This window comes from Leptopilina heterotoma, unplaced genomic scaffold (genome assembly GCF_015476425.1).
Source record: "Leptopilina heterotoma isolate Lh14 unplaced genomic scaffold, ASM1547642v1 Lhet_130, whole genome shotgun sequence".
In the NCBI taxonomy this organism is placed as follows: domain Eukaryota; kingdom Metazoa; phylum Arthropoda; class Insecta; order Hymenoptera; family Figitidae; genus Leptopilina; species Leptopilina heterotoma.
The window spans coordinates 1,332,185-1,575,977 of record NW_025110849.1 but is presented as its reverse complement, the minus strand read 5'-3'; the positions used below and the strand labels follow the sequence as shown (position 1 = coordinate 1,575,977).

The 243,793-nt window shown below is 29.5% G+C and overlaps 7 protein-coding genes across 8 annotated transcripts in view; 5 read left to right on the top strand and 2 right to left on the bottom strand.

Annotated features, from left to right (window-relative positions):
• The first annotated feature begins 216 nt into the window (after positions 1-216).
• On the top strand, positions 217-17,887 carry LOC122512980 (spindle assembly abnormal protein 6 homolog). The gene is made up of 5 exons (XM_043629189.1): positions 217-596; positions 4,058-4,581; positions 4,656-5,404; positions 12,844-13,399; positions 17,641-17,887. Exons 1-4 carry the CDS (start codon positions 408-410, stop codon positions 13,368-13,370), a joined length of 1,989 nt encoding a protein of 662 aa, XP_043485124.1. The 5' UTR covers positions 217-407; the 3' UTR covers positions 13,371-13,399; positions 17,641-17,887.
• A 272-nt stretch (positions 17,888-18,159) lies between these two features.
• On the bottom strand, positions 18,160-31,418 carry LOC122512979 (pleckstrin homology domain-containing family M member 1). Its single transcript, XM_043629188.1, has 4 exons — positions 30,837-31,418; positions 27,352-28,689; positions 21,416-22,051; positions 18,160-18,625 (listed from the first exon to the last, which is right to left on the bottom strand). Exons 1-4 carry the CDS (start codon positions 30,855-30,857, stop codon positions 18,467-18,469), a joined length of 2,154 nt encoding a protein of 717 aa, XP_043485123.1. The 5' UTR covers positions 30,858-31,418; the 3' UTR covers positions 18,160-18,466.
• Positions 31,419-39,013: 7,595 nt separating this feature from the next.
• LOC122512986 (serine/threonine-protein kinase polo-like) lies at positions 39,014-82,968 on the top strand. The gene is made up of 9 exons (XM_043629195.1): positions 39,014-39,598; positions 45,847-46,532; positions 49,313-49,484; positions 61,932-62,036; positions 63,657-63,773; positions 71,159-71,373; positions 75,855-76,742; positions 80,663-80,796; positions 80,879-82,968. The coding sequence occupies exons 2-9, from the start codon at positions 45,931-45,933 to the stop codon at positions 81,217-81,219; spliced, it is 2,574 nt and encodes an 857-aa protein (XP_043485130.1). The 5' UTR covers positions 39,014-39,598; positions 45,847-45,930; the 3' UTR covers positions 81,220-82,968.
• Positions 82,969-89,229: 6,261 nt separating this feature from the next.
• LOC122512967 (BTB/POZ domain-containing protein KCTD9) lies at positions 89,230-195,672 on the top strand. Its single transcript, XM_043629169.1, has 6 exons — positions 89,230-89,610; positions 94,970-95,256; positions 97,258-97,418; positions 150,252-150,478; positions 152,080-152,409; positions 194,369-195,672. Exons 1-6 carry the CDS (start codon positions 89,563-89,565, stop codon positions 194,483-194,485), a joined length of 1,170 nt encoding a protein of 389 aa, XP_043485104.1. The 5' UTR covers positions 89,230-89,562; the 3' UTR covers positions 194,486-195,672.
• LOC122512971 lies at positions 120,798-121,975 on the bottom strand. Its single transcript, XM_043629176.1, has 2 exons — positions 121,541-121,975; positions 120,798-121,372 (listed from the first exon to the last, which is right to left on the bottom strand). The coding sequence occupies exons 1-2, from the start codon at positions 121,781-121,783 to the stop codon at positions 121,163-121,165; spliced, it is 453 nt and encodes a 150-aa protein (XP_043485111.1). The 5' UTR covers positions 121,784-121,975; the 3' UTR covers positions 120,798-121,162.
• Positions 153,877-158,873, top strand: LOC122512965. 2 transcript variants are annotated; one of them, XM_043629163.1, is made up of 3 exons: positions 153,877-154,067; positions 154,230-154,600; positions 154,642-158,873. In XM_043629163.1, exon 3 carries the CDS (start codon positions 155,058-155,060, stop codon positions 158,868-158,870), a length of 3,813 nt encoding a protein of 1,270 aa, XP_043485098.1. In that variant the 5' UTR covers positions 153,877-154,067; positions 154,230-154,600; positions 154,642-155,057; the 3' UTR covers positions 158,871-158,873. The 2 variants fall into 2 exon arrangements, with proteins under 2 accessions (XP_043485098.1, XP_043485097.1); XM_043629162.1 differs by having other exon boundaries at positions 154,230-158,873.
• Positions 195,673-241,289: 45,617 nt separating the features above from the next.
• The window catches only part of LOC122512969 (putative nuclease HARBI1), a 12,262-nt gene continuing 9,758 nt past the window's right edge, over positions 241,290-243,793 (top strand). The window contains exon 1 of the mRNA XM_043629174.1: positions 241,290-241,344. The gene's annotated coding sequence lies outside the window, so the exon portion shown is untranslated. The remainder of the gene's footprint in view (positions 241,345-243,793) is intronic.

The window sequence follows — 243,793 nt, the reverse complement described above, 5'->3', positions numbered from 1 at the left end:
TTCAGGGTGGCGTAACCCCTTAAATTCAAATACATATATATTTATCACCTAAAATTTTTAATACTTTCTCAAGTAAATATATAATATAGTATATATGTTAAAGGTTTTTAATTAAACAGTAAATAGTGTGACAATTTTCAGAATAAACCTTCAGTTTATGTAAAGAAAATTGATTGGAATTTTTTTTTAAAGTGACGCATGTTGACGCGCGTGACGTCTAGAGGTCAGAGTCGTCGCTACGCCTGCGTCAAAAGTGAAAGAGTCAGATTTGAAATTTAAACAATCATTTTTTTAGAGATTTTTCATTAAAATTACAAATGAAAGTTCTACTAAAGTGTACAAGTAAGTTTTCTAGAAAAGTTAATCAACCGGAAATGACAAATGGCAGTTAGAAAAACTGGTAAAATATGAATTATTTAAACACTATAGCGGCTAGTGGAGTTACTGGAGATGTCAACCTTCAGTTGAATAATGTCGAAATTTTATACACTAAAGTGCAAAAAGTTTATATTAAGCCTCAACTTAAAGAAGAAAGACAAAGGGATCTTCGGGTTAATGTAGAAATTCACGCAGGAATCAGCCCAGTTTGTCGCAAGGTAAAGATATTTTTGACAGCATAAACATAACCTCTTTCTACTCTAAATTGACACTATGTATAAAAACAAAACAGTAATTAAGTTTTTGATAAATTGTACTTGTAAATTTGCATATATATATATATATTACGTAGGTACGAAATTGCATTTAAAAATGGATAATTTTACTTTTTTCGACTGAAAATAATGATTTTGTTATTAAAAACATAATTATGTAAATTTCCCTTTAAAGCTTTATTGTTTGGAGTGTTATACATCTGATTAGGATCCAATTTTGTTAGCGGCGAGATATAAAATTGTTTTACATAATGTTCAATAAATAAAATTACATCAAAGTTCAGGGTTGCCACGCTACCTGGAAAATCTGTAAATGTCAGGGAATTTTATAAATTTTGAAAAAACCCGGAAAAATCAGGGAATTTTGATCAAAATCCTGGAAAATTGTTGTCTAAAGTTATTGTGTTTATTTTTGAAATTTAATTTTACTTAAATATTTCAAAATTAATTTCATTTTAAAAGCGTTGCATTTACAATTTTCGTTAATAGATGAACTTCAAAAGATTTTAATTTGAAATTTTGTAAAATTTCAAATTCATATTCAAATAAAATTCAATTTTAAATGAATTTAATTAGAAAATTTAAAGAACCTAGATTTAAAAAAAATTTTTATAACTTAAATTCTTCCGAAATTAATTAAATTTTGTGATATATATATTTAATTGATTAATAAAAATAATGGATTTATAGAAGAATTTTAGTTAACAACACTAAAACAAATTGAATTTTGAAGCAAAATTACAAATGATTGCAGAAATTCAATTATTTTCAAAAGTAGTAAAATTCTCCACAGAAATTAAATGACATATTTTCAAAGAGTTTAATAAAATTCTTGTCAAAATTTTAATTATTTTCAAAAACTTTCCTCAATTAAATGATTCTTAATATCTACTACTTTAATAAAAATTTCCAAAAGAATTCAATTAGTTAAAAACAATTTTAATAAAATTCTACGCATAAATTTCATTATTTCCATAAATAATAAAAATTTCACAGGAATTCAATTATTTACAAATCATTTTCATAAACTGTTATTCAATTATTTTCATAAATAATAAAACTCATCGCAGACTTTCAATTATTTTTAATACAATTTTAATAAAATTCCTCGAAAAATGTAATTTTTTAAAAAATTTTATTAAATTTTATCCAAAAAATTCTATTATTTTAATAACCTTCCCTACAATTTATTTATTAGAATTTAAGTATTATTTTCAATATATTTTTAATTAAATTTCTTTAAAGAATAAAATTGTTTAAAAAAATTTTAATGAAATTCTTTGCATAATAATTTAACTTTTTTCAAAATAATTTTAATAAAATTCTTTGTAGAAATTTAATTAATTTCAAAAATTTGTCAAAATTCAATTATTTTCAATGTCTATTATTTTAATAAAATTTCACAAAAGAATTCAATTATTTAAAAAGAAATTTTGATAAAATTCGTTTCAAGAATTCAATTATTTTCAAAAGTAATATAATTCTTCCCAGAAATTCAATTATGTTCAAAAATTTACAAAAATTCTCGTCAAAATTTCAATTATCTTTATAAATAATAAATTTTTTCTCCGAAATGCAATTATTTTCAAAATTTACGTTGGTGAAGTTCACAACGTTTATAATCAACGATTTCATAAGAAAAATATTTTTTAAGCAAATTTTTATTAATTTTTGTATAGAAAATATTTTGGTTAGTATGTTGAATAATGATTTACAAAAGAAATATTTGTGAACAAAAAATGTTATTCTTTTTCGTAGGAAAATAATTTTTTTTTTCAATCGTTGATCATAAACGTTGCGAACTTCACCGACGTCAAAAATTTTAATAAATTAAAAATTTCAATTATTTTTAATACAATTTTCATCAAATTTCTCGAAAAATGAAATTATTCTTCAAAGTGTTATTAAAACTTGTCAAGAGAATTCAATTTTTAAAATTAATTACATTTCTCGAAGAATTTACTTAAAATTATATTAAAAACAATTGAAATTCAGTGAAGAATTTTATTATTCAGGAAAATAATTGAAGTCTCGCAACGAATTTTTATTAAATTTTTTAAAAGTAATTGAAATCCTACGATGAATTTTATTATATTTATGAAAATAATTGAATAGTTGCAAAGAATTTTATTAAAGTTTTCAAAAATTATTGAAATCCTGTGAAGAATATTATTATTTATGAAAATAATTGAATTCTTGCAACGAATTTCATTACATTTCTTTTAAATCATTGAATTCCTCCGAGGAATTTTATATTATTTATAAAAATAATTAAAGTCTTGCAACGAATTTTATTATTACATTTTTTGAAAATAATTTAATTCTTTTTAGAAATTTTATTAGAGCTGTGCAAAATTCGAACCGAACCGAGTTTAGTTCGGTTTTGAGGCGCCGAAATGTCGAATGTCGAATATTCGACATCCGAACTGGGCTAGTTCGAATGTCGGTTTTTCGACATTCGAACTAAGCTAACTCGAATGTCGAATTTTCGACATTCGAACTAGGCGAAAAAATTCGAACAGTTCGGTTTGAATTATTTTGCACAGCTCTAAATTTTATTAAAGTAGTACCTAGATTTTGAAAATATTTGAATTTCAGCAAAGAATTCCATTATTTGTGAAATAGAATTAAATTATTGCAAAAAATTTTTAAAAATAATTACATTTTTCGAGGGATTTATTTAAAATTGTATTAAAAATAATTGAAATCCTATGAAAAATGTTATTATTTATGAAAATAATTAAATTCTTACTAATTTTATTACATTTTTTTTTAATAATTGAATTGATGTGAAGAATTGTAGTACTTGTAAAAATATTTGAATTCTTGCGAAGGATTTTATTAAAATTTTTGTAAATAATTTAATTTTTTTTGGAAAATTTTATGGTTTATATATTTATGTTTTATAACAGTATTCTTAAAAGTTATTGAATTTCAATAAGGTTTCAATTTAAAACTTTTGAAGATCTTAATTTCTATGAAAAATAATAATGAATAAATATTTATTTAAAAATGAAGATATTGATGTTTTCTAATAATTTTTCAATTAATGAAATTCATAAATAAATGTAATAGAACATTTTTTTGTGTATCTAATCATTTTGCGAGTGAATCAGAATATTCTTTAGAGTCAGGAAAAAAGTCAAAGATTTGTCTGGTAATCAGGGAGTTATTTAATTTGACAGAATATAAATTTAGTTTTAAAAAGCTGGAAAATTTCCGTTTTTTAACCTGGAAAACCTGGAAAGTCAGAGAATTTGAAAGGAGCAAAAGCGTGGCAACCCTGAGGATATTTGTGCCAATTAAAAAAATTATTCTTGATAATATTCTTCATCCATTTGTAATAATAATGTTATCACTTATCTTTTACTTAAGAGTATTAAAAAAAATTTTTTATTTTTTAGAGCCTGTGCGTTTTATTAGCAGACGATGACGATCCTTGTTTTCTCTACTCTTTGTTTATAACTGAAGACGATTTCAAGGTCTTGAAAGCTCAACAAGGACTACTTGTTGACTTTGATAATTTTGCAACGCAATTGATTTATCTTTTGGAACAATGTCAAGTCCCGGCGGCGAGTTTATCAAAAACTCCGAAATTTCTTATGCTCTTGTCCGAAGAGAGTGGAGATTGGACTTTCAAATTTGTGGAGACAAACAATTTCAAGCACCTGTGCCATTTATGTTTGAACATCGCTCCGGCAAATGACTCGCATATAAAAACTCATATGGCTATGAAAATCAAACAGTTTAAGGAGAGCTTATTACAAAAGGACCGAGATATTCTCGGTTTGGAAACAAGACTGTCGGATTTAAATTGTAAATTGGAATCGAAAATAAAGGAACTTGATCAGTTTGAACAGAAATGGGTTGCAGATAAAACACAGTTGCAAATGAGTTTGGCGCAACAGATGAATTTAGAAAAAGATAGGTTTGTTTCACAATTATTTTTTAAATATATCAGTGTTTAAAAATTGTTGTAATAAAATAAACATTTTTTTACAGATTATCACAACTAAAAATGGAACTACAACATCAGTGTGAAAGAGAACAAATGGAATTAGAACACAGACACAGCGAAGTCATTAAACAACTTCATACAGAATTAGCTGAATACAAAACGCAAAACATTACGTTCAAAGACAAACAATCATTTCTCGAAGCAACAAATTCGGAACAACTGAAGCAAATACAAATTCTGGAGAAAGAACTCAATCTTGTTCAAAGAGATCATTCTCATTTAAAGAAACAAAACTCGAAACTCGACGGCGATTATCATGACAAAGACAAGACTGTAAATAGTTTAAAAACGAAAGTTGCTGTTTTCGAACAAGAGCTGAAGGATAAAACAATTTTGATAAACAAACACACGGAGATGTTGAAGAACGCAAAAGAACAAAAGCAAAGACTGGAGGAGCTTCTTAACGAAAAGGACAGTCAGTTGCAACGGAAACAAAATTCACTGACGCGTCTCAGCGATGAGTTGGTGAAAGCCAACGAAATTCTAGCAAAGATTCAAAATGAACTCGCCTCTACGAAAAACAAATTGAAACTCCGAACGGGTATTGCATTAGAGCAGGAAAGATTGATCGACGCAACACACAAGCAAGTTGGCCAGTTGGAAAATAAAATTGACACTTACACAAAAGAGGCGAAAGACGCGAAAGCAGAAGTTGATAATTTAAAAGAGCAGGTGAAGAACTTGCAATCGCAAATCGAGGAGAAAGATAAGACTATCAAGAATAATGACAATGGTAAGAATAATACATTCAATTTTGTTAAATTGACAGTAGTTGGAGTATCTATCGATGTAAATCCTATTCAAAATTTAATTTTACTTCTTGCTTTTAACTTACTGAAGCCAAAAATATAATTTAACTCTTTGTCTTTGATAACTTATGCCCCTAATCTGGAAAAGTCAAGGAATTTTATGAAATGTTTTTAAAATATTATTTCTTAAATCTGAATGGTGCAAATTTCAAATTATCGTACAAAAGTAACGAAAATTTAAATATTTCAAAGCTAATTCAATTTTAAAAGAGTTGCGTTTACAATTTTCATAAGTAGATAAACTTCAAACGGTTTTAATTTGGAATTTTGTAAAATTTTAATTTTATTAAAATTATTGGGTAAAATTTTGATTATTTTCAAAAACTTTTTACTGAATTCAATGTTTCTTAATATCTACTACTTTAATAAAAATTCTCAAAAGAATTCAATTAGTTAAAAAAATTTTTAATAAAATTCTACGCAAACATTTCATTATTTTCATAAATAATAAAAATTTCACAGGAATTCAATTGTTTACAAATTACTTTCATATATTATTCAATTATTTTCATAAATAATAAAACTCAATGCTGAATTTCAATTATTTTTAACCTTTAAAGTGCTAAGTGCTGAAAAATCACGCTCAGTGCTAACCCCGGTCTGTCAGACCGCTATTCCCTTTTGACAGTTTTTTAGTCATTTATAATTTTTAAAAGACAACTATTATAAATATTTTTTACTTTTTAACAAAAAAAGTCATTTCTGTATTATGCATTTATTTATTTTATTTATTTTATAAATGCAGTCTATGAGAACTGTCAGTAGAACTAGCTGCGCGTCAAGCTGCGCAGACGATACTCTTGGGAATATACTGGAATATACTTTCACTTAAAGCTAACCCCGGTCTCACAGACCGCTATACTTCAAATATTTATTTATATTACAAAATTTAACGAATACAAATTTTTGAAAAAGTTGTCTCCTAACAGATTTTCATAAAATATGAAGCTACTAAAAAGTTCAAGTTCTTATTATACTTTGAAAAAAAGTTTCAAGCAAAGAAAATTTTAATAGCGGTCTGTCAGACCGGCATAGCACTTTAAAGGTTAATACAATTTTAATGGAATTCCTGGAAAGAAGTTATTATTATTAAAAATTTTAAAAATTATTATTATAATAACGATAGAGGCAGAAGACTTTTAGATTTTCTGTTAGATACAGATTTAGATATTTTAAATCAGGGTAATGAGCCGACTTTCGTTACTGTTAACAGAAAAGAGGTGTTGGATATTACGATCTGTTCCAAGTCTTTTTGTGATGGCGTGAGGGACTGGAGGGTGTCTGATGAAGATTCCCTCTCGGACCACAGGCTTATTACGTTTAGATTGGAATCGAAGGATCGGGAACAGAAGTGGGGACGTAATCCTAGGAGTACCGACTGGGCTTCATATAGTGAAGACCTCAAGGCCTCCATGGCATGCTTCCCCACTTCCTATGGAACGATGGAGGAGTTAGAGCTTGCAGCGGAATATCTGCGAGATTCTATTATCTGTTCCTTTAAAAGGAACTGTGTAGTTAAGAAAATGGGCTTCAATGGGGGCGGTAAATGGTGGACCCCCCGTTTGGAGGAACATAGGAAAACTGTAAGAAAGCTTTTTAATAAGGCCAAGAAACGTAGGCATCAGCGAGCATGGGATGAATATCATACCGCTCGCGATTCTTATAAGAAAGAAGTAGATAGGGCAAGGGGTGTCAGCTGGAGAAGTTTTTGCGAGGGAATCGAGAGGGTACCAGAAGCTTCAAGACTTCATAAAGTACTAGCTCGAGACCCAATGGCAAAATTAACTAATATTAAGCTGCCTAATGGGCAGTATGCCCAGGATAAAAGGGAGTGTCTAAAGCACCTGATGGAAGTAAACTTCCCGGACTTTAGAGAAGGTTTGGAGAACAGCCAGGGCATAGGACCAGGTAGGAATCGAGGATATCGGGAACACTGGAAACTAGCAGCCAGGGTTGTAACTCCGGAAGGGATTGATTGGGCAATAGGCACTTTCAAACCATTTAAGGCTTCAGGGGGGGACGGTATATATCCGGTTCTTTTGCAAAAGGGATTGGATTGTATTAGAGTACCCCTGTGTAAAATTATGAGAGCATGTATAGCTCTTAGTTATACACCGGAATCTTGGAAAAAGACGAAGGTTGTGTTTATTCCGAAGGCCGGTCGGTCAGGCTATACTGCGGCGAAGGACTTCAGGCCAATCAGCCTAACTTCCTTTATATTAAAGACGTTAGAGAAACTGGTGGATAAGTTTATTAGACAGGAATGTCTTAGAGATTTTCCCCTACATCAGGGACAGCATGCATATAGAGCAGGCTTCTCAGTAGAAACAGCCCTCCATTCGGCAGTAGGTAGAATAGAGGGACAAATTAGCAGTGGTGGTGATGCGGTTGGTACCTTTCTTGATATCGAAGGTGCCTTCCCTAACACCTCTAGCAAAACTATCTGCAGGGCAGCCAGGATGCGAGGCGTGCCCGAGCCGCTAGTTAAGTGGATCGACAGCATGCTTCGCGAAAGGGCCCTGGAGGCAGAGTATGGTGAGGCCAAGGTAACCGGCCTTGTCTCAAAAGGGTGCCCACAGGGAGGAGTTCTCTCTCCTTTATTGTGGTGCTTAGTGGCAGATGAGTTAATTAGAAACCTCAATAGCCAGGGATATTATACGCAAAGTTATGCGGATGATTTCCTTATAATTATAAGAGGGCACTCAATTGAGACCCTCTTAGAACTTACGGAACGTGCGCTTAAGATTGTCAAGGATTGGTGCAATCTGACTGGACTTTCTGTAAACCCAGAGAAAACGAATATAGTAGTTTTCACAAGAAAATATAAGGTACCGAGTTTGAAGAAACCGATATTTTATGGAAAAGAGATTTCCTTTTCTGAATCGGCTAAGTATCTGGGAGTAATCCTGGATAAAAAGCTGGTTTGGAGGGAACATTTCGAATATCTGTATAGCAGGTTTTGTACCGCGTTTTGGGCGTGTAGAAGGGCGATAGGGTCATCATGGGGACTAAGGCCTAATATGGTCAACTGGCTCTATCAGATGATCTTAAAACCAAGGTTTCTTCACGCGGTAGTTGTCTGGTGGTCTAGGACTCAACTGATAACGGTTAAAGAGAAACTAGGCCAACTGCAAGCAATGATTTTCAGGGGTGTTACGGGGGCAATGAGGACCACGCCAACAGCTGCGTTGGGATTCATGCTTGCCGAGGTACCTCTGCATATTGCCGCGGTGAAAAAGGCGGCTCTTACTATGAGCAGGTTAACTGCGCAGGGAAGGTGGAAGGTTGGTGGTATACACACCAAGCTTCCACGCTCAATTCTACCAATACCAGAATTAAGTATGGTGCAAGATAGAATGATCAAGAGGGTGAAATTTAAACCCTGCTTTAAGATCATTACACCTTCCAGAATGGACTGGAAGAAAGGTTTTCCACTTGGGGACGAAGTCTGGTATACAGACGGCTCCAAGATGGACTGCGGTGCAGGCTTCGGAATTTATCGGGAAAACTGGCTGCATTAAAGTGGCTGAGTCATTAGGACAACATGCCACGGTCTGGCAGGCAGAGGTCTGTGCGATTTTAACTTGCGCCCAAATATCCATTCAAAATGGAACAAAGGGCAAGAGGATTAGTATTTGTGTGGATAGTCAAGCGGCCTTAGGGGCTCTGAAAAATCCCACAATAGAATCAAAACTCGTCTGGGAATGCCGCAGCGTACTAGATGAGTTTGGTTCAGAAAATAGGCTTTCATTGATTTGGGTACCGGGTCACTCGGGAATCAAGGGTAATGAAAGAGTAGACGTCTTGGCGAAAATCGGTTCCGAGACGAAATTTATGGGTCCTGAACCAGCAGTGGCAATAATGCCATGCTTGGTTAAGGGAGCCATAGAAAGATGGGGTGAAAAGGAACATGAGAAGTATTGGGCGAACGTTGGGGTGGGAAGGCAAGCGAAAACTCTGTTGGGGTTAGCACTCAACAAGAGGCGAGCGAGCGATCTCCTAAAACTCGATAAGATCAGAGTTAGAACCGTAGTTCGTCTACTTACGGGTCATGGACTATTGAACTACCATCAGCATAAAATAGGCAGACAAGTTTCACCTATGTGCAGACTGTGTGGGGAAAGTAACGAAACTTCGACTCACATATTATCAGAATGCCCAGCGTTAGCTAGGATCAGGCTATCTAGCTGGGGTCAAGCAATTATTGACCCTAAGCAGGTGAGCAACCTATCGATAGAAGAGATACTGGACTTCTGGAGAAGAACAGGACTCTAAGAAGTTGCTATAAACGAGCGAACTGAAGTCTGGTACAATGGGTTCTATAACCTAGATGCTTACTTTCCCCTCTTGAGGAAAATCCAGCTCGATCTCGGTGTCAGATTAGATTAGATTAGAAAAATTTGTCAAAATTCAATTATTTTCAATGTCTACTATTTCAATAAAAATTCACAAAGAATTCAATTATTTAAAAAGAGATTTTAATAAAATTCGTAGAAAGAATTCAATTATTTTCAAAAATAATATAATTCTTGGCAGAAATTAAATTATGTTTAAAAATTTACAAAAATTATCGTAAAAATTTCAATTATCTTTGTAAATAATACAATTTTTCTTCGAAATTCAATTACACAGCCACACACAAAAAAAAAGTTCTGATCTGGGGGTCTCACTATGTAGACTTTATGTTTTTTGGGTCGCTGAATCCGAATCCGAGGTCTATTTAACCCCATCAGATCAGGATTTTGACAGAACCTCAAAAACCTATATGGCGGACACATTTTTGAAAAATTCGTCGAATTCGCTTGAAATTCGTTACTCGGGGGTTTTTGGGGTCGCTGATTACGAATTTGAAGTCTGATTTCAAAAATTCAAAATGGCGGATCCAATATGGCGGACACGTTTTTGAAAAATTCATCGGATTCGCTTGAAATTCGTTACTCTGGGGATTTTGGGGTCGCTGATTTGAATTTTGAAAAACCGACATCAGATTCGTAATCAGCGACCCCAAAAACCCCAGAGTAACGAATTTCAAGCGAATCCGATGAATTTTTCAAAAACGTGTCCGCCATATTGGATCCGCCATTTTGAATTTTTGAAATCAGACTTCAAATTCGTAATCAGCGACCCCAAAAACCCCCGAGTAACGAATTTCAAGCGAATCCGAAGAACTTTTCAAAAATGTGTCCGCCATATTGGTTTTTTGAGGTTATGTCAAAATCCTGATCTGATGGGGTTAAATGGACCTCGGATTCGGATTCAGCGACCCAAAAAACATAAAGTCTACATAGTGAGACCCCCAGATCAGAACTTTTTTTTTTTTGTGTGGCTGTGTTATTTTCAAAACTTTTAATAAAATTCTTGGCAGAATTTCAGTTATTTTTAATACAATTTCATCAAATTTCTCGAAAAATGTAATTATTCTTAAAAATGTTATTAAAACTTGTCAAGAGAATTCAATTATTCAAAAATTTGTTGATAAAATTCTTTATGAAAATTCAATTTTAAGACACATTCAATTGTTTAATAAAATATTTATTTTTGTATTTAAATAATTCAATTCTCGTAGAATTTTTTAATAAATATTGATTTAAAAATCAATTTCAGTTAAAATTTTAAATTATAATTGATTTATTGAAAGTATAATTATAGTGCAGATTTTTAAAAATAATTGAATTTGTAAAAGGTTTCAAATTAAAATCTTTGAAAATTTGAACTTTTCATGCAATTGAAGTTACCAACGTTGTTTCAACAAAAAGATTTTCTCTAAAAAGTTCAGGATACAAATTTGTCTTGTTTATTTTTAACCCAAGTAAACCCTTCAAAAACCCAAAATAAAAAAAAATGGGGAAACAGAAGTTGTTATTTTTTTCTCACGGGTTTTCCAAAAATCACGAAATTTCAACTAAATTAATAATTCCTCGTCTCCGTAGCAATTTTTTTTCTTTTAATAATTACTTATCCTAATGTCAGAAGCCCTTTAAAAAAAATTGCTAAAGGTTTCAAGTCGAGGATAACAGTGATTTTGGTTTTTTTCACGGATTTTCCGAAAATCCGAGAATTTAAAGTAAATTAATAATTTCTCGCCCCGGTAGCAATTTTTTTTCTTTTAGAAAATTTTTTTTTTAATTTGCTCTTTGAATCAACGTTGGTAACTTCAGTTTTATAACTTTTCATACTCTTAATTAAGAATTCTGTAGAATTAATTCGTTTCAAAAAGTTTAATGGAATTTTTTTTTAATTATTTGAAGTTTTTGATTTCTAATATATTTAATTGAAGAAGGTCAGAATAATCGAAATTTCGTAAAATTAAATTGTAAACAAAAGAATTTGAAAAGAACTTTTTCAAAAATTATTTTAAAAAAATTGACGAATTTTAGTTGAAAATTCTAGAAATGAATAATCGTAATGATGAAAATAATTTTTGAAGAAGTTACAGTAACAAAGTAGCAAGTTTTAATTATTATTTATTTATTATTATTATTATTTATTATTATTATTAATTATTATTAGTCTTCGACTCGGGACGCATGATTATTCCCCAAATGTCATTTTACCGAACTGCACTTTTGCGAATAGTCATTTTTGCGAAAAGCCAATTTTGCGAAATGTCACTTTTGCGAATTGTCATTTTTGCGAAAAGCTATTTTTGCGAATTTTCATTTTTGCGAATGGCCATTTTTACGAATTGTCAATTTTCCGAAAAGTCATTTTTGCGAATTGTCATTTTTACGAAAAGACATTTTTGCGAATTGTCATTTTTGAGAAATGTCATTTTTGCGAATTGTCACTTTTGCGAATCGACATTTTTACGAATTTGCAAAAATGACTTTTCGGAAATTTGACAATTCATAAAAATGTCGATTCGCAAAAATGACTTTTCGCAAAAATGACATTTCACAAAAATGTCTTTTCGTAAAAATGACAATTCGCAAAAATATCTTTTCGAAAAAATGACAATTTGCAAAAGTGACATTTCGCAAAATTGGCTTTTCGCAAAAATGAGTATTCGCAAAAGTGCAGTTCGGTAAAATGACATTTGGGGAATAATCATGCGCCCCTTCGACTCGGAGTGATCGCTTTCTTCATGTTTTGTAATAATATTCTCATATGTTATTGAATTTGAAATTTTTGAAAATCTTAATTTCTATGAAAAAATAATAATGATTAAATATTTATTTAAAAATGGAAATCAATCAATTGCGTTGATTAAACTGATTATTATTAATTAAATTAAATTTTGTAATTTTTGAAAGTAATAAGATAAGTTTAAAATTTCATTTTAAACTTTTTTCTAGAGTTGAAAATGAAACCCAATCGAAATTCCCATTTCGTTACCAATCCTAATTTAAAAATTTGTTCACAGTTATTAGCTGGCTAAATAGGAGATTGGCTGATAATCAAACGCCTTTGCACAGTGCATCGAATGCAGTGACGACAGTACCGGCATCAATTCAATTAACACTACCCCGAACAAATAAGTTTATTCCAAATAGATTTGAGACACGAACGCCAGCTCCAAGTTCAACCCAAGCAAATGCCTCTCTCTCGGGACTGACTCTCAGAAATCCGATTATGCAAAATTCGAATATTAACCGATCATCAGCCAGATCTACGGGTGTCGGAGTTGGGGACATGACAACTGGTATGAACTTCAATAAACCTGGACAAATTTCAAGTACAAGCACGCCTCTCGATCGTGTGAATGGTTTGAGTAAATCGCCCAATTCCGGAGGCATGTCGGCGGCGCCTCCAATTATTGAAAATAATAATGCTCCCTTCATGACGAATGGAAAGGCAAAAAACACGACTAATTTGCAGGGAGGCCTTCGTCGTTCCGTAATGGATAAACCACTTTTGCCATCGTCGTATTTTCCCAAGACCCTTCACTAGATTAAAGAAAGACAGGAATACAATATTAGGTAATTCATTTTTAAATAATTATATATTAGAAGAGTACAAATGAGATTGAAACTTGACAGAAAGCAGAACCAAGTCCAGAATCTGCTTTTAAACATAATTTCGAACAGACAATAAAGCTTTTACAAGGAATTATTGTTATGATATTCCTCAAGTTTTAAATCAACGATTAAAGGCATTATAAATAGTTTCGTGACATTTCAGCTTCAAATTAAATTATTTCAGAGCTGCAGCCACAACAGCTGATTTTTTAAAAGCAAAATAACTATCAAAACATGACAGGGTTGCCACGCAACCTGGAAAACCTGGAAAACCTGAAAATTTCAGGGAATTTTATAAACCTTGAAAAAACCAGGAAAAGTCAGGGAATTTTTATCGAAATCCTGGAAAATTGTTATTTTCTAAAGTTTATTCTTGAAATCTAATTTTACATAAATATTCCAAAATTAATTGAATTTTAAAAGAGTTACGTTTACAATTTTCATAAGTATAGATGAATTTCAAAAGATTTTAATTTGAAATTTTGTAAAATTTCAATTTTCAGTTGTCTTAAAGAACGTAGATTTTTGAAAAATTTTAATTATTCCAATTCTTCGGAAATTAGTTGAATTTTTTAATACTTTTAATTGATCATTAAAAATAATGGATTTATAGAAGAATTTAAATTAAAAACACTAAACGAAATTGAATTTTGAAGCAATTACAAATGATTGCAGAAATTCAATTATTTTCAAAAGTCTTAGTAAAATTCTTCTTAGAAATTCAATTATTCCCAACAATTTTAATAAAAAATTCATGGCAAAATTTTAATTATTTTCAAAAACTTTCCTCAATTCAATGATTTTTAATAAATCTACTACTTTAATAAAATTTTCCAAAAGAATTCAATTATTTAAAAAAAAAATTTAATTTCTACGCAAACATTTCATTATTTTCATAAATAATAAAACTCATCTCAGACTTTCAATTATTTTTAATACAATTTTAATAAAATTCCTCGAAAAATGAAATTATTCTTAAAAATTTTATTAAAATTCATCAAAAAAATTCGATTATTTAAAAAGACATTTTAATAAAGTTCGTCTCAAGAATTCAATTATTTTCAAAAGTAATATAATTCTTCGCAGAAATTTAATTGTGTTCAACAATTTACAAAAATTCTCGTCAAAATTTCAATAATCTGTTTATAAATTTTTCTCCGAAATTCAAATATTTTCAAAAATTTTAATAAAATTCTTGGCAAAATTTCAATTATTTTCAAAAACTCTTATAAAAAAAAAGTTTTAAAAACTCTTTTCTCTTTGGAGAAATTCAATTATTTTTAATAAATTTTTAATCAAATTTCCGAAAAATAAACTTATTCTTAAAAATTTTATTAAAATTTGTCAAGAGAATTGAATTATTTAAAAATTTGTTTTATAAAATTCTTTATAAAAATTCAATTTTAAGAAACATTCAATTATTTAATAAAAATTTATTTTTGTATTTAAATATTTGAATTCTCGCAGAATTTTTTAATAAAAACTAATTTAAAAATAAATGTCAGTTAAAATGTTAGATTATTATTGAATATTGAAAGCAATATAGCGCAAATTTTTGAAAATAATTGAATTCTTGCTGAAAATTTTATTAATTTTGAAAATAATTGAATTCATGCGAAGAATTTTGTCAATTTTAAAAATAATTGAATTATTTCGAAGAATTTTATTCATATTTTTGAGAATATTTGAATTCCTGGGAATGATTTTATTATCTATAAAAATAATTAAATTCTTGACAAGATTTTAAAGGAAATATAGAATTAATTTTTCTCAAAAAGTTTAATGGAATTTTTTTTTAATTATTTTAAGTTTTTAATTTCTAATTTATTTAATTGAAGAATGTCAAAATAATCGAAATTTTAGGTAAAATTGAATTGCAAACAAATAGATTTAAAAATTCTCAAAGAAGAATTTTTTCAAAAATTATTTTAAAAAATTGATTTAAAGAAGAATTTTAGTTTAAAATTCTAGTAATGAAGAATTGAATTGAAATTAAATAATTTTGAAGAAATTACAGTAATAATATTTTTATAATATAAAATAATGATAGTATCAAGTTTTAATGATTATAAAATATGAAGAAAGCGATTACTCCGAGTCGAAGACTCGGAGTGATCGATATCTTCATATTTTATAATAATAATAATATTCTTATATGTTATTAAATTTAAAATTTTTGAAAATCTTAATTTCTGTAAAAAAATAATAATGATTAAATATTCATTTAAAAACGAAGTTATTGATGTTTTCGAGTAATTTTACAATTAAAGAAATTCGTAAATAAATGTAATAGAATAGGAAAAAAAGTCGTTTTGTCTGGAGTTTTAAAAACCTGGAAAAATTTCGTTTTTTAACCTGGAAAACCTGCAAAAGTCAGGGAATTTTGATCGGAATCCTGGAAAATTGTTATTTACTAAAGTTATTATGTTTATTCTTGAACACAAAAGAATTCAATTATCTAAAAAGAAATTTTAATCAAATTAGTCTTTCAATTATTTTCAAAAGTACCATAATTCTTCGCAGAAATTCAATTATGTTAAAAAATTTACAATGATTTTCGTCAAAATTTCAATTATCTTTATAAATAATAAAATTTTTTCCTTAACTGATTATTTTCAAAAATGTTAATAAAATTCCTCGTAAAATTTCAATTATATTTTCAAAATTTTTTTTTAAATTTGTTGATAAAATTCTTTATGAAAATTCAATTTTAAGAAACATTCAATTATTTAATGAAATATTTTTGTATTTAAATAATTGAATTCTCGTAGACTTTTTTTTAATAAATATTGATTTAAAAATGAATTTCAGTTAAAATTTTAGATTATAATTGAATATTGAAAGCCATATCTCCATGTTTTATAATAATATTCTTGTATGTTATTGAATTTGAAATTTTTGAAAATCTTAATATCTATGAAAAAATAATAATGATTAAATATATTTATTTAAAAATGAAGTTATTGATGTTTTCAATTAATTTTACTTCTGAAGAAATAAAATAAATTAAATTGTAAATAAATTTGTAGTTTAAAAAACCTGGAAAAATTCCGTTTTTTAACCTGGAAAAGTCAGGGAATTTGAAATGAGCAAAAGCGTGGCAACCCTGATAATATAATTAACTTTTTATAATGCCTGAAACACTGTAGGAAAAGCAAAGTTAATGAGCCGCATTGTTTGAACATTTCAAATACGCATTTAATTTAATTTTCATTATCTATTTAATCGTTAACAAATTGTTTTATATTTAATTATTTAGATATAAATTATTATAACTAACAAAAAAAATTAAATTTTTTGTGATTAAAAAATGACTGATCATTATTAGTAAAGTAATCGGACAACCAGAAATTTCGTTGGAAACTTGAGAAATATCATTTAGAAAATTTAAATTGCATGTTGAAGAAGGATCTAAACGTGAAATAACACTTAGAAAAAACATTTATAAAAATTTGATGTTTAGTTACTTTGAACTTTCTTCCATGATAAATTCTTATTATGTACTATGTCATTATAATTGTATAACTTTTATTGCAGAATTTTTTTTTTCTTTTTCTTTTTTTTTTTTTAAGGAAAATATAATAAAGTCTACTCTGGTACATAGTTAATATTTGATATAAAAATACTTAGATCCTTCTTTGACTTTGACATTAAATTTAATGTAGCATAATTGTAGATTTCTTAAGGGGACAGTTTAGTAATAATTCAAATAAAAGAAGGTTTTTTAAAAACTTGTATTACTCAAAAACTAGAAACTTAACACTGAAGAAATCTTGAGTCCCGCTATCGCATTAACCTCAAAATTGAATACGTTTTTTATTTTACTTCCTTCTTCTTTAATGTTAGAACACTAAAAAACGAATTTAAGAAAATCAGTTTCAAGCGCTGCTTTTTTAAAAAAATTTTTTATGTATATTTAATATTGGAGGTTCGTGCGATAGCAGCAAGTGTCCTGAGTATTTTGAGCCATTTTTGATCAAAGTTGGTTAGAATATTTTCAAAATATTACGCCCGCATTTTTTTTTCTAGAAAATACAAGTCAATATCTTTGAAACAAAAAAAATTTGCTTTAGTTTTTGAGTGAATTAAGTTTTAAAAAAGCCTTCTTTTATTCGACTTATTACTAAACTGTACCCTTAAAGTAAGGGAACAATAGTCTTAAAATGAAAAAAGAGATGATTATACAAATTAATGAAATATAGATTTTAAGCTATGACCAGAAACAAAGGAGAACATACACAAGTGAAAGTACAAAAATGGACCTGGCGAAAATGCAATTGAAAGTCGAAATATAGTGAAGTGACTTAAGCCTTTTACTTTTAAAGGAAGACTTTTTATTGCCAGGTGGGAGACAGTATTCTAAAGAATAATTTGCAGTTTATAATAAGCAGTCATGTTTATATTATAAGTTTTGTACATAGATGAAGAATAAATATTTTATAAAATGAACTACGTTATTTTCAAGTCTCATTGTGTTCTCAAATAATTTTATATCACATTTTAGTATTTTTAATTTACATTTTATGATATGACACTAACCAGGCTTTTCACTTTTTTCTCTTTTATTAATTCACTTAATTTTACTGAAAAAGAAATCTATTTTTTTTTATTAAATTAAAAATAAATTAAAACAAATGAATTATCAATTATTTTCATTTAAGTTAATATAAAAATATTTATTTCAAAATAACCATTTTCTTAAATATTTAAAATATGTTTTGGTTAAATAAAAGAAATTTATTTGAACTATTTATAGAAAATATAGTCTATTATAGAGAGTGTAGCCTTTTATAAAGGCTATCATATAAACTATTACAGAATTTACAGTTCAAAAGAAAAAAAAAGAAAACTCGAAAAATTAAATTAATAAAGTATTCTGAGAAGAAAATATGATTTTCATATCTGTAAATAAGGAAAATATTATCTTTTATACAAGTAAGTTTTTTAACATGTTAAATAATGTTTTGTTTGAAAATTTTATCGATTGTCTAAATCAATAATACTGTTTAAAATATTTAATAACAATAATTAATTTAATAGAGGTGTGATGATAGATTCTGGCGGCAATTCTGAACTTCCTACATCCAATTGAGAAGGATCCATTCTTTTTCGTCTTCGCTCACATTTTGGACAAAGTTTACTAGAATTTAAGCAGCTTGAATGGAAAACAGCATTACACGCTCCGCACTGTAATCATTTTCATTTTCATATTAATTATCAATAAATGCTAAATGAGTATTTTTACTATTTTAAAAGGAAAATGTTCTTTGCTTTTATTCAAGATCAACATTAGGAATTATAATTTAATTTTTGGTCCGTAAAGTCCGTATTTTTAAATACTTTCACTGGTTCGAGTGAAATCTACAGATTTCATTTATTAAGTTATTATTGTTTATATTTTCAATAATTTAAATATAATTTTTCGCAAGGATTCAATTATTTACATAAAATAGTAAATTTTTTTTGCTAAAAAATTAAATTTTTTTTAATTTATAATAAAATTTCACGAAAGAATTCAATTGTTTTTTAAAATTTTAATAAATCATGAAAGAAAGAAATTTTTTCAAATTTTTAATAAAAATTCAAATAAGAATTGAATTATTTTTTTAAATCTTAATAAATCTTTCACTATATTCAATTATATTTTTAAATAGTAACATCTTCGCAAAAATTTAATTATTTTCAAAAAAAATTTCACGAAAGAATTCAATTTTTTTCTTAATTTGTTATAAAATTTTTCAAAAGAAATTCACTTATTTTATAAAAATTTTAATAAAATTCAATAATTTAATTTTTTAATTTCAAGTATTAAGAAACACGATTATTTTAAAAACTTGAAAGAAATTGTTTATAAAATTCAATTACAGTGAAAATTTCCAAATAAAATTATTATTAGCATTTTAAAAAAAATTAAAAAAAATTCTTCAAAAGAATTTAATTAGGATTTTTAAAAATTTTTTAATAACATTTTTTGCAAGAATTCAATTATTTTCATAAATAATAAAATTCTTTTAAGAAATTCAATTCTTCTTAAATTTTTTGATAAATTTCTTTGCAAAAATGCAATTATTTTCATTAATAATAAAATTCGTGTAAGAAATTCAATTATTCTTAAATTTTTTGATAAATTTCTTTGCAAAAATGCAATTATTTTCATTAATAATAAAATTCGTGTAAGAAATTCAATTATTCTCAAATTTTTTGATGAAATTCTTTGCAAGAATTCAATAATTTTCAATATATTAATTTTAAAATTGAAAATATTTAAAAAATTAGAAAACAAAAAAAACAAACAACTAACTTCAAACTACGAACAGATTACCGGAATACAACGATAATTAATATAGATTGTACTTCTTAAAAATTATTTTCATAATTTCAATCCAATTATTATTTTCTAGAATTTTTAACTAAAAGTCTTTTTTCAATCAATTATTTATAATAATTTTCAAAAAAGTTCTTTGTCAATTTTCAAATCTATTTGTTTACAATATTCAATTTTATGAAATTTTAATTATTCGTAAATTCTTCATATATTAGAAAATAAAAACTGCAAATAATATTAAAAAAATTCAATTAAACTTTTTCAAAAAAATTAATTTCAAAATTCAATTATTTCTTAAAATTCACGCTATATTGCTTTTAATATTCAATTATTATCTAAATTTTTACTGAAATTCATTTTTAACTAGAATACTTCTATAAATCCATTATTTTTAATAATTTCTGAAAAGTTCTATGAGAATTTTCATAATTTATTTATTTTACAATTCAATTTTACAAAATTTCAATTATTCGGGCATTCTTCAATTAAATATATGTTAAAAAATAAAAAATTCAAAAAAATAATTTCAAGTAAAGTTCAAATAAACGTTTTCAAAAAAATTAATTCTTCTACAGAATTGTTAGTTAAAATTATGAAAAATTCAAACTTTCAAGGATTTTAATATGAAACCTTTTCAAATTGTCAAGTATTTCTAAAAATTCACGCTATATTGCTTTTAATATTCAATTATAATCTAAAATTTTTAATGAAATTCATTTTCCTAAAAAGAATTTTAGTATTTACGAAAATAATTGAATCTCTGTAAAAGTTTTATTTTTCATGAAAAGAATTGAATTATTGCGAAGAAATTTATAAAAAAAATGGTAAATAATTGAATTTCAGTGAAATTTTTATTATTTTATGAAAATAATTAAAAATATTTCCGTAGAATTTTACCAAATTTTTTTTAAATAATTGAATTCTTTCGAAAAATTTTATTAAAATAATAAATATTGAAAATCATTTAATTGAGGAAAATTTTTGAAAATAATTGAAATTTTGCCAAGAATAGTATTAAAATTTTTGAAAATAATTGAATTTCGGAGAAAAATTTTAAAATTTCTAAGAATAATTGAAATGTTGACGAGAATTTTTAAAAAATTTTGAACGTAATTGTTTTTCTGCGATGGATTTTATTAATTTTGAAAATAATTGAATTTCTGCAATCATTTGTAATTTCTCTAAAATTCTCCTAATTATATCGTACAATTTACGAACTTTTCGTCTTTTTTCTATCAAATTACGAACTTTACGGACCTTTTTAAAAAAAAACACTGACTTTTACGGACTTCAAGTAAATTTGCGGGATTTACGGACCTAGTTCGAGCCTTGTATATAAAATTAATGAATATTTCTAATTCTATGATAATTTAGACATTTTGTTTTTGCTTTCGTCCCTGAATTTGTAAGTACTTTCAGATTTTGAAATTAAAATAAAAAAAAAATTTCCAATTATTACAAAAATTATTAAAATAGTTGACTCACTAGACTATAGTTTATCATATAAATTGATGATAAAAAATTTCCCATTTATTTCTTTATTATTAATGTAAAAATGTATAAATGAAAATTTATGTTTATATTCTTTAACTTTTGAAAGCAATTTACTAGAAAAACTTTTGTCAGAGATTATGGAAATAAAATTCTCTTACCCGATAAGTCGAGTCCAAATCAAATGGATAGATAACTTTCGGATTTTTGCAGACCTCGCAAATGAAGCCTTTTTGACTGCAAAGCCAGCAGCCCATCACATGACTTTTAGCGAATTCAATGATTTTTTGCAGCTGTTGAGCCAGCGCACCATTTGGTATGTCCAACAAGTCAGACACCGAATATTGATGAATATGTTCGTACAAATAGTCTCTGGGAAATACTTTTTTCTGCAGCGATTCAATGACAGGTTCTCGACAAGTGAATAAATAGGCGCGCAACAGATTCAATTGAATTCTCAAAGTTTGAAGTTGAGCCATTTGCTCAACAGCCGAGTAGATTTTCGGATTAATGGTCTTCAAGTCCAATAGAGCTGAGGAATTTAATAAATATGTTGCAGCTCTTTGACAAACTGGATAGTGCTTTAGATCCCAGTTGTGTATGATTCGTGACGGAATCAAGAATTCTTCATCCGACATACAGTTTGAGCAGTAGTAACCTCCAAAGAAAAAGCAGACGTGAGCTTTTGCAAAAGTCATTCCTATCGATTGTCCACAATCGTAGCAACTGTAGTTTTGAGTGTCGAGTCCACGTTCCCGTGGGATTCTTTCTAGTTGCTCGTCAAAGCTCAAAGACATCTGCAAATTAAATCCTATTAAAATTAACTACATACAACAATTTCAACCTAAAACTTAGAGTCTTCGAATATAAACTTCTTTAAAATAAACATTTTAAAAAGAAATAATATGCAGGCTTCGATTTTAACAAAATTTTTATATAATTCTTCACAATAATTAAAAATACTTTCACTATAATAACATTTTTTATTGAAATTCAATTATTTAAAAAATTTTTTGATAAAATTCTAAGCAAGAATTCAATTATTTTCATAAATAAATATATAATCTCATCGATGAATTTCAATTATTTTTAATACAATTTTAAATTAATTAATCGAAAAATTCAATTATTTTCACAAATAAATTAAAATTTTCCAAGAGAATTCATTTAAAATAAAATTTTCATAATATTTATTATATTTCGGAAAAATTAAATATTTAAAACAATGTTTATAAAATCTTATGAAGAATTCAATTATTTAAAAAAAAAATACAAAAAATCAATTATTTAACAAAATTTTTATACAATTCATCACAATAATTCAAAAACTTTTACTAATAATAACATTTTTCATGGAAATTCAATATATTAAAAAAGTTTTTGGTAAAATTCTAAGCAAGAATTTAAATTAGTTAATCGAAAAAATTCAATTATTTTCACAAATAAAGTTTTTCACATAACAATTCAATTATTTGAAATAAAATTTTCATAATAATAAATATTTATTATATTTCGAAAAAATAAATTATTTAAAACAATTGTTTATAAAATTCTTATGAAGAATTCAATTATTATTTTCAAAAATAACAAAATTTTTCACAGACATTAAATTATTTTTAAACATTTTAATAAAATTTTTCGCAATAATTAAATTATTTTCATAAATAATAAAATTCATCGCAGGATTAATAGTGTGCAGTTTTCCCGTGGTCAGTTTACCGGTATGCAGTTTAAATTTGTACAGTTTTTAAATTTAATTTAATGATTTTATTTTTTAAATTTGCTTGTATACAGTTTTCCCGTGTGCACTTGAACGTGGGCAGTTTTCCTGTATACAGTTGAATTTTGGGCAATATTGATACCGCCCCCAATTTTACAGGAATTGCTCGAAAAATGCTAAAATTATTTTTAAAAATTTTATTTCAATTCCTCGAAAAAATTAATTATTTAAAAGAATATTTTTTTAAATTCTTCGGAAGAATTCAATTATTTACAAAAATATTAGAATTTTTCACAGGAATTCAATTATTTATATAAATAATTCTTCGAAACAATTCAATTAGGTCGATAAATAACAAAATTATTCCCGAAAATTGAAGTATTTTGAGGCATTTTAATAAAATTCTTTGTAAAATTCAATTATTTTCATAAGTAACAATATTCATCACAAGAATTCAATTATCTTTAATAAAATTTTTAAGAATAATTATTACATTTTTCGTGAAATTCGATTAAAATATTGTATCAAAAATAATTAAAATCTTGCGATGAGTTTTATTATTCATGAAATTAATTAAAATTATCCCAACAATTTTATTAAAATTTTTCTAAAATAATTGGATTTCGGCAAAGAATTTTATTAATTTATAAAGATACTTGAAATTTTGACAAGAATTTTTTTTTTATCATGATTGAATTTCTGCGAACAATTTTATTATTTATAAAAATAATTGAATTCTTGAAAAGAATTGTGTTAAATTTTTTTAAATAATTCAATTCTTGCGACGAATTTTATAAAAATCTTTTTAAATAATTGATATTTTTCGAAAAATTTTATGAAATTTTGTATTTTAAATAATTGAATTCCTGTGAAAATTTTATTACTTATGAAAATAATTGAATTATTTTAAAGAAATTTATTAAATATTGAATAATTGAATTCCTGTGGAATTTTGACAAGAATTTTATTAACATTTTTAAAAATAATTGAATTTCGATGAAGAATTTTATTATTTATAAAGATAATTGAAAGTTTGACGAGAATTTTTTTTTAATTTTTGAACATAATTGACAATTCTGCAAAGAATTTTTATAATTTTTGAAAATAACTTGAATTTCTGGAGTGATTTGTAACTTTCAGGCTTCGCACTCCATTATGAGTTTTAAAAAAGTAGGAAAAAGTAGCCTCGATGACAAAAAAAAGTAGGAAATAGTAGCCTCGGTGACAAAAAAAAAAAGAATTAAAGAATTTCATTAAAAACTTTTTAGAAAATCTAATTTTCAAAGTACATATTTTAATTTAATAATTGATAAATAATTAAATTTTACGAGGAGTCACATTCTAATGTATATGTCGTAGGCAATTAGAAGAATCAGCCAATTAGCTAAACGCCTAGGCGATTAGCTAAGTGGCGGCCAGTAGACAAATATGCTTGGAAATTATTTGTATTTGTCTACTGGCCTAACAAAATTCGCCATTTAGCTAACTGGCTAGGCAGTTGTCTAATCGCCTAACACGTTTTAGGCGAATAGAAAATATACATCATCCAATGCATGTAAGATTAAAGAAATATTTCACTTTCTCATTTATTATTTTATTGTAATATATATTTATACATGTTTGAACTAAACGAAATGTCACTTTCATCAAAATTATATTGACATAAGTTTTTAAAAATTTTCGCAATTGAAAAAGGAAAATATTAATTTATACTAAAATAAAATTAAATTTATTTCATAAATTCGAATAAGTATAAAGCACTTTGTCAAATATTTTTTAAAAGTAAATATATAATATAAAGATGTCAATATACATCTACTTTCAACGGCTGTGCAGAAAATACTAATAATGCTAATTTATTAAATCTAATATACGAGTTATTAAATATAGCAAAAGTAAACAATATATCTACGAAAACAAAGAATAAATAATTTTGAAAAGAGAAAAATAAACAAAACTATAAAATGAAAAACCAGAATTCAAAAATTATGAATTTATGAAATAAATTTAATTTTAGTATAAATTATTATTTTCCTTTTTCAATTGCGAAAATTTTTAAAAACTTATGTCAATATAATTTTGATGAAAGTGACATTTCGTTTAGTTCAAACATGTATAAATATATATTACAATAAAATAATAAATGAGAAAGTGAAATATTTCTTTAATCTTACATGCATTGGATGATGTATATTTTCTATTCGCCTAAAACGTGTTAGGCGATTAGACAACTGCCTAGCCAGTTAGCTAAATGGCGAATTTTGTTAGGCCAGTAGACAAATACAAATAATTTCCAAGCATATTTGTCTACTGGCCGCCACTTAGCTAATCGCCTAGGCGTTTAGCTAATTGGCTGATTCTTCTAATTGCCTACGACATATACATGTTTCTAAGTGCGAAGATTAATAATTAAAATTTTTATTAGTTAACTTAAAGAAAGATACACACTTCAAATTTTTTAATAAAATTGAATTTTCGCAAAGTTTTTTTTGAAAATTTTGAAAAATTAGATTTTTTAATTCTGTTATTTCAAGATAATTGAATTTTTATAAACAAATAATTGAACATTTTTAATGTAATTGAAATTTCTTTATATTCTATTTCAAATAATTTACTTCTTTTAAAGAATTTTATTTAAATTTTTCGAAAATAATCAAGGAAAGTTAGTCACCGTATAATTATAATTTTATTTTTAAAAATTTATTCGCAATACATTCAATTATTTTCATAAATAGTAAAACTTCGACAAAACTAAATTACTTTCAGGAAGTTTAATAAAATTCATTGTAAAAGTTCAATTATTTCTATAAATAACAAGAATTCAATTACTTAAAAACAATTTTGACAAAATTCTACACGAATATTCAATTATTTTCTAAAGGAATGAAAATTTCATAGGAATTGAATTATTAAAAATAGAGTTTATCTAGATTTTTTTTTTAAAAATCAATTATTTGAAACTTTTTTATAAAATCCTCGCAATAATTCAATTATTTTCATAAATAATAAAACTCATTGCAGAAACAGAATTATGTTTAATAGAATTTTAATCAAATTCGTCGAAAAATGCAATTATTTTTAAAAATTTGATTAAAATTTGTCGAAAGAATTCAATTATTTCAATTATTTTCATAAATATAGCAAAATTTTTCAGATTTACTAAATTCTTTTGAATATTATTTTTGAAAAATATTCTTCACAAGAATTCAATTATTTTCATAAATTTCCATAAAATTCAAAAAAAACAATTCAATTATTTTCAAAAATAATAAAATTCTCCGCAGAAGTTCAATTATGTTTAAAATTTTTTTGAAATTTCAATTTTTTCGAATCTTTAATTATCTTTATAAATAATTAAATTGTTCTCTACAATTCAATTATTTTCAAAAATTTTAATGAAATTGAATTAATCAAATTTTCAATTATAATTATGAAGATACAAGATTTTTTTTTGTTGAAAAAATTCTTTATTTAATTCAATTATTTTTCAAATATTTAATTAAAATTATTAAAAAAAAAACATTATTTGCAAAAAATTTAAAGAAACTCGTCAAAACAATTTAACTATTCATAAAAAATCTAATACAAATTTTTGAAACCATTGGTAGATTTATTTATGTTCGAAATCAAATAAATTTAAATTTGATGAGAAAATAAAACCGGGAAAAATTAGGACAAAGCCAGGAAAAACAGGGAATTTAAAGGTTATCATTTGCAAGAAAATCTAAACACAATTTATAATTAGTCACTATTGATAGAGTAAATGTCGGTAAAACTATTTCCTAATATCTTATTGACTGTCGTTTTTCATTAACGATTTTAGATTTTAACACTGTTTTTAAAATGGAAATGTCAAAACTAAAAATCTAAATTTGACTATTTGTTTAGAAAAGTAGCTTTTAGTAGCATTAGGCTTAAAAAAGTAGCCAAAAAGTATCCTCATATCAAAAAAGTAGCAAATAGTAACTTTTAGTAGAAGAGTTAACTTCGAAGCCTGAACTTTTCGAAAATTAAATTTTGTTTAATATTTTGAACTAAAATTCTTCTATCAATCTAGTATTTATGAAAATTGTAAAAGTTATTCATTAAATAATTTATAAGTCATAATTTTATGATACTTTTTGAAAAATGAAGTTATTTGAAAAGAAATTATTGTCAGAAATAGAAAAAATTGAAGGTTTCGTATTAAAATTCGTGGTAATTTCATATAGTTTACGAGGAAAAAAGGAAAAAAATTCAGAGTTTTCTCATGAATTTTAAAAATTAAATTTTTTCCAGTACTTTTAGTAAAAATCTCTGACTTCCCTGACCTGTGCCAACCCTGAATATGATGAAAAGTTTTTCAAGGGACCAGCATTTAGTACTAAATAAAAGTACCTGTTCATTGGCGGAAGGAGCAATCGTCTCGACAGGGATAGGTTGACTGAGTGGATAAGTGTTGATGAGTTCCTGAAGATCTGGAGACAGACTGTATCCAGCAGGATTGTAGCTTTTGATTAATGCATCGTAAGTGGGAGCTTCTGCTGGGGTGTATCTATTGTCAGAAGTTTGTGATATCACAGATGACGTCAAAGAAGATGCACAGTCTTCGAAAGACGTGGACCAGCCTAATCTCCCTGCAAGAGAATTGCCCACTCCTTGTGCTTCGTTTTTACTGGGTTCTGTCTCATCATCGACATTCTGCTTCAATTCTGCTTCAATCTGAGAGTCTGGCTCGTGAGTTCCATTTTCCTGAATCTTTAAATTATCATCTTCCACATTGCTTTCCCTCGTTGCATCCACTGTTGCATCTTTCTTCTCATGAACCTCTCTTCTTTCTCGCCTCTCTTTCCTTCTTCCCTCCCTTCGTTTGAAATCGTCCCTTACCTCATCGTCCGTTGACTCGGTTCCGATTGCAATGTCTTGTGAATTTTGCAACTCTCTGTGTTTGGTTTTCAAAATAATTTTCAGAGCGTCGTCCTCCGAGAGGCAGCCAATATTGTTAATGGTTGATAAAGAGGAATTGAAGGAACCTAAACTTCCAATAGAACTCGCCGTTTCGATTTCCTCGAACGTGTCGCTACTGTCGTTGCTGATGGTTTTTGCGATATCAACTGCACTGAAAACTGGACAAGACTTGAGTGGAGGAGACCAAATTGCCGCCATTAACAGAGGAGTGCTTGACCAAAAATTCAGCAGACTCGAATTACAGGCCAGTTCAAATCGAACGTAGTCCATGTTCTCAATCAACTTTTGGGTAATTTCAACGAGGTCCAAGTCTCTGATGAAGGCTGCCTTGTTGTAGTAAGGTTTCAGTGCAGAATTATCTCGATGAATGGACATGAAGTAGCTGGCCAAGAAGCCCTCGTTCAAGGCGATTCGAATCCAAGCCCTGCAGTAACCGACCTCAGTCGTGACCTGAGGCAGCGCCTGTATTTGATCTATAATTTGTCGATGGGAAAAGACGAGCAACGGTCCCCAAAAACTCGGCTGTGGCATTGCGTCGAAGTCGGGACCACTCAGCGCTTCCGTCACTCTATTCAGAAGACTGTCCTTCAGTCCATGAAGAAAAATTGCCTCCAAAACGGAACAAAGTGCGATTGTTTCTTCGCAGTTCGACACGGGAATGCCTTCTACGACTCCTGGCGCACTTTGCATTTCCATAACGCAAGCATTCAATTGCCTTTGGAGCGACTCCCGAACAAGAATGTCTCTCTTGTTTGCTGCAGAATTCACCTGAGGGAAAATAAATCAATTATTCTTCTTTCAGAGAAACAGAAAATATGACGCAACAGTTCTAGCAACACTTTCACAGAGTTGCCACGCTTTTCCTCATTTTAAATTCCCCGACTTTTCCAAGTTTTCCAGGTTAAAAAATGTAATTTTTTTCAGTTAACTTCTTTTGGCAAAATATAACTGTAGTTTTGCCAAATAAAATAACTCCACCCCTGATTTACAGACAAAACTTTGACTTTTTCTTCCCTGATTCTAAAGAATATTCTTCAAGAATATTCTTCAATTTTAAATAAATATTTAATCATTATTATTTTTCCATTAGAATTAAGATTTTCAAAAATTTCAAATTCAATAACATATGAGAATATTATTACAAAACATGAAGAATGCGATCACTCCGAAGAAAACGATCGCTTTCTTCATGTTTTATAATAATTTAACCTTCCTACTTTGCTACTGTAACTTCTTCAAAAATTATTTTCATCATTATTCATTTCGATTATTCATTTCCAGAATTTTTAACTAAAATTCTTCTTTAAGTCAATATTTTTTTAATTTTTGAAAAAGTTCTTTGAGAATTTTCAAATTGTTTTGTTTACAAATTAATTTTACGAAATTTTGATTATTTTGACATTCTTCAATTAAATATATTAGAAATTAAAAACATCAAATAATTAAAAAAAAATTCCACTAAACTTTCCGAAAAAAATTAATTCAACAGAATTATTAATTAAAAGTATGATAAGTTCAAATTATCAAAAATTTTAATTTAAAACATTTTGAAATTTCAATTATTTCTATAAAAATCCTCGCTTTCAATATTCAATTATCATCTAAAATTTTAACTGAAATACATTTATAATTCAATATTTATTTAGAAAATTTACGAGAATTCAATTATTTAAAAATACAAAAATAAATATTTTGTCATATTGAATGTTTCTTAAAATAGAATTTTCATAAAGAATTTTATCAACAAACTTTTAAATAATTGAATTCTCTTGACAAATTTTAATAAAATTTTTAAGAATAATTTCTTTTTTCGAGAAATTTGATGAAATTGTATTAAAAATAATTGAACTTCTGACAAGAATTTTATTAAAAGTTTTGAAAATAGTTGAATTTCGGAGAAAATTTTTATTAATTATAAAGATAATTGAAATTTTGACGAGAATTTTGGTAAATTTTTGAACATAATTGGATTTTTGCAAAGAATTATATTACTTTGGAAAATAATTAAATTCTTGAGATGAATTTTATCAAAATTTCTTTTTAAATAATTGAATTCTTATGTGAAATTTTATTAAAATACATAGTAGAAATTGAAAATAATTGAATTTTGACAAATTTCTGAAATTAATTAAATTGAATTGTTAATTAAAATTTTTAAAAATAATTTTATTTTTTTAAGAAATTTAAATAAAATTGTATTGAAAATAATACTTAAATTCTAATAAATAAATTGTAGCAAAAGTTATTAAAATAATTCAATTTCTTTGATAATTTTTAATACAATTTTTAAATATAATTACATTTTTCCAGGAATTCTATTAAAATTGTATTAAAAATAATTGAAAGTCTGCCATGAGTTTTATTTTATTTATGAAAATAATTGAATCCCTGTAAAAAATGTTATTATTTATGAAAATAATTTTTAAATAATTGAATTCTTGCGAAATTTTTATATTTGTTTTAGTGTTTTTAACCAAAATTCTTCTATAAATCTAATATTTTTATAATCAATTAAGTATATTTTGAAAAAGTTAACTAATTTCAGAAGAATTTTAGTTGTTATAATTATTTTAAAATTTATGTTTTTTAAAATTTCGAATTAAATTCATTTAAAACTGAAATTTTTCAAAATTTCAAATTAAATTTTTTTGAAGTTCATCTATTTATGAAAATTGTAAACACAACTCTTTTAAAATTGAATTAATTTTGAAATATTGAAGTAAAATTAGATTTGAAGAATAAACACAATAACTTTAGAAAACAACAATTTTCCAGGATTTCGATCGAAATTCCCTGATTTTTCCAGGTTTTTTCAAGGTTTATAAAATTCCCTGACATACCCAGGTTTCCAGGTTGCGTGGCAACCCTGATTTCACTTTGTTCTCCAAATACAAAATTGACAATAGAATACTCACCTTTCTCAGGAGGGAAATCATTGCTAAATTGACACTTTGCGTAATTACTGAGCATCCAATCGTTGCATACGATCATGGTTCAAAAAAATCATCACCTAGATTGATCGTAGGAGTCGAAAACTGCTGCCTTGACGAAAGTGACAAAACAAAGACTGACGTATGAGTCAAAAGGAATTTCGCGTGTATCAAGCATGTCTGTGCTGAGGAGGAAGTACGAAGTGACTATCAATGAGGCAAGATGATAAAGTAAATTACTTGAACTTCGACCCGATAAAATCGTCTGCTAGTATTCAAGAATTATATCATCTATATCACTATATAAGTATTTTCCTTTAAGGTTAGAATGACGCATCCAAACAAATATCTTCATTTACTTTTGGAGAAACTGATAACAACGAATGTATTTTAAATTTTATCCGAATTGTTCAATACCCTCGTAGTATTGCGTAACATTTTATTTACGTCGTTTTCAACAATAAACTTTAAATCAAAAATCAACACATAACAACACAACTTGACTACTCTTTCTACTCTTTTTTCTTGTTTTTGCTCTTTCCCATTCCCGAGGATATGCGCACGCAATCACGCATTCGTACTATTCCGAACTTGCCTATATATATATATATATACAATTTACCTGAAGTGATCCGAAGACACATTTTTAAATTATCATAAAACGGTAAATTTCTTTAGTTTTTAACGTTTTCAATGGGTACTAATGAAAGAATAATAAAAATACGTGACGATATTTTTTGATTCATTCATATTTATCTACAATAAAATTGTTATATTTGCGAATATCAATTTACTGCTTGATTAGTAAAAAAATAGGGTTATATTTCAACATGTTTTTTTTTTATCGCAATGCTTCACATTTTTCACTTTTATACAATTTAAAAATGATTAAACGTTACAATCACACTCACTGTTTTCTGACACATTTTTCAACGTCCTTTCGATTGATATGCAAAATTGGAACAAATTACAAAAAATACTATAAAAATCACATTCTTCGTTGTGATTAATAAATTGGCATTTCATGAAGAAAACAAGACAAAAAAATTCATTTTCATCCGGCCAGAAATGTAGCATTTTAAAAAATTACTAGCAACAATTCACGCGCTAAAGAGCGCGGCTAACTTCTTCCTCCCTTTTTACATTCTCATCACATGAGAAGGTATTAGTTTTGGTCGAAAATTGACTTTTGCTAATTTTATGAAATCTACGTTTTGGGGTCCCCTGAACCCGAAAAACATGGTCCGGCGATGGTGTCTGTCTGTCTGTCTGTCTGTAGACCCAAAATTTTGTTCGCACGATAACTCTTGAAAAATTTATCCGATCGTTTTTAAATTTAACACACTTAAAGTTGTTGTAAAAATGAAGGCTAAGTTCGTTAACCAGACATTTTCGTTGAAAAATACAAAAACTACAGTACTTTCAAAATTTTGAAAAATCAATTTTTTCAAATTTTCATTTACATATAAGTCAACTTAATCTTGCAATCATCAGCAAACAAAAATATGTGATGAGAATGTTAATATCCTTAAAGTCGTAGTAACTTTAAGAAAAAAGTCTTATAAAACATATAATAAGAAAAAGGAACAAAAACGCAAGTAATGCACAATTTCCGCGGACGACTGCGCGATTCAATTTTGGAGAAATGACAAATAATTGCAGAAATTCAATTATTTTCAAAAAAATAAAATAAAATTCCTCTTATACAATTCAACTATGTTCAAAATTTGAAAAAAAAATTCCCGTAAAAAGCCCAATTATCTTTATAAATAACAAAATTCTTGCCCTAATTTCAATTATTTTCAAAAAATTTTCTAATTTCAATGATTTTCCATATCTACTATTTTATTAAAGTTTCCCAAAAAGAATTCAATTATTTAAAAAAATTTTTAATAAAACTGTATGCAAACATTTAATTATTTTCATAAATAATAAAAATTTCACAGGAATTCGATTATTTTCATAAATAATAAATTTTTTTTAAGGAATTCAATTATTATTTTCATAAAAAATAATTTTAAATTCTAGAAAATAATAATTGAATTAAAATGATGAAAATAATTTTGATGAAGTTACAGTAACAATATTCTTATAATATAAATCGAAATTATAATATAAATCGATCGCTTTCTTCATGTTTTATAACAAATACTTTTATAAGTTGTTTAATTTAAAAAAGGTTTGAATTTGAAATTTTTGAATGTTTTAATTCCTGTGGAAAATCCTGTTCCAAAAATAAGATTAAAAATAGGAATTGTGCAAATATTTTTCTTCTTTTACTAAAACAAAATAATAAATTTGTTAAAAAAATTGTGATTCATAAACAAAAAGAATGCAAAATAACTAAATTTTCTATTTCTTAATCACAGTTGTTTAATAATTTTCTAATTTTTTTTAGAAGTAAAGAACAAAAATAATTTCAATTTGACAAAACATAATATTTAACAAAATTTTAGTCTTTTAATGAAAAGAAGTAAAAAAAATCTGATGATTTCTATTTGTCATTTCAATTTTGAATTAATTATAAAATAAAAATAATTAAAACATAATAATCTTTTTCGACTTTTATTCCAAACATTACAACAAAATACCACAATTTTTAGTAAAAAATTGCAACTTATTTTGATTTTTATAATGCGAAAAATAACTATTAACAAATCTTTCAAAAATTGTATTAGAATAGTTGAAATTTTGTAAAATTTAATTGAAAATTATTTATTTCAAGTACTTTGTTACAATTTTTGAAAATCAACTTTTGAAGAATTTTAATTGCAAATTTTGAAAATAATTGAGTTATCAAAAATTTTAATGAAAAATCTTTAAAGGTAGGTATACATTTAAAAATGCGAAAATAAGCTTCTAATTTTTTTAAAATTCAATATGTTTAATATTTTCAATAATTACATATTTCCAAAAATAATAACATTTTAGAATTATTTTTAACATTTTGGAGAATACAATAATGTTCAAAATTTTTAATTAAAATTTATCAAAAAATTCATTAGTTTTTTAAATTATACAAAAATTCTTTTAAGTAAATACAATTATTTTCGAAAAATTACATTAATAAAATATTTTTAAAAACTAATTATTAGAATTGTTTTGTAATAATTTTATTTAAGATTCAATTATTTTCTTGGACTTATTAAAATTTTTGACTTTTGAGAAATCATGGTCCTATTTATAATTAAAATTCTTCAAAAATTTGATCATTTTTATTTATATTTTTCAAAAATCCAATTATTTTTAAAAGATTTTACCAAATTTTAATATTATATAATTTTTTTAAAATATTATATCTTAATAACTAAAGAAAAAACTATGGAGAGTTAGTAGAATTATTATAAATAATTGAGTTTTTCTATTAAAATAATTGAATTCTAGAAGAACTTTTGGAAAATTATTTAAATTAATTGATTCAGACATGAAGTTTTGTTGAAAATTGTAGAAAATAATTAAATTCAGGAAGGGTTATAATTGTAATTTTTAGAAATTATTAAAGTTCATAAATTTTACTCATTTTCCGTAAACATTAATATTTCCCTTTATAAAAAGAATTTTGTTAGGGAAAGTTATTTTAATGTCAGTAAATTGTCAGGGAAATTGATAAACTGAAACCATTTGTTAATTTTGAAAAGTTTATATTTGTAAATCGAAAAAACTTATTTCTTTTTATTAATTTTTGAATTAGAATGATATAGAGTTGTCTTATATTTTGAAAAAACACCTGTTAAAACTTTTAACCTCTTGTTTTTTAAACTTTAAAAGAAAAAGTCTTTCTTGATACATATAGTGATAATACTGCATGATCAAGGTACATATATATACAGAAATGTTAAATATTTCAGAGCAGCTTAATATGATTCAACGTTTTATTCCATCTAATAAAAATGAATCTTTCTGGAGAATCATCCATATAAATTGGGTTTATAAATAAATTTGTTGATTGTCAATTTCTTTTCTTGAAAATATTTTTATTTCTTTAAAAAATGCTGTTAATAATATAATAATATTTGAATTATTGAAATGTAAATTAATTATTTTTCTAGAGGTCTGCACTCTGTTGGATGAAGCACCTTAAAATAGAAATATAAATCAAGTTGGCATTTCCCCTTGAAATGGAAGAAAATAGAATTGAATTTTCCATCCGCAATGTTGTAAATTATTCAGTAATTACATTCTGCTTATATTTTAGCAGTAGTCACTGCTTTTTCCTAAGTAAACAGGGACGTTAACAGGTTTTCTTTCCTAGGCCTATATTTAGGTGCATAGGGGGCATTCGATTGTTGAAAGAGTGCAGTTGGTGCGTCTTCTCCCTGTTTGACGACGACGACGACGGTATATGGCGAGATATGGTGAAGTGAAGGGAAAAGAAGATAAGCGCAAAGATTGCAACTTTGCAAAAAAGAAAGATCAGTTTAATTAAAAACATTTATTTTATTTATTTTATTTAATACCTAACATGCATCATTTCTTTATTTTCTAAAATTCTATTTCATTTCCCAATAAATTATAGTTATTTTTTCATAAAAACAACTATACAATTTTCTCAATATGTATATCGAAACTATTTTACATTTGAAATAATACTGAACACATGATAGAATTATGTATAGAAACATAAAATTTACGCTTTCTTTCGTCATTATACTGTGGAAGCCAAATTAAATGCCCGAGCACATGTGAATCCAAGCACGATAATAATGATGCACTAAAACATAGTTTTGCAAAAAAAATTTCTTACATCATAATATTATATTATATGTATGTATGAAATATGGAGAAAATGTAGTTTTAGATTAAATAATTATTATTGTATTTGAATTACATATATGGGAAACATAATTCTCGGTTTGTCATCAACTTATTACTTCTTACGAGTTTGTTTATTACACACGATTTGTGAAAAAAATTGTTTCATCCACATATAACCAATTACTTGTCTATTATCAAATATAAATATTTATTCGAATCAGATCATTTTTAACCAATAATTTTATAGTATTAACAGAATTTATATTGAAGAGAATTTTTCTAAATCTGAATATCAAAATAACGGATTTTTTGTTCAATAAAATTTATATTAACCCAAATTTTTTATTAATAGAATTTCTATATTTAATTGCCATTATTTCTATTTAATTGTGTTTCTATTTAGTTCAATTCTGAAGTTTTAGAATTTTTAATTCTCGAAATCTCTAGTGGTTTTTAATTAAATTTTTTTTATTAAATTCGACCTTGTAAACCTGAAAACAGTGAACATTTGAACTATACATATAAGGTGAGAAATAATCATTCGTCCCATAAAATAAGAATTTTTCAAAATGTTAAGAGTTAAAAAAGTGCATGTTTGATTTTATCGATTTTATTCAATTTAAAAAATTTCCCTACTGACAACAAATTTTTTCCCTGACTTGTGGTAATCCTGGTCTAATTAATGAAAATTGTTTATTATATAAATATATATATATATATATATATATAATACTTTTCTTTCTCCCTTTTTAAATTTAGATTTTCACCGTTTTCAAGATTTATTTTTGTATGCAGACCCCCAAAGTTTTCTTCGTTACGTTATTTGAATTATATTTCTAATAGAATTATTTTTAAACTATGAAATGAAAAATATTTTCTGTATTGTGTAATATTAAATATATAGGTATGTAATAGGCCATTGAAACAAATTTAAAAGTCAATCTAATTCGTTATTTTTCTATTTAAAAAAATGTATATATGAACAATTTAATTGAGTAAAAACTTTATTTTCAACACAAAACCTTCAATTTTTTCAATTTCTAACAAAAATTTCTGTTTAAATAACTTAAATCTTGAACAACTATCATAAAATAAATAAATTATTTAATGAATAACTTTACTTGAATATTTTAAAATAATTCAATTTTAAAAGAGTTGCGTTTATAATTTTCATAAATAAGTGAACTTTAAACGGTTATTTAATTTGAAATTTTAGAAAATTTCAATTTTCAATGAATTTAATTAGAAATTTTAAAAAACTTAAATTTTTGAAAAATTCTAATAATTAGAATTAGAATAATTCAAAATCTTCTAAAATTAGTTAAATTAGTCAATATATATTTAATTAATTATTAAAAATAATGGATTTATAGAAGAATTTTAGTTAAAACACTAAAAAAATTGAAAATTGAAGAAGTTACAAATATGATTGCAAAAATTCTATTATATGTACTATTTCAAAAGTAATAAAATTCTTATCACAAAATTCAATTATGTTCAAAATTTACAAAAAAATCTCGACAAAATCCTAATTATTATCTTTATAAATAAAAAAATTCTTTTTCAAAATTCAATTATTTTCAAAAATTTTCCTCATTTTAATGATTTTCAATTTCTACTATTTTAATAAAATTACCCAATAGAATTTAATTATTTAAAAACAATTTTAATATAATTGTACGCAAACATTTAATTATTTTTATAAATAATACAAATTTCACAGGAATTCAATTATTAATAAATTTTTTATAAGTTTCTTCTTAATAATTCAATTATTATTTTCAGAAATAATAAAACTTATCGCAGAATTTCAATTATTTTTAATACAATAATTTTAATCAAATTCCTTGAAAAATGTAACTATTCTAAAAAAATTTATTTAAATTCGTCAAAAGAATTCAATTATTTAAAAATTTGTTAATAAAATTCTTTATAAGAATTAATTATTTAATAAATAATTTACTTTCGTATTTAAATAATAAATTGAATTCTCATCGTAGAATTTTCTAATAAAAGTTGATTTGAAAATAAATTTTAGTTTAAATTTTTGATAATATAATAGAATATGAAAATAATTTTTAAGAAGTTACAATACCAATATTCTTATAATATAAAATAATGATTTTAACACTCGATCCTCTTTAATTATTATAAAACATAAAAAAATCGATCACTCCGAGTCGAAGACTAGGAGTGATCGTTATCTTTATGTTTTATAACAATATTTTTAAAGTTGATTAATTTCAAAAAGGTTTGAATTTGAAATTTTTGAAAATCTTAATTTCTATGAAGAAATAATAATAATTAAATATTTTAAATATTTAAAAAAGAAATTATTGTCATCGAATAATTTTACAATAATTAAAGATATTTACGTAAATAAATTTAACAGAACATTTTTTTCAATAATTGTTTTTCTTTTATTTTCTAAAAATTCAAAAATTTTCAGTTTCATTTTCAATTAAATTTTCAAATTGACAAATATAATTTATAAACATTTTTTTTCTTTATTTTTAAAAAACTTTGAATTTTAATAAAAGAATTGAAATTAAGAAATATATATAGAATTGATGACAATTATTTCCTTATGAAAATTGAGAATTTTCTGCGCAAAAATACTAAGAAACGGAAATATCATAAATGTTTTTTTTCCCAAAAGAAAAATAAATGAGTTTGTAAACAATATTATGTTATTGAGAAATAAAAATCATGCATAAAATGGGTATATTTTCTAATTCTTAATAAAAATTTTTTAACAATTAACAATTTTCTAGTATTTTTTATAAATAAAAAGGAGAATAATTTGCATAATAATGTATAGATCAGTCAAACGAAATTTGTTTTCAAGGTCCCACTCTGATTTTTACATGACGAGTTCACACACTTTTGATTTGATTAATTTTACTTATCAATCATTTATCTATATTTATTAACAATATTTTCAAAAAAGTCAAAATTTTGAAACTCCGTAACTCCAAATATATTTTATCAAATTCAATAATAATTCATATTTCCACTTTTAGTAATAATAGTAACATTTTGGCAAAGTTTCGAGAAAATTCATTTTTCGACCTGGACAGGTTTTTGACCTCTATACAGGTTAGAAATGATGTACTTTTGGTGCGTGTGTTAGAAAAAGGTAATTTTAATAAAAACGATTTTATATCACAGTTTATAAATTGAAAATATTGATACCAATAATTTCAGTATAGTGAAATAAAGATTTAAAAGAAAAGCAGAAATAATATAAGTGAAGACCTCTTTCATTGAAATACTGAAATAGGACAGAATTATATTTTCTTTGCGTAGGTCTGTTTTTTATGGAGGTTCCCAGCTCGAGAGTTCCGGCACTGGCTGGTCTCTCTTCACGTTCGCGCAGGTTCTCCACAAAGATCTCTCAACTTCACAGCAACACTAGCAACAGTAGGCTCGGTGCAGGCAGCAAACGAGGGTTGCCGACAAAACGGGGAGAGGCGAGAGAAGAGCAGTTCGTACGGTCGCTCGCTCACTTGGGTTTATTATTAACATCCCTCTCTCTGTCTCAGGGTTTTCTTTTTTTACCTGCCCTACGATCGGTGTGAGTGAATCCGTCAGTGTCTCGGCCAGGGTTAAATGAAACTGGTTTTTCTCTGTTCTTCCTCATCTGCCTCATCTTTCGGAGCAGACCCTGGTCCTGCCCTTATCGAGCGATCCGAGTGCACGTGTTTCGGGGTTGTTGTCCGACGCCAGCTCGTCCCCTGTAATTTTCAATATCCATTATTACTATGATATGTTGCATTGGTTGCATTCGTCTTTTCACCGACTATTGGATCATACTTGATTTCTGCTCGCATCGCTGCAGAAACAACTGATTCGTGACTTCGTGTCGTGTTAATTCTCGACAAGGATGCTACGGAAACTGTGAAATTCCAGCGAGAGAGGAAATATCATATTTGCAACTCTATCGAGTGCTGAGAGGAAGTGTGGATCGGAAATACCCGCAGAAATGACAGGTAATAGGCTTTCAATTGAATCCTTTCAAGTGCATTTGCTCGTGTGTGCAAGGATGAACGAGTCGCGAGAAATGGAGTCAGATGTTTAAAGAACACTCTCAGCAATTAATGCTTAGGGAAAAATTACTTCTTCCTAAATTTCAATGTCAACTTTTTCATTATTCATGTAGATAATTTAATTTTGGGGAAAAAATGATTAAAATTAATATACGGTACTAATTGCTCTTCATCATTATTGAATTCACATTGTTACGTGATCGAAAGATTATCTCAATTATTTGAATCTGGGTCTCTTTCGTGCAACACATAAATGTTATGGTGAAAGTGCCCATTTTCAACAATTGTGCTAATGATTGATAATCTTGTATCTAGATCATGGTCATGTATTCTTTTATTAAACTTTGGACGCCCAAAGGAGAAATGTTGGATTAATTTCAACTTTAGGATTTAGAGGACGTTCGTGAATCCAAGTTTACTTCAATTCCTTCACGCTTGCTGTCATTTTATTTTCAAACTATAAAACTTATGATAAATTTATAACAACTATTGAAATAACAAATTAACAATATTGCTGAAAATGGAATAATCGATTTGTTTTCTTTTCAACAGTTTTAAGTTTGAAATGAAAGGGTTTATGCCACCATTTCTAGATGCAAGCGTTTATCGACTAACTGTTTAATGATTGCTGTTTATTCCTTTTGTTGATGAGTAAAATTTATCAGTAGTTGACCGTTCAAGCACATAAAACCGGCTTTAACGGATATCATAAACTACAAACAAGTCCCCCGACACTAAAATTAAAATATTTTTGTAAAAAAAATCTCATACTTGCTTCTATCTCATTGCAAATGTGATTCGACTGTTTTTATGGACTTTTTATTAAGGGAATTAATTATTACTTTTACATGATTATTAATTCATACAATTAAATGTATGATTTATTTCAAAGAGTAAATAATTTACACTCGAAAAAATAAGACTTACATTCAATAATAAATGTTGATTTTTAGAAAATGGGAAACTTTGCTGTGACTGCTTCTTTTTCTCTAACTTGAATAAAAAGTATATATTTAAATTGTTAATATTTGAGAAATATTTATTTTTTACAAAGCTCTTTGTTTCCAGAGTTAAGCATAAAGAATTCTCACATATTTTCCGTTGAAATATAAAACTACGTTTTGAATCTGTGTGATTACTGATTAATAATTAAATTTTAGTTGATAAAATTTGATGTGTAATTTTTTTTTACTTTCACAAGGGCCAAAGAAAGGATGAAGAATTTATTAATCTTATTTTATAAATATATTGTAGTAATTCTAATGAATTTAAATTTTCACTATTGTTTAGAAATACTCGACAGTAATTGTGAAAAACTATTGAAACCTGTATAATGGTCTCAAATCAAGTCAGGAGTAAGAAGCAATAATTATTTCCGCTTTAGGATACATTCTCTTTAGGGATAACATAATATAGAAAAGAGATTGTCGAGTTATTCGTAATTGACATTTTTCAAAGAATTAATTATGACTGTTCATTTTCTATTTGAAGGATTTTGTCTTCTTTATTTTATTATTATTTGAAATTTTACTGAGAATAATGTTTAGGTGCACGGAGAAAAATATAAAGTAACTTTTACTATACTTTCATAGTAAAACCTAAATTGTCAGAAACTGCTGCGCATTTTTGGTAACGTTTACTACTTTCGGAGTAAATTTTGCTACATTCGAAGTGAATTTTACTACTTTACAAATATGTTCTTTGAACGTAGTGAAATTTACTTCCAACGTTGAACGTACAACCAAGATTTTTAGCAAAATGAAATCTATGGCAATATGTTTAGGTGAAGCGCCCAAAACAATCATTATTCGCAGAGATTCAATTATTTTCTAACGGTGAATCACTGACTTCTTCGAATATCATTATCATGCCTCATTCATAATATTTTATCCGTTTTGCTAGAATTTACAAGAGAATTTTATTGTTTTCATTTAGACTTTTATTGTCTTTGAATTTTATTATCCAATTGATTTCATTTTCTTGGAATTTTATCTGAATTTTATAAGCAATGAATTTGTGTATTTTACTGTCCGTGGATTTAGTTTGTCATAAATTATGCGAATTTTACTGTTCAGGAAAATGACGGAAGAAAATAACAAGTTCAGAGTTCCCACACAACCTGGAAATCTCAGGGAATTTTGATCGGAATCCTGGCAAATTATTGTTTTCTAAAGTTATTTCGAGCTTATTCTTGAAATCTAATTTTTCTTAAATATTTCAAGATTAATTCAATTTTAAAAGAGTTGCGTTTCTATTATTTACAAATTTGTATTAAATTTCTGCGCCATAATTCAATTATTTTCATAAATAATCAAATTTTTTACAGAGTCAATTAATTTTATAAATAATAAAAAAACTTTATAGGTTTTCAATTATGTTCATAAATAAATAAAACTCATCGCAAAATTTCAATTATTTTTAATACAAATTTTAATGCGGAATTTCTCAAAAAATTTCATTATTATTCTTAAAAATTTTATTAAAATTCATCAAAGAAATTCAATTATATTAAAAAGCCTTTCTATAATTTATTTATAAGAATTTAAGTATTATTGATAATAAATTTTTATTTAAATTTCTTGAAAAAATCCAATTATTTTCAAAAGTAATAAAATTCTTGGCAGAAATTCAATTATGGTCAAAAGTTTTATAAAATTCTCATCAAAATTCCAATTATCTTTATAAATACCTAATAAATTTTTTTTTCAAATTTCAATTATTTTCAAAAATTTTCCTCATTTCAATTCTTTTTAATATCTATTATTTGAATAAAATTTTCCAAAAGAATTCAATTATTTAAACAAAAAATTTAATAAAAATTTCACTGGAATTCAATTACTTACCAATTTTTTATAAATTTCTTCACACGTATTCAATTATTTAAAATTTTTTAATGAAGTTTCTCGAAAGAATTCAAATACAATATAGAGAATTAAAAAAATAGTTCTGAGAAATTTAATTATTTCGAAAAATTTAAATAAAATTCTTTTAAAAATTCAATTTTAAAAAAATTTTGATAAAATGCTTTATAAATTAAAAAAATTATAATAAAATTGATCATAGAATACAATTATTTTCGTAAAAAATAAAATTATTCGAAGTAATTCAGTTATTTAAGAAATTTTAATAAAGTTCTTCCTAAGAATTCAAATCTTTGCAAAAATAAAATTTTTCACAGGAATTTAATTACATAAAAAAAATTTAATACTATTTTTCATCAGATTTTAATTATTTTCAATTTTTCAATGAAATTTCTCTACGGAATTTAATTATTTTCAAAAAGTCTTCTCAATTCAATCAAATTTTTACAGAGATTCAATGAAGTATTTTTAATAAAATTTTAATCTAATTTCTCGAAAAATGAAATTATTCTTAAAAATGTTATTAAAATTCGTCAAAAGAACTGTAGGTAATTACCTACTTAGAAATTTGTAAAATAATAAAATTTATTAAAGAATTTCATTAAAAACTTTTTAACAAATCGAATTTTCAAAGTATTTTAATTTAATAATTGATAAATAATTGAATTTTATAAAGAGTCACATTCTAATGTATTCATGTTTCTTATTAGTGCGAAGATTAATTATTAAATTTTTATTAGTTATTTTTAAAAAAGATACACACTTAAATTTGTTTATTAAAATATTGAATTTTCGCAAAGTTTTTTTTTGAAAATTCTGAAAAATATAAGATTTTTTAAATTTTTCAATTCTGTTGTTTCAAGATAATTGAATTTTTATAAACAAATAATTAAAAAATTTTGAAATAATTAAAATTTCTTTACATTCTATTAAAAATAATTAACTTTTTTTAAAGAATTTTATATTTAAATTTTTCGAAAATAATCAAGGGAAGTTGGTCACCGTAATTATAATTTTATTTTCAAAAATTTCTTCGCAATATATTCAATTATTTTCATAAATAGTAAAATTCAATGCAGAATTTCAATTATTTTTAATACAATTTTAATCAAATTCCTCGAAAAATGTAATTATTCTTAAAAATTTTATTAAAAAAACAAAAACATTATTTAAAAAAACATTTAAAGAAACTTGTCAAAAGAATTTAATTATTCATAAAAACAAAATATACTTTTAAAGAATTTTAATTTCAAAAAAAAATTTTAATATATTTCGAATAAATTCAATTATTTTCAAAAATCTTAATAAATCCTTCGAAACAATTCAACTATTTTTATAAATATAAAATACTAAATAAATTTTCCAAAATTTACAATAAAAAAGAGTTTCAATAATTGAAATTTTGTAAAATTAAATTGAAAATAATTTATTTTTTTCAAAGTATTTGATAAAAATTTTTGAAAATAAACTTTAAAAGAATTTTAATTGTAAATTTTGAAAATAATTGATTTCTCAAAAATTTTAATGAAAAATCTTCAAGTGTAAAAATTTAAAAATGGTATATAATGAAAATTAGCTTCATAAAAATTAGATTAAAATATTTTTGAAAAAAGTAATTCTTAGAATTTTTTGCATTCTAATTTTTTAAAATTCAATTATTTTTAATATTTTCAAATACAAATTTCCAAAAATTCAAATACATACAAAAAATAATAACATTAAAATTTTTTACAATTATTTTTAACTTTTTTAAATTTATTAAAATTTTGAAAAAATCGCGTTTATATTAATAATTATAAAATTCTTTAAAAATTCAATTATTTTTTGAATAGAATTTACCAAATTGCAATTGTTTAGAAATTTTTCAATTCTATATATAATTGAAAAACTATTATCTTTCATAAATTATTTTAAAAATATTTTTGAAAAATTAATTTTAAGAATTTCTTTATTATAATTTTTTGAAAATTAATTAATAACTTAAAAAACATGGACGGTTAGAATCATTATAAAGAACTGAATTTTTGTATTTAAATAATAAATCTGTTTATATTGTGGCCTTAAGGTAACAATATAAACAGATTTATTTGACAAAAATGAAGGTCCTGAAAACATTCTAAGTTGTATTTAAATAATTGAATTCTCTAAGAACTTTCGGAAAATTATTGAAAAATAATTGATTTCGAGAAGAAGTTTGATTAAAAATTGTAGATAATAATTGAATTTTAAGAGAGTTAAAGTTGTAATTTTTAGAACTTACTAAATTTCAGAAGGTTTTAAATAGAAATTTTTTATATTTTATTCCCGTATAAAAACAAACAAGAAGTATTTAAATATTTATTTAACGAAATTATTCAAGTTTTAAATAATTAAATTTAGAAATTAGTGAATGATCAGAAGAGAGTAAAAAATAAAATTTTGGTGATGACACTGAATTAAATAAACGACTTTTTCGACTTTTTTTCTATTTTAAGGAGAGACCCCCACCTTTATTTTGACCCCTTTAAATTATAAAATTATTAAACGAGGTAATATTTTTTTTCTTGCGTCATTTTTAACCTGAAAACATATAAGATGGTCAAAAATATTTAATTTTAATTTTTGAAGAGGTTAGAATTTTTTCTTTTGACCTATTGCATATTATTGCAAATCCATGCGAGAAGTTGTTTAGAATGGTAAAATATGCATGGAATAAAAATTTCGTTGAAAAATATTAAAAACTGTAAGAGAAGATCAATTTTTAATATTCAACTCTTTCACTTTTGCCAAAATTTCGAAAAGCCTTCAATCTTTAATTTTTTTCAAAATGGTATACTTTATATATACCGAAATAAATGCAAAAAGCCATGATTTTTATAGTTTTTACCATGAAAATGAGCTAATCGTCAATTTTAACTGTTTTTTTCGACTCAGAGCATCAAATTGGAAAAAAGGACTTCCGAAATTTCGGCAAAATTTAAAGATTTGAATATTAAAAATCGATCTTCTCTTACAGTTTTTAATATTTTTTAACGAAAATTTTTTTCCATGCATATTTTACCATTCTAAACAACTTCTCGCATGGATTGGCGATAATATGCAATAGGTCAAAAGAAAAAAATTCTAACCTCTTCAAAAATTGAAATGAAATATTTTTGACCATCTTATATGTTTTCAGGTTAAAAATGATTAATAATTTTATTTTAAAGGGGTCAAAATAAACGTGGGGTCTCCCCTTAAATCGACTTCTTTGCACCTTAAAGTCTATCCGAGGCCTGGATCATGAAACATGAAAAATTCTAGTCCCTTTTTTAACCTGAAATTACTGAAAATAGAAAAATGTTTTTTCAGAAGCCGAATGCTGCTGCCGATATTCTTGTATCAGTAGGTCATAGACACAAGGCAAGAGGTGAACGAGATTAAAAGCCTGGAGCGATGTCTCGAGACGAGGTGCTCGCGACCATGGGTGTGGAAATCGTTCAAGTTGCGGCGACCCGCTTGAGCAATAGTTTCGCCTACATGGACGACGTGTCCAAGAGCCTCTCCCGCGGGTCCCGCCGACTGAAGTCAAGTTTGCTGGAGGAACGAGCGACCGACGAGTCGGACCCCACGAGCAACACGAGCTCCGTCGCTTCGGACGACTATCACGGGGCGTCCTCCATCCCCTGCTCCCTGGAAGGCTCGGTGCAGACGCCCGATAGGAAACGCGTGAGTCTCGGCAGCCATCGCCAGAGACTGAAGAGCAGCTGCACCATCAGCGGCGACAACGGCAGCATCGGATACGGGTCGTCGGCGCCGCTCGAGTCGGAGAATTCCTACTCGTCTCACCCTGGATATCCGCTGACGCTGACTACCGACAAGGGGAGCAGTCGGAAGTCGAGCTCCTCGTCGAGCAACTCGCCCAAGGAAGAGGACACGAGGACTGCTTCCTCGGCCACTTCGCCTCCGACTTCACAACGATTCCTGTCGCCGTCTTCCTCCATTCCACCCTCGACGACGTCCGTTAGTTCTTCCTCCAGGACGCCTGCTAATTCCAGGTGAGAAATTATTTCTTCCAAACTGGAGAGCATGGAAATGTCAGGGGATTTTATAAACCTTGAAAAAATCTGAAAAAGTCGGAATTATTTTTAATACAATTTTAATCTAATTTCTCGAAAAGTGAAATTATTCTTAAAAATTTTATTGAAATTCTTCGAAAGAATTTTAATTACCTATTTAAAAATTTGTTGATAAAATTCTTTAAATGAGAGTTCAATTTTAAAAAACATTTAATTCTTCAATAAATTATTTTTTTTTGTATATAATAATTGAATTGTCGTAGAATTTTCTAATAATAATTGATTCAAATATGAATTTCAGTTAAAACTTTAGATAATAACTAGCAACGATTCGCGAGCGGCTAACTTCTTACTGACTTTTTTTAAATAAAATTAGCAATTATAAAAATAATAGAATTTGAAAACTTTCTAATTTAAATTTTTGTTGAAAACACTAAAAAAATTCAATTTTGGAGAAATTACAAATAATTGCAAAAATTCAACTTTTTAAAAAAAAAATAATAAAATTCTTCTTATAAAATTCAACTATGTACAAAATTTGAAAAAAATTTTGTAAAAATCCCAATTATCTTTATAAGTAACAAAATTCTTCTCCAAAGTTTAATTATTATTTTCCTAAATGTCAAAAAAATTCTTGTCCTATTATCAATTATTTTCAAAAATAAAATGCATTTTTCTAATTTCAATGATTTTCAATATCTACTATATATTAATAAAATGTCCCAAAAAAATTCAATTATTTAAAAAAATGTTAATAGAATTGTATGCAAACATTTAATTATTTTCATAAATAATAAAAACACAGGAATTCAATTATTATTTTTATAAATAATAAATTTTTTTTTAAGGAATTCAATTATTTTCATAAAAAATAAACAAAATAATAATTTTGTTAAAAAAATTGTGATTCATAAACAAAAATAATGCAAAATAAATTGCATTATTATTAACTTTTTTATAATTTTTCTTTTCAAATATTTTCAATTTTAATATTAATATATTTGAAAATCATCGAATTGTTGCAAAGAATTTTATCAAAAAATTTGATGGTAATAGAATTTATTTAAAGAACTTTATTATTTAGGAAAATAACTGAATTCTCACAAAGAATTTTAATAAAATTTTTTTAAAATCCTAATTAAATTCTTTTGAAGAATTTCTTTGAATTTTTTTTTTTTAAACTAATGGAGTTTCTTTAATAATTTTAATTGCAAATTTTGAAAGCATTTGAATTTTATGAAGAAGAATTTTATTAAAAGTGAATTGAAAATAATTGAATTCTTGCGGAGAATTTTACTAATATTTATAAAAATTGTTTCGAAGAACTTATTAAAATTTTTGGACGTAATTGAAATTTATGGAAATATTTTAAAATATTTGAATTCATTCGAGGAATTAAATTAAAATTGTTTTAAAAATCATTGGATTTTTGTAACGATTTTACTATTGAAAAAATGATTGAATATTGTTTAGAAAGTTTTTACTATTTATAAAAAATAATTAAATTGTTATGAAGAATTTTATAGAAATATTTTAAAATAATGAAATTTTTTCGAGAAATTCAATTAAAGTTGTTTCGAAAATTCGAATTTCTTTAAAGAATTTTATTAAAATTATGTATATTTAAAATCATTGAATTGAAGGGCTACATAAAAATAATAAGGGGACGAACGCGTGGTATCAGTCAGGTAGCAGCGAGCGGCTCAAGGCTTGTCACTGCTACCCGACTGGTAGTATCCCTTCCAAGCCTCGCGTTCGTCCCCTTATTTTATGTAGCCCTTCAATTGAGCTCCCGCGGGCAATAACTCGATCTGCGCTCGGACGCACTCTCTAATACCAGTCGGGTGGCAGTGAGTGGCGCAGAGGCGCTCACTGCTCCCCGACTGGTACAAGCGCTTGCGTCCGAGCGCAGATCGAGTTATTGCCCGCGGGAGCTCAATTGTAAACAAATGTATTTAAAAATTCTCAAAGAATTTTTTCAGAAATTATAAAAAATAATGGATTTAAAGAAGAATTTAAGTTAAAAATGACAAAAAATAAGAATTTAATTGGAATAATGAAAATAATTTTTAAGAAGTTTCAGAAACAATATTCTTATACAATAATTATAAGATAATGATTTTATTATACTAGATCAGCTTTAATTGTTTATAAATCATGAAGAAATGGATCACTTCGAGTCTTCCATTTCTTCATGTTTTCTAATAATATTCTTAAAAGTTGTTGAATTTCAAAAGGTTTGAATTTGAATGTTTTGAAAATTTTGATTCCTTTGAAAAAATTAATAATTATTAAATATTTATATTTAAAAAAGAAGTTATTGATGTTTTCGAATAATTTTACTTTTAGAGAAATTTACAAATAAAAGTATTGGTTCATTTTTTTTTTTTTTGAGTATCTAATTATTTTTAGTGTGAATTAGAATATTTTTTAGAGTCAGGGAAAAAGTAAAAATTTTGTCTGGAAATCAGGGAAAAAGAAAAATTAAATTTTTGTGGTAACCCTGATTGAGTAATAAATAAATATTATAATAATGCAGAATTTTGATATTATATCAAAGTTCCGTATTTATAAAAATTTATTAGTTATTTAATTTGGTAAAAAATAAATATGGTTTTCAAAAACCTGAAAAAATTGCGTTTTTTAATCTGGAAAACCTGGAAAAGTCGGGGAATTTAAAATGAACAAAATCGTGGCAAAACCGTGAAACGATAATAATAATAATAATAATAATAATAATAATAATTTTGCTATTTCAGAGGAACCACTGGCAAGAGTCAGAGTTCGCTGACCAGGTCCCGTGGCGTGGTTCCAGGGACTGTTGCGCCCTCGACGTCCTCTTGGAACAGTTCGTCGGTGGAGCAAGAGTCGAACTACGTGATCGATGTTGAGAAGGGAAATGCGTACCACAAAGGACAATTCCTCGGAAAGGTGAGCAAATAAATAGAACATCAGGCACTTAACATTTATGCGACATAATATTACACGTGGACAATAAACTTCCATCTCACTGCTGAGCAAAAGGGTAAATGTGTAAATAAATTTACACCTCAACTTGAAAAAGTTAAAAAAAGAAATTATCTCTTTGAAATTCTAACAAACGCTTCATTGCCACCATTGCCACCGGTCGCTGCTAGAGGGAAAGATTAATAGATTACCGAGTTGAATGATAATGCCTTATTGCCTTCATGAAGATTCCACGAGAAAATGTGAGCAGTCTTCATTCTGGGAATTTATTATTATTATTTACTTTAAATTGCACACGAAACTTTGAGAAAATCCTGTGGGAATACAATATACAATAGAATCTCTCCATTTTCTCTTGCTCATAGAATTTAATGTCAATAATTTAAACAAATCATTTTTTAATTATCACAGGCCTCGGATATTATGACTTTTTCGACTTTTTTCGACTTATTTTCAAAATTGGCAAACTTTTTTACTTTTCTTACAAATATTATGCAACAAATTACCACATTTTTAGTATAAATTGCAAATTATTTTTGTATAATTTATCTAGTGGGAAAAATAGACAAATTTTTTAAAAATTATTTTTGTATAATTTTTCTAATGAAATTTTCAAAATATACAATTCAAAAGATTTTTAAAAATAAATTTTTTTTTAATTTAATTGAAAATAATTTATTTTTTCCAAGTATTATTATTATTGAAATTTTTGAAAATCAACTTTTGCAGAAATTTAATTTCAAATTTTGTGAAAATAATTGAATTCTCAAAAAAATTTAATGAAAAATTTGAAAAAGATAATGAAGATGAAAATTAATAAAAACTAGCTTCTAAAAAATATTAAATTTTTTTTTGAAGACAGTAATTCTTTGAATTTTGTTTATTATAAATTTTTAAAATTCAATTTTTTTCAATATTTTCAAAAATATAATTCCGAATATTCAAATACATAGACGTACAAAAAATAATACAAACATTAAAATTTTTCAGAATTATTTTTAACATTTTGGAGAAAACAATCATCATGTATAAATTTTTTTTTAAATTCTTCAAAAAATTACACTTAGTTTTACAAAAACTCTTTTGAGAAATTCAATATTATTTTCATGATCTTAAAGTTTTGAACGTTCAAATGAACGAAATTTATTTATTTCTTCTTCAAATTAAACTTTTAATACAACATTTTGTGTCACTATTAAACAAATTAATTATAAAGTTTCTAAATGTAAAATTTAAGTTTTTAACATTAATTGTAATCAATAAACTATGAAAATATTTTTAACAAAAAATATTTCGTTCATTTGAACGTTCAAAACTTTTTGTTTTTTAAAATTTACTTGTCTTTGAACAAAGTAAATTAATTTTCTTTTAAATTTACTTCTTTAGATTCTTCTTAAAATTTCGGAAAAATCATATTTATATTTATAATTAAAATTCTTGAAAAATTTGATTGTTTATTTAATATTTTTCAAAAATTCAATTATTTGAAAAGATTTTGTCAAATTTCAATTATATTTAAATGATTTTACTAAAATTCAATTGTTTTAAAGTGATTTTATCAAATTTCAATTACTTTTAAAAGATTTTACCAAAATTCAATTGTTTGGAAACTTTTGAAATTTTTTATCTTTAAAAAATTATTTACAAATATATTTTTAAAAGATTAATTTTAAGAGTTTCTTTATTATAATTTTTTAAAAATATTATAAATAATAATAACTTTGAAAAGAAACATGAACAATAATGACAGTTACAAGATAAAATTTTTGTTGCAACACTGAATTAAATAAACGACTTTTTCGACTTTTTTTGTATTTTTAATCGACTAAAGCCACTTTTTTGTGTCTTAAAGTCGATATATCCGAGGCCTGTTATCATAACTTATTTTCAAGTAGATTTCCAATTGTTATTAATCTCGAATTCTCGATATTTCGAGTCTATAATAATATTCTGAATAGATTGGATATTGCAATGTTTACAAACAACTTGTATTTTATGTTTACCTGTAAATAATATTACGCTTAGGAACGGAAGGGCCACTTCCTCTCCCTTCGTTCCCACCTTTCGTCTTTTTTCTTTTTCCTTTTTTCTCTCTTCACCAGCCACACAACCTAACTCGTTTCATTTTCATCTCTCCCTTCGGGTATATTCAGTGCGTTCGTTCCCATCGTTTGAGCGCAACTTCTAGCATTCATCATCTTGGATTCCTCCTAAAAAAAACTGACTTAGAACCTAAATTGGACGCTTTCAATTTTAAATTCATAAAAGTAAATCATGAGAAGTGAATTTTCTTTACTCCAATCTAAATTAGATTCTATTTATGGGTCATTCTCTCAGAAAAGATTCAACACTTTGTTCAAAAATAATTAAATTAACTCAAATTATTAAAAATTCTGCATATCACACATAGGAGTCAACAATCTTCAATTAGATTACATGAGAAACAATAAAAAACCGGGTTACCACAGGTCTGGGAAATGTCGGGAAATTTCATCCAAACTATACTGAAAAAATAACAAATTTTTAGAATTTACTACAAAAATTTTCATTTTTAGTAATTAAAAAACATTTTTAAAAAACTTAAAAACCTTGAATTCTTCTTGAATTTTTTTTACCTTAGAAATTTTACAATCAGAGCAGGGCTCGGATTGTGCGTCTTTTTCGACTTTTTTGTGAATAAATGCGACTAATCATCTCATTATTTTCATAAATAATAAAAATCATTGCACAATTTTAATTATTTTTAATATTTAATATAATTTTAATTTCAATTCTGCTGAAATTCGTTGAATTTTTTAATATGTAGGGGAATGTAGTCAAGGTTGGCCTACTGTCTAGGTAGGCCACTCGCGTTTTTTTGTCAAGTTCACTAGCGCCACCTACGCGCATTTTTGTCGAAGCTTGTCTTAGTGAAACCTAACTTTTTGTTCAATTACATTTTCGGAAAATCGAAAATTGTGTTTTCTGTGACGTCGGTACAAAAAAAGCTCAAAAAAAGTTTTGTGCATAATGTGAAAAACCATTAATAAAAGATAAAAAACAAATTGAATCGTGAAAGCAAGTATGCAGAAAATTTGTGGGACTCATGGTTGAAAGGAAAACAAAGTAAAAAATCGAATCCCGAAACGTATTTCTTTATGGTTACAACAATTCGGTAATGTTACTTACTGTCAAGGTCGGCCACTATGTGTTTAAAATGCGCAAAGATGAGGACGAGCTACTTCATTTGCAAAAACTGCAATTCTGTATAACTCATAATATAATTGATCATCTTATTAATATTTTTATTTAATTTTATTAATATTTTAGTGCAAAACTTTTTTTTATTTATATTTATTTTTTTATATTGTTTATTGTTATTATTTTGTTATTTCATTAAGTTACAAACTGTAAACAATAAAGAATCAATTTTCCGTAACTCCAAACATGTTATTTTATTTTTTAAAGATTAATGCCCTTTGAATTTTAAACATGGCCGACCTTGACTGTAATGGCCAACCTGGACTACAAATTTTTTTTTTTTTAAATCTTTATAACTTTTTCATTTTTAAACCTGTCAATTTACTTTGTACAGAAAAAATGTTCCTATTAAACAGGACTTTCCAACCATATACTTCAATTGTCCAAATTCATTTTTAAAAAAAAGTTATAAACAAAAGTCAAAAAGGTGGCCGACCTAGACTATGTTCCCCTATATATGTATTAAATATTATTTTCAGAATTTTAAAGCAATTCTTAGAAAGAAATCAATTATCTTAATAAATATCAAAATTCTTCTCAGAAATTCAATTATTTAAATAAATTTTAATAAACTTCTATTTTCTCTAAACTTCTTTAATAGACTTCCTCGCAAGAATTCAATTATTTTTACAAGTAGTAAAATTACTCAAAACAATTCAATTATTTTCATAAATAATAAATCGATTATTCGGAAATTCTTCAATTAAATCTATTATAAGAAAATGAAAACTTTCAATAATTTCAAGAAAAAAATCAATTCTACAAAATTGTTAGTTAAAAGTACGATAAATTTAGATTTTCAAAGATTATGATTTCAAACCTTTTCAAAATTAAATTATTTCTAAAAATGTACGTAATGCTTTTAATATTCATTTATAATCTAAAATTTTAACTAAAATTCATTATGAAATCAATTTTTATTAAAAAATTTAAATTTTACTAGAATTCAATTGCTTAAATACAAAAATAAATAATTTATTGAATAATTGAATTCTTTTGATGAATTTTAATAAAATTTTTAAGAATAATTACATTTTTCGAGGAAATTGATTAAAATTCTGTAAACAATAATTAAAATCCTGCGATGAGTTTTATTATTTATGAAAATAATTGAATTATTGCGAAGAAATTTATAAAAAATTAGTAAATAATTGAATTCCTGTGAAATTTTCTATATTTATGAAAATAATTAAACGCTTGCGTACAATTTTATTAAAATTTTTGCAAATAATTGAATTTCAGAGAAGAATATTTTATTATGTGTAGAGATAATTGAAATTTTGAACAGACTTTTTAAAAAATTTTTTAAAGTAATTGAATTTTGCAGAAGAATTTTGATATTTATAAAAATAATTGAAATTTTGATAAGAATTTTAAAAAAATTTTTGAAAATAATTGTATTTCTGCGAAGAATTGTCTAACTTTTGAAGATAATTGAATTTTTTAAATTTCCAGGATGATTTTTATTATTTATGAAGATAATTAAAATTTTGACGAGCAATTTAAAACAATTTTTGAAAATAATTGAATTTCTGTGAAGAATTTTATTATGCGTTTGAAAATAATTGAATTTCTAGGATGAATTTTATTATTTATAAAGATAATTGAAATTTTGACAAGAATTTTATTAAAATTTTTTTAAATAATTGAATTTTGGAGAAGAATTTTATTAACTTTTGAAAATAATTAAATTTTCTATGATGGATTTTATTATTTATGAAGATAATTAAAATTTTGATGAGAAATTTAAATAATTTTTGAGAATAATAATTGAATTTCTGCGAAGAATTTTCTTACTTTTGAAGATAATTTAATTTTGCTAAGAATTTTATTAAAATAATAAATTGTATTCCGGATTGTTTCATATTAACCTATGTGTTGTCGAGAAATGTAGTTTTTTTTTACAATTTTTACAATTTCGTGTTTCTTTTTTGTCGTTTTTTCTAAAATTTCATGCGACTTTTTTCCGATTTTTTCGAAAATTTTAAAATTATTCATCAAAAAATTAATTAGTTTTTTTTAAATTATACAAAAATTCTTTTAAGAAATTCAATTATTTTCAAAAAATTACATTAAAATATTTTTAAAAACTAATTCTTAGAATTGTTTTATCATAATTTTTTAAGATTCAGTTATCTTTGAACAAAGTAAATAAAAATTTATAGAAATTTACTTTTCTAAATTTATTAAAATTTCGTAGAAATCATGTTAATATTTATAATTAAAATTCTCCAAGAATTTGATTATTTTTATTGATATTTTTCACAAATTCAATTATGTTCACGTAGGGTTATAATTGTAATTTTTAGAAATTATTGAAATTTATAAATTTTACTCATTTTCCGTAAACTTTCATATTTTCCTGTAAAAAATTTTTTCAGGGAAGAAAATTTAATGTCAGTAAATTGTCAGGGAAATTGATAAACTGAAACTTGTGACTACCCTGCTTTTGCAATTATTAAAAATAATTAAATTGTCAGAAGGTTTTAATTTATTACTGTGAAGAAATTAATAACAATTAAATGTTTATTTAAAACATTATTTTAGTATTAAATAATTTTATTTAAAATTCTGAAAAAAATTCGAATTTTTGAAGAATTTTGATTTAATAATTGATTTTGAAAATTCTTTTTTTTATAATTTAACTCTTTTTGGATTTTTTTTAATAATATAGATTAAGGAGGGGCTTAGAATTATCTCTGTAAATTTTAATATTTTTTTAACAAAAAAAAGATAAAATGAAAAATGTAGGTATAGAAAATTTGAGGACGAGTATAATTATCATACTAAATGAAACAAAGTGCGACGTAAATTATATATGAAAATGCTTGATCAACAAAAACTGAGAGATACAAGATTATTTCATATTCCAATTAGCTGGAAATTTTATTCGAAACTAATTAGATTTGCATTCACTTTCGAAATCTATTGGAAAACAAAATAGAAATTTTCTTGTGACATGGTGGATTTAAAATTATTTCCGTTCCAATTGTTCAGCTCTGATAGTTTTTTAGTAATAATATCAATAATTCATGTATGTAACATATAATTTATTTTATTCTAAAATATAAAAAGAATATTTTTTAAAAACTGGGTAAAATAATTTAAGTTTAAATAAGATTAAAAAATAAATGATTTTAACATAATATTTATTTGACGTAAATTTTTAATTTTATCACAATGAGTCTCTCTCATATTCTAGCGTGTCTTAAGTTTTAATTTAAATTTTATTGAAGATTTCCTTCTGTGTGTTCTCGGTTGATGAGTTTATTAAAGCTTATTATCAACATATATTCTATCAGTGCATTGTGGGTATTAAAATTCATACACCCCTTATCGTTATCTTATTGGCAGGATGTTTGAACATTCTTATTTGTTTTCTTTTGTATTTTCTTTATAAACATTATATTGCTTTCTCACGGAAGTATTGTTTTACCAAACATTTTCAAACTCCATTTTTTCACTTTTTTTACGTTTTCTGATTAATTAATTGTTGAATTTCAAAAAGATTTGAATTTAAATGTTTTGAAAATCTTAATTCCTCTGGAAAAATAATGATTAAATATTTTTATATAAAAAAGAAGTTATTGCTGTTTTCGAATAATTTTACAGTTATAAAGAAATTCGTAAATAAATGTATAATAGAACATTTTTTTGAGTATCTACAGGGTTGCCACAGGTCATGGGGGTCAGGGAATTCAGGGAAAAGTCAGGGATTTTTAGTAAAAGTATTGAAAAAATAAATTGAATTTTGATGTTTTTTTGTTTGCCCCGTAAACTATGAAATTACCACGAATTTTAATACAAAACCTTCAATTTTTTATATTTCTGACAATAATTTCTTTTTAAATAACTTCATTTTTCAAAAAGTATCACAAAATTATGACTTAGAAATTATTTAATGAATAACTTTTACAATTTTCAAAAATACTATAGATTGATAGAAGAATTTTAGTTAAAAATACTAAAAAAAAAATTAAATTTTGGAAAAGTTACAAATCATTCCAGAAATTCAAATTATTTTCAAAAATTATGAAAATTCTTCGCAGAATTTCAATTATGTTCAAAAATTTAAAAAAATTCTCGTTAAAACTTCAATTATCTTTATAAATAATAAAATTCTTCATCGAAATTAAATTATTTTTAAAAATTTTAATAAAATTCTTGGCAAAATTTCACAGGAATTCAATTATTTACAAAATTTTTAATAAAAATTTTTTCGAAATAATTCAAATATTTTCATAAATAATAAATTTTTCATAGGAATTTAATTATTAAAAATAAAAAATTTCATAAAATTTTTCGAAAAATATCAATTTTTAAAAAAGATTTTTCTAAAATTCGTCGCAAGAATTGAATTATTTAAAAAAATTTAACACAATTCTTTTCAAGAATTCAATTATTATTTTTATAAATAATAAAATTGTTCGCAGAAATTCAATTATGATAAAAAAAATCTTTGTCAAAATTTCAAGTATCTTTATAAATTAATATTAAAATTCTTTTCCGAAATCCAATTATTTTAGAAAAATTTTAATAAAATTTTTGGGATAATTTTAATTAATTTCATGAATAATAAAACTCATCGCAGGATTTTAATTATTTTTGATACAATATTTTAATCGAATTTCTCGAAAAATGTAATTATTCTTAAAAATTTTATTAAAATTTGTTTTGACAAATTTTAATAAACATTCAATTATTTAATAAATTATTTATTTTTTAATTTTAATAATTGAATTCTTCTAGAATTTTCTAATAAAAATTGATTTAAAAATGAATGACCGAATAATCAGTTTATTATTTATGAAAATAATTGAATTATTGCAACGAATTTTATTACATTTTTTTTAAATAATTTAATTTTTTTGAGAAATTTTACTATTTGTAAAAATAATTAAATTTTTGCGAAGGATTTTATTAGGATTTTTGTAAATAATTAACTTTTTTTGAAAAATTTTATGGTAATTTAAATTATTATAAAACATGAAGAAGGCGATTACTGAAAGTCTTCTTCATGTTTTGTAATAATATTCTTTTAAGTTGTTGAATTTCATAAAGGTTTGAATTTGAATGTTTTGAAAAATTTGAATTCCTACAGAAGAATAATAATGATTAAATATTTATTTAAAATAGAAGTTGTTGATTTTTTTTGAATAATTTTATAATTAAAGAAATTTGTAAATAAATGTAATAGAACATTTTTTTGAGTATCTAATATTTTTTAGAGTGAATCAAAATAATCTTTAGGGTCAGGGAAAAAGTGGAAATTTTGTCTGGAAATCAGGGAAAAGTCAGGAAAAAAAGGCAACTCTGATTAAAATCGAATCATTTTTAAAAAATTTTATAGAAACTATGTATATGATAAAAAATTTGAATTATATATGCAAGTTGTAGGAACAAATAAATTTTTGTCCCCTTTTTGAGGAAAAAAATTCACCTTTTCACCTTTTTTGAGGAAAAAAGGTACTGTAATGCCTGTCTTTTCCCTGCAATTCTAAGAATATTTTAGCTGATACATTTAAATTTTCCGTTGCTTCTCTTTCGTTGGTTACGCAGGTTGGATATAATGTAACTTCCTCCAAACCACAGATATTTGTTTCACTTCTTGCAACATGTTATATATATTTACGAATATGATCACGCAAACCTACCGACAATTTTGTGGTTTACTTTCCTTTAGAATTCCCACACACACACATATATCAAAAGTATAAATTTTTATTTTAATTCGTTGTAGTGTTTTAAATTAGGCCTCAATAAAACATTACTGAATCAAAATTTGTGTTAACGATAAATAAATAAATAAATAAATAAATAAAACAAGGGGAAAAATGTGTAATTTGTAATTACATTTGACCCCTTGTTTTGTTTATTGTTGTTTATTGAAAATTTGACGAAAACCTTATTTGTTTCGAAGCGAGTTTCGAAGGCTAAAATCGGTAAAATCGGTAAAATGTAGTGTCCTGAGGAAAGGGTGACGTTAAATTTTGTTAAAATCGGGTTGACGTTTTGGTGGCTTCAGTAAAATAAAAACCGGATCTGAAAGAGGCGAAAGAACGGTTTCAGAGTAAAGCGTAAAGCGAGTAAAGTAAACCGAGCTAGCGTCATCGTCAGCAGCAAGCAGATGGGCTGTGTACACGAAAGCAAACCAAATGACTATGTAGGTGTCATTTTTCAAAATGGTGTGAGTGAATGAGTGTGTGCTCTGGAAGGACCTGCTCGCATCTTTAAAAAGTTATCGACACAAAGGACCTGTTAAGGTTCCAAGCGTGGGTCGTGAGAAAAAATATATTCTTCTTCTCATTCGCTTTCTTCTCTCTCTCTCTCTGCAAGACCTTTTTTATTCCCCTCGACCTGAAAGTGCCTGAAAGTGCCTGAAAGTTACTTCAAAATATAAAAGCGTCGAGATCAGAACAGGAATTTTCTTAAAGTCACTATTCTACTTCTTCGTCTTCGTCTTTTCATGGAAGACTGCGTCTTGCCCTTTTACTAATCTCCTTTACTTGCAGTGCTCTTTGTAACATTGCGTTTTATCCCTTTGTTATCCATTTCTTATTCATTTTTTCGAGTTTTGCAGGTTTATCAAGATGGAAACTGTTATGGTAATCTTTCCTTTTTAAGTGCATGTTCAACTTAAACGTCTGGAAAAATAGTGTCTCGAGTTTTTGCACTTTGATTATTGTTTTCTTATAAACATAAACATAATATTTATTCGCGCTTTCTCCATAAAGACGTCGTTAAATTAAAATTTTCTGAGTTCTTTTCTAAAACGTTTTTATTGCGATAATAACAAATTTGCTAGAATTTAAAATTAAGAATCGGCATAAATTAAATTGATGAATATACTTGTTAAATTCAGCAATATTTAAAAGTAAATTTTAGAATATAAAAATTGCTTCATAGTTATAGATTCTGCGGATTTGTCCTTGAAAAGTCAGTTGGATCAATAAGGAATTTTATGTTGGGAATCGATCAAACAAAAGTCAAATTTCTTTTTCCATTCTCGGCTTATAAGTTATTATTATTATAAAGAAAATGACTATTTAAAAAAAAAAAAAAAAAAAAAAACTATTCTTTTATTATTATTATTATTAAATTTTGTGACACAAATAATTTAAACACCAAAAGCAGGCTTCGCACTCATCTACTAAAACCTACTATTTACTACTTTTTTTACGTTATGCTACGATTTCGGTACTTTTTTTTACATTTCATGCACTAAAAGCTACTATTTCTGTTTTTTCTTAAGAATTTCGACTACTTTAAATTCGCTAATACTATAGAAATCAAAAAAATATTTAAAAAAATTATAATTTAAATTCTTTAAAACGATTTAATTATTTTCAAAAAATATTCCAAATTCAATTATTTTCAATATCTAGTATTTTCAAAAAATTTCGTACAAGAATTCAATTATTGTTTAAAAATAAAATTGATAGAATTCATTCAAAATTCAATTATTTTCATAAATATAATAAAATTTCCACTAGAATTCAATTAATTTAAAATACCAGTTCAAAAAAAATTTCAAAAATCAATTATTTAACAAAATTTTTCAAATTTTTATACAATTCTTCTCAGTAATAAATTCAATTACTTTCACTAATAATAACATTTTTCATGAAAATTCGATTTTTTAAAAAAATTCTAAGCAACAATTCAATTATTTTCATAAATAATAAAATTCTTGTCAAGAATTCAATTATTTTTGAAAATTTTAATAAAATTTTTTGCAACTATTGAATTATTTTTAAAAATGATAAAATGAATCTCTGGATTCAATTATTTATAATACAATTCTACAGGCATTGTTAAAAAAATGTAAGTATTCTTAAAACTTGAATTTCAATTCCATCGAAAAAATCAATTGTTTAAAAAAATGTTGTTTTTAATTTTTTGTAAGAATTCAATTATTTCCAAGAATATTAAAATTTTTCACCGAAATTCAATTATTTTCAAATATTATAATAAAATTGTTCGAAAGAAATCAATTATTTTAAATTCAATTTTAATTAAATTTTTTTGAAATAATTCAATTATTCTTTTAGATTTTAATAAAATTCTTCCCAAGAATTCAATTATTTCCATAAATAATTCTTCTTAAGACTTCAATTATTTTTTAAAAAAATCTAATAAAATCTGTCGCAAGAATTCAATTATTTTCATAAATAATAAAATGCTTTTTAGGAATTCAATTATTTTCAAAAAGAAATTAATAAAATGCTACACAGACATTCAAAATTCATTTATTCTATTAAAATTTTTGTTTTTATTTTAAAAAACTTTTTGCAATTTAATGACTTTCAATATCTACTATTTTCATAAAATTTCCAAACAGAATTCAATATTATTGAAAAAATGGTTTGTAAAAATTTTGGTAAAGAATTCAATTATGTATATTCAAAATAATTAGGAAAAAGTCAGGAAAATAAAATGGAATTTTTGTCAGTTTTGTGATTTGTCTAAAACGAGTTTTTTTTAGTTGTCAAGTTTAATTTTTGAATAGCTACTTGTTGATACTTTTTTTTAAAAATTTATTATTGAGTAGTGCGAAGTCTTGAAAAGAAACTGTATAGCTCAAAACTAGTTATATAAGCTTACATATTTCCAAAATAAACGTACCGTTTTGTAAGGACAAAATAGGTACAATAAAAGAAAACGGGAAAAAGTTTATTTTTAGAATTTCTGAATGGAGAGAAGAATGTTATTTTACCCTACAACTAGATTTACGTAGAGCATATTTTCTCTCGGTTTCTCTCTTTGAAATTACTTCCATGGCAAAAGACACCTGGGTTTACTCGTTTAGACGCTGGGCAAATATTTATATTACATATATGTTATTGTTTCGCTGCCTATTCACGGATTATATTATTATACATAGTCCCAGACAGACAGTTTGCAAATAATGAAATAGAAAATAATTTATCTTTAGCAGAATGTCAAAAGATATTTTTGCGATTTTTGGCATTTGGCCACCATCTTTTTTTATTTATTTTCATGACATTCACAACGTCTAGGAATTTCTTAAAGGTTTTTGTGCCCTTGATATAAAGGCACTGACATTATATATTATACATACATAAGAGACTGACCATTCAATTTCTTGCAACCAAACATTTTCCTGTTTTCCTGGAAAGAAGGTACTTACAGTTTTCTTTCTCTTTTCAGGGTGGCTTTGCGAAAGTTTACCTTATAACCGACATTTCAACGAGGAAACAGTATGCTTGCAAAATTATTCCCAAGAATCGAATGCAGAAGATTCACATGCAAAAGGTAATCTTTAATTTTTATATTAAATGTTTGAGTTTTAAAAATTTTCTATAATTTAAATTTTTTTTTGAAAACACTAAAAAAATTCAATTTTTGAGAAATTACAAATTATTGCAGAAATTCAATTGTTTAAAAAAAAATTCTTTTTATAAAATTCATTATGTTCAAAATTTGAAAAAAATTCTTGTAAAAATCTCAATTATCTTTATAAATAACAAAATTTTTCTCCAAAGTTCAATTATTTTCATAAATGTCAAAAAAAATTCTTGCCCTAATTTCAATTATTTTCAAAAATTTTTTTTAATTTAAATGATTTTCAATATCTACCTACTATTTTATTAAAGTTTCCCAAAAAGAATTCAATTATTTAAAAAAATTTTCAATAAAATTGTATGCAAACATTTTCACCTATGCATTTTCATGTATGCAAATTATTTTCATAAATAATAAAAATTGCACAGGAATTCAATTAAAAAAAAATTTTTTTTTAAATTTAAAAAAAATTTTAAAAAATAAATTAAAAAATAAAAATTATAATAATAATAACAATAATAATAATAATAAAAATAAAAAATAATTTAAAATTCTAGAAAATAATAATTGAATTAAAATAATGAAAATAATTTTGATGAAGTCACGCAGTAACAATATTCTTATAATATAAAATGATTTTATCTCTCGGTCATCTTTAATTATTAGAAAACATGAAGAAATCGAGTCTTCGACTCGGAGCAATCGATATCTTCATGTTTTATAACAATACTTTTATAAGTTGTTTAATTTAAAAAATGTTTGAATTTGAAATTTTTGAATTTCTTAATTCCTGTGGTAAATCCTGTTCCAAAAATAAGATTAAAAATAGGAATCGTGCAAATATTTTTCTTCTTTTTCAAAAACAAAATAATAATTTTGTTAAAAAATTGTGATTCATAAACAAAAGTCAAAGAAACTTGATTATTGTTCATGATAATTGTCAATAACAATGATAATTATTAACTTTAAAATCATTTTTCACTAAAATCGAGATAGATTACTTAAATAAACATAAAATTTGTCTGCATAGAAAAAGAATTTTTTATTAAAATGAACCAAAGTTATGTATTTTTTGTTAATTAACATTGTTTTCAACAATTTAAATAAATTGTACTATGCATTATTATATGTCTGATGGTCATGCTTGACTAATTTAAATTGATTTCAATCATTTGTAATGAAAAATAAAAAAAGTACTAAAAAATTCAATTGTTAATAACTTTTACAAACAATTTTTTTTTGGCTTAATATTTTCAGGAATTCTTCTTAACCATAATAATATTAAGAGTCAAAAAATATATATTTTGGTTTATTAAAAAGTAAATTTTTTAGTTTTAGGTAAGATCCGTTTGGGAAATTCTGACCCAATATTTTTTTATTTTTAACATATAATATTCCCGACAAACAGTCAGACAGACAAAGAGAATTTTTATTTGTGGCATGTTTGGAATCTTTACATACTACTGCTTCCATGCAAACATTTTTGATTCTATTTAATAGAAGATATAAGAGAGAATTCCCATTAAAGTAATTAATATTTTTTAAAGATATTGTTTATTTTGTAAAAAAGATTATGTTCTTTATGCTTAGATTGCGAGAGAGGTGACGATACACAAGGAACTGAATCATGTCAATGTCGTTCAGATGCATCATTACTTCGAGGACAACCTTAGTGTCTACATGCTCTTGGAAGCTTGTCCACGAAAGGTACGATACTTGACATTGTATGACCGAAAGCTGAACTCTTTGTCTTTAGCTCGCCGCATTCTTCTCTTATGCCTGAAAGTTCACATTCACTGTTACCGTAACAATTCTCATTTAACTTTCGCTCTCCTTTCCAGCCTCGATGACACACGCTCTCTGCCTTCATGTTGATTGTTATTCAAATGTACAAAAAAAAAGAAAGAGAGAGAGGTCACTCGTGGATTATTACAAAACCCAACTCAACGTATCTCTACTTCAATTTCATATGCAATCTTCAAGTACGTTTTGTTTTTTAAAATTTCGCTTCGAAAACATAAAAGAAAGCATCCTTGCCTTTGAACTTGACTCTTCCTTTCTTCGGTTTCGAATCAATGGCTATTTATAGATAAAAAAAAATTATTCTCAATTTTTATTTCCATTTTTTTTTAATTGGAATTTATTGCTTCATTTTGGCATTCTGGGCTCGAATCATGTCCGTAAATGCCGTAAAGGTCCGTAAATTTGCTTCAAGTCTGTAAAAGTCGGTTTTTTTTTAAAAAAGGTCCGTAAAGTTCGTAATTTGATAGAAAAAAAAATAAAAATTTTTATGTTATTATTTATTTATTATTTAATTAAACATAAAAACAAAAAAAAGTTCGTAAATTGTACGATATAATTTAAAGAACTTTACAGAAGTTACAAATGATTGCAGAAATTCAATTATTTTCAAAACTAATCAAATTCTTCGCAGAAATTCAATTACGTTCAAAAATTTTAAAAAATTCTTTGCAAAATTTCAATTATCTTTAGAAATATTAAAATTCTTCTCCGAAATTGAATTATTTTCAAAAATAAATTTCATTTTAATAAAATTCTTGGCAAAATTTCAATTATTTTCAAAAATTTCCCTCAATTAAATGATTTTTAATATTTATTATTTTAATAAAATTTTCCAATAGAATTCAATCATTTAAAAAAAAATTGATAAACTTCTACGCGAACATTTAATTATTTTCATAAAATAATAAAAATTTCACATGAATTCAATTATTTACAAATTTTTAGAAATACTTGATTACTATTCAATTATTTTCATAAATAATAACATTTTTTGCAGGGATACAATTATTTTCATAAATATAATTATATTAAAACTTATTATCACAGACTTTCAATTATTTTTAATACAATTTTAACGGAATTCCTCGAAAAATGTAATTATTTAAAAAAATTTTTTTTTTAATTTATCAAAAAAATTCATTTACTTTAAAAACCTTTGCTTCAATTTTATTTATTAAAATTTAAGTATTATTTTTAATATATTTTTAATTAAATTTCTTCAAAGAATTAAATTATTTAAAAATTTTTTAATAAAATTCGTCGTAGAAATTTAATTAATTTCAAAAATTTGTCAAAATTGAATTATTTCCAAGGTCTACTTACTATCTGAATAAAATTTCACAAAATAATTCAATTATTTGAAAAGAAATTTTAATAAAATTTGTCTCAAAAGAATTTAATTATTTTCAAAAGTAATATAATTCTTCGCAGAAATACAATTATGTTGAAAAATTTACAAAAATTCACGTGAAAATTTTAATTATCTTTATAAATAACTAGCTGCGATACCCGTCTTCGACGGGTTATTAGTTATTGTTATTCCTACTTATATATTAATAGCTGCGATACCCGTCTTCGACGTGTTTCTTAGTATTTTTATAGTTTTCCATATTGAGTATTGATTGGTATTTAACCAACTACATTGAAACTAATTTTCTTGATGATTATTAATATTAATTAATGAAGAAGAAAACGAAATTTTAAGGAAAGAAAAAAGATAATGTTTACAATTTTTAAAATCGCCCAAATGTGAAAACTATCATGGCTTAATAACGGCCCAGTACTGGCAAAGTTGTCACCTAGTCTTGGTCGATATTATTGGGACTACTCTTGTGGTGTTAATTACGGTTTGACGTCGGCAGACGTTAATGGCCCAATATTCACTGCCATTACTTTCCCAGTATTGGCAAAATACAAAAACTAATATAAATTATTCCATTTTTTATTAATTAACTACGTCCCAATATTGGCAATTATATTTTGCCATCATTGCAGATACAAAATTTTTACTATTAATGTGCCATTACTGAGCCGATCAACGTCCCAATATTCTGAAACTGAAAATACCAACGTTTATTCGACGAAAATTTTTACTTTAGCTAATTGCTTATTTTAATATTAACACCCTTTTAAAAAAATTACAAAAGGATCACGGATTTCCCGAAATTCCTGGAAATTCAACTAAATTATTGTTTCCTCGCCTCGCAAGCATTTTTTTCTCTTAATAATCAGAATCCATTTAAAAAAATTGCAAGAGGATTCGAGGCGAGGAAAGTTGTGATTTTTATTTTTTTGTCACGGATTTTCCAAAAATCCGAGAATTCAGTTTTATCCAATACTTTCAATTACAACTTGCCATCATAAATAGAAAAGTTTAGCCTAATAGTCTGATAATAATGTGCCACTATTGGTCCGTGCTAAATCCCGTTACCAGCAATGAGACGTTTTGAATGCCAGTATAGGCCCAGTAGTTTTTGCCAGTTTTCTGCAGACATTCACTGAAAAAATTACATTTTAATTTTAAGAAAATCTTAATATTAAAATCTTAATATTCTTATATTCCCCACTTAGATTATGTGGGAAATATTCTTACAATAAGAAGAAAATTAGTATTGTAAGAATATTTCCTACTTAATTTAAGTGGGGAATATTCTTGGCGCATATTTAAGAAGTTTTTCTTAAAATTAGAATGTAATTTTTTCAGTGCTGACGGGCCCGTTTTGCAGTCTTAGAATTTCGCATTTGGAGCTTATAAAAAACCATTTATTATCTTTTTTCCGAGAAGCACCACGTGGAGGTGACCACTATTGGTTGTTTTTGGCAAGTTTTTAAATCCCGTGCAGAAATAGCCCTAACAGGGCTCTGACCCCGCATGAAACCGGGAACCCGACCGGGCCCCGGCCTGGTAGCTCGTCCAATCGGGCTTTTCGTCATGGCGCTGGGCGGGTTCCCTGTTTCACCCCGGTCTGGACCCGGCCAGGCCCCTGTCAAAATTTCTACTCGGGATTATTCTCCAGGAGCTTTGTAAAACTAAAAAAAAATTCTTGTTAATTAAATTCGATAAGAAATATGAAACATTTCTATTTCAGTATTACTAAATTATCTTGGATCATAATTTGTAAAAACAAAAAACATCTTATTTAGAAGTAATAAGTAGGTAAAATCAAAAAAATTAGATATTAATATTTTCAATTTTTATGGGTAAAAATATTTAAACTTTTAAATTTTATATTTAAAATTCCTATTTTTTTCTATTTTTATGATAAAATTGAAATTAAAATTACCAAGAAAACAAATTAATTAATTAATTAGAAAATATCAATACCAACTTAATGCAAGAATTAATTAATATTTAACCCTTTGAGTAGCAGTGATACATTTAATTTATATGAACATTTTTTTGTTAACTTCTGTATAACTTTCTTGATTTTAAAAACTGAATATTGAAACAATTTTTTTGGTCCAATGAGGCAAATTTCTTGCTTTAAATACTGGTCTTTAAATAAAAAAAGTTTAATAACTTTCCATAAAAAGCTTGTTTAAAAATCAAAAATCATCATTTTTGTAGAAAAAATTTGATCAGAAAAATCGAAAAAAATTTCAAAATACGTCTTTTTTTGAAATTTTAGTATAGAAATGGGTTGTATTTATCTAAAAAGTTAGCTAAGGATAGTTTTTCATCCATTTTATAAAAAATAAAAATTTTTCATTTTTTTGATTTTTCGAATTTTTTGAAAAAATGTCGTAACTTTCGTTTAAGTTAATATTTTTTAATCGGATAAGGCTATGATTTTAAGTTACGTTAATACCTAATAGACTGCCAAGTTTCACTTCAATCGGTTGAACCGTTTTCAAGTGATGCGCGAACAAAGTTTTGCATACAGACAGACAGACAGACAGAAGGACAGACAGACAGACAGACAGATAGACAGACAGACATTTTTTTTTTTACATTTTTCGAATTCTCATGTCTCAAGAAGAAAAAATATATAAGAATTTTCAAGATTGGAGCAATGTACAGACAGAAGTCTGGTTTTATTAATATAGATAAAATTTTTCTCCGAAATTCAATTATTTTCAAAAATTTTTAATAAAATTCTTGACACAAAAAAAATTTAATTTGGGAGAAGTTACAAATTATTGCAGAAATTCAATTATTTTCATAAATAATAAAGCACATCGGAGAATTTTAATTATTTTTAGTACAATTTTAATCGAATTTCTCGAAAAATGTAATTATTCTTAAAAATTTTATTAAAAATCGTCCAAAGAATTTAATTATTTAAAAATTTCTTGATAAAATTCTTTATGAGAATTAAATTTTAAGAAACATTTAATTATTTTATAAATTATCTATTCTATTTGTATTTAAATAATTGAATTCGAGTAGAATTTTCTAATAAAAATTGATTTAAAAATGAATTTCAGTAAAAATTTAGATAATAATTGAATATCAAAACCAATATAACCTGAATTTAAAGAAATAATTGAATTTTGAAATTAATTTTTTTGAAAAAGTTTAATTAAATTCTTTTATATTATTCGAAGTTTTCATTTTCTAATATATGAAGAATTTACGAATATTTGTTTTTTTTGTTTCCTAACTTTGTTAATAATTTTTCTTTTTAAATATTTCAAATTTTTAAATTAATATGTATATTAAAAGTCATTGAATTCTTGCAAAGAATTTTATCAAAAAATTTGAGAATAATTGAATTTCTACAATCATTTGTAATTTCTGTAAAATTCTCCATATTACCTATACCGTACAATTTACGAACTTTTCGTCTTTTTCAGTTTTTTTCTATCAAATTACGGACTTTACTGACCTTTTTTTTCAAAAAACCGATTTTTACGGACTTGAATTTTTTGAAAATCCTAATTAAATTTTTTTGAAGAATTTCTTTCAATTTTGTTTAAAATGTTTTAATAATTTATATTTGGAAATTTTAACTGTAATTGGATTTTATAAACATTTTCTTTCAAGTTTTTAAAATAATCCTGTTTCTTGGTAATTGAAATTAAACAATTAAATTATTGAATTTTATTCAAATTTTTAGAAAATAAATGAATTCTTTTGAAAAATTTTATAACAAATTGTTAGCGCCTTATTGTACGTAATTCACGATAAATCACCGTATGAATGAACGTAAGTTTCGTTTGGTCCGCATAAACCGAAAAGGCGGACAGTTAGCATCATGGCGAGGTCGAGGCGTGATGTCTGAATGAGCGATGAGAGAGCGAAGTACGAACACGCGAATATTGTGCGAAAAGTAACATTGAGCGAACGAATTAAACATTATGTCATCTTCTTAACCATTAAAGTTTTATTTTAATCTTTCTTTTATTTAAATCAAGTGACTTTTATTATTTTGAACCCGGTTTAAAACCTAATAATTACTACAGTTTTGCTAATAAATTAAAGTTTCCAACAAAATTAAGAAAAAATTGAATTCTTTCGTGAAATTTTGTTGAAAATAATTAAATTTTTACAAAGATTTTACTATTTAAAAACATAATTGAATTGTTTCGAAGGATTTATTAAAATTATTCAAAAATTTATATTTGAAAATAAAAAATTTGCTAGTATTCTTATAATATAAATTAATGATTTTATTACTGGGCCATCTGTAATTATTATAAAACATGAAAAATAATTTATAGTCTTAAGTAAAATGTTCTCTTATTTGACTTGGACTGCTTATATTTTTGTCAGTATTGGTCCGTAAAGTCCGTATTTTTAAATACTTTCACTGGTTCGAGCCCTGTATATACATTGAATAAATAAATCAAAATTAATAATTGCAGAGAAAATAAAAAATTTTGCAGAAATTAATTGCTAAAGAAAAGAAGTAAAATCTGAGCAAAAAATTGAACAATATTTAATTATTGTTCAATAATATTAGTAAAAATAATAAGATTAATAATTTGGTTTGGGGTTTACCTTGAATTTACCTGCATAGAGGCATACTGACAACAGTATCTATTGAAGTGGAAGGAATTTAATGACGTTTTACCATGACAACCTTGACCTACGGTTTTTATAATTACTCCATGGTTCGCGTGATAATTTCTTAAAATAAAGCGGCGGTAATGGAAGAGAGTCGATCGAGCGTGCTGCATCGGCATCGCCGCTAGTTTGATGTGAAAATACAAGTGCTTCTGCAACAGCTGCAGGTGATGCAGAGTACTTTTTACGATGGCCAATGCAGCCTGCACATGCTAGTCGAAGCGAAAGGTGCATATTAGATTGCACATGACTTCAACTTCCTTGAAAAACCGTTTCGAATTTTATTTATATTTATATTAGGAACAGTTTCTTTTTCTCTAATTTATCAAATATACAAATATACAAATACAATTTTTCATTGAATACTTGTTTAAAAACTGAATATTATATCTTATTCTCAGAACTTTCATTCTTCGTTGAATAATTTATTTCACAATTTTATTTTTTTATTTTTTATTATTTACTGTTTTCAATCAAATTACAAGACTATTTCATATTAAAAATGCTACTAGCGTTGACCTACATTTTCATCCTATTTTCTTTGAATTTCATATATCTGTTTTTCTTTCTCCTATAAATCATTTTCGCTTTTCATTATAATTTTTGTTTTTACATTTGAATACTAGAAGCGATGAATATGTTCAGTCGTAAATTATTATTAGCGGAAATTTCTCTTATTATTTGTCGCATATCGTCGGGTATTTTTTCGCCACTTATAAAAGAGAGAAAGCTTAAATGTGAACTAAACGAACAATTTTACGATTTTACATCATACAATCCACAAAAATGGTTTTCGCCTGAATGGAAATAAAATTAATACATAAAAGGAAGTAGAACACAGAAATCTTAAAGTGCCATGAAATATCAAAACCAGTTTAGGATTCAGATAATTTATATTGTATAAACGCTTTTTCACATCAATGAGAATAATGAGATTTCTTAATAATTTATAGAGGTTTAAAAATTAATGAAATAATTATTTATTAATTTAATTTTTTCAGCTGTATTAACAATTAGATAAAAGGAAAATTTATAAACTATTAATTTACAGTAATACTATTTTTGTTTTATAAAGTGAGACAGTGTTTGGTGTGTTATTTTGAAAAGTCTTTGTCGATTATTTTCTATATGCATAATATGCGTATGGGGAATAATGGTGCATTTTGTAAAAGAGAAATCGTAGTTGAGTAATAGGTTGAGAATGATTCAGAAGTAAAAACTAAAAAGTGAGTTAAAGTATTTAGAGTATGGTGATTCATCTCCACATGGTATGTTTCAGAGTCTGATGCACGTGTTGGGTTATCGTGGCAAAGTAACGGAACCGGAAGCCAGATACTACATGAAGCAAATGGTAACAGGAGTTGCTTATATTCATTCGCAAAAAGTCGTTCACAGGGATTTGAAACCTGGCAATATGTTTCTCTCGGAGCGAATGATTGTCAAAATCGGAGACTTCGGATTGGCCACTCGCCCTGATGGTCAACGCAGAAAAGTGTAATTATTCATTTCCCACAAATTAATTTCATATATGAAACAGGGAATTCAAGGAAAAGTCAGGGAAAGTAAATTTGATCAGGAAAATCAGGGATTTTTTATTAAGAGTCTTGGAAAATAGTAAATTTTTAGAATTTAAAAAGAAATTCTGAATTTTATTTATTTTTTTTTTTGCATCATAAACAATGAAATTACTGCGAATTCCAATACAAAACCTTCAATTTTTTCTATTTCTGACAATAATTTCTTTTTAAATAACATAATTTTTCATGAACTATCATAAAATTATGACACATCAATAATTTAATGAATAATTTTACTTAAATATATCTAAATTAATTGAATTTTACAAGAATTGCGTTTACAATTTTCATAAATAGATGAACTTCAAAAGGTTTGAATTTTAAATTTTACAAAATTTCAATTTTGAATGAATTTAATTAGAAATTTTAATGAACCTAGATTTTTAAAAAATTTTAATAATTCAAATTCTTCTGAAATAAGTTACATTTTTTAATATATATATATATATATTTAATTAATTATTAAAAATAATAGATTTATAGAAAAATTTTAGTAAAAAACACTTTTTATAAATTGAATTTTGGAGAAGTTACAAATGATTTCAGAAATTCAATTATTTTCGAAAGTAATAAAATTCTTCTCAGAAATACAATTTAAAATTTTTTTAAAATTCTCGTCAAACTTTCAATTATCTTTAAAAATAAAAAAATTCTCCAAAATTCAATTATTTTCAAAAATTTTTCTCAATTCAATAATTTTCAATATCTACTATTTTAATAAAATTTTCTCAAGGAATTCAATTTTTTAAAACAAATTTTAATAAAATTCTACGCAAACATTTAATTATTTTCATAAAAATAATAAAAAGTTCCCACGATTTCAATTATTATTTACAAGTTTTTTTTATAAATTTTTTCGCAATAATTCAATTATTTGTATGAATAATAAAACTGTTCTCAGAAATTCAATTGTTTTCAAGAATTTTAATAAACTTCTTTGCAAAATTCCATTTTTTTCATAAATAACAATAATATATAAATCACGAGAATGAAATTATTATCAAAAGAGTAATAAAATTCAATTAAAAAATTTAATTATTTTCAAAACTTAAAAAAAAATTCTCGTTATGATTTCAATTATCTTTATAAACAGCAAAATTCTTCGCTGAAATTCAATTATTTAAATATTTAAATAAAATTCTACGCAAACATTTAATTATTTTCATAAATAATAAAAATTTCCCACGATTTTAATTATTTACAAATTTTTTATAAATTTCTTCGCAATAATTCAATTATTTTCATAAATAATAAAATTTCTACACACTGAGAGAAGTTAAGCGCAGATGCTGAATAGAGCACAGTACAGATGTTGAACCTAACCTTCGAGCAACATCGGTTCCAGTTTGGAATAGATTCTGCGTTTTTAATTTATTTTTACAGAGATTCAATTATTCTTATATAAATATTAAAGAACTTTTTCAAAAATAATTAAAAATAATAAATTTATGGAAGATGTTTAGTTAAAAACAGGAAAGAAAATTCAATTTTGTAAATGTTACAAATTATTGCAAAAATTCAATTATTTTCAAGAGTATTTATTTATTTCTTTATTTAAAGTTTGGCTGGACAAAAACGTCCTTAACAAAAGAGATCTTATATTCTAAAGAAAATTACAAAAGAAATAAATCATAAGACTGGCCGAAGTAAATGAAATTTAATCAAATGATAAAATCGTGTTTTTAAGATCACTGATAAATCTGTTCTCATTTGAATTGAAAAAATCAATGAAATCGGAATATTTGTTTGCCTCCACACTAATTCTTGAAAAAACCGAATTAGCAGCATAATTACAGCGGTGATGTTGTTCATAGAAGGGTAAATAATTACGCAATCTCCTAGTAGGCACATAAAAGTTAATTTTTAATAAGAGAGCAGGGCACTTGTACTACTGATTGATCACTTTGTATAAAAATATCATATCATTATATAAAAATCTAGATGTTAGAGTAGGTATTATTATATTCTTCGCAAAAATTAAATATTGTTCAAAAATAATAAAATTCTTCTTACGGATTCAATTATTTTCACAAATAATAAAACTCATTGCTGAATTTTAATTATTTTTAATACAATTTTAATCAAATTTCTCGAAAAATGTAATTATTCTTTAAAATTTTATTAAAATTCGTTGAAAGAATTCAATTATTTGAAAATTTGTTGATAACGATTCTTTATGGGAATTGAATTTTAAGAAACATTCAACTATTCAATAAATTACTTATTTTTGTATTTAAATAATTGAATTGTCGTAGAATTTTTTAATTATAATTGATTCAAATATGAATTTCAGTTAAAATTGTAGATAATTGAATTTCGATCTTTGAATGTTTGAATTTTTCATACTTTTAACAGAAAGTTGTGTAGATTTAATTTTTTTGAAAAAGTTTAATTATTACAAAAGTTATAATGCAATTATCTTGATAAATAACAAAATTCTTCACAGAAATTCAATAATTTTTAGGAATTTTAATAAAATTCTTTACAAAATTAAATTATTTTCATAAGTTACAATATTCATCCCAAGAATTCAATTCTTTTCAAAAGTAATGAAATTCTTCGAAAAAATTCAATTATTTTCTAAAAAATTTTCACGAATATCTCGTCAAGAATTCAATTATCTTTACAAATAGCAAAATTTTTCGACGAAAATTCAATTATTTTTGAAAATTTATCAAAATCTTTGCAAAAGTTCAGTTACTGTCAAAAGTTTTTTGCAATTCAATAATTTTCAATATTTACTATTTTAATAAAATTTATCAACAGATTTAATTATAGAAAAAACTTTTTGATACAATTCAACGAAAAGATTCAATTATTTTCATAAATAATAAAATTTCATTTACGAATTCAATTATTTTCAACGCAGAATTTCAAATATTTTTAATACAATTTTAAATAAATTCCTTGAAAAATACAATTATTCAATAAAACAATAAAATTCGTTGCAATAATTCAAATATTTTCATAAATAACATTTTATTCGTCGCAGAAAATCAACTATTTTCAAAAAATTTTAAGGAATTTTCCAAAAGAATTCAATTAGCTTGATAAACAACAAAATCGCATAAATTCTTCCCATAAAATCAATTATTCTAAGGAATTTTGATAAAATTCTTTTGCAAAATTTAATTATTTTGATAAATATCAAAATTCATCACAAGAATTCAATTCTTTTGAAAAGTAATTAAACACTTTGCAGAAATTAAATTATTTAAATTTTTTTTTTTAAATTCTCGTCAGGAATTAAATTATTTTTATAAATATGTAGGGAAATTCTTCTCAAGAATTAAATTATTGTCAAAAAATTTTTTTAAATTCTTTTCAAGAAGTCAATTATTTTCAAAAATTTTAATAAAATTCTTCTCATGAATTCAATTGTTTTCAAAAATTATTATTTAAATTCTTCTCAGGAATTCAATTATTTTTAAAAAATTTAATAAAATTCTTCAAGAAGTTTTCAATTATTTTCAAAAATTGTTATAACATTTTTTAATATAATAAATTTCATTAAAATTTTAATTAAATTCTTTAAAAGTAATTAACTATTTTCAAAAGTTGTTAATACAATTCTGCGTAAAAATTAAATTTTAAGAAACATTCAATATTATTTATTTTTGTATTTAAATAATTGATTTTTCGTAGAATTAATTTATTATTTTTCGTACTTTTAACTAACAATTCTGTAGAATTAATTTTTTTGAAAAAGTTTAATTAAATAATAATAATTGATGTTATTGATTTAAAGTAGAATTTTAGTTAAAAATTCTAAAATGATAGAAATAATTTTGAAGAAATTACAGTAACAATATTCTTATAATAATAAAATAATGATTTTGTCAGTCGGTCATCTTTAATTATTATAAAACATAAAGAAATGGATCACTCTCGGAGTAATCCATTTCTTTATGTTTGAAAAGGTTTGAATTTGAAATTTTTGAACACCTTAATTTCAATAAACAAAATGATTAAATATTTATTTTAGATAAAACTATTGATGTTTTCGAATAATTTTACTTTTGAAGAAATTTGTAAATAAAAATAGAACATTTTTTGAATATCTAATAGTTTTTAGAGTGAATCAGAATATTCTTTAGGGTCAGGGAAAAATAAAAGTCAAAGTTGTGTTTGGAAATCAGGGAAAAATGAAGTTAAATTTTTGTGGCAACCATGCGTATAAATGAATTATATTTTTATCTTTATTTAACCAATTTTTATGGTCCCCTAAAAGTCCCCGATTTTTTAATTTTCAGTCCCCTATTTCCCCTAAAATACTTTTTAGGGGCACTGTGAAGCCTGAACCTATAAATCTGGAAAAGTCAGGGAATTTGAAATGAGCAAAAGCGTGGCAACCTTGTATGAAATTACATACTTAAGGTCATGTTTTTTGAATTCTAGAACGATCTGCGGGACGCCCAACTATATTGCTCCGGAAGTTCTCTACAAACAGGCTTACAGTTACGAGGCGGACGTTTGGGCTCTGGGTTGTATTCTGTACGCACTGCTCGTCGGCCAACCTCCGTTCGACACAGCGACACTGAAAGAGACGTACACGAGAATCTGCAACAACCGATATCGGGAAGTGGACGACACGATGGCCAGTCGCAATGGACAGGATCTGATTCGCTGGCTCTTGCACCCGAATCCCGAACTGAGGCCGTCCCTCGAGCGGGTCAAGGAGCACCCCTATCTCACCAAGGAGTACGTGCCGTCATTCTTGCCCGACACGTGCTGCTACCGGACGCCTCAACTCTCGATTATCGAGCCACTCACTTCGGCAGTCTCGCCCTCGTCGTCCGTCATTTCGACGAACAACAATATTCACGCGGAGGAAATAACGCAACACTCGCAGCTGAGGGCCCAGTCGCCGTCGCGAGTCGACGGCCGCAAGCATTCGGGCAAAGGACAGAAGGTCTCGAACTGGCTGGCGAGGAAGCTGTCGAAGCTGCCCAAGCTGCCGTGGTTCCGACAGCGCCTCAGCAGCGTTCTCTGTCCCGAGGCGAGGAAGAAGCAAACCCTGATGGAATCCGGCGGCGGTGGCGGCGGGCAGACGCCTGTTGTGCCGCAGAGTGTGCAGATGAGCAGGGCACTCGAAGATGGCCTCGCCGAGATAAAGTGTCGACAGGCGGCTAGGAATCCCCCCAAAGTGGATGACGTGACGCCCTTGTTTGTCATCAAGTGGATTGATTACTCCAACAAGTACGGCTTGGGTTTTCAGCTATCTGATAAATCCGTCGGGGTGCTCTTCAATGACAGCACGAAGATGAGCTACACTCCCGATAGAAGGTACCGCTACTCTCCATTACCCTCTTAATTCAGTCAATTAAAATGTCAGGGAATTTTATAAACCTTAACCTTGAAAAAACCTGGAAAAGTCAGGCAATTTTTATCGAAATCCTGGAAAATCGTTGTCTTAAGTTATTGTGCTTATTCTTGAAATCTAATTTTACTTCAATATTTCAAAATTAATTTCATTTTAGAAAGAGTTGTGTTTACAATTTTCATAATAGATCAACTTCAAAAGATTTTAATTTGAAATTTTGTAAAATTTCAATTTTAAATTAATTTAATTAGAAATTTTAAAAAACTTATATTTAAAAAAAATTTTAACAACTAAAATTCTTCTGAAATTAGTTATATTTTTAAATATTTATTGAATTAATTATTAAAAATAATGGATTTATAGAAGAATTTTAGTTAAAAACACTAAAACAAATTGAATTTTGAAGCAATTAAAAATAATTGCAGAAATTCAAATATTTTCTAAAGTAGTCAAATTCATCTCAGAAATTCAATTATTTTCAAAAGTTTTAATAAAATTCTTCTCTTGGCAAAATTTTAATTATTTTCAAAAACTTTTCTCAATTCAATGCTTTTTAATACCTATCTATTACTTTAATAAAAATCCCTAAAAGAATTCAATTAGTTAAAAAAAATTTTAATAAAATTCTACGCAAACATTTCATTGTTTTCATAAATAATAAAAATTTCATAAGTATTCAATTATTATCATAAATAATAATATTTTTTACAGGAATTCAATTATTTTCATAAATACATAATAAAACTCATCGCAGACTTTCAATTATTTTTAATACAAATTTAATAAAATTCCTCGAAAAATGTAATTATTTTAAAAATTTTTATTAAAATTTATCACAGAAATTCAATTATTTTAAAAACCTTTGATACAATTTATTTATTAGAATTTAAGATTATTTATTAGAATAAAGAAATTCTAATTCGGGGCGGTAGCAATACTACACATTTGAACTCTACATTGATGAACTGTACACGTTCGATTGTATACTGTTGAATTGTATACAAATATGCATTATAAATATTTATCATTAAACTGCATACATTTCAACTCTACACAAATAATTTTAAATAATTTTATTTTTTTAATATGCTTGTTTGAATACAGTTAGATTCTACACTATTAAATTTGGTAAAATTGTATCAAAAATTGTACACAGTTTGATTCTATACAGTAGAATTATATACTGCAAAATATTATTTATTTGTTGAACTGCATACAGGTAAATTGTATACAAGATAAAATACAATTAATTGTAAACAGTTGTATTGTACATAGAACTTCTTTGCATTATATTATTCTTAAACTGTATACATTTCAACTCTACACAAATAATTTTTAATAATTTTATTTTTTAATATGTTTGTTTGAATACAGTTAAATTCTACACTGCTCAATTTGATAAAATAATAACAAAAATTCTACACAGTTAGATTCTATACCATAGTTCTATACAGTAGAATAATATATAAAATTGTACTGTTTAGAGTCTAACGGTGTAAAATTTTTTGTTATTATTTTATCAAATTAAAGAGTGTAGAATCTAACTGTATGCAAACAAACATATTAAAAAATAAAATTATTAAAAATTATTTGTGTAGAGTTGAAATGTATACAGTTTAATAATAATATTATACAAAAAATTTCTGTGTACACTACAACTGTATACAATTGATCGTATTTACTCTTGTATAAAATTTACCTGTATTTTAAGAAACATTTAATTATTTAATAAACTATTTACTCTTGTAGTTAAATATTTGAATTCTCGTATTCTAATAAATATTGATTTAAAAATGAATTTCAGATAAAAAATTCTAGATTATAATTTAATATTGAAAGCATTATAGCGTGGATTTTTAGAAATAATTGAATTTTCATAAAGGTTTCAAATTAAAACCTTTGAAATTTGAACTTTTTATACTTTTAATTAAGAATTCTGTAGAATTAATTTTTCTCGAAAAGTTTAGTGGAATTTTTTTTTAATTGTTTGAAGTTTTTAATTTCTAATATATTTAATTGAAGAATGTCAGAATGATCAAAATTTCGTAAAATTAAATTGTGAACTGATTTGAAAATTCTCAATGAACTTTTTCAAAAATTAAAAAAATATTGAAGTAGAATTTTAGTTGAAAATTCTAGAAATGAATAATAATCGAAATGATAAAAATAATTTTTGAAGAGGTTACAGTAACAAAGTAGCAAGTTTTAATTATTATAAAACACGAAAAAAACGATCATTGTTCATGTAAAATATTGTAAAAATCTTTGTTTAATAATTGAATTCTTAAGGGAAATTTTATTAAAATTTTTGAAAATATCTGAATTCTTGTGACGAATTTATGAAAATAATTGAATTTTGCAATGAATTTTATTAAAATTTCTAAAATAAATAATTGAATTTTGTCAAAGAACTTTGCAATTAATTTATAAAGATAATTGAAATGTTGACGACAATTTTTTTTTATTCTTTGAAAATAATTGAATTTTTGTCGAAGAATTTTTTTTATTTTGAAAATAATTGAATTCTTGTGATGAGTATTGTTATTTATTAAAATAATTGAATTTTATTTGCAAGAATATTTTTATTATAAAACATGAAGAAATCGATCAATCCGAGTGATCCATTTCTTCATGTTTTATAATAATATTCTTTTAAGGTATTGAATTTAAAAATTTTTTTCTTATGAAAATAAAAATAATGATTGAAAAAGAAGTTAAGTTATTGATATTTTCGACTAATTTTACAACTAAAGAAATTCTTAAATAAATGAGATAGAACATTATTTTTTGAGTATTTAATAATTTTTAGAGTGAATCAGAATATTCTTTAGAGTCAGGGAAAAAGTTATTTAATTTGGTAAAACATAAATGTGGGACGCATGATTATTCCCCAAATGTCATTTTTCCGAAGTGTCATTTTACCGAACTGCACTTTTGCAAATAGTCATTTTTGCGAAAAGCCAACTTTGCGAAATGTCACTTTTGCGAATTGTCATTTTTGCGAAAAGCTATTTTTGCGAATTTTCATTTTTGCGAATGGCCATTTTTACGAATTGTCAATTTTTCGAAAAGTCATTTTTGCGAATCGACATTTTTACGAATTGTCATTTTTGCGAAAATTCCTATAGTAAACTTGTATGCACATATAGATTCACTATAGGAATTTTCGCAAAAATGACAATTCGCAAAAATGACTTTTCGGAAATTTGACAATTCGTAAAAATGGCGATTCGCAAAAATGACTTTTCGGAAAATTGACAATTCGTAAAAATGACAATTCGTAAAAATGACAATTCGTAAAAACGGCAATTCGTAAAAATGTCGATTCGCAAAAGTGACAATTCGTAAAAACGGCAATTCGTAAAAATGTCGATTCGCAAAAGTGACAATTCGCAAAAATGACTTTTCGGAAAATTGACAATTCGTAAAAATGTCGATTCGCAAAAGTGACAATTCGTAAAAACGGCAATTCGTAAAAATGTCGATTCGCAAAAGTGACAATTCGCAAAAATGACAATTCGCAAAAATGACTTTTCGCAAAAATGACTAATTGTAAAAATGACATTTCACAAAAATGGCTTTTCGCAAACATGACTTTTCGTAAAAATGACAATTCGCAAAAATGACATTTCACAAAAATGGCTTTTCGCAAAAATGTCTTTTCGTAAAAATGACATTTGGGGAATAATCATGCGCCCCCATAAATGTAGTTTTAAAAACCTGGAAAACCTGGAAAAGTCAGGGTATTTGAAAAGAGCAAAAGCGAGGCAACCCTGTTGACATTCAGCAAAAAATTGAATAATTAATATTATTATTAATATGTTATTATTCAATTATTGAAGAAAACAAAAATAAGGTAATTATAAAAAATGAATTATTTCAGGCGAGTCGAGTACATGAGAACCGATGACGAAGTGACGAGATATCACAGGGAGAAGGATGTTCCTTCAGCATTAGAAACGAAACTAGATATTCTGAGATATTTCACGGAATATATGGAGCATCACCTAACAGAAGGTTGGTATAAAACGCATTGTAAATTTTGTGAGTCTCATAAGTTGCTATTTTCTACTATTTTTTACTATGATTCTCTGTTCAGGTGGCGAAATCAAAGAAATTAAAAACACGCGCCAATCGCGCTCCGCTTGTGTGCCAAGAATGCGGCGCTGGCTGCGAACGGACAAAGCGATTGTGATGGAACTGACCGGACCACTTCTTCAGGTGAATTTCTTCATGGACCACACGAAAATGGTCGTCTCGCAGGAGCCATTGTGTAAAGAGTACCTCATCACTTACATCGACGCCAGTAGACGTGTCTCTTCCTACTGGCTAGGTGATCTCCGGAGTTACGGTTGCACCTCCGAAATCCACGAATGCTTGCACTACCTTTGCAAAGTGTCCCGCGAGTTTGCTGATCTCGATAACAATGCAGTTGGCTGATTGCCAACGTTTAGAACCTTTCTCGAGGTTAAAGAAACCAAAATCTAGAATTTTGCTTGAACTTTTATTTTTCAAGTTATTCTATATCTTCTGTGATCTGAATTTGTAGTGATTTCTTAGGAGGAAGGTAGAAAGAAAGGAGATGGAGAAGGAGAATTTCTCGAAAACTGGATAAAAATAACATTGTTATTAAAACTTTAAATGTTACATTTAGAATTTCTATATTAGAAGTTGTTATAGAATTTAGTGGAAAAAAAGAGTTTTTTGTGCGTAAAATTAGAGATTATTTATTTATTTTTATCCAGATTTCTGTTATTATTTGTACTTCGAAAATAAACTCCATTTTCAAAAATGAAAAAGGAGAAAATTGCACTAAAAAAAAAAACTTTCTGTGATTGATTTCAAAGTTTAAACTCGTTTCCGGGACTCTGTTGAGTTTTTCAAAACTTTATTATAAAAGAAGCTTATGTCTCGTAGCTTTAAAAGAACGAATATAATTATAAACTCGATTCGCGACTGGTTAATGGCCGTTTTGTACTCTCGAGATGATCGCACAGTAGTTGTTGAAACTCTTAGAGAATTTAGCTTAAACGCAGAGTTCAGTCAAGGCTACCAATTAAGTTGAGGGTCTTTGGTAATCCTAGTCAGATGCGTTTTTTCAAGTTTATTGAAAGTTCATGAAAGAGAACAGATGGTCACTGCCAATTTGTTGCCACTGTAGTTACATGTCGCTGTTAATTCCAGGACGATTCGTTTAATAATATAAAAAAACAAAAAAAAATAATAGAGTCGTAAAATTGTTGTTATTACTATTGCTATTATTAATAATATTATTATTAGTTATTAAATAACTATACTTTACTTTATTAATTTAATTAAATGCATTGTTAAGTGGTTTAGTCAATTGTCAATTACTCGTCAATTGAATTTCATTGATCGTACATTGAAAGTCAATTTAATTTAATTGATCTTTAATTACTTAACGATTTAATTTCATTAGTTGTTAATTAATAAATGAATAATCATCTATTATAAAACATCATCGATATTATATATTGAACAGGAACAGAAGGAAAGTCACTGTAATTAGAATCAAATCTTCATTGAGTCTCTCGTTTTCATTACTGTTACATTTTTATATCGCGCAATATCTCCTCCAAAAGTGTTAGCTTCAAAAAAATTGCAATCAAACAGAAAAGTTAAACCGAGATAAGAAAAAGTTAATGCATTTTTTAAAACAGAAATCAATTATTTTCATAAAATGAAATTAAAAAGAAAAACAAAATATAATTGTTAATTTAAAATGAAAAGACAGTTATTTGAAAAGGCTATAAAAAAATGTAAATTATCTTTTCTTTGTACTCCTGAAATTGTAATTTTTGGAAACGGAAGCTTACACGATGGTGAAATGGTTAGAATGTTAGATATATTATAAATGTATAATATAGTGATAAAGAGTTTCATTTGCTCTGTGATCGTGAAACGGTGTGTTAGATCTAAAAATTTGAGATATAAATTATATGCCTTAGAAATAATTAACGTTCCGATTCATTTGCTTTTACGAATGATATTCCTTCGCTTCATATTTTCCTTGTTAAGAAACGAAAATTTGACGTTATTATAAAAGAGTTACGTTTATTTTCTACGATCGTTTTTTTAACGAAATATATGTACAAGGCTCATGTTTCACGTTGAGAAACGAATAATGAAGATAATTAAAGATCTCAAATGCGAGTTTTCGCAAATCAATTATTGCCTCCATATTATTATTCACATTCCTTTTGAATTTATTGAAAATTAATTTTTTAATTTTATCGTATAAAAATTTCAAAATTCCTAATTTTTTTAACTTTGAAAATTACTAAAACATTTTTTTAACAACACTGAATCAAATGAACATTTTCGACTTTTTTTTTATAATTTATGGACTAAAGCGATTTCTTTTGGAACTTAAAGCCGATCCAAAGCTTATGAGGAATAAAAGATAAATAATTTAATTTTATTATTAATTTATTCAATTTATAGTTGAAACTATAGTGAAATAAATAATTTGCTTCAAGTCCGTAAAAGTCAGTTTTTATGAAAAAAGGTCCGTAAAATCCGTAATTTGATAGAAAAAAGACGAAAAGTTCGTAAATTGTACTATATAATTTTGGAAATCTTGAAAAAGTTGAAAATGATTGCAGAAATTTAATTATTTTCAAAAGTAATAAAATTCGTCGCAGAAATTCAATTAAGTTCAACAAACTTTTTAAATTCTCGTCAAAATTTCAATTATCTTTAGAAATATTAAAATTCTTCTCCAAAATTCAATTAAATTTTAAAAAATTTTAATACAATTCGTGACAAAATTTCAATTATTTTCAAAAAATTTACTCAATTAAATGATTTTCAATATTTATTATTAAATAAAATTTTTCAAAAGAATTCAATTATTTAAAAAAAATTCTACGCAAACCTTTAATTATTTTCATAAAATAATAAAAATTTAACAGGAATTCAATTATTTACAAATTTTTTCGCAATTATTCAATTATTTTCATAAATAATAAAATTTTCTACAGGGAGAATAAAAAATAATAAAATTCTTTTTAAGAATTCAATAATAAAACTCATCGCAAAATTCCAATTAACTTTATTACAATTTTAATCGAAATTCTCGAAAAATGTAATTAATCTTAAAAATTTTATTAAAATTCGTCAAATGAATTCAATTTTAAGAAACATGCAATTATTCAATAAATGCTTTTTTTGTATTTAACATATTGAATGCTAGTCGAATTTTCTAATAAAAATTGATTTAAAAATGAATTTGAGTAAAAATTTTAGATTATAATTGAATATTAAAAGCAATATAGCGTGAATTTTAAGAAATAATTGAATTTTGAAATTAATATTTTTTTTTTATAAGTTTAAGGGCATTTGAACCTTGATGACGTTACAGTTTGTGCAAAGCATGTGTGACGTCATCAAGGTTCAAATGCCCTTAATTGAATTTTTTTTACATTATTTTAATTTTTTATTTTCTAATATATTTATTTAATTGAAGAATTTGCGAATAATTCGTATGAAATTACTAATAAAATCCGTGTGGCGATTTGAAACAGAATTATTCGCACGAATATTCATGCTAATAACACCCGAATTTTTAATCTGGATTTTCAAAAAATCCGCACGAAATGTCTATTGAAAATTTTGTAAAAAATTTTCGGCCACACTTTTGGACGAATTTTGTACGATATTCGTGCGAATTACTAACGAATTTTTTATAGAAATTAAAAAAAATATTCTGTTCGTAAAATTTTGTAATAAATAATTAGATAATTAGTTTACTGTTCTTAATTAATTAGTAAAATCAAAACATTTCACAGCTGAAAAATGTTGCGACTTTCAAGACGATTCGATGCGCGTACATACATTTTTGATTACTGCGCATCGAAATCGAGACGATTTACTTTATTGTGGACTCAACCTAAAAAACAGGACAGAACAGACAGTGAAAGTTTATTGTAGAAACAGCATAAAGGCCTAAGCAGAACACGGGAACGGTAAGTTCTCAAATGCGCCACTGGACAAATGCGCCACCGGTCAAATGCGCCACGGATCAATTGCGCCACTGGACAAAAGCCCCACATTTGCCATATTTGAGGAAAGTGATAAGTTTGTTCGAGAGATGGAGCTAGGTGTTCTTGGTGTAGAAATTTGTCAAGTGAATTCAATTTATTGTCAATTTCGCTCCGTATAGTGAAAATAAATTTAAGTGAATGGTTAATTAAATGGAAATTAATTAATTGTTCTATATCAATTGCGAATAACATTTTTTAAGTAAGTTGCTGTTTTTATTTTATATTAATAATAATAATAATAATAAATATTATTATTATTGTTTAAAGAAATGTGGAAATTTTTTTTAATAACTAATTTATGAAACATTTTATTTTTAAATCGTTTTTATTTATATTTTTTCTTTGGAATAATTTAATAATTGCTTTAATTTAATAATACCTAAGATTTCTTGATATTTTCAAAAGATCTTTATTTTTATAGAATTATGTATTTTAATTAAATAACGAGATTAAGAATTCTTTGTTGTATTATAGTTAATTTTACTTACCTAATTATAAATTAATTGCCTTTATTTTAAATTTAGAAAGTACTTAAGTTTTCTTGAAGACTAATAAAATATAATTTATTAACAATTGTAATATTGAATATAATTTTCTAATATGAATTTCATATTTAATTAATTTTTTAAATTATATAACGTAAAAGTTTTTCTGAATTCACGTTCATACTTTTAGAAATGATAAGACTTCTTACAAAGTTTCAAATATTACGGAAGTTTAGAAAAATTATTCCAATTTTTATTTTATAATTAATGGTATTTTTTTTATATTAAAAACAGTAATATTTTAAAAAGTAATATTTTTTTGGAAACGTTTAATATATAAAAAAAGCAGGCTTCGCACTGACGTACTAAAATCTATACTATTTACTCCTTTTTTTGTCAAATTTCTGACACTAAAAGCTACTTTTTTACAAATTACATTAGTTTCAATCCTCTAATGATTGAAAAAAAAATTATTCTCAATCAATTTTTTGTGATTCGAAAATGAAAATTTATAATTGTTATTGAAAATTCTTTTAAACAATTGTAAATTGAAGAATGTTCGCAATATTTTTAAAAGATTAAATTACCATGTATTGATGCGCAAAACTCCAAGGATTAATTTAAAAAAAGACAAATCAGTAATCACCAATATTATAGAAATTGTGTAGAATTTTCTGCCAAAATGCAGCCGAAAATCGACTTTTAATCTTAAAAATCCGCTTGAAAGCGTGAAGTTTCTAACAAAACAAGAGAAGATCTTATTTATATATTCATTTGCAATTTTATTTTTCCTGGAACTCGAGTCGATTTTCGTCTGCATTTTGGCATTAAAATAATTTTTTTGCCAATAAATTTATATTCTTAATTTTATTACAATTTTTATACTCACTTTTTAATTTTTCTATAGTTATTAATATAATCTTTCTACAATTTTTCTATAATTTTTCTATAGAATAATGCAATTTGTAATTGTTTTTGTTTATTATTTTTGAGAGATAGGATAGATATTAATTTCGCAGTAATAGAGGGGTAAATAATATTTAATACCATTGTCAAATAACACAAGCACACAAAAAAATAAAAAAGTCAAAACCCAGAGGTTACACCCCCCCATCCCCATGTTTTTGGGGTCGCTGAAACCGAATATGACCATGAAAAATTTTTTTCGTCGGCCATTTTCCCGCTACCACCCCCTTACACCTGCTCCCTGGGGTTGGAATTTCAATTTTAAAAAAGTGGACAAGGGTGTCTATTCCTATTTTTTTTGGGTCGCTAAAACCAAAAAAGACTACCAAAATCAAATCCTTTACACCCTCAACCCCCTACTACCCCCTGCAATAATTTTTTTTAAATAAAACGGACCGATTTTTGGGAAATTGAAAATTAAATATTAATTATCAAAAATTATTGAAGGGGGTTGTAGGGGGTTGAGGGTGGAAAAGATTTGATTTTTGTAGTCTTTTTTGGTTTCAGCGAATAAAAAACGTAGGTTTAGACACCGCAATCGACTTTTCGCGAAAATTCGAATTTCGACCCCTCACCCTGGGGTTGTTAAGGGGGTTGTAAGGGGTTAAGGGAGGGAAGAATTTGTTTTTGGTAGTCTTTTTTGGTGTTAGCGACCCAAAAAACATAGGAATAGACACCCTTGTCCACTTTTTTAAAATTGAAATTCCAACCCCAGGGAGCAGGTGTAAGGGGGTGGTAGCGGGAAAATGGCCGACGAAAAAAATTTTCATGGTCATATTCGGTTTCAGCGACCCCAAAAACATGGAGATGGGGGGGTGTAACCTCTGGGTTTTGACTTTTTTATTTTTTTGTGTGCTTGTGTTATTTGACAATGGTATTGAATATTATTTACCCCTCTATTACTGCGAAATTAATATCTATCCTATCTCTCAAAAATAATAAACAAAAACAATTACAAATTGCATTATTCTATAGAAAAATTATAGAAAAATTGTAGAAAGATTATATTAATAACTATAGAAAAATTAAAAAGTGAGTATAAAAATTGTAATAAAATTAAGAATATAAATTTATTGGCAAAAAAATTATTTTAATGCCAAAATGCAGACGAAAATCGACTCGAGTTCCAGGAAAAATAAAATTGCAAATGAATATATAAATAAGATCTTCTCTTGTTTTGTTAGAAACTTCACGCTTTCAAGCGGATTTTTAAGATTAAAAGTCGATTTTCGGCTGCATTTTGGCAGAAAATTCTACACAATTTCTATAATATTGGTGATTACTGATTTGTCTTTTTTTTTAAATTAATCCTTGGAGTTTTGCGCATCAATACATGGTAATTTAATCTTTTAAAAATATTGCGAACATTCTTCAATTTACAATTGTTGAAAAGAATTTTCAATAACAATTATAAATTTTCATTTTCGAATCACAAAAAATTGATTGAGAATAATTTTTTTTTCAATCATTAGAGGATTGAAACTAATGTAATTTGTAAAAAAGTAGCTTTTAGTGTCAGAAATTTGACAAAAAAAGGAGTAAATAGTATAGATTTTAGTACGTCAGTGCGAAGCCTGCTTTTTTTATATATTAAACGTTTCCAAAAAAATATTACTTTTTAAAATATTACTGTTTTTAATATAAATAAAATACCATTAATTATAAAATAAAAATTGGAATAATTTTTCTAAACTTCCGTAATATTTGAAACTTTGTAAGAAGTCTTATCATTTCTAAAAGTATGAACGTGAATTCAGAAAAACTTTTACGTTATATAATTTAAAAAATTAATTAAATATGAAATTCATATTAGAAAATTATATTCAATATTACAATTGTTAATAAATTATATTTTATTAGTCTTCAAGAAAACTTAAGTACTTTCTAAATTTAAAATAAAGGCAATTAATTTATAATTAGGTAAGTAAAATTAACTATAATACAACAAAGAATTCTTAATCTCGTTATTTAATTAAAATACATAATTCTATAAAAATAAAGATCTTTTGAAAATATCAAGAAATCTTAGGTATTATTAAATTAAAGCAATTATTAAATTATTCCAAAGAAAAAATATAAATAAAAACGATTTAAAAATAAAATGTTTCATAAATTAGTTATTAAAAAAAATTTCCACATTTCTTTAAACAATAATAATAATATTTATTATTATTATTATTATTAATATAAAATAAAAACAGCAACTTACTTAAAAAATGTTATTCGCAATTGATATAGAACAATTAATTAATTTCCATTTAATTAACCATTCACTTAAATTTATTTTCACTATACGGAGCGAAATTGACAATAAATTGAATTCACTTGACAAATTTCTACACCAAGAACACCTAGCTCCATCTCTCGAACAAACTTTTCACTTTCCTCAAATATGACAAATGTGGGGCTTTTGTCCAGTGGCGCAATTGATCCGTGGCGCATTTGACCGGTGGCGCATTTGTCCAGTGGCGCATTTGAGAACTTACCAACAGGATGCAAAAGATAATAACAGAAGCTGTCTGTATCCTTTTCTTTCTCACGAGGTTTTCTACAGTAAAAAGGCCAACGCAGAATGAATACGGAACGGGAATAGGGCATGAGAAAGAAAAGGACACAGACAGCTTCTGTCATTTTCTTTTGCATGCCCTGTTCCCGTAACCGTATTTATTCTGCGTTGGCCTTGGGAGCATTTACACCTTACACCTTCGGTAAAAATTTCCAGAACGGGAAATTTACATTGGAGTAAGAGAGACAGGTATACACAGTCTGTCTCTCTTACTCCAATGTAAATTTTCCGTTCTGGAAATTTTTACTGAAGGTGTAAACGCTCCCTTAAGCTTAAGGTACTGCCACAGCTCGCTGCTGACTGCAGTACCTTTAACCACGGACAAAATAAAAGTCGATTACATATATCGAAAAAGAAATAGCGCCAAGTGACGAACTTCACTTAGTACGATTAGAAGTGTTTTTCGTACTTTATATTTAAAAAATATTTAAATATATAAATAAAAGTTTGTTAATTAATGTGTAGACAAAACTGATGTTAATTTTAATTAATTTTCACTCTTTAAATTATCATTTTTTACTTCTATAAATATTACGTAGATAGAAAAATGACAGAAATGGTGTGATAAGAGAAATGAGAGGGCTTCATTGAGCACAGACGAACAATAAAATTATCTATTAAAATTTTTCATTCAAATATTTTGTAAGGAGATACAAAATTTTACAAAACATAATCTCAGTGCTCAAGTTTTCAAAGGATAATGAAACGTGTAATTTTGTTTGTTAATGGCACCGACGTGAACGGCAAGGTAATCTTTTTTTGAGGTTATGTCAGTTGTCAAAATCACGCTTAAAAGAATTTCAAACTGAAATTCACAAAAACAAATAACTGCTAGCTATCAAAAAGTTTGTAATACTACATCTAAGGAAGCAAAAGAGAAAAAATTTTGGTTAATGTGACTCAAAATATGTCAAAAATTGAATGTTTTAAATTTATCAAGTTATACCTAGTTCATTTATAACATTTTTTATATAATATTAGTACTTTAGATGTCGATTTATTACAAACTAATACTATTCTTTGATACTCTTTTAGTTCATTCACATCTATAAATATTTTTCTTTTTAATCCCAAATTTTAGACTTCATAATACTTATATGTATTGAAAATACTTATGTAAGCTAGTAATTAGTTTGCGAACTATCCAAAATTTTTTAAAGTGTAAAAATAATTTAAATTTAGTTTATTTATTTACGTATTTCAGAAAAGTTGTTTATACAGAAATTAAAAATTGGAATATATAATTGCTTTTTAAATATTTACATTAAAAAACTTATTGCTTATGAATTTGATAAAAATAATGCTTTAAATTTTTTTTAAATTAATGACAATTAATAACTTAGATAAAGAATATTCTTCTTATTATTGAACTATCAAATGATATGCGTGAAAAGCAGTATTCCATTTATTATTTTGTAAATTAAAAAATTTTATATTTTCAAGAATAAATAACATCAATTTTTGAATAATTACAGATTTAAAATTTAAAGAATTCACTTATTAAGTACATAATATTAAATATTCTTGTTTATTATTATTCAAAAAATATTTATAAAATTTATCGCAAGAATTTCATTATTCTCATAATTAATATGAGAGCAATTCAATTATTTTCAATACAATTTTAATAAAATTTCTCTAAAGAATACAATTATTTTTTAAAATATTAATTAAATTCGATAATTTTCAAGAATTTTAATATAAATTCAATTATTTTTAACAATTTTGATGAAAATTTTTTTAAAAAATTATTATTTTCAAAATATTTAGTAAAATTCCTTCAAAAAATTCAATTATTTTCAAAAATTAAGAGAAAATTCTTCGAAACAATTCAATTTTTTATGAATTGTAAAATCCTCCACAAGAATTTAATTATTTTCTTAAATAAGAAAATTCTTCAAAGGAATTCAATATTATTTTCATCAATTCTGATAAAAAAATTCTTCGAAACAATTCAATTACTTTTATTAATTGTAAAATTCTTGGCAAGAATTCAATTATTTTTGTAAATAAGAAAATTCTTCTAAGAAATTAAATTATTTTCAATACAATTTTAATTAAATTTCTAAGAAAAAATTCTATTATATGCAAGATAATTTTAATAAAAACTCTCAAACAGGTTCAATTATTTTTAACAATTGTAAATAAATTTTTCTAAACAATTCAATTGTTTTCAAAAGTTTTTAATAAAATTCTTTGTAAATTTCAATTATTTTAAAAATTTTCAATTACGAAATTCAATGAAATTCTCTAAAAAAATGTAATTATTTACAAAAAATCTAATAACATTGTTTAAAAGAATTAAATTTTCTATGAATAATTTTAATATAATTTAATATAGGAAAATCGTTAATTACAATTAATAATAAACACGATTATTTTAAAAACTTAAAAGAAATTCTTCTTAAAATTCAATTATTTTCAAAATTTTCAGTAAAAATTATTTTAAAAAAACTCCACTATTTTCAAGAATATTGAAATAAATTCTTAAAAACAATTCAATAATTTTAAAGAATTTTAATAAAAATCTTTTTAAAAATTAAATTATTTTCAATAATTATTTCAGAAATAATTGAACTCTTGAATAGATTTTTATTAAAACTTTTTTAAATAATTGAATTTTTGCAAAATTTTAAAAATAAGTGAATTTTTTAGAAGAATTTTATTAAAATTGTATATTTAAAATAATTTAATTTCTGGGAAAAATGTATTATTTATTGATATAATTGAATTCTTAGAAAGAATTATAAAAAAATGTTTTAAAATAATTGAATTCCATTGAAAATTTTATTATTTATGAAAATAATTAAATTCTTGAATTGAATTTTATTAAAAGTTTTTGTCAAATAAAATTGTTTATATTAAACAAAAATTAAGGTCCTGAAAACACTCTACGTTATTAAAAGTTTTTTAAATAATTGAACTCTAGTAAAAAATTCAATTATTTTTTAAAATAATTGAATTTTCTCGGAGAAATTTTTACAAGATATTTAAAATTAATTGATATTTTCGAAGAAATCAATTAAAATTGTATTGAAAATAAGTAAAATCCTGATAAGAATTTTATTATTTATATAAAAATAATTGCAATTTAGACGAAAATTTTTATTATTTAAATAAATTGACTTTTTGCAAAGTATTTCATTACAATTATTGAAAATAATATTGAATTCTTCATAAAATTCAATTACTTTCAAAATTTTCAGTAAAATTTATTTAAAAATCTCCACTATTTTCAATTGAGGAGTCGGGAAGAAGAACTCGCCGAGCGCTCCAACGCATGCGTTAATATCATGCTAATTGAGCCTCCCAATTCAAGAACTCGCCCGACGCTCGGATGAACACTCTAACGCCAGTCAAACGTTAAGAAAAGTCACAAAAATTAAAATTTGAAATTTTGATTTTTTAGAAGCACTACCTTGTAGGAAATTGAATAGCGCATCTTTTTTTCCTTTGAATTTTTTTCGTAGGATGAATATTGTCGGAAATAATGACGAAAAATGGTAAAATTTTGTTTTTCAAATTTCATTGCTTTTTAAAACATAAATCATCGTATCTTCGACAATTATTGTCGAATTGACTTCAAATTTGGTATGCAAGTCTATTTGGGTTCTGGGAAGACGATAAAATGATCAGAATGTAAAAATTTCCTAATTGTTCACTAATTTGTTAATGTAAATAAAGGCTTGTCAATTTTAGGTTAACTTACCTTCGTCGACAAAAAGTCTGCGGTGAACTTTCGAATTGAAAAAACTTCTAGTGAGACATTTGTTTATTAGTATATAAGGAAGTTTTTTGGAAAATATTAGATTGATTTAGTAAAAAATGTGGAAAATATTAAGGTTTAAAGACAGCGCGGAGAGCGCGACATCGAGTCGCGGCGTGCAAATATCACTAAACACCAACTTTATAGGACGTCAGTTGTTGAATTTGTTCTTATTACCTCGGTTATTACTCAGTACTTTAAAAAAAGCATTAAATAAATTATTGGGATATAATTATAACGCTATGTTTAACATTATAACAAATATAAAAATTCTATAAATAATAAAGAACTAGCAACAATTCGCGCGGCTAACTTTTTACTACATTTTATAAATAAAATTAGCAATTTTAAAAATAATAGAATTTGAAAACTTTCTAATTTAAATTTTTGTTGAAAACACTAAAAAAATTCAATTTTGGAGAAATTACAAATAATTGAAGAAATTCAACCATTTTCAAATAAAAAAAAAAATAATAAAATTCTTCTTATAAAATTCAACTATGTACAAAATTTGAAAAAAAAATTTTGTAAAAATCCCGATTATCTTTATAAATAACAAAATTCTTTTCCAAACTTTAATTATTTTCCTAAATGTCAAAGAAATTTAATGCCTTTTTTAAAGTACTGAGTAATAACCGAGGTAATAAGAACAAATTCAACAACTGACGTCCTATAAAGTTGGTGTTTAGTGATATTTGCACGCCGCGACTCGATGTCGCGCTCTCCGCGCTGTCTTTAAACCTTAATATTTTCCACATTTTTTACTAAATCAATCTAATATTTTCCAAAAAACTTCCTTATATACTAATAAATAAATGTCTCACTGGAAGTTTTTTCAATTCGAAAGTTCACCGCAGACTTTTTGTCGACGAAGGTAAGTTAACCTAAAATTGACAAGCCTTTATTTACATTAACAAATTAGTGAACAATTAGGAAATTTTTACATTCTGATCATTTTATCGTCTTCCCAGAACCCAAATAGACTTGCATACCAAATTTGAAGTCAATTCGACAATAATTGTCGAAGATACGATGATTTATGTTTTAAAAAGCAATGAAATTTGAAAAACAAAATTTTACCATTTTTCGTCATTATTTCCGACAATATTCATCCTACGAAAAAAATTCAAAGGAAAAAAAGATGCGCTATTCAATTTCCTACAAGGTAGTGCTTCTAAAAAATCAAAATTTCAAATTTTAATTTTTGTGACTTTTCTTAACGTTTGACTGGCGTTAGAGTGTTCATCCGAGCGTCGGGCGAGTTCTTGAATTGGGAGGCTCAATTCTACATTACTGAGTCACCCCGACTTTCCGGAACGACTAGCATGAGATGGACAAAGACAGCGATAGTCTCTGTTTTTGTCTATCTCATGCAATTCGTTCCGGAAAGTAGGCCGCGACTCAGTAAGTGTAGAATCAGCATCAGCCGGGTAGCAGTGACAGGCCCAGAGGCGCTCACTGCCACCCGACTGATATTAGAGAATACGTTCCCGCGCTCGGCGAGTTCTTCTTCCCGGCTCCTCAATTATTGAAAAAAATGTTGATAAAATTCTTGAAATGAATTCAATTATATTCAAATTTTTGTTATAAATACTTCACAAGAATGCAATGATTTTCAGTACTTAAATTTAAAAATATTTAAACATCCCGTGTGGAAAAGTGGTGTTTGCCCACGCCGGGGGCCCGCATGGATCGCCCACATCCATGAGGGGCCCTCGACTTACCCTCGACTTTATTTTTCAAAATTAAGTTAATATATTAATTATTTATTAATAACAAGCAAGTTCAATTATTAATAAATAACATTGTTATTTAACGATTTTTACTTTTTTAATTAAATCGTGACAAAAAAAAATCTGACGCACTTGGGAATAGAACCTACGACCTACGGACTATCAGACAAACGCTTTACCACTGTGCTAAGGGACTTACTTGAAAATTATTGCCTTATTGTAGGTGACTTGCTGACTTGCTTTTGATGATTCAATAAAACATTGTTGACACTAATACACCATACCAAAAAACATGTTTTTCATTGTTTAAAATCATTGTAATCATTAATTTTTGTTATGTAAAAAAATATTTTTTGTTTGGACTTAGAAATTTTTGCAAGTCAATGATGTGGGCAATCCATGCGGGCCCTCGGCGTGGCCCTCATGGATTTGCCCACATGGATCAGTTCTCGTCGGCCCCCGCCGGGGGCTCTCACGTCGTGTGGGCTTGATGGGGGCTTTTCCCACACTGGTATTTAAAAAGAAAAATTATTTAAAAAGTTAGGAAACAAAAAAGCAACGATTTTTTTTATAGATTTTATGATAATTAACAATGATTCACATTTTAGGTTTTTTTGGTTACTCACTCAATTGATGAACTCTTGACTGCTGCTAGTATTAAATTCAAAATGGTAGCGAAAAGAATATTTACGACTCAGGGGGGAGAAATCGATGACATTAAATTAATCAGAGATGATGATATTTTATATGTATCAAATGGAGAAGATTTTTTTCCAAGTGCACAAAATAATTATGCTAAATGCTCCGATTGGATATCATTGAATGTCGGTGGTCGATGTTTTGCAACAACAAAAAGTACGCTTACCAACAAAGAACCAATGAGTATGCTAGCAAGGTAATTAATACTTTTGTTTGTAATATTGTGCCTTCTTGTTATTATTATTATTATTTTTATAATAAAGGCATTCTATAGAAAAACGAATCAATTGCCAATGTAAGGCGCTTTTAAAATAATGATTTATCCTATTTAATGAAACAAAACAGAAGTTCATTAGAAACATCAAAACTTTTCATTCGAAGTTTTGAAAAAAAAATTTCTTAACTTTACGATGGTAAAAGGAATTTCTAATTCTAAGCGAAAGTATATTTTATCCCCTTTATATTCCCGCTTGGTTCATTTAAATCGGTTCATTCATTATTGTTCAAATAAAATCTTAAAAGTATTCTCTATTTAATTATTAAAAAAAAGATGAAGAACACATTTTTTTAACCTATAAATTAAAAAATTAATTTATTTAAACAAATTATATTTTTTAATTAAAATTTTCATCAATTATCTTAAATATAATTCCTCAGTAAGCTCTCCTCCAATTTTTATTAAAATAGGTTCATCCGATCGCGAGGATATTACGCTACAAATAACTTTGACCTTTAATAACTTTTGCAAATATTCGAATTTCGGAAAACTATTTACAGGTTTTTATTATACCATCATTCTAAAAAATAGGGGTCCACTTCAGGAATTCTCACCCTTACTTTAACCTAAAGAGAAATATTAGTTTGAAAAGTCAGGGTTCCCACAGGTCAGGGAAATCAGGGAATTCAAGGAAAAGTCAGGGAAAAGTAAAATTGGTCAGGGAAAAGTCAGGGATTTTTATTTAAGTAACTGGAAAAAATTGAATTTCGTAGAAGTTACAAATGATTGCAGAAATTATATTATTTTCAAAAGTAATAACATTCTTCGCAAAAAATTCAATTATGTTCAAAAACTAAAAAAAATTCTCGTCAAAATTCAATTATCTTTAAAAATAGATTGTGAAAATATTTGAATTTCCACGAAGAATTTCATTATATTCGTGAAATGTAAATAAATTCTTACAAAAAATGTAAGAGAATAATTCCATTTTTCTAAATCCTCAAAAAAATTTTATAATTTATGAAAATAATGGAATTCTTACAACGAATTTTATCAATTTTTTTTTAAATAATTGAATTCATGTGAAAAATTTTATTACTTGTAAAAATAATTGAATTTATGCAACGAATTTTATTACATTTTATTTAAATAATTATATTCTTTTAAAAACTTGTATTAAAAATGTAAATTTTGAAAATTTTTGAATTTCAGCGAAGAGTTTCATTATTTGTGAAATGTACCTAATTTAATTCTTGCAAAAAATTTTTGAAGATAATTTTATTTTTCGAGAAACTTATCTAAAATTGTATTAAAAATAATTGAAACCATGTGAAGAATTTTATTATTTATGAAAATAATTGAATTCTTGCTTAGAATTTTATTATAATTTTTGTAAATAATTAAATTTTTTTTTAAAAATTTTTATGGAAATTAAAATTTTTATAAAACATGAAGATATTCTTATAAGTTGTTTAATTTTAAAAATGTTTGAATTTGAATGTTTTGAAGAATTTTAATTCCTATGGAAAAATAATAATTAAATACTTACCTATTTAAAAATTTAGTTATTGATGTTTGCGAATAATTTTACAATTTAAGAAATTTGTAAGTAAATGTAATAGAATGTTTTTTTGAGTATCTAATAATTTTTAGAGTGAATCAGAATATTCTTTATGGTCAGAGAAAAAGTGAAAATTTTGTCTGGAAATCAGGGAAAAGTCAGGGAAAAATAAAATTAAATATTTGTGTCAATAATACATAATAATGAATGTTATGTACATAATAATAATGTTTTATTTGTGTCAATAATACATTGTCATATTACAATGGCGATCATTTTCAAATGAAATGCCTCAGTAGTAACATAATAATTTTTGAAAGACTTCATAGCGAATTTATGTTATTTTCTAATTAAGCGATAAATTTATAAAAATTATTATTATTATTTTTTATATTTAATATCAGTCTGATCTGAGGCAGAATGTTTACCGAGAGCGAAGAGTGCGAATGGCGGCTTCTACCAAGTAAACGAGATCGAAGTGGGGCCTTCTTGATCGATAGGAGTCCCACATACTTTGAGCCACTGTTAAATTATCTCCGACACGGTCAATTAATTCTTGATCCTAATCTTAATGCAGCAGGTTAGTAAAAAATTATTTAAAAATTTTTATATATTACTAAACAACAAATAATAGTGTTCAAAATATTGAGGCTTTAATACTTTTAAATTCTTTAACAAATCATTTCCTAATTATATTTTTCTGAATAACGGAAGAATCAACATTTTTATGAATACTTTTTCTTTATTAAAATAAATTTCTTTTACATTTATTCAAGTTATTTTTATAACTCTTTTTGCATTTTCTTAAAATACTTCTATTTGTCATATTTTGTTTTGCAAGATAAATTATTATATTTGGAATTTTATTAATCGAGCCAATATTTGAAAAATGAAATTTATCCTTTATTGTTGAGTCAATTTCGCTGATGCAGTTCAAATCATTTGAAGAATTTATTTTTTGATTCTTGAATTAATAAAATCATTATTAATTTGAAAAAAATAATGATTACTGGACACTTAAATCCAGCATATATTTACCGTTCCTTCGAGATGGAATAAATTATCTTTTGTTTCATTTAACTTTGTGTCACATGCACTATTAACTCCATTTGGCAATTGTAAATTTTGTTCTCGATCTTTAAAACACTTTTCTTTGTCTTGGCAAACGCAGAATGCTTCATCACTGAATTGATTAATATTCTTTAATTTTTCGTTTTCTGTATTTAAAGTAATATTTTTTAATAATTTTTTGCGTTTATTTTTTATATCACTTATTTCCTTTTCAATATTTTTTCGTAAGTAATTAAATGTGCTTTTTATCAAATTGTTCGATTTTCTTTCAATTTCGTGTATAGATGGTTGATAATATTCCTTTAATTCACTAAAAGCAATAATCTTTTAACTATTTACATAAAGGTTACTTTATAATTTCTAATCAATTTATAATTATGTAGAATTATGATTAATAATTTCTAAGTATTTTGATAAGAATTTTTATTTAGAATTTTTAATTATTTAATTTATAATTACCAATAATCTTTGTGAGACTTTTTGTACTGTTCGTAAATTGTTTCATTATTCATTATTGTTATTAAAAGTGATGCAAATGTCTAAGTAAAATATTTCTAAATTGTTAAAATAATGTTGAGCAATAGTGGAAATTTTTTTCTATTTTGTGATTAAGGGCATGTTAAAGTCGTTCCATTCTTATTTGTCTCCATTGTACCATTCCCTATATAATTCTTACAAATTTTGTTACAAATCTTCCTAGATATGAGAGTGAGACGTCTTTTACGAAAACACTTTTTATTATGAATGGCATTAAAAACTTGAAATAAAAAGGTTAAATCGATAAATTGTGCAAATTTAAATTAAACAATAAGTTTATTAATTAAATTAAAATTTTTATGTACGTGAGAAAAATCGAGATAAACATATGAATTTTTTTTAATCCAAAAATTAATATTTTTACGGTTAAAAAATTCTTTTCTTTGTTTTGAAGTTTATTGAGAAACACGTTATCTTTTGTTTTAACTATTGATCTTGATTTTCAATTATATATTTAATTTGTCGATTTTCACTTATAAAGATAAATTTAAAAAATTTTTTTGCACACCTTATGTTTGTAGTTCATTTTATTCGAAATAAATTTAAGAATTTATTGTTTTATAGAATATTGTGATCAAAATTTTATATCACAGAATTTACATTACGTCGAATTTTAATTTATCGAAATTTTCATTTGATAGAATTTTTTTTAAACAGAATGTTCGTCATTTAGACGAATTTTTAGTAGACATAGAAAGCGATGGCCATATCCGAAACATTGATGTGTAGGTGGTCAAAGAAAGCGTTTGATCTAGCGAACACACAGGCTGTGGTCTTTGTGGGAGACACATCCGTCCCTAAAGTTCTTAGCCATTCAATTAGTTCTTGTAGTGTGAGATTAACCCTATTCGAGATGTCATCGTCTTTTTTAAACCTGGTATACAAAAGCAAGTCGTCAGCGTACATGGTAAACTTCATGTCAGGGGGTAAAATGTTTAATATGTCACGTAAGTACAGGTTGAAGAGGATTGGTGAGAGGACACCCCCTTGGGGGACACCCACCCCACAAACCTGGAGGTCGGAGCCTTCCGTATTAAAAGAGATGTATCTTTTAGAAGTTATAAAGTTAATGAAGTTTATCATGTAGGGATTTATGTTGGGGTCTCTCAGTTGTTTGATGAGGATTTCAGGTCGCACATTGTTGAAAGCCCCTTTAATGTCGATGGATATAGCAAGTGTGCTCTGAGCCCTTGAGAAACCATTATAAATATCAGTGACGAATGAAGCGACAGAGTCCATGCTAGAACGCTTCTTGCGAAAACCGTATTGGTAACAGGGGATCAGTCCGCGTGCCTCAACATCATGCTCCAGTCTAAATTGTATGAGTTTTTCAAAAATTTTGGAGAACACAGAGGTGAGAGAAATCGGACGAAAACCCTTGCCGCCCGGTTTGGGTAAAAGAATAACCCGCGTTTGAAGCCATGAGAGGAAAAAAGAGGAGAGTAGGGCCATTCGGCTAAATAGAGTAGAGAGGAATTTATGTATAGCCGGTGTAAGACCTTTAATGATTTCTCCTGTAATACCATCAAGTCCAGGTGCAGTTTTAGGGTTGCACGAGTGGATGGCGGCTTTAAATTCTACACTGGTAAAGGGGAGGAAATTGTTGGTACTATAGGATTTTGGTGTGTTGATATAAGGAATATTAGAGGGAGGTATATCCTTGCGCAAGAGGTCATTTTGAAATTTTAGGACACTTGGAGATTGTGAATCAGTAGAGATGTTTGTAGATAGTTGGAATGTACGAGAAGAGAGAGCCTTCAAAGTACGCCACAGGGTAGAGGACCCTTTATCTGGAGACATATTCTCACAAAAATTCCTAAAAGCCAATGTTTTCTGTTCCCTTAGCTTGTATTTTATAGCATCATTCCTTCTTTTGAATATTGCCCTATTTTCAACCGACTGATTGGCCTGAATCTACCTATAGTTATCTCTGCGCTCTTGCAATCCGCGTTCCACCATAGTGGTTTAGAGTAAGGTCTGTAGTTTCGACCCTGAGGAACAAAGGCCTCCCCGGACAGCAAGCTTTGCTTAAGAGCGAACAGAAACTCCTCATATATATCAGCAGGAGAGTCAGCGGTGCCTAAGGACCGAGCCAAATCAAGGGCAACCCGCTCTACAGAAGTTCGAAACTTAGACCAGTCGAGTTCCTTTAGGCAGTATTTGAGAGATGCAAAGGAGACTTTTTTCGGTCTGATATCGGCCGACAGAAGAACAGGCAGATGATCAGAAGGAAAGGCGTCAGAGATGACAATAGTAGAAGATGACTGCAAAATGGATGCCGAACAGAGGATTAGATCGAGGTTACTGCCAGAAACATTGGCATTTTAATATCTCGTAGGTAGGGTAGTGTTCGATGCGTATAGATTTTTAAATAGAGAAAAAGTGAGCAACGAGGTGACGAGGAATATCACCTCCTGGGGGGGTCATATAAACAGGAGATCTGTGTTTCACCATATAAGGTAGAAACGATTATGGATACGAGGTCAATTTAGAGATTCGCAAATTGAAAGGTGTTGCGTTCTGTAATTCGAAAAGCTATCTCCCTGCGTATAATAATCATAACACCTCCACCTCTGTCATCAGGTCGGTCTTGTCTGACTGTGATGAAATTAGGAATCTCAAAGTAGAAAGGTGTGGATAGCCAAGTTTCTGTTATGCAGACAATATCCGGATTGTGAATCCATAACAGTGTTTCTAATTCCGATCTTTTAGGGATAATGCTTCTCGCATTCCACAATAAAAAAGATAAAGATTTATTTAAAGATCTGTATTGTTGAGAGGACATACTAGAGACAGGTATACAGTCAGGGCGAGCATGCAATGTAAAGTAGAGCAAAATAATTTAAAATTGTTATTACTATTACTAGGGAAATGTATTAAAATCAGTCCTACGTCACTTAGGTAAAATATAGTATTGATGTCCAATAAAGTTCAGTTAGGTCATATATAAAGACAAGACGCAGATTACAATTTATAGCAAAGAACAAATATCTATTTGGAGAAGACATCTTCCTCCATTTTACTGTCACTAGATTGATTCGTAGGTGAATTCTCAGTGTTGGGTAATTTGTCAGTGTTAGAGTGCGTGTCAGAAAGCTGTGAGTGAGTTGAAGAATTGTCGATGGATGTTGGTGTAGGGGGATCTTCTACATCCATAGATGCAGCTAAATTCACATTAGTGTGTTCTATGTTACCCTCCCAAACAATCTCATAGCCAGGTCTGGTAATACCTTCATTTAGTAGTTGTTCAGCCTCCTCATATTCAACATTACCCTCAAGTCTACGCCTCATGATCAGATATTCGAATTGATAGAAAGGACAAACGCGTGCAGAAGCAACATGTTTTCTAGAGCAGTTAGAACAACGAGAGGGGTAATTGCGTTTATCGCAGTCCCGCTGCGTTTGGGGGGAGGAACGCATAAAATAAGTTTGAAGGTCGCCCTTGAAATGAGGATCGAGTCAGGAATGGTGATACCCGAGAAGGCAAATTCCACGAGTCCTGAAATCTCCTTTGGATTCAGTGTTCTCCTACGAATGGAGATGATGTTCTCTAGAGTTTCGGGTAGTAACTTAGTACTGATAGTGTGCGGGGAAAGGTCAAGATCTACGTCATGTGCCCAGGCTTTCCTGCTAACAAGGGATGTTGGAATAAATAGTTTGTACCCTTTTGAACGAAGGTCTTGAGAATTATATTGTCTACCTTCTAAAAAGAAGAGCCATTTTCACTCGGGCACACAATTATTGTACCTTTTTCAATAATGTTATCCAAGAAATCTACTTTTCTAATCGTGTTGACTTCTTCACTGGTAAATATTCGCAATGAATCAGATAAATCAAAATAACAATGTAAATCAACGAGTAATGATATTTTAATTAGTTTATGGTCATAGGAAATTGTTTTCGAAGTCTCATTGTTTAAAAATCGGTAGTTTTGACAAAGTTGGTGTTTTACAGCGATAGTTTTGCACACATTAACACGGTTCAATGAGGACCGAGAAGTGATTTTGCCCTCTCGATGCTTAGCTTCATATCTCATCGTTGAAATTTTCCAAAGTGGGCCACACAGGCGCAATACTCTTAGGTAATGAGTTAACAATTGATATTTCGGTTTCAGAGAGTTCGGAAAAATCGTTGTTTTATATAACAGGCAAGTGTGTTACAAGGGTCAACATTTTCGACGCTGACATAATAATCTGTCCGTTTTTAATGTGACTGTCAAGAATTTCTGCTGGTTTATTTTTAATAGAACCATAATTGAACCCTTTTATAAGATTATTTAGCCTTTCAAGAGTCAAGTATGGTTTTTTCTTATTTGTTTTTTTTTATTAAAACTTTTAATAATATGCCACAGTTATATAATATCTACAAAAACCGTCAGGTCCATAATGGACAACATCTAGAGAAAAATTTTTAACTGGATGATAGTCTCCTACACTTTGCAAAATAAATTTTTCAACAGCTCCTGTTTCATCAGAATTATTTGTTAAGACATCTTTTTCATAATTCGACACAGTTCGCAATAATACCTCATATTCCATCCAGACAGAATTTATATCCTTTCTATTAATTGTACAAATTCGACAAAATTTTTTGTGATTAAAACTTTCCGTGAATCCCAGCAGCTCATTTACAGCTAAATTATCTCCAATTATTAACAAAAGACGAAAGTACAAGTATTTTACTTCGCTTTGGAAGATTAATGGGAATTCCTATATTTTCTAAGACCTCTAACTCGTCTTTAACTTTCGAAAAAATTATAGGATTTTTGAAATATTTTCTAAATTTTATTTTTATTTTTTTTATTTTTATTTTCTAAACTGTTAAATAAAATAAATAAAAAAATATTTTTAAGTTTTGACTGAAATTGTGGAGGTAAACAGGGAATGGAAATGTAAACTGCACCACATTTAGAAATGCCCTTGTGACTTCCTAAGGGATTGTTCGTTTCGTAGTCGTCTAAGTACAAAAATAGTGGAAGTACAATTTCATTGCCAACATTTTTACTAAGATCTTTCTAAAGTGTTCCCTGAATAAAATTTGAAATTGTCGACGTATTACATTTAAAAAAATCTATGTATTTAATTGTATCTGTATAAACTGATGGTAATTCAAAGAATTTTTTGAACACATGACGTAGAGGTATGAACTGAGCAGTTGCAGGCACCATCTTCATAACAGTATTTCCATTTATTTGTCGAAAATCTTGTCTCTCGCCAATCAGATACGATTCTGGTGAAATATAATTCTGATTTTTCTTAAATCCATCGAAAATGGTAAATTCTGTATTAAAATTTTTTAAATGTTCCACAGCTGTCATCAATGGCATTTTCTGAATTGTTCAAAATTTGCGGATCAACATTCTCGGAGACAGTATGAAAAGTATGTTTTAATATAGTCTTTACCAATTTTTGAGTATCATTTATTATTTCAAGAGATCTAGCTCTCGAAATATCTGGATAATCATATATTTCAGCAGCAAAATTCAACCATTTGTTGGAAGAGCTCAAACATTTGGTGAAGTTATTTGTGCACTACATTTATGATTATCAAGATTACTGTTTTTGGATTCACAAGGAATATCATAGTTTTCTCTGTCTTCACTTGTGGCTACTTGAGAGGTAGATGGTTCACATATAGCTTTAGTACTTTCACTGATTAAATTAATTTCTGTTTTTACACTTAACTTTGGACTTTTATGAGCTGCTTCGACAATTTTTACCTGGTTTCTTTGTACATGAGTCCGCAATTAATTAAATGATTTAAAATTTCTTAAGCAAGAATGACCACCGCATTTGAAGCTATTCGAAGTAGAATGACTTAAATTTATATGACTAAGAAATTCTTTAAAGCCTTGAAAAGTATTGTCACAATTTTTACAGTCAAACATCGTAATAACTATAATAAATTCAAATTATTTTCATTTCTTTGAGAAACTTCCTGTAAAATTCTCCCTATTAAGACATTCGTTTCTCTATTACATTTTTCATTCGGTAAATTGATATACAGAGCTTTTTGAATAAATAGCCATATGGGCCCCGCCCTGGTTGAAAAACTGCAATTGAGTGCAAAAATAATTTTAAATCTTAAATCGATAGTCTCTAATACGGTTTCTGTTCGATAAATCGTAGGATTATTTACACAGTCGTTTACATATACGTATAATGCTTCGAGATTGACCAAAGGACCAACAATTACAGGAATCGGTTGAAGAGTTGTTTCTGTTGCAATATATATCTCTCGCTGTCTATGTATAGCTTAATTAAAATATCAGCTGCAGTTTTTGCGTGAATAATAAAGGCCTTTTGTTTTTCCCTGACGGAAATTTTTGCAGCTCGAGTATTACTTCGCGGAGGATTTATTAAATATGGCAGCAAATAGAGCAACACTGCATCCTTGTTGTGTCTTGCCAGTGATGGTGAAAAAAATCCAAATCTTCACCAGTTTATTGTTTGCATTCTTGTAATGAGGTTTGAAGAATGTTTATTGCACTGTCCCAATGACTGTTTAATTTGTTTTTACAATTTTCGTGCAGTTTTTTGAAATCTTGCAACAGCTGTTAAAAATTAATTCATTAAAATTTTCTTTAAAAATTTATATTAGTTAATAATAATTTATTTAAATTAAGTATTGTTTGTTACGAAAATTATGGATTGACCTTATTTACTTTTTCAACCTATTTTTTAAAATGAAAAATAAATTAAAAATAATTAATAATTAAATTATTTATTAAATTATATTATTATCTCAATAAATTAATTTAGGAATTTATTTAATTTCAATAATTAGAGTTTATTTTAAAGGAAAGGACCGGTAATCTTTCAACCCTTCGATATTTACGTTGTTGACGGGCGGCAATTTTTTTTTTAATTATTTAGATCTTAATTTATTCTATACTACTAAAACTAAATAAATTTTTTTTTAAATTTTCGAAACCTTTTTTAAAAAAATTAAAATTTTAACCATTTTCGAAATTTTTTTTCAGCTATTAAAATAGTAAAATTTGAGGCAATCAAAATTGACCTTTTTTTAGAAATTTAGATATTTTTAAAACATTTTTTCAGTATTTACAATTATTATACACTACAAATAATTAAATAATGAAATTTTTAACTGCTTTACAATTTTTTATTCTTCAAAAAAAATTTTCTTTTTTTAAATAAAATTTTTTAAAATCCATACGATTTATTGATTTGAATAATGAAACTTGTGGACATAAAAAATCGCGAATGAAAATTAATAAAAGTTTTAAAAGTCTTTAAAGCAGGAGATTTTTTAAAATAATCGTAAACACTGGCTGTTTTTTGCATGCTTAAGGATCATGATGCGGATCACTTTTCGTATGCTGTGATTGGTTACTAAGTGATCTGGATCATGATCCTCGGACATGAAAACACCTACTGTATCCATTTTTTTAAAATGATTGACGTTTTAAATGCGATTTATCCTACAGTTGGTTAACTACATTCGTCGGAACAAGGTGAATTTCTAACCACTTTACAGCTTGATTTTTCTCCTCTGAATGAGGAAGAGGAACACTTTGAACTTGTACGACAGTGGATAATGATAAATTTTGTTTCCTTATTTTTACAACCCCCACAGCACCGAAACCTTCCTAAAAATTTATTAAATATTTACTTGCAATATTCGGGATATTTAACTGAAAAGTTTAGTGAAAATTGTGTAAAGATTTAAATGTCCCGATTAAATAAATGTTTAGCGAGAAACTTTCCTGAACATTTAAATTACATTTTCGCCTAATTATAATTATAATTAGGCGAAAATGTAATTTAAATGTTTAGGACATTAATCATGTTTTTTAAATGTGCTAGACGCATTAATAGCGGAGAGAACTTCAATGAAAAATTGTCGTCAGGAGCAGGAACTTTTAATATTGATCCCTGAACAATTGGGTACGGCAATAATTTATTGAAATCTATTAGGTAAAATGGTCCACTAGCTGCTTCTCCTTTTTCCACAACATTGAATGTCTTCACATTTAAATATTTGAAGGATGTACTGTGCTTCTCTGACGTGTCTTCTGTACCAGTCCATTTCAGGCATTGGTGCAGGATTCAAAGCTTCCGGTTCGACATATTCTGCTATAACAGGATGATCGTCAATAATCATAGATGACCAAACTTCAGATAAAACCTCGCCTGCGTACTTGAAAATCCGCATCTCTAAATCTGAATCTACAGTATTATGATTTACATCGAGATGAGATCCAAAGTGATTGAATGGCAAAACAATCCCTGAAAGTTCTTTACTCAAAGGGGCCATACGTCGTTCCACTCTGTTATAGGCACTTCTGCCTGGTGCGTTTGTGATTAAAATCTTTAAAATGTTTAATTGCGTTTGCGATTACCTTCTGGTATCGCGGATTTTCGTCCGGTCCGCCGTCTACTGTGGAAATTACTATGGGTTTGATGCTTCCTTCTGGGGTTTTTGTAATGCAATCAAATTCTGGCATCTTAAGTAAGTTAACGAAATCTTTGGCGTGTGAATCTGCAGTTGAAGCAGAGTGCTTTCCACTACGAATAGCGATGTAGGTTGGTCCAGAGTACATCACCGCACTAGGATCACCATTTCCATTATAGGATTTATTTCGATTCCCGCGTAGACTGATGGAATTAATTGATGGCCATCAGCCACGACCCAGTCGTGATCAGGATTTAAAAAAAAATTTTGGATTTAGGTAATTAAGAAGATTTGTGTCAATGGTTCGGATTCAGATTTTGCAAAAAGTGCTTGTGTGCAGCGAAAAACTCGTTCAAAAATGATTGTTTACCAATTTCATGTCATTTAAACCAGGCAGAGCCGTATTTGTTGGGTGATAGCAGTTTGTCGAATATAATCTAGAAATTTCAGAGACCATCGAACACCGTTAATAGCCAAAAACTACAAAATTTAAAAATTCCTCTAAGCATTCAGGCTCCTTTAAATTTGACTTTTTTTCAAAATTTCTTTTTCTATCCGACTCTTGACCTCATTCCGATGATTAGTAGTCAATTTTCATCGTTTGATAACTTAATAGCCAAAAACTAGAAAATTTAAATACTCCAAAATTCTTCTAAGTATGCAGGCTGCTTTTAATTTGACTTTTTCCAAAATTCCTTATACTATCCGACTCTTGACCTCTTTCCGATCATTGGTAGTCAATTTTCATCGTTTGTTAATTTAAAAGCCAAAAACAAGTGAAATGCATTAACACTAGATTAAAACCACATGAAAAAGTAAAACGTCAATTAAGATTTGAGAAACGAAAAGCAATTGGGCAAATGGTATTAAAGGATGGTGCTGCAAATACCCGTCGTAAAATCGCTACGGAAATGCAGAATATTGGTGATTATCCAGCTCCAAATCTCTATAAAAGTGATGTCTTGAAAAAATTGTAACACGAGTTGAGAGATAAGGAGCTTAACGTTGATCGCAAAGATGGTACAGATCCAATTGCTATACTCTTAAAGCTGCAGAACAGAACACCTTATTGCGGTTCTATCCGGCACATTTCTGCCAGCAAGTTTCAATTACAGTACCTCTTACCAGAACAAGTATTTGTTTATAAAGAATACTCTCGTCTTTTCGGAGAAGAAGCGACAATTTACACTGACGGCACTGGTAGTTTAGTTACCACGATTGACATGCCAGACGGAATAAAATCACCTGCAATTTTCTTATACGAAATTGTTATAAATTTCTGTAATATTTCTCTTAATGTAGGTCAAATGCTCTCAGCTTCCCATGATATGATAAACATTGCTTACTGGTTATTTAACTTGATAAAATATGTCAAGATTGTTCCTAGAGAAGCTGTGTGCGACTACTCTAGAGCATTATTGCGAGCAATGATGTTATCATTTAACACAATGTCATTAAAAGATTACATTAAAAAATGTTTTCAATTTTTGACAACAAATGAAACCAATAAGAAGCGGTTAATAAAGACGTATATTCGAGTTGATGTAGCCCACTTAATTCGAATTTTTTTTCGATTGAAGTGCTTCGCCAAATGTAATCATGTTGTTAAAGATTTTTATATCAGATGATCCTCAATGCTTTATCCATCAAGAGGTAGTCGCCCACGAAAACATTGTAAATTGGATAAAAATCAAAAGAAGAAGCAGAATTGAATTACAGTAAAATTTACGAAACGGCTAATGCGTACTACATGCCGCAGTTCTGCAATCACCTTTTTAATTAAGCAAAAGAATTTCCGCTGTGGACGGCAGTAAATCGAAAAGATTTTTCGTCGCCTTATGTGAGACCGACAAGTAGCTACGTTGAAGGTATGTTTTCAGAATTGAAAAATAATATCTTGAATAATGTGCATGGAGCCATACGCTGCGACTTCAAAATAGACTTCGAGTCTACCAAAGCTCAATGATTAATTGCTGCTTCGAAAATAGCAGAAATTCAAATGCAAGGTTTGACATGTAGTTACCTTGATTTCGAAGAGAAAAAATCTACTGAAAATATAGTTTTAGATGCAACAAAAGTAATCAACACTACATCCGTAGATTGTAAAGAAATCGAAAATTTCAACGGAAATTTAACTTTGACTATAATTGATTCGGTAGCTGATGTTACTGCTCAATGGAAATTCAATTTTAGCACCAATTATTATCAATCAACGAAAATATATGGTGAAAAACTCCTGTGCATTCGATTCAATTGCCCAAATATTAACGACGCTTGCAATTGATAGCCCAGGCTACACGAAACACTTAGAAGAATCCTCCAATGAGACCTTGGGTTTCGTTTTAGTATTTCTTGAGCATGGAGCGGTGAATCATGTATATGGTTTACGATGCTGTATACTAAAAGATTTTAAAGATAAATCTGTGGATAAAACCAAGATATGAGCCTCGGCATAGTTAACGATCTCACTTGTCAATGAAATGAATCTAACTTAGAAAAATTTCAATGAATTCTACATTCACGAATTTCTAAGTCCAAGATGAACTTAGAAAATAATATTTCCTATTCATGAAAATTTTTCTATTTTCAAAAGTTGAATAAAAAAGACGTCTTTAAGACATCTAATGGGCAAGACATAGAACATTTATAGAACGTCTTTAAGACGAATTTTGTACAAGTCCAAATGACGTCCGCAAAAAGACATCCTTAGAACGTCTTTTGAACAAGTATGCTCACTGGGAAAATACCAAACAATGAAAATTGACTACCAAGGATCGGAATGAGGTCGAGAGTCGGACAGAAAAAGGATTTTTGAAAAAAGTCAAATTAAAAGCAGCCTGCATGCTTAGAGGAATTTTTAAATTTTGTAGTTTTTGGCTTTTTAGTTAACAAACGTTGAAAATTGACTACTAACCTTCGGAATGAGCTGGAGAGTCGGATAGAAAAGGAATAGTATATTAAGCAATAAGAGGATAAAGGCAGCTATTTCTTTACGGTGATTTTTGTGACACGAGTTAAGGTCTCGGGGCGCCCTCGACCTCCACTCGTGTCACAAAAATCATCGAAAACAAATTGGCTGCCTTTATTCCCATGTTTCTTACGATATTTTTTATTCATAATGCACAAAAGTGGCGATTTCAGATAACAGACGACAGGGAGTAATAGTCATTCACTTGTTCGATTTTTATGAAAATGGCGGACGTTTTCTCCCATGAGCAAGAAAAATGCATGTGTGCCCATGGGAGAACACATCCGCCATTTTCATACGGTCGAAGAAATGAATGACTTTTCTCCCTGTCGTCTGCTATCAGAAAGCGCCACTTTTGTGCATGTGGGATAAAAATAATTGTAATAGCATGTATTGTCCTATTATTTGAAAACTCAAGCGTATAATTCCAATCAGCGGAGTTGCCTGAAATATTGAAAGAAATAATGAATAAGAAAAGTTTGAAATTTTATAATAACAAAAAAAGTTTGTTTTATCTTGCAAGTATGGATAAAAATTTGTTTGTTTTTAACATTATTCATTTTGGATTATTATAAAAATTGGGATTAATTAAAAGGCTATTATTATTTTTCAGATTGAGTTGATGTGTCTTTAATGGAATGAAAAATTTTTGAATATATAATTTTTTGATATTTTTTTTACTGTTTAATATTATCAATTTCTTTTTTTAAAATTTGTTTTATTTTTTTTTAATTATGCAGTGATTGATTTTATTGTCATACTTTTTTATATGATTTGATTTTATGTAATTTTTTTTCAGGTTTTAGATATTTTTATGTATTTAGGCGTTTGTATTTTGAATTTCCCGGTAAAGAGATATGGCTGTTCATTAGGCGCATGCGCACAATTTAATAGCATGTCTGTTTTACTATCTCTTGTATGTTTTCTGCTATTATTTTAATATTTTGTTTTTTTTAAAATAAGTCGAAAAATGTAGCATTTTTTAAAAATAGTCGAAAAAAGTCGAAAAGGTTATAATGTCCGAGGCCTGTAATATCAATTAAAAATTGTGTTTCTTACGTTTTACTCATATCATCTGATAATTCATATTGCAGAATACAGTCTTCTAACTCCCCAATGAGAAATAGATATTAGTCTATTATTGGTGCATTGATGGCCCAATATTGGGAGCCATTGGTTTTCTCTAGGTTTATTATTGGCTCCCAATAATGGACCACTAAGTAGGAGGTGTTGTTTCAAACTCTCTCGCAACTAACATGAAACTTGAAAAGTATATAAGGAGGCAGCATTCTCACGAATATTTGTGGAATTTTATTCTGCCCGTCCTCTCCTATTTTTGCACTGATGGATGTGAGGTAAATAATTTTTAGACTCTGAACGAAAGGGTTATTCACATTTCAATGTGATAGAAAATAATAACCATTTCTATAAAATAATTAATTTAAAAAATTTATATTTTTAATGATAAATAATAATAATAAATGAAATCATTATTAAATAAATAAATTTATTGTTTAATAAAAGTTAATAAAATTTTTTGTTATTAATGGTTTTTTCATGTCCTAATGGTTTTTTAATATAATAATAATGGTTTTTTAATAGTGGTTGCCAATTATTGGCATCGGCGTGGACATCCCACGATTTTACCATTAGTGGTCCATTATTGGGTGCCAATAATGGGACAATAATGGAATGGTGGCTCCCATTATTGGGCCATTAATGCGCCAATGGTCCTTTTCCCATTGGGTCATCTCGAGTAGAGTCTTTCAAAAACTGCTTTTCTTGTTTATAAAGTTTTAAAACTGCCACTCCACTTGTAGTTAATTTTAAAACACTTTCCACAATAACAATAACGTCCTACAATAACTCCGCCGCTGGTTGTCCACTGCTGAACATCATTGATGTCTTAGATGTGCTGGGAGAAGCGGGTCCACTGCTAAACAAGATTGATTTCTTTGATGTGCTGGGAGAAGTGGTCCCGCTGCCAGACACGACCTTGCCGTGGTGGCGGGGCTTTTCACTAAAGGGCAACCAAACAGCAAGAAAGAATGGATTTACAAAATTTAAAGAAAGTACCCCATGTGAGCAGGCCGGAAACGGGAAATCTCACCATCGGTCCCAAGTGCGCGCGGATTGTGGGGGCTCATACTTTCTCGCAGTGTCACGGGTGATCGTGGAAAGATTGGATCCACAGAACATCGTGGAAGGAGAAAGAATAAGAAAGGGAAGCGCGTCCAGCCTTCTGAGTGTGTCAAGCTGCAGTAGCGGAAAGACTGTACATAGCGCTATCCACTCAGAAGTAGACGACGAGGCGATAGAAGAGACTCGCGAGATAAGCTCCTCCAATGGAAACGGAAGTACCAGATCCAAAGATTCCTCAAATGGAAAGAATGGGATCAATAAGATCCGCAGTTCTAATCCGAGTCGGTCAAGGATTAACGTATGCTGACGTTCTGGGTAAACTTCGCAAAGAGGTCAACCCGGACGACTGCCATACGAGAATAGTAGCAGCAAAGCTACAAAGAAGGGAGACCTTCTGATTAAGATCAGAGGAGGCTCCGACAAGGGCGCTTTCACCACTGAGGTCACCAAAGCGGTTGGAAGCATGGGTAAGGTGCAGTCGTTGGATCGAAGAGTTACACTCGAGATCTGTGATTTGGATTGCCTTACCCAAGAAGCCGAGGTGCAACAAGTGTTGTCGGAAGCGATAGGAAAGCCAGGATGGAGGAAATTGACGGTCTTAGGATCCAACCGCCGAGGGATGAAGCTCGCGGTTGTAGTCACCAACCCGGAAGAGGCGAACAGGCTGAAGAAATTGGGACACGTAAAAATTGGTTTTATGTGTTGCCCAATTAAAAAAAGAGTAATGGTCGTTCGGTGTCAACGATGCTTGGGATACGGTCATATTGGAGCGAAATGCCAGAAGGTGGACAGATCGGCTGCGTGCTTTAAGTGCGGTGAAGCCGGTCACAGGTTCTCCAACTGTAAGAAGAGCCCAAGTTGCTTTTTATACAACGAAAAGTTTGGCAATAAGGTGTCAACCACCCATATTGCAGGCAGCAGAGGATGCGGAGTCTTCAGGACGGCCCTTGAGGAGGCGAAGAAGACTCTCGCAAGAACTAAAAGCAAATAAGAAGTATTAAAAGGAGCTAATAATTTACGCACACCCTCTTTTCATACAAGAAATGGGACTTGGAGAGGCAAGCCATGTTTGACGGTGTTAACTGTCAGGTTACACCGGAGAACATGGTAGAGCTAATGACCCAGTCGTAAGAAAATTGGCGGCAAGTCGAGAACTTCGTAACCTCGGTTATGACGAGGAAGGATCTCGATGGCCGCCAAAAAGCGTGATTTATACAGCTTTTAATATGTTTGTTTGTTTTTTATTAATTTATTTTGTGATTTATTTGTCCTTATACATTTTTTAATTTGTTTTGTGTTTTTATTCGTCTTTATACAGTTTTATCTTTTCAACATTATACACGTGTTTACTTTTTTTTCTTTTCTTTTTTATATCCGTTTACAATTTTATCTTTGACTTTTTACACTTCTTTAAAAATTTGTTTTTTATTATTGTTGTGCTGTAAATTCCGCTTAGGCTTTGAAATATTAAAAAAAAATTTTAATTATTGACGCAGACAAAGAACAAAGTCGCATCAGCGACAGAGTTGGAGCGCCACTCTCGAAGGCTAAAGTCTTACGACAGTTCCGAGGGAGGGTATAGGGCTCCAAAAGAAGGGTTACGGGTTTCAGTAGGTCGGGCTGGCAGTAGGTCGCCAGTTTATTAAATTTATTATTTTATATATTTATTTTTCTTTTTTTATATTTCCTTTTGTTTTATCATACCAACCCCACATAACCTTGGAGTGCGGAATCCAAGGTATCTGTAGGCAGATTTCCCAAAAGTCCCTAAGCAAAAAAAAGTCCTAAAATAAAGAAGTATTATTTTCTTTTTTTATTTGCATGTAAATTAGAGATGTGATTTAAAAAATTAATATTTATTACGTATTCAAATTAGAATAAAAATTAAGTTTGATTTTTGTCTTTTGGCGCTCTATAAATTTCTTGAGTTTGGAATAAATGCAAATAGCTCTTTTATATGTTTTTATAATACATACAAAAGACAGAAAATGTTATGTTATGTTATGTTATGTTATGTTATGTTATGTTATGTTTATATGTGTAACATTTTTGAAAAACTGAATGCATTTCTATTACTCACGTATATCTTAATTTTTTTCTTCACTGGTTGAAATTCTTCTGATTAATGAGTTTCAGCTTAATTAACGTCATTATGTTTTACAACAATCTCAACATTGTTAGCAAATGTTCCTCTAATAATGCCTGATGGTGTATCAGTACCCAGTAACTCGACAGAATCAATTTTATTAATTTCTTCGCCCTCTAGAAGAATCTGTGGCAGATCTACCAAGGTTGCATTACTCAAGCAGGTTAAAGACTTTTCTTTATTTGCATTAATATCAGTAGAAGATGATGCTCCTGAATCAAATTGTTTAACCTAAAATCAGAAAATAATTTTTAAAAAGAGGGAAAATAATATATTTTTTAATCTGATTCTATTTTTAAATACTCGTTCATTATCAAAACTTTTTTAAAATTTTTCTCCTGAAATTTTTTCCATTTGAATTAATTTTGTCGGCAAAAACGATTTCAATTATTTTGAAAAATGAAATTATAAAATTTAAAAAGATTAATTTTAATTAAAATTTGTTGTTCAATAATAATATTAAATAAACATTTGTATTTTTCCTTGAAATTTAGTGAACAATTGTAATTTTTATCCAATTTTTAAAAAAAATAGCTTATTTTCTATCTAAAAAATTATCTTTAATTTTCGTCGTTTAATTTTATTAACAAAATATTAAATAAACAAATATTTTTTGTTTTAACTTTTGAACATAATTTTTAAAAAGTTTAGAAATTTAGAAATTGAAAAAAAAATTTATAATTGTTCCTCAACTTTTAAGATAAAAAACGCCACTACATTATTATTTAACAGTAAATTTTAAGTTAAATAATGTTTTTTAACCCTTGGAGAACACACCTATTTTTTAGACTATTTTTCAAAGCTCAACCAATTTTAAACTGCTCATCTAATCAAGTTAAAGAATTTTTTTAATTATAGTTTAAACTCTGTAGAATAAGTCTGTATACTTGAAAGTCCTTATTAAAAATATTAAAAAAAGATAAAGAGCTTTTTGTAAAAAAGCGTGGGGTCAAAAAGACCCCATGTGTTCTCCGAAGGTTAAGAAAATTATACAACTGAATTTTTTGAATTCTGTGAAATAAATTTTAAAAGGTAAATTAAATTAAAATAAGTAAAAAAATTTTAACTTACCCACTCTTTCCAATGTTGTTGGAATCTAATTCTTTTCCCAAGCCGAGGTATTAAGATCTGTAGGGTTTTTTCGTCCAAATACTGGAGGGCAAATAAGTCCAGAGTTTTCTAAGCAAATTAAAATTAGAAAAAAATGAATTAATTTAAGACCTCCACGGAATAATGATCTATTGCACATATTAACATACATGCAATTGTTACGAGAATATGTGCACGTGGGTCTTCAATTAATACATGTATACAAAAAAGTGAGGTTATATTTAGTAAAACTCGTGTGACTCGTGTTCAACTTACCGGCAAACGAAGAAATTGTTTTCTCCTCCAAATCCCATTGACTTAATAACTCGCGCACTTTTCTTTCTTCTCCTGGATTCATTATTAACTTATTAAAACAAAAAAGAAGAGCGGAACATATCCACAAGACGCGCACGACGCTTAAGTATACGGAAATGTACAGGGTTAAATGATTAATTTTTTCAATAAATAGTATTGTATAACCAAACACAAGCAGTGCGTTTCGAAATTTTATTTGATTTATAGTATAAAGTAATTTGTCGTAGACAATGAGTTCATAGTCAGTCGGTTTAGCCTTTCTTGGTGACATGATTGCTAAAAAATACAAATTAATTCATAGAACCACTTTATTAGTTCATTCAAAATCACTAAATGTCGTAACGGAACGTCAATGCAGTGGCCCACTTCTGCACTTGGCCCACAAGCATAATTTGACGAGAAATAACGTGGTCATAACACCTAGCGACAATATAAAACAGTCTCTTTAAATTTTTTAAGGTTAGGTCTGATACTCTAATAAAGGCTACTTACCCGATTGAATTCGATGAATAACTTATGTAAACAACGATAACTTTTACAATGAGAAAAAAAGAAAAAGTAGATAATTTTTTGCACTAATTGCTGGAGAACACACACGGTGAGCTTCAAGCCTCGATGAGTATAATGAAAATGGTGACAAAAACGGACGACGGCATTTCGTTTGTATGCCTTTTAAGCATTAAAATCCGTGATATCCAAAATCGCAGCTGATCATTTTTTCGAAATAACCTAAAATACAATTTTATTGCTTTAAATAGTTCCTGAACGCAGTTTTCTATTAATAACTTTAATAACTTTGATTATTCTAATTAAATATCACTCTCTGCTTGCCCCCAGAACCAACGACGTGGACGTGGTGATATACTGGTCCCTTTTTTATTTTTTTAATGTTTTTTTTCGTTTTTTTGTTTTTTTTGTTTTTTTGTTTAAAATACTTTTTAAGTTTTTTATTTTCATTATTTGTTTCTCACATGATGTAAATAAAATTTGTCATAGGAACACTAATAAACGAAATAAAGGAAAATTAAAAGAAAAGATTAAATATGACGCGAGGAAAATTCAACTACGGCTTTTTTAAGCCTTTGTAAGTACATGGGGTCGTCAATCAGGTTCATCTTATATCTTCCCCAAAAATTCGTGGTGGATCGATTCACCTGTCTGCTCAGAAAAAATACCCAATCCGTTATTTCCCAAAAAATTAATACATTGTTTTGTATGCGCCAAAGCTACATGGATTTTCAATGTTTCGGAGACTTCATCGGTACCACGTACAGCTGTTCGTAATTCTTTAATATGTTTGTCTATATCTATATTGGGATCTATTTCTTTAGCAGAAAAGCAGCATGTAACAAGTTATTAATTTTTTATTTTCGTAAAGAAAAATACATATTTTTTTAAAAGTTATGTCCCATCTCGCAAGTGTAAAAAAAAGTTGTCCCACTACTGCAGTGATTGCGGCCTTCTGAGTGACTGAAATCAAAAAAACTAAAAAGATTATTAAACTAGAAGACATTTGCCGTACTATGACCCTCGGATGGAAAAGAATATTGAATTTCAAAAAAATGGCGGAGTTTTGAAAAAAAATTATAAATTTCGACTAAAAAATTCGATAGTTTTTGGCATCCCAAAATTTTATTTTTCATCCAAAAAAAACTGGAGCCTCATAGTACGGCAAATATCTTCTAGTTTAATAATCTTTTTGGTTTTTTTTATTTCAGTCACTCAGAAGGCCGCAATAACTGCAGCAGTGGAGAAACTGTTTTTTTTATATAGCGAATAACTCTTTAAAAAAAAGATATTTTTCTTTGCAAAAATTACAAAATGTTCATTATTTATACAAATATACATGTACAAAACTTTAAAAAAAATTAGATGCAATAATTTCCTTAAAGAAATTCCTAAAAATCGACGTTTTTTTCAGTCACTCACACTAGGTGTGCCCCTTAACAGCTTTCGGCAGGCATTGCCTTCAAAAATCTCGCCTTGGTAATTTCTCGGAATAATTTTCAGTTTCTTCGGCCAGATTAATGCTTTGTCTCGACCGACTAGAGGTACCAAGCCATTCTAAAAGTAATGGTTAACAAATCCCTGTAATATGTGAAGCTCGGGAAGGACACATTTCTCTAGGACGTAGACATCATCATTTTCGTCAAAAAGTGAAGGATTTATTGTACTGTTTGATTCCTTTGCAAATTTCTTGTTTTTACCCTGAGAACAAAATTTACTGTAGTCTCTCTTTAAATCTCCGTATGTTTTCAAACCTTTATATTCATTATTATTATCCGCCAAACTTTGCACACAATCTCCCTCGTCTACTCCCTTACGCTCGTTATCATGCGAATCTTGGTTTCTCAATTCCTTGCGATCTTTTAAGTCCTTCAGTGTTATAAAACAGAAAGGGCAAGGAAATGTCGAAGTAGCCGTTTGCATGCCATTGATTATAAGAATAAGTTTAAAGTCGGCAACAAATTTGAAGGAAATATTGTTTAGATTAATCAATTTGAATAAAATCTTAACGTTTTCATACGTTTCTTTTATTTGCGGTACTGTGCACAGCATTATTAACCTGTATACGCTAGTCAACTTGGCTTTTTTCCAGTCGAACCTCCTTCAGAATATCTAGTACGCTTTCTCGCTGGCTGTGTAATATCATATAAATCGCATTCTACTTCTGGTGAATAATTTTCTGGGAATACTGACATAGAGATTTTAAAAAAACCCTGACCGCCATCTGCTATGATTTTAACAATAGTATTTCCAATAAAATTTCGCTCTCTTACAACAATTTCGAGTAGTTCATCCGCTTCAGCCCAAACAACAGGTCTTTTTTCTTTTAACTTATTATCAGTATCAAAGTTAAATGTCCCTTCTTTGTATACGTCTACTAAGGTTTTGGACTTTTCAGAAACATGTTTATATACGTAGATGTGCAATTGTCAATGCGAACAAACTGTCGCTTGCTCTACCAGTATGGCATTCTCTTACATATTGACTTCTATGTGCTTATATATTTATATACATATATTTTGAAAAAATTGTTAACTGTAACTCTTAAAAATAATAATTACATGAGATCTAATGACGTAACTTTAATAAATAAAACGATTAAAAATATCATTTGCGAACAAAAAATAATTATTACACCAATATTTTCACTTTTTTATTCCTAAGATATGACATTAAGAGCTTAAGAATAATTTTTAAACGAAATGAATAGATTTTTTGGCAGCGTTGACTTTATTGACACGCTTACAAACGCTTTAAAACAAAAAATATGTATTTTAGGTTATTTCGAAAAAATGATCAGCTGCGATTTCGGACTTCACGGATTTTAATGCTTAAAAGGCATACAAATGAAATGCAGTTGTCAATTTTTGTCACCCTTTTTATTATACACATCGTGGCTTGAAGCTCACCGTGCACAATTGTACGTCGCACACTTCAATGACCAACTGAAAATTGACCTTCTGTTAATAAAAAAAGAAAAAAAAATTCGGTTGACAGATATGTCACTTGTAAAACCAAAAACGGCGGGTGGCCCACTTCTGTCAATAAAAAAAATATACTCTAAATAAAAAAATAAAAATAAATAAATAAATTAAAATAAATAAAATATATATATATATATATATATTATTATATCATATTATTTATATTATATATAAATATACTCTACCTCTAGCAAATGGTTAGGTTGGTTGAGCACCGTAGTTCGGGGTCGTCCATAAACCACGTAGCCCCATTTTTTGGGAATTTTGACCCCCCCTCCCCCTGTAGTACGCTATTACACGTATTAGCGCCATTTTTTCCTCTTGTCGCAGTCAATTGCTTGACCCCCCCTTCCCCTCAAGAGGCTACGTGGTTTATGGATGGCCCTTTCGTTTTGGCTATTAGTCTTTTCAACGCTAACTTATATATTATTTCAGTCATTTTTCACTAATTGGCCATTTAAAAAATAACTGAAATTTTCAATATATGTGACAGAAATTTTCAGTAGTTTTTTCATTGGCGAATCAGTGCAGTGGAAAATGATTAAAATTCCAGTTATTTTTAATTGATTTTCAGTGAAATTCCACAGATTCAAATCGCGAGAATAGAGTCACTGATTCTCAGCCAAATTTCACTGATTTTCAGTGGAATTTCACTGATTCAGATTTAGAGAGCGGGCATTTGTCATATTGATGTCCCTCGTCTGCACAGTATGAGCACACATTTGTCTTCTTCTGACAAAACTTGAAAATATGACCAAACTTTATACACTTATAACATCTTTATATGCCACGGTAGTCGTGCCACCTTTGATGTTGTATCAACTTTAAACTTAAGTACAAATCCCTGTTTAAATTCTTGAAGCTCAATGTCCTTAAGAGTGTTTTCATTCTGTGCATAAGCATTACCGACTAATTTCGATGTGTCCAATTCCTTGGGCACATAAAAAATCAAAAGCTTGGGATTCAACTGCCCAATGGGAAATTTTCCAATGGTGACCATTGGCGTAATGATGGCCCAAGATTGGGATATTTATTGGCTTAATATTTATTCCCAATATGGGTTTATCACTGGGAGATACTTGGGATGATCACGTCGTCACCAATACTGGGCAACCATATTTGGACCAATGTTGGCAACCAAGAATTTGTCTGGATATATGGATTCTATGGTCAAACGTTGGCAGTAATCATTGGGCCATTACTGGCGTCCAGATGTCAATATAAGAATTTGAACACTTGGATAAATAGTGGCATTAATTATTGGCCCATTACTGGCGACCAGACAATAACGTAAATGTTTAAACAGTTGGTTAAATACTGACAGTGATTATTGGCCCATTATTTTTTACCAAATCTTAACCTAAATATTTTTATTGTTTGTTAAATATTGGCAATAATTATTGGCCCATTAACAGCAGCCAAATTTTAGCCTAACATATGCTAATATAATAAATAATAAAAAATCAATAAAACTGAATAACTAAAAAAATTTTGCCTGAATTTAAAAATTATTTTAATTTTTAAATAATTTAAAGAAATTTATTAAAAAATTTTAGAATTATTATTATTTATTATTATAATAATTATTATTACAACTTAAGAAATAACACCAAATTGTCAAACATTTTTTCATTATTTATTTAATCCTCTTTAAGTGAAAATTAACATAATTAATTAATTAATTAACAAGCAAACTTCTTTCATAATTGTAACATAATTTTAATGATAATGCGATTATATTATAGCAATAATAATTATAATTTTTTTTAAAAATAATTTTAATGAATTTAAATGAATTAAAGTAATCAGACATTTTCATCTACATTCATCTCAACTGTAATTTCTCCATCTTCAGTTTGATTTTCTTCGATATTTGTATTCTCTGTCGGCAATTCTTTACTTGTTGACGCTCTCTCTTTTCTTCCTCCTTCCCTGTCTCCAGCTTGGGACAACCATATTCCTATGGCACTGCTCAAATCGTTCTCCTTCGTTTCCTCGAGTTTAAAAAGCGTTGCAGCTGTAAAATGTAATAAGTGTCAATTATAAAAAATAAACTACAGTGACTTTAATTTGGAGAGTAACTTTAATTAATAAGGATTCAAAACTAATTTAATTTTCTATATTTTGTAAAAACAATTGACAAAATTTTAGTTTAACAGGGAAAAAATTTCGAAATTACCTTTAATACAGGAAAACGTATTTGTTTTGGAAAAATTCAATTTCCCCTTCCCCTTTATCGTTTTTCCTTTTCCGGAATACTTTTGCTGCACATCTTTTTTTATAATTTTGGGCATGATGGATTTTACAGCATCGCGTAAATTTGTTGCACCAGCTATCTCTCGCAAAATTTGAGTTTTCTAAAAATATAAAAAAAACAAATAATTTTAAGTATAGTTTAAAGTTATTAATTTTCCAGAAAAATTTGACAGAACGAAATTTGTTGTAAATATGAATTTTTTCACTCTAAAAAATTAAGTGACTGTAATAATAAATTAAAAATTATAAATTAACATTTTTAAATTTACCAAACTATCTTGCAAATCTGTGCTATTCTTTAATTTTTCGTCAAACTTTAGAAAATCTTCCAATGATTCAATTGGAAGCTCATCCATTGAAGGGTTTTCTAAAAAAGATTTAATTTGGGATCCAACTCCAACCTGATTCACCATTTTCAAAATTACTTGGGTTCGTTGACTAATATCATACTGGATTCGACGTAACAGATTTAAAAATTTTCCATCTATGTATCCCATTAATCTTTTCTCCATACTTTCGATAAAGTCAGTTATGTCAGTAACTGCAATTAATTTAAAACGCAAACAATTAAAAGTAAATTGAGATCTTATAATATACAATATCAAAAACTTCCTTACAATTTTGAATGTTTGATTTTGAAATAGGTGAATCTTCGGATTCACTAGAGCTTGATGAGCTTTCACAATCGAATTTCGATTCTTCCCCAATTTTATTTTTCTTGTGAATCCTTGTATCCCTAAAAAGCGACTTTCCTGGAATATAAATTTTTATTTACATAAAAAGTTTTTATTAAAATAAGTTAATAATAAATGAATTAGCTGATTAATAAAAATTGATTAAATAATATAAATACCAATCAGGAAATTTTAAAATCGTTAAATTTAAAGAGTTAAAGTAATAATAATAAATAAAATAAATAATAAGAAATATTAATAAGTAATACATAATAAAAATAATAATAACAATAATAATAAATTCTAAGAAATAGTAATAAATAATTGATAAATACTAACAAAAATTATAACAAATAGTAATAAATAATAATAAAATACTAAAAAGACTTAAAAATAATTTCAAAAGATAAATACTACTTTAAATTAATAATATTTTCACATTTATAACAGGTACTTGCTTTTAATTTTAGAAGAAAGGCTTTTTTTCGGAGAAACCTGATTCTTAAACTCATCCTCACTTGAAGATGAATAGTTAACCACATTTGTTAATCGATTATCTAGTTTTAAAAAATCATATGTATTAAAATAATATTATTATTTATATTAATAAATATTATAGTAAAATAAAAAATAATTAATAATTTATTGTAATTATTTCATAAAAAATAAAATAATATTAATAAATAATAAATATAAATATATAAATAATAATTTCAAAAGTTTAAAGGTTATAAAAAATAGTTAGAAACATAACATACTCTCCGGGATTTTTGGCACTCCTGGTTTTAAGATTTCGATTGCCTTTATCTTTGGACTCTTTTCAGGTGTAGAAGCTTCACTGGATGACTGCAAATCTTGAATAGCTAAAACAAAATTTAAATAATGGAAATGTAATAATTAAATATTAAATAATAATAAAATTAAATATTATTATATTATTAATTAAAGGAACAAAATTTATTATTAATTTCTTTATGCCTGAAACTTGGATGTCATCATTTTTTTTGAGTCCTTGAATTTGATGTAAAATTGATTTTGCATTTTCTGGAGATAATACTTCCAAGTTTTCCTGAACTTCTACGTGATTTTCAAACTCAGTATTACTGCTGCTCTCAACCGCATCATCCAAGCACATTCTGTCGTATCTCCTCTTTGCTTGATCATAGTCTCCTTTAAAAATAGTAACAAAATTTGAAATGAAATGAAATATTAAGAAATAAAATTAGAATATACAACTAATTATATAAAAAAAACCATTCCATTTTATTTAACAATTTATATGAAAATAACCTTAAAGTGTAAGAAAAAAAATTGCAAAATAAATGCGTATATATATATATATATTTTTTTTAAACAATAATTGAAAAATATATAATACTTACGAGCTTCTTTAATCATATTTGCTGGAAAGTGTTTCCAGGTTTCTAAAGGATCAATTCCTTCCTTTACCCACATGTCAACCTTTGAGTAATCCTCTTCTCCTGGGTATTTACAACGTAACTCCTGTGATTTTTTTGTATAAAATACCCAAGACAAAGGCACAATTTCGACACATTTTTTTAATTTAAAAATTTTAAATTTCTTTAAATTTACGGAGCTCTTTGGGAACTCTAAAAGCGCGAACTTATTGGCAGTATTCATTTTACTTTTGGATAAAATGATTCTTGATGCTTCCTTTCAAATAATTTGACGTTTGATTTTTTGTTTGTCAAAATTTGTATTCAATTGTTTGCATAGTAACGTTGGATTTTTCGTTTGTCAAAATTTTTATTCAATTGTTTACATAGTAACAAAATTCATGTATCAATTTATGTGTAAAAAAACAATTGGTGTCTTTCTAAAATTGTATCGCTTGTCAAATTAAAATTTTTTGATTCGAAAATTTTTATTGTCGTAAGTCAATAAAAGAAAACGAACTGTTAGTGAGCTTAATAATGTTTCGCATTATAGTGAAATTAATTCATATGGAGGAAATTATAGTGAAAGTAATAGCAAGTCGGATTTTATTTTTATGAAAAGTCAAATTTCAACAAATTATGAAGTTAATAATAAAAAACGACGCATAGAAGATACTAATAATGATTCTTGTCAAATTCAAAGTTCTGAAACTCCCCAAGCTATTCAAGAATTAATTTTTAATAATAATAGTAATAACATCGATAATAATGACGATCGCACTGAAGATAATAAAATTGATGATCGAATAAATGACTCTTTGAAATATCTTGAAGATTTTAACGATCAATTCGACGATAATGATGATGTACTGGATAATGCTGCAGAAAATGACGAATCTGAGTGTTCTTCTAATATTTCACAATCGATATGTGTAAATCAAGACATAAATTCATTGGAAAATTTAAGAACTAGATTGCATGTTTGGGCCATAAAGTTCAGGAAAAATCTAACGCGAAATTGCATAGAACATTTGTTAATAGATTTAAAAGAATCTGGTCACGGCGAGTTACCTAAGTCAGTAGCTACTCTTGTTCCATCAAATTCAAAGACAAATTTCGATATACGTGTTATGAAAAGTGCGAGAGGAAAACTTGGATGCTTTGCATATTTTGGTATTGCTGACTCATTGCGTAAAATTATTAATTCATCAGTTTATATTGAAAGTAAAATTTGCATAATTGTTAACGTGGACGGAATGGAGATTTTCAATAATTCTAAGGAACAGTTATGGCCTATATTAGGAATTGTCAATCATAAAGATTATAAATCATCGCCCTTTATTATAGCTTTGTTTGGAGGCAATTCAAAACCAGGTTCTGCAAAAGAATTTTTTTTTCAGTTTGTGGAAGAAATGAATAGTCTTTTAACAAATGGTATAGAAATAGAGGAGACATTATATGTGGTACAGTTCCAAGGATTTGTTTGCGATACACCAGCAAGATCTTTTATTAAGGGCTGCAAAGGTCATACTGGATTTTGTACATGGGTCAAATTTTCTCAAAAAAATCAAAGTTGGTCATGGGTCTTTCAATTTTTGTTAAACTTGGTATAAAGGTAGTGTTTTATGACAGAAGATTTTAGGAAAAAAAGATTTTTAAAAATTTTCAAAATTGTGGATTTTACCGGGCATTAAATATTAAAGCACATTTTTTTTTAAAAACGAATAACTTTTGTCCATTTAGTTACATTTTGTTTATACTTTAGGTAATAATAGTTGATTATATAACAATTAAAAGTGCAATATTAAAGAAAAAAAAATCCATAATTTGCCCGGAAAAAAAGTCAAAAAAAATTTTGATTTCATTTTTTCGGGCATAAGCACCCCTTCGATTTTTTTGTAACTATAATATTTGGATTTGTTATCTTCTCCAGAATTTTTTTCAAAAAAAAAATCTCTGGAGACTTTAAAATTAACCGAAATATCGAATTTTTTGTCTCGAGGTGCACAAATATCGATCTCGCGTAAACACGCCTGAGATGTGCACCAAACGTTTTTAAGCGTGAATTTTTGCATTCTAATATGTTTTTGTTAATTTTTAGTAAACAAGGAAGGTTTAAAATCAAGTTTTGCAATTATAATTTTGTTTTTAAACAATTTTGAATCTCAAAATGTGTATGTAATATATAAGGGGCAAATTTTCTCAAATGTACCAATGTCAAAATTGCAAGTTGTTAGATCGGGCTAATATTTTCACAGTATTTAGAACTATGAATGAGTACTTAAAACCACCTAGTAATTATGAAATTTTTTTAAAAATTGTAGGGGGGAGGGGGTTGAAGAGTTTGGATAAGTATAAACAGTGAGTTTTATAAAAAATCATAGCTTTTATAAAAAAAAATAAATATTATAATAAAAAAAAATAAATAAATAAATAAATATAAATAAATATTTATAATAATATAAATAAATATATATATATATATAAAATATATATAAAAATAATATATATATATATATATATATTATATATATTTATAATATTTTATTATAATATAAATATAAATAAATATATATATATTTTTTTTTTAATAAAGAAAAAATAATTGTGACCTATATGTTTTTGGTAGGTTTTTTCTGCTCTTTCAAATGGTGAGAATTTTTTTTCAAACATTCAAAATTTAACCCTTCTTTTGAAAACTAAATTTTTTTTATTTTTCTTCAAAAAAAGTCCTCTTTTTTTTCTTGTACCAAAAGAAAGCTTATGATGTGTACTTTCAATATGTGAAACGAAAAAATGACGTTTTTTTGTTTTTGAATTATTAATTAATTAATTAATTAATAAAAATTGAAATATTTTACAATATGAAGTATTTTCACTAAATTAACGTTTTACAAATAAATATTTATAAAAATAAACATAAAGAGTTAGTTTTTTTAAACAAATGTTTATATAATTCTACTTTAAAAAAAATATATTCCAGTTATTTGCAACGATTGTTTAAATAAAATATTCAACACCTTATGCGTGTATCACGCTTGATACAGATATTAAAATAATTAAAAATTATTCTGATAAAAAAATCATCTCTTCTTACATCAAAAATGTAAAAATTAAAAAAATGTACTTTAGAAAATGTCAAAAAATATTAAGCCTTGAAGTTTAGTTAAAAAAGTTTAGAAGTTTAGTTTTTTAGAAAAAAAATTTTTTATTTTCAAAAGAAAGGGTTAAATTTAAAATTTTTGAAAAATAATTCTCACCATTTGAAAGAGCAGAAAAAAACCTACCAAAAACATATAGGTCACAATTATTTTTTCTTTATTATATAAAAGCTACGATTTTTTATAAAACTCACTGTTTACACTTATCCAAACTCTTTAACCCCCTCCCCCCTACAATTTTTTAAAAAATTTCATAATTACTAGGTGGTTTTAAGTACTCATTCATAGTTCTAAATACTGTGAAAACATTAGCCCGATCTAACAACTTGCAATTTTGACATTGGTACATTTGAGAAAATTTGCCCCTTATATATTACATACACATTTTGAGATTCAAAATTGTGTAAAAACAAATTTATAATTGCAAAACTTGATTTTAAACCTTCCTTGTGTACTAAAAATTAACAAAAACATTATAGAATGCGAAAATTCACGCTTAAAAACGTTTGGTGCACATCTCAGGCGTGTTTACGCGAGATCGATATTTGTGCACCTCGAGACAAAAAATTCGATATTTCGGTTAGTTTTAAAGTCTCCAGGGATTTTTTTTTTGAAAAAAATTCTGGAGAAGATAACAAATCCAAATATTATAGTTACAAAAAAATCAAAGGGGTGCTTATGCCCGAAAAAATGAAATCAAAATTTTTTTTGACTTTTTTTCCGGGCAAATTTTGGATTTTTTTTTCTTTAATATTGCACTTTAAATTGTTATATAATCAACTATTATTACCTAAAATATAAACAAAATCTAACTAAATCGATAAAAGTTATTCGTTTTTCAAAAAAAATGTGCTTTAATATTTAATGCCCGGTAAAATCCACAATTTTGAAAATTTTTAAAAATCTTTTTTTCCTAAAATCTTTTGTCATAAAACACTACCTTTATACCAAGTTTAAAAAAAATTGAAAGACCCATGACCAACTTTGATTTTTTTGAGAAAATTTGACCCACATGTGAACGATGCGAAGTAAATGGAATTACTGTAAATAATAGGAGAGTATTTACAAAAATCAACTCTAAATTACGAACAAACGATTCCTTCAGAAATAAAACTCAAGCTGATCATCACGTAAAGGATTGTTATTTACTGAAATTGACTGATTTTGACCCTGTAAAAGATGTGTTTTTAGATTCCATGCATTTGCTTTTCGAAGAAGTTATAAAATATATTTTGGAGCAGTTAGTAAGTACGTCAAATCGAATTGCAAAAATAGGTTCAAAAAAAGGAAAGTTGCTTTCTTCTTCGCTTGATGACGTTTCATCTGGAATAACATCTGAATTTCAAAGAAAAAATCTGAAACTTGAGGATCTATCCAATTGGAAAGCCACACAATATCGCTTTTTTTTATTATACGCTGGTGAAATTATTTTTAAACATATTTGAACAAGAGATTCTTATAAACACTTCATGCTACTATTCGTAGCTTGTCGGATTTTATGTTCATCAGACCTGGCACTTAAATATGTAAGTTATGCAAGAACACTTTTAACACAATTTTTTGTTTTGATGCCTACGTTCTACGGCAACCATTGTCAAACAATAAATCATCACAATTTGATTCACGTCGCTGATGACGTTGAATATATGAAAGCGTTATTGTCAGAATTTTCTGCTTTTCCATTTGAGAATTGCTTGGGATTATTAAAGTCTCTTATAAAAGGACGAAAAGATATTGTTCCTCAACTTGTGAAAAGGATTGCAGAAATGGAAAATTGTCCACAATCATCAAATAATTTGAAATTCGCAGTAAATAACCCTGTTGAGAGGAAAAAAAAGATTTACATTGAACAGTTACATGAGGTAAACGAGGAAATTAAAAGTGTGACTTTGAGAGACATAAAAGTAACAACATTTCACCCTGACAATATTATAATGCTAAATAATGAAAAATTTTTTAAAGTGGAGAGAATTTTTAAAAGAGAAGATGACATTTTAATTCAGGGATGCAGTATTAAAAATTTAGGAAACTCTTTTGATTATCCTTGTAATTCGACGGCTGTAGGAATCTTTAAATTGGGATTGGAAAGCACTAAGCAAGAATTAATTTCCATTAATCAAGTACGGAATAAATGCGTTCTTCTGGAACTAAATGGAAAGAAGCAAGCTCTAAATTTTCTTCACCATGTAGAATAATATTTGTATTGTATTATGTAGAATAATAACAATAATTTTTATTTTGAAAACATAACTTAAGTATAATTATAATTTGCGACATATAAACTCTCATTCACTAACAACACTACAATTTTACTTGCTTAGTTTATTAATATTGTATTTATTTATATTTCAACCGAATGCTAATTCAGTGGGTTAGGCACTTGACTTTTACAAGAGACTACAACGAGTGTTAAATACATAATAAAATTATACTTTAAATAATTGTTATTTATTGTTTATTAAATGCTGTGTACATTTTTAAAAGTAAAATAAATTTCTATTTTAAAATACTATTACACTTTTTGTAAAACTTTAATTTAGTAAGATTATTGAGTACTTCTTTTGAATATCAGAATAAAATTATTTTCAATATTTACTAAAGTATAATAAGGTTATTATTTTACCTAGGCTAAAATTTGTCTACTAATAATAGATCAATAATTACTGCCAAGATTTAACCAATTGTTTAAAACATTTAGCTTAATGCCTGGTCGCCAGTTAAGGGTCAATAATTATTGACACTATTTAACCAATTTTCAAAAATTTAGATTAAGATCTGGTAGCCAATAATGGGCCAATAATCACTGCCAATATTTAACCAACTATTTAAAAATTTAGCTTAATGCCTGGTCGCCAGTAATGGGCCAATAATTATTGCCACTATTTAACCAAGTGTTCAAATTCTTATATTGAGATCTGGACGCCAGTAATGACCCAATGATTGCTGCCAATGTTTGACCATATATTCTTGTACCATAGTTTGTCTCTTGGTTGACAATAATGGATGATAATTGGTTTCCTAGTATTGGCAATGGCGTGATCATCCCAAACATCTCCCAGTAGTCGTCCACTATTGGTTACCTTTAGAACGTTATTATTGGCACCTTTGGCTCCCAATGTTGGGCCATTCATGCGCCAATGGTATGTTTCCCATTGGGATGTGATAGGTGTGTTGATCCAATGTGGCTTTGCAAGTTTTCGGCAGCCTGGCGTGCCAACCAGTTGCTCTGATGTACCTTGGTCATCCAAGATCGCCTAAGGCATAGAATATTAAGAAACGGGAATAGGTGTAATGTTTTTTCCCTGAAGAAAAGAATGAGTTTGTAAACAATATTGTTATCGAGAAATGAAAATTATGCATAAAATGGGTATATTTCCTATTTATTAATCATAATTTTTTAATTTCAAATATTATTTTATTATAAATCATGAAAAATACCTGCATATTTTCGATTTATCAAATAATTGTCAAATATTTTTTAAAGAAAAAAAGAACACACAGAAAAACTAAGTTCAAAGTGTGTAAAACAGAAAAAATGAAAGATCGAAGATTATAAAAGTTAATTAATATTTATCTGCATAACGATAAAATTGTACTACTTCATATTGTTTAGCGTTTTCTTGATTTAAAGTTCGTTGCGACAAAAGATATTTCACTATTTCTTTGGAAGTAACATCGGGATAAAAACATGAACACTTTTTATCGTTCTCGTCAAATATGCCCCACTTTGTGCACACAATAGCTGGTTCGTCCTGAAAATTTACTACTGCGTAATCCATTTTGACACAATGTTCGTCACGAAATTTCTGATCTTGACATTGACTCGCCTTACTGTTTATACTGGCAATACCGCACGTTTAGATCTAACCACGTTATAGCGTTTATCGTATTGCGGCGGCCATTTACACATTAGATAAAGTCAAGGGGTTGCACACCAACACGCACCAATATAACGATACACCGTCAATTTTTGTTGTTGCGATTTGTCAATCCTACTCCATTTTATTCAAGAATTCTTTATCTTCTGTTACATTATCACCTAAATGTATCCGTTGCTCTTGATGATATTATTTGGTGTTGCATAATTAAAATTTTTTCGGGGAACAAAGAGGACCATATTTACGAAGATTCTAGTTTAAGAAAGGTAAATCAAATTTCCCAAAAATACACAGTTTCGCTTCAAGATAAGAGTATACTATATTTTCAATGATCAGACACATATACAAATATTTATTAGCAGTACACTGAGAAAAAATTGGACGAACAGTTGCGCTGCTAGTGGTAGAGCGGCGCTACTTTCGCTCTAGTGAAAATCTGAACCATATTTGGGCGACAAATTCGCCCAAAATAAAGTAGAAATTCTTTTCCAAAATTTAGGAGAGAGTTTGTTTTAAGAAAAGGAAATTATAGACTGCTTGAGTATATGTGATTTAACATTACTATATATATTGTAAAATATGTATTTTAACATTAAAACTGAAATCTAACAGTACAATAAAAGTTTTTTTTATTAAATTATGAATAGATATATTTCAAAATTGAAATATTGATTTCAATATTAAAATATTGATATCAATAATATAACAATAGGTAATCTTGTCTTAATAACAATATTAATATAATCTTAATATGGTAATTTTATAATAAAAAGGTTTTTATAAATTAATTAAAATAGGTAATTTTATTTACAATATTTTTAATAAAATAATATTTATTATTATTATAAAATGATCTTATAAATCTTATAAAATGATAAAAATTCTATATTTTATTCAAAATTAACAATAAAATAAAGAATAATATTTTTGCTAAAATGTAAAAATAAAATATATATATATATATATATATATGGGTGATTCTCCTGAAAGGGACCCTTTTTTGGTTGAATTTCCAAAAAATCAAATTATTCTTTTTTTGTTACTTTTCTTTCATAAATAAGTTTAGAAAATGTTTAAAGATAAAAATATAAGTTGCGCAAAATTAATTTTCAGAAATAAGACCTCCAGGAACATTTTACTATCATGTGTTCTAGAGGTTAAGTATAATTAATTATAACTTTTAAATTAATTATTTTGTAAAAAAAACTCGGTAGGAATATTTTTTTTAAATAATAAATTGTTATGTTTTAATTTATTGCACTTTTTGCTTGTATATTTTATTTTTATTAAATTAATAATTTAATTTGAGGGTTAAATATTTCAAAACAATGATTAAAAAATTAAAAACAAAAGAAAACGCCTATCAAATATAAAAAAGGCTTCGGAGATGAATTGATAATTTAATGAAAAAATTCTCATTTTTTCTAATTTTAAAAATATTACAATTTTTTAAACAATATTTTTAGTTTTAATCATCAAATATTTTCACACCGATTACATATTATGTTTAAAACGTTAAAAAATATTATGTTATTATATAGAAAATGAGGCTTCGGAGATGAATTTAATTTTTACTCTTATTGATAATACTATTTTAATTAATAATTTAAATAACTTTTTTTACCTTATTTTAAACAAATGTAAGTAAAAAATAATCCTTATATTCTAAACTTTAATTTGATATATATCATAAATATGTTGAAATTGTTTAAATACGTTAAAATATAATTATAAAATATACATTCTGTTTAACCAAAATTCGATGACAAAATTAAATATGTTTTTTAAATAGGAAGAAATTTAAATATAAGCAATAGAAGATTATATAAAGATAGATAAATCTTCGTAGATTATAAATAAATTTTTCAAAAAATTTAAACTTGATAAAATATTAATGAAAAATTAATTTAAATAATGAACCTCATGTTGGAGACACGTGAAGTGGTCCCTTTCAGGAGAATCACCCATATAAATAAAAGTACTACATTAAAAGTTTTATTATAGAAGCCAAAATTAGAATATTCAAATTTATTCTTTGAAAATAAAAATGTAATAGTGCATTATAAAATATAAGGAGCGCAAATAAAGTGTGTCTGTCGATTATTTATTGATAACTTTACTGACAAACAAGGTAGAATTATGGGTAGATCTGAATACTTTAAAAATAAGGTTTCTTTGTTTTTTCGATGAATAATATAACTGTGAAAATGTTCGTCAAATGTGATTTCCTTAAAGACGTCAGCATAAAAAAAATATCATCTTTCACTTTAATTATTTTTACAATTTCACCAAATTCTTTTTCAATGCCTTTCATGTCAACAACAATAAATGTTCCGCTTTTGTATATTGTACCATTAATTTTAATTTTGTGTAAAATTCTGCCTCTTTCGCATCCTCTGCATTAGAAAAGTAATGCCTTACGTCAAAATCATTTTCGTCACGACAAAAATAATTAATAGCATTTTCGCATTCCATATTATGCATAGTTTCACACATTCTTAGTACTTGTTTTCTTGCAATTGTTACTAATAAATTTTTACAGCTATTTGTTGATGATACATTAGATTTTATTTCCCTATGCCGAGATTCAAAACGTATATACCAATAATGAACGCATGGTCCATTTTCTAACAAAATTCGGGGATAATGGGTTAAAATATAGAATTTTGGTTTTAAAGGGCCAAAAAGTTCCATATATAATCCATTGTGTTTCTCAATTAAAGATTTTAATAATTTTACATCACTTTTAATTATTCTCGGAGACATAACTATGTCTATAATCTGTCTTAAATATTTATAAAGGGACCAACTTTTATTATTTTCAGAAACAAGATCCCCGATGATTAAACCGAAATAGCGAACGAAACAAAGCATTTCAGCTGCTGACATTTTTAAATATATTTTGCCTTGTTTTAATGAAATTTGAGGAGGAATATTTGAACTTGTTGGTCCATAATCAAAACTTTCAATTCTTGTATTCAAATACTCTAATGTAAAACATTTGTCGACAAAAACTAATGTGTATATAACTGATTCCATACAATAATCACATACCCCTTCCAATAAATCATGCATTAAATCTGCACTAGAATTTTCTGTAAAATGAAAGCCGTTAATCTTATTAAATGTGCACGGCTTTTTAATGCCGGTAAGAGATGGATTTGCTAATTTAATGTCTTCCTCATAATTTTTCGGTGTTCTCAATTTGGTTTTATCTTCCGTTGTCATAATTTTTGTTTCTGCTGAAGATGCTTTACACATTCTACAGAATTAGTTTGCGTTAAAAGATTCTACAACATCGAAGATATTATTCAGACCCAAGTTATCGCCCAAAATCAATATTAAGCGAAATTTGACACATCGGGAAACGCCATCTATTAGAATAATAATGCCTTCACTTTGTAAAAAATTTATCTCTTCAATAATTTTTCGGAATACCTTTTCATTGGTACTTTTACTTTTGTCAGAAGTATGAACCAGTGTTGTCAAAAATATTGAAGACAGTCTAGAAGCTAAATGTGGGGGAAGACATGCTATAAAAGCATATAAGGCACCAAAGTTATTTGTTCCAGCCCGACTACCTAATGGGTTGCCGGTTTCCAAATCGTCATAAAATAAAAAGAGAGGCAGAATTAGACAATCCGTGCAGTTAAAAATCTTTCTTAACCATAATTCACCTTGCATTATATTAGATAAAATATGCGTTTCATTTCGTAATGTTTCAATATAATGCAAAATTTGTTTAAAAACCCCTGGAATTTCTAAGAAATTTTTTAATGATTTTCGTAGTGGAATATGAATTGCGTATAGGAACTCTGGAACGTATTTTAATTCATTGCCAACAATTTTTTCTTTAAATGTATTTCCAATTGAAAATGTTTCGTGATCAATAAATCCTTTATTCTTTCTTAAAATATCGAAACGCTTATTTTCTGTTGAAACTTCTTCGAAAACAGAACTGTGCTCCTGAATACATTTTTTAACCGCGCATACTACATCATTTGAGATATGTTTCTCTCTTAGAAGATTGACAATATCATTTTCTAAAGAAAACAAAAATATATTTTTTATGAAATAATTAAAATAATCGATAGTGATTTCAACTACTTTTCGAGGGAGATTAGGATCTCCATATATAAGTAAAATGAAAGACAAAAAAGGATTTGAAATTCTCTTATAATCCATTTTTTGTAACAGTGTCTTTTTTTATCACAATTTCTTTAGGTCAACACTAAATTTAACCACAGCATTACAATTTTTTAGAGGCTCTAATCCATAGACATATTTCTGAATAAAAGCCCACACATAGTCAGAAAAGAATGGACATACTCTTAAGGCAGTTAAGCATTTAAAACAAGATTCAAAAGCTTTCGTGTAATCTGAATATGAATATTTTTCTTTATTCACGACTAGGTAGGCTTGGTATACTCTTTTGATATTTCCGCATATAATTACGTATGGTAGAATGGGTTGTTTGTGTAGTTCTAACCAATCTTCTAATCTCTGCTGTTCTTCATCCAAGCTGGCATGTTCCTTAAAAAATGGATTACATTGAGTGCATTTTTCTACAATTATGTACTAATATTGTTAATAATATATTTATATTCTTACCTCAACAATAAGAATAAAAGATTTTAAAATTTCTTCTTTCAAAATAGAAACACTGGTTGAATCTTCCCGTTTTACACTTTTGGGAACAGTAATACAAAGTGGTAAAAGCAATAATGCTATTAAACTGTTTGCGTTTCCTAGAACAATAATTAATATATTATTTACAGTACATTACATAAAATTTAAAAATACTATGAAACTGAGTATTTCTAAAGTAAAATTGAATTTAAAATGTATCGAAATTCTCATTGCTTAACTTAATAGTGGATTTATTTTTGTTAAAGTTTAATTAATACCTTCATTTATCACATCTTCATGTAAACTCATAAATCCTTTAACTTCTTTAATTCTCGATTTTTTGCAATGAAAAATTATTTTTGATGCTAATTCTGGCCACAAGTTGTAAAACATTGAGGAATAATGAGTTAGATTATATCCATCCTTTTCATATTCAACAACTCTGTCGAAGTCGGATTCTAGCTATTAAAATACATAATAGTTACTTTGCGTTCATACTTTCCGTCGGAGAGGACAAAGAAATATTAAATTGAAATTAAAAAAATAAATTATGTTCAATGAACAATTATTGAAAATGAATTAAGTTGAATTACATTTCAAGAATTATAATAACTGAATGTAATACACTTGTTAATTAGGTATACCTACCAACGCAATAGCCAAAGGAGGAATTAAGCAAGGGAAACTTTTGAAGTAACTTTTGATAATATCCTTCTCTTTCTTTCTATTTTTACACAGAATTTCTTTTCTTGTAAGATAGGAGTCAGCCTATGTCCTAATAATTTCTTCTGTCGAATAATGTTATCGATTTGAATCGGTTATACAATCAAGGCTTCTATTTACATTTATTAAAATAAAAGGAATCATAAGAAATTAAACAATTTGACATTTTCATAATGTTAAAAGATGTAAGTAGTAACCTTTCAACGCAGGCTTATTAATAAAAAAATCATCTTCCTCTTCTATAGCTTTCGATAAAATTCCTGCGTCCCTTAATTGTTTTCTTATATACTTATAATGAGTATATAAACATCCTCGTGCACCTACAACTTCCTTATTTGCAGCTTTATAATATTTTTCATAAAAGAAGACGCTTTCCTCCGTGGGAAATAATTCCACAATTTGGTCTCTTATACGTACGAATTCTTCCGGCTCTATTGTGCGAAATCAATTGAACAAAGAGATAAAAAATTAACATTATTTTTTGAAACGAAATTAAACAAAAAATATATTTATCTGTAATAATAATTGTAGATTAATATACATTTTCATAAAGTTGTGAACTTTCAATGTACCACATTTTTTATTTTGTTTCAAAAAATTTAATAAATCTATTGAACATTCAATTATCTAAGTTACATTTAAAACTCACTTAAATCTGCGACTAGATTCTATTTTCTCACTAAGAGCTAAATCACATAATTTTGAATAATCTAGTTTTTTTATTAACTGATATTTTCCGAGAATAATTTTGCCCTGTAAACTTTTATTTAAGAAATGAAAAAGTTCATTTTCTGTGTAAGTGAATGAATCTGAAAAGAAATACAACGTATACTTTATACAAAAAAAAATAAAATAATTTCATGGTTGATGATTTAATCTTTTTTTTATAACAAAAATTTTATCGTTATAAATAAATCACCTGGTGTGTTAAATTTATTAACATTAAATGATTGTTCAACATTTTCGATAGAGTTTTCTACACTTCCAGTAAAATTTCCCTTTTCAGCCAAAGCACGGGCAAAAGGGTTGTCGTGGCGAGTGATCGCGTTTTGGTGTGTAGCGAGATTTCAAATAAGTTGTAACTTTTAATGAGAGAATCGGTTGTTAAATCAAATAAACTAATTATTTTACCCTCAATTGGTTTTTTAACATTTATTTGGGCTTTGAAAGCACGAGTTGTATCCTGACGAACCTGAGTTTTAATTAATTCAAAAACAGTCAGAAGTGGGATGAACAGTGAATTTAAGAGCTAATAAATTTGTTATATTTATGAGTTACTTTTAAACTGAGGAAATGCGGTAGTTAGTGCAAATGCCGACCGCGGAAGAGTTTGAAAAATTTCATAAGTCGTTCAAAACGAGTGCAGTTGAAGTGGATGGTGAGGAACCAAGCATAATGGCGGACCAAAGCCAACATTTGACGGGAATTCCTACTGATCAACAAGATGCTCATCAGGAAGGTGGAGAAAATCCAGGACTTAAGCAGAATTTCTCAGGAGTTCCATCTCCAAGTTCTAATTCTGCAATTTGGGATTGGCAACAGATGATGTCGGCTTTAACGGTTGTTGAGCAGCAAAACGCAGCCGTTATTCAAGCGATGCAAGTGAATCAGCAACCACGCTATAATGTTATGCCAGATCTTCACCGCAGCGTTGATGATTTCGAGGGAACTGAAGGTCCAGAAAAAGCTAAAATCTGGATAGAGAAATTTGATTCTTTCATTGTGCTACACCACTGGACAAACGCAATGGCCTTTGAGACGGCCAGAATACATCTAAAGGCTTCAGCTCGCCATTGGTATGAAGCACGCGCTGAAACGATTCAGAACTGGATATCTTTCAGAAACGCTTTCCAAGGAACTTTCGTGTATGCTAGAACGAGAGTTGACTTGTTTCGGGAGTTAGTGCAGTGCGTGCAGAGTAAAGACGAAACGGCAACCGCTTATTTTCATCGAAAATTTAAATTGTGCAAAGCAATGGAACTTAGCGACGCAGAGTCTCGAAAACAATTGTGCATGGGATTTAGGTCTCGAAATTTGAGTGACTTTATCCGTGCAAAATCATTTTTTGATATGGATCATTTGTTACGATCTGTAGAGGAGTACGAGAGAGACGATTTCGAGAGGCGGGAGATTTTCGGACAGCAGCACGGCTCTGGGGGGACTTCGAGTGGGAAAACTAGAACCAATCATTCAAATTCTTCTTCCGGAAAGCAACGAGTTGAAACGACAGCGACGACGGATTCATCGTGGAGTGGGACTTCTTCGACTTCGGAAACTAACCATGCGGCACATCGTCCAGCGAGTGAAAATAGTAATCGTGTTTGTTATCGGTGTGGTAAGAGTGATCATTTTATAAATTCATGTAATGAAGCGCCAAAGCAAATTAGGTGTTATAGGTGTAATCAGCTGGGCCATAGGGCCAACCGATGCAGAACTTCTATCGATGCAGAGACGAAGGTAAAGGAAGAGGTGAATTTGGTATGTGATAAACGTTCTGATAATTCATTAGAAAAATTTATTAAACAAATATATATAAATGATAAATCTTTTTGTGCTTTTGTCGATGCGGGCAGTTCCGTGTGCACTTTAAAGTTAAGTGTTGCGATTGGGGCTGGATTTTTTATCTCGCTGGGAAAAATTGAATTAAAGGGATTTGGAGTGAGCGGAAATCTCGTGGAATCGGTCGGAATTGTTAACGGAATTTTGCGTGTTGATAATCTGAAACCTCGAGAGGTATGTTTTAGAGTAGTTCCAGATAACGTGCAATCATTTGATGTGATGGTGGACCGTAATTTCACTGAGTTGCTCGATTTAGCTTATGTAAGAGTCGGAAATTCGCTCGAGTTTATAGAATCCGATAATTTTCCAATTGAATCTTTTCCAGAAATTGGGGAAGTTAAAGATAGACCGCGAGTAATTAAACAATGTGTCGTTGAAGCCAATTCGGTTTGTTCTGTTGATGTCGTGATTCGTGACCATGAAATAACAGTGCCGTATGTCAATTTGGGATCGGAACCAAGAGTTCTCCAAGAGGGCGAAACTATAGGGGAACCAGCTTTGTCTATAGAGGCGGTAAATAGTATCGAGTCGCGTTTAGAACCAATTACGGATGCTGACGTAATTGTAGACGAAGAAGTAACAAAATAACAAAATACCAATAATAGGGTGAGCATGCGACCGACACCTTTGGACCAGAATTTGTACTACTAAAGTCGAACCGCTTTCCCAAATTGGGAGAAAAATTCGCCCAAAACGAAAGTGAGAGGTTCGCCTGCTTTTAACGCAACGGTTGTACATAAAAAGCCAACTTCACGCCCAACGTTTTTTCAGTGTAGAATTCGGTGAAATATAGGAACAGCCTAAAATATAAAGATTAGAATTTTTGGAGAATTTTATGAAAATATGTTCATTATTAACAAAATTAGTGACTATAGGAGAACAATTTAAGAAAAATTTGGTTGCAATTAAAATGCCTCCTCCTCTGTTACCCATACTTGTAGTTGCACATCTATCTGACCGAAAAATATCATAACGATTAAATCCGAGTTGCTGTGAGCTTTTACCAGGATGTAGCCACGTTTCAGAAAAAATTATTATATTAAAAGGAGAAAGAGAAATATTTTGAAGCAAACTATCCCTTAGTACGAATATCTTTCACATTTTGATAATAAACACTAAATATAACAGAATTATTAGTATGTATAGGAGAATAAGTGTCAACATCAAACTCAAGGTGAGAAACCTCGTTAGTTATTAATCGACCGTATGAAAATTCGTTTGAATGGTTATAGTTGTTTTCATCGTTTTCCGGTTTGTCACTATAATAGGATTCCCAGACCGGAACACTATCCTCAAATTCTCTTCCCCATCTAGTTGACGGGCTGCCACCTGATTTTTAAAAGCAGACGTGCAGTTGCATTTTTGTTCGGTCCTGAGAGATATACAAGTTTTTGGTGCTGGGAGAATGACTTGCGACTCACTTGGCAGCAACAAACATTCGTAGAGCTGCTTGTGCCTTCTTCACCGTCGCAAACGTAAGTTTGACTGGGCGGGGTTTCCGTTGACAAGCCTGCGCAATTTTCCAAGTAGATTACATATTTAAACTTGGACCATGTCAAGCAGCTTCCGAAGAACTTTCTTGAAAACAATTTCCTCCGAACAAAAATAGTAGAACACCTTGTAACGGGAAAATTAATAGTTATTTATAATTACAAATAAATTATCTAACAAACTATTGCATCGTGAACCCGAAACTTATATTTTACTCAAACACTAGGTCTCAAATTACAAAGTTAACTTATACTCTTAATCACCATTACGAATACAAAATTTGACAAAGTCGATCCAGAAAAGAAAGATAAACTCAAAGGGGGAACTGCTGAGAATTAATTGACGATGCATCGATCTCGAGAAATTAAACCAATTCTCAAACCTTCGATGTAAGACTCGCCAACAACCAACGGTGTCTTCACTCCAACGGTTTTTTGCAACTCGAATGAACGGAAATTGAGGAATTACTCAATTAAACACTATTATTTATAATAATTAAGCAAGAATTTATTAAAAGAAAAACTAAAACTAAATTCGTACAAATAGAATTAAGAAATAAAATGTAAGAAAAATTAACATAAGATTTAAAATCAATTTCCTCGTAAGAAAGATTCGAAACTCAACCGGCTCGTTTCAATGAGTAACGAATAGTGAATCCTGGTTCCAACGCTTTCCAAGAAACCTGCAGTCAAATCTCCGGAAAACCCGTCTCTGTCGCATCCATTAATTTTCTCCATCAATCCTTCTCCCTTCAATCAATGGCAAAATCTATAGGAAAAAGGAAAGGGTCGCTACTCGTCACCTGACTTCATACGTCAACTTAGTCATGCGCAAAAATCATTCTCTGCTGAGCTTCGCGAGAGATAGACACTAGGCTTGATAAGACACTATAGCGAAAATGGAAAAAAGGCGACAGAGCGATGATTTCGACTGAGACAGAACTCTCTCTCACTATAGCAAACTATCAAACTACTCTCGGTCACTAGAACTATTTATAAGTAACGATTCTCTTTGTTACAACCTTCAGCCTTAAATTATTTTAATAAACTTCCAGATTTAACGACATCAAAAGGAGATTGGTTGTCTTATTCTTCATCTTAGGATAAAAGTTTTTGCTTACATTGTATGTTATTTGCACACAATAGTGAAAAGACTTGGAAAGAAAAAGGATTTAATAATTGGACTAAACTCAGTAAGCCTTTAATTTTACACGAAACATCTTCTAAACATGCGGAAGCTACAGTTAAAGCTAAAATGAAAAACTGTCTATTCCACATATACCTACTCTTGAAGAAAGTCGAAATCAAACTATTACAACCATTCGTGAAATAGAAAGGCATTTAATAGATACAATATTATAACTGGCTCCCCATTGTATCGCTTTTTGGGGACATCAAGATTCTTTTAAAAAAAGTTCGAAAGGAAATTTTTTGGATCTAATCATATTTTTATTGGAATACTACCAATGTGTACATAGCTTCATTAAAAACAAACGAAAAAAATCTTTTTGTTATATTAGCGAAGACAAAAATGAATTCATGCACTGCGTGGCAAACTTCGTGCGAAAAAATATTCTTCAAGAATTAAAAGAAGCACCTTTCTTTTGTGTATGCATGAATACCACATTCGATAAGTCAAGAAAAGAACAACTTTATTTCGTAGTTCGAAACACCAATGAGAAATCAGGTAGAGTTTTTGAACCTTTACTGTCTGTAAACATATGTACTTTCACGACAGGTGCTCAATTATTTGAAAATATTTGCGAAGAATTTTATCGTGACTAGAGAAATAACTTAGTTGGGCCAATCCTACGATGGAGCCGCTAATATGCGAGGTGAGACGAATGGAGTTCAAGCCCACATAACTGCCAAAAATCCAGGAGCACTTTATTACTGGTGCTATGCACAAAGACTTTCGCTAATCGTCAAAGACTCTGCATCATATTGCATAAATGCAATTCATCTATTTTCAAATTTATAAACAGCGACAGATATCCTACGTTCATTCTGCAAAAGAAACTGCATATAAGTAAAAGCTACGGCGAGGGGCTTAATAGATTATTTTCAATCGGAAGTGTTTTTTGACAGCAGTGCTTTTTAAACAAATTTTTGCAAAATTAGGACCAATGAATTTACTTTTTCAAAAAAGGATTTAGATTTATTAGCGGCTGGAAGTGTCATCTAAAACAATAGAGAAAATCTTCAGAAGATAAGATCAGAAATAAATAAGTAATAAAATCCAAGTTGTTTACAAAGAATTTCTAAATAAAAGTGCTATTGCAAACATTACACCGATTCCAAAAACATGAGTAAGACAAAAAAAGGATGCCAGGAGAATTAGCTTTAGATGAACAAATTGAAAATCCACTCGAGTTCTTTAAAGTTAATACATTTTGAAGAGTTTGCACAAATTCGAAATAAGGGAGATTGGCCTATAGCCCTTTCGTGCAGCTTTAGGTATAAAGACGACTTTAGTATTCCTCTATTGAGTTTGAAAATGGGAGTTATAAAAAAATTTAGTAAAAAACTTAAGAATTCGGTATGAGCCGAATCAAGAAGACTAGAGACAGGAGGTAAAACTTCGGTAGTGGGGGTATGGCAATGCTGAGTCGCTCAGCTGATGTATGGTCAGGCGTTTACTTTCAAAAAAAGTTTTCGCCGCAATAGACCACACGGACTTCTGCGCAGCTACACACGTAAACACAGGAAAATATATTCTATACAAATACAATATGAAATATAAGTGTTTATATTTTCAAACATCTTTTAGTTATTAAAAAAACGTTTTAAAAACAAAAAAATGTGTAAACTGTAGCATGAAGTGTATTAAAAGTTAACAAAAAGTAATAGTCATAGTGTTGTGTAGGTTTATCTTTCTTCTTGTTACAACTTTTCACACAGCACGTTTTCGGAATTTTAAACTATTTGAATAACACTTAATTTAATAATCACTCACATTAATTCTATATATCCGTTATGACATACATTGTCAATTGTGTCTCGATTGCACTGATTGCACTTTAAAGTTAACCTCAAATTAAAATCATATCATACACATATGTAAAACATATGGTATACAAGAATTTGAATGTGTGAGTGATGTGCAGAAGCACCGCGCCGGCGACTTTTCGAAACGAAAAACGCCTGGTTAATGAAAGGCTTTTGACTCATCCCCACTACCGAAGTTTCACCTCCTGTCTCTAGCCTTCTTGAGCCGAATGCAGTATCCTTTTTGCACAGGAATAGAGAAGTTGAAAATTCCTTCTCAGTAAAAGGTTGATTCATAAGATCAAGGTTGTCGCTGAGAACAGTTCTAATCGGAAGCTCAGTGGGAATAATATTAGGTTTTACCAAATCATTCTGCAAAATAATAAACATCTCCGAATTAGAATCATTAAAAACGTTGGTATTTAATGGCAAATTTCTATTGGAAAAAGATTTAACGGTGTTCCAAATTCAATGAAATAGTATTTATTCGACTTATCGCGGCGTCAATATTTATACTTTATAAAGTTTTTATAACCAGATGTAACTTCAATTTATAATATCAAGCTTTTTGGTTTATGATACCAGGACAGAAACAGGATTGGCCAAATCCTCGTAACTGATAAGTAGCAAATGATTCTCCGAGAACGAATATGCAAGATACAGCAACCGACTTTGTTGCAGTCAACAATATAATTGGTTGGAGATCAAACATTGATCGCAAGACGACGCCGCGGTGAATAAAATAGTACGTTATGAGTCTCTCCTCACACAATGATATACAAAATTTCACATCTACCACAAAAATATTAATTGAGGGGCTGGATGCTATAATGTGTTACACGGCATGTTAAGTGAATGGCGCTTAACACAATGTAGCATCCAGCCCCTCAATTGATTTTTTAATTTAAAAATTGAATAAAATGTTCCAAATCACACTTAAACTCTTTCTTTCTACAATACGCCCTCAATCGGGCGTTGTGAAAATTTCGGAGCAAATGACTTCTACTAAATTGATTTATTAGTCCACGTCCATGGGCCCACGTCTAAAATTGTTATTAATTACCATCAGGTCGAAACATCGTGTATCTGCTATTCAGATGGAGTCGGACAAATCTGCATTACAGCTAGTCGTAGTAGTGGGGCGTTTTTGTTTTATACTACCACAAACACATCAATTTCACACAATAAACAAATTTATGACCTACATGTCAGTTTTTATTTTTATAGAAAGTTATTTTCATATGTGAATAGAAAAACATTCTGTCGGACAAAAATGTTGGGTCATTTGGCACCTCGGACACGCTCAATATGTCAAAGTTACGAAAATTTGCAAATTTTTAATTCTGTAATAATCAGCTTGTTGGTTGTAAATTACAAATTTTCGTAATTTTGACATATTGAGCGTGTCCAAGGTGTCAAATGACCCAACATTTTTGTCCGACAGAATGTTTTTCTATTCACATATGAAAATAACTTTCTATAAAAATAGAAACTGACATGTAGGTCATATATTTTTTTTAAGCTTGAAATTCATGTGTTTGTGGTTATATAAAACAAAAACGCCCCACTACCACGACTAGCTATAATGCAGATTTGTCCGACTCCATCTGAATAACAGATACACGATGTTTCGACCTGATGGTAATTAATAACAATTTTATACGCGGGCCCATGTACTATATGTTTTGTCACGTAATGCGTAACGATGGTTCTTCACCACTAAGGGATTGATTTATTAAATTAATCAAAAATTATAAAATTCACAATCTAAATAAACATACAAACAATTTACATTTAAGAAATTAATACTATATTTCAGTCAATTTTAAATAAAATAGGCCTGACGTCAGGAATTAATACAAAATATACATAAATAAATGACAAATAAATAAATAATACACACATTCAAAATTAAAATACATGAAGAAATTGGATTAGATAAAATACAATAATAAAAATCATAAATAACAAATTAAAAATGAAAACAATAAAATGATAATTCGCAATTCGTCTCACGACTGAATTCGCTCTCTTACTTTACCCGTCAGCAGATTAGTTCAATTAAAATTTCAAATTTATGGACTAAAATCAAAGATTGTGCACCTGAATTTATCAAGTGCAATTATTCAAGACAAATAGACTTATGGGGACGCATGATTATTCCCCAAATGTCATTTTACCGAACTGCACTTTTGCGAATAGTCAATTTTGCGAAAAGCCGTTTTTGCGAAATGTCATTTTTACGAATAGTCATTTTTGCGAAAAGCCATTTTTGAGAATAGTAATTTTTGCGAAAAGTCATTTTTACGAATTTTCATTTTTGCGAATTCTCTTTTTTGCGAATCGCCATTTTTACGAATTGTCACTTTTGCGAATCGCCATTTTTACGAATTGTCACTTTTCCGAAAAGTCATTTTTGCGAATTGGCATTTTTGCGAAAAATACAATAGTGAATCTATATATACAGCTACAAGTATATAGAAACTTCCATGACAAATTTCCACACGGGACTCTTCATCGACCCCGCGATTTAACCCATCAAAATATAAAAAATATGAAACCAATTCAAAAAACAACCTGCACGTGAGAATGCACTTGTCATAGGTGGTTTTCTCTTTTGCAGTCAACTAAAATCCGTCAATATCTCCGATGACATACTGATCGTTACACAGGACTTTTTTAACAATGTAAGGTTCTTTGAATTTTGTCAACAATTTTTGATTTTTACCTATCTTAGTAACAACATTGGTGATCATAACAAAATCTTCTTCTCGGTATTTTTTAGGCGCTTTATGTTTTTTGTCAAACAATCATTTATTCACTTGTTGTGTTTTTACAATTATTTCTTTGTCAATTTCTCGCAATTCGCTTCGAATTTTCTCGTTTTGTTCAATTTTTATTAGTCTTTCGTGCATTTTCTCATCAGGAAATCCTACTTGATTGGTTTCATACAAAAGACTATCAGGAGAACATCCAATAGATCTATTAACAGAGTTATTTATTACAAATTGCTATTAATTATTCATGTAAAATTTTATCTAAATACCGAAAAAATAATATACTGAAACTTAGTATTTCCCACTAACATGAAGAATACATCCCCCTAAAATAGGTGCCAAGGATATATTCTACATGTTATAGGAGATTCACCTAATGATCAAGTATATATTCTAATGGGAAGTGTATTATATTCTTCACCTACCGATAATAATATTTGGGCATGAAGAATAGAATATTCTAACTTGAAGAATAGAATATTCTAACTTGAAGAATAAAATATTCTAACTTGAGGAATAGAATATTGTATGGACAAAAAATTAAAATATTTTTATTTAATTAAAAAAGACACTTAAAATAATATTAAAAATTAGAAAATCTTGTACAATAAATGTTTAAAACTAATGTATTGGTTTCGATTACCCCCTGTGCGAAGGAAATAAGGGTGAAAAGACAAAACTTCATTATATGAAGATAAAAACCACGTTTGTGTCGGAGTGACATCGTAACAGTGTAAGTGATAATTGAAACCAACAGTATGTAATGCAGTTAAAATAAATTGTGCATTGCCTTTTTCTTGAGGAGTTATAATAGTCTCTATAACGCCAAAGAATGGCAAATCGTTTTCGTAGCGTATTGCTAAAATAAAACCTTGCTTATAACATGTGCCACGAATAAATATTTCTGATACAATTAATAAATCATCATGTTGAACAGGTAAAATATGCTGCAAATTTTCGTAGTTTTCTGCTTCGATTATAGTGTACTTTTCTGTTTTGCATTCAATATCATGAGGAAATTAGAGATGTGCGAATCAGGAATTTAGGTCTCGAATCGAATCGAATCCGATAAAATTACTTCAAATCGAATCGAATCTTATAGAAAAATTTCGAATCGAATCGAATCCAAAGGCGATTCGAATTCGAATTTATTTCGAATCAATGTATTGTTAAATAAAGTAATATTGTTAACATTATAGTTATATTATATAAATATAAACATATTTATTTTTTCAAATATTAACATATATATTAAATATATAAGTAAATTATTCAATTAGAACATAGAAACAAGTTTTGCATGGACTCATACATTTGGTTATGCCGTATATTATGCCGTATATTATATACAGGGAGTGTCTTAAGTATGGAACCTCTTAAACATTATATTAACAATTATATATGTTATATTATTAATAATTACTTTTATTTCACATTTTGCTCCAAAATACAGATTTTAACAAATATTATATTATTCCAGTTTCCATACTTTAGCCACACCCTGTATATGTTTTATCTTTAAAATTTAGAAAAAATTTCTTTTATGTTAAAACTTTAAGGTAAGTTGTCGTGACAAAATACTATTTCTCTTACGTGCTGGCTAAGCAAGTTAGTTCTTTTATCTGTCACAATATTTCCACCAACAGAAAAAACCCTTTCGCTCGATGTCTCTGTGGCTGCGAGAGCAAGGTAACATTTAGAAACTTTGCTTAGTTTTGGAAATGTTGAAGCATTAGCTCTCCACCAGTCAAGGGGGTTCTCGTTCTCTCCGATATTAGGCAATGTAAGATAAGCTGTCACCTGAAAGTAATACAAGAATTTTATTTTTAACTTATTGAAACTTATTGTACTTATTGCAATATGAATTATACTAACCTCTCTTTTTATTTCATCCGTCTTATTCTCTTGTGTAACAAGTTTAGGCATAGTCTTTTTATGAAGATGGTTCCATTTCGGTCTACTTTTAAATGAAGCGGTAGTAGAAGTTACAAGAGTATTAATATCAGAAGTTGAACTTTGCGACACGAAAGTGTTATTGATTTGGTCGTGCACACTATTTTCTGACTTTTTCCAACACGCCTCTTCAAGCAATTGCGACGGAACTTTGGAAGACTTCTCACACAGCGCATCCTTGAATCGCGGATCAATTAATGTAGCGACTTGGTATAATACAGAATTGCTATACTCTTCGTCTGGAAATCTTTGAAGAATATTCTTAAGCAATTTACGTGCAAATAAAATCCCAGTGCCTTTTTTGGACTTTCCAATAAAATCTTTTAGGGTTGATTGTATTCCAAATAATGCAGGCAAAACCATGGAGAGTGTTGGCTTCTCTGTACTACCCATTTCAGAGGTAAAATTATCTATCGGTCGCAAAACCTCTACATAACCTTCCACCAGTTTCCACTCGGAGACGGTAAGACTATCTACGCCAGCTTTGCTTTGTTCACTAATTATCGCTGTCTTCTGTTCAAAAAATCTTTCAAGCATAATGAATTCACTGTCCCATCTGGTGCTCACCATTTGAAGCAAAGAATGTTGTGGCAATTTATGCTCTTGTTGAAAGTGTTCAAGACTTTCCCTAGCATTTTTGCTTCGATTATAGTGAGATACCATTCTCGATACTTTTTCAATGACTGTTTGAGTTCTCATATCTTTTCTCGTGTCGCTAATAGCTAATTGGAAAGTATGATTGTAGCATAAAATATGACACCACGATTTCATGTTTTGCAAATCGTCATATTGATCTAGATCCATATTTACGTTTCCTTTATTTACTCCTAAAGCACAGACCATATTAGAGGCATTATCAGAGACAATATAAATCTCACAATCTAGATCGAGTTCTTCTAATTTTTGATGAATTTTCTTTAAAATTGCTGTAGAATCATGCTTTCCCGGAAAGGGCTCACAGTCCAAAGTGACATGATGCATCTTAAAATCTTGATCAATATACTGAATGGTATAACCTACGAATGCGTCTTGAGATCTAGAAGTCCACAAATCTGTTGTGATGCAAACTGATTCTAGACATTCTTTAAGAATTTTTATATCTTCCACAATTTTCTTTTTAAGTTTTTCGTACAATTTGGGAACAACAGATCTGGAAAATGTTGTTCTACTAGGAATGACAAAACGAGGATCGAGAAGATGAATAAGACTCTTAAATGCTGGCTCCTCTACGATAGAATAAGGATGAAGTCCTTCACACATGAAAACTGCTAACGATTCAATAATTTGATTAGGACGTTTGCTAGTCGGACTATAAATCATTTGTTTAGATTTGACAGATTTCTTGATATCTTGATTCTTATAATTTGGTGTAGTTTGTTTTTGCATTTTCAACTTATTTGAACGTTTTTTTAACTCGGTTAATCGTAAGAATTCTTTATAGTCAGTATGATGACTTTTTAAATGATTTTTTAGAGTAGTTGTTGTGTCAGTCGGAGTGCTTCTTTCGGTTTAGCAAATTTTACACATTGCTTTTTCTTTAGAATTTTCTACACGACAAAAAAAATTCCAAATTAAAGCAGTGGGTGCATTTATTTTCTTCTGATCCTCTATATTCAATTGATTTTCAGGTTTATCACTTCGAAAAGAATTTGAAGCAGAAGTTTTATCCTGATCTTGTATCACTGCACTTAAATTATTATTTACCGTCGGGATTTCATCACTTTTTTCATGTTGAGTGTGAAAAAAATCTGTCAATTTTGTTTTTTTACGGGGCACATATTCCTCATCCGAACTGTTTTCTGATCTTGAGTTTCTAGTTAATGACGTTGAAATTTCCATGTTTGTGTTTGCAGAAAATAATACTCGATTCTGAAATATATAAATACATAGGAATAAGAAAATAATATATTCATTTGTAATTTATGTGTTACACAAAATATATATTTTTCAATGTCAAAAAATTTGCACAGAAATATTTCATAACTTAGAAAACTGGTGAACGTAATAATAAATTGAGGTGAAAATAAATTTCTAACCTCTAAAAAGCGATTTTGTAAATACTCGTAAAAACAATAATAAAAACATTATAATTACATTTTCGATAAATATCTTGTTATAATCATTTATTTATTCACATTTAATTTTTATATTGATTACGATTTCCAAACTTTGTTTCTGAGTAATAATTCGCAATTCACAAACTTCGTCTATTAATTGTTATGTATCATTTATTGTTTCGATCCTATCTTTGCTTCTATCATCAATATTTAAATAGACATTTCAAAACAGGCATTATTTTTTTAAACATTTTATAATTCATAAAAAGGTGGGCACGCGACTGGTCCCTGTTCGGGCTCCAGAATGTAACAAAGTTATATTTTGGCAAGGAAAAAGTCAATGTAAAAAAATGACGAAAATTTATGTTTTTTTAAAAGAAGTTACAATAATTTTAATGAAGAAATCAATAAAAAAAGAATATATTTTCCGAATTATTTTAACACTCAAAATTCTTACCTCTGGGCTGTCGGAGACACGCAGAGAAGCGGCTAAAAAATGTTCTTGATCCCACAACGGAAAGTGTGGAAAAACGGCTTAAAGGGCCCATATCATTATTCCCACGAATAAAACCCCCCAAACTAAGCGATAAGCCCCACCGCCCAGCACTCTTCTCCTCACAATATCTCCGCGTTCCCCTCAAAACCTATAAGTAAATTTGATTTAACGATATACAATATTTATTTCTCTTTAAAGGAGTTTTAGAAGAAGCTCGGTTTTATGGAATCGAAGGTGCAGTTAGTATTTTAGAAGAAATGGCAGTTGAAGAACAAAAACGAAAACTGGAAACATCTTCTCTCACACGACGCGATGTATTAAAATCAATAATGTCAACACCAATTTCTTCAGAATTACGATTTCAAGGTGTTAATTTGGTTGGTGCTGATCTTTCCAGATTGGACTTAAGAAATATCAACTTTAAGGTAAACTATTTTAATTTTTCCTACCTTAGCATATTATAAAGAATAGAATATTAGTTCTAACAAAACTTAATAATTATTTTTAAGAAAGTTTTTACGTTGTAACGACTGGTAATAGACATAATTTTACCCAATTGCCAATTAGTAATTTATTAGTAATCGCCACGACGTAAACGTTTTATTGAAAATCATCCATAGAGAAAAATAGATTATGCATTTTGAGTCCCTTTAATTATGCGCTTTAATTAGATACGATTATGCTTATAATTATGCGACTAAAAGAGCTAATCAGTCCGAGGTCGAGCCGAGCTGTATAAAAAGCTTGAATATTTTCGAGCTCTTGAGTAATTTCGAGTTCTAGAGAAAATTCAAATACTCGTCGCATATATTATAATTAGTAAATTGAAATACAGTTTGAAATTGAAGACTTATTTACTTTATTAATTCAATATATCGCAAAAATTCGAAATTTTCTACTTATTAATCATTTTTTCGTAATTTAAAAACTCGAATCCAATCGAGTACTCGTAAGTAAGAGTCATATCGAGACGTTTGTTTTTTCAAAAGAAAGTTGAGACATTCCAGAGTAACTTTTCTGAGAGATAAACATTTAATTAAAACAAAAATGTCCGGGTAAAACAACAAAAAGAGAAAAGTTAGCCATTACGCCCGGTTTCCCCTACAACTATATTACTTTTAATGTAATGTATTTACATTAATATTATTGAGGTATCCAGGCTCGGCTCGAAAATACTCAATCGAGCTTCAACTTTTTGCACACCTCTAATATTTATTACAGTATTTCTAAATTATAAAACATAATAATAATAAAACAAGTTATATTGAGTAACAATTCAAAAAAAGTGGATCGACATTCGTTTAAAAGTTATTGTGATGTTCTTGTTCTGTGATGTCTAAAATATAGAAATGTTGCTTTGTAGTAATTAAGAGTAGTGTACACAATTTAAAAATGAAGTTTTATTAGTGAAGTTATTAAAAAAAGCATTATTTTGGCAATTTTGGGCTTATTGTGCGATCATTATGCAAAAAGAGTAAAATTAATTATTCACTGAAGAAATATTTTTATTTGTATTGACTCAAAGTGGTTATTCACTTCAACAATTGAGTAACTATACTCAATTTTATTGTTGAAATGTCGGGGTGCTCACTGAGCACGCGAACGAACTCTAATATCAGTCAAGTAGCAGTGAGTGCTTCTGGGTCATTCGCTCTCACTCGACTGGTATAAACGCGTGCGTTCATGCGCTTGGCGAGTTGTTGCATGTAGCTACTCAATTTAAGTAACTAGAGTTCAAATTAAAAAGTTCGTAACGACTCTGAAAAATGAGGAATATTTAACTAAATAACTTCACTGCAATGAAGCATTTGTTTTCTCTTTGAATTGAAATAGTAAATGTGCAGAAACATCTTGCAAGAAAAGGAAATTTTTTTGTACAAAAATTCCTAATTCTTCAATTATGAATTCTTTTTATTTAAATTTAATGTAGTTTAATGAAAGTTCTTTAATTTTGGTAATTTAAAGTGCAATATAATTTAGAAGTGAGTAATAATTTACAATTAATAAATCAGTTTTGTAATGGCAGTACGCCAATTTGCATTGTTCTAACCTGGAGGGGGCCAACTTGTCAGGATGCTGTTTAGAACGAGCTGATTTATCGAATGCAAATCTGGAAGGTGCGCAATTGGTTTGTGTGAAGATGTTATGCGCTAATTTGGAGGCGGCGAATCTGCATTCCTGTAATTTCGAGGATCCCGGTGGATTGCCTGCTATTATGGAAGGTGTTAATCTAAAAGGAGCAAACTTAGAGGGCAGCAATATGGCAGCTGTTAATTTACGAGTGGCGACACTTAAAAACGCAATATTAAAAAACTGTGATTTGAGATCCGCCTGTCTGGCCGGTGCCGATCTTGAGGTAATTTAAATCACACTTTTTCACATTTTACTTTTTTAATTATCATTCACTCACATTTTTAAGATTAATTCTATTCATTTTCATTGGTCTTATGATTAAGGTATTTATTTTAATTCTTCTTAACCTATTAACGCCCAAATGTCCAAAATATTTTACTGAAGTTCAAGGTAAGAATTTTTATCTAAAACGATTGAACTTTTGAAAATGGTTTCGTACTACGGGGTATTTAGGTCAGCTCTTTCAGAATCCAATATGGCGTCCAGAATCGCAAAAAATACCGAAAAAATCTCACCTTAGTAGTATAGCTAGGAGAGTTCTGCCCCAGGTTCTGATCTCGGCTAAGTACCCTCAGTCGGTAATGCAGATTTCTACTTTATCAGCAGTCGGTAAGGTAGGATCTGACAGCAATTTTGACTCAACCGATAAGGTATGGATCTGTTTTACCGACTGAGTTAGTTTGAAGTTAAACCGCTAGATGGCGCCACCAGCGAATTCAAACCCCTATGGCGGGATATTTAAATTTTTATTTTTAAACTTTCAAGTGGCTTAGAAAGGGTTCTCTGTTTTACCGACCGATTTTTTTTAGTTCCGGCCGCCACCGCTAGATGGCGCCACCAGCAAATTCTAATCAGTTTGGCGGGTAATTTAAATTTTTATTTTCATAGTTTTAAGTGGGTTAAAGGGGCGCTCTGTTTTACCGACAGGGTTCAACGATCAACCGATAGATAGCGCCACTAGCGAATTCCAAACCCTCTTGGCGGGAAATTTAAATTTTTAAACTTTCAAGTGGGTTAGAAGGGGTTCTCTGTTTTACCGACCGATTTTTTTTAGTTCCGGCCGCCACCGCTAGATGGCGCCACCAGCAAATTCTAATCAGTTTGGCGGGTAATTTAAATTTTTATTTTCATAGTTTTAAGTGGGTTAAAGGGGCGCTCTGTTTTACCGACAGGGTTCAACGATCAACCGATAGATAGCGCCACTAGCGAATTCCAAACCCTCTTGGCGGGAAATTTAAATTTTTAAACTTTCAAGTGGGTTAGAAGGGGTGCTCTGTTTTACCGACAGGGTGTAGTTCCGGCTACCACCGATAGATGGCGCGACTGAATTTTTATAAATGAAGATAAGTTTAATTGTTATTTATAAAATATTATTTGTAAATATTTGTTTATTATATATATATAAAATAACTAATTGTTTATAATTAATATTTATGTATTGTATATAAATAATAATCAAATGTTTATAATTAATATTTATTTATTCTTAAAACTATTTATTTATTTAAGTAAGGTAAGTTTAATTAACTTCTTATTTATTAATATTATTATTATTACTATTATTATTATTTTATTAATTATAAACAATTTATAATTAAGGTAAGTGAAATTATTACTTAAAACTACAATAAGCGTTTTGAATTCAAATTGAATTTCGCGCGTTACCAGCGGTGAGCTCACAGTAGTTCAAGTCAACCGCCACACGCTACACTGAGTGTCGAGCGCGTAGTGGGGGAACCGCTTGGTGGGGAGAGTGCCCTACGAGGTAGCTGGTCCACGGCAGAGAGCTCATTCAGCTCATAGCAGTGGAGTTAGCAGTCCACCATGGAAACAAGCTGCCGGTGCTACCACTGCGTCGTGAGGATGGTGTCGGAGTATAACGTAAGTAATATAATATAATATAATTAATGAAATATAGTAAAATATAATATAATTAATATAATATAGTAAAATATAATATAATTGATAAAATATAGTAAAATATAATATAATTAATATAATATAGTAAAATATAATATAATTAATATATTATAAATTCATTAGTTGCAGGATGAAGGTAACGAGGTGCTATTTCTGACGACTTCACCAAGGCAACTTCCATCACCAGAGCCCAGGGTGGAGAGGACAAAGGCCAGGACGCATTTTCTTGAGCCCAGGGTGGAGACGACACTACCGCTACCCCGGGCGCAGAGACGTCACCGTCATCACCAGCGTGCCACTAGGCGTATTATAGTTAATGTTAATATTCATAATAATATTAATAAAGTATGTATTTATTCTGCGCATGCGCGAATTGGTGGGGGAAAATTTAAGAGTGGGGGTGCATGAAAGGTTGGAGTGGGGGGTAAATGGTCTAGTGCGCATGCGTGAAAGGTTGGAGTGGGGGTAAATGGTCTAGTGCGCATGCGTGAAAGGTTGGAGTGGGGGTAAATGGTCTAGTGCGCATGCGTGAAAGGTAGGAGTGGGGATTTCGGGGTATATATTCAGGGATTTTAACGAGTTTAGTCAGTAGCTGTTCTGTTCACAGGTTCAGCGGTTCCAACAGCAGCAGCAGCAGATTCCCATTGCCACTACTAACTGTCTTTTTTGTTATATTTACTGTCTTTTTTGTTACATTTATTGTTATATTTACCGTCTTTTTTGTTATTTATATTTACTGTGTTCTGTGTTTATTGCATTTACTTTGTATTGATTTTTAGGTTAAGTTCTTTAGTTTGTAAGTTCGTTTTGTTTAGTATAAGTATTTTAGTTTGTAAGTGTGTTCTTTTGTTAGTTTGTAAGTTCGTTCTTTTGTTAGCTTGTAAGTGTGTTCTGTTTAGTTTGTAAGTGTGTTAGCTTGTAAGTGTGTTTCTTTTAATTTCAGGTGCAGAGATGAAGCGGAAGGCGACGACCACCGATGGACCACCACGTAAGTATCCGAATTACGGTACTATTCTCGACGAGAGTGACATCACTGTTACTCTCATTGAAGAAGCCCTTGAGTTGATACCTTATTTAAGTAACGTAAATGAGAGACGCTCTTTTATCGAACGATGGGTTGTAGAATGCTCACAACATGAAAACGTGTTATCGAGCATTCTTAAATCGATGTACTTTACACATCAAAAGCAAAGATGTGTGAGCATTCTACAATCCATCATAAGGTTTCACGCATTGTTTGAATCCCACGTAATAGATGGCGCTGGGATCGGTGACCCAGACATTAAGAAACGTGTTCGCTGGGCAGAGTGTGAGAGTGCTTTCGCGTGTAGACTGTACACTAATATGGTCTTGAACCTAGTACACGTCGACGTAAGCTCGTTTTTAAACGACGCGTCCATACTGTTTCAGGACCACATTAGAGGTGCCTTAAATAAAAATGGACCTATTGTAGTGTATGGTGTTCTCATCGCCAATTTTAAGAGGGTTGAGAATGATGTGGAGGTTGTTAAGCCTATTCCTTTTGGAACCAAGGCCAACAGCATCTTTCCCACAACCCTTTTAGACGATTGGTTTGATGAGAACATCAAACATCCGATTTTGCACAGCGTCGAAGAGTTCTATGCAAAGGGTTCGAATTGGAACCTTCAATCGATTATAAGGCTTGAAATAAATGTAAATAAATATAATCCAATGCGTGCAAGCTCTTACATCGGTTTACCTCCACAAATAAAAAACAAGCATGCATGCATTAATGTTGAAAATAAAGATAATCAATGTTTCAAGTGGGCAGTATTGTCAGCCCTACATCCAAATGTATCACATCCTGAGCGCGTTACCAGTTATAAAGAATTTAAAGATGAATTGAACTTTGACGGAATTGAATTTTCAGTGACGCTTAAAAATGTCCCGAAATTTGAAAAATTAAATGATATTTCAATTAATGTCTATGGTTTATCAAAATACTATGGGGACTTCTCAACACATCCTCTTCACCTTACTACAGAAAAAAGAGATAAGCATGTAAATCTCTTGTATGTTGCCGACATGTATGCGGATGAAAGTGATGATGATAATGTATTGTATGACAACGATAATTTTATAAACTTCCATTATGTATGGATTAAGGATTTGTCACGCCTTGTATCGAAACAATTATCGGCTAAAAATGGTAAAAAACATATCTGTGACCGATGCTTACACTACTTTTCATCTGTAGATAGATTGAACGCACACATCGAAAATTGTAAAAAAATGAATGAGTGTAAAATTAAATTACCGACGCCTAACAAGAGTCTGATCACATTTAAAAATTATAAGAATAAAGAGAAAGTACCGTATGTAATTTACGCCGACTGCGAAAGTCTACTTCTTCCCGCCGATGAAGATGTAGACAATTTAAGTAAGACTGAAGTATTCCAGCGCCATAAGTTATTGAGTATTGGCTATTATATAAAATGCAGCTACGATGAATCGTTATGTAAATATGTACCATGCCCGAAAAATGAATCTGATCCTGCTAAATGGTTTACTGAGGAATTAAGGCAATTATCTGAAAAAATTGATAATGTATTTAAAAATCCGATACCAATGAATGCCTTAACTCCTCAAGAAATCAGTGACTTCAAGCGAGCGACAATATGTCACATTTGTCATGAGAAAATACTAGCAAGCGAAAAGAAAGTCCGCGATCACTGTCACCTTACTGGCAAATATAGGGGTGCTGCCCATGAATCATGCAATTTAAACTATCAAGATTGTCAAACAATTCCCGTGGTGTTCCACAACCTAAGTGGCTATGACGCCCATTTTATAATTCACGCGATCTCGACGAGCTTTGAAGGGAAAATTGACCTCCTCCCCATTAACAAAGAGAAGTATATCTCTTTTACTAAACATGTCAAGGGGAGTGAGGTCAAATTTCGATTCATTGACTCATTGCGATTCATGGCAGCATCCCTAGAAAAACTCGCATCGTACCTAGACGAGTATAAAATTGTAAACTCCGTTTTTGCCAGTACGGTGACAGATCCTGATAAAATAAAATTACTAACGCGTAAAGGTGTATTCCCTTACGAGTACTTTGACTCAAAAAGCAAACTCGACGAAACCGAATTGCCCCCGATCGAGAAATTTTATAGTACTCTGTATGACGCCGGTATTTCTGATGACGAGTATGCGCATGCGCAAAATGTATGGACCGAGTTTGACTGTAAAAATCTATACGACTATGTACATTTGTATATGAAAACAGATGTATTGTTACTTGCGGATGTCTTTGAAAATTTCCGAAAAGAATGTGTAAAAGCGTACGGGTTAGATCCTGCCCACTACTACACAACCCCCGGTTTAACTTGGGATGCTATGCTCAAGTACACGAGCATAGGATTGCAACTTATAACTGACATCGATATGATTATGTTTGTTGAGTCTGGTATTAGAGGTGGCATTAGCCAATGTTGCAACCGATATACTAAAGCAAATAATCCGTATATGGAGAAATTTGACAAAAATGAAGATACAAGCTATATTATGTACTTCGATGCCAATAATCTATATGGCTGGGCAATGGCTCAAGCGCTCCCTTATGGCGGCTTCAAATGGGTTGATAATGTCGACAACTCCTTCGATTTTAATGTGCCTGACGATTCACCTGTTGGGTACATACTCGAAGTTGACTTGGAGTATCCTGAAAATCTCCACGATACTCACAAAGATATGCCATTTTGCGCAGAAAATGCGAAACCACCCCTCTCGAAACAGGAGAAATTATTAACAACTCTCCAACCAAAAGAAAAATATGTGATCCATTACCGCACTTTAAAACAAGTTGTCGCCAACCGCATTAAGCTTGTTAAAATTCATCGAGTCTTACAGTTTAAGCAATCAACATGGCTTAAACCATATATAGACTATAATACGATGATGCGAACCAACGCCAAGAATGAGTTCGAGAAAAATTTGTTCAAGCTCATGAACAATGCGGTATACGGTAAAACAATGGAAAATGTCCGTAAACATGTCGACATTAAGCTTGTCACCCAATGGTTTGGCCGCTATGGAGCTGAAGCCCTTATTTCTCGCCCGAATTTCCATAGTCGAGCGATATTCGACGAAAATCTGGTTGCCATTGAACTGCGTAAAACCGAGGTACTACTCAACAAACCGATCTATGTGGGGTTAAGTGTGCTCGATGTTTCCAAAACGCTTATTTACGATTTTCACTACGGGTATATGTTAAAAAAATACGGCGACAATTGTAAACTGATGTATACCGATACAGACAGTCTAATCTACGAAATTAAATGTAAAGATGTCTACAATGACATGAAAAATGACATCCAAAAGTTCGATACGTCAGACTATCCCGCAAACAACGTGTACGGCATTCCGCAAGCCAACAAAAAGATTCTCGGTCTAATGAAAGACGAATGTAACGGCAAGATCGTTACCGAATTTGTTGGCTTGCGGAGTAAGATGTACAGCGTACGGGTTGAAGGTGAAGACATTATTAAAAAAGCTAAAGGCATTAAATCCGGCGTTGTTAAAAAGAGTATTCACTTTGATGATTATGTAAAATGTCTGAGAGATTTTGACATTCAAACTCGAACGCAATATAACATTAGATCTCGGTTACACAATGTCGAAACTGTAAAACAGATAAAAGTAGCCTTAAGTCCGCAAGACGACAAACGATATTTGTTACCGGGGAGTACTGACACTCTACCGTGGGGACATTATGCGATCCCTAAAATCGACGAATGATTTTGTAAAACATGATTGTAAAAAAATAAAAGGTTTGTTAATAAATAATGCAATTATATACAATTTCCATGTGTTTTTATTTAAAAAAACCTTCCATATATACATAATAACATATGATTAAAACTTATATTAATTTAAATGTGCAAATCGCCCCTAGTAACTTAACGCAAATGCCAATCAGCCAGCAAAGCAATCAAAGATTAATGTTAGCGTAGAATCTCTTTATAAATCAAAATTACTTCCAACAACAGACCTTTACAATACCAGTGCCAACTGATTTAATAATGATTCATTATTGATTCATTATTGATTCATTATTGATTCATTATTGATTCATTATTGATTCATTATTGATTCATTATTGATTCATTGTTGATTCATTATTGATTCATTATTAATTCATTATTGATTCATTATTGATTCATTATTGATTCATTATTGATTCATTATTGATTCATTATTGATTCATTGTTGATTCATTATTGATTCATTGTTGATTCATTATTGATTCATTATTGATTCATTATTGATTCATTATTGATTCATTATTGATTCATTGTTGATTCATTATTGATTCATTATTGATTCATTAATGATTCATTAATGACTCATTATTGATTTAATGTTAATTAAATTTGGCACTGGCAGTGTAAAGGTCTGTTGTTGGAAGCAGTTTTGATTTATAGAGAGGTTCTACGCTAACATTAATCTTTGATTGATTTGCTGGTTGATTGACATTTGCGTTAAGTTACTAGGGACGATTTGCGAATAATAGATTATACATTTGCTTTATCTTCCCACGTATTGTGAGAATTATCAAAGCCAAGCCATTTGACAAGAACTTTGTTTCCACGTGTCTTGAGAATTTTTTCCACAAGATAAATATCTGAATATTTTACTTTAAGAAGTTCCTCTTCATAAAATCCTCCGCTGATGGGTTGATCCTGGTAATCCTTGAGCTTGTAAGTCACTGGTTGAGTTGATACAACTTGATCCACGGTGAATATTTCTGTTGTCCAATTGGGTGTATATCCTTTCTCGAAAACGTTTTTATATTTGCTTACTCGAACTTTGTCACCAATTTTATACTTTGGTCGTCTTAAAGGAATTTTTCTCAGTTTAGAGATCCTTTCTTTTAAAATTTCAACGTCTTCTGAAGTAACATCTTTAGGCTTCATTCCAATTGTTCTATGTTTTGTATTATTGTAGTTGGAAATAAGAGTAGGTAATATATCATACCACTTGTAATTTCCTCGTAAACTAAATTGCATCCACATTTTTCTTTTTAGTGTTCGATTAAACCGTTCAACAATAGAAGCCTTCATATTACTGTATGTTGAGTAAAAATTTATTTTATGCTTTTTCATTAATGCTTCAAATTGTGAGTTATAGAATTCTTTTCCTTTGTCACTATGCAAGTTTTTTGGTATGCGTTTTTTAGCAAATATAGATTGCATTGCATGAGAAACATCTTTTCCATTTTTACTTTTTACTGGAACAGCCCAAGCATATTTCGAAAATATGTCTATAACTGTTAGTAAATACTTGAAACCTTTATTTATTCTTGAATAAGGTATCATTTCTACTAAATCTGCTTGCCATGTCTCATCAATATCACGCATTTCAACTCGCCGTCGAGGATAATTTTTTCTAGCCTGAGTATGAAGTTCATTCACTACTGTTAATTTTTTGTTGTTCATTCTCAAGAGCACTTAAGCGAGTATCCAATTCACTAATAATTTCAGCTGTTCGATAAGATAAGTCTTGATTTATATCTTTTTCAAAATTTTTTATTTTTTCTGTAATAGAGTCTTCAAGAACTTTTAGAAATAAGTTGTTATTGTCCACCTCTGATCTAAGTGAGGCACTAGCTTCATACAATAAACGCACTTCGTGTTTTATCATATGTCGTACAAGTTTTAAATTGACAGCGTCGTTTTCTTCTTCAGCGTTAGCAAGATTACAGAGTTTTCTTCCTTCAACGTCAAAGTTACCTTGAGAATTAAGTTTAAAACCAACTCCAGGAGGCCCTCGTCTTGCTGTTCCTCTTTGATTGAGAGGATGTCCGAACACGTCAATGCTCATTGTTGAAATGAATGATATTTGCTAAAACACATCTTAATATATAATTTTAGCTTCACGTAGTTCCTCAATGATAGACATGATTTCATTATTGTGACTAGGATTTCCAGCAGCTTGAGAAGCCATTAATAGTCTAAGACGGTCAACCAACTCATTTGGATCATCCCAATAGATATATTCTCGTTGAAAATGTTTGTTTGTAATCATAAATTTAGGTAATGAACTACCGCTTACAGATGGCTGTTTGGTAGGTGTTCGAGGGAAGAATTGAGATATAAAATTCAAATACTTGTAACTCTTATCTGTACGTATTGATTCAGAGGAACTGTACTTCTTTTTGTGTGCATTAGTAGCAATCAGAATCTCTTTATAGTTTCTTTCATCAGCTTCACTTATAAACGATCTGGTAGGTTTACTTTTGAATAAAAGTTCAAGTAATCCAGGTGTTTGAAGATATCATTTATCACCAATTTTAACAAACTGATCTTCAAGAGTTATTGGTGAATCACCAATCATAAGTGATCCATCACTTAGCTTACGTATGCCGTATGTTGAATCTAAACATTGCTTTCTATTATGATTTAATAAGTATAGAAATTTATTACTTATTTTATCATCATCTGGAGATTTTTCAGTTTCACTTTCATAGTTTATGCTATCATCCTCTTTCTGCTCTTTCTTTTCAACCTTAACATTTTCAATCTTGACATTTTCATGTTCACTGTCTGTCAAGTTGATAATTTTTTGTAAGGGTTGAATTATCGGTTTGAAAGTTTCATTTAACACATTTTCAGCTTCTTCTTTTCCTAATTTTAACATACGATGTTTTCGCCTAATTGCCTCACTAGCTTTAGCAATTTGATGAAGATATTCTTTTTCTTTATGAAACATGTTATTATTACAAGGTTTCATATTGAACTAACAATATTTTAGAAATGATCTTATATTTATAGTGTTACAAAGCTATCAAATCCTTTTCTATATCTTCCATCATTTAAATCAGAATCCTTATCAATTACTACAAATCCATATTTGTCTGAATTCCAACATGTTGAACATAATTCTCGAAATTGATTAAATGTCATGTCAGTATTAACATGATCATCATAAACATGTCTTAAATTTTTCTCATCTTGACGAAAAAGAACTAGTAAATTAACATTATCACGTACTAAATGTTTAGGAACGCGGGCATATGTTTGACAAAGATAAAAAGAATCAACATCAACATGTCTACCCATGCAAAAGAATGCCCTTACATTATCTTGCTTCTCGCAAGCAATATCATCAAATATAAATATTGAATTCCGTTTTGCATCTTTAGGAGTAATGACTTCTTCATGCTCACTAAATGGTAAATACTCTACTCCTTCAACATTACTTACAACTTGTTCCAAGAATTTATACTTGGGTTGATGTAGAGACTTTGAGTACAAGTAAATATTATCAAATCTAAGACCATTAGGATGTAAAATTAAAGAAAGCAGTACATTTGTCTTTCCACAATTTGATGGTCCACAAAAAATAGCTCGAATACTACCTGATAACAAGCTACCATGACGCTTCACTTTCTTGTCTTGTTGTTCAACAATCGAGTCTAGATTGACGACTGGCAGCTTGTGAAGTTGTTCCTTGAACCGCATCCTGATTTAGACTGCCGCTAAAGGTATAAATACAGCGCTTATATAGCTCACAAGTCATTCTAATTTTAACTTTCACAGAGTAAGGTATGATTATATATCATCACTCTCGAGGAAAAGGTTTAATTAATAAACTTATAAACAAGTTGCCATTTGAATTACATTTGCCAGGTTATCAATATTGTGGACCTGGTACAAAGTTAGCAAAACGTCTAGACCGAGGTGATCCAGGTGTTAATCCATTAGACGCCGCTTGTAAAGAGCACGATATTGCTTACTCGAAAAATCGAGAAAACGTTGAAAAAAGAAACGCTGCTGATAGAGTATTAGCTGACAAAGCGTGGCAACGTGTATTTGCTCCAGACGCACAATATAGTGAAAGAGCTGCAGCTTACGCAATAACAAACGCTATGAAAGCAAAATCAAAATTTGGAATGGGAGTAAAGAAGAAGAAGACAAAGTCAAAGAAACGAGTAAAGAAGATAAAATCAAAAAAACGAGTAAATCTTAGAAAAATTGTTGATGCTGCAAGAAAATCAATAATTCCTGGTAATGATGCTCGATCAACAATAAAGTCAGCTATTGAAACAGCTCGAAAAGCTGTAAGGAAAGCAGGTGGTAGAGAAAAGGTTTTAACACCTCGAATTCTACCTGTTCCATCAAAAGTTGGTGGTCTGTTACCATTAATTCCAATTTTTGCTGGTCTAAGTGCACTTGGAGCGCTTACTGGGGGAGCTGCTGGTGTAGCAAAAGCTGTTAATGATGCAAGTGCAGCAAAAGAGCAGTTGAAGGAAGCTCAGCGTCATAATAGAGAGTTGGAAGCAGTTGCTCTTGGTAAAGGTCTACATTTAAAACCATACCGACAAGGTTTGGGACTTCATTTGAAACCATATGTTAAAGGACAAGGTATTAAGAGACGATGTACAAAAAAAAAGTTTAAAGCTGCCTCAACGAGCACTTACAGATTTAGATTTACTTAAATATGCTAAAGAAATGAAAATTTCCCATTTTCGAGGAGTTTTTATGCGAAATGAACTACCTATAAGTGGTCCTCGAAAAAATGAATCCGCCATTATTAATTTAGATGATAAAGATGGTTCTGGAACTCATTGGGTTGCATATAAAAAAGTTAATAATAAAGCAGTATACTTTGATAGTTTTGGTAATCTTCAACCACCCTATGAACTTGTCAATTACTTAGGTTACAATACTTTAATACAGTATAATCATCAAAATTATCAAGATTATAATAGCTTTAATTGTGGTCATTTATGTCTAAAATTCTTATGTGGACAGCTTGAAATAACTCAAAAATATATTCTATATAAGTGATTGTAAGTCATTCCACCTGATCAGTTTATAAAAAGTCATCAACATGGAAGAATCTTTTACTCTGACTATCTCAGGCAATTCATCTGTCCTGGAGGCAGAATATTTTCCTCCGATAGAATTATTATCTAACAAAAATTATGTACTTGGCTTAGTTGAATTACTAACCTTCAATTCAATTCCTAATATTGATCAAGGTAAAAATAAATTTTATATTGGTGATAAAGTGATTACTATTCCCCCTGGAAGTTATGAAATTGAAGATATTGAAAAATATATTCAAAACTCTATTGAAAATGGATCTGAAATTGTAAGAATCAAACCTAACAATAATACTTTACGTAGTGAAATAACAAGCAGCCTTGAAGTGAGTTTTGAACAAAACGATTCAATTGGTAAATTATTAGGATTTACTCCACGAATATTGACAGCTAATAAGCCTCATACGTCAGATGTACCAGTAGCCATTCTTAAGGTAAATGCTATCAGAATTGAATGTAACATTACTACTGGAGCATACATAAATAATAAAAAGGTACACACAATTCACGAATTTTTTCCAATTGTACCAGCTGGATATAAGATTGTGGAAGTTCCATCTCACGTCATTTACCTTCCAATCGCCGTGAAGACAATACATAATATTCAAGTAAGAATCGTTGATCAAGACGGAGATTTAATAAATTTTAGAGGTGAAACTATAACAATTCGATTACACGTTAAATCAACGTAATGGGAATTGTATTTCATAGAAAAACTGGTGGAAGCTATATAAAAGAGTTGCCATGTCAGAAGTCATTCATTCCTCAATCAGTTCGCAAGAGACTAACATCTCAGAACATACTATTTCTGAAGCAGCTCGGCCTAAGAGTTTATCAAGAAAACAAGGAAAAAAATTGATTTTTCACATACTTTTTATTTGTTGTTGTAACAAAAATGGAAGAAATTTTAAACATTCTAAGTCCAGTTAAATTTGATAATTCTGTGGCACACTATGAGATTCATGCACATCAACCATACGTGTCATCAGCATTCAATAACAGTGACGAGATTCGAATTGCAGTTCAACATCAAGACTTGTACATTCTTCCCTCTAAAAGTACTTTACACGTCACTGGCAGAATTGTTAAGCCAAACAATACGCTTGTAACTAATACAAAGTTAATTAGCAATGGTATTTCCTACCTGTTTAATGAGATTCGTTATGAATTAAATGGTGTTGAAATTGATCGCTCTAAAAATGTTGGTATTACAACCACAATGAAAAATCTAATTTCTCAAACACCTAATCAAATGATTTACTCTGAAAATGCTGGTTATCTACCTTATGATGATGATAGTAGAGTAACAAATGATGCTGGATATTTTGATGTAAATATTCCACTAAGTATGATTATTGGTTTTGCTGAAGACTATCGAAAGATTGTTGTAAATGCAAAACATGAACTTATTTTAACAAGATCTCGTACTGATCTCAATGCTGTAGTAAACATTGGAGCAGCTGAGCGTGAAGAATTTAAAATTATAATTAATAAAGTTGAATGGTTGATTCCATATTTAATGGTAAATGATCGCCAAAAAATTGAATTATTGAAATTTATTGAAAAAGACTCACTTATAACAATGAGTTTTAGATCATGGGATTTGTATGAGTATCCTATGATTCCTGCCACTCAAAAGCACGTGTGGACTGTAAAAACTTCAACACAAGTTGAAAAACCTCGATATGTTATTCTTGGTTTTCAAACAAATCGAAAAGAAGATCAAGGAAGGTATGCAAATTTATTTGATACCTGTAATCTTCTCAATGTTAAACTTTTCTTAAACTCACAGTACTATCCTTATGGAGATTTAAATTTAAATTTTACTCAAAACAAATTTTCCATACTATATGAAATGTATTGTAATTTTCAACCATCCTACTATGGAAAAGAATCTGAACCTTTATTAACTAGAAATAACTTTAAAGATTATGCACCATTGGCTGTTATTGATTGCTCAAAACAAAACGAATTTCTAAAACAAGCATCTGTAGATGTGCGATTGGAATTTGAAGCAAGTGTAAATTTTCCAGCCAATACAGCTGCATATTGCCTTATAATTCACGACCGCATTATACAGTATACACCAATCAGCGGCGTTGTTAAAAAAGTAACGTGATTGGTGGAAATAATGACCAATCATAGAAGACATCGGTAGTGGGGGTATTTGGAGTGGTGGGGGAAAGGCTATAAAGAGAGCGTCTCTCTAAGGCTTGAGCCATTATTCTATTTCAGATACCATGGCGTACGTCGTAGATATTCAGTGCTTCAAGAGACCATACAACGAGTTTGTCATCAAAGAGTTGGCGATTCTACCACTTCAACAAGATGCTCATCCATTGGTCTACCTCTTCGAGCCGCCATATGCCTGGAGTCGATTGCCTGCAAGATACAAATGTGAGAATCGATGGCTTACAAATAATTATCATGGTATCGATTGGGCTGCTGGTGACGTATCTTATGAAGAATTACAACCTATAATAAAAGAAGTATTAATAGGTACACCTACTGTTTATGTAAAAGGTTTAGAAAAACAAAAATGGTTAGAAAAATATACGCTAAATGTATTTAATTTAGATGATTTTAAATGTCCGTCGCTAAAAAGTTTAAGTGTAGATAGTTCATCTACATGTACAAATCACACACGTAGCTTTAGCAACTGTGCTGTGAAAAATGTATGTAATCTACGAAATTGGTTGATACAACCATCGAATGTACTACGAAATAATATAGAAAATAATGATGAAGTTGACAATGATTGTACATTGAAAGATTTTTATAATGATTGTGAAAATTTCCTATATAATGAATAAATGTATTAAATGTCTATTAATGTTTACTTTAATTAACCTTTTCCTATCCTATTATCTTTATTACACATGTGAAAAACTATTAAACATGTTAAAACTAATCTAGACTTGTCTTATGACGTCACAAAGTGGGCGTGGCTCAATAATAAAAAGTGGGGGTATTTTACAAACATAAAAAGCTATTTCGCATGCGTAAAATAGTGGTAGGGGTACTGCGCATGCGTAAAAGTAATGGTGGGGATAATGCGTGATATTTGGGTATAAATAGAGGCACCTTGAGCTCTAAAGCTCATTCTGTTTTGTAACTTCACAAAGTATTATCTCTAAGAAAAGATGGATCTAACCAAAATCAACGCCATTGGTCGCATGGATGCTTTCCTAGCTACGAAGCCGCTATCCGAGCTGACTCCTGGACATAAGTATCCTATAACGAAGATCCAGGTTGTCAACACCAGGTATGGAGTCAAGGTCGTCGTTGAGGTGGATAAAAAGTTCAATACATTCCTACCTTCAAGATTTGTACCAATGTTCACTGATGACTCTATATGCTTGGATCAGATGCAAGAAGCTATTAGTTCTGGACAATTACGGCTGAAGTATATTGGTGGTCCATACAACCATATTGAATTTAAAATAAAACAAGTGTAAATATTGTATATTGAATATAATAAATGTATGAAATGTTATTAATACTGTATTTAATTACATACCTTCACTAGTATTACGTTAGATAATAAGGTATACATTTTAAGGTTATGTTTAATAAAATAGATTTTAAGGTTATGTTTAATACAATGGATTTTAAGGTTATGTTTAGTAATGTTATGAAAAAATTATATTAGTAAACTAGAAATTCAAGAAAAAAATATTATTGCAGAGTTCGGAAAAAAGGTTCTAGAAAAATAGAAATTAGAAGAATAATTTATTTAACATAAACAAGCTTAAGTGATGTTAAAATGGTATAAAATATTTATATAATTTTTATTTACTTACTATTATTATATTTCACACTCAAGAACACGCACCATTTATTGGATTATTATGTTCTAAAAACAAAATAGTGGACATGAATGCCCGGGAAATTTCAAAACAAAAAATAGTAGACTGCAATACCTGTGAAATTAAATTTTTAATGGCGCCATTTAGCGGTCTAACCTAAAACTAACTCGATCGGTAAAACAAATGCCTACATTATCGACCGAGTTAAAATTTCTACCAGATCCCTACCTTACCGACTGCTGATAAAGTAGAAATCTGCATTACCGATCTGGTGTAATTCAATTTGAATTCAAACAGCTTATTGTTTATTCAATAAATTTTAATTGCATTAGTAAACATTACATCAGTTTTAATTGTAGAACTCTAAACTTATTTTAATTATAAGCAATGCCCGGGAAATTTAAAAAATCAAGATAGTAGTTTGCAACGCTTGTAAAATTAAATTTTAGTGGACCCATCTATTTGGTTGACCTTAAACTATGTAGAAAAATATAGTAGAGAGCAATGCCCACGAAATTCAAAAAGTCTTATAAATTATATATACCAATTATAAATCTTTTTACTAATTTTTGTGGCGACATCTACTAGGTTGACCTTGAACATTGTCGGTAAAACAAAATGGTGAATAGCAACGCCCGCGAAATTTAAAAATTAAAGTGGCGCCATCTTTTGGTTTAACCTTGAACCCTGTCGGTAAAGCAAAATGGTGGATAGTAACGCCCGCGAAATTTAAAAATTAAAGTGGCGCCATCTTTTGGTTTAACCTTGAACCCTGTCGGTAAAGCAAAATGGTGGATAGTAACGCCCGCGAAATTTAAAAATTAAAGTGGCGCCATCTTTTGGTTTAATCTTGAACCCTGTCGGTAAAGCAAAATGGTGGATAGTAACGCCCGCGAAATTTAAAAATTAAAGTGGCGCCATCTTTTGGTTTAATCTTGAACCCTGTCGGTAAAGCAAAATGGTGGATAGTAACGCCCGCGAAATTTAAAAATTAAAGTGGCGCCATCTTTTGGTTTAATCTTGAACCCTGTCGGTAAAACAGAGCACCCCTTTTAACCCACTTAAAAGTTTAAAAATAAATTTTTAAATTTCCCGCCAAGCTGATTTGAATTCGCTGGTGGCGCCATCTATGTGTTTAACATTGAACACTGTCGGTAAAACAGAGCACCCCTTCTAACCCACTTGAAAGTTTAAAAATTTAAATTTCCCGCCAAGAGGGTTTGGAATTCGCTAGTGGCGCTATCTATCGGTTGATCGTTGAACCCTGTCGGTAAAACAGAGCGCCCCTTTAACCCACTTAAAACTATGAAAATAAAAATTTAAATTACCCGCCAAACTGATTAGAATTTGCTGGTGGCGCCATCTAGCGGTGGCGGCCGGAACTAAAAAAAATCGGTCGGTAAAACAGAGAACCCTTTCTAAGCCACTTGAAAGTTTAAAAATAAAAATTTAAATATCCCGCCATAGGGGTTTGAATTCGCTGGTGGCGCCATCTAGCGGTTTAACTTCAAACTAACTCAGTCGGTAAAACAGATCCATACCTTATCGGTTGAGTCAAAATTGCTGTCAGATCCTACCTTAACGACTGCTGATAAAGTAGAAATCTGCATTACCGACTGAGGGTACTTAGCCGAGATCAGAACCTGGGGCAGAACTCTCCTAGCTATACTACTCACCTTTTTTGATCCAATAATGTTGGACAAAAATATTTAAAAATTAATAAAAATGCAATGAATCGTTTGGGATAAAAATTCTCACCTTGCAATTAAGTAAATAGAACGTAAACCCTATAGTCGGCACCAGACAAAGCCCCGTACGTTGTCTCACTCTTAAATAAGTAGAGATGTTGAGTTGGGATTTTTCGGGTTAATTAGAGGAGAGTTAACTAATGAAGAATTTTCTCGATATTTACAAGTAATATTGAAAAAAGTATTGAAAAATATATTTCCAAATAAATCTGAATTCGAAATATTTTATCCAAATAATATTAGAAGTATTCTATGAAACCACTTTTATACGGATAAAAAAATATGTTAAACATTGTTTTCAACAATTATTTATAGACAAAAATTAGGAGAGTCACCTTAATTTACATGTTGAATACTTATTGATATGTATTTAGGAACTCATGAGCTATCGATAAAAAAAATATCATTTTGTTGAGTAATAATAAATTTAAATAATAACATTTCAAAATACAGAAAAACCAGTCTTGAAAAATTTGTCCTCCAGTATCGGCCAGTATAAATTTTAGCAGTTAAACAAAAAGCAAAATCGCAAATATCAATATATTTGCGAAAGCTCCGATATGTTTGGACATGTGATACTCAAAAAACTGTTCTATTACATACATTTATTTACGAATTTCTTTAATTATAAAATTATTCGAAAACATCAGTAACACTGCAAAAATAGGTGTCTTTTTTGATATCTTAAAATAAGATGTAAGATGGAAAAATGGTATCTTACATCTTAAAATAAGATGTTTTCTAAAGCATCTTACTGATATTTAAGATGCTTTATACGTTTTAGCAGTGATGAAGATATTTCTTCCATCTTAAAAAATAAAATACTTTTGTAAGTTCTTTAAAGTATCTTAAATTAAGATGTTTCTGTTGCAATAAGATGTTTAGCGATAAGTTACTTAAGAATTGTAAGATGCGCCATAAGTGTAAGTTACTAAAAACTAAGATACATAAAGTGTTTTCCATAAGAGCCCATAGTGAACCTCAAAACTTTTTACCCCAAAAATACACAGAAAATGTGTACGAAGATACTTTTAACATCTTAAAGTAAAGTAAATTTTGTTTCGTTACCGAATCAAAATCAAAATACATTAATAATTTCGTTTTGTTTTGGAATATTGTAACAAAATCAAAATTTGATTTCCGTGACGGTCCCTGATATTTATTAATTTCACATAGAAATCAGTATTTTAAAAAATTTTGCAATTCAATAACTTATAAGAATATTATTATAAAACATGAAGATATCAAATAAATCCGAATTTTCGACTCGGTGTGATCGATTTTTTCGTGTTTTGTAACACTTAAAGATTTCACTCTCTCTTTTCGAGTGAGTATATTATCAAATCTTATTGCGTTTAATAATTGATAAAATCTTTGGAGGCCATTGCAGCGCGAAAATAATCTGTTGCTGTGCCGTCGATAGTCCACAATTTTTCCAAAAAATGATACTTTTTTTGTTTCTATTAAGTAAAGCAATCCAAAAGTGTCTCTAATCTCAACTACACTAGTAGGCCGCACATCTCTTTTACGTTTGTAATTTGTTATAATTTTATAAAGTCATCACCTTTCACTCCTGGGAGTTTTATAACAATATTGTGTTTTCTCGCCCTTACTTTCTTATTTACAGGACTGGCTGACCATTTTATTTTTTATCTTTCCCAATAAAAAATGTATCTATATTATTATTGAGTTCTTCGTCTCCGGAATCAGATTGTTCTGTGTCAGTATTATCAGAATTTTCTTCCACTTAGTCCGGAAAATCATTATCTGAGTCAGAATTATGATCTTTATGAAATCAAATAAAACCTCTTTTTCACACCATTCGGCATCAATATCGTTGTTCATACTGATAGCAGTTTTGACAAATATAACCTAAAAGTCGTTCTCCTTTTTACGAAGACCTCCGAATACCACCGACAAACGCCGAAGGCATGCTACACCAACTTACTTTAGTCGCGTGATGAGAAAAAGTCTCACAGTTTTGATTGGAATTCATAATTTTTTTTAAATAAACGCTAATATTTGAAGAATGTTACTTATGATTATGTAAAAGTAGAATACTTTTTGGAAAGATAAGAAAAATTCAGAGATAACAAAATTGTATCATTAGAAATTATTAATTTTAAAATAAGTGCGACTTTTTCTCACGGTGCGACCGCTGACGGGTTAAAATCATAAAGATTAACAATACTACTGTCAATTTCTTCAGTTAGCCATGTTTTAATAAGTGCAACTATATCATACGTATTCAGTAACAAATGAGTTTGTTCTTTTTTGTTTCCACTTCTGAATTGTTAGAAAAATTTAAATAATAAATAATATCAGAGTAGTCGAGTGGAAAGCGTGGAAAAGGAGAAAGTTTCCGAATGAATTAAAACACAAAATGTACAAAGAAAATAAGAAATATATTATCAAAATAACCACTTCAAAAGTATTTAAACAAAAGAGTTTTAAAAACAAATAAACAAAAAGTTCAGACTAATATTGTTATACACGCACATTCGTTAACAATTTATGTTTCGCACATTTTTCGCACAACCGTCTCTTTCGACAGACGAACCTCTAATCCCTCAATTTTGCGCCTTTTTTGGGACCTGAACCCGCGCACTTGCGCATAGACCGTTTTCGTATTTCCTTCGTAATTTCCGTTCCTAACACTCCAGCATCCTAAATAAATTACTCGTCCTCCAGTGACACTAAAAACAAAAATAAGAATATACTTTTCGTAGAAAAACTCGAAATTACATTAAATATTCTTCTTCCGATGTATTCTACTCAGATCATAATTGGAAACATAAGAACTATTTGATGACATTATATTACCCGCAATAATTTCATTATCATTTAATTGAATTTTTAATACTAAAGCTGTAGTGCTGTCTCGTCTCGGTCTCGTCAAATATGAAAATCTGGAGTCTCGGTGTCTCGTTTAGTCTCGTGTCAATAAAAAGAAAATATTGATTCATTTTTAACCTATATAATATTTATTTAAATAAAAATTTAAATTCATAAATTAAAATTTTAGCAACAGTAATAATTTAAGAAAAACGTAAGTCTTAAATTTTCAACGCTGACTTTAAGTCAGAGGAGGCCCAAGAATTTAAGCACAAAAGTGAGGTGATTGACTCATATTTTTTGTCGACCCTTTTCAAATTTAAATAAGCCTGTAACTCATCCTTCCAAATAGGTTTTGTCTAAAGAAGCTTCGAAAAGCGAACTTACATCAAGGACATCATCACTTTTGTTAATATTTGTCGAATTATCTGCATTGTTTTCATCGATCGTTTGGTTTTCAGTAGTCTCAAGATCACAATATTCTTCACGAAAAATATTTTCAAAAAACTCCATAGAAGCATTTCCTGTCTCCATTTTGTTAAATTAAAAGTTTCCACCTTGACTCGAGGATCCAACATTAAAGAAGAGCAATACAACTAGTTCGTTTTGTGGTAATGTTTTAACATTTTGTCTTGGCCTCTTTGAAAAGCCAGTAGCAGTATTTCGTCAACTGTATTTCGATCAGGTTTCTCGTCTAAAGCAAAAATCGTCTTGTCGATTTGAGGCGCATGAAAAGTCTCTAATTTTTATTTTCCGAATCTTTATTTTATCGAAATTATTTTTAACTAATAAGAATTAATTATAATTTCTTTTAGTCGAAAAAATAATTGTCAGAAACATTTTGTTTTTGAATGACTGATAGACAGATTGTTTATTACTGCGAAAGAATATTTTTTATAATCTTCAAATCACCGAATTATTATTTCTAAAAATTATTATTTTTTATATTTATTATTTAAATAAATATTTTCATTTTCGAATTGTCAATTTTAATAAACAATATTTTATAGATTTGTTAATAATTATGATCCCGAATTATTATTCAATATAATTTTAATATTGCCGAATTTCTCATTTTTATAAAATTTATTGTTAAGAATCATATTTTCTTATAATGTGTAAATTTTCTAAATTCTAATATTTCTAACTTTTACTTTATCGAAATATCATTTGTTATAAAACTTTTTTCTTAGAAATGTTTTTCAAACTAATTTTAACGTTTTTGAGTTAACATTTCTTATAATTTTCTTTACTCCTAATCATTCATCTTTATAATTTCTATATTTTCTTACTTGTATTTCTTCTAACTATAACTTTACCGAATTGTCACTTCTCATAATTATTATTACTTCGAATTAGTATTTTTCAAAATTTTTGTAATATCTAATAATTTTTTATACAATTTTCTTTATTGTATAATAACCAGTTTTTATAATTTTATTTTATTCGAATAATTATTTTGCATATTTTTTTTGTTACCGAAATTATATTTTAAATAATTTTTTAATACTAGAATTTTTATTTTTTCTAATATTTATTTTTACTAATAGTTAATTTATATGATTTTTTTTCCCAATTTCATTTTTACATAATATCAATTTTTTCTAAGGTGTAAGTCTTCTAATTTATAATTTTTTGAATCGCTATTTGACAGAATGAGAATTGCACAGAATAGTTATTTTTCCGAATAATCTTCCGGTAAAGTTATAGTTAGAAGAAATACAAGTTAGAAAATATAGAAATTATAAAGATGAATGATTAAGAGTAAAGAAAATTATAAGGAATGTTAACTCAAAAACGTTAAAATTAGTTTGAAAAACATTTTTAAGAAAAAAGTTTTATATCAAATGATATTTCGATAAAGTAAAAGTTAGAAATATTAGAATTTAGAAAATTTACACATTATAAGAAAATATGATTCGGAACAATAAATTTTATAAAAATGGGTAATTCGGTAATATTAAAATTATATTGAATAATAATTCGGGAACATAATTATTAACAAATCTATAAAATCTTGTTTATCAAAATTGACAATTCGAAAATAAAAATATTAATGTAAATAATAAATATAAAAAATAATCATTTTTAGAAATAATAATTCGGTGATTTGAAGATTATAAAAAATATTCTTTCGCAGTAATAAACAATCTGTCTGTCGGTCATTCAAAAACAAAATGTTTCTGACAATTATTTTTTCGAATAAAAGAAATTATAATTAATTCTTATTAGTTAAAAAGAATTTCGATAAAATAAAGATTCGGTAAATAAAAATTGGAGACTTTTCATGCGCCTCAAATCGACAAGACGATTTTTGCTTTAGACAAGAAACCTGATCGAAATACAGTTGACGAAATACTGCTACTGGCTTTTCAAAGAGGCCAAGACAAAATGTTAAAACATTTCCACAAAACGAACTGGTTGTATTGCTATTTTTTAATGTTGGGTCCTCGAGTCAAGGTGGAAACTTTCGATTTAACAGAATGGAGACAGGAAATAAAAGATGCTTCTATGGAGTTTTTTGAAAATATATTTCGTCAAGAATATTGTGATCTTGAGACTACTGAAAACCAAACGATCTGTTTGATCCATTAATTTACTCAATTCGACCATGAAAGTTGAATTTGGTGCTACATTGTCCAAAGTTATTCCTTGGATTTTGTTCTGCAAATTATATTCTGTGATGCATTTAAAATACATTTCAACCATCGCTTTTCCTGTGTGAGAACCGTGAGCTGGAATAAAATAAAAACCAATGGATGCAGTTTCCAATTTGATCCAATGAAATGAATTGTTACTCCGTAGTTTGATTTCGAGTTTATTCTGGTAATACCATTCATATAAATAATATTTTTAAAATTTAAATATAGAGTCCGTCCACAAATTACGTAAGGTATTTTTATTAATTTTTGACCCAGGTATCCCCTCTATAAGGTTCCATAAATTTGTAATCCAATCAAATATTAGCCTAAAGTCTATTAATAACTGTTTAGTATTTTTTTACATTTTTTTACACAAAACAAATACTTACATTCGCGTTATTACAGATATTAAAGGTCTAAAATAAAATGGCGGTCGCCTTGCAAGAAGGCAGTGACTTCATCTGTAGGAAGCACGTTGTAAATGTTATGTACTGCAATTTTAGCTCGCTGTTTGAAAAATCTAGAAATTAGAAGGAAAATAAATTTTTTACTCTGAATAATTGATTGGAAATCATAAAATGTACTGTACGTTCTTTATTTTTATTAGATTATTTAACTATAAATAACTATTATGATTAGAATTAGAAATATTTTATTACAAAAAAATTTAACGAAATTACTTATGAAAAGTCAGTTAGTCGAGACTCCGAGACTCATATTAGTCTCGTCTCGGTCTCGTTACTGAAATTCGAGACGATACCAAGACTAGTCTCGTGTCGTGAGCAGCCCTAATGTTTTTGGGGTCACTGATTACGATGCCGGTGTCCGTATGACCCCACCACGTCAGCATCAAGGTCAAACACCTTAATTTGAAATGGAGTCATACGGACACCTGAATCGTAATCAGCAACCCCAAAAACATAAAAAGCAATTTGTTTAAAAATACATTCCTAGCTAACTTTCCAGACAAGATATGAAATCAAAATGTGACCTTCTTGATGACCTCCAATTGATCTTTAAAGGTATGTTTATAAAAAGGGCAAAACGTATTCGGACGTAAAATTTTCTGCTCTTTTTAAATCCGGGGTCAAAAAATTAAATATTTCAAATTAAGGTGTTTGACCTTGAGTTGACCTTGATGCTGACGTGGTGGGGTCATACGGACACCGGCATCGTAATCAGCGACCCCAAAAACATGAAGGTAACCTTCACTTAGAACATTTCAACCTCAATTTCCCTTTGTGGTCCTGTGCAGTCTTTATATGAACACAAAGAACAATATTCTCATCACCAATTTGAGTAACTCTCAAGTCCAAATCCTGAACCCGCCGGGGTATATATTCATAAAAATAAGCGTTTAACACATTCTGCCCTGACCTCAGCGATTTAACTTCATTAGTACACTGCATAATAGCAGACACGAGCTGATTAAACTGAGTATTACCACTGGCAGACATATTTGAGCCGAATTAACTAGCTTGTGCACAGGTCTCCTCAGAGGTGGGAAGGTTATTCTAAAATGTAACGCTACAAACTTGGTGGGGAGTTGTTCCAAATGACTTCCAGATTCCAAATTTTCAAACCGATAAATCGTACCTGATCCTCTTTTCGAATTATCTCTTATACAGATAGTAGGAAACTTAAAAAATTTATTATCCTAATGTGGAAGCTTTGATTTAGAAGACTGCTGATTTTTCGTTACTAAAAATTTTTTAAACAAAGATTTTATAGATAATTATCGTTCCAAATTGTTTCTTCTTCAAGAAACTTTTTGATTTTTTGAATTTGGACACGTCTGTCACATGTTAAAGTGCTGTATATGAATAACAGAAACCTCACATCACGTCAGGATTTTGAGAAAATTGGGGGTAAAATACCCAAAAATCACTTTTTAGTAGTTTTTGAAAACTTCTACTGGGTAAATCCGACGTGCTAGAGACTTGTCATATGAGTTAAAGTAAAGCTTGAAGCTTGAATTTGTTACTCGAGGGTTTTCGGGATCGCTGATTACGAATATGACGTCAGATTGTCAAAACTCAAAATGTTGGATCCAATATGGCGATCGACTTTTAAAAATCGATTCAATTTGCCTGAAACTCGTTACTCGAGGGGTTTCGGCGTCGCTGATTAGGAACCTGTCCACAGATTTTTTTATTTTGACATCATATTCGTAATCAGCAACCCCGAAACCCCTGAGTAACATATTCTAAACCAATCTAATAATTTTTTAAAACAGTTGTATTTACGGAAAGTGTGAGTCCATTTTTATGCTTGCCAACTGTTAAAAAATCACTTTTGATAGCTAATTTAGTTCGTTAACAAAATTGCAATATCTTCGTAAAGTAGAGGGCTCAAGCTTCAATTTGACTCCTATATCAAGTCTGTAGCACGTCGGATTTACCAGATAGAAATTTTCAAAAACTGCTAAAATGTGATTTTTGGGACTTATAGGGGAGATTATAATCGCGATTATATTTTACATAATACTGCACCGAGACGATAGTTTCTTGTTTACAAAACCTAACAGCCATGAGAACAAATTTTTTATCTGTTTTACTAAAAAAACTGTTTCGACAATTTTCTTGTGATTTTTTCACTTTTTTAGGAGCTGTTTATTATTTAATAATAACAGTTAATGAACTATATAAAATTTTTTATAACTGGCAAGGGTTACAGAAGAATGAAAGCATATGTTCTTTTCTTTGTTAAATCGTAAATTGTAGTAATTAATCGTTTTATTCAATTTCGTAGGTGTGGGCAAGATGGGGTAGGGGAGAGTGGGGCAAGACGGGGTACACAAATGAAGCAAAAGAAAAGAGAAATAAGGGAAGTTGAGAAAACTACTTAAATCAAGACTGAATAAAATAAGAGTTACCAAAAAAGAAAAAAGCTTGTCAGGTTAAGTCATTAATTAGCGATGGTAAAGTGGAAAATACAACTTGTCGCTATTGTAATGGTTATTATTTAGACTCAAATGAAGGCTGGGCTGCTTGTTCTGTCTGCGGCCAATGGGCTTTCTGCAGTTGTGCTGGTGTCAATGACAAAGATGCAACCTTTACTTGTAAAATTTGTCGACAGAAATAGGTTGCTTTTTTAGTACCCCATCTTGCCCGCCGGTGGGGCAAGATGGGGAGATTTGCAATTTTTCCCATACTATTAATTTTATGCTTTTTCAAAAAACAGATGGCCTTTGTACGCCTTTATTACGAAAGAGTGATTCCCAAAGATGGTTATTAAATAAAATAATAAAATATATATTCGATAATTTTCGTTTTTTTGCGCTTTAAACCTTAAGTAATCAGCAGTCTTCTGAATCAAAGCTTCCACATTAAGATAATACATTTTTCAAGTTTCCGAATATCTGTAAAAGAGATAATTCGAAAAGAGGATCAGGTACGATTTATCGGTTTAAAAATTTGGAATCTGGAAGTCATTTGGAACAACCCCCCACCAAGTTTGTAGCGTTACATTTAAGAATAACCTGCCCACCTCTGAGGAGACCTGTGTGTGATGATAAGTCCTTTAAATAAATTTTAGTAGCAGGTTATTTACACGTAACAAGTTCATTTTTCTCATTATACATCTCATGAGTACATCAAGTTGTGTTAGTATGAAAGTATTTATCACATTTTCTGCAATACGCAGCATAATTAACAATATCTTTCTTACAATATCCACACTCTTTTGGCATTTGCATTGAGAAGAATGAAACTATGTAAGTTAAAAGAAAAAGTTAAAATTATCAGAACAATGGCACTCATAAATAGTATGCAACCACAGGTTCATCTCAGACATTCGATAAGCCCCTGAGAGTAGGCAACCAAAACGACATATAAGAATCCTATTGATTACACTGATATCTTTGATAACACAGGCACACAAAAAAATAAAAAAGTCAAAACCCAGAGGTTACACCCCTCTATCCCCATGTTTTTGGGGTCGCTGAAACCGAATATGACCATGAAAATTTTTTTTCATCGGCCATTTTCCCGCTACCACCCCCTTATACCTGCTCCCGGGGGTTGGAATTTCAGTTTAAAAAAAGTGTAGTAGGGTGTCTATTCATATGTTTTTTGGGTCGCTAAAACCAAAAAAGACTACCAAAAACAAATTCTTCCCTTCCTTAACCCCCTACAACCCCCTTAACACCCGAAAGGTGGGGGGTCAAAATTCGAATTTTCACGAAAAGTCGATTACGGTGTCTAACCCTACGTTTTTTGGGTCGATGAATAATCACGTTTTCGTGAAAATTCGAATTTCGACCCCCCACCTTTCGGGTGTTAAGGGGGTTGTAGGGGGTTAAGGGAGGGAAGAATTTGTTTTTGGTAGTCTTTTTTGGTTTTAGCGACCCAAAAAACACAGGAATAGACACCCTACTCCACTTTTTTTTAAACTGAAATTCCAACCCCCGGGAGCAGATGTGAGGGGGTGGTAGCGGGAAAATGGCCGATGAAAAAAATTTTTCATGGTCATATTCGGTTTCAGCGACCCCAAAAACATGGGGATAGGGGGTGTAACCTCTGGGTTTTGACTTTTTTATTTTTTGTGTGCCTGTGTAATTAATATAACAAAGTCAGTCAGTTATAAAAAGACTGGACAATTTATGATTAAACGAACTTACAAGTGAAGTTCGATCATAATTATATGAATAACTTGTTCGAAGATATATGTAACTTGTAGTATCGCTACTTGATGCTAGATGACGCCACAGTTTAGAGATATGAGAGGCTAAAAAGTAGGGAAGGTGTTCCCCTCTCTGTCTAACCCTGTGGGTTTCCTTTCAGCTTTCATTTATTTCAGAGTGCCTTTTTCGGGGCGGGAATTATGGGCGGGAAATTATATCTTCGAACAAGTTATTCATATAATTATGATCGAACTTCACTTGTAAGTTCGTTTAATCATAAATTATATTTCATGTACTTGTTCGAAGATATATGGGTGATTCTCCTGAAAAGGACCACTTCACGTGTCTCCAACATGAGGTTCATTATTTAAATTAATTTTTCATTAATATTTTATCAAGTTTAAATTTTTTGAAAAATTTATTTATAATCTACGAAGATTTATCTATCTTTATATAATCTTCTATTGCTTATATTTAAATTTCTTCCTATTTAAAAAACATATTTAATTTTGTCATCGAATTTTGGTTAAACAGAATGTATATTTTATAATTATATTTTAACGTATTTAAACAATTTCAACATATTTATGATATATATCAAATTAAAGTTCAGAATATAAGGATTATTTTTTACTTACATTTGTTTAAAATAAGGTAAAAAAAGTTATTTAAATTATTAATTAAAATAGTATTATCAATGAGAGTAAAAATTAAATTCATCTCCGAAGCCTCATTTTCTATATAATAACATCATATTTTTTAACGTTTTAAACATAATATGTAATCTATGTGAAAATATTTGATGATTAAAACTAAAAATATTGTTTAAAAAATTGTAATATTTTTAAAATTAGAAAAAATGAGAATTTTTTCATTAAATTATCAATTCATCTCCGAAGCCTTTTTTATATTTGATAGGCGTTTTCTTTTGTTTTTAATTTTTTAATCATTGTTTTGAAATATTTAACCCTCAAATTAAATTATTAATTTAATAAAAATAAAATATACAAGCAAAAAGAGCAATAAATTAAAACATAACAATTTATTATTTAAAAAAAATATTCCTACCGAGTTTTTTTTACAAAATAATTAATTTAAAAGTTATAATTAATTATACTTAACCTCTAGAACACATGATAGTAAAATGTTCCTGGAGGTCTTATTTCTGAAAATTAATTTTGCGCAACTTATATTTTTATCTTTAAACATTTTCTAAACTTATTTATGAAAGAAAAGTAACAAAAAAAGAATAATTTGATTTTTTGGAAATTCAACCAAAAAAGGGTCCCTTTCAGGAGAATCACCCATATGTAACTTGTAGATGTTTAGAGCACCATTGACAAGATATTTATTATTATTTTTAAAAAACGTACAACTTTATTATCTTATTTTACATTTTTAGAAAATACAAAACATTCTTAAAGAGTATTATAGGTTAAGTGTGCCAATTATGGCGGGGTTTTGGTTTCTCCGCATTTGAAGTAGAAAATAAGACAATTTTATTGAAAGAATTAAACTTATTATTTATTTAACTGAAACCTAATGTAATTTAAATAATAAAACAATACTTAAAACTTTATAAAAACCAATTATTTAAACAAATTTAAGAAATTAAAACTAATATCGAATGCGTGTATTGTGGCGCGCTTGAGCCAGTTTCTGCGCGCCAGTTATTGCGCGGATCTAATTATGGCGAGCCAGTTATAGCGCATGATTAATTATTATTGTTAGAACACTGCAGTTTTTTAAATTAAATCGAACTATTTGTTTTTCTACATATTAAACACTCTTCTAAACTGATATAAAACTTAGCTAAACATAAATATTTATTATATAATAACAAAATGTGTAAAAAAATATTTTCTAATTTTTAATATTTAACAACTTTATATTTCAGTATTTTTCCTGCTTAAAAATTATTTAACTTTTTTTGTTTTTCTTCCATGGAAATGATTTTTTCTTGCATTTTTCTAATTTTCTGTTGTTCTTTATCTATTTTAGCTTGTTCTCTTAATACTTTCTTTTCATTTCTCTCTTGTTGACGCATTTCTTTTTCACATTTCATTCTTTGTTGTTTCTCTTGTCTTAATTTTTTTTTTTGCTTCTTTTTCCTCAATTTTTGACAGTTCTGCCTCCTTCTTTTCTTTTGTAATTTGTTTCCATTGAGATCCCGAAACAATAGATGGCATTTTTCGTTTCTTTATTCCATTAGATTTTTCAATTTCAGGCCATTGTAAAAATTTCTTAGTTGTTATTTCCGAAATTGAATCTAAATTAAAAATGTATTAATTTTTGTTAAATATTCTTATATACTACAATAACTATTCTGAAGAAATAAAAATATATTAAAAACATACTCTGAAAGGGAGAACTAGTTTTGTTTGGTATTGTCTTTGAAGTACTTGGCTCGGAGATTAGATTTACTTCTGATGACGAACTCGTTTCGTCTGAAGTTAGATCTGAAACCATGATTTTGTTAATTTATATTTAATTTAAAATTTAATTAATTTGTATAAAAATAAAATAAATAACAGACATTTTAAACACGTACCTTGAAAATTAGGACTAGTTTCGATCGTGATTAGATTTGAAGTACTTGGCTTGGAGATTCGATTAACTTCTGATGACGGATTCGTTTCGTCTGAAGTTAGATCTAAAATCATGATTTTGTTAATTTATAGTAAATTTAAAATTTAATAAATTTGTATAAAAATAAAAATAAATTATTAAATAAATTAAATTTTTAGTATTCGAAAATTAAGATGAAGAAACCAAATATTTTTGAAGCACACCTTGGAAATTTTCTTTCACATTATCATTTGGAATATTTATATTCTCTGACAAAAGAGGTTGCAAAAACCCATTTGTATCCACTTCAAAAATGAGACAATCATTAATTTCCATGTCTCTGATTATGTTCATCTGAATAAAACAATTAATTTTAAGTTTGTTTTCTAAACATACATATTAGTTTGCAAGACTTTTGTAATTTACAATTTTTTCAGAAATATTTAAATGCTTGCATAAAAATTGATTTACTTTCACATTATTAGTGATTTGAAATTAACTAATATACAAACCTGATCATCAGCGACGAATTCTGATAATTCCATTGATTCGGAATTCATTTCGACATTAATAAGACTGTCATTGAATTCTGCAGAATTATTTATTGTGTCTACAATTTCGACATTGGAATTGGATAGATTATACCAAATCTGAAAGAGGCTTTCCTCTTTTGTTTCTCCTTTCCATTCAGCATTTTCATTCATCCTAAAGGTTTGAATTTTTTCGTCAGTTAAAAAACTCGAAAATTTTTAAACGTTCCTTGTCGTTTTTCTCACTAGATTTGTCTTCGAGTTCTTGAAAAAACGTAGATTATGAAAATACTGATTGAGCGAAGTTTTGAGTTGCAATTGGCCTTTTGTAAAATTTTCCGAAAGTTTCAGAATTTTTTGACCAGCCTGCTGCTTTTTTAATAACATTAATATCAATTCCTCTCTGAGAGGCTTTGAATGAAGCGGCATGTCTAGTACTATGAGCGTTGTATTTGTTTGCTATGCCTGCGTCCAACATTACTGATTTCAACCACCTGCTAACTGTTTGCGAAGATATATTATTATGTGGCTTTTTAAACGAAATTAAAAATTGTTTTGCTGATCCTCTTAGTTTTTTTGTTATTTCTAGTTATATCATTATTGTTCTGGCTATGGATAAGTTTTCGTTGTCGAAAAATGGAAAGAAGGCGTATGGTTGGTCGGCTCCAGGTCTCGAAGTTTTAATTAATTCTGAGACTCTGACCTCGACCCCTTTTGAATTTTAACTTATGTCGGATACTTTGATTAATGCCAGAGATTGAGCTCGGAATGCTGAACCTAGAGCCAATAACATAGTTAATTTCAAGGTAAGTTTTTGAAGGTCCAGAGCCTGAGATGGTCCCCATTCATCGATTTTCTTAAGAACAATGTCAACATCCCAGGTTTCCTGGTACTTTGGGGTTGTGGGTCTCATTTTGAATACTCCCTTGAAAAATCTATGGATGGTTAAGCTCGATGATGTGTTTTGTGAATTCACGAGCGTAATTGCTGACCTCAACGAATTTAGGGTCCCGTATGCTGCTCCTTCTGCGAATCTTTCTGTTAAGCACTTGAGAACAGTGTTCTCATTTGCGTCAAAAGGATTTTTATTCTTTTTCAAGCAGAACTCCCACCAATACTTCAACCCGGTGTTGTATTGCTTTTCTGTGTTTTCGACCAGGGAACGTATTAATATCAAAATTGTGTCTTCCTTCAACCCCTTCTCTGTGTAGACTGTCCGGAGACAATTCCTGACACCAGGGAAAGGTCCGATGCCAAGGGGTGGATCAGCTTCCTGCAAGGAGAGATTAGTAAATTAGTCGAGGGTTTAAATTCTATTATATCGGAAATTAGCATTCTTTTGAAATCTGGGTACCATGGTTGGCTGTACCATAAGGGGACTACTAGAATCCCTTCAGAGCCTTCTTCTCTTACTTTTTTTTTAGAATTCTGCTAATTAGCGCGAAGGGGGGGAACGCGTACCAGAAATCATGTTTCCATGTTATAGTAAAGGAATTTATAGCCACCGCTTCCGGGTCTCTTTCCCACGAACAAAATTTTTCGCATTTAGTGTTTATTCTTGTTGCGAACAAGTCTATTGTTGGTTTACCGAATTTATTTTGAATTTGTTGATAGGTGTGATCCCCGAGTTCCCATTCTGTGTCTATGTTTGATATTCTCGAACTCTCGTCTGCCGGATTATTTTTTGACGCTATATATTCTGCAAAGATCCATATTTCTTTGTGTCTACACCATTCCCAGATTTCTTTAGTTAGTTTATTTAAGTCTCTGTGTTTTGTACCTCCCATTTTGTTTATGTAAGCGAGTGCTGTGAGATTATCGATTCTCAGTAATATTTGCGCATTTTGTTTTGAGGAAGCAAAGCATTTTAGCCCCAGGAAGGCCGCTTTTATTTCTAGAAAATTTATATGTTTTTCACGCTCTTGTGGACTCCAGAAGCCTTTAGCTTCCTTTCCTTCGCATATGGCGCCCCAGCCGGTCGTGGAAGCGTCTGAGAATATTTCGAGGTCGAAACACGAGGATCGAATTTTATTTTCTATTGTTAAAATATTTGAGTCCCACCATTCTGGGTCTTGTGTCGCGCCCTTTGATAATGTTGTTGTCTGACTAGGATCGTTTTGTGAAATTGCTAACGCTTTTCTTTTGAGTATTTCCAGTTCTTTATAATATAACCACCCGTATGCGACTGCCGGGCACGCTGCGACTAGTACTCCGACCCTTTCTGCTAATTTTTGAATCGTTAGATTTTTGTTCGTGAATAATGAATTTGTCATAGTTTTTATTTTCTCGCGTTTTTCTTGCGGTAGTATTATTTTCATGTTCGCGGAGTCTAAAATCATACCTAGAAATTTACAAGTTTTTTTCGGAATTAAGTCGCTTTTATCTTCATTTATAATAAAGCCTAGAAATAAGAGTAATTTTATCACCTCTGTTGTGTGTTGTTTGCACTTTTCTTTGGAATCTGCTATTATTAGAAAGTCGTCTAAGTAAACTACTATTTTTATTCCCTGCTTTCTTAATTTGTTTACAACCGGTTTCATTACTTTTGTGAAAACATATGGGGCAGACGAAAGACCGAATGGAAGCGCGTTAAATTGATAAATTATTCCTCTGTATTTAAAGCGAAGAAATTTTTTGTCGTTTGAGTTTATAGGTACTAAAAGGTAGGCATCCTTAAGATCCAACCTGCACATGTAGTCTTCTTTATTTAATAGGTTTAAGGCGGTTCTCATGGAGTATAGACTTAAGGAGACCAATCTTATATGCATGTACTTCACTGAAAGGCGCAACATTTTGTCGGAAGTACATCAGTAGTACGTGTACATCCTGTAGATGGCAAACGATCGCATATATAGTCGCTTGATTAAGTCCTAACCGTCTTAACCTTATTTTTGCTGTATTTTGAAATTAAAAATAATTTTAAATAATAAATAGGTAATATAAAATTATGACAATGAATTTTATTTTCATAAATAATAACATTCTTCGAAAACATTCAATTATTTTTAATACAATTTTTATAAAACTTCACTAAAGGATTCAATTTAAAAAAAAACAAAGAAATTCTTCAAAAAATTTAATTATTTATAAAAGTTATAATAAAATTGATTAAAAGAGTTTAATGTTCTATCAATAATTTTAATAAAGTTTTAATAGGCACGTGGCCACTGAATAACATGACCTTTATAGTAAAATTAATTATTACTATAATTTGAGGCTTTGAGGTTATTAACATAACCTCAAACTAAAAAGTGATCTAACAATTATGACAAATAGTAGCTCATTCTGTTCTTTAAAACATTTTTTACAATTACAATTACAATTACATTTGTTAAATTTTATTTAAAATATTTTGTTCAATAGTTAAGCAAATAAAATAAAAAAAATTTTTTTTAATAACTTTTGAACAAAATATTTTAAACAAAATTCAACGAGTGGAAATGTAGAGAATGTTTCAAAGATGAGTAGAATGAGCTATTATTTATCAAAATTGGTTACAAATTTTAATTGGTTACTGACCCTTAAAGAAAAAACACATAATGTTTAACAATTATGATTTTACATCAAATTTTGGTCCAACCTAATTTTTCCTGATAATTGTACAACTGGATCTTTCAGAATTTGGTGAAATCATTTTAATTATGATTTTATTTGCTGTTAAAAATCACTTTTTAGTTTGAGGTTATGTCAAGCGATCGACACTCCTGAATCAAAAAAATCTGTAAAAAGCACATTTTTTCACAAAAAAGTCGCACAATCCGAGCCCTGTAATATAGACTTTGTATTGTTATCTTATTATTATTATATTTATATTTATAATTTGAATATATAGTATATACATGAATTAGTAAACTTATAGAAATCCATGTTCATTTTAAAACTTCAGCTATCTATGCGATCGTTGCGCGCTATACGAGAAGATTCAGAACTATGAACTTCCGACATAAAATGGTTGATTTCATACACACTACATTGGTCTCCTTAAGTCTATACTCCCTGGCGGTTCTAATGTCTTCGATTTTAAAGTGTTCCGGATAGATAAAAATATTTAATTTTTTTAGATTTAAAATGAATCTATGAGTTCCGTCAGGTTTTTTTTAAAGGAAATAGGATGAGAGGAATTGGTTATCTACTTCTTTGCACGTTTCGATTGCTTTCGAAAATGTCAGTTTTTTTATTGCGAGGTCTAAGTCACTGTTGGATTCGTTTCGTAGGGTTCCCTGTCTTGGACAGGTTGATTTTCAAATTTTAATTTGTACCCTTTTACGGCGTTAATCACAAAGGGATCTTGTGTGATTATTTCCCAGTTTTTTACATAAGCTTTAAGTCTCGCTGCGGTAGTGCTTACCTGGTTTCCGCTTATCGCCTGCTTTGTTGAGGTTGGCTCTGTTGGTAATAATTCCTCGCTGGTCCCGATTGTCCCGATTGTCGATGTTTGTAAGGGTGATTCCTTGAGACGGATGGCTTGTTTTGATAATAGCTCCCTCGTGTTGCCTCCTTCTTCTTCACGGCGGAGCTGCGCCAGTTTAAAGATTTTGTTGGGCCTTTCGTCACTGGTTTTGGTTTCATTTCACGGGATACCTTCTCCATTGCTTTGGATGTTTCAAGGAGTCCTTTTAGATTGTCGCCAAAAAGCAACGACGTTGGCTCTACCTTTTTTAAAATTTTTTGAAGTTTTTCTTCGTATTTTCCAAGCAGAAATGTTTTTCTTGCTTGTGTCAGTGAATGAAAAAGGTCTGCCAAGAGCTTTACTGTGAGTGAAAGGTTGTTTAAAATTGAGTCCCGGTCTAAAGGGGTATCGGCGTCCCCGAGTATTTGGCTTAAAACCAGCGATGAGGTAGATAGCGCAGCGCCTACAAGGTTCTGATATTCACGGAAATATTCGTCTCTAGAAGCTGCTTTCGGGTGTAAATCGACTATTACTTCCTCGTTGAGTGTTGGAGCTTCTAGATTTAGATCACCTTTTCGAGGGATTTTCTCCAATAGAGCGTCTTTTGTCTCTTTGTTTCCTATTCCATGTTTCAGCCAGGCTTTGATCCTTATTTTGACTTCACTTCGGGGTTTCAAGTTTTCTGTTTCCACATTTGGATTTTCTCCTAGGAATTTCGTAGCTTCGTCGTTTTCGGACTCTTGTTCCGATTCGCTGTGTTCGTTCGCTATTTTGTTTCCTTGTTCGTGCTGTAACACGTCTGTAACAGAGGAATTTTTATTTAAGTATGAGGACGAATAATGCTCTTCTTTGCTTTTGTTTGTCGCTTTCAACATAGTATTTGAACTTTGAGAGTTTTCTTGGCTATTGGATTCAACTTTAGATTGAAACTCAGCCTTACTTGTATTTTTTGTGGATTCCACTTTTCGTCTTTTTTTCTTACCTTCGTATTGTAGTTCTTCATCGAATTGTTGTTCTTCATCGGATTGTTGTTCTTCATCGGGTTTTTGATTCAGGTCATTCATGTCTGCGAGTTCACCCGATATCACGATCATTTGTTGTTCTAGTTGCCTGAGTAAAATTTTCTTTTTTAACTTTTCTTGTTGTAAGTTATCCATTTTGCTGAACTGCACGTCACCGACGCCAAGAAACGAATGGAAGCTGAAAGGAAACCCACAGGGTTAGACAGAGAAGGGAACACCTTCCCTACTTTTTAGCCTCTCATATCTCTAAAGTGTGGCGTCATCTAGCATCAAGTAGCGATACTACAAGTTACATATATCTTTGAACAAGTACTTAAAATATAATAGATGGCAAATACCAGTTAGTCGATTTGTTTATGACGTCACAAACAAAGTTACAAAATAAAAAATGTTAATAATAAAACACTTTAATGCCCGGTTCCACCAACCTCGATTAAGACAATAATGGACCGTCAAATTTGTACTTGCGTTTCACCACCTTTTAACGGAACGTTATCTCGATTTAACCGATGTTAACTCTAACCGGCCACAAGAGGTCGGTTAACGTGCCATAACCTAAAAAGTGTTTCGAAAGTGACAGACAAGTGTAATTCTCTTTTCCAGAAAAATGAATATTTTGAAAAATTCATGGACAGATTCAGAAAGTGACGAAATGGAAGAAATTTTCTTTCACATTCATATTCGTAGAAGGGAAAGAATTTTTTTAAATAGAAACAATTTTATAGACACATATGATGATAAAGACTTTTACATTAAGTTTCGTTTAACTAAACTCTGCGTTCATAATTTATTAGACGAAATAGAACATGAATTATTACACGCTACAGAGAAGTATTTCAGTGTTTGCATTTGAAATAAAATTTCCCTTAATTTTATTAATATTTATTTTATATTTTTTAAGAAAATCAGTGGGAATATTAAAACATTTCTCAATTGAAGTTGGCTAGTTCCACATTCCCTTTAAGTATTCAAAAATTTAATTAATTTAATTATTAATTTAACTTCAAGTTATTTACAATAATTTTTAATAAGGTTTTTTTATTTCATTTTACCTGTTAAATGAACCTGTTTTTTTAAAGTAACAAAATGTTTACATGTACCGCGTTTTAAATTTTCCCATAAACTCTTCAGACTTCTAACATCACGGTAAATTGCACTACCGTGATTATTAAATTCCTGAGTAATTGTTATCCATGTATCATTTTTCATTTTTATATTGAAGGCATCGCTTTCTTTATTCTCAATAAGTTTTTTATATTTTGTCACTAATTCAGATAAACAAGATTTTTCTGATGGCCAAAAATTTGGCGACCTTTTTTCTGCCATTTTTAGGGTTTCGTGGCTAAGGGCCAAAACTTACGTCTTAAGTTTTATGTATTAAGTCTTAAGTCTTATACACGGAGAAAAATGGATAGTTAAAAAATATATAATCAAATTTATTATCTGTATAGTTAGAAATATTATCTTCCTGAAATATTATATATTCCCGTTTAGTATATCTAGATAATCAAATTTATTATCCTGGATAGTCAACTTGCCGAGCGCTTGCGCAGAAGTTTGACTACCGATTACCGATTACAACTGTTTTCGAACGAGTTTTTCTCTGCACACAGGCACTTTTTACAAAATCTGACAACGTACATTTGTCACAAATGTTTTTAATTGTCTGAATTCAAAAGATTTTGTTAATCCATGCAGAAACGCGGTTACAGGATTAGAAATACAAAAGGAATTTAATGACATGTGGCTATACATATATTGCAGCCACTTTGCCATTAGAGGGCAGAAGCATGCAGCGTGCGTAATGGAGCTCTCACAGCTCTGCCTGCCTGCGCAGGCAGTAATTGGAGTAAGAGAGAAAATCAATTAGAGTGAAAGAGACAGTAAATTCAAATTTGTATGCTGCCTACTAGCTGTGAGAGCGCCTTAAAGGATCAGCTGTCAAAATGATTCGCATTACATTGCTATGGTAATTCCAATCCTCCAACCGCGTTTCTACAGGAATTGACAAAATCTTTTGAATTCAGACAAGTAAAAACATTTGTGACAAATGTACGTTGTCATATTTTGTAAAAAGTGCCTGTGAACAGAGGAAAATTTGTTAGAAAATGAATGTTTACCAATTTCACGTCATTTAAACCGGTCAGTGCCGTATTTGTTGGGTGATAACTGTTGGTCGCACATTATCGAGAAATTTGAGAGACCATCGAACACGGTTAAATAGTTTTATATTATTCGAAATTTAAAAACATTGTCAAGTTTTTTTATACTGAATTTAAGATATAATATTGCTTAAAAAATATATAAAACTTACGATTAGCAACATAACCTTTAAACCTGTCAAAAGGATTTAAACATTTCAAGGTTACCGTTAAATTAATGTGTTTTGTTCTTTAAAATTTTCAGATTTTCCATAAAAAATTATTTATCTAGGAGAAATGTTCACTAATTTCTTAAAAAATTAACTTTTATCATTAAATATTTCTTATTGATCAACTTAGATGTATATAAACACAGCAACTTGCGTTTACTATTTAGGATAGTCAAAGTAAACATCTTGGATAATAGCAGTTAGTATGTAAGTTTGATTATCCCAAGATACTAAATTTAACTATCTAGATGGTTGTCCTATAGTTGAGTATCCAAGATCGTCACCCTGATTATCTAGATAGTAAATTTAACTATCCATTTTTCTCCGTGTAGCGAGACTTCGGTATAAGAAGTTCTTAAGTTTTAAGTCTCATGTATTAAGTCTTATGTCTTAAGTTTTAAGATTTATGTATTAAGTCTTAAGTTTTCAGTCTTATGTATTAAGTCTTATGACAACATAACAACCGTTGCCATGGCAACCGTTAAGTCTTATGTATTAAGTCTTATGTCTTAAGTCTTAAGACAACATAACAACCGTTGCTATGTTAATGTTTGTCATAACAGCCATTGCCATGGCAACCGTTGCTATGTTAATGTTTGCCACAACAACCGTTGCCATGACAACCGTTTCTATGGTAATGGTTGTCATAACAACTGTTGTTAGAGTAATGGTTCTTGAGTGAAAGTAAAAACTCAGTTTGTGTGGTAATTTTCTATTTATTAATTATTAATATATTATACATTAGAAAAATAATACAATATATTGATTTAAAATTTTCAAATATATTTTCTTAACCATAATGGTTTATGGTAGCTGAAAAATGATTCATAAATGCCTGCAGTGAAATTTTTAATGGCAATTTTTAATATTTAATGTTGCTCCTTGACTTTTGTGTACAGTTATTGCCTCAGCAGGAACTAAAGGAAATTGTATTCTTATGATTTGAATATGTGAAGATTTCATTCTTTTTATTACGTGACGAGCATATTCAATTGGTGTCCAATTTAATGATAAATTTATTCCTGATTTGATTGCCTCTTGAATCATCTTGAGTCTTTGATTTTTTCCGATGTTATTATTGTTATTAGTATAAAAATCTATGCAAAGAAGTAAAGGTAAATTTAATATTCTTATGAGAGATAAATATTCTTCTTCAGGAAATTGTGGTGGACCATAAAAAATAGTATTTTCAGTTATTCCTGGATGATCACCTATATCATGAGAAATGTCTGAAACTTGGGAATCATATTCATATCCTTCAAGTGGATCAATAAATTTTGAAGTAATTTTTTCCAGTTCATCTTCGCCTTGTTCTTTTTCATTTATAATTTGTAACAGTTTCTCAAAATCCATATTTTTGCCAAATTGATTAAATTAATAACTCTCCTTTCTAATTTGGTCAATGTGTTCATGAAATACAATTTCATGATTAATTTCTAATAAGTCTTTTTGTTCATTACGCCATGGAGTATATAGCATAATTTGTTCCCTGAAGAAATTATCTTGATCTAATGCAATATTATAATTTCTAAATCTTATAATTCTTGGAAGTTCACGCTTATACATATATCCCAAATTATTTTGCAATATGATACATTTTTGTTTAGAATTTATTATATAAATAATAAAATTTATGTTTATATTTATGTTTTTATTTATGTTTATAAATTTATTAATTATATTTAACTTTTATAAAATGAAGAGTTGCAAACCGTTACCGAACACGTGGTGACTTTGTGAGGAAAATTCTACACAGCTCCATAAACGTGTACTTCAGTTAGGATTGACCAATCACAATAGAGAAAGTAATGTTATTGCGAACCGAATATACGTTTAGCTAACCATGGTTTATAACATGTTGGTGGAACGCATAGGCAGATAAACTCAGCTAAACAGCACCTTTAAGGGGCACAACTAGTGTGAGTGACTGAAAACAACGGTGATTTTTAGGAATTTTTTTCAGGGAAATTATTGCATCTAATTTTTTTTTAAAGTTTTGTACATGTATATTTCTATAAATAGTAAACATTTTGTAATTTTGCAAAGAAAAATATCTTTTTTTAAAAGAGTTATTCGCTATCTCAAAAAAAAAGTTCTCCCACTTCTGCACCACTGAAAAAAATTCTGTGTGGCTGCCACATGTGTGGCGATGGCGCTACACTCTCTTGCCTCGAGTGCTCTGTCCTTCGGTTTTCGGGTGCGTCAACGAATCTCGAGAGCAGGTAGCCTTCCCGAATAGACGGGGGGCTGTCATACCGATATCTCGAGATTGGTGCAACCTCGTATTGAGCACGCCGAGAGTTTAGTTCGGTGTATATGGGTGTGAGCTGTGACGCGCTATGCTCTCTCAATTCGGGGTCTCAGATTGGACGAAAAACCAGTGTTTTAGCCTTCTCTCGCGGTGAGGTAGTGCTCCTTTGAGAGCTAATCTCCCTTCCGAAATCGGGATAGTACTTACCATCTGATCTGTGTGGTAGCGACATTCGTAGGTAAGGTAGCGACACAGAATTTTTTTCAGTGAGTGATTGCGTCCTTCTCAGTTACTGAAATAAAAAAAACAAAGATTATTAAACTAGAAGATATTTGCCGTACAATGAGGCTCCAGTTTTTTGATTGGAAGAAAAATAAAATTTTGGGATGCCAAGAACCATCGGATTTTTTTGGCGAAATTAAAAAGCTTTTTTCAAAACTTCGTTATTCTGTTGCAATTCAATATTTTTTGACATCCGAGGGTCATTATACGGAAAATATTTTCTAGTTTAATAATCTTTTTGGTTTTTTTATTTCAGTCACTGAGAAGGCCGCACTCTAGTTGTGCCTCTTAACTTTAGCGGACCGTCAGTTAATCGAACATTTAACTACGAGCTGGTGGAACCGGGCATAAAACTCAGATTGAAAAAAAATCATGCACAAAATTAAAATATATAATATATGGATGAATCCTATTGCACAAAATAACTCCACATAATCTTATGGAGGCAAATAAATAACCATTCCTCAAAAGTACAGTCAATCAGCAAGTGAACAATAATAATAATAATAGAAAATAGCAAATAATTAGAGCTTTATTATTAACTCACTGCACAATTGTAATGTCCCAGATGTTCTTTTCTCAAACACAACTGAGCACAAAAACAAAATGTATGTAATAATAGTATATATTAAGCAACAAGGGTATAAAGGCAGCCAATTTGTTTACGATGATTTTTGTGACACGAGTGGAGGTCGAGGGCGCCCCGAAACCGGAATGAGTCTCGGGAAAAATCATCGTTAACAAATTGGCTGCCTTTATTCCCATGTTACTTACGATATTTTTTATTCCTAATGCACAAAGTGGTGATTTCAGATAGCAGACGACAGGGAGTAAAAGTCATTCACTTGTTCGACTTGTATAAAAATGGCGGCCTTTTTTCCCATATGCAAAAAAAGCATGGGACCAGCTGTTTTTTTGCCCTTGGGAAAAAAGGTCGCCATTTTCATACGGTCGAACAAATGAGTGACTTTACTCCCTGTCGTTAGCTATCTAAAAGCGCCATTTTTGTGCATGTGGGATATAAATAAAATTTGTTTTGTTTTCAGGAGTTTTGAATTTTGCCGTTCGCTTAAAAGACGGCTTAAGTTGATTTAAACCGTTTTTCAAAAGACGCTTACCTTGCCAAAATCACTTAAAACAATTAAGCCGTTTTTCGAGCGAACGATTCAAATTACCCATAAGAAAACAAAATATCAAAGTATAAAGAAAATCTGAAATTCAAAGTTTGCTCTGCTCATGGAACGCCCCAATAGGAACAATATAAGATACCCAACCACTGAATAACATAACTTCAATAGGTAAAACTAACATTCTAAATGATCATTTATTTTCAGAGTTGTGATTTGTCGGGATCGGATTTACATGAGGCGAATCTACGAGGTGCCAATTTAAAAGAAGCCGTCTTCGATCTTATGCTCACTCCCTTACACATGTCGCAAACGATTCGATGAAAGTAAAAGAACCGCAAGTGCAGTCGTCATATACAAATGGTATTTAAAGTTCTGTGATCGTACTTGAGAGTGCTCGAAGGTCTCTGATATTTCTTGATTATGTACGATGGGGCGCACTGTTACATATTTCCCAAATGTCATTTGACCAAATTTGTGTTTTACCGAGGTGTCACTTAATTGAACTGTATTTATGACGAAATGACATTTAACTGAATTGACATTTTAACAAATTTTTAGTCTTACGAATCGCCATTGTTGTAAATTTTTATTTGTTTAAAGCAACGCATTTTTACAAGTTTTAACTAAGTTTTGCAATCTGCTTGGAGCAACAAGAGTTGTTACTGGTTACTAAATTTTAACTTTGTACAGCAGAATGAGTTTAAATTCACTGACTCTCTTACTTTTGTAAGATGCAAGAGTAAGAGTCAGTAAATTTAAAATACTTTCTTCCTTACTCTTGTTGCTCTTGCCTGCGCAGACACCTGAGCTGTGACCATGTCAAAAAGCCCAATTGTCATATGATTTGTATTACATTACTATTGTATTTTCCATTTTGCAACCGCTATTATGCATGAATTAAAAAAATATTTTTGGATTTAGCTAAGTATAAGAAATGTGCCCTTTATACGTTGGCAGATTTAACACAGTAAAAAGTGTTTGTGTGTAGAGGTAGCACATAAGCAGAAATTTAAGGGTCAAGTCCCATGGCACCGTTTTGCGTTGCGTTTTGTAACTAGGCAATGAGTGCAAATAGAGAAAACCTATATCTGTATCTTTCTCACACTCATGGCCTAGTTACAAAACGCAACGCAAAACGCTGTCATGGGACTCCAGCCTAAGAGACCATCGAACACTTTTAAGGTCAACACGCAATAGGTTCGCGAAGTACAAGGATGAGATAGAAAATGACACAAGTATGACTGTGCATTTTTTATTTCAGGCTTTGCATTTGTGAATGACGTGCTTCGACCTTTAAGGGTAAGAAATATGTGATTTATCCTGATGAAAGGTATCTTAGGAGCATTTGACAAGAATAGTTTGAAAGAAAATGCATAAAGAAGATTAAGGTACTACTACACTTTAGAAGGCTCTTAAAAGACCAAATTTAAAAATTTTTTTTATTAGGTCTTTTATTATAAAAATGTAAAAAACTTTTTTGCCTATCTTAGTACATATTTGGAGAATAAAAATAATGGTTTGTTTTTTATTTTTATTTAATATCATAATCTGCAGACAGCATCCAGATCGAAACTCCAAAAAGTTAATTGTCCAATTGCGGACAGTTTATCTCAAGATTGACAAATCGGAAACAAAAAATCCAAGCTGATTTTTAAAAAAGAATGTGTCTTGCATAGAAATCCACCACCATTAATTAAAAATCGACCAAAATAAAAAAATAGCAGATGTTTTAATAATTTGTTTAAAAATACACTATGTTTTTCAGAATTTTTCTAATCTGCAAAAATGTTTTTTTTAATTTCTTGACTATTTTCTGGTGAATTCACACACAGGACATGCTAACAAACAAAACGACTTATTATTTATTAAAATCGGTTCAGTAGATTCAGAGATAAAGTGTCCGCAATTTAAAAAAACGTGTTTAAACCTTATATGCATCGTTAGAGGCCATCCAGAAATTACCTAAAATTATTCTTTTGCAAATTGAAACCCCTCCACTATTTTTTTGTCAGACACTGTTACATACATTAGCACCAATGTTTCTACTGGTCATAACAAAAAGCTGGACCCCACCATCCCCTTAAAGATTTACTTAATTTTTTAATGACTTTTTATATTTATTGAATAATTTTGAAAAATTTACTTTTATTTTTTACAATTGGTTATGAATACTTTAGGTGTTTTTTGAAGTCTTAAGGAGTTAAAACATACAATAAAAATTTTTTTTTAATTCTCAAGTGTAGTAGTACCTTAAATATCAATACAAAATTATGATGTTTAAATCTTCATTACATCTAAAATGTTAAGTGCGACTCCAAAGGAAACTTTAGTTATTTCGGAGTTAGTAAATATTACGTCAAAATATTCAGTAGTTTTCGAGATTCCTCCTAACCATTTTAACCAAAACACTTCATTATTTTTTTTTATTAATTTGTGGTTAGATTTGTTTAAGTGTGAATTAAAATTCCTAAGTTTCATTGCAATTGGTTTACTTACTCCGAAATAACTACATTTTTTCTTGGAGTCGCACTTAAATAAAAATTGTTTTTGTTTTTACAAAATTGTCAAGAATTTTTAATTAAAAGAAAACTAGAGTAAACCTTTCTTCAGAGAGTGTCATATATTCCACTAAAAATTTAGCGCGATAATTGAGCCGCTGGATTTTATAAGGGCGCGTAAATTTTTCTCGGCCAAAATCAATTTCCTCTTGACACTCGAATTCAACTTTTGAATTTAAATATTTTGAATGCATGTCTTTATAGGAACTTTCATTGCCCCTGCTATTTTTATGAATATTTTTTCTTATCACCGTTTTCGAAATTATTTAGAAAAAACTGTTGATCTTGGGAAGGCAAGATTTGAATGAAATTCAAAAGTGTAACGTTAAAAAAAGCGACGTTTCGTTGGCTAGGGTTTGACAACCTCATCAGGCTGAAAATTTGTTAAGTAGATAAATCACACTTCAGTATTTTTTTAAAAAGGTCTAAAATCACTATTTTGATAAATGAACAACAATGATATACATTTATGATATCATAATATGATATAAATTTTGTTAGAACATCAAGCACATGCTAAAATGTCAAAAAATTAAAAAGTTTAGTCAAAATATAATAAAAAATTGTTCTACACTTATAAGAATAAAAAGAACAGAGAAAGACATTCTTAAAACAGCGATTCACTGTCAACTGAAAATATATTTACTCATCTTATAAAGTCAAACTAGTAAATACGTGAGATAAGTCAATGAACTAAAACGTAAACACAGTCTTAGATGAACTGATGAATCTAAAATGTCCAAGTCGTAGATGAATCTGGAAACTGATTGTCTTGAAATATTAAAAGAAAAACATAATTGTGTACCTCTGTTTTATTATAGATATTATGTAGATGGCACAATTTCAGGTGTAGAAAAAGAAAATATTACTCTTGTCATTGACACGTTCAAATTCATACAGTCAAAAATTACAGTTTACTATATGGAAATAGAAAAAAACAATTCCATTAATTTTCTTGACTTAACACTTATTAGAGAAAATAACCATGTAATCATTGACTGGTATCAAAAACCAACTTCTTCCGACAGACTTATTAATTATTTTTCAGATCATCCAACCCAACAAAAAAAGAATATTGTGTACAACTTAGTTGATAGAGCCATTTCATTGTCCAATAAAAAATTACAGTTTGAGTACTTGAAGAAAGTTAAAACAATTCTAAAAAAACAATAATTATTCTTTAGATTTTATTGAAAAATATATTAACATTAGAATGAGCAAGTTAAAATTTTCTAACGAGAATAATAACAATCAAAACAGAGTCAATATTTATAGTCAAATCTCCAAGGTTCTAAAAGAATACTGAAGTGTAATTTATCTGTTTTATCTGCCTGCTGAGGTTGTCAAATCTTAGCCAACGAAACGTCGCTTTTTTAACGGCACACTTTTGAATTTCATTCAAATCTTACCTTTCCAAGATCATATATATTATCAACATTAACGAAACTGTGGAAGGATATAATTATAATTCTAACAACTTACTCTCCTAAGAATGATAAAAAAACTTTGTTTTCTTTATAAACAAAATTGTTCTTAATTTTTTTTTCTGTATTATCGTGATAAACATGAACTGGAAACCTCGCAGCTTTTGCTTAAAGGTCGAATTTTAGGCAATAAAGAACTTTCAGTAAAAAAGTTGTTCATTATGGTCCAAAAAAGTTTTTTGAAAAACTATACTGCCAATTAATAATAATTAGTGTTAAAATGGTGAATTATTAAAGTTGCTAGTGGCCGAAAGTATAGCGCGCGTTGCTTGCTCTATACTCAAAATTCAACCAGTAAACAAGAGCCGCGAAGATAGTAGTTTATGTTTTCACAATAATACAGTACAGAATTCATTAAAAATATTCAAATTGAGAAGTTGAATTTTAAGTGTCCAGGAAACTTCGAATTAGGACAATAAAAAATTTATGTGTTCTTCTACGATGAAGCGGCTTAATTTTCATTTAAGTATTTAAAAAAAGTAACATTACTGTTTCAATTGGATTGAATTATTTCTCGTGGTTTTGATCCGCCTTGACGATCACTTTGAAGCTATACTACTACTACTAATATAGTAAACGGATGGCAACACGTAATCAAATGTTATCTTTGCGCGACGCAAAACAAGGCACACAGTTTGATGCGGCTTCGGATGCTGTGTTCCTATTCTCTGTGTTACAGGGCCACTCTCATGACGTCCATTAAACAGCGCTGTGAATTAAGAAAATTTACATTTCAGGTTTTATTTGTGTAGAAAATTTTTTATATTCTACTTTATTTTCAAACGTTATCTAAGAGATACATTTAAATATAAAAAATATATATATATATTTTTCATATGATATTTCGGTTTTCTTTTTTAAAGAAAATATTTATTTTAAATAAATTTCTTATTTATGAGTAATTTTGCAATTTATGGCAAATTATGATAGTACAGGTGACAATTTTTTAATGGTGTGGATGAGAGATAATTATTTTGTAATGAGTGTTTTGCGAAACAGAGAATTTCCACTTACTCAAATTTAGAGAGTATGTAAAAGTGTATACCAACAGCCTTTTACTTTCGTACGTAAAATAATTTTAATTATTTATTAATAAAATACTTATTAACACTTTTTGTTTAATTTTTTTATGTGATCCAAGTCAGGTAGAGATTAAAAGATTAATTATTATTTATGTCAAATGTTTTTATTTTTTTAAAAGTAGTGTTTTCGTTTTTTCCGGGTGAGGGGAGATATAAGTTATTAAAAATTTTAATTTTCTTCCAATTTTATTTATAATGTATGTTTAAAAAAACTATTTTTAAAAAATATTTTCATAATTTGGTGTTTTAAATTTATAGTCTTTATAACAGGTGTATACATCTTTTTACTTTCAGATGTTTATTCTTTAGTTTCATGGACAAAAATATATAGTCAATAAGGCAATGTAAAAGACTTATATAGTGGTTAATAAAAAAGAACAAATAAGTGAGACTTTAATTATCTTATTTTATTTCCAGATTCTTCAACTAAAGAAGTTTACGTGACTCTAAATATTTCTTGTACATAAATTGCAAATTTTTCAGCTTAGTAATTAAGAAGTATTTATCAAGCGGCAGAAATCTTTTTTTGTTTTCTACTCTATCAATATTACGTTGCTTTGTTTTTCTCATTTTGATTTTATTTTTCACAATAGTCTTTTATTTGAAAGAAAATTCTGCTTTAAATATTTTGTTTAAAAATAATTATTTGTGCAACAAGGACACATTTGTAGGGGAATCGAGACTTGCGTGTGTCGACTGACCCCGGACAGCAAAAAACCAAATAAAAAGATTGAACAATTATTTTGACATCTTTTATAAAACTTACATTATGTAATGTATGACTCAATAATTTGAGTTATTTGACATTCACGAGTCGTGCAATTTCTAGAATGCGCTCTTCTTCTTCTTCTTCTTCTTAATTGGCCTGTTGATAAATCAGATGGCCATAGATTAAACACATAAAATTTCACTATAGAAAATTGCAAGCAGAATCAAGATACAATGATGAGCTGGTTCATATAGGCATAGAACAAGCAGTAAAGCAAAGGCACAAAAGAACATGCGCGGCAGAGCAAAGTAAGTGACTGTGTTAGATTGCGGGAAATTCAAACAGTTGTTTGCGAGTGCTAGAATGAAACCACCGGACATATATCAGTCTCCAGGTGTCTTCCGAGATTGCTTATTTCTTGCAATATGTTACAAGAAAGGCATCTTATTGAAGAATAGTACAAATTGAACACCATGAGCCATTAGAATTTAAATTGGAATGGCGCGGTATTCGGATGGAATTTGTTGTAGATGGTTTTTCTGATATAGTTGATGGCGGTGGAATTGCTGTAGAAGTTTGTTCGCAGTTGTCGCCGGATTTAAAGCCAAAAATTTCCAGTTGTTGTTGGTGCTTAGAATTCAATGTAGTAATGTTGATATTACTTGCTATTTTGCAGTGGAAGGGGTTCAGATTTCCATTAACAAGGAAGGAAAAAGAAAAACTTGTGTATAAGGAGAGAAAGAAAGAAACCAAAAAAAGCTAAGACAAAATTCATCGACAAAACAAATATAATAACTGTTATCCCGTTTCTTTTATTTAATACTGCTTTGAATTTAATATAAATTGATGATACATCAAATGTCTAGATATAATTTTCCTTAATTTGATAAAAAAATTTATGTAGTTCCATTGATAATTTCTTATTTGGGTTAAAAATAAATTTACCAAGGTTTTCAAGGGGGGAAGAGAAATCATTAATCGATCTAAGGTAAAAAAACAAAGATTGTCTGCCTGGACCAAGGTTTGGACATTCATTTAGCAAGTGAAATAGGGACTAACACCCTGACCGCAACTACATTCGCTGGGAAAGTTCCAATTCATGCGTCTGAAATGTTCGAAAGTACATATATGGTTAACTCTAAGGCGAGAAATCAAACTAGTATTTGCTCTTGGTATCTTCATTCCAAGATACCATGGTCTTTTAGTATCGAAATTGATTTTTGACAAAATTCTGTCCGCCGCTGCAGAATGATTCTTGTAGGGCCATAGCTCCCTTGATTGAGAGGACATAAATCTTTTGCCCCACGAGAAAACATCCCCAGCAGAGGCTACTTTTTTTGGAGGAATGTTCAAAGATGCAGCGAGCTTTGCAATTTGATCAGCAACAGAGTTCTCTTTGATGTTGTTATGAGAAGGGATCCATATAAGATGAACGGAAAGGGGGAAAGGAGAGTTGATGATTAGGTCGGCTATTTTGAATGGGAGCTTAGAATCCTTGTGTGTTAAGGAGGTTCTGTCTGATATCTGTTTAATTGCTGACATGGAGTCCGATAGAATGACGATGTTCTGGAAGTTTGCGGAGATTGCGTATTTAATGGACAGGTGAATAGCAGATAGTTCTGCAGAGGTTGAGGATATATATCCGGGGAGAGGAACACCGTATCGGGTATTGTTTCGGGGAACATAAAATCCTGCACCTGCCTTATCGGAATCTGGAAAACAAGATCCATCAGTATATATATATATATATGTATGATTAGGATAGTTATCATTCAGGAATTGTGCCAATTTTTCATTTGGAGTGTTAGAGTTTTTCAATTCATGTCCGAATTCATCGTTGATAGGGATGGGAATGTGGATTGTTTCCCATGGTAGATCAAAGAAAAGAGGACTTTTTGTGATGAGGCAGGAGTTGATCTTGTCTTGTAGAAGAATAAAGGATTTATAAATACCCGTTTTTGTTATTAATTTAAGAGGTTTGCGTTGGTTAGTAATACGAGTTTTTAATGTTTTAAGATTTGAATTTAGGGGATTCTTTGTCCATGAACAATTTCTGACTATAAATCTGGTTGTTAAATAATTTCGTCTGATTTTAAGAGGAATTTCGCCAGATTCGATGAGTTCCTACTCATTCTGTAAATAGGCGTGGATGACATACAGCCTGTGATTACCCTTAAGGCAGAATATTGTAATCTGTCCAATTTATCTAAGAGATATTTAGCAGCCCCAGAGAAAAACATACCACCCCATTTTAGAATTGCCCTTACTAGTCGTTTATATGCCATAAGGAGGGTTTCCGAGGAAGCGCCCCAGGTGATTTTAGAAAGGGCTTTAAGGGCTTTAAGGGTGTTGATAGCTTTGGTTGCCTTTGTCGTGATGGATTGGATGTGGGATTTCCATGTTAATTGTGAATCAAAGATTATCCCCAGGAATTTCATTTCATTCTCGCATGTTATAATTTGGTTATTAATCTGAACAGTATAGTTTGAAACGTCTATTTTGGATCTTGAAAATATACAAAAGCAACATTTTGGAGTGGAAATATTGAGACCCAGGTCGGTTAGCCAAGCTGTGATCTTGTTAATAGATGTGTTTATTTCTACAATTCCCTCCTCGATATTCTTGTTAGTGGTTTATAAAAATATATCATCCACATAGATTGTGGCTTTAGTATTTGGATTTAAGTGTTGCATAATTTGCTTTGTATAGACGTTATATAGGAAGGGTGATAGAACCGCACCCTGAGGAACGCCTACGTGTGTTTTCTTTGGATCGTTATCGTTTGCTGAAAAATATAGGTTACGCGAAAAAGTCATAAAATTGATAAAATTAAGGATACATGTAGGAGTGTTGAGGTCTTTTAATTGATAAATAAGTTGATCATGGCGAACGCAATTATAAGCGCCTTTTATATCGAGGGATACCGCTAAGACGTTTTCGTTTCTTTCAAAACCCATGAGAATGTCAGTGTATGCAACTGCTGCACAATCAGAAGATGATCTGGCTTTACGAGATCCAAATTGTTGTGAAGGGAACCAGTCTGATCTTTCAGCAATATATTCAAGTCTACGGTGGATGAGACTTTCAAATAATTTGGAGATATTTGAGGATAAGGATATTGGTCTGAATCCTTTGCCTTCTGGTTTTGGAATAAAAAGAATCAGATTATCCCTCCAGGACTCCGGAAACAGACTGAACCTATAGAAATGATTGAAAATTAATAGTAGGAGTTTATGCCCAGAAGTTGGTAATTTTTTAATTATAGAATATCCTATGGAGTCTATACCCGGGGCAGATCATTGAAAATATTAGTGGATTTGGCAGTATTGGATGTTTGAAAGCCTTTAATTATACTCCAAATCTTCTTGAGACCCATGGAAGGGTTGATTGTGGAACAAAATTGTTTATATGAGTTTTGTTTTTGGTTGCGTAAAAAGATTTTGATCTCATTATCTACTTTGAGGTATTGAGATAATGCCTCTTGAGTTTGGTTTTGAAAGTAAGTCCTTCTTGCGTTGGATCTCTTTTCTATTGCTGTGGAACAGTCGTCGTTCCACCATACTGGCTTGGATTTACCCATTTTGCGACCCCTATTTGATGGTTTAAAACCTCCAGAATCCAAAATGGATTCTTTGATACCCTCTATGAACTCAGTATAAGTCTGGATGTCGGGAGATATAGTCTCAGATTCAATCCTAGCCAAGATATCCTTTGAGAAATTGTTTATTTTTGAATGGAACAATTCCCAGTTCATCCTGGATAAATTAAACCTGGTACTATTGGACATTGAATAGGTTGGCTTAAAATTTAGTATAGATATCAGTGGATAATGGTCTGAAGAATAGGTATCATTAAGAACGTCGATGTTTAATTTATTAGCAATGGAGGTAGATACAATGATCAAATCCAAAACGCTTGAGTATCCTGTGTGAATGTTATTATATGTAGGGGTGTCGTCGTTCATGACGATGAATTCAAAATCAGTCAAGGATTCAGTGAGGCTGGAACCGTTATGATTATAATTAGGGTGACCCCAAAGAGGTGAATGTGAATTAAAATCACCTGTAATGATGACGTGTGGATATTGGGAAAGTTGTATAAACAATATATTCCAGTTGTCCAAATCAATACGTTTATTGGGGGGAATGTAGAGAGACACAACAATGATACGACCAATAGTGGTTTCTATGCCGACGGTCGAAAGCTCAAAACTATCCCTCCACCAATCTCCCAGGTTAACCCTCGAGGTAACTAACTCTCTTCTACATAGAATCGTTGATCCGCCACCGCGACCTAGTTGTCTGTCGTAACGAAAGGTGATGAAACCTTTGATCTCCCAGGAGGGAATTTCAGGTGTCAACCATGTTTCGGATAAGCAAATTATATCGGGATTCTGTTTGAAGATGAGAGTCTCAAGCTCTATTCGTTTGTTAAGGATGCTTCTAGGGTTCCAGGAGCATATTTTTAGTGGGTGTGATGTTAATGACAGTGGAAGAGACTGATTAAGCATGTTGTCAAATCGCAAAACAAAACGCCAAAACAAAAAGGAAAAAAATGAAAAAGAAGAAACAAACAAGAAAATAGGAAGCCAGAAAAGAAAGAAAAGCAAGAAAAAAAGCGCAAAACAAGGCCAAAAAAGGAGAAGATAAAGGGGAGAAAAAAAACAAGGGAATGGAAGGAAAGCAAACAAAGCAAAAACAAAAATAAAAAAAAATAAGAACAGAAAAATAAAATGGTATAAACAAGTAAATAAAATTGGGACAATTATACCGGAGAGGAAATTGGAAGTTAGATTAGGATATATAGTTTAAAATTTATTTAATGGGTTGTGAGAAAAAATTTTGTGTTAAATATAAAGTCAACAGAGCGAAAGGACGAATTATAAATTAAAAGGGAAATTGGGTTAAAACTAGAATTAGAGTTAGAAAGAGTTTAAGGTTCCAAAGTCCGTTTTATTATATTATCTGGACAAAACAATAAGACGTAACAATAAGCGAAAAGTCATTCACATTGGGCATAAGGACATGCTAGATCTGCGGGGGTTTATCACAGATGCAGATGACCTATGCATGCGAAAGAGATAACGGTATAGTCACGCATTGTTTATGGATTTATATAATTAAATACAGAAGGGATATAATGTACGATTAGTAAAAAAAAAATAATAATAATAATTTAAATATCTTTAAAAGAAAAATCGTTAGAAAAGGGAAATTTTATAAATAAAGAGATCGGAATATGCGATTATAAATTAGATGAAAATATATGTTATAATAAATTGAAAATTAAGTTGATTTTAAAATGTTATATTTTGCTAATTAAATTATGCTAGTGAAACAATGACACGGAACAATGATTGTAGAATCACCCACACGGAGCATAAGGTCCAACTAGATTTACAGGGGATTAGCATAGATGAAAATAGACCGATGAGTGCGAGAGGGGCGACAATATCGCCGCATATTGTTCAAAAGGTTGCATAATTGTAAGGAAAAAATTTAAAAAAAACGAATAAATAATAATTTATATATCTAAAGTAGGTTAAAAGAAAAATCAATAGAAAGAATGGAAAAAGGGAAAATCAAAAAGGGGAGAAAGTGGAATAATAGAATGCTAATTAGAGTTATGTAAAATTAATTTAAGAAAATGTAAAATGGAAAGAAAAGGAGGGATAGAAGGGGAGACTCACATAGGTCGACTATGTTTCAATACCTTGACTATAGGATTGAACATACTATGTGTGACGTCCTGAATTTCCATCAATCAAATGGCATTATTGAAAAAGTTGGTAATATTTGGTTAAAATTTAAATATTTGATTCAGGGTTAATTAAAATTGTTAAAACGTCGTCGCTCTGGTAATATTTAAAATATATGTTTTATAGGTTATAGAAAGGTTTGAACAAGTTGTCAGTTCATTCGAATGGAGCTTATTTAATTTTTTTGTCGTTGTTTATTTGAGTCATAGACACGTCGTTTGTTTTTTCTGACTCATCAAGTGATTTCTCCATAAATGAGAGTTTAGTAGAGATGTTATCAATAATTGAGTTGAAAGTCTTTCTTTGATTTTGATTGAAATGTTTATTAATATGGGAATTGGAGGATTCATCTGTTGTTTGATTAGGGGTTGAAGTTGGAAGGAGTTTATTTGTAGGAGGGGCATATGTAGCATATTTTTGATAACTCAAACTCAAATTTATAGCGTGGACATTCATGTGAGGATGCCATATATGGTTCTCGACAATTGTTGCATTTGGGTCTTAAAAGACGTTTGGAACATTTATTTGTTATATGGTGTTGGGAGCAAAATTCGCAGACTGGGTGTGCAGAACGACATTGATCTGCTGTATGGCGAAAACGTTGGCAATAATGACACCTTCTGGAGGGGGGGGGGTGGAATCATCGGAGTAACAGAAAAGAGATAGTTGAAAGTATTAATTAGTTTGGGAATAGTAGGAGAGTTAAAAGAGATTTCAACGACGTCAGTAGGGACATTGTCTTGATTAACTCTTCTTTTAAGGGAGAGGATTAGTGGTTTGGAAAGAGCGTCCATATTTTCGTAAATTTCGGAGAGTTTAAGATTGGTGTCAATGTTTTTAATAAAACCTTTTTTATAAAATAGAGATATTGGAGGAAAAGCAGAATATGGTAGATTTCCAAGATTGTAATGGTCCAAAATTTTATTCGCATCAGTGTGGACAGCACAAGTTATTTTGGTGCTGTTTTGACCATTTGCAGAAATCGTTAGAGGCCCGGGAGTGATTGCTCTTATTTTTTTCGCAAGAGCAATTGGGTTGTAACGTCCGATGTTGACTGATCGATCTTGGTTGGAATCAAATTGGAGTATCACGATAAATGGTTGTGTCATGGATTGGTTGTATCTTAGATTTGATAAAGAAAGGGTTGGGAAATGTTGCCATATATGGTCATTATCAACTAGATTGTTTGCTAAGGTTGGATCGTGAGAAAAGGTTTTGTTGAGTTGTGAATCTTTTGATTTGTAATCGTTAGTGATTAACTCACCCTAAGAACCCAGTTGAGATTTCGATTCGCGTACCCGTTTAAAGGAATTTTGCATTGAAGAGACATTTTTTGATTTATCGGACTAACTGGTTTGTTGAACATCTCTCTTTTTATCTGTGAATTGCAACTGTTTTCCTGGGGTGGAGATACCAAGGTTCTGGATGGTCGTAAAATTTGAGCTTGAATGTTCCGAAGTAGATGTCGAAGACGATGCATGTGGAACATCCCCAGCGATCACTGCGGAATGTATTGGAGAAAGATTAGAACTGCTTGACATGTTATAATTGAATTGAATTATTTAATACTATAAATATAATCAGTTGTGATTATTTATCTCTTTGAATTTAAAATTTATTGTTATATTTTTTCTTTTTTCCTTCTCTATTCTTTTCCACTTATTATTAAGACAGTTTTAGTTTAAACTCCAATACATAAGTAAAAGGAAAAAAAAGAATTCGTTTCTCTCTCTTCCCTCCTCTCACCCATTTATTATTGTTATTATCTTTTTTCCCTTCCCTCTCTATTCTTAGGTTAGGTTATATTAACTTTATTTTATCTCTATTATTATAATTTTCAATTTTTCAATTTTCCAATTTTTTATTTCCTCTCCGGTAAATCTTACAGGAAATCTATTTATTCATGAGGAAGAAAAATAGATAGACAAATGATATATATAATTAAAACAAACAAATGATAAATACGATTAAACACGACTTATTAAGACTTGAGGCATTTGTTAGAAAAAAAAATACGTACCGCAATCTACGTTTTACAATTGAATTTGAGACAAATAGTCAGATTTTGTTTTACCTTACTTGAATTCTGGAAGGAAACGAGAGGTCTAAAAGGATGCAAGCACGTGCAAAAAATTTGTGAAGATCAATGGTGTTATTACTGTTGCTTGTAGATATACTTTTGGAGAAACAGATGAACTTCCATAGAAATAAATGAACCGGTATTTGTTTGGTTTTTAATTATAGCACGTGGAGATGATATTCCTTATTTTGGTTAGGTTTTTGTATCTATAGTTGGAATCCATTAATGGCGTCGCAGTGGGCGGCGTGGTTGATTCAGAATTCGAATTTAATTCAAAAGACTACTTATCTCGGGTAGTAATATTGAAACTTTTATAGTATAAATGTTAAAAAGGCGGTCAAAAATAAAATACAGTAAAATTTTGATTAATTTTAACACAGATTGAAAGTAAAGCGATAGATTTCCTCGCCGCAAAATTTAGACGTGAATATTACACAAAGGTTAACACAAGAATCTCTAGAATGCGCTCGACAGTGCTCAGTGCTATACAATTTAAGGGGGGCCGTGTTGCCAGCTTTTTAAAGAGAGATTATGTGACCAGGGCCGTAAAATCATAGTACAGAGACATAAATTATCGTACATTTCAAAATTTTTTACTTTTAATTCAAATATTATTTTTAGAATGAGAATATCTTAAGTTTACTTCTTATTTTTGCTTTTATAATAACAATTTAATATTATTGTTAATAATTTAATAATAATATTATCAAAAAAATAATAAAAAAATAATATAATTTAAAAATTGATGTAAACACTTCAATATAACAAATATGGATGCGCCTCAAATTCTGTGCCATGGCGCGAAAGTTCAAATACAACAATAAAAGTATGTAAACACTAAGAAAAATGGATATTAAGGCTTACTATCTAGATATTACCATTCAATATCTATGAAAGTGAACTATAAGACAAGTATCTTGGATATTTAATTTCACTATCTAAATATATTGGACTTGCCAGCCGTCACATAATTATAGTACACGTCACATAATTTGACTACTTGTACTATGTCCTATAGCGATTTGATTATGTGACGCAAATTCCTATAATTTTTATTTACAGTAAATTAAATAAAATTTCCTTTAACTAAATTTATTTTTGGTTTGTTTCACTGAGAAAAAAGGATATTAAAATTCTTAATATATTAGATATTAAAAATGAGATACTTAAATGTATTATCTAGATTTTAACGCTTAGTATATCAGATGTTTAGATTTAATATGTAGTGTATTGTAGAATATAACGTTTAGATACTGAACTTGACAATCTAATATATTCAAATTTAATATCTGTGCGTTGCGCAAGCGCAACGTCTAAGGCGCCTACAGCGGCCTACAATAAAGCAAAAGTGAGGTTATATTATCACCCTGTTTTGATGTGCGATCATCAAAATGGAAAAACTTACGTCGTAACATTTAATTCACTTTTGTCCAAATTGGACATAATATATTAATCTATTATATCCAGGATGTTAAAATTCAATATCTATGAAAGTGAACTGTAACACAAGTATCTTGGATATTTAATTTTACTATCTAAAGATATACGCAAACGTCATTTCAAATTATAGGTTAAATGTACCTTGTTTTTAAATCTCTCATTTAACCTAACTATTGCGGTAAAAACAACATTAGGGGAGAGTGGGGCAAGACGGGGTACTTAAGGTTTAAAGCGCAAAAAAACGAAAATTATCGAATATATACTTTATTATTATTTTTAATTATCATCTTTGGGAATCAGTCTTTCGTAAAAAAGGCGTACAAAGGCCATCTTTTTCTTAAAAATGCTTATAATTAATAATATTGAAAAAATTGCAAATCTCCCCATCTTGCCCCATCGGCGGGTAAGATGGGGTACCCGTAGGGGTAAGATGGGGTACTCAAGAAAGCAACCTATTTCTGTCGACAAATTTCACAAGTAAAGGTTGCATCTTTATCTTCATGCATAACTGCAGTGAGCCCATTGGCCGCAGACAAAAAAAGCAGCCCAGCCTTCATTTGAGTCTAAATAATAACCATTACAATAGCGACAAGGTGTATTTTCCACTTTACCATCGCTAATTGATGATTTAACCTGACAAGCTTTTTTCTTTTTGGTCACTCTTATTTTATTCAGTCTTGATTTTAGTAGTTTTCTTAACTTCTCTTATTTCCCTTTTTTTTTGCTTAATTTGTGAACCCCGTCTTGCCCCACTCTTCCCTACCCCATCTTGCCCGCACCTACGAAATTGAATAAAACGATTAATTACTACAATTTACGATTCAACAAAGAAAAAAAACATATGCTTCTCTTCTTCTGTAACCCTTGACAGTTAGAAAAAAAATTTATACAGTTCATTAACTGTTATTATTAAGTAATAAACACCTCCTAAAAAAAGTGAAAAAATGACAAGAAAGTCGTCAAAAACAGTTTTTTTAGTAAAACAGGTAAAAGATTTGTTCTCATGGCTTTTAGGTTTTGTAAACAAGAAACTATCGTCTCGGTGCAGTATTATGTAAAATATAATCGCGATTGGTTAATTCGTTTGTTAAATAAGGCCGGTACCCCGTCTTACCCGCTACCCCGTCTTGCCCTACTCTCCCCTATTTTGGTTTCTGAAAACCACGAAGTAGAGCTCAAAACTAGACAGAAATTCTTAAACATAATTATAATCAAATTCCTAAAATTCCAAAATTTGACAAACAGCGCTACTATTCATTATTACCAAATACTTATATTATTAGTGCATTAATAATTATTAATTTATTCTATAATATATTTACAGATATAGTACATAATTTATTAATTAATATTTATAAATGATAATAATAATAATAGAATTATATCAATTTTTTAATTTTTATAAATAATCAGGGTCCTAATTTAAAACAAAAGTCCTGATCTTTTTCCGATTATTTTTCTTAAAGAGACTGCAGGAAAAATTATTATTTTTCCCAGTCATTGCAAGAAAAATTCTAAAAAAACACATGAAATTGTAGTCAATATTTATTAATTCGTATGTCATATATAAATGTGAATTATATACTCGCAACAATACTACTAAAGAATATTAATTATATATTAATATTAATTATTATAATGTTACGACGTAAGTTTTTCCATTTTGATGATCGCACATCAAAACAGGGTGATAATATAACCTCACTTTTGCTTTATTGTAGGCCGCTGTAGGCGCCTTAGACGTTGCGCCTGCGCAACGCACATATGTTAAATTTGAATATATTAGATTGTCAAGTTCAGTATCTAAACGTTATACTCTAAAATACACTACATATTAAATCTAAACATCTGATATACTAAGCGTTAAAATCTAGATAATACATTTAAGTATCTCATTTTTAATATCTAATATATTAATAATTTTAATATCCTTTTTTCTCAGTGAAACAAACCAAAAATAAATTTTGTTAAAGGAAATTTTATTTAATTTACTGTAAATAAAAATTATAGGAATTTGCGTCACATAACACAGCCACACACAAAAAAAAAAGTTCTGATCTGGGGGTCTCACTATGTAGATTTTATGGTTTTTGGGTCACTGAATCCGAATCCGAGGTCCATTTAACCTCATCAGATCAGGATTTTGACATAACCTCAAAAAACCAATATGGCGGACACATTTTTGAAAAGTTTATCGGATTCGCTTGAAATTCGTTACTCGGGGGTTTTTGGGGACGCTGATTACGAATTTAAAGTCTGTTTTCAAAAATTCAAAAACGTGTCCGCCATATTGGATCCGCCATTTTGAATTTTTGAAATCAGACTTCAAATTCGTAATCAGCACTGAAATATTTCAATCTTTCAGTGAAATATTCAAGAAATATTTAGGAAATATCATGTGCTGTGTGGGAGTACAAGTAGTCAAATTATGTGACGTGTACTATAATTATGTGACGGTTGGCAACACTTAGGGGGGGGGTAAGGTTTTCACGGTGAAAAAAGCATGTTTTAAAAATTTATTTTTTGGCGATACGCAAAAAGTTAATTTATTTTATCGCTTTGCATATAATATTGTAACATTTGAACAATATTTCTCCAAATTTTAATTAAAAAATATTAAGAATTAAGCGAGATAATGAGATTTTGCTCAGGCGCCTCCAAAAATTTGCAGTGTATACTTTAACTCGCAACAGAATCATCCAAATAAAAAAATCAAAGTGCATTTGTCAAAGGAGATGTTTTTTGAGGTAACGCTGGGAGCTTTTTTTTTAAAATTGCCAATTTTACAATAACAAATTAATCGTTTTTTTATAGCGAAAGTCGACTTTTTGTCTTTCAAGCGCCATATCATTATATAATATCATTATATAATAAATTAAATTAAAAAGTGGATCCCAGTAAGAATGTACTTGGTAAAATTAATTTTCGACACTTTTTTCACAGCCACGCAATTGACTCAACGGCGAATTAGAGAAATCGATGATTGGAAATTCTGCTTTGCACGGTCTGACTCTTTTTGTAATATCTCGGGAACCTGTTAATATTTTTTGCTGTTCTTGGTCTCTATTTAAAGCTTAGGTTACAAGCAATAGTCTGTAAAAGTAACAATTTTTATCACCAACTTTTCTAAATTTTGCCAGGACTCAAAGTCAGGGTAAGAAATTGCGAAAAAATAGAATTATTCTTTTGTGTTTATAATATGATATCTCGCTTCCTATTTATGCAATACAACTTAAAATAGTGGTATTTCATTAGAAATTTAATAAGCTTTCCAATGCAATTTAAAAAAAGCATCCAGACTTATTTTTAACGGAGTTATCACTCGTTCTCTTCCTATTTATGCAATACAACTTAAAATAGGGGCATTTCATTAGAAATTTAATAAGCTTTCCAATGCAATTTAAAAAAAGCATCTAGCTTTATTTTTAACGGAGTTATCACTCTTTCTGTGCGGGTGTGTTTTTTAATAGCTCGAGATGTTAGCGTTCGCACAATTTCCGTCGGTAGTGTACCTGAGAGTTCCAGCAAATATTGCTAATGAAAGCTTTGAATGAAGGCAGTACAAAAGGCATTCTAAAAAAATTGATACTTTTAGAAATGAATCTGTATGATCTCTGAAGAACGAAATGAAAAGAATTATATTAAAATATTTATTACTTTTCTTAAAATATAAGTGTAAAGTGGAGAAAGTGCGAAAAAATGGCACTTTTTTAGCAATTAGAAACTTTTTTAAAAAGTATTGAAAAATTCTTAAAAGTGCAAAAAGATTTATTGATTCATGTTTAAAATTAGTTGATTAATTATTCTTTAATAAAAAAACTAGTAAAAATATAAAAATAATAGATAAAATATGTTTTTAAAGTCGATCCGTCAAATAACCTAATTTTGACGTTTTTATCAATTAATTACGAGAAGGTAGAACTATTGAATTAAATAAAATCTCACCGAATATAGAGTATTTTTGATGAACTTTCAGGATTTCTTAACACTTTTTTAATTTTTCCTTTAAATATACAAGGAATATTGAGTTGAAAGTACGCGATTTCCGAATTGTTGCGTACGTTACAACTTAATAACTCCGTTAAAGAAAAATAAACAAATTTAGCACTTTCACAACTTTTAAATCACAACGAAATCTATACACTCAAAAATTTTCTTTTTGGTCCCGGGTCTAATTTAATAAATATAAAGGTTTAAAAATTGCACACTTTTTCAGGTTAAAACTATTTATTTTATTAAAATTGAAGTTGGCTTTTAATTTAAACACTATGATCGGAACGTGATTTACAATAAAAACCCAACTTCAATTTTAAGAAAATAAATAGTTTTAACCTGAAAAAGTGTGCAATTTTTAAACCTTTATATTTATTAAATTAGACCCAGGACCAAAAAGAAAATTTTTGAGTGTATAGATTTCGTTGTGATTTAGAAGTTGTGAAAGTGCTAATTTTTTTATTTTTCTTTAACGGAGTTATTAAGTTGTAAAGTACGCAACAATTCAGAAATCGCGTACTTTCAACTCAATATTTCTTGTATATTTAAAGGAAAAATTAAAAAAGTGATAAGAAATCCTGAAAGTTCATAAAAATATTCTATATTCGGTGAGTTTTTACTTAATTCAATAGTTCCACCTTCTCGTAATTAATTGATAAAAACGTCAAAATTAGGTTATTTGACGGATCGAATTTAAAAACATATTTTATCTATTATTTTTATATTTTTACTAGTTTTTTTATTAAAGAATAATTAATCAACTAATTTTAAACATGAATCAATAAATCTTTTTGCACTTTTAAGAATTTTTCAATACTTTTTTAAATGTTTTCTAATTGCTAAAAAAGTGTTATTTTTTCGCACCTTCTCCACTTTACACTCATATTTTAAGAAAAGTAATAAATATTTTAATATAATTCTTTTCATTTCGTTCTTCAGAGATCATACAGATTCATTTCTAAAAGTATCAATTTTTTTTAAAAAATTAGGCCGCAACGACTTTATTTGAAATATAATGGTCTGACCCAAAAATTCTTTGTTAACTGCTATTGACAGAAGACATTGAAATTCGATATTTTGGATCTGCTCTCAGTTTCCGTCAACGAATTGTCAGCAATCTTTTGTAATTCGTTATTCGCTCTAATGAAATTTTTGCCATTGTTTGAAGACAAAGAAAACGACTTACCGCGCCGAACTGCGAATCTTTTAAGTGCATTAAAAAATGTATTTGTTGACAAGTCTGAGATCAGTTCCAAATGCACAGCCTTAACCGACATGCACACAAAGATATGCCTTTCAGGTCTTGTTTCTCGAGATTTTAATATTAAAAACGGTTCTGCATAGTCTATGCCAGTGTGCACAAACGCGTCGCGGTGTATTTATAAATACACGTTTCATATGCACTTTCAGACGCATCTGAAAACCCATTAATTTGAATCTTCCTAGGTAAAGCAATCAATACATATCCATCCAATACATATACATATTAATATTACATAGTGTAATATTAAAATTCTTAATACTCTGCAGTTGATTGCAATGATAAATCCATTTTTCAGCAACATCCCCTGGAATTGGATCATCCCAACTCAATTTTAATTTTCAGAGATGTAAAAGAATCTTGGAATGCATAATAAATGATCTAATCAATCTTAATGGATTGAAAATTTGTGCAATTGCTGATAACATTATTCTCTTTGTGATCATCTTTGGTTTAACCTTGTAAGTCGAATCATATTTAAAAAATCTTCCTTTAGTTGACATCTCAATCCCAATATTTTGATCTCCATGATTTCATGATCCTCCTGATCATGCTGTGACAGATCAGCATTTCAATGAACCTTCTGCAGTTTAAACCCCGATGTTGATAAGATTTTGTTAATATCATTTTATCTCTGCCATTTCTTCTTCCCTATCCCCGCCAGTTGGTACATCGTCAACATAGAAGTCGTCCTTGATGACTCGTGATGCGTTGGGATAAAGATCCTGGTTATCATCTGCCAATTGCACAAGACATCGTGTAGCTAAATATGGAGAAGCAGTGATCCCAAATGTTACAGTGTCAAGCTGGTAAGTATCTATTGGTTGATCCGGACTCTACCTCTATAAGATGCATTGGAGCCTCCGTTGATTAGGTTCCATCCAAATCTGGCGATACATCTGAACTATATCCCCTGTGAGAACAAACCGATGTATTCTGAAACGAATTATAATATTAAATAATTCCTGTTAAACAATGGGACCAGTCAACACGCAGTTTTGGTTCTAGACAATCCCAGAATATAGAGGTGCCCAGTAGGATATCCACAGCTTGAGGTTTATAGAAATCGGGATAAGACAAATGAATATAATCAGAAAAGGATAATTTAGTAAAATCGATTCTTTTTGTTGGCATACATTGGGAAATATTATTTGTTATAAAGAAGCAGAGTATGTATAAACCCGATGATCTTTGTGACACAATACACAATCAACCGAGTTTTTTCCCGTTGCCACATGAGTTAAAATTTTATTGCCTTTTCTTTTTTTTCCCTGATAAATACCCAATTTTGTCTTTTCTGAATGAGGAGTTTTGTAATGATATCTAATTTAGTTGAAGCAAAATAAATTAAAAGTGTATCCCATGTGGCAACTGGTTCTTGCAATTGTTTGAATATACGCGAATGCTTTTGCAATCCATCAGAAAGCGCGCACAATGACCCCGCTACGTCTTTAGTTACCTGTGTCAAATTAAACAACTGTTAAATATGATGCTGTATAATCAATCGAGAATTATGATATCGCTTTTTTAAGAAATCAATAACAATCTCATAATTATTTTGCGTAATCTCAAACGAGTTTATATATTTTATTGCCTTGCCGATTAACGCAGATTGCAAATAGTGAAATTTAGTAATAGTGTCAAGAGTTGTGTTCCTGTGAATCATCGCGTTGAAAGTATCAAAGAAGCCCTTCCTTTGTTCATAGCTACCGTCAAAATTAGGCAACGTTATGATAGGCAGCCGCTCATGCGACACTCCCACATTACTACCACTCTATAATATGTGACGCTCCACGGTGAAAGGGACCTTAGCTACAGAAAAATTAATTTTGAGTTATTTATATCACATTATAGTTTTCAAGTTGCTCTTTCGTATACAAAAGTCAAAAATAATTTCTACTTACAGGTTTTTTTGTTATTAATGTTTAAAAATGAGCTTGTTGATTGTTTACACGTGGTTGTTCAGAAAATCAGCCCCTCTGGTTTCCAATACTACTACACTGATCATGTACGTACAATTCGTGCGGTTCGTGTAACACGGACAACTATCAATGTGTAGTGAGTAGAGGGGCTGAAATTCAATGGAACGTCTCCACCAATCAGAGACGCTCTACTTCAATCGCCTTTCCTGAAAAATTCACTGTTGGGAGCTAAGGTCCCTTTTACCGTGGAGCGTTACATATGACTGATTCTGAATTTACATTAACGGGTCTCGAGAGCTCCATACATTGAGCCGTCTTTCGCTTAGTCATGCTTAATGTTGAAAAAAAGCATTTTCAAATTGTTCCCATTCTTGATTGTCCATTTCGGTTGAGAATGCGTCTATTTCGCCTTGTATTTTTCAAATTCTGACCAAAGCTGGTCAGATTTGTACAATTTGAATCATAGTAAAATAAAACTCTTACCTAACTACAGAAGTTAAAAACAATTATCAAACATATAATCACCCGTTAACAATCAGTACAAAAATGTGATGAGCCGCCGATAAATCTGACAGAAGTTTCGAGTTGTCCTTGTTGAATTAATAATTTAGCGATGATTCTTTCCTTATTAAAACCAGTTGTCCTCAAATAATAGTACATTATACAACAAGAGAGGTATGTCTGAGTTTATGTACCGAGCACAATATTGAAAAACGAAGTTACCTCCTTTGTTACATACTTTGATTTATACAACAAACGCGTATTATGGTTACTCTATGCTGCCTGTACCGGTGCATGCTAAGTTCTCCCATATAACCCAGCTGGTCAATAAAGTAACTATTATTGCCCTAGGAAGATAAAGGTTACTTTATTGACCTGTGAGCGGTCAATAATGTACCCTTTATCTCCCTAGGGCTATAATGGTTTCTTTATTGACTGCGCTGGGTTATAAGGGGGAACTTAGTACGCGCCTGTACAGGTAGATAAAGTGACCATAATACGCCTGAGTTGTATAAAATATTCTTTTCCAATAAAAATAATTTCTATTGATAATGTAGGGTGATGTGAAACATGGAAGATGTGCAACACTGCCGATTTCTGATTAACAGTTCGATATTGAACAGAGCCAAGTATTGCCATTTGTTTGTGTCCTCAGTAGCTTGTTTTTTATATAAAACTCACGAGACAGCTCGCAGCTAGGTTTGCTGTACGTAAGTTGACATAAATTTCTCGAGAAGGAAATATTTCTCGCTCTTTACATTTCTAGTCGTTTCGTGAAGGGTTTTAATTTATTTTATAGTTAAGAATGTGATTATTGTTGGTTTTTTAAGTGTTTTTAAATATCTGTTTATATTTTGTGTTTCCATTGCATTGAATTGCGTACAAATCATTTTTCGCAAAGTATCATATTTGGGGTGATGTGCAACACTTTTTTTGGGGTGGACGTAACTACTTTTTACGTGCCATAACTGCGATTCACATGATGAATGAAAAATTCTTAGTTATTTTCCTTTAATTATATTCCTTATTCAGTTATTAATAAATACAAAATTAAACAAAAAAATTTTTTTTTCTTTGGTGAAATCTCCACTTTTTAGAGGTCAACTATACCTTAGTAAATTTTTTTTGTCAGATTTCGATTAGTTTGCATTAAAAAAGCCTAAAATTAATAATTAAAGAGATTTTCATCGATATTTATGCATTACATACCTGAATTTTACTGGTGTTGCACATCACCCTAACTTTTTTGGAAAATGCAAAAACACACGTTTTTGAAAAAGCGAAAAATTTGTAGGAAAAATTTTAAATTCTGAAAATCTAATAATGCAGAAATATTCTATTACAACGCCTCTAAGTCATTCAATTTTGAAATATTTAAAAATTTAATTATTTGACATGTTTTTCGTCCAACGAAAAAAAACGTTGCACATCACCCCACATCACCCTACGTATACCAAAATGTTACTTTAAGCGTATTTATGGACACAATAACACAGCCCCACAAAAAAAGAAAAGCACCCTGCGCGAAAGTCCACAGTACCATACCTCTATGTATTTTGATGCGCTGAACACGAATCCGAAGTCACATTTGCTCCATCACGTCAGGATTTTTTTCTAACCTCAAAAAACATGTCAGATTTTATGTAATTTACGTAAAATACATTTTTTTAAAATTGATTAGATTTGTCTCAAACTTGTTTCTCGGAGGTTTTTAAGATCGCTGATTACGAATCTGCAGTCAGTTTTTAAAAATTCAAAATGGCGGATCCAATATGGCGGACAAATTAAAAAAATTTGTTGGATTTTCACTTTACAGTTTCAAGTCCAGGGGTAGGGTTAATTTCAGGCCTTATTACAGTTTAGAGACCTGACTGAATAAAGAATTCATTTTCAAATACCTTTTATTTAAATCAAATTTATTATATACTATAAAGTTAATCAAAAATAGATTTATAAAAAAGTAGTCCCAGCATGTAAAAAATACTTAAAATTTATTTTATAATAATTAAACAGATATACTTACTTCAATTAAGAAAAATTGAATAATTCCGTAAATATAAGGTAAATAAGTCAATATGTAATTCCGAAAAAATGTGTCGCAGTACACTACGTACAGTATTGTTTCGCGTAGAGAGGGAAAGTATAACTTTAATAATTTCCAATTTAGACCTTTTTAAAATATCTATTTTTTGATGAGTTATCCTTGTGTTAGTTAGCTTAAGGGGTTACATACCTTTTTGACCGCAAAAAATGGGTGATTTTCAGAAATATTTTTAGACTTTTAATTAAAACTTTATTAAAATACTGTACATTGCATCAGATGGTACAGTCGTGTTCAATGAAGTCTTCCTCGGACGAACGTGTTACACTCATGGGAATATCGTCGGCTTAGTGGAAAACTGTACCATTTCAGGTATTCGTTATAAACAGTACCATTTCGGTAAATTGTTTTAAAACATACCATTTCGAGAAAAAAAGTATTTTGCTTTTTTTCCAAGTTTGTCAACACTGCTACTAGACATAAAATAAGGTTATGCTTTTTTAAAAAACGGTATCTTAAATATACTCTTGTTCATCTTTTCTATGTATTAATTCAAAATTTTTAATAATTTAAAATAATTGCTTATTAATCATTACAAATTCTTTAGTGCAACGCTTTTGTAGATCTTCATCGAAATGGTAAAACACAAACTTTTGAAATGGTATAGTTTATAACGAATTCTTGAAATGGTACAGTTTTCCACCAAGCCGACGATATATGAGTGCAACACGTTCGTACGAGAAAGGCTTCATTGAACACTACTGTACATGCTATTATGAACCAAGGTAATAATACAAGTAATGTCGTGGTGACATTACAGTGAAGTATTAACCTCTATGAGAAATAATATGAATGTATCTTTAAATTAATTTCTGGGTTAATTACTGGAAAAAATCTAGTAGTTTTTTCGCGTTAAGCATTACATGCGCATTAGGGTGGTTTTTATTTTTGGAAAAGTTGTTCGCCGGCCGGAATTTAAATTAAAATGTGAAAAAATGAGCTACGCATAAGAACAGCCCATGTTATAAATATTAACCCGTTTGGTACACTTCTTCAAACTTTGTATTATGACTTTTCAATTTGTTAAAAATTTGACTTTATATTATGTTTTCTTATAGTTTTTAGTATTCTGAAATCGAATATGATGTCAACTATATTTTGGCAGCTACCGGTTGTCAAATAATCTGTCAAAATTCTGCCAAATTTTTAAAACTGAGAATTGTTACGGCTTTTACATCAGCTTCTACAAGTATAGAGGTTTGTTGTGATATTTTCAGTTTATTTCCTGCAATTCAATACCCTTTTACAGTTGACAGCTGTCAAATGAGTTGTCAACTTCTTAAAGTTCAGTTTTCAGAATTTTAAATTAATTATCACAAAGAACGGTACTGTTCGTAAATTTAGTTCATATGTAGGAATTTAATATATTTTGGCAGTTGACAGCTCTTAAATGAGTTGTCAACTTCTATAAAATAATTATAATAATAATATTATATTATATAATAATATATATTATCTCGTTTCATCGTGCTTTTCTCTTACGTTCTGAATGAGCGATGTTAGACATTTCAGTCCATCCTTTATGGTCTTGTTGACGCTTTTCTGCATCTCGCAGGTCTTCAGAATCTTGATGACCTCTTCTGCAATCTTAACAATGCACTCTGCTTCTCCCTCTCGAAGCTTAATGCATTTGTTTCTATCCTCATTGCAGCTTGCAATGTCAAGAGCAGATGCGTTGCTAAAAACAGAAACGCAACCGGCCTGACTCGTCACACTGCTCTCACTTTCTCTTCTATCAACTCTGTCCAAGACTATTCTTGGCTCTACCAAAGCGTTGTTGCCCTCCTGCATCCTTGGACTACTAGCCACCGCCTCCGCGCTAGGCGCTTGACGGTCAGAACCAGTAAGAGATTTAGCTGAAGCATTACGCCGCAGGTACTCCTCATTTTTACATTCGCTCATTTTGGTCTTGCTGTTTTGGTTGTCCTTTAGTGAAACGCCCCTCCACTATGGAAAGATCTACCAAACATATCCATAATGCCAGTCATGTCCGGAAGTGGATAAGCATCCACTAATCCCAGCAAATCCATGACATCCACGATGCTCGGTAGTGGACAACCATTGGCGGGGTTACTAGACATATTAGATTACTTTTACAGTACATATGCACCTCGCTACCTCATTCAATTATGAATTGAATTATGAAGCAACCCTTTAAGGACTGCATCACACAGACAACGTAAGCAAAGATTGTCATAATCTTATGTTCTTAAAACAAATTCAGAAGGGGCAGGAGGACACTGAAACTTGCTTAGTGAAAATAAGTCTAGGGCGTTCATTGAAAGCAGCCCCTCGGAAGAAATGGATCAGCCTACAACGACGTTTCACATCCATTGAAGAAGATTATCAGACATACAAAGATAACAAGGAACCTGGCCTGACGTTTTTTGGAGTCTTTACCCCTATTTTTCTTAAAACCCTGACGTGATGAACGATTTTAGGACCCAGGATCATATTAACTGAACAAAACTAAATTCGAAACAACTCCGATATAAAAAATAACGAAAAATAGTATATTACATTATAAGGGCAGAAAGTTCGTTTATGGTTTTAGAATTTCTGCCCGTGTAGCATTTCTGAGCACTGGATTCTTTCGGTCAACCTCGTCTTCCGTCCATTATTTTAATAACTAAGGATTAAATATGTCTACACAAATCCAGGTTTTAAACCATGATAGGCACCATGTTACCGACGTTGATTTCAAAGCCAACTGCCGCAAACATGGCCATTTTATCATGGTTCTCCCTACTTTCTTAGCGTCCTAGACAAAGCCTTCTTTGCTTTCTCTAAGGCAGTTCTGAAGACCTTGCAGCTTCCTGACCCTGCGACGTGGTTAGTTTTTTCCTTCCCGTCGAACTTCTTTTCTCATAAGAAGCAGTATGGGCTCTTATTACAGTCTGCTATCATGTGGTCGGCTTCTTTGCACTTAACGCACGCAGCTGACCTATCTACCGATTTACAATCCTTGCCTATATGGCCATAGCTAAGGCACCTATGACACCTTGTGATCATAACTCTCTTCATCACTGGAAAAGACAAAATGTCTACCCTTATGAGGCCGAGACGTTCCAGATTCTCTGCATCTTTCTGTGTGGTTACCACAATAGTAAGCTTAACACCTCGCTTGTTAGGTACCAGGACAGTTATATTTCTTCTTTCTACTGGCATTGCCGAAACTCTATCCAGGGCCTTCTGGACATCTGTTGGCTCTGTAAGACAATCCAGATCGCGGATCTCCAAAGTAGTTGGCCGATCCACAATCTGCACCTTACTCATGTCACCAATCAACCTTGTCATCTCAATGGTGAAGGTCTCCTTATCAGAAGAACCTCTAAGTTTGATAAAGAAGTCCCCTTCTTGGTGGGTACAGCTTCCATACAAATTGTATTGCTTTTTTCTGGGTTCACCTCCTCGCGGATCTTCCCCAGAATTGCTGCGAACTTCGAACCTTTAGCCACCTTAACGATCATTGATGACCTCTTTTGAGGCCTTCCAAGACGACATTTCTTAACACTACAGCGCTTATGCGGTCACGTCCAACTCTTCGATCTTGTCTTGATTCCTCTGACCACACTAATTGTTGGTAAAACCTCTCATCTACTTTTTTTTGCAGATGCGTGCTTCTCCTTAATCTCCTGTATGAGCGTTGTTATGCTTTTCAGTCCATCCTTATTGACGTTTTTCTGGACATCACAGGCCTTCAGCATCTTACTGGCCTCTTCCTCCATTCTTTGAGTGCAAGCAATATCATTAGCCGAAGCATTACTGAAGACAGAAATGCAGATGGCTTGACTTGTAACGCTGCTCGTACTTCCTCGTCTATCTACTCTTTCCAAGACAATTCTTGGTACCACCAACGCGTTGTTGCCCTCCTGCATCCTTGGGCCACTGGCCACCGTCCCCACACTAGGCGCTTGACGATCGGAACCAGTGAGGGATTTAGCCGAAGCATTATTATCCGTTAAAATTAAGATTTGCAAAAATTTCATATTAAAATCGTTTAATAACTTATAAGAATATCATTATAAAAACAGGAAGAAGTCAATTACTCCGAGTCTTTGATTTGGAGCAATCGATTTATTTATGTTTTAATAACAATTAACTATAACCCAGAGATAAAATTATTATTTAATATAAGAATATTGTTATTCTAACTTCTTCGAAATTATTTTCATCATTTAAATTCAATTATTATTTTCTAGAATTTTTAACTAAAATTCTTCTTTAAATCAATTATTTGTTAAGAGTACGAAAAATTTAGATTTGCCAAGATTTGAATTTTTGATACCTTTTCAAAATTTAATTATTTCTAAAAATCCATGCTCAGAATTTGAATAATAATTTATGAAAATAATTGGATTCATGCGAAGAATTTTATTAAATTTTGTTTAAATAATTGAAATTTTGACGAAAAGTTTATTAACATTTTTGACAATAATTTACAGTGCCGCTCAATAACTTTTGCCTACACTGAGAAAACTGGAGTATTGGACTAAACATCTGGAGGGACAAATCGTTCATATTTGAGAGTTAGCTATTGGATAACAATCTAAATGTTTAAATTCACCATTGACAGATATTCGTGACATTTCTCTAACAGAGGGACAAATTAACCATCTTGAGAAATCCCTTCCTTATCCGGCGCGAAATGAATAAATATGGCAACCTAACCCCTAAATTAAATACATAAAATGCCAGAAAAATAATTTCGCGCGCATCAGATCGTACACATTTTCTGCGCAACTTTTAACCCTCAGATATAATAAGAGAGAATATACAAGTAGATTTCCATTATCAATTCAAAATTTATTTTAAAAGGACTATTTAACTTTCTTCATAAGCAAAGGAAACATACACTTTTTGAACCTCTGAATTTGACTCATCATCGCATGTAAATCACACTTATATCATTTTAAAGCTAGTTTTACCACCTTTAAAACGCACTTTTAAAAAAAATTTTACGATAATTTTTAAGAATAATATGATCATTTGTAAATAATTAGCCATTTTTTCAATTGTTTATAACTCAAAAATGGTTCGTTTAAAAATTTTTTTTTAAGAACATAAATTGTTTATTTTTTCATGTAGAATCAGAAAAAATATATACCAAATTTTTTTAGAAAAATTTTTTTTAATGAATTACAAGAATTTGATCCATGGAAGGTAAAAATAACATAAATAAAATAAATTTATGTCAAATTTTTGGTTTATTTAAAAACAGCAACGTTTCTATGGCGTGGGTTTGTCATCCTCTTCAGGCTAGTAAAAAATTAAAATAAGTTACTATGTTTTACTAGCCTGAAGAGGATGACAAACCCACGTCATCGAAACGTTTCTGTTTTTAAATAAACAAAAAATATGACATAAATTAATTTTATTTATGTTATTTTTACCTTCCATAAATCAAATTCTTGTAATTCATTAAAAATTTTCGGAAGGAAATTTACACTATTAATATAAAAATTTTTTTAACTTATTTTTTGAAAAATTTTTATTTTGCATTTTTTATATTTTTAAGTTTGAATCATAGAAATTTGCAAATTTTACTCACCACAACAAACAAATAAATTTATTATTGTATTTATTTAATTATTTTTAATAATTTTAACTCTTTAAATCACTTTTGATAAAATAATTAAGTTTATTGTTTGTAAACTGATCAAAAGTTTTTTTTTTTTTTTTGCTTAGGGACTTTTGGGAAATCTGCCTACAGATACCTTGGATTCCGCGCTCCAAGGTTATGTGGGGTTGGTATGATAAAACAAAAGGAAATAAAAAAAATCGGACAAGTGCGAGTTTCACTCGCATTAAGATCGAGGGTTCCGTACACCAAAATAAAACTCATTGTTTATAAAAAAATTATTTCAAAAATTCTTACAAAATTTGAAAAAAATAATTAAAAAAATAGTAATATATTTTTTTAAATTTCGAATAAATATTTTTATTATTTTATTTTATTCATAAATCTTTATATTTTTTCTTTTATAGTACTTATCTTCGCCAATCACATTCTCTTTATTTTTTCTATAATTTGCACTTGAAAAAGAATATACAAGCTGAATCTTAACTCACGAGGTTTAAATTTATAAAAGTTAAAGTAGGGGCAGTGTAATTTTTTCGAAAAATTCAAATTCTTGCCCTTCAATTTCGCAAATAACTCCGCCAATCAGGTTCGCTATATTTTTTCTGTAATCTTTACTTAAAACTGAAGATCCCTACCGAATTTCAGCTCAACAGGATAAGATTTGTAAAAGTTAAAGGGGGGGACAGGGTAATTTTTTTAATTTTTTCGTAAAAATTGATATTCTTTCCCTCCTACTTCGCAAATATGTCCGTCAATCGGGTTCGCTATATTTTTCCTGTAATCTGCACTTGAAACTGAAGATCCCTACCGAATTTCAGCTCATAAGGTTGAGATTTGTAAAAGTTAAGGGCGGGGACAGGGTCATTTTTTGCAATTTTTTTTTAAAAAATTCAATTTCTTTCCTTCCTACATAGTTCCCAAATATCTCCACCAATCAGGTTCGCTATATTTTTCCTGTAATCTGCACTTGAAACTGAAGATCCCTACCCAATTTCAGCTCATAAGGTTGAGATTTGTAAAAAGTTAGGGGGGGGAACAGGGTCATTTTTTGCAATTTTTTCGAAAAAATTCAATTTCTTTCCCTCCTAGTTCGCAAATATGTCCGTCAATCGGGTTCGCTATATTTTTCCTGTAATCTGCATTTGAAACTGAAGATCCCTACCGAATTTCAGCTCATAAGGTTGAGATTTGTAAAAGTTAAGGGGGGGGGACAGGGTCATTTTTTGCAATTTTTTCGAAAAAATTCAATTTCTTTCCCTCCTAGTTCGCAAATATGTCCGTCAATCGGGTTCGCTATATTTTTCCTGTAATCTGCATTTGAAACTGAAGATCCCTACCTAATTTCAGCTCATAAGGTTGAGATTTGTAAAAGTTAAGGGCGGGGACAGGGTCATTTTTTGCAATTTTTTTAAAAAAATTCAATTTCTTTCCTTCCTAGTTTCCAAATATCTCCACCAATCAGGTTCGCTATATTTTTCCTGTAATCTGCATTTGAAACTGAAGATCCCTACCGAATTTCAACTCACCAGGTTGAGATTTGTAGAAGTTAAGGGGGGGGGACAGCCCATTTTGCGTGGCTGGGACGGACACACGAGTGATTTCATAAGGGTTCCGTCAGTACACCTATGGTGTACGGAACCCTAAAAAGAAAAATAAATCTATAAAAAATTAAATTTAATACACTGGCGACCTACTACCAGCCCGACCCACTAAAACCCGTAACCCTTCTTCTGGAGCCCTTTACCCTCCCTCGGAACTGTCGTAAGACTTTAGCCTTCGAGGGTGGCGCTCCAACTCTGTCGCTAATGCGACCTTCTTCTTCTCTCTGCGGTTTTCCTACGTCCGTAGTTAAAAAAAAAAGATTAAAATTATTTCATAGTCTAAGCGGAATTTACAGCACAACAATAAAAAAAAAACAAAATTTTTTTAAGAAGTATAAAAAGTCAAAAGATAAAATCGCAAACGGATATAAAAAAGAAAAGAAAAAAAAAAGTAAACACGTATATAATGTTGAAAAGACAAAACTGTACAAAGATGAATAAAAAAACACAAAACAATTAAAATAATTTATAAGGACAAATAAATCACAAAATAAATTAATAAAAAACAAACAAAACAAATTAAAAGCTGTTTAAATTACGCTTTTTGGCGGCCGTCGAGATCCTTCCTCGACATAACCGAGATTATGAAGTTTTTGACTTGCCGCCAATTGTCTTCTGACTGGGTCATCAGCGATACCATGTTCTCCGGTGTAACTTGACTGTTTTCACCTTCAAACATGGCCCGCCTCTCCAAGTCCCATTGCTTGCATGAGAAGAGGGTGTGCTCCGCGTTGTCCTAAGGGAACTGGCAATATGCACACACCTCGTCCTCGCGTAATTTAAAGTGACATAGGTACGAGTTAAAACACCCGTGACCTGTGAGCGCCTGAGTCATATAATAGGAAACCTGACCGTGTTTCCTATTTATTCAGGTGGCGAGTGCCGGGATAAGGCGATGAGTCCATCGACCTTTTTCCTCACCATCCCATCTTTCTTGCCATCTTTCTATGAGCCTGTGCCTCGCTTCTTTGCGGATCAGGCCCTTGCTTGGTCTTATTTCCTCATCCAAGGAACTGCTTTCTTTAGAAATGAGAAACATTCCTTCCCTTTCCCTCGCCAAAAGATCTGCTGGCGGGACACTTGCAAAGACCTGCCCAGCACTCGTAGATACAGTCTTATATGCAGAGATGATACCCGTTGTTATCGATCTCTGCGCCGACAGTATCTTTTCACAGATGGTCACACATCTTTTGCACCTCAGGGGTGGGGCCCACGCTGGTGCTGCATAGAGCATTTTAGCGTGGGCGACACTTGTCACCAGTCTCCGTTTGTGTTCACGGGGTCCGCCTACATTTGGCATTAACCGTGAAAGATTAGCCGCACACTCGATCGCCTTATTTGACGCCGTAGCCATGTGGTGGTGGAAGTTCTACCTTCCATCCAACTCCACACCAAGATATTTAATTTGCTTACTCCACTTGACCTCGGATCCGTCTATCACGATTCGTGGGAGCTCATAACCACGTCCGTCTGTGACCAGCAGTGCCTCGGTCTTTTCCAGGGCCGATCAAAAGTTTTTTTTAAATAATTGCTTAAGTGAAAATAATTACATAAATACGATAATAAATGTATTTGTTAGTTGTGGTGAGTAAAAGTTGCGAATTTCTATTATTCAAACTTAAAAATATTGTTACGTCACCGAAGGTGGCGTTGAGAATATTAAAAACTCTAACTATTAAGAGGCAAATTAAACCTCTGTGGATCCGTGTACTTTCAAAGGGGGTACCAGCCCACACTGTTGGTTGGCTTCTTGTTAACGATTAAAAATTACACTACCGAAACACACGATTCCGGGCAAGAATTACTGTATTGAAAATGAGTTCAAAGATCGACTTTGCGCGACAGGTTCTTTTATAGGTAGACAAGTCCAGCAAGAACTTATCTTAGGGCACGTTAGATTTGGGACTTTTCTCTGTTGCCACTTGGCAAGCTCCTTCAAATCAAGCTTCCAACTTAGACTGCTTTTTTAAGCGTTACACAGGGACCTCGGTACCTAGGATATGCAAAAACTATCCCTTCCATTTCCAAAATTCCTCCCTTTAACCGATTTTCCACCAATTATATCCAAGGTTGCGTACGTAATTTACTTGACGTAAATTACATAGTTTTTTACAGTATATTACGTCCGTAATTTACGTGCTCAGTTTTATACGTAATTTACTTTTTCAAAATGGCTGAATTGTTTACATGATTGCCGTTGACTATTTCTTTATTCTGTGTCCCAACAAATTGCATTGAAAAAATGTTTAGAGGTGCAAGGCCGCGTCAAAACTTTTGGAATGCACTATCATTTATATCACAAAAGGAAAATGGAAAAAGTGTGGATATTTGTCAAGGATGCAAACAAACCTTCTCTAATACATCCGAAGAGAGGTTAACCTCCAGGTAAATTTGAATGAAGATTATATGTTGTTAAATAAATAAATGAATTTTGAATATACAAATCAAGGCAAATCCGATGCTATTCAAACTCGCAGAAGATATTCCCGTAACCGTGAGCTTTTCGTCCATATAAACGTCAGTTGACGGATCAAGAGAGTGTAGGACAATAAGATTTATTTGCGATCCAGTGTCTACTAGAAGACGAGCCAGTCCGGCAAAAGAACTTGATTTTGCAACTACTTCCGGGTATTTTATTAATTCAGTGGTTTGTTTTGCAGTCTCGAGGTTTTCATTATGGTGTAGGTCTGGGTTTGGGGGAATGGTTGATGCGTTGACGGAGCGCTCGTCTCCGTTGGATTGGGACGAGCGCAGTTTGAGTTTAAATTTTCAGTTTGCTGTTTAATAGACGTCAATGGGGTAATCTGAGAAAGAGTAGAGGGGGGAGCAGGGTCAGTGAAGCTGACAGACGGATAGACGTCATCCCCTTCCTTATTTTCTGGATATACAGCTGATTGTGGAAAGAAAGGGGGTGTGTAAGCACCCCATGGCTGTTCGTTTGTGTAATACTGCGGATAATACGACATATAGTTGCCTTGAGATTCGACGTATGGGAAATTGTCAAAATGTTGACAGGGTGGATTTTCGGCATAATACGCGTCCCATTCGTGTATAAAGTGTGCTCCTCTTGTCGGGTATTCTGCATAGCGCGATATAGGTGGGCTTTAATGGCCACTACGGAGAGCGGCGTTTCGAGGGACCATAAAGGTCCCTTTCCCAATTGACGGTCCACGTGTTGTATCTTTCGGCAAATAATTGCTCTTCTAAGCGAGCATATTCGAGGGCTACGTCTAACGTCGACGGTTCCGAATCGTTAACTGTTTCTGTGTTGGACATTTTCGCTTAGCCTAATTGTGAATGATAATGAGCAAAAGGGAGAGTGGTAGCCGCAAAAAGTTCTTTAAGATGTTTTATAAAGGATTGAATATCAGCAAAGTTTTTACCTTCCACGGATTCGCGAGCGGTGCCTCTTAGTTTTAGAAATGTTAATTTCACGAATTTTGTCTGATCATAATTTTCACTAAGTAAAGAGTATGCGTTTTCAATTTCTAACACAAAATTACGGAGGTCAGAGTCTTTACCGTCGAACAAGGGAATTTGATTCAGAATCGTTTGAGTTTATAAACATTCTGTCATTGCCGTGACAGCGAGTGCAGCACTTTCTGCCATCGTAGTGAGAAGTTTTAAATTTCGATAATTGAAATAAAGAAATAACTTGATCGTCAGGGAAATTGAATAAAATAAGTAGACAAACAGAGAATAATTGGTAAACACATTAAACAATGAGACACATTAAACATATACATAAAGGAGGAGGGTCTATAAGGCCTATTTTCGGCCCACTTCAAATTTTTATTTAAAAACTTGAAATAAATTTTCCGCCAAAGAAAAATGATAATTATGATGATTGAAGGTTAAATGAGGGTATTTGGAGAATATTAACCCCTAAATAATAAGGGTTTTCGAATAAAAAATGGGTATAAATAAGGGTAAAAAAATTTTCAATTATGAATTAATTGGCTTGAAACTCGTTACTCAGGGGTTTTTGGGGTCGCTGATTAAGAATCTGGTATTAGTTTTCCAAAATTCAAAATGGCGGATCCAATATGGCGGATGACTTTTTTAAAATATGAATTAATTTGCTTGAAAATCATTACTCGGGGGTTTTTTGATTACGAATATGATGTTAATTTTGAAAAACTAACATCAGATTCGTAATCCAGGACCCAAAAACCCCCGAGTGACGATTTTCATGACAATTAATTCATTTTTTAAAAAAGTCGTACACCATTTTGAATTTTGAAAAACTAACACTAGATTCGTAATCAGCGACCCTAAAAACCCCCGAGTAATGATTTTCAAGCGAATTAATTCATGTTTTAAAAAAGTCGTCCGCCATATTGGATCCGCCATTTTGAATTTTGAAAAACTAACACCAGATTCGTAATCAGCGACCCCAAAAACCCCTGAGTAACAAGTTTCGAGCCAATTAATTCATAATTGAAAATTTTTTTACCCTTATTTTTTACCCATTTTTTATTCAAAAACCCTTATTATTTAAGGGTTAATATTCTCCAAACACCCTCATTTAACCTTCAATCATCATAATTATCATTTTTCTTTGGCGGAAAATTTATTTCAAGCTTTTAAATAAAAATTTGAAGTGGGCCGAAAATAGGCCTTATAGACCCTCCTCCTTATAACATAATGTTTCCTTTTGCCAAGATATAATAATAAATTTTTAAATGACTCGTATTTACGGAATATTTGAGATAAAATTAAATTTGTAACTTGTATAATTAAAATTAGTTTTATGGATGGACCCAATATATATCAAGAAAATCGAACTGATAGACTCAGAATATTCTTTGGTTGAAATATTATATTTAATTCAAATGTATATTCTGTTTTGGTTTAAACTAAAGACATGATTAAAAATTCACGTTTGATTCAACAAAAAAAATAATTAATAATATTTCAAGATCAATCATAACTTGTGTTAAATTAAATATTGTAACGCTGTATATTTTACATCTTTGAAATTCCTCGACCGTGGTGTGGACGTGAAGCCCCCTTTTCATTATTAATAATATGTTCAATTATAAAAGGGGTAATAATATACAATGTAAACGAAGAATGCACACAATGTCAAAATATATTATCAATTTGACTGTCAAGAGTTCGAGAGCGCATCCTAACAATAACAGTTATTAAGAATAATTTCTGCCTTAATTTTATTGTTTTGTTTAAGCTCGTTGGATGCAGCTTTTAATAGTGCGAGTCTAACCAACCATTAATAAGTCCTTAGTCTCGGAGTGAAAAGGACTCGGAACACAACTTGAGGGCGTTTAAGTCAGAAGAGCAGCAAAAGAAAGAAACAAGGAACAATATTCCCTGTTACAAATAATATTGTTTATTATTTTATTTTATTGTTTACGCACTACTCCGAAGCTCAAAGAATGGCTAGTCCAAGATTAGTTGTTGTTTCGTGAAAATTATTAGATCGACGCCTGAAGTGGCTGCAACCTGTCTTACACTTAGATTAATTAGAATTAGATTTTATCGACAGGATTGCATCCACTTAAAGATTGTATCCAGCGAGTTGTGATGACCGAGCTGCCGCCAGACGCTCGTTCTTCACGTTTCACACCTCACGGTGAGCATGTTGTTTTTAATCGAAAAGAATTAAAATAAGGAAAGAGGATAAAATTTGTAAAGAAACTGCTTAGTAAAAGTAGAACAAAATAATACTTTGAGTCATTATCTTACTTTGAACAAAAATGGTGAGTCAATTTGTCAATTCGCCTAATTAATTAAATATAAAGTCTAATTTTTAAATCTAGTTCGCTCTCGGATTCCTTGCAAGTCTAATGTTAATTTGGAATTGTTTTAAAGTCTTTTCTTAGAATAAATGTGATTTTGTGTGTAAATAAGTGTTTATTTATTTGATGAAAGTTACCACTCGTTCCCACCCCTAGTCGGCAAATTAATTAATTATTAATTTCATTTCTAATTTCTAAACATTCTAATTAAACTCTAAATATGGCTGATATTTTCTTAAATTAATAGAGGAGCAGCCAGGCGCTCAAATTTAATATAAATAATAATAAAGATCGCCTTTATAATTTTTCGCCACCGGAATTGTTTTCCCCAATTCTAAATCTATAATTTCAATAAATGAACCGGCGTGGCGACAGGTTATAATATATTATTTCTTTAAATAACAAAAAATATATGTTTTAATTATACAGTCGAACCTGGATAAGTGGTCCCTTGATAAGTGGGAATCCTCTTTAAGTGGAACTTTCTTTGCAGTCCCTGCACAAGTAATTTGACCTTAAATGACCTGGATAAGTGGAATACCTCTATAAGTGGAACAAGAACTTTGGTCCCTTGAGGTTCCACTTATCCAGGTTCGACTGTATTTAAACAAGTTTGACTGTGTAGAAAAAGTATTTTAAGTTGATTTAACAATTTCTACAAATAAAATAAATCGTTTTCTCAGTGCAAGGATAAGAATATTTTATATTTCTATCTTCATAAAAACGGACATTTGACAATAAATTTATATTCAATTAATAAATAAATTCGAAATTAGAAGAGGGAAAAAGGTAATATTTTGCAAGTATAAAGATACTGTATGAATTACATCAAGAAAGTATTAATCTCACAGCGGGTTACGAACAAAGATCCCACTTCTGACATTAAAAATTCTGTTACGTCACCGAAGGTGGCGTTGAGAATATTAAAAACTCTAACTATTAACAGGCAAATTAAACCTCTGTGGATCAGTGTTCTTTCAAAGGGGGTACCAGCCCACACTGTAAGACGCTATACCTGCTTGATATTTATTTGTAAAATATGGTTCAAAAGTAATTAGAGGAAAAAATGCGTGGACAAAGTAATATTTATTCTTGAGAAATCGTTCTAGTTACAAATTACACAGGTCAACAAAAAAAGACTAACTTTTTTTTTATGAGATATCGGAATGGTTTCCGATGTATTTTTGGACGCTGAACACGATCCCGACTTCCAAAATTGCCCATCACATCAGGATTTTGAGAAAAGTGGGGGTAAAGACCCCAAAAACGCTTTTTTGAGGATTTTCAACATTTTTTTTCTCTTTAACCTGACGTGCTAGAGACTTCCACAAGGTCTTAAATTAAAGCTTGTAATGTGCACTAGAAGACCCATATCAATAAAATAAAAAAAAATTAGAAGTTTTTTTAAAAAATGGGGTTGAAGGCACCAAAAAGGTGGGTTTTTCGATTGCTTTAATAGACTTCATGCTATTGCTTGGATTCGCTTAAAATTTGTTACTCGGGGTTTTTGGAGTCGTAGATTACGAATCCAAAATTAGTTTTTAAAAATTTAAATTGTCGGAACCAAGATGGCAGATATAAAAATTAAGAATTTCTTGGATTCGCTTAAAAGTTTGTTACTTCAGGGTTTTTGGGATCGCTGATTACGAATTCGCCATTTTGAATGTTTGAAAACTAATATCGGATTTGTAATCAGCGACCCCAAAAACCCTAAGTAACCATTTTCAATCGAATCCAAGCAATTGCAAGAAGTCTATTAAAGCAATCCAAAAACACACATTTTTTAGTTTCTTCAACCCCATTTTTAAAAAAAAATCTTAATTTTTTTTATTTTATGGATATGGGTCTTGTGCACATTACAAGCTTTAATTTAAGACCTTGTGGAAGTCTCTAGCACGTCAGGTTAAAGAGAAAAAAAATGTTGAAAATCCTCAAAAAAGCGTTTTTGGGGTCTTTACCCCCACTTTTCTCAAAATCCTGACGTGATGGGCAATTTTGGAAGTCGGGATCGTGTTCAGCGTCCAAAAATACATCGGAAACCATTCCTATATCTCATAAAAAAAATGTTAGTCTTTTTTTGTTGACCTGTGTTATATAAATCTGGACCTATAGGAAGCGGTTGGTTGGCTTCTTGTTAACGATTAAAAATTACACTACCGAAACACAAGATTCCGGGCAAGAATTACCAGGGTGTCTAGCGAACCGGGAAATCGGGAAAAACCCGGGAATGTTCTATTTATAGGGTATTTTTTGAATTATGTATATAAAAAATTATAATTTTTTTCAAAGCGTAAAATAATAACACGGTCACAACTCAAATCGTGAAGGGTAAATTGATAGTATGAAGCAGTAGTAAAAATAATAACTTAAATTTTATTTAAAACTAACTTTAGTACACGTAATATTATAAAAGTTAAAGGATTTTTACTATCATAATTTTTATATAACAATTTATAGGTATACAATACGTAACAAATTTTATAAGAAGAAATTAAGAATCTTTTGTGATACACGAAGAGAAAATTTATTACATATATTAACACATATCATATATATTTTGTAAAAGTTTTTACAGTTTAGGGAAAAAGTGCACCAAACCGAAATTTTTGTTTAAAAATGTACTAAACAGTGAAAGAAATAATTTGAAATTTAGTAAAGTTAGATTAAAATTCTTGATATTTGATATTATTATACTAAATTTCATATTATTCCTTTCACTGTTTAGTATTTTTTATACCAAAATTTCGCATTGTCGCATTTTTTCCCTAAAGTGAGAAGCACTTTTACAAAATTTAATATAATTTTCTTTCCGTGTAGGAAAGGCAAAGATTTTACTTTTTAAAACTAAATATGGGGCATTCCATTTCAAAACGATCCTCCTTATAAACAATTGACATTGTAAGGCAATTTTTAAATCATTATTTCTTATATTTATTGAAGCCAAACTTTATTTACTATTAGTGGTTTTAAAACAAAAATTTCTCAACTTTATAATGGTAGAAATTTTTTTTAAATAATAGAATTTATGAAAAAAATTAAGTTTGAAAGATAACCTTTTTGAATATCTTAAAACACGTCGCATCCGATTTTCTTGAAACGTATGTCAAAATAAAGCTTAAATATTCTAGTTTAATTCTATGTAAACATTATAATGAGAAATTCATGGTTTGAGAAATTAATTAAATTTTACAAGTATTTCAAAGGGTATAATGTTTGTACCGAGCGGAATTTTTTTTTCAAATTTTTCCATACTTCAGCCTCTGACATCTTTGTAAAATTTAATAAATTTCTTAAATTCCCTTGAATTGACAATTATATTATAAAGTTGAGAAATTTTTATAAGTGAAATTTTGATATTCTATGTCAAGTTTTTAGAAATTATTCTATAACTTTAATCATTGTAATTTAATAAAAACAATATTTAATTACGTAAATAATGTTATTGATAAACATTTAAATATGTTTTTAAATCCTTTGTGAATATCCGGGAAAATTATTCAAGAACCCGAGAAGAAACCGGGAATTTTAAATTTACGAATCGCTAGACACCCTAATTACTGTATTGAGAATGAGTTCAAAGATCGACTTTGCGCGACAGAGGTTCTTCTATAGGTGGACAAGTCCAGCGAGAACTTATCTTAGGGCACGTTAGATCCGGGATTTTTCTCTGCTGCCACTTGGCAAGCTCCTTCAAGCTTCCAACTTAGACTGCTTTTTTAAGTGTTACACAGGGACCTCGGTACCTAGGATATGCAAAAATTATCCCTTCCATTTGCAAAATTCCTCCCTTCAACCGATTTTTCACCAATCATATCATAAGAGGGAAAATTGAGGAAAATCGTGGAGAGGGTTAATCGGGGGCCCCAAGAGAGTCGGCAAGGACCGCGTGGGCCTAAGTTTTATTACCAAGCATCTGTTCCACAGATATTGGTTTTTACCAATTCCGAGGTTTGAGTCCTCCTAATTTTATGATAGGATTAACCTATAAGGGTAAGCAACAAAAAATGCTACGTGCTTGACAAAGCCAAGACCCGGATCCAAAGATTCCAAGATTTTAAAAAGGTGTCGACAAGATGGTCAATCCTTGAACTCTGTTTCTTAAGTTTTTTTGGTTTTATAGTTTTATGGTTTATTTGTTACTAAAGCTGTTGCCAAATTTCCCACAGGCCTCAGATGTACACTACCGTCCGTGAGTATCAGGACGCCCCTTTTTTCATGAGTGGAAAAATGCTTAAAACGTAGAAAATAAGAATGACAAAAATTTTTCGTATTTTTTCCTGAAAGCTAATGAAATTATGAAAAGACTGACACCTGATCGAAGAATTTTCGTTGACTATTCTGTCAAATACAGAGAAAATACTGGATTTTGCATGCTTTTCGTAATTTTTTAATTTATCAAAAACTAATTAACTTTTATTAGCGCTCTTGGTCTTGTTTTAATCTCTATTTAATGTAGAATCTAAATTATTAACTGCTATTGTGAAATAAATTCTTCCAAAAAAATTTAAAACCGTAAAAGTGGGATTAAAAAACTTCAAAAAATTATCATGAATATTAAAGTCTCAAAAAGGTTAATGTAAAATATGTTCATTTAATAAATATACTAAAATTCAAAAAAGCTTTTAAATTACTTAATTATTTAATTTTAAAAAATTGTTTTTTTGTTGAAAAAGTGTCAATCTGTTTTTCAAAATTGTTTTATCCAACTTTCACAGTTTCAAATTTTTTTGAAAAAACTTGTATCACAATACCATTAATTAATTTAGATTCTACATTGAATAGAGATTGAAACAAGACCAAGAACGCTAAAAAAAGTTAATTAGTTTTCGAGAAATTAAAAAATTACGAAAATCATGCAAAATCCAGTATTTTTTCTGTATCTGACAGAATAGTCAACGAAAATTCTTCGATCAGGTGTCAGTCTTTTCATAATTTCATTAGCTTTCAGGAAAAAAATTGAAAAATTTTATGTTGGAATAACATTTTTTAAACATTAACAAATTAATTTTTTTAATTTTTGTTTTATACAGTGTTAAAGCTTAGGAAAAGAGCTTTAGAAAGAGACCTTTTTGACCTTTTTATCTTTAATAATAAACAAAATATACAACTTTTTGTAAAGTGTTTAATTGCTGTAGAGTGGGTAAATGTTATTGAGCGGCACTGTAATTCCTGAGAAGAATTTCGCTACCTAATTATAAATATAATTTAATTATTGACGAGAATTATAAAAAAAATTTGATAATAATTTACTCTCTAAATCTGATTTAGTGCATATACACTTATTCATGATTCAAAACTGTTCCACGTAAAAAATAAGTGCATATATACACTTAAAAAAATTGAAAATTCACTTATGAGTAAGTTGAATTTTAATTATTTCAAGTGTATATGCACTTATTTTTTTACGTGAAAGTGTTTTGACTTTTATTCAGATTTAGAGAGTAATTTCTGCAACATATTTTATTAGTTTTCAAAAGAATTGGATTATGGTAACGAATTTTTATGCTTATGAAAATAATTGAATTCTGGAAAAGAATTTAATTAAAATTCTTTAAATTATAATTGATTTTACGAGGAGAATTTTGTTGTTTATCAAGATAAATGATTTCTTTTGCACAATTACTTAAAAAATTTTGAAAATAAATGATTTTCTGTGACGAGTTGAATCATTACAACGAATTATATGTATTATTTTATTGAGTAATTAAATGCTTAGCTTAAATTTGAATTCTTTCGTTAAGTTTTAATAAAATTTTTATTAATAATAAATTGCATTTTTCGAGGAATTTATTTAAAATTGTATTAAAAATATTTAAAATTTTTGCCGTAAAAATAATTGAATTCCTAAATGAAATTTTATTATTTATAAAAATAATTGAATGTTTTCGTAGGATTGTATCAAAAATTGTTTTCAATAATTAAATGTTTTGATAAATTTTATGAAAATAGTAAATTGTTACGTCAAAACTGAAACCTTTTTAAATATACCTAACATTCCTCGTTTTAAATTAGTTTCAGAAATTGAATCTAATTTGGGATGAGGATAAGTCAATGAGCCTACTAAATGTTGTGAGAGAATATTTATTTAAAACCAACCAAGAAAGAAAAGAATTGACAATAGTACAAAAACACAATGAGTATAAAAATCTTACTTTTGGAATAACGATTATTGCAGGTGTTGAAAACTGGTGATTGTTATCTCGATTTCCGATCTGAAGTGGTTATAAGAAGTAGACACAAAGGAGCCTGTGGTTGGTGTCCTTAATGGTTGTATATTAGCCTTGTTGTTTACGCTAATGGAATTTAGTGTATTGTATTCTTGGGGATTTTTCTCTTCTTCCAGACTGTCGCCTTCAAAGCAAATCTCGATGTTTAGAAATTAGAAATACTGTTTCAATATTTGATTTTGAAACGTGAAAACAATTTAGTTCTTCTTGGGTTATCACTTATTGCTCGTAGTTAAACAAGTGAATTTATTAATTGTTGTACCGAACTTGGTCTCATAAATATACTTGGGGATGTAGCTTAGTTAACTTCTAAACTGTATACTGGGATTACACTTAAGTTGACTTCGATGTGTTATGGTTGATGTTCAGAAAAATACTCTCTGCTCTATCGAAGATGCTACCCCTTTTTATATCAAATTTCTAATGCAAGGTGGTTCACGAATATTACACGTGCCGAAATGCTACACGTGCAGGTAGGTGCAGCGATACCTCACCGGACTAATATCAATAGGGTTTTCTTCATTCGCCATGTATTTGGATAGGTTCTCACCGGACTTGATTCTGGTATGTGTCGTTTCTCTCTCTTTCGGAGTGCATTCTTCTTTCCTAATGTGTGGTCTAGTTTGCAGGAGGTTGTCAAATTGATGCGTAATCGTTATTCCTTTTACATTATTTGAAATATAACTTCTCTTTCTTGGATTTGTTATAACTTATAAATTTGTTGTAATTACATAAACATATAATAAGATATACCATATTAATAGAAAATGTACTGAATATAATGCAATGATATATGACATACACATACACACACATACACATACACATGTAAATATTATAAGAATTATATAAGTATATCAGGAATATTAATAAGAATATACGTAAGTAATTCAAGAATATTAATAAGAATATACATAGGTAAATAAAGAATATAATTAAGAAACTACATAGTTGAATCAAGAATATTAATAAGTTACGGACGTAACACCTCCCCCCTCAGATTGAGCATGGGAGAGAAACGAAACATGCTCAATAAAGCTCAATATATTGTAGAGGAAATGTCATGACCGTTTGTGCACACATTCAATTCATTCTTTTCTATTCTTAACAAATAACATTCAGGAAAAATGAGTTTTTTTTATTTAATTATCGAATTTTTTGTCATTTTTCATTTGAATCATAATTAGCATATACAAAAAAAATTTAATGTTACAATTTGTATCGAAGTTGGCAAAATATAAAAGTGAAAGTCAATGCCAAAACTGTTTTCAGAATTTTCCTAACTCTAATATTTCTCTTGGAATCCAAGAAAGAATTTTTTGCAACAACTTTACATAATTCACAGGTATACCTGCATCGAAGTTGTCATCCCTAACTTGTTTGATTTCCTTATCAGCTAAGGTACAACCCACCCATCAGTACTACTGTTTTCCGAATTTTCAATTGGTTTCTTAAGTTTGGATAGGAAAAAAAAGAAATGGTAGGGATGTCTAAAAGGACATGCTTCTTTTTTCGTACCTAAAATTCAGTTTCGTGTTGTCTGTTTTGCGTGAATTATCTTCCGCGAGATATTTTTGAAATAAAACAAAATATGACTGTTACAATTTTTGAACAAGAAGTTGATTTAGAACAGGCGTTTCAGGATTTTGAAGAGCTCTTGAATTCTAATCAATTAACTTTACTGAGTGATATGGTCATTGATAGTGAATGTAGTGATCGTGAAGTCGTGCATGGTATAGGAATTAATAGTAACTGTAGTGCTCGCAAAGTTGTGGATGAGGAAATGACAATTGATGAGGAATGTACAATGAAAGAAGTGGTGCTTCCTAAAATTGTGACAAGAAGTGTCGCTAAGCGTTTTTGTGCTGCAAATAAGGATTTAACAAATAATGAAAAATGTACAGTGACAGTAATGGTGCTTCCTAAACTTCTGAGAAGAGATTTAGAAGAAGACTTTGAGGTTCCTGTCGCTAAACGTTTTTGTGCTGCAGATGAGGAGGAATTGGAAATTAATGAAAAATGTACCGTGACAGAAGTTGTGCTTCCTAAACTTCTGAAAAGAAATTTAGAAGAAGACTTTGAGGTTCCTGTCGCTAAACGTTTTTGTGCTGCAGATGAGGAGGAATTTGAAATTAATGAAAAACTGGAATTATCCGTGAAAGTAGGTTCTTCTTATTTTTTATTATTCGACTCGAGGGATGTTCCAAACTTTTTCTCTATCATCGAGAAACTTGCTGAGCCTTTCAAGAATATGGATATTTGGAAGCCTATAGAGGGAAATTTTTCCCCTTTTATAATATCATTCGAATCAAGGAAATTTCGAGGAATGAAGTGGTGGTCCAGTATTCCTAATAATGAAATAATTAGATTAATTATACAACGACAAATGTCTGCACATGGACCACAAGGCCTTTTTTTTGGGAGGAAAATATTTTACTTTTCCTAAATACAATATTCAAATTGTAAGTACTTTTTAACTGTTTTCATTGTTGTATTTCATTGTTAAATAAATTTCTTTTATGTTTAATTGCTAGTAAGAAATACTAATTAGTGCATTTAATTTAGGTTGACAAGGAAATGGTCAGTTGGCATGGCAGCAGAAGAATATTTATAGAGATTCCTAAGATTAAATACGGGACCCATCAAATTTCACTACCTTTCGAGTTAGCTTCAAAGAGAAACTGTATTGTTCAAGAGCACAAGTCTTTATTTAGTGCTTACTACAATACTGATAAGGGCTTCTTTTTCTTTAATCGCAAGATGAAATTTGTGCGAAATTCATTGATTAGAGTAAGTATATATCATTGTTTTGTATTTTAATTTAATATGTAGATATTTGATTTAAATTATTATTACTCTTGTTTATAGATTGGTGAATATAATGATTGGTATGGTCCAGATTTAGAATTATTATCCCATGAAGACACAAAGGTGACAAAAAGGGTTTGTATCTTGCTTCTGGAAATTCCTTTTGAATGGCAGGCTACTTTGAATTGTACTATGGAACAACGAATTGCCTACCTGAAGACACATATACTAGAATCAAAGGATCCCTTAGGGTCTCCCTTTATAGTTGGTGGTGTGAAGTGGAGAATACGGAATAAAAAGGTTGAGCGTGTAAGTGTATATACCTATTTATGTAATGTATTTTATTTGTCCATTCATTTTTTATTAATTATTAATTTTAATTTTCAGTATTTTGGACCCTGACTTAGTACTAAATTAAAATAAAATGTTATTACACTGAGAAAACTGGAGTATTGGACTGAACATCTGGAGGGACAAATCGTTCATATTTGAGAGTTAGCTATTGGATAACAATCTAAATGTTCAAATACACCATTGACAGATATTCGTGCCATTTCTCTTGGAGGGAAAATGAGTTTATAACAGAGGGACAAATTAACCATCTTGAGAAATCCCTTCCTTATCCGGCGCGAAATGAATAAATATGGCAACTTAACCCCTAAATTAAATACATAAAATGTCAGAAAAATAATTTCGCGCGCATCAGATCGTACACATTTTCTGCGCAACTATTAACCCTCAAATATAATGGGAGAGAATATACAAGTAGATTTCCATTACCAATTCAAAATTTATTTTAGAAGGACTATTTTACTTTCTTCATAAGCAAAGGAGACATACACTCTTTGAACCTCCGAATTTGACACTCCAGTTTTCTCAGTGTATGATTGTCATCATCATTATTATTATTATTATTATTATTATTATTATTATTATTATTATTATTATTATTATTATTATCATTATTATCATTATTATTATTTTTTTATATTTTTTAATTTTTTTTTTGCTTAGGGACTTTTGGGAAATCTGCCTACAGATACCTTGGATTCCGCGCTCCAAGGTTATGTGGGGTTGGTATGATAAAACAAAAGGAAATAAAAAAAAGAAAAATAAATCTATAAAAAATTAAATTTAATACACTGGCGACCTACTACCAGGCCGACCCACTAAAACCCGTAACCCTTCTTCACAAAATAAATTAATAAAAAACAAACAAAACAAATTAAAAGCTGTTTAAATTACGCTTTTTGGCGGCCGTCGAGATCCTTCCTCGACATAACCGAGATTATGAAGTTCTCGACTTGCCGCCAATTCTCTTCTGACTGGGTCATCAGCGATACCATGTTCTCCGGTGTAACTTGACTGTTTACACCTTCGAACATGGCCCGCCTCTCCAAGTCCCATTTTCTGCATGAGAAGAGGGTGTGCTCCGCGTTGTCCTCAGGGAACTGGCAATATGCACACACCTCGTCCTCGCGTAATTTAAAGCGACACAGGTACGAGTTAAAACACTTGTGACCTGTGAGCGCCTGTGTCATATAATAGGAAACCTGACCGTGTTTCCTATTTATCCAGGTGGCGAGTGCCGGGATAAGGCGATAAGTCCATCGACCTTTTTCCTCACCATCCCATCTTTCTTGCCATCTTTCTATGAGCCTGTGCCTCGCTTCTTTGCGGATCAGGCCCTTGCTTGGTCTTGTTTCCTCATCTAAGGAACTTCTTTCTTTAGAAAAGAGAAACATTTCTTCCCTTTCCCTTGCCAAAAGATCTGCTGGCGGGACACTTGCAAGGACCTGCACAGCACTCGTAGATACCGTCTTATATGCAGAGATGATACGTGTTGTTATCGATCTCTGCGCCGACAGTACCTTTTCACAGATGGTCACACATCTTTTACTCCTCAGGGATGGGGCCCACGCTGGTGCTGCATAGAGCATTTTAGCATGGGCGACACTCGCCACCAGTCTCCGTTTTTGTTCACGGGGTCCGCCTACGTTTGGCATTAACCGTGAAAGATTAGCCGCACACTCGATCGCCTTATTTGACGCCGTAGCCATGTGGTGGTGGAAGTTTAACCTTCCATCCAACTCCACACCAGGATATTTAATTTGCTTACTCCACTTGACCTCGAATCCGTCTATCACGATTCGTGGGAGCTCATAACCACGTCTGTCTGACCAGCAGTGCCTCGGTCTTTTCCAGGGCCATTTCAAGACCTCTGGTATCCAGCCAGCTTTTTGCTAGTCGCAGACATTCGTTCACCAATGTCCCAAGAGCCTCCTCACTTTCGGCAGTGCACACGAACAACGCGTCGTCCGCAAAGCCGATGATCACCGCACCTTCGGGTAGATCCATTCGCAGAAAATCATCGTAAGATACATTCCATACAAATGGACCCAACCTCGAGCCTTGAGGAGCCCCACGCTGCATCTCTTCCTTGAGAGTGCAGGTGTCTCCCTCATATATAACCCACCTGTCGCTAAGATAATTATCCATTATCCGCAATAAGTAGGGCGGCATGTTTTTCTTTTCCATCGACTCGATGAGATCTTTTCATCTTGCGGAATTAAACGCGTTGCGTATGTCAATTGCTACCAACGCGCAGAAGCTCTTCTTTTTCCCAGGTCCCAATTTGTTTTTTCCTGCCTTGGCTTTGTCCACAACTGCCTGGATGGCATCAACTGTGGACTTGCCTTTACGGAAACCAAATTGGTGATCTCATAGACGATTCTCTTCGGCCAAGTGGCTTTGCATT

Coding starts and splice junctions, on each gene's coding strand:
- LOC122512965 (XM_043629163.1), top strand. CDS start 155,058: ATGAAGCGGAAGGCGACGACCACCGATGGACCACCACGTAAGTATCCG.
- LOC122512986 (XM_043629195.1), top strand. CDS start 45,931: ATGTCTCGAGACGAGGTGCTCGCGACCATGGGTGTGGAAATCGTTCAA. Junction 71,374..75,854: donor GATGGTCAACGCAGAAAAGT/GTAATTATTCAT, acceptor TTTGAATTCTAG/AACGATCTGCGGGACGCCCA. Junction 76,743..80,662: donor AGCTACACTCCCGATAGAAG/GTACCGCTACTC, acceptor GAATTATTTCAG/GCGAGTCGAGTACATGAGAA.
- LOC122512967 (XM_043629169.1), top strand. CDS start 89,563: ATGAAACGTGTAATTTTGTTTGTTAATGGCACCGACGTGAACGGCAAG. Junction 95,257..97,257: donor CCAATGAGTATGCTAGCAAG/GTAATTAATACT, acceptor GATCTGAGGCAG/AATGTTTACCGAGAGCGAAG. Junction 150,479..152,079: donor TAAGAAATATCAACTTTAAG/GTAAACTATTTT, acceptor TTGTAATGGCAG/TACGCCAATTTGCATTGTTC.
- LOC122512979 (XM_043629188.1), bottom strand. CDS start 30,857: ATGATTTCCCTCCTGAGAAAG. Junction 28,690..30,836: donor TGATTTCCCTCCTGAGAAAG/GTGAGTATTCTA, acceptor ATTTTCCCTCAG/GTGAATTCTGCAGCAAACAA. Junction 18,626..21,415: donor ATTTGGACTCGACTTATCGG/GTAAGAGAATTT, acceptor AAATGATTACAG/TGCGGAGCGTGTAATGCTGT.
- LOC122512971 (XM_043629176.1), bottom strand. CDS start 121,783: ATGGAGAAAAGATTAATGGGATACATAGATGGAAAATTTTTAAATCTG. Junction 121,373..121,540: donor CAGATTTGCAAGATAGTTTG/GTAAATTTAAAA, acceptor TTATATTTTTAG/AAAACTCAAATTTTGCGAGA.
- LOC122512980 (XM_043629189.1), top strand. CDS start 408: ATGAATTATTTAAACACTATAGCGGCTAGTGGAGTTACTGGAGATGTC. Junction 597..4,057: donor TCAGCCCAGTTTGTCGCAAG/GTAAAGATATTT, acceptor TTTATTTTTTAG/AGCCTGTGCGTTTTATTAGC. Junction 4,582..4,655: donor ATGAATTTAGAAAAAGATAG/GTTTGTTTCACA, acceptor ATTTTTTTACAG/ATTATCACAACTAAAAATGG.